At 41.8% G+C, this 288,358-nt stretch overlaps 3 protein-coding genes and 1 long non-coding RNA gene across 10 annotated transcripts; 1 reads left to right on the top strand and 3 right to left on the bottom strand.

Annotated features, from left to right (window-relative positions):
• The first annotated feature begins 20,660 nt into the window (after nucleotides 1-20,660).
• On the top strand, nucleotides 20,661-59,869 carry STMN2 (stathmin 2). Its single transcript, XM_071554302.1, has 5 exons — nucleotides 20,661-20,943; nucleotides 44,904-44,999; nucleotides 45,602-45,774; nucleotides 55,538-55,729; nucleotides 58,525-59,869. The coding sequence occupies exons 1-5, from the start codon at nucleotides 20,925-20,927 to the stop codon at nucleotides 58,582-58,584; spliced, it is 540 nt and encodes a 179-aa protein (XP_071410403.1). The 5' UTR covers nucleotides 20,661-20,924; the 3' UTR covers nucleotides 58,585-59,869.
• A 23,947-nt stretch (nucleotides 59,870-83,816) lies between these two features.
• Nucleotides 83,817-87,394, bottom strand: HEY1 (hes related family bHLH transcription factor with YRPW motif 1). The gene is made up of 5 exons (XM_071553076.1): nucleotides 87,025-87,394; nucleotides 86,819-86,894; nucleotides 86,660-86,743; nucleotides 86,463-86,544; nucleotides 83,817-85,642 (listed from the first exon to the last, which is right to left on the bottom strand). The coding sequence occupies exons 1-5, from the start codon at nucleotides 87,246-87,248 to the stop codon at nucleotides 85,059-85,061; spliced, it is 1,050 nt and encodes a 349-aa protein (XP_071409177.1). The 5' UTR covers nucleotides 87,249-87,394; the 3' UTR covers nucleotides 83,817-85,058.
• Nucleotides 87,395-104,960: 17,566 nt separating this feature from the next.
• On the bottom strand, nucleotides 104,961-116,328 carry LOC139671458 (uncharacterized). The gene is made up of 3 exons (XR_011697726.1): nucleotides 113,466-116,328; nucleotides 112,021-112,206; nucleotides 104,961-109,649 (listed from the first exon to the last, which is right to left on the bottom strand). It is a non-coding gene; the product is annotated as an uncharacterized lncRNA (long non-coding RNA).
• A 23,953-nt stretch (nucleotides 116,329-140,281) lies between these two features.
• Nucleotides 140,282-265,834, bottom strand: TPD52 (tumor protein D52). Of its 7 annotated transcripts, none has more exons than XM_071554301.1 (7): nucleotides 241,510-241,818; nucleotides 235,810-235,925; nucleotides 234,052-234,200; nucleotides 233,031-233,132; nucleotides 226,136-226,184; nucleotides 203,558-203,739; nucleotides 140,282-140,575 (listed from the first exon to the last, which is right to left on the bottom strand). In XM_071554301.1, the coding sequence occupies exons 1-7, from the start codon at nucleotides 241,652-241,654 to the stop codon at nucleotides 140,422-140,424; spliced, it is 897 nt and encodes a 298-aa protein (XP_071410402.1). In that variant the 5' UTR covers nucleotides 241,655-241,818; the 3' UTR covers nucleotides 140,282-140,421. The 7 variants fall into 7 exon arrangements, with proteins under 7 accessions (XP_071410402.1, XP_071410399.1, XP_071410401.1 ...); XM_071554297.1 differs by lacking the exons at nucleotides 140,282-140,575; nucleotides 203,558-203,739; nucleotides 241,510-241,818 and adding exons at nucleotides 223,627-225,086; nucleotides 227,534-227,575; nucleotides 265,696-265,834; XM_071554299.1 differs by lacking the exons at nucleotides 140,282-140,575; nucleotides 203,558-203,739; nucleotides 241,510-241,818 and adding exons at nucleotides 223,627-225,086; nucleotides 227,534-227,575; nucleotides 247,263-247,311.
• Between the last annotated feature and the right edge of the window lie 22,524 nt (nucleotides 265,835-288,358).

The raw sequence follows: 288,358 nt of genomic DNA, 5'->3' as shown, positions 1-288,358 counted from the left end.
TTGCAGAAATCACTGTAAGCAGTTCACAACATTGGTATGACAATGCTCTATCCCAAAAGCAAAACACTGCTGTGCAAAGTGTAATCTTTCATATAATCCAGCAAAAGCACATGGAAAATCATTTGCTAACTGCAGCTGGTCAGAACTGTCATATATGGCTTTTTGTCTTTCAGGGAGTCAGCAAACTGTCTTTAAAAAATTCTCCTGAGAAAACAGTGGAGCTGCTAAGCATGACAATTAATTATTTCCAATTCAATAAGATGAGGGAAACAAACACAGGAGAGCTGTGGAAGCTGAGCCTAGCATCCATCTTGGGATGTTCAGCAGCTAGCTTTTTGGGATGCCGCTGCCAAAATCCTTTTAACGCAAAACTCTTCAGAGATCAGCTCTGCAAGCCTTGGCCTTGGAAGTTGCTACCTCCATTTCCTACTGGGGATCAAATGAAGTCCTGAGAGTTGGCAATTGTGCTCATCAAATGCAGTGAAAGAACTGGGGGGCAGCCAGGCATCCCCTCCTCCCCGACCCCTGTTACTGCTTGCTCACAGACTCCTGTTGGGCCATGTCTGTTTCCAGCTCTTCAGCAGAGCACAGAAAGGCAGCTTTCCTGCTGCTGAGCAAATAACACATGCTCCCTGCTCAGGCCTTGGCTCTTTGCATCAATATCCACAGCCGGCAGGACTGAGCCCAGGCTTGTTCATGGTGTGCAATACTTTGGCTTGAAAGTTGGCACCCTAATGTGCAGAGGATTTATGGCACATGGGTGTGCGTAACAGAATCAGAATGCTATTCCAAGAAACTGGACCCAACATCATCCTGCAAAGCTAGTGGTAATTTTCCTAAGTAATGCATTAGAAACAGACCTCAGGAACTATACTGAAATGTAGTTTTCCATGGACCTCCACAGGGCAGCAGTTTTACAATGTGACAGTTATTCAAATATCACTTCATTGTAAAAGTTTCAGATTGAAGCACTGTCATGGGTTTTGACATTTGATAAATTCATGATACATTTTACTACATGTTCCTGTAGTAACATTCAAAATCTCATAAATGCAACAAAATACAATAAAACTTTTGACTTAAGTTATTAATTAGGTGATTAAACTGTCACACAAGATTTGTGTGTCCTTTGTAAATTAGTAGCTCAATCCTCACAATTTATAAGTAGAGCAAATAATGAAACAAAAGGCTTGGTTCACTATAAAAACCACTAAGCTTTCATGCAAGGCCAAAGCAGCCATGGAAAATTGATTTTCCACAGCTTACTCAGTCTTGAATAGGCACTGCTTTGTAAAAGATATTTATTGATTGAAGCCAAAACTCATTATAGCTTAGACCATTAGGAACAATGTGTGTTTGCTCCATTATTCTTAATGTCATCAGCACCACATTTTAATCTCATGTATTAAAGTGGGAAGAGCTTAAAGATATATTTGCATTTTATTACCAGGATAAAAGAAGGGGACTGTGCTAGATCTTTCGTAAAATGTGGATTGTGGGAGAAGGGAAATTATTATGCATTACTTGTCACAGGATAAACTGTGGGCAAAGAGCTGGTTCAAGGTAAAGTGGAGCAGCACCTTTTGTACAGTGTACCATTATGGAACTCCTTGTTATTGAACCTAAGGACAGTCAACATTTAAATGGCACTAAACAAACTTTGGGAACAGGACATTACACACAGCATTCCAGGTGCTGCCTAAGGAACCTCTTGACCAGTGATTGCTGGAAGCTGGGCAGCCCCGAGCAACATGGTCTTTCCTCAGAATCTGGCTTCATTGCAGGAAGCAGGTTGGACTACAGACCTCTTGAGATACCTTCCAGCCCAAATTATGGTACATCCTTCCATACATGTGCTTGTCTTACACTGTTACCATCCTGGCTGGTAACAGAAAAAAAGTTAGAGGGCTACAGGACACCTGATTTGAGCTGGTGTGGAAGATTTTACACTGAGTTAATAAAAAAAAATTGTGTCACCTGACCCAAGATATATTAAAATCAACAGTTTTCAGTAGCTTCTCTAGTCATTGAACTGGTCCGGTTAATACTTCCAGGATTACCACAAAGAATTCCATCTAGCACATACTCCATAGACCTGAATAGTAATAATCTGAGTGCTGGACAACCTGCATTTTATAATTGGTGCAACTTCTGGTCCATGCAAAAAACTACCAGCTGCTCACCCAGTTTTAGGCAGAGACCTGATCTCATGAAGTCACATGCTTAAATACAAAGTTGCTGCTTGTGATCACCTTTCTGATCTGCTTTTCACAGGCCATTACCTCTGTACTGAGCTACGTAACTTTTTATTTGACTTAAATACATCTTCCAGCAGGATATCTCATCTTAATTTGAAAATGAAAGATGGGAAATCCATCTCTTCCCTTCAATGATTAATCACTCGTTCTGTTAAAAATGGGCACAGAATTTCTAATTTTAATTTGGCTGGTGACAGCTTCCAGCCATTGCTTCTGTAATACTTGGAATTTTCTTATTGTGAATATGCTCACACATTTTAATGAGGTTACCTCTGAGCCTTGTTTTTAATTCACTAACATGTCAATTTACTTATTTCTCATGAGAAGAGGTTATTTCTTACAGCTCATGAATCATTTTAGTAGTTATTTCCCTTGCTTTTTCAAATCTTTGAACCATTTTAATAATATGAATATAGACTGGATACAATATTCCACTTCTGTGCAGAGAAGTAAGACACCTCCCCACTCAGCAATCTGTTTATTAATGGGCATCTTAACATTGACTGGAGCATACAAAACTGGATTCCTTTGGATGAAATAAAATCATATTAGAGGACTGACAGTACCTATATGAGAGAATAATTTGATATACAAAGGTTTGGTTGAACAGCCAGATTCCTGAGTCAATAAAACAAATTTCTTAGAGAAACATGCTGGCTGTCAAGCTGTGGCCTTTCAAGTCAGATTTCCACCTGGCCTCAATTTCCATAAGTATAAAATTGGAACAAAACCTTGTTAACCCTGGCACATGAGGAAAAAAAAATGCTTGCTGTAATACTGTCACACCAATTCTGCTCTTCACCACAACCAAAATTTTCAAATAATTATGCCACATTAATGGAGTTGTTCAGCCTGGAGAACAGAAGGCTTCAGGGAGACCTTATAGCAGCCTCCCAGTATCCAAAGGGGGTTACAAGAGAGCTGGAGAGGGATGTTTTAGAAGGGCATGATAGGACAAGGGGGAATGGCTTTAAGCTGAAGGATGGTAGGTTCAAATTAGAGATTAGGAAGAAATTCTTTACTGTGAGGGTAGTGAGATACTGGAACAGGTTTCTCAGAGAAGTTGTGAATGCCCCATCCCTGGAAGTGTTCAAGGCCAGGTTGGGCAAGGCTTTGAACAACCTGGTCTAATGAAAGCTGACCCTGCCCACAGCAGAGGAGTTGGAACTAGATGAACTTTAAGGTGTCTCCCAACCCAAACCATTCCACAATTCTATGAAAAACTATTTTTCTGCAGCAGTTCTGTCTTCTGCAGAGGCTATTCAAAGCAACTTCTCAGCCTGTAAAACCACCATATAAATAGGAAAAGCTTTTATCCTAGTGCTACAGTGGTGAGAGAGATGACTACTGAGGTTAAAAAAGAGTCTGGGCTGTACTGTATTAGTTCAAACCTACCAAATTTTGCAAACTTTTAGCTGACGATTCTCATTTTAGAATCACTGCTGCCACAACTGATGTTTAATAATGCCAATTTAAATGCATTACTGAATGGAAAATCTGAGCCCTCCAAAATGTGCCTCATTTACTTTCAAAATTATTCTTTTTTATCAATAGAGATACATGGTTTCTCAGAAATTATGGTTGCTGCATTCCTTTTGCTGTTCAGGATTCTTATCATCCTTTCAGGCAATTGAATATCTTCCATTTTTAAAATCTATTACCAGCAGAAGGACTTCAAGTAAGACCCAATGACTGGAATCAGAACTGGTTTTGGCAATACAGGAATATTTCATTGCTCCATATTAATACCTAGGAATTCCATTTTCTTAATAAATTGCATCTACTTAGACTTAGAAATAAGAATTTGAGCAATATCATGCAAAAGCTCACAAAGGATATAAATCATTATATTCATACAACAGATTTCTAGATACACTTTAATTTGAGCCAATTTGATCTTTTGATTTTTGGAAAAGCCCTAAATAAATACGACCACATTAAATGTCTAAAGGCTGATTAACCAGAGAAACTGAAGAAAGCAATAGCAAGCACAGCATTTTTATTAAAAAAAAAGCACTTTCTAGGCAAACCCTACTTTAAATCAGATGTAAAGCTGCATTCTCAAGTAATCTAAATGGGAGTATTAAACTGATACTAGAAGATATGAAAATACTAAAAAAAAATTGTGATTTCATAAATAATTATTTGCAGAATGACTTGGGGAAAGTAAAAGACCTTTTCAGACATAAACATTTATGGACTGATGACACCCTATTGACTGAAGTATTTACTGTACCTTCAATAGGTCTACTTAATGAAGCTGTTCACAGAATTAAACTTAATACTTAGCATGATGATGGTATGCCCTAGTTCTTTGCAAACATTTCCATATTCAAATATTTTCATGGTCATGGATTGGCCTACTGTGCTGGTTTAAAGGTAAACGTGGGAGAAATGAACCCAGCTCAGGAGAGATTATAAATCAGAGTTACAATTTAATAAAAATATTACAATGAATACAATGCCACAAAGAGAAATTGCTTTTAACCCACAAAACCCAGTAGTATAACCTAGCACCCTGGGGCACAAACACAAAGGGGTTTGTTAGTCCCTGTGCTGAGCCCCACTTGGTTGCCCTGAGTCCAGATCAAAAGGAGGTAAAAAACCCTGTTGGTGCAGATGACGATTGCAGTCTGGTGAAGAGTGGTGATTGCAGTCTGGTTGAGAGTGGTGGTCTCCTCCTGTCGAGGTTCTGATTGTCCTCTGTATCCGACCACTGGTTCCCCAAGTCCCAAAATCCCCAAGATTATATCCCCTCAGGTCCAGGTGGGACTGCCCAGTACCTCCCCCAGGGTGGGGAATTACACAATAAGTAATCTCACTCTGTGAGTCATGGGGTATTTGGAATCATTGATGGCCCATTAACAGACATGACACCCCAGGCTGGGTGTGGAGGTGCTAACAACTTCCTGGAAGAGAGTTATCGCAGCTCATCTCACAGGTGTCTTTCACACCCAGCTCACACCCTGAGGGGTTGAGTGTGCCCTGGGCAGCTGCTGCAAATGGTCCATTGTTAACAGTTCATGGGAAATGAATAGAGGGTGTAGAATACATAGGTTTGGTCACACCCACACAGTGATAAACTGGTCCCACCTGCTGAACTAGGACACCTCCTGAGGACCCTATGGCTTATCCTAGTGAAGTCAGAGAGCACTTTCATTAACTTCAATTATTTTATGCTTACCTACCTATGAACATAAAGCTATTTGGAGACATGCAAATCTCAGGATCCAATCCTTGAGGAAGCAACACTGCTAAAAGTCAGATGTAAAAGAATACGTGGCTTGTTTTTTCCATTAGTTAATTTTAAAACATTACTATAGAAATGAATACATAGAAAAATAAATTTGTTATTTTTGCAAATAAAATATATTTGGTTTTTAATATATTCCAACAAAAACTTATACATCCAGAAACTGTCCTTCTAACATAACAGAACAACAATCTGGAAAGCAGAGTCTGAAAGGGATCTGCAAGTCCCAGTGGAGAAATGGAATGAACTCTCAAAAGCAGCCACATTACGACAAGAAAAGCTACTAGAGTTTTGAATATGTTAAAAAAAATCAACAAAAGCAGAAAGGAAGTTTTAGCTTGTTGCTGGGGTCATTTTAGAATATGTTCCTACTGTCCCTTTAAAAAAAAAAATGTTAAAAAAAGTACAGCAAAGGAATGAGACGAGGTAAAAAGCTAAGGTTTAAGATAATGCCTTAAAGCAAAAAACTTCAGAGACCATATGATTTTGGTTTTTTCAGGAAAAGAACTGGAAACTAAAACAAAAAAATACACAAATCAAATCAGAAGGTGAACTCATAAGGCAGAGAAATTAAAACTAAAAACAAAACATTTTTTAGGAAGATTAGATTTTTCATCTTGTAATGGTTTGACCCATGGCTTCCTCAGTAACCATTGTATCTAAGGAAGTTACAAGTATTCCACATGTGTTTTCCATGTAGCAGGGGAGGAGTGGGGTTTTTTTGTTTGGTTGTTCCTGCCTTGGTCAGGGAGCTGGTGGGAAGGGCTGGAGTCTGATCCCTCCGGCTGTTGGTGGTTCTCCTGTCCTTGGTGAGATTGTTTCATGCTTGTTCCCCTTCCTTGAAGTTTTTAATTTTGTTTGTCTGTTTCATTTGTGGTTTTTTTGGTTTGGTTTTTTTCTTCCCAATTTTCTGGTTGATCAGTCCCCTTTCTCTTTTCCCTTTCCCCTGGGGGTGGGATCCTACGTACTGTGTATACAGTGTGGTTGTGAATGTTAGAAAATATAATTTCTTCTTTTTATTCAGTTCAGTTTCTTTTGAGTTTGTTTCTTTTCAGTTTTTTCAGGGAGAGTTCGGGGAGGAGGAAGGGGGGCCAGTCCAGAGTTGGTAACAGCTAGGCCAAACCTGTGACACATCTCTTCATGAACTGTATTTGTTCAAAACAGGAAAGAAAGAGAATTTGTGATCTACTATTGTGTTCTGTTCGTTTGCAAAGGTAGGAAAGTCAGTGGAGCAAGGACTTCAGCTAAAGAGGTCAAAGATTTCTGGATCAGTGAGTACTATTCTCAGAATTTCACTGCTAACCAGGCATCTAACAAGCATTTTTGAAGATCTATATTTTGAAAGGATAGAACTTAATCATTTCCTAACTATTCAATCTGTAAATCCAAAAGCCTATAGTCATCATCTTGAAAGTCATTTTGCTATATCCATACTACCCTCTCCATATTGCATGATGTCATTTCAGATATACACTGCAATATTTTAACGAAACAGCCCAAAATAGAGATGAGTTTATAGTCTTAGGATTTTTTTTATTTTATTTTGTGAGCTCAGTCAGCATCAAAATGTTACTTATACTTTAAAGATGTGATTGAATACCAAGGATAGGAAAAGGTTTTGGGATAACATCTGATTTTGTACTGCAAACCATCACATACACATGGTATTCTAAATTTTGAAATTTTGGGTAATGAAATATTTAAAATTCTAAAATACACTTTATTCTAAAAGCTACCAGCCTTTGGAAGCTGACAACCTAGAGCAATCCAGAGAATACAGTTGTGGATAGCAATAGAATATATATTCATCTGCCAGTGTAGATTTCTATTTGAATCTTCCCTTGAAAGTGACTGCTTCAATCTTAGAAGCTCATTTGGGCCCCAGGAACTTCCCTCAATCACCTTTCTTTCTCACCCTTCAGATATAAAAAGCTTTCATGAGTTGAGTGACACTGTAGTCTATAGATTACCAAAACTATGACCCATTCAGAACTTCTCTATCTAGCAGTTTCTCTGGAGCAGTAAGGTTAACAAAGACAAGTGCCAGTGTTATGGGTTCACCTAGGTGGGCCTAGATTTGGGCTCTGAAGTCTGGACTAGGCCGAAGCTGTCAGCTGACTTGAGCTGGGCTGAGCTAACAGCTGACCTCTTCTAGCCAGTAACTTAGTATTCCATACCACATTATGACATCATCTCCAGGGAAGCAGGAACCAGTGTGGGAGTGGTTAAGGCAGTCGCTTCTCAGCCCTCCTCTGGGGAGGACGCACGATGCTGTCCCAGGGGGGATGGAGAGGACCAGGCCCACCACTGGCTCACAGGGTACCTCAGGAAAGTAAAATGTGTTGTTCTGGGTCTCTCCTTTCTGCTTGGGTTTGTCTCCCTGGGGAATAAGCTTCTTCTTAAGTAATGTGTAGTTAGGACAGTAGAATTTGTGTGTTTGTTAAGAAGTTGACGTGGGGAACTTGTTGTTGTAGACTTGTGTGAGTGAATATTTATACTCTCTTCTAATTGTCTCTTTCTTTCTGTGAAAAATATATGTAGATTTAGTATAAATGCAGTTTGAAGTGTTTTTTTTCTTTCCCCTCTCTTTTCCTCCCTTTCCCTGGTGTTAGGAGGGAGGCTTTTCTCTCTGTGCTTGGGGGGGTTGGCAGTTGCTTATCTCAAACCAAGACAGTTAATGGTGCGTTGGCCGGGAAACTCGGGAGCGACGGAGGACCTTGGCGGGTGTCCCAGGATCTTGGCAGGCTTCCCGGGAGGATTGTTGTAGAAACATAGATTGATAAGTGCCTTGTTTAAGTACATCCAGAACAGAAAATGTAAACAACTCTCCCTTGCTGTTGAATGCTCGTTTTCACTGTTTCACTGTCTTTGTGAGTTCAAACAGCTCGACTGGTGCCTGCTGTGAATGCAGCCACTGCAGAAAAGAGAGGCCCATGAAAGCTGTTCGTGTGTGGCAAGACACGGCTGTTTGAGTTGAATCCCTGAGGACTCATCATGTGAATGCTGATGTGCCCAGGAGCTGATGAGGAGCATCTCACCTGGACTGGCATGGGGAGGAGTTGTTCCTGGCTCGATGGGCCCATGGTGCCTCAGGCCACCTGCAGGTGGATAAAGTCGAGGGGTGGATTTAACTGTGAACACTATTCTTAAGGTTATCCACAGCTGTGAAGCGTGCTTGCCATTGTGAGACCCCAGTGAACGAGGAAAAGAGGAGCTGCGGAACCCCCTGCAGAGAACCCTACAGATGCGGCGCCCGGAACCAGCGCCCGCAGTGCTGAGCGACCCGCAGGAGCCGGAGCTGTCGCTGGCGGGGCTGCTGCCAGGGCTGTGAGCGAGCCGGGGGAGGCTGCGAGCCATGAGAGGCTGTGAGCTGTGAGAGGCCACGAGCCGTGAGAGGCTGTGAGCCCTGAGAGGCTGTGAGCCCTGAGAGGCTGCGAGCCATGAGAGGCCGCGAGCCATGAGAGGCCGCGAGCCATGAGAGGCCGCGAGCCGTGAGAGGCTGCAAGCCAAGCCAGGGCTGCAAGCGAGCCAGGGCTGGCGAGCCGCTGGGGCTGCTCCTGCCTCTGCTGCTTGCTTGTGCTGCTGTCGGGGCTGCTTCCGAGGCTGCCAAAGCTGTTAGGACTGCTGCTAAGGGGGATGGCTCACATGGTGAACTGTAGTACTTCTGTGTGACCAAGGAGAAAGACATGAAGAGAAGCCTGCATATGCTGTTGATGTGTGGTGGGACACTGCCATTTGAGTTGAATCTTTGAAAACCTATCGTGTGAGTGTTGATGTGCCCAAGAGCCGAGCCAATGAAGAACATCACACCCTGGACTGGCTGGGGGAGGGTTGTTCCTGGCTCAGTGGGCCTATGATGCCTCAGACCACCTGTAGGTGGATGAGGCCAAGGGGTGGATCTGACTGTGAATACTATTTTAACCCCAGTGGGAAACTAGAGACTCCTGAAGAGAGGATGGTAACCTACTGAAAGACATGAACCATCAGATAAGATGACCTGAGTTGACCTGTTTTTTTTCCATCTGAAATATCTACCCCATCCTAATGGACTCTTAGCCACATTATGGAGGGGTGGAAAACAACCCTGGAAAAGCAAAGAGTGTTTAAGCATGAGAACCTAAGATATGAGTGACATAATATGGTATGGAATAAGGGGTGGATAATGTTATGGGTTCACCTAGGTGGGCCTAGATTTGGGCTCTGAAGTCTGGACTAGGCCGAAGCTGTCAGCTGACTTGAGCTGGGCTGAGCTAACAGCTGACCTCTTCTAGCCAGTAACTTAGTATTCCATACCACATTATGACATCATCTCCAGGGAAGCAGGAACCAGTGTGGGAGTGGTTAAGGCAGTCGCTTCTCAGCCCTCCTCTGGGGAGGACGCACGATGCTGTCCCAGGGGGGATGGAGAGGACCAGGCCCACCACTGGCTCACAGGGTACCTCAGGAAAGTAAAATGTGTTGTTCTGGGTCTCTCCTTTCTGCTTGGGTTTGTCTCCCTGGGGAATAAGCTTCTTCTTAAGTAATGTGTAGTTAGGACAGTAGAATTTGTGTGTTTGTTAAGAAGTTGACGTGGGGAACTTGTTGTTGTAGACTTGTGTGAGTGAATATTTGTACTCTCTTCTAATTGTCTCTTTCTTTCTGTGAAAAATATATGTAGATTTAGTATAAATGCAGTTTGAAGTGTTTTTTTTCTTTCCCCTCTCTTTTCCTCCCTTTCCCTGGTGTTAGGAGGGAGGCTTTTCTCTCTGTGCTTGGGGGGGTTGGCAGTTGCTTATCTCAAACCAAGACAGCCAGATACTGCACCTGAAATGGGGCAACCCTGGATGTACGTAGAGACTGAGGAATGAGATGCTGGAAAGCAGTGCCATGGAAAGGGACCTGAGGGTCTTGGTCAAAGGCAAGTTGAATATGAGTCAGCAGTGCCCTGGCAGCCAGGAGAGCCAACTGTGTCCTGGGGACCACCAGGCAAAGCATTGCCAGCCAGTTCAAGGAGGTGTTGCCCTGCTCTGCTCCACACTGGGGCAGCCCCACCTTAGATATTATTTATAGTTATGGGCACTGCAATGTAAAAAATATATTAAGCTGTTAAAGAGTGTCCAAAGGAGACAGTGAAGATGGTGAAGGGCCTTGGGGGGAAGCTGTATGAGGAGCAGCTGAGGGCACTTAGTCTGTTCAGCCTGGAGAAGAGGAAACTGAGGCGAGATCTCATTGCAGTCACAACTTCCTTGTGAGGGGAAGAGCAGACACCACTCTTTTCTGTGGTGACTAGTGACAGGACCTGAGGGAATGGCCTGAAGTTGTGTCAGGGGAGCTTTAGGTTGGATATTAGTAAAAGGTTCTTCACTCAGAGGGTAGTTGGGCACTGGAACAGGCTCCCCAGAGAAGAAGTTACAGCACCAAGCCTGCCACAGTTCAAGAAGACTTTGTACAATGCTCCCAGACACATGGTGCCAACTCTTGTGACTGTCCTATGCAGGACCAGGAGATAGATTCAGTGATTCTTGTGTGTCCCTTCCAACTCAGGATATTCTGTGATTCTGTCATATAGCAAGTCCACTCCAAACCCCTGCACTTCAAAGAATTCTTGAACAATTTGAATCTAGGTTTAAAAACCAGCATGAAAATGCACTCTTAGCCAGTCTCATTCATCTGCTGAACCTGAAGTTTCCATCTAATGTGATTTTCCATGTTTGCTTATTACAATGGATATGTACCATGGAGCCAGTGACAAAGGTGGGCATATTTTTAATTTTCTGTCTAACCACAGAACTCTTACATTACTTGAGTCTAATAGCATTTGACTGAATAGGAAATCAGAAGTCAGACAGGAATTTTTCAGCCCTAGAAAAGATAAAAGTGAGTTACTACTTTAATTGACTGTTGAATTATCTCTTATGAATAATAGCTTACAGTCTTTTCAAGCTCTGTAGTTTAATAAGACTCCCTTTTACTTCTTTGTCTGAAGACTTACTGAAAAAGATTCATTCCTTCTCTGAACATAGTGATTACATTCAAACTTCAGAAACAGCTATGCAAAGCAAAAAGCATAATTAGTATAAGCTGCTGGAAGCACAGGTTTTTTACCATGTTCTTCATGGGCTACAAGACAAAAACTGAGGGAGCACTTTGTGACAGGGGATTGCACCAGGCAGGATTTGTAGAGCTGCATATAAAGACAAACAGGACAGAATAGGTATATGCCAGACAGCAGAACTATCACCTGTGCCACAGAGATGGAACTCAGGGGGTATATTGGCTTTTGTAAGTTCAGAGCTGAACTAACAGATATAGGGAGAAATTTCATGTCATTCAAAAGCTAAATTCCTATTGATCCCTAAAAAACCTAAAAGCAGACACTACCAAAAAGTCATCTTTGTATAAAAAAAACCCAAAACAAAAGGTCAATAAAAAGGAAACCATTCTATAGGTTTTTTTATTATTTTTGTCGGGAGTTACCAAGCCCATGTCTCTCTACCTGCATGAACTCTTACTATTAACAGCATTTTCCTTGCCAACAGTAGCATTAAAGATGTTTATTTAATGTCAACCAGTTACTAGTTGTTAATGGATTGCCACTTTTTTCCATGGCTCAAATTAAATATCTACCCAAACACTATTCCTTCTTACTGTACCTAACCATACTGTTCAGAGGCATTGACTATATGGGCATAATTCAGAGCAAATTCCCACAAGAGCCAAGAACCTCCAAAAACTCCACCACCTTCTACCCTCAGCAGGATTATATAATCCCTGTTTTGGAAATCTATCCTATACAAGGGTGATAATAACATCCTGTATCCATGTTACGGTCTTTAAATATTATTTTTGCATAGGACCACTGCTATATTCACCAAATAGCTAATCAATACTTTGCTTTCACCTCATAACTCACTGTGTGGCCTGTGCTTTGTTTACTACCCATTATTCAATTGCGTTATGATGGCAGAAATATTAATCTCCTCCAGAGCTTCTCAGTGCTGCTCATCACTTCAACAACTGAGTGCTGTACAAAAGCAAATTAATTTAGCTTCACAAAAACCCACAGTGGCAAAGAAAAGGTAGTATTGGTGTTTAAAACACAGGACAAGAAGGCACAGCAAAATTAAAAGCAAAAGTATTCATTGATTTTGGATCCCATGTCTGGGGCATTAGAGATGTAATTTTGAAGTATTTAATACTATTTCAAACACAGACATTGCAGCATCAGCTGCAGGTGTGACTGCTGGGCAAATTCAATTTAGGACTCTAAAAGGGGTCATTAAAAATTAGATAACTAGATTCTATTAGACTATTAGAGGTTCCACACACAGAGATCACAAAACTAGTTTAAGTGTCTATATTAGCACTGGATAGGAAAAGTATCTTTTGTGCAACAGTGCATTATTTTAGTCACATAACATTTCTTTCCCCTCCCTTCCTTCTTTCATTAATGACTTCCCAGCTCAAGCAATAAATGAAGCAGGAGCCACACAGGCATCACTTGTCTCTCCTGCACAGCTTCATTACATCCCTAGAGAAGGTCCATCCTGCACAGAGCCAGAAATCCTGCATCAAAACAATATGTGATCACCCATGTATCATAAGGGGACTGAATTAAGGTTGCCAAGCAACCACTTCCCCACGTTATGCCACAAATCCCTGTCCTTCATCTCTTCAGCAAACACATGCCAGGCCCTGTCTCACAACCCTGATCTTTCCCTTGTCTGCTTCTGTGACCCTAATTATCCGCATTCCCAAAGGCTTCTTCATTGCAGTTTCTTTGTCCAGCCAGTGCCTATTTTCCCTTGTTAATCCAGTTGTTACCCTGTCTTTGTGTTCTTCATAATTAGCATTTAGTTCATCCCATTTTCTTATTTGCCCGACCTGCTCTCAGTCCCAAAAGATGAGACAGACACTGCTCAAAAAGATAATGGACATGCAATACTAAAAATATCAGATGAAGATGATGTAGTCTGGCAAAGCTTTGAGCAAAAACAGTTCTTAAATAAAATTTCCCGTAAAATTTTTAATGTCCTAAGAGTAAGATTAGAAATAAAAAAGTTTTCCTATGCTTCATTCTCAAAGTGGGTTTCTGCTACTGTTTCCTTCTAAGTGTGAATTTCATCCTACTAATATTCTGTCTGTTTTATCCATCCTCGGCATATTTTCATTTTATCATCATCTGTTGTCTTTACTGTGATAAATCACTGAGTAAGTCAAAATAAATTTCAGTTGCAAAAAGAATGGATGATGAGCCTGATATCAAGAATTCGATTTTTATTTGAGAGCCAACAACAACATAGTGCTTATTGTACCAAAACATATCTACGGATATGCCTGACTACATAAAGAAAAATTGTCTAGAATACACTTTGAGCATCAAACGGTCTGTTTGTCTTCTCCAAGGCTTTTTGAGACAAAAAACATGATGAAACAGCTGATAATCGGCCAACAGTAACAAGAAATTTAGTCAATTTAAAGAAAGGGGGAAACTGCAAAAGAAAGTTAAAATAGCTGTGTATTTTCTCACTGCAAACAGTAAGGGAGACAGAGCAAAGTGAATTAGGCACTGGGCAGCATGGAGGTCTTGCTGACTAGGCAACTTGCTGTTCATAAAATTACAGTCAGGAAAGCAAATCAGAAACTGTCAGGATATACCTTATTTGAATAATGCACTTGAAGGACACCTTCCAACTAGGCCTCCTGATCTTGGAATGACTTGTGATTTAGGGCTGCTGAATATTGGCACTGGCACTTTTGTTTTTCTAAGAAAATTTTACTGTGAACCTTTGAGGTGTAACAGATGATGTTCCCCATCAGTATAATCTAACTCCTTCTGCATCATATGCTTCTCACTTTAAAAGGAGAATTAGATCTGGTATTCTTCCCTCTGTTATTTGTTAATTTAAAAGTAAAGGTCTTATAATTTTAGGACTGAACGTGCACTTAGTATGACACATAATTTTAGGACTGAAAGTGCACTTAGTATAACACATCTAGGTAAACATAACAGGTCTTAGTAGGGTAAGTACCTAAAATAAACAAAAGAAGATGCCTCTTTACACAGCAAGAAGCCATTCCGTGGAACCAAGTGCCACAGGACATTGTGGGTACTGCAGAAGAAAAATTATCTGTCAAGAGTTACTGAGTATCAAAATTGTATCAGGCTCAGGCATTTACTGAGAGCCGTCAGAGGGCTGGAATGATCCCTGGGGGAGTGCAGCACATACTTCTCTTCCTCTCAGCCTTCCCCCAGAGTTCACATACTAGCAGTGCTGATAAAGAGAGGCTGGACTACTAGAGGGTAACTAAATGTGTAGAGACCACAGGAAGGCCTCAAACTGCATATACTTGGAGAATAACGGGGACCCGCTCTCTGCTGCTGTTCCTAGGCCTGTGCTTTGGCTGCTCTTCCTACATAGCTTTCTATTTCAGATACCCTTAACAAAAATAAAAACTAAGACTGTACCTGTGAACAGTGAACTGAAAGGGAAAGAAATGGGGTGGGGGGCAGGGAAGGCAAGGGAATATGGAAGTGGAAACAATCACACAGGTGAGAATGAAAGGATTAGAAACGTAAGGATTCACAGGGGGACATCAAGCTGAGCATCTCTAACAGCACTTCTGTGAGCACACTGAAAGCATTCAAGAATGTGGAGACGGTGCCTAGTGGCAGCCTACCCAAAGATGTGTCAGGATGAGAAAACTAAAACAGTTCCATAGGCACTGGGATTCCCCTCCAAACTGTCCCATCGAAGAGCTGATGATAACAGGTTCACCCAAGGTACAAACATCACTGAGTAGAAAATCCTGTCATCTAGTGGGGCTGTGGAAGAAGATATACAATTTACAGGCTACTGAGTAGATGGCCCCTTAGTCTGATTCCATGCAACAGTTCTCTTGGTCTCATACACATGCTGTCCTCACTCAGAATGACACAATTGGTTTCTACCTTAATTTGCCCAGTCTTTCCCTACCAGGCCTATAGTGGTTTGTGTATTTCCAGCACAGCACAGAGTAAATGCAACCAAGTGTGCTGGTTTGAAGGTGAACCAGCAGGGGAAATGAACTCACCACGAGAGAGATTATAAGTCAGAGCTAAAATTTAATAATAATAATACAATAACAACACTGACACACAAGGGAAATTGCTTTCAACTCACAATACCCCAGCAGTATAACCCAGTGTCCTGGGGCACAAACCCAAGGGGGTTTGTTTGCCCTTGTGCTGAGACCCCTGTGGTTTCCCCAAGTCCAGAGCAAAAGGAAAAGAAAAACCTGTTGGTGCAGGCGAGGGCTGTGGTCTGGGCGAGAGCGGTGATCTCCTCCTGTCGAAGTCCTGCTGCTGCTCTGGATCTGACGAGAAGTTCCCAAGGTCTTCTTACCCACCACTTATGTACCCTCAGGGAGCACTCAGTCCCTCCCCCTGGGCGGGGACTCACACAATGGGTGATTAACTCTGGGAGCCAGGGGGTGTTGAGCTGTTGATGGCCCATTAGCAGCTCCACCCCCATCAGACTGGGTGTGAAGTGATAGTGGCTCCCTGGGCAGCTGCTGCTAATGGCCCATTGACCTTGGGGAATGAATAGAGGGGGTAGAATACACAGCTTTGATCACCCCCACACAGGGTTAGCTGGTCCCTCCTGCTGAACTAGGACACCAAGTCACTCCCATGATGTGGCCACACACAGCTTTAGCTCACATCTCATGAACAAAGGTGTTGAGTAAGATATTACGTACAATCCCCATGCTAGCATTAAGCCATTGTCTACAGATTTCTAGGAAAACAAAACTAAAAAAAAAAAAATCCACAAATGTCATAGTGGCATTATTCAGCCTCCCCATGGTGATCCTGAAAGCTGCTGAAAGGAATATCATGTGCAGTCATGCAAGTATAAAAGCCTGCATGAAACCAGGTAAGTGCTAAAGCTGTGCTATTCCAACATGTGCATGGAATGAGCAGCAACCGAAATCACTAATGGTGGCACTGATTTCAGCTGGCTTATCAAGCCACTAGCAAGCTTAAACAAGATGCTTTTTAGACAGGCTATGCCAGCAAAAAAGGATAATTTCAGAAGCAGAGAAATGTTAATGGAAATGCTTTGTAACTCAAATGTTCCATATGGAAATATAAGATACAATTCAAGAAGAAAATGGTAAGCATGCTCGATACAAAACAGTTATACATACATATCTGTGCTCTTTCTTTCTGCCTATGCATTCAGTACATAGCTTTTTGTCTGCTTAATATGTTTATGCAGTTCCATAGAACCGTTCAGAAAAAGTTACCAAAAAAAAAAGCCAAAACATTACAAAGATTATGAAAATCACACATACATATACTCATAGTCTCTAAATTTCACATTAAAATATGCAGGGCTTAGCTGCTTACTGAAATACAGACTATGCTAATATCTTCTGATCTATACTACACCTGCTGTGAAGAGTAAGGTTAGACAAAAGATCTTTTCACCCATGTTAGGAAGATAATCTGGGAAATATTTCTGCAAGAAAATCTTTATTGTACCCATGTTTTCAAGGACACAGAGGACTGTGTCATGGTTCTCTTTTATGAGAATAGACTGAAAATAAAATATCAAATTGTGTTCACCAAGGGAGTATCATCCATCCTGTTATGTATGTAGAAAAAATCTGGTGGAAAAAAGGAAACGTGAGTATATAATTAAAAATTGTATCATTATATAAATGCATAGTAAGAGTAATTAAGGTTGCATGGGCACCATTGTTCTTTGATTTTGAGAACTTCATAGTACAGTCTGAACAATATCTTTTACCACAGGTTTTGGTGAGGGCTTGGAAACAATAGAGATGTAAACAAAATAATCATGAACTAATTACTACTTAATTTTCTGAAGTTCCACTGACACTAGGAGAAATCATTCAAGAAGGCCTAAAGTAAAAATTTAAAAAAAAAAAAAACAACAAAAAAACCCCAAAAACCAAAAACCTTCTCTAAATAAGATCCATTACATTTTCTAAATCACAAAGGTTAAGTGTAAATAAGACTCTCAAAAGTCAGTAAGGAAAAAGCTGACTTTCTCGAGTCATTTAAGAAAACTAAACAGGGCTGCACAGCCTCCCAGCCTGTGCAGCATAGACGCAGCAGAGAGAGTAGAGATTCATGACCGACTCCCATCTCTATGATGCACAGTATTTCAGTGCCAATGCAGTTCATTTACTTAGCAGCAACTGTCTTCAAAATGCTGCACAACCTTTTTTTCTCTTTCCAGTACCACCTCCCTTTCTCCCTTGTCTGCAAAGAGGTAAAAAGTAAAACCCTCTCTAACAAATGGAGAAAAGAAAAAAGAGGAAAAATGAACAAAATATTTTCAACTATCTGACCAAGGCCATAGAAGTGTCCAACAAAAGTGGGATGAAAGCCACAGTTATGCAGCCACAGATCTGGAGGTAGGCTGGGCTACAAATGCATTTTAGTGTCAATCGAGAAAAAGACCAGACTATGAAAGAAAACAAGTCCTAGCATTGCTAAGACATTCTGCAGTTTAATTCATGCTCCCGTAAAATTTATGTGAAACACAACATCAAAAGGTGGCAGTCAGTGGAACAGAAATGATGTATGGAGTGTCTGGTAACTGCTCCTGTAAACAACAAGATTTGACATGACAGTGATTGCCAACCAATTTCTTGCACCTCTTTCTCGGCATTCCGCACCCCAGGAGCCCGGTACCCGCTTCCTAGGGGAGAGCGGAGCTGTGTCCCCCTCCCTTTCCCCGCACCGTCCCAGGATGACAGCCCGCGCCGGCTCCTTTGGAAGGAGATGCGGGGAGTCCCCGCCTGGGGCACCTGGGGAGTCGGACAGAGGCGCCGCTCCCGGCGGCGAAGGGAGCAGGGAAGCGCCGCTATCAATGCGTCTGCTGCGGGGAAGCGGGAAGCGAGGTCCTTCCCGCAGGGGCGGCTCTGCCGGCCGCCCCATGTCGCTGCTTTAGCTCGGAGAACAGCAAAATCAGAATTAAATAGAAGAGGCAGACGTCGGGGCGTGTTCGCTTCCTTACTGGGCGTGCCGAGCGGGGGATGGGGACCCGAACAGAGGCGCACTCTGTCAGCGCAGCCCCAGCGTCACCTCCCTCCCTGGGCAGCTGATCCCGCAGAGCCAAGGCGAACGCCGGTGCCTCCCTGTGCGGGGAAGGCAGCAGAGCGACGGGGAGGGGCAGAGCCGGGCGGGGCAGGCACCGCGACCCTCACCCGCGGGGGCGCGGGAGAGCCACATCTTCCCCTGCCTGCCCCCTCCTCATTCCGGCCCTGCTGCCCTGCCTGTCTCCCGGCCCCCGTCCGAACCCCTGCCTCCTTGCCTGGCCGTCCCACATCCCGCCACGGTAGGGATGCAGCTGACCCGGGGAGCACCGTCGCCTCCAGCACCACGGAGAGCGCTCCGCCACTCTCCGCCCGCCCCTGGCCGTGGAGCGAGGGTCCGGGTGTGTCTCTCGACTGCGGGGAGGCCGGCTTTGCATGAGCAGCACTGCATGGTTGCTCACCATTACCTTCTGGGAATAAGCTCCTCTCGCTACAGACATACAGACACAATCCAGTCCCCTGCTCACCCAACCCCCCCACGCAGCCACACAGCCGAAAGCTCAGGAGTGAAACCTCCCAAAGGAGCCGCCGGATCCTCGTGCCGCCTTTCTTCCTTCCGCGCGAGCAAGGCGGATCGGTCCTGCATCCCGGCACACCTGCCTCATCCCCTCCGCCTGCGAGACAGAGCCGCCTGGGCAGGGAGCCATCACGGCGTCTGCTGGCCGCACCTCACTCGCTGGTGTCTGTGGACGGGGATGTTTCCCCCCCCCCTCCCCCAACTCAATCTCAGATTTCATTATTTTCGTTTAAAAAACCCACACAAAACAAAAGCAAATAGTTTCCACGATTCAGAAAGTCTCACTAGTGTACCAAAAGAGAAAGCTAGCCTCACGTTCATGCTCTGGGTGCTGCTTCACTCAAAGATGCTGTTTACTGACCTTGAAAAGCAAAGGAAGCTTGAAAAGCATCATTCTAGGTTACCTATTCCAGGAAAGCACACACAGAGTGAGAGCATCACATTTAGAGCCGTCACAGTGAGTGACCTTTGCAGCTGCAAACAGCACCACAAAAGAAAGAACAGTGCCAATGCCTTGCCTACTCTGGGACAATCCAGCTCCATCCTCCCTGGAGACCTGTGCCTGCTCTCCTCGGTTTTCCCACCCACCTATACAACACATCATGAAACAAATCCACAAGTATTGTCCTCCAAATTCGAAGCTGAAAATTTGCCCTGTGCCCTGTCTGTCTGCAAGCAGTCTGGAAGTCTGTTACCACTCCAAGTTTTTAACAGTAATGCTGTTTTTCCCTGGGAGAAGTAAGTGAGCTTCAGTGGAACAGCATAAAGGTGAAAAGGTGAAGATGGAGCATCCTCCTCTTTGTGCCACTGTCTTGGATACTGTCTTCTCTAGGCCAGCAACTACTTTCAGGCCCAGAAGGTGTACTGACAGGTTCCATCATTGCCAGGTTTCTAGCACGCATTTCAATTAACCACCCACATTTGTTTAGTGGCTGTTAGCACGTCACTGGCTTTTCTCCTGCTGGGGATAGAGAATCCTTAAAATTAATGTAGGGAATCCTTAGAACATGTCCATCCCCTTTCATGTAGGTCCTATGCTTCACACTTTATCAAGGGCATCAAGCACTTCCCAGTGGCTCTTGTTACAGTGCATTAGGGAAGTGGTTATTACCTTCTTTCCACATTTATATTGGTTTGGGCTTTCCAAAGCCCTTTGAAAGTGTATGCAGGTCCAACAGCCACTCCAAAGGTTTAGCAGAGTTCAACATGTCCAAGGTTAGGCCTGGGGACACTAAAACAGGCACCAAAATGCAGAAACATTCAGTATAAAGCAATTCTATAGGATATCTGTGTACCCTTGTAGAAGGCAAAAATAACCTGAGCAGCTGGTTTTGAAAATCCCTAACAGTGGTCTCTTTTCTTGTTGGAAATATTTATAAATGAATTTGTGCATGTTTTACAGGTAGCAACAGCAGAGCCTTCAACACCAATAGGCTTTTTTCATGTAAGACATAAAACATTTGACATGGAATGTACTATTAACACCAGACTGAGGGGGGAGAGACAGCCAAGGACTGATTTCCATTTCAAACTGCATTCTGGCACTTTGTACTCCAGCACCATTGGTGGATCAATATTTAATGCCTGGAGATTCTGGCTCTGCAGGAGTCATGTCAGGGGACCTCTCGAGCCAATCTGCTTGGGAAGAGAAGTGATAATTATTCATGGGCTCCTGCCTCTTGCTCCTTCTCTTGCACAGCCCCACTCTGCTGACTCAGTGCCTTATTCAGTCTTCTCTCCCTCTCTCCACTGCTGTAGCTGGACCCCTTTGCCTTCACTGCCTCTGAGAGCTGCACATCCCACCATGGCTAAAACAGCAATGGGTAAGAAACCTCCTCTCTTTTCCTTCGGCCAGTGTCACGGCTGCTGTCTCCTAGGTCTGCTACATAGACTGGGTCCTCTTCTCGCTGTCCTGAAAGTTTAGAAGGGGGAAGAAATCAAGACAACGCTGGAGATATTTTTAATTTCTTGGATCGGGGGAAAAAAGAGAGGATGGGTGGGACCAGGGGCTGTTTTAGCGTCCTACTGGAAATCAGATTAATTATATACGGATGGGTGAGGTCGGCACATGAGCACAGCGTAATTTTGAAAATGGTTTCATTAATTTAAAGATGAATATATATATATATATATATATATATATTTTGTCTGTTTGTTTAATGAAAAGGGAAACGAAAATGAACGGTAAAGTTATTCCCGTTATCAGTGTGCCTCCCCCTGTCCCCGCCGGCCGGAGTCAGCGATCCCCTCTGCCTCTGAAACCGCGTGGGGAGAAGAAAACAGGGACGGGGAAGAGGCAGTGCCGACCGAAGCGGGCACGGCGGCTGCGGGCGGCGGCCGGGGGTACCGGGTATGGCCGGGCCGGGGGGGACCCGCGGTATGGGGCGGGGGGGCTGCAGCGGGGCGGGCCCTGCCAGGCGCGCACTGCGGCCGGCCGCGCCCAGCCCAGCCCGGCGGGAGGGGCGACGAGAAGGAACTGCCGCTCGGCGTTGTCCCGGCGCTGCCCGCACCTGCAGTCTGCCGGGGGGGCCGGGGGGGGGGGGGCAGCTGAAGTAGGTCACTGCATCAGGGAGAGCTGGTGTGCGCTAGCAGTGCCCGCCCTGCTCTCTCTCCCGGGGGGTAGCTGCCGGGGCTGTTGTTACCACCCTGCGTTCTCCAGCTGCCGGCAGAGCATCCTCCCCCTCCCCGGCAGGAGCCGCGCCCTGCCGCCGCGGCGCGCCGCCCCCCAGCCCACCCCGCCGGGGAGCGGCCGGGCGGGGCGCGGTGCGGTACCGGCGCCCTCCCGGCAGCAGCCCCCGCCCGGCGGGTCCCGGGTCTCAGCAGCTGGTTGCCATCGGGTCCCTGTTCGTCTTGCTGGTCCCGGCAGGAGCGAAGGGAGGTAGCCCGGCACTGGCCCCTTTGTTCGAGAGAGACTGCTGGGGAGGGTGGGCGGAAAAATCGCAGTGAGGGTGTGGAGAGAAAAAGAGGGAGAACGGTTTTGGGGTCGGGCTACTGAAAGCGTCCAGACCCTAACGTTCCTTGGGTTTGGGGTTTTTGTTGTTTTGTTTTGTTGGGTTTTTTTGGAGGGGAATGAGGCTGGATCTGCCATTGACGCGTTCAAATTCAAGTTTTCACAGTCATTCACAACTAATGTCGTGCACACAAAAATTCCACATAATAAGGATTAAGAGCTCCTAACATTATTGCCCTTCCGCAACAAGCAAATCCCATTTAAATTTCAGTTCTCTGCAGAGTCTTGTTATCACTCTTCATCACATCGCACAAAGTTACAACAAACCCTCCTGGCACCGGCTGTAACCGATGCATGACACCAGTGCCTTTATTTGATTGCTGATGTTCCACTCCCGAGGAGTAATCGGTGTAGATTGAAAGCATTTTAACCTGGCTGTGGCACTCCTGGGAACAAGGCGTGAGACAGCCCTAGATGCAAATAGCGGGGGGAAGCGAGGGCTGTGGGAGCCTGGCCAGCCCTGCAGTGCCGAGCACGCGGTCCCCTCCCCACTGCAGCAATCCGGTAATCAGTATTGATAATTTGTAGTCGGTCGGGGACTTATCACTGCAGAAGGCCCTGTCAGGAATTCTGTCACAAGGGAAGAAAGAGCTCCTCAGCCTGTGGTTAGTGATCTGACAGCATACAAATACAAAGATTTCTGCAGCAAGAGGGAGGCCAGGAATCATTAAGTTTGCCCAGAGACGAAAGGACTATATGATGCCAGTTTGTCTATTAATACCTGGTTAACAAGCCATATATACCAACAATAAAAAGCTGTGTAACTACCTCGCTCAAGTTTCTAAAAATACTAATTATAATAGCATTCGATTAAAAAAAAATGAAAGTTACATTATTAAAAGCATCTTCCCCCTTTAAACTCTCAAAGCTTAAAGGATTCTCACCATTTCCTTAAACCTTATTCTTCGTTGTTATATTTCTTAGTAGAGAAAATTTGGATCTAGATGGCCTATTAGAATAAGCCACTTTATTTCAAGAGTTACTACAAAGAAACAAATTTTATTTTCATGTGAAAAAATAGATGAATTCTCAGTAATACACATTTCCAGTTAGTGCTAAATGAGCTACATTTGTTCTGTACTCAAACTTTACCCAGTAGACCACTGAGTGAACTAGAGTGCCTGATTTTTTTCCCTCTTGAGCACCATATTTTGCAAAGTGGCAATAAAGGCTGGATCCTGCTGCCACTGGAGCCAGCAAAACATTTCTAATCAGCTTAAGCCAGCCCACTATTATGTTTCTGGCTCTGGTCCAGCAAGGCACTTAGGCAGGTGTCTGAGTTTGAGCATGCAAAGTAGTCCTGCTGGCTCTGGACAGTGCTCTGTATGTAACCCAGGTTAGGCAGATAGTAAATACCTGTGTTTAAAAGGCAAAATTAATCCTCATTTTCGCTTAGATTCTGTAAAATAAAAGGGTTTCAAGGAAAGCTCCTTTGACTTACATAGGAATTTCAACAGCTGCAAGAACTTCTGGCAGATCAATACTCCCTGAATGCCCATGAAGATCTTCATTCTGTTTAGTTTACATAGTATGTGAATGATGCACACCAGGCACACACACATTGTTTTTATATTTTTTTAAGTGTGTCTTATTTTAAAATTCCATGTGACATGACTGTACAGAAATTCTGAGGGCTTTTAATATTCATCCTCTCCTTGATGCCATCTTCCATACAAAATCTGTATTGGCTGGAGGGACTGCTTCATACCTTATGCTCCCAAACCTATAGGATGTGTGTTACATAAATCAGCAGCCTTTGAGATGGGATTGCTACAGACCAATAAGGCCATGTACCTGGTTTGATAAACTTACTTAGGGATATGTACATAGATGACAGCATGTGGGTAAAGCAGTGTGTGATGCCACTGGAACTAAAATAGATGTTTGAAACTATTTCATTGTATCCTTGTGATGTTTTATTTAAGGAATATTTATGAAAATATCTTCAGATAATCATAATTCAGAAAGTCTCAATCCAAATTATGGTTCTTGTTTATTTAATAGGAAGTTTTTTAACATACATGGGATATGTGTTAATAGTGTGTTAAAGAAGTGTTTAAATTCCAACTCCTTTTGAGACAGTCAGGAATGCTGTGAGGTGATAAATGGGTGGAATTATGAGGATATGGGAATTCAGGCAGCCCCATGCTGCCTCTTTTGCATATCTCAGTAAGACTGGTTAAACTGTTGTAAAAGTGCTTCAGAGTTGTTCTACTTTGTCATTTTCATTTTAGTCACAAGCTCAGACATAGATACTTAGCTTGATGGGTGCAAGGCCATTGCTAAATTTGTCTGTTAACTGAGTACCACCTTATTGTTTTATCTGTTATGTAAACATACATACAAAGTCATAAATAAGTGTATGGTTGTTGAATTTAGCTCATTCAGTTATTTTAATAACTAGACTTTTTTACTGTAAAGGAGTAAGCATTCTGTCTTTGGTCTGCCAGTACACTTGAACAATTACTTGATCTTCAACACTTGCACATGAGTAGTCATCTGGACATCAACGGCAATGACAGCTTTACAGTTAAACAACATATGGCTAAGTGCCAGGCTGAATTTGGACTGAACATGCTCCTTTCCATATTATGCAGATTTTAGCTGGAGGTTTTAATCTTCCATTTTTATAAATAAATGGACACAAATCAGCTCTGAATCATTTTCAGTTGTCAAAAAGTTACAGTTCTGCATAGACAAATAGGAATTCACGTTAAGATGAGAGTGAATGTAGGCAAGAATAAGGAAATAGTTTATCATTTCATAATGTTAGCAGAAATGTGATTTGACTGAGACACCATTATTCTAATTTTTTTAAATATCTAGCAGAAGAAACATTGCAGTTAATTTATTTTTCTGAGAACTTTTATTAATAGCTAATATAAAGTTTATGGCAAGTACACTTTACCAGGGAACTAGAGGTTAAGACCTGTTCACATTCTTTTCCTGGTGTTTAAAGAGTTGATTACTCTTCCAGATATTGAGAATTGAGGCAGTAATAATTTTTAAAACAGTGCATGTGGCTAAGAATTTATATTGCCTCATAGCTGTTCTTTACTTACCCTGCAAGGTGTACAGGCATGGAACATTATGTATTCCATTTTCTTATGGAACAGATCCCATAACATGCTGAGGAAATAAAAATAAATTTCAGCAGCTTGAACACTTCTTAAATGTTCTCTCACCTCCACCTCCGTCACCTCTTTGTCCCAATATAAGCTCTAGTTAGACTAGACTTCCCTGTTTAATAATGTATTCCTGTAATTCATTCACATTGATTTTCTCAATTTGAATTTTCTTTAAGTTATTATTTAAGCCTGGAAATTTATTTATTATTATTTGTTTGGTATTTACACTACAATAGTATGTTTTTCTAGATCATATTTTACACACCTGTTTTTTAGTATAAATATTGTGTAATCTAACCTCATGGTTAGATTTCTCTCAGGTGACATTTATATTAATTTCTTCAGAAAAGATTTCTCCATTTTCAACATAATAGCATTAATTTAAAAAGAGCTCATTATAGAAGAGATGGGACACTCACATCCAGAAATATATCTAGATAGTGTTTTAGCCTTCAAAGACTATAGAATATTAACTAACTAATTCTCCTAATTGCCTGCAGTGCGAAGTAGGTGTTATTATGTAATCTGAAACACAGAGAGGAGAGGGTTCCCATGACAGGTCTATCTGGGTAAAACTTGGCTTCTGCAGCATTTTCATGTAGGTCTAATTTAAATACCTTATAGTTCACAATCAAAAGAAATCAAGAGTTGTTCAGCACTTCTGAAAAAACATCAAGCCCTAGGAGTCTTAAAGCAGGCATCCTAAAACATTATCACACCTTACAATTGATGTGAGTGGAAAATTAACTCAGTCAAAGCTTTGCTAAAGCTGATGCAGCAAGAGAACCACCACTGGAACATAAGGGTCTGGGGGTGGCATTGAGCCCTATGATGAGTGGGCAACAGCACCACTGGAACTGAAGTACCCCAACAAGCCTTCTCACAGTGTGCCCCACCACAGGCTCTGTGTGTGTGTGCATGTATGTATGTATGTATGTATATGTATACACACATATATATATAGTACATTTGCTTTTCAATTTAGGTTGTCAGTCTTCAAAACCCTTTATCCTGACACTCTCAGTAGTTCTGTGCAATGCTTTATGAACAAAAACTGTTGCCATCACCAAGTGGCTTGCAGAGAACGTGTCTTCTTCAGCAGTGTCCATGAAATGGATGATAGATGAACCAGCTTTGCAAATGAATCTTGCCTGACTGCAGCCAATGAAGTGCAGCCAATGGAGTACAGCCACTGGCCTCAGCATTATTTGGGGCACAACCTGTGGGAACACAGAAATTGGCAGCTGATTTGGAGGGATGTCTGTTATTCACAATTCCTTCCAGGCCCCATGCAACCCTCATGCTATGAATTCTATGAATATGGTCTGGGGTGGTGTTGGTTTTCATTCAGTTTAAAAATGCTGTTGATCCCACTTGGAAGTGTGAGTCCCTGCCTTGAACATCAGCCAGCAATTCTACCTGGGATACATACCTCAGTCCTGCAAGGTGCTGAGCACCCATGACTGCAGTGCAGGCAGAACCTATTCTCTGGTTGCTCAGCACTTTTCAAAACTAGAAAAAACTGCTTTGGAGATCTCAGTCTACATGAACCTGCACCGTCAGGCAAAAAAATAATGGACTGATGCAGAAGTGCTGGCTTCTGGGAACTAAATACTTAAGACATTGTGTGTCTGAGAAAAAAAAAAGCATACAAAACTTCTCCAAAGGGATTTTATTTTCTCTTCCACTTACTATGTTTTTCTCTTTCCTATCTGCTAATACATAATTTAACCAATGAAGTGAATTTCAGCTATTTCTGCCAGGATGTGCAGTTAAACTGATGCACAGCATCTGTACAAAACATTAGGCTTCTCTGGATACATACAGAAACGTTATTCTTTTGAAGGTATAGCTGTCAAATCCCAGAAGTTCATAAATAAATTATGATTTATGTACTCATTTTAATACACAAAGCCTCTCATGGTTGTGGCAGGTATTGTGTGGGGAAGGTGTGATCCTTCACACACCAATCACAAAACAAGAATTGGTGGGGTTTTTTTTCACCAGTTTTGCCCCAGGCAGGTGGTTTAGTTTGAAGAGGTGACTGAGGATAGGGTTAAAAAGCTCTAAGGCACTTGTGGTGGAATACAGGTATGACTGTACCTCCATAGTGCGTGAGGAGAGGTCAGCACTTCTGGCTATGGTCAATGTCTCCCCAAAGTGAATGTACTCATAATTCAGACACCCAGAGGGAAATGCAGGGAGGAATGGTGAGACTTCAGCTGTTGTTTGGGCACTTCACAGAGAAGACCTGTGTCTGTCTCTTCCTTTGTGGTAGGAGAAAAAAAGAGATGGCAATGGGCACACTCCCACCCCTGAGCCAAAGGCTGGTGGTTGGTCTTCAGGTGTGGTGCTGGGATGTGATGGCCCTTGTCCATGCATGTCCTCCCTCCCCATATAATACCAGAGCCACTGAGCTGTGTCCTCTTTCCACCCTCCTGCGGGAAGAGCATCATGCTAGAGAGAGGACAAGAGAGCACACAGGAGGGAGGATGACCTCCACCTTGTAACTGGGGATCCCAGGATTACCAGTAGATTTTGCATGATGTGGCAAAATAGAAACAGTTGTGGGAGCAGAATATAGAACTTGAATTTCTTTGTGTGGCAGTCAGGACCTTTTGGCCTGAATCGCCTCATTCTGAAAGAGATTGAACTCAAATCTGGCATTTCCCAGTCAAAGGTACTCACTGTAGACAGTTGTCCCAAAGGACAGGCATAAGACGGCCAGCAACATTTTCCCTCAGCTGCATTTTCAAAGAAAACTGTGACTGTTCCTATGTTTATGAAGAACCCTATCCTATCTATGTGTGTCAGATGCTCTCAGGAAACAGGCTAAACAGGTTTCTTCATAGGACTGGGTCTGAGATGGAAGAACATCTACTCCCAGTGTTAGAGGATTTCAAGTCTGAGCCTTGCTTTTATGAAATCCTAACACTCTTCAGTGCACAGCAATTTGAAGAGCACAAACTATGCTTTTTTTCTGGATTTTCATGACCTTTCCTCATCTGTACAGGAATTTCCACAATCCACCTTTTGGATTTAGAAACCTGAGTTTTTCTTAAACATCATTTTGTGCACCCAGCTGCTTTAATGGATTTGTAGGTCAATCATTTTATGAACTAACTTTCTTCTCATTAAGATGTGGAGAATCTTAGGTACTTACCTCATAGTTGGGATGTGAGGTTATGTTCCATACTGTATGGAAATGTATAACTGTGCTCTGATAGAAGTTGCAAAAATCCTTACTGATCAGATTAGGAAATAGAGCAACTTATCTTCTAAAGCTGTATTAGCATTCTGTGCTATTCAGAGAGTTTTTTATAATCCTTAAGGAATTTCTTGTGTAATGAATAAATATGTCTGTATTTTATACAACTGATTGACATACAGGTCTACAACTTGGTAATTTGTCTTATGTTAAGGTATGCTCTACCTGGAGATAGTTAAAGTATCCTTTAATGCTTTCATTTTTTACATTTAAACATATTCACTAGTCAATAAGTGATTATGCAGCTGTAACTTTTGATCTTGATGTTATTTTTGATCCTTTCAAAGTTATTGAGAACAACAATTGTCCTTTTAGGCTAAGATTTCTGAGTTACCCCTGTTCAAATTGATCCTCTGGTTTCTACTAGGATGACTCTTGATATGATTTCATTGGCAGAGCTCCCTGAAGTGACTAACATTATTACAGTTACTATTTTTTTCTTTTCAAAACACTGTAGATACCACAGCCAGTCAAAGATGCACAAATTTTTTTTAACCAACATTGGTATATAAAAATGTAGCAAAAAATACATTTTGTTTGGTTTTTTCCTAGTGTTTTTGTACTACAAATCCTCCAGTTACCAAATGGAGCTGTAAGAAATGTTGCATGCTCCTAGAAAATTTTTAACTTAAAATAAATGCATGAATCAATCTCTATAATTTTGTCACAGACCTTTTTTGAGAGTGAATTTCACTTCTGTAATCCATTTTATTAGCCTATTAGCTATTTTGATATATTTGTTTCTTACATTATTCATGTGAAAAGAAAGAGCAACTGATGTCACTCAAGTCATATTGATGTCACTTGAGTGTACATCCATTTTCTCCAGGTACTGGTGTTTATTTAATTTACCATGTAGATGCAATTTTTAAAAGTATTTCTAAGCTAATATGTCTTCTATGTGCTCAGATGTTTTTCGATGCTGTCAAGACTGCAGTCAGGGAGCTTTCAATATTATATGTTGTAGATAGGAATGAAGTCCTTACTCCTGATTTAAAAACCTAGGTGTTTAATATTTGCCAACAGAACACTTGTTCTCAAGGCAAATAACTTCTTGCTGGGAAATTATGTTTTACCTCTAGACATCATCATTTTTAAAGGAAAATATCAATAGTGACTTCTTAAGTAAAGTAATAGTAAGGTGTTTATTTTAAGCTGTATTGAGGATTCGAGTTACTCCTTTTTGAAGTCCCTTCACTTTTTTTTTTCTTTTTTGCAGTGAAACATCAAGAAGGGAAATATCTTAGAGAATCATATGGGACTTGGTTAACAGTGTAAAGAATTTCACTTTCTTGTGGTGAAAGGTCTGAAAAACAGAATTAAACATGAGAGAGGTACTTTAAAGTCCTCTTCAAAATTGTAATTACCAGTTTGTATAGCTTGCCAGTGCTATTCTAGAGATCTCAGCTCTGCTGGGATCCCGGTTTCTGCACAAAGATGTGAACAGCACTGTCAAGGGTAAAAGACTGCATTAATAAGAATAAATACTTACAGCAAAATCAAGATATTTAGATAAGCAAACATAAGTAATTTACAATATAAAGGTTGCAAAATTATATTTAGTACATTTCCATGTAGTCATGTGGATAGAATGTCCTAGATTAAAACAAAACTAAGAAAATATATTCTGGAAACAGAATATTATATCAGATGGACCCCGATCTGTCCCTGAACTGCTACTCTAATATTTTAGTCTTTTAATATCATTTATGTGTAGAGGAAAGTCTGGGCTAGCAGTCAGGAAGATTTCTATTTCGGATGACTCTCAACTTTCTTGTGAACAATCTGCTACCCTAATCAGTTTCCCATCTGCTCCATCCCCACCACCTACTGATTTCCAGTTCCAGTCCATTTCCCTGATACCCTTTCCCTGATTTTCTTAACCCAGTATCATTATCCAGTCAGTCAAGTGTCATCCTCATTCTTAGTCCAAGAATGCATCCCATCCCCTGACTGACTGACTTTACCTGCTTAGTTTTATTTCTTTTTATTTTCTTAATCAGTCTGCTCGCAGCAATTTCTTCCAACATTCAGATTCAGCTCTCATCCCTTCACACAGCCCCTTCCTTCTTGCAGTCCTTCACACTTCTATGATGCCAGAAGGGAAGGAATTAAGACCACAGGATAGTTGTTTCCTCCTGTTTTTCCAATTTTCAGTGCTCCTCTGTTCCACAGCATTACTCTCAGCCCATGTGAAATCAGTCCTAACCAGCACAAAGTGCCTTGAGAGAAACTGGCTGTAAAATTTGGATTTGTATCTCTCAGCCATGGCTGAAGCCTGAAATTTGATATTTCAATGACTTATTCCACAGCCAGGCCTGGACAGATTTTTCAAATGAAGAATGATTTCCTGGCACAAAGCACTAGAACCTTTCAAACAAATAAAATAAGCACTTTTTTAGTTTACCACTTGCATGTATTTTTCCCTAGTCATCTTCATTTTTAGCTAAAAGCTTTTCCAAAATTCAGCAAGAGGCAGCCTTCCAGCCAAGAAAACTGTAGGCAAAATTGTAATTTAACAAAGTGAAGTTCAGTGGAAGGAGGCCTCCCATATTTTCTAATGCAGTGGGGGGAAAAAAGCAGCACAACATGAGAAATAGCAATGGCAGACTATGGTGTACAAGTCACATGTTTAAGTGGCTAAGATATGCAATGGCCAGAACACCAGTCTTGCTAGAATTAGATCCTAACCCTGTGGAAATCAGCAGATACCGTTGACCTATGTTGATGTATATCTGATGGACCTATTTTTTCCCCCTTCAAATCTCCCAAACCATCAGCTTAGAAAAGAAACTTCTTTATTATTTTGAAAAGTCAAGTAAAAACCAGCTACACTAATAAAGGAGGATTTGATTATGCAGGAAAAGAGATTTTTTTTTACAGGAAAAAGAACTTGATTATACAACAAAAGAGACAAAACAGGCTGTTACAAGTTGACATTTGGCTACATCCTGCTCCTGCTAATTTTAGAACATATTAAAAATTTGATGGACAAGCCAATCCTGGAAGTTTGATAAATCTGTTAGAAAGGGCAGGCTGAGCAATAGAGAAGTTCTGATTTGCTATTAATGACAGACTGTTGATGCTGGTGCACAGAGCCCTGAAAATCTCACTTTGCAAGTGAAGATCTTTTTTTTATTCTGAATGAGCCAAGTGCCCTCACACCAGCAATCAATGGAGCATCTCAGCAGGAATCAACTCTTCATGTGGTTAATTTAGTAGCAGAGCAGTGTATCTGTATTCATCAATATCTTCTTTTAAATGTAAGCCAGTATTGCAGAAAAATAGATAGATGGACAAATACATACATATATATATATATATATATATATATATATATATATATATATATATATGACAGAGCAAATGTATTCTAGGAATCTTCACTAATATTTCAAAATAGGGAAAAAAATCACTAAATTGAAAAATGGTATAAAAGAGGGAAAAAGAAGAGAAAGGTCAAAAAGAGACGCGTCATGAAAGACTTAATTGGGACCAGTCACACTACTGAAAAGTCCATATAAATTGTTATAGTGTAGACATTCATGCATTCATTTTATATCTTCAAAAATCAATTTACTTCCATTATAGAAATCAGAGCAAACCTTCTTAAAACACAGGTCAATTTCTGTGACTAGTGGTTCCTGTTCTAGTTTTATTGTAGCATCAATTGTAACAAAAGTATCCCAGAAGCAAATTCTCTCTCAGCCAATTTAATCAATTCTGAATAATGTACTAATTCCTTTGCACCATCAGGATGATTTCTAAGAAGGGGATGCCATTTTTTATCTTTTTTTTGTCATCAATTTTATACATCTTCTGGTTAGCATACTCAATAATATTTATAATCTATGTCCAACAATGATAAATTTTAGCAATATGCTGTGGAGTGGTATCATTATTTTCATAATGGAGGCAATCAAATATTTGCATATATGCATAAAGACATGGCAGGATAGAGTAGTAAAAGTATAGATCTGGTAATTAGTAATAATAGCTGCATAGATCATTTAGGTAAAGATCATGAAAAAAAAAGTCTGAAATCCACAGAGTAACAGATGTGTGTCATCTAGAAAAGTTTAATTCTGTCATTTCATTGTTCTTTCTTTCAAATAGTTGTAAGCAGCTAGTATGTTGTCCTTTAAGCCACACCTTTGCCCAGTTAAACAAGCAGGGCCCCCTCCACAACCCTTGACAGGCCACTTGCCTCGGGTCTCTCAGTTTCCTGGGAGTCCTCCACTAGACCTTCACCTGTTCCTCCATGTCTCCTTCAAAGTGAGGGACCCAAAACTGGATGTAGTACCTCAGGTGCAGTTCCACAGCACCAAATATCTCCAAGCAGTGATGAACCCAGCCTCTTCTCCTGCTCATTCACACACGCCTCTGCGTCCTTCCTCTGTTTTCTAAATCTGGACCCTTTAAAAGAAAGGTGGAAGAAATATCAAGAAAAAAACAAACCCTCTTCCTTGGGAGACTTTTGGAGCCAACCTACATGTCCTGAATTTATTTCCATACATTTATTTTTTAAAAAGTCCCTGTCCCATATCCATTCCTATTTTAGTAGTTAGACTTCATCCATCAGTATTGACAATTATGGATTTTGGTAGTCACACATTGAAGCATCATCCAAAACCTCACTTAGGCATTTGTACTTTCTTTTGGGCTGTGTAGAAGACTAACAGAAAATCATCTTACGTCTTTCAATGCTGTAAATAGATTTTCACACTAGCCCTAGTTTCTGATTTGGTGACCTGCCAAAAGATTCTTTTCCTAGTCATTCTGCTACCCACTTGTTAGGAGAAAACGCCAAATGAGAAGATGAGTTTTACAGAATCTGCTTTGTATCAACATGGTTGATGAGGGAGTTGCTGTCATTTTTGATTACTCTCTGCAGTGCTTTCAAAGTCCTTCAAAACCTAAACATATTATTTTTGAAACAAAGGATTTCTCCAGGGATAAACACGCCTTTGATAGGATTCCTACATAGAGAGACTTTCTTAAATTAGGGACTACATTTCTCTAAACCCAGAAATTCAGTCCTTTGTAATACCTTGTAGTAAAAATAAATACAGCCCCTTGCTGCCACATGTACCACACTGAGTAGACTTAAATTTGTATAAAAACATTGACACTTCTATAGTCTTTGTTGGGGAAAAAAGGGAATTGAGTCATACAATATAAAGCATCAGAGCAATACAGTTTCCATTATCACACCTCCTTGGTTTTAAAGCAAAATCTTCCACAAATACAAGTTATATTGACAGGCAAACTCTAAAATCAAACAGTTTGATACAGAAACTCAAAAGTCATTTACTAGGAGCTTGTTTTATTCTGGTATTCAAATTTAAAATACTATTGTTAATTAAGACAGTTATAATGTGTGTGCCATTGAGTTACTGCAAGCATCCTTTGTAAGTAATCTGCTTACATATGTCATTTGCAGTTGTGTGCAGAAAGCAAACTAAGACCTTTATTCAACCTGATGAGACATCCTTATTTTAGAATGTCTTACAGAATTAAAATTCCATTCAAAACCCCAAACTAAATTGAATTTTTCAGACTGTCTCTTTTTTTGTCCTTTGCATTTTGACATTTAGTCAGTAGTCATGGCAGCCAGTAAGAGTGATTGTGAAGCAGAAAAATGTATTTACACATATTTGCCTTTGAGTTAAGTACATTAAGTACATGTGCATTGCTCAAATTCAACCAATAAAGTTACACAAATAAAGCTTTGCATATATATATATATGTATATATATGTGTGTATATATATATATATATATAAATATATATACATGTAAACACATATATATAAGCTAACAAATTATTCTGTTTGATATTCAAACACTATACAATGGAGTCTCTAGTCTAAATGAAATTGTTAGTTTGAAGGGTACTGTCCAAAGCCCTCACAGCAGCGTATTTTCTCTAAAATGGATTTGCCTGATATTTCTGGTGTGAAAATAATTTCAGTAGGTTCTGCACTCAGTGAAATGACTCAGCAAGCAGGGAATGCATGTAATTACTGAAATGTGAAGATCAACTGTCCAACCCCATCACAAATTATAATTGCATTTATATTATATAATATAAACACAAATTTCTACTTAGCTATTGCCCAGGTACTTCCTTTTTCCTAAAGAAAAAAAAATTACAAATGCATCTTGCAATTTATTTTGCTTCTTGTTTTCTGAGCCTCAAGTTACCACTAATTAATATTTTAACTCCATCAGTTTATAGTACAGTTTTCAAAATACTGGAAAATATCAAAGGTATCTGTACTTTGGAATGGCATAGGATGTGTATTAGTGAAGGTTATGGTTACAAGCCCTATATAAGTCATAAAAAAGTCTCATTTTATATCAGACTTGTAGTTCTGTGAAAACTACATTGAGCATATCTGAGCCCAGAAAAATAGCAAGAACTGGCATTTCTCTTATCAAAAACTGGTGTTGTAGCAATCCATCTCTGTTCCCTCAGCTGAGGTACTCAAAACATCATTCCTTGAATGATGAAAATAGAAAATGTTGGATTTTTTTACCCATTCTTTCTTAGTTGCTTAACTTGCCTGAACCACACTGAGCCTTTTCTTTCTGTGTCAATGGCTTGCTTCTGGAACATGCAAGTAGTTCTGTTAAAGTTTGCTTTCTGGAGAAGCTCAGTATGAACAATTTGACTATAATGTCCAGAGATGAAGGGAGGGATTTCATAACTTAATTGAAATATCACTACAAGTCCAGACAGGATCTACTGTGTCCAGATGAAAAGAGACAGTAGCAGAGCTCTTATTTCTGTTATGAAGACTGGCAAAATGCAAGATTATGTCATTACTCTCTAGGCATGACAAAACACAGATGCCACAGAATGAAAATGACAGCCAGTGTCCATGGTGATGCATGGTCGGGTGATGTAAGACCACAAAGAGTTTGTCCAGCCTACATAAAGGGACAAGGGTGATGCCAGATTAAGTCAATGGAAGCCTCTGGAGAGTTCTTTGGGAAAAATTGAATAAAAGCAACCATTCCAAAAACACGTGGCTGAGCATGAGATTCAGATAAATAAAAGTAATGCTGGCAGCCAGGTCTCTCACACCCTGTTCTAGTAACCCAGTCTTACTGTGCTAGAACAGAACCCGTAGCATGATTTATACTTTGGGAAGGTGCTGTTTGATCATTGTAGGCTACATGACTAAAGTATTGCTATTCTATTTCATTATATTTAATTTGCATCCACACTCAAGGGGCTGTTTCAGCAGCCAGCACTCATATTGCCTTCAGCACTCACAAAAGGACTGCCTATGCCAACAGAGGTGTCACTTATACAGAAATCAGGACTCTTTTCCCCAAGAAGTTTCCTACAGAACAGATCTATGACCTGAGGTAGAGGTCTTTTTCACCTCTGGGTCATTTTTTTTTCCAGCATCCCTTGCCTTACTTTCTCACTTAGACCATGAGCTCTTTGGCATTGGGTGTTTGCATCTGACATGTTTGTACAGAAAGTAGTGCAGATCTCAGCTGGGCATCTGCATGCTCCCACAATGCAATGACAAGATGAACTTAAAAGCATACTGAGAGACAGCAGCTGTCTCTGATAGCCTAGCCCTGGGTGTTCTGCTGGATGCTCTGCTTGATGGTCTAGGGTAGATTAATGTGGTCACCACAAGGACTTGAAATTCCACTTCCCACCAGGGCTCAGTTCAGCAGCAAGCTGTAGACACACTGCTGTTGTGGTGGCTGATGCTTTCATGCCAGGGTTGTTGAGGAAAAGGGGACTGCTTGAAGGCTTTGCAACTTCCAATCTGTAACTCAGTTCTTGCTACCTCACACTTAGACACTGAAGAAGTTCCAACTCCTTTGCAAGTCCTTCCCTGATGCTTCAGCTGCCAGCATGGCCCCAGAACCAAGCCAAGCATCACAGTTTTGCACCCAGGAAAAAGCATAACTTGGAGAGCTCTTAAGCACTACATGGCCACTTCTGAGAGTAGGGTCAGCAATCTGGTGTTGTCCTATTGCAGGGAAGTCCTAAAGCAGACTCAACTAAGCTGCTGTTATGGCAGGTTAGTCCAGCTGGTACCCCTCATAAGTGCTGAGAAAATGCTGAAAACACTGCTTTTTAGCCTGCATGGAGATTGAGCTCCTGGTTCAGTGCTGCTTACCAGTAGGGATATTCAAAGCCATGTGTAGTAGTTTTCCATGTTAGTGGAAACTTTGGAGGGAAATATCTGGCTTTTGAAGCTATTTTATATGTAACTTGTCTCAGAAGTAAAAGAATTTAATGGCTTTGTGTGCTAATGAAAGGGTGTATCACAACCCTTCAGGCATGATGTGAAGGAAATACATTATATACAGTGAGCACTACATCATGGGAAGCAAATTCACCCATTCAAAAACTCCAGAGCTCAAGATTTTATTTCTTAAATTGTTCATACATGATTCTAAGTGATAACGCAGGGAAAAGGGATTTCTCTTGAGAAGAGGAAAACTAGTGATAGGATCAAACCCAGAATGATACATACAGAATTTTTACTACTACTCTCACAGGAGTACTAAACTAAAAATAAAACAGATTTTTCTGTAAGACATGCCAGAGCCAAGCTTGCTACAATGCCAGTCAAAAGAAACTGTCTTCCCCGTGGGCAGGTATGCAACAAAACCAACAGTTCTCAAGCAGGTAAGATGAGCCAACTAGGGAAGATTATTTCTTCCTGGTGTAGCTGCTACAGTCTGTTCCCTTTTTCCATCCAGTTCACATTCAGGAAAATCTCTTTGGTTCACATCATGCCATAGCCGAATTTCCACTGTATTTTTTGCTTCCACAGAATACAGGAGACAGCAGATTTCAGAACGGTTACTGGGGCTGCCTTAAGGGTTTTCAAACTATTGAAGTTCACATGACTTTCACATTTACATTATAATCAGGAACTACCTTTGTCTGTGGTGGCCTCTAATGAAGGTAGGCGTAAGCTCAGCACCATAAATATCAGCATCCTGCCAAACCATCTGAAGAACAGGGTTGGAACTTCTCATTGCACAAAAATTAAACTGTTATGTTCAATTAACCAGCAGGAAATACAGCTGTCTTAAGTGTGCTGTAGCCTTTAAGTTCATTCCTCACTCTTCATCCCATTGTCTTCAAAGTCTGTTTTAGTAACCCTAACCCTAACCCTTTCCTACACAAAAAGCTCTATGGGAAGAAAATTAGGGGAAGGCAGATGGGTTGTGGTGGTACAGAGGGAAATATAGGGGGAAGCCTTGATAAAACTGTAAAGGCAAAGAGGGTCTTCTCCCTTTGGGGGGAAAAAAATCTGTGGAATATTGTTTTCTCCTTGGCTGAAGTTAAGTTCAAATGATTTTCAGTAGGGCCACATTGTTATGTATTAGCAGTGGATCCTTTGCCTTTCCCTCAGTCCCAGAGGGCTTTAGGAACTGAACTGCCAGTGGCTTCCTCAAGCCAATGTGATGCAAAGGGAAGGCTCAGAAGAGAGCACAGCATCTGACTGACACTGCTACAGAGCTGTTTCTGCAGAGCTGAGGAAGAAGTTAGCCCATGGCTTTCTTGTCTGTTCTTCCCATGTTTCCAACAGCATGCAGTGTGGTGAGGCTGTTGGGGCCCCGAGACTCTGGACAGGCACATGTTGCATTCCTTCCCCACTAGAAGAAATGTATGTGTTTTTATGTCAGTAAACAGAAAGCACAGTGTGACTATGGCAAAGTGTCTGCATCACTATTTGTTTTGAGTAACCATGACAAGGGTTTTATGTTTTTCCAAATTCTAAAAACCCCTTCCATCAAAATCTTATTTTGGCAATGCTCAACAAAGTAGTCCCATTAACTTATGTCACAGACTACTGTAATAGTTAAGGTTCAGTAAAAGGGTTTTTCATTGTTTCAGCAATGAAGATTACATACATTGAAATAATACAAAATAGTAACTTTACATCTGAGCATTCTGACATCAGAAAGTGAACAAAGACATTTGAGTCTAACTACACACATTAAGTAAAAATCACAGACATGGCATTTGAAGTAGTCCATTTTTATCCAAAAAGCCATAGTCATGGTTAGTGATAAGAGTTGTAAATTTAGGAGTAATTTTCAGTCAGACTTGTGCCAACCTCCAATCAGCATGTTTGCATGTGTTTCTATCTACACACCATAGATGCAAGTAAATCATTGATTGGCAGTCTCTGCATAAGCAAACAGCTTCTTGCATAGTCCATGGGATGGGTTTTCCAGCCAAATCCCATGCTGTCACCTGAATTATGCTGTGGAAGTGGTATGCAAAGCCTTGCACTCGATGACAGGGTTCACTGGTATAATTTGACATAGTCGGAATAGGAAGCTGAAGGGCCAGATCTGTAGCTCGCATTGGTTTTTTGTGTGTTTTGAAGAACTGATGCTACAGTGATCCCTGATTTCATGGCCACACTGTGCTTCTATGAATGACATTAATGCTTAATTCCATCCCAAACCATTTTAAAGCCTTTTGTCAAAGGGCTGTTGGAGGGAATAAAATTGATGATACTTCTGCCAAAACCTAGAAACATTCATGAGGGTTAGAGAAATTAATGCCTAAAACTACTTTTTGAAACTTCAGTTGCCACAAAAGCAGATTCCTTTCTCATTTTCTGGGCATATGGAAGAAAATACTGGAGTCACTGTTGACAGAGAACTCAGTGATTCACAATTTCTTTTCCTTGCTTTCTGTTTCTTGTTACTTTTTCATAGTAGTTGCTTATTCTATGCCTAGATATAGAAATATCAAAAAATCAAGGACGGGGACATGACCAAAACTCTGTTCTCATCTCTTAAAATATATTGACAGTGCAATTTTAAAGACTTGGCCACCAAAGAATGGCCCCAGGTGAGTGAGGATTCTGTGACACCTTTCCCAACAGTGAAACAGGTGAGTACTGTAGGGCATTAAAGAAACCATAAACTGTTAGTAAAGCAACCTCATTTTTGCTTGGGAAACTGCAAAAGTGCACATATACATCAGGTTGTCAGATGGACTCACACCAAATACTCTTTTGAGCAGTGTTTTTCATTCAAAGAGACAGTAACAAAATAAGCTCCATCTATGTGAACCACCAAAATGAGATGTCACTCTTGGCTAAGCACAAAGGCTGGATGAGGTGTATTTACTGCAGGTACTTTTGCTTTCATTCCCTCCATTACTGGTTACTCCATCTTTAGGCTTTCTGACAGTGGAGTTTTGTCAGCCTTTAGACAACCTAATTCATTTATCTTAGAGATCTGAGTGGGACCATCATTCTCTGGGAGTCCTTATCTCTCCATTGACTAAAAACTAAGCTTTCATGATTGCTGCAAAATAGCTGTATTAAATGAGGGCCAACATTAATTATAGTGAATCCCAGACTCATAAATTCCAGACATGCCAAAAAATAAATTATATGTAGATTCCCTATTACTCATGCCCCAGTTTGAGTTTTACTTCTCCCAGTCCTATGTGCTTGTCCCAGTACTAGTTCTCCACTTTACCAATATTCGTCATGCAACTTTCTTCAAATACCTCACCCACTATGAGGAAACAATACAGTTGTGATTATATAACATCATATAATGAAAATTATGGAGCACATTACTAAAATTGGTTATTAAAAAAATAAAAATTACCAGCCAACAGAGTGTGACTGTTGGTGTTCACAAAATGATATGACTTAAAGCATTGTCTTGACAAACCAAAAACTCTATCACCTCGAAGGGAGCATTAACAAAATGAAATTTGTAACAAACTGCATTGCCAATAACATCTATCAGAACCAGAGATAAAAGACAAGTGTCATTGGCCTTCTCTATCTGCATTTCATGCTTAATGCTTCAGTCTCTTTCAAAGAAGAAAATTAAGCAGGATTTCAGTTCAGTCTTAGAAGGATGACTATCCCACAGGTTTCTGGCAAGGGAACACAGGCCTGAGCTGTGTTAGGGGTTGCACATTTTGACTATGGACAGTGTGCCAGTTTCTTTTTCCTTCCAGGTGTGCAGAACTTCAAGAATTAGTTGGCTAGTGGTACTTAAAATGTCAATATACAGTAACATTATATATTAATATATGTAATGTATCCATATTAATATAATTATATAATGCATTTATTATATGGGGACTGTATTCAATAAGCTAAAGGCATCAACAGATTTGCCTTCATCAGGTGTTAATTATAAGTAACATTTACACTTTTCTCTCTGCCTTCACATGTTAAAAATAGTTTTGCTTATGAATAATGGTCTGTGCTGTGATACAGCAATCTGTCTGAGCTGTGCTTTGCCAAGGAACAAAATGTGACCCAAATTGCCCATGGCCCATCAGTCAGGACAGATTTTCATTTTGCAATGTAAACTGTAAAAAATTCCTTATAGCTACTGGATGACAGATGAGAACAGACAGGATGGGTTTAGCAGTGTTTTCCTTAACCTTCCTGTTTATCCCAGCAGTAAATAAGTGGTTGCTGATTTCTAATGGCAGCCATAGGGCTCTGCCTTAGTAGCTTCACTCATCAGGCAAGTGAGCTGCAGGACTGGCAACGGGCTGCTTTTCTGTCATTAGCAGAGGAATATGGAGTATATCTGAATAAACATGTTATTTGAGACTGGTAGAGCATTTACAAAGAGGATCATCAAAACCCACCGGTTGACCATGCTTTGGTTCACATCTCAGAGTGATCTTGGAGCACAGACTGGTTCACTTGATAGGTAATATACCTAGAAGTTGTGTATTACCAGTATGTCTACTATACCCCAGGCCTTAATGGCTGTTCGCATGATAGAACCAGACTAGTCTAAAGAAAAGATCCCCAAAATTATGCAGCATAGGCATGAAAGCCTCAGAATTGTTTCCCTCTAGAGATTCAGTCCTGCTGTAATTCCCTCCTTGATCATGCAGATGCAGCACTGGTGCCCTTGAAGGCCCCTGAAAATCTTACCTGGACCAGCATGTAAAGAGCCCACAATGGAAGAGCATGGATATTCACCCAACACAGATTCTTAATATAGGTGTTAAAAGTAATGCTTGAAGTTTGAGAAAAGAGTGAGGTTGTATTAAAATAATGATTTTAAGGTACATTTGATACTTGTTCTGAAAAAAAAATCCCGCAGTCTTGAATTTCAAAGCAACCTGAGTTTTCTCTGAATGTTGTCAAAGCTTTTAGGGGTATTTGATAGTGTTTCTAAGGCTTTCTCTGCAACTCTGAATATGAGGAATTTATTTTTAAAAAGTAGATGAGGTTCTGAAATAATCACACAGTTTCAGAATTTAAGACCTATAAATAATAGTATACTCACAGCAAAACTGCAAGGATTGCCAATACTGAATTCCCTTCTGGTTTTAGCAGTGTTTTTCTCTTGCCCAACTTTACAGTTTTTAATGCATATAAACATTTAGATCTTACTGCATATAACTAAAAAGATTCTGTTACCATCTTTTGTCAACATTGTTCTTTCCTAGCAATTTCACTGTCAAAGCTATTGTAGTGTTACGTTACCATCATTTACTTCATTTAGCTTGCACAGTTAATAGAATGATATGTACCCTACATGACTGCACAAGGGCGTATATAATTAGCAAGCCAGTTGAAACACATTTGGAAAATAAACTTTGTTGCAATCACTGCATGTCTTCAAGGGTTTTTAAAAGCTTCACTATAAGGCAGGTAATTTTTGTGCCTATTTCAATTTACACAAGAGGTCCTGCACAGATTGCACAAATGCTGTGCTGTCAGCTGTCTGGTCTATGTGAGCTGCTCTCTTACTAGGAAAACCTTTCTTTTTGAGAGAACAGGCTTCCATGACCAAAAACTAACCCCTTGGGATTTGGGAAAGTACAGTTACCTTCCAGTCTAACCTATGTGACCAGCCACTTTAATCAGACCACTAACTGGACTAACATTACTGTTTTCAGGGGTTTTAATGTATTTTAAGGAAGTCTTTGAGGTAAGGGCAGCTGAGCAAAGCAGGGCTGCTGCTACTCAATGCTGCCAAATAAGCCTGGTCAAGGGGGACATGTCACAATGTGCTGATCTTGGGCACAGGAGGAAGTGTGTAGCTCTTCATTTCCTTTGATGCCCTCAACCCTTAAGTCTACAACAGGAAAACCAGTATTTGCCAACATGGCAGATTGTTTGATTCCCAGGGTTGCAGCTGCCTCTAGAATTCCTGTGAGTATTCAAAAGAAGACTAAATCAATACCATGAAAAAAGAACATTTAATTCTTGTAAAGTATGGAAAGTCATCCTAATTCTGTCAGTGGCCAGAATGAAATAGGACAATGCTTTTGCCACTGGGCTTTCAGTGAAAGGAAGCACTGAAGGGAAGACTGCTGAGCATATTCTTGTCTTTCTCCAGCTGTGTTCTGCAGAGGGAAAGCTGGGAGAACAACTTTTTCTAATCTTTTTTAAATACTATTAGAAAACAAAACATATTCAATGTCAAGCAAAGATAAAAAATAACAAAGACCCCAAAAGGCAAGTTTCCTAGGATGCTGATTTTTATGCCTCTTTCGACAAAGATATTTCAAGGTATACATTTTAGCAGTGACTTGGAAGACCTTGTGCAAGGACATTTAGCTTTCAGCTTGTGTTGTCAATGACTGTGTCTTTAACACTCAACCCAGTGTCCATTTTCTCTCTGTTTAGTAACTTGAGAGGTCTGCTGCGCACTCACTTCACAACCTTGTTGCTGAAAAGGATGCAACTTCAGTGACGTGGGCAGCTGGCTGGTCAAGCTCTCTTCAAAGAGTAGTCTGGACAACCACACCTGTGTACTTGTTGGATGGAGGCCTAAGTGAACAATTCATTTCATTTGACAATTAACAGTCATCAGCTGGACATTATTTTCCTCTTCAGAGGATTTTTGAGTTATTCCTCACAAGTTCGTACTTAGATTTCAAACCAAAGTCTTGTCAAGTCCAAGCTTCCTTGGCCATTGAAGTTCACAGAAAGCAAAATTTTCAGCACATTCTTGACCTGAGATGCTGGATTTTACCAATGGTTTCTGAAAAGCCGAATTGTGCTTTAGGTGGGTTATTCAGGGTACGTGATTATGCAATGCTTAATTAGATTAACTAATCATTACATCACCTAGAAATCCATTCCTGTACTATGGCTATTTCAAACACCACCATATTAAGCAGCACCCAAAGGCCACCAAAATCACTTCAAAGTCAGGGCCCTTTCCGAGTAGGAAAGACACATTCAAAAACCACAAGAACATTCATGAGAAAGTCATTCATGAGATTGACAATTTCATATGTATCCACAGTCTGAAGATCAAAGGACTGTCTGATTTTAATTTAGCAACATCAGGGGTTAATTTGGTCTAATCTGTTACATACAATACTTTCAGTCACATATTTTTAGTCATGTTTTCACATGCTGGCAGCAAATTAGTATCTGTTTATGTAGATATGATATTGGTAGTAGCAGGGATTTGTGTGTGCCAAGATGAATTTTTATCACTCCCCCTTAACATATATGCATTATGCAGGGTGGGCACTGACTAGCATATTGTCCCAGGACCCAGGAGAGCTGGGCTCTGTCATTGACTTGCCAAGTGACCAAGTACAAGACTGTTTTCCTACTTACAAGTGATCAGAAAGGATGAGCACAGAACACTGCGTAATGATTAGGTATTGGTATCACTATTTCTAGGTCAGTGCCTCCTCAGTTCATGAGTGGGGCCTACCAGTATTACAAAATCAGTAAAGATAACACTATAAAGGCAAATTACAAGCGTATTTATTGCATCAGCTGATATATACTAGACCTGAGAGTGAAAACAACATGTTTTGACCAGTAAATTGCAAAGGAAAAGCTTTGTTTCAAATAGTTACTCACATTAAGGGCATTGTGCAAAGGATTTGATAAATGTATCCTCATTTATGGTTTTATTTTTAATTATCTGGATGACATTTTCATTTGTAACAGATAATGTCTTCAGCATCTGCCTATGGCAGTACATGGGCAGCATTTCAGAGCTGTTCTCAATTGCATTTGGATACGTCAGAGAATTTGTAAGAGCTTCATGTCTCTCTCCACCTGCCAGGAGATAGTGGAGTCGTGGCACTCTTCCAATGCTAAATACATTTCCTGGTAGCCAGATTCAGTTTCTATAAACCAGAGAGGACTGTCTGCATTATGCCCAAGGCTGAGGTCATGTAGATCAGATGCTCTCTGCAGTGAGCATCAAATGTGTGATTTGATAAAGCCTCAGTGTAAAGAAGAAATAGTTGAAAGTAAATATTCTAGAGAAACCTGACAGGTGGTGATAGAGCAAATTTGCTTGTCCCCCAACTGTCATCTCAGCTAGAAATTCACTGAGGAGGATCTGGGTAAGTCAAGCATGCTAACAAGATTTCTCATTTCAGCTTACAAGGAAAAGATGAAGGAGCTGTCCATGCTGTCTCTGATCTGCTCCTGCTTTTACCCAGAACCTCGCAACATGAATATCTATAAATATGATGGTGAGTGACGTTTTCTGGAAATCATCCTGCAGGTCAGATAATGTGCTAGTGCTGGGAAATTACTCAATTCACCTCCCAGTCCATATCATTAGTCGGTGAATGTTTTGATGATTTAACAATTTATTTACTAGTTTGGGCTATTAGTTTTTACTGATTATAGATGATGCTGGATATTGTTCTTAATAGCAGCCAACTAAACTTTTAAAGCTAGCCCTCTCATACTGAGCTGTACATTCCCTGCTCCCCAGCTGAGAATTACAGCTCTTCATAGCTGACATAATTCCCAAAGAAATGAAGAAAAGATGAAAGCATGCTTAAAAAATTAATCAGCTTGAGCACTGCTTGCAGGGGGCATGAAATGACACAGAACCCCAGTAAGCTTCCAAAATTGCTGTAAATTTTTCTTTTTAAGACATTAAGGTATAATTAAACTATTACATATAAAATGGAATGTACTCCTGAGAACAGTTTTCAGCCCCTAATCTGCCATTGCATTTAAAATGTCCAAGGCAAAGATGCTAAATCTTTTGTCTGTGCTTCTGATCTCTCCTCCATACTGCTGGCCTATTGAAGGACTTACCATTTCCCACTTTATTGTGCAGACATGGAAGTGAAACAAATCAACAAACGTGCCTCAGGCCAGGCCTTTGAACTGATCCTAAAGCCACCATCTCCAGTCTCAGAAGCACCACGAACTTTAGCTTCTCCAAAGAAGAAAGAACTCTCTCTTGAGGAGATCCAGAAAAAGCTGGAGGCTGCAGAGGAGAGGAGAAAGGTACCTTTCCTTAAAATAAATGCTAATAATTAGATGTGACAGTGTACAGGATAACATCCAAGATTTGTATGTTTTCCATTGCCATCACTGACTCACAGTGGCCTGCGTGGACAAAAATTATTCACATGTTTAGGGAAACGAATGAGTACATTTTCTTTCACTAACTTGCAAACAAGCCTCACTGGCTTTGATGCTGGGGAAGTATGCATCACATATTACAGATAGTTTCGGACAGGAGTGCAGGTGGGCTCAAGTGTACGTGCTTACTGTGTCAATGTAAGTGGTTCATTCAGGACATCATGAGTAGCACAAAACCAGTGCAATTCTTCTGGTGTCAGAGTTTAAGAGATGGATGTGCAATTCAAGCAACTGCTGTCTCAGCTACCAGATCTTGACTCCTTGTAATGTAGTGCCCATGGGAATTTCTCACAGGGCCTGCCTGTGGCAGCTAAAATGTCTTATTTATGCAGTATTAAGGAACATCAGTCCTGAATAAAGCATGTTCTGGATCATTCACACACATTTGAATGAAAGCACTAGTATAGCACAGCTACTACAAGGCATTTCTAGCAGTCTCAGTAGTGCTGGAAGTTGGCCTTGTATGGTTTTCCACAGACTAAGACTTCCCAGCTTTATGACCTTATCAATAATGGTTAAGTCCTTTTCCATAATTGGTGAGTTTTTCACATAACATTTGGAAGAATTCCTGCACCTTCTTCATAAAGCTGGCACAAATGCAGCAGGAAGTCCCCATTAGCTGTTCATTTGGCTTTCATCATGACTGATGTGTTGAAAACATCTTCATTTGCACTAAATCAGAGCTAGATCAAGTTGTTGGGTTTTTTTTCCAAAAAGAAGAAGCCAAATACTAGATCAGCTAAGTCAGAGTATGACAGGCAAAGCCAATGAGACACTCATCATAGCCAGCCTGAATTGCCAGTCCAGAAATTATCAGTGTCCTGTATAGGTCCAGCATTTGTGCTGTGTTACACCATTTCAGGAAAGTCCTGACTGACTGCAATGACCACAGAAAATTCAAGAATGGTAATATATTGTCCTGGGTAATTCGTTTCCTTTTGTTATCGCTATCACTGAAAAGGAGAACGACAGAAGCCTCAGGAGCCTTAGAATAAGGACTTTCTGTGTCCTTCAGCCAGGAGAACAATGTTCTTTTGTGGCAAATCAGCTTGCACCAGTTAAATAGGAGTTAGGAACCCCTTCCATCTGCCCATAGAGTCCCTGGGGGAAGGTATCTGAAAATGAAACAAGTTTATATGTCTATAAGGCTTTCAATTATCTTTTTAAAAATATTTTTAAATGTGATTTGTTACTAAAACCGAATTTTACAGAACTTTTCCAGATATGGACAAAATGTATGGAGACATCCAAGGACAGCAGCTGTGCCACAGATAGCTCATGGAACAGATCTAAGAAGAGCAGTTCCATTCTCCTTTCACTCCTGTCAGATCAGATCAGGGTTGCTGCCAAGAAACCCAGTGGAACAATTACACTGGTGTAGGGTTTGATGTGTGTCCACTGAAGTCAGTAGACCTGGATTACTGACAGATTCTCAAAACGTGGCCCTCAGTTTTGAATTGCAGTGAAATCTGACTATTCTCACTATTCTCACATATTTGAACAATTCATTTAGATGAGCACTGCAGTGTTGCCTCTTTTGCCATTTCTGCTGGCTTGCTAACAAAGACTCTGTGATTCTAATGCACACTCATCAACATTATTGCTTCTCTCAAAGAAATATTTCTGCCAGAGTCTTCATTTCAATAAAAGGACATGATTTTATATTAATGGATATGCATTTGCACTAGCACCTGCTGAAAAGTATGAGCTCACACACACACAAGTGATTATATACCCCCAAAACTCAGTGTGTGATGTTCCTCTGTGCCAACTACAAATACTGAAGAAATGGACACAGAATGAAATGGCAGCAGTGAAAAAGCCTGATATTATGCATATACTTGGTGATAAATATAAATTGAATGTTCCAGAGATTTCATTCCATTGATTTCATTACTGTTCATTTCTTCCTAAAGAAAAACTCATTATGCAAGAGACTGGTAATCAGTGATAGCAATACAGACACCTGCCAGTTCTTCCCCTTAGTACTACATTAATTCTGAATGAACATATAACTGAGTTTTTCTAATAGACAAGATCCTTCACATTAGCATTGCAGCAGAAATTGCTTGGAAAGGAACAAAGAACAGAGCAAAAAGCTTCTTTACATCTCTCTTTAAATCCCTGGTGCTCTCACATCTCAACTATTGGCTTCACTTTTAGCCTGAAAAAGAGTATAGTGCAGGGAAGGACAAAAAAGCAATTAGAGGAACAGAAGATCTTTCATAAGAAGATAAATTAAAATGTCCACTTTGCAGCTTGGAAAGAGACAACAGATAAAAGATCAGATGGAAGTCTACGAAGTGATGAATGGTAATAAGTAGATGAATAAGAATAATTATATTCTTTTTCACGTGATCCAAAGAGGAAGAAACACTCAAGGAAATCATGAGACAGTGATTTCAAAAGGAATCACCTTTTCATGTATTGTTTATTCAAGGTATATTTGCTATCATAGATTGTTTAAAGAATATTAAAGCATTATTTAGTTCAAAAGGATGATAACAAAATTGATAGTTCACTACATTGCAGGAAATTATTATTTGAACACAACCTCTGAGTCATAAAATGTGTAACTTGCTGCTTGCTGAAAGCTAGAAATATATATAGGTCAAGGAAGGAACCAGGCAGATTGCCCTAACTTCACTAAGAGTTTGAAGCAACTTCTACTCTCTGCTGCTAGACAAACCAGGCAGACAGCCAGCACAGCAGTTCTTCTCTTATCATACTTTTCAATCTATGTACAACAGCTGTCAGGCATGACCGTTTTAGATCCTGTCCTTCCAGCACAGTTCTAATTAAAATCAAGTATAACTAATGGATGAGAATTGCCTTTTTGGGAAAAAAAACTCTAATGAATTTCACACTGTTTAGGAATTAGGTTCTGCTTTGTTAATTAGGCAGTGTTCATTAATGAATTTTCAAACTCATGAGAACATCTGCAGCAGTACATGCACCTCAGCAGTCTCCTACTTATGCTGTTTCCTCTTTATCATTCTTGTTTATTTCCTTGCAAGCTTTTACAGGACTCTTCTTTCTTTTTCTCCCCCTTTTTCTCTACCTCACTTCACAGTCATGACCTCATACTCTCAGACCAAAGTGAGAGTTTCACCTGAGGCAATTTGCTTTTTGTATCACACAGTGAGACTCATTTGGGCTAGTTACAGATTTGTCCTTTCCTTTTATAGAATCAGCTCTACAGCATGCCATTATTATCCCACTGTTTTTTTCAGCATAGGTGTGCTATATTTTTCCACCTGGTGGATAAGCAGAAAGATCTTTTCATCCTTCTCACTTAAGATATTAGAGCACTGTGACATTATATGCAGCAGTTTTGCTTACAGAATTTTTAACATTTATCAATTTTTACCCATTGGCCATTGTTCGGCTGTTGTTATCCTTGAGGTATAGACTTCAAGAGGCATATGTCAAACTATATATCTTTATTGCCCATGTCCAACTTACTGCATTAAAATGAAACACTAAAAGGATGTGCATTTCTACTAGACTTTGGATTATAGGAGAGAAATTGTATGTAATTAAATTCTTTTAATGGCTTTGTATTGGGATGAAATTGAATCAAGCTCATCCCTAAAGCTTAATGCTACAAAGAATGCAGGAGAACAGTAATTTTTATTGTTTTTTTCAACTTTCATGCTGTTGGATATAGACTTGCAGCTACATGAGTCTTTACTACCATCACTATAAAATGCCACAAGATAAGATCCTCACAGCAGGAGCCAGCCCAGGGCATCATGACCATGCTCTGTGTTGAGCTTCAGCACCCAGCCCACTGCCCCTTTGGCCCAGGCCCACAGCCAGAAATCTCTTGATATTCTTGATCTATCTCTCCTTTGGCATGGAAAAAGCCATCCATGCTTTAGCACACTGTAAAGCAGGCTGATGGGAAAAAGGATTTGCCAAGGGTGCCAAGAGCTGGGGGACAAATGTTCCCTTCTGGACATTGCATGGGACCTACAAAACTGCTGCTTCAGGTGAGAGGTGAGGCAGAGAAAGGATCCACACCTTCCCTGGCAAAAGTGGAGCTTTCTTCTGCCATCTCAATCCTCTTTAGTTTCCATCAAATTCGTAGGCAAGCAGGCTGGCAGGGAGGATAGCTACTGCCTGATACAGTTGTCCCCTGTCTTGCCTACCTACTGATCTCACTTTTTGTTACTGCTGTGCAAGTACAGAGAGGAAATACAGCAAGAAGTGTTTTTTTCCTGGAGAGGTCCCAGTAATCAACACTGAAACCAGCTGTTTCTGCTGCATTTTGATTTACAGCATACTGTTTCCATATACAGTGCTTCACTCTTAGAGTTTACAAAAGATAGCCAAAACTGCAAGCCAGTTTCCAGTTCCTTGTCCAGAAAGCATATGGAAAGTATGTGCCCATAGGAAGATGTTTGCTACCAGCTAGGAGATTTTGTGTTAGGCACCAGGGTTTGTCTCAGAGCACATGGAGTCATGAGCACACCGCCCAGTGCCAGCAAAGCTTCTCACTGCAGTCTGCCATGGGATCTGTCGCTAATGAAGAATCATAAGACAATTTGACATTGATGATCTTCATTAACTTTAAAATGCCAGGCCTCAACCTGCAGCAGATCACAAAATGCCTCATGAGCAGTTAGGGAAGCATCAGGCAGATGCTCCAACATTCCTAGTTCTCCCCACTGGGTCACAACTTTGAAAGCAGCAACTGTGTGCCAGCTGAGGAAGAGAAAGTGGGTTTTCTTGAATTTTCACTTCACCTCCGTAACATCTTTGATCCAAGGGCCCTTTGGCAGACTGGATGAAAAAAAATATCGTCATCTAAATATAAACAAAATTTTGTATCATCTAGTTCCACTAGAAGCAGAACTTCACCTATGGTTACAGCTCAGATATCTCTGACTCTCCTGCCATATGGGTATTTCTGAGTGAAGTCTGATTTCAACCCATTCCCATGCTTTATCATGGAAAAATCCCAGCCACAGTTCCTTCCTGTGGAAACATCAGTACTTCAAGGTGCCATGCCTAGACTTCACCCTGGCACTTAGATTGCAGCAGCAGCCTTTACTCCTGTCTTCACATTCTGCTCCATTAATAGCATTTCTTAAATACACAACACATTGAAGAACGCCAGGGTTATTGCAACTTCTTCTGAATAACTGAATTGTAAAAAAAACCAGCCCAGTGAAAGAATATTCTATGAAAGGGAACTCTCATGACCAGTAATATGCCTGATACATCCTAGTATAGATGCTGGTGACTAAGATGAGTGCATTCGAGCTGAAATTCCTGGCTTAAAAACCATTGTCTGAGCCCATTTCTTGCTTAAAAGTAATAAGGGGTTACTTTTATCTCTCTAAAAATGACTTCAATATTTGGATATATCTGTCAAACAAAGATAAATGTGACAAAATAAAGCACCTGTTACTCAGATAAGGAGAAATTTCTTCCTGTAATAATTAAAAACTGTATTTATCTCCAAAGCTGGCGTCCATAAAAAATTTTGCTCATGAAGAGTTTAATTGTCTGCATATGTCTCTGGCCAGCTAGGTAAGGGATGTGGATTTCCTTTTGAACCATTCATCTCTGAAAACTGAGGATGCACATGATCCTTTAAAAATATGACATGAACATCATAGAAGTCTGCCTGCATTAGCTGTCTTTTAGAACAGAAATATGTTTCTAGGAGCAAAGGTATCTGTACCAGGAATGTTTTTCAGTATTGTTATTCTGCAACATTTCAGCATTAACAAATAAACATTTTTATTCCTCCACATTACTTTGCAGCCTTTCAGTACCTAAAGGAGGCTTATAAAAAAGAGGAAGTGACTTTTTACAAGGGCACATACTGATAGGACAAGAAGGAATGGTTCTAAACTAAAAGAGGGGAGATTTAGATCAGATGTTGGAGAAAATACTGTGTGGGTGGTGAGGCACTGATACAGATTGCTCAGAGAAGCTGTGGGTGTCCTATCCCTGAAAGTGTCCAAGATTGGGCTGGATGAGACTTTGAGCAACGTTGTTTAGTGAAAGATGTTTCTGCCCATGGCAGAGGGTTAGGAACCAGGTGATCTTTAAGGTCTCTTCCAATCCAAGACATTCTATAATCTTTATAATCTAACTTCAGATGCTGCAGCTGGAGTTGCATTTATTATGCCTTGTTATATTTAAGTCTTCTGAATATCCCCTTGAGTATTACCTTTTTCTTTCTTCACTGTTTCATACTTTTTTCTCCTTATTAGTCTTCTTAATCTTTTACCCCATTTCCAGTCCTTTCTACTCATTTTCTCACAACGGCTGTACAAGATGCTCTTACTGTAACCCATTTACAAGTATCTTAGAACACAGACTATCAGGGATTTGAAAATACCCTTTCCAGCACTTCAAACTACTCAATGTTGAAAATAAACTTGAAATAAAAACTTCCTATGTATGTTGGAATCCTGAATAACTGTGGAACTGTGTGAGTCCAAAACACAGCAGTTAAAAGCCAAGACAAACAACAAAGGGAGTCTATTAATCCCAGCTCCCTTGGGTATCCATGGTCATTCATTTACCCATTTCTGGATGTGTAGTAGACTTTGAACAGACAGGGTGGCCAAGTTCTTTTGCCAAATGCATTGGAAACAGAAAATCATTAACAATCCAGTACAAACACATACCAGCTGCCTTCCAGAATTGTTGTAAGGGGATTTCAGAATGGTCTGAACAGCAGGGAAACAGACTGGCAGCTGGGTACAATGCCATTGAAAGAGGGACACCAGTCTAAATGAGACTCTACCCCATGGGTGTTTTGTGGCAAGGAGGAGGGTCCCTTTATTTTGAACAAGTCATTGGCACTGGTGATTTTCCTTACTCAAAATACCTCACAATATGCTGTTTAAGGTGTATTGTAAAGAAAAATCACATTAAAGGTTTGCAGTTAGTTCCTGATGCCTGGTTCAACTGTCATGCAGTCTCTTACTGGTGTCAATGCAATTTGCATCCAGTAAATACTGAATTAGAGTACAAGGATATTCTTCATTATCATGCATTAGTGGATAAATTACTTTTGAATGTATTGTCTACCAGCATAGCCTCCATAAATGTGTGTACTTTGATATGAAACTCTAATTTATCACTATTCTCCTGGATTTAGGATAACACATAGTTCCAGAAAGCAAAGGCTCTGAATGGAAGAAACCAAATCCTGAATAATGGACAAGTGCCTCAAAGTATCAAAGGCATTTCACTACCTCCTGTTGAAAGCCAATGCTCTTTTTAAAAATGCTGCTTATATGCATAGACTAAATCTTACTTTTTATTGGAGAAAGGATATATCCTTCTAAATGTCTGTTTTCCAAATCTGAAAAAGTCTGATTTTATAACACATTATATATATATGTATTTAGACACTATGAAATGTTAGCCTCTCAAATTAACAAGTCACTTATTAAACATTTCATGGGAAAGAACATTACGGTTAGGCTTATTATATCTTTTCTATTCAAACTCCCAACAGGAGGGGAATTAGATTCTTAGATTATCCATTACTTTTAGATCACTTGAGCAAAGGATTCAAAAGATTCATATCAGCAAACAAAATTTAATGAAAATAACTTTTCCAAATGTAGATGATAGGTTGCCATTGAGAAGTAAATTAAACAGAAAATACAGAATAACTTCACAAGCACTGGTCTCACTGAGCTATTCAAGTTGGTCCAAAATGGTAAAGCAAGATGCAGATGTTTAATTATTTCAGTTTTACATTGCATCACATCTTTCAAAATAACTTTTTTACATTTTGAAATAGCCTACAGTTAAGAACTGTTAAATTCTTAGTATCTTGAATCAAATATTTTGCTTCAAAATAACCTATTTTTATTATATGATTATTAATTTTTTATATTTTTGTTAAACTTGTGAGGCTTTTGAGTTTTTCAATTACTCTACAAAATTCCTTCTTGGCCCAGCTCTTTTTGCCTTTGGCTCATCCTTTTCCCGTACTCCACCAAAGAAACTCCCTCTGCTTTTGCTGTGTCTTTCGGGGGGGGGGCGGGGGGGTTGGGGGGGGTGGGAGGGGTGTGTTTCCATTTGCAACTTCTTTTATCTGTCACAAGAGCCAAAGAAATGGAAAATGTTTGCTCTCTTACTCTCTGTTCAGCATATGCTATAATATGGGAAAGAGCCTTTGTTGGGAACCAGCCATTTCAGGAGACCTTTCCCATCAGCAAGTGCTCCAGACATCAGAAATCAGCTTGTAACTGCAGCCAGGCCCAAGGTGAAAGCAGATACATTAAGTGGCCAGGATGGATGGGAGTGACTCTCTCCTATAATCCCAAGCAAGCCAATACAGGCTTTCAAAGCCAGATATGTTTTATTCCAACATCTTGCTTCAAGATGTTTTGCCTGTCTTTTGCAGCCTTTTCTAGAATCTCCTTAATTTGGCTCATCAGTGCGTTTGGCTTTATGTGCATCTTACCTTCATTAAAATATTGTGTTCTCTTCCTAGTTGGAACTTGCTTGTATAAAAGAACTGCAGCCTTTTTCACTCCATTTAAAGCTACATGACAGAATTTAAAAGGATTCATTACAGCTAATTGTAATTAATGGTTAAAGCCCTTATTTTAGGCTTTAAACTAACTCCTTTTTATGGATAACAATGGCAACAGTGACTTGTGATATGCACTGTAATACATGCTTAGCCTCCTGTAGTCTGATTTAATTCTCTTTTCTCTGTGCTTCTAATGCTCCCTCTAATTTATTTTAGTGTACAGTGCTGTTTATCATTTCCAAATAACTGTCTTTTCAACTACACTTGCCTGGAGAATGGGCCTTATGCTGCCAGTTTTTTGGCTTCTGCCCTAGGATTAGTGGTTTCATGCTAGTAGTTTGATTTAAAATAAATAACAAAGCTTATGCTTCTGAGAGGTGAGTTTACCAAGAAGAAGAACACAATATTGAGCATAGGCTGCATCTGTTTAATTCCTACTCACAGTTTTCATCTTCCTTGAAAAATTTATACTTGTAACTAAAATATTTTTAGGTTATTTTCTGTAGAACAAAATCCTTTTTTCCTTCCTAAGAAGTGAGATTAAGGCAAACATAAATATAATGGGGAGGAAAAACTTTTTTTTAATTGATGCTGCCTGTTTTCCACAACAGTAAACTTCAAAGCCTCTTATTAACTACTCAAGTACATTAAAGAATAGTCCAACTAGGATGAAAATTGCACCTCTCCTGCATTGGCAATCTCCCTTTTAACACTGTATGTGCCTTCAACCCTCAATCCACCAACTGTACACAAGAAATGCTCATAGCTAAAAGACTGCAGCTGTCAGAGGGTGAGCAACCACTGTAGTACTCCAGATGACCCAGGGCAGTAATGGGTCATCATGACATGACAACATTTCTTGTTAACAGAAATGCTTTGGACACATCTCTGCTGCTGCCTCAGGCCTGTACCCCACATTTAGCCTCTAAGCCCCTGTTACTGAAGCTAAGTTGGTTTAATCACAGAATTGACCTTTCCAAATAGTGCATGTTAAAAAAAAACAACAGACTTTATACAGTTTCCAAACTAAGTGAACTGTTGTCCTATGGGGTTTACTACACATGAGTATTTTATTTAAGCCACATGTCTCTCTGTTTCTAGTCCCAGGAGGCCCAGGTGCTGAAACATCTGGCAGAGAAGAGAGAACACGAGCGAGAAGTGCTTCAAAAAGCTTTGGAGGAGAACAATAACTTCAGCAAAATGGCTGAGGAAAAGCTGATACTGAAAATGGAACAGATCAAAGAAAACCGTGAAGCTAATTTAGCTGCTCTTATTGAACGTCTCCAAGAGAAGGTAACCACACCATCACTTTTCACTTTAGAGAGGTAAATTCAATCAACATTTTGCAGAGGTGTTGTGCATAGTCCTATCTCCATTGCTACACTTGAGCGATTTTTAACTCAGAGCCCCTGATGCTTATCTAAACCACCACTCACTTTTGAAAAAGACCTAAGTTCTATAATCACACAATCACAGGATGGTTGGGGTTGGAAGGGTCCTCTGGAGCTCACCTTATCCAACTCCCCAACTCGAGTGCGGCCCCTAGAGTTGGTTGCCCAGGACCTTTCTCAAGGTGGCTTTTCAAATCTCCAAGGATGAAGACTCCAACTCTTCTGGGCAATCCTTGCCAGTGTTTGGTCAGCCTCACAATGAAAAAGTGTTCCCTGATGTTCAGGGAAGCCTCCTGTGTTTCAGTTTTTGCCCTGATCCTGACATTGGGCACCACTGAGAAGTGCCTGTCTCTGTGTACCCTCCATTCAGGTATTTATAGACATTTGTTAGATGCCCCTGAGCTGTCTCCAAGCTTAACAGTCCCAGATCTCTCAGCCTTTCCTCACAGGAGAGACTGAGAGATGCTCCTTAATCTTCATGGCTCTTTGATGGACTGTCTCCAAAGAAAGTTTGATTTTCTAGCTTTTAAGAAGGGTTGTGAACAAAGGAAAGGTCATTTGTGTCTAGCTTTCATTTTCTAAGCCATTGATCAAATCATACAGTTGCCCTGTCTCTAGTTTGTGATTTCTTAGAGGAGGAAGAGGAAAAAATATGGGGAAAAATTCTTCCACATACAAAAAAAAGAGGTCTGTCCTTCAGTAAGTCTTACAAGAAAGAGAATAAATTTTCTTGTAGAGATTTTTGTTACAGTCAGAGGAAACAGGGAATTCACAAACCCCACATGCAATCAAGTGTGCCATTCTCAAAAGCCCCGTTTCATAAAAGAGGGAAACATGCAAATGAAGATTTAGAAATGTTAGGAAAAATCAATTAGTTCTGCATGAGTGATCACTCGCTCTCAATACTGAACTTTCTAATATGTTATTAAATTGGCTAACAGAAAGAAAATACCTCTCACAAATATTCAAGATCTTTATAAGCACTTCTACGTCTTTCATGGAGACAAAAGTCTGTAGAGTAGGAAAGAAACAACAGAAACCAAAGGATATTGTTAAAAGTAACTATGCAAACAGGAAAATTCTTGAGTTTAAGAACTACACCCAGATTACTTGATATTTTTGCATTAGATTAGTTTGCAGGCACTTATCCCAGAACTTACAAAAGCAAAGGGAATGGCCAGTTAGTCATCCTCAAGGTCCAAAAGGAAATGGGAAGGACAGCTGAAACATCTCCATGTCCTAGGTTAATGTTAACATTCCACCCCGTTTCCACAGAAGTATGACGGTATATATGCATGAAACCCAAGGAAGGCTTCTGAGCAAAGATGACAGTAACTCAGTTTGGAACATTTGTACTGACTAGTAATTAAAAATTGCATTACTATACATTTTTGCCAACACAAAAGTGAACCTTGAATATACAGGAAAAGAAGTGAGGTATTTGCACCCAAGTCTTCCAAACTTACACAGAACTGTGGATGTCCCAAGGTATTGGTGTCTAGAAGTTCCTGTAATTAGAGATAACGTTAGTGTGGTGCCCTTAATAGGAACACCAAAGTACAAGTCCCTTATAAAAGGTAGCATTCAGAATTGTGGTTGTTTCAAGAACTGATTTACAGGTTCAGTGGATTCAATAAGCTGTTTTGGCCTATGATCCACAGTCCAACTCCGACAGTAAAAAGATAACTGTTGAGTTCTATAATTTTTTTACCAGAAAAGACCATCTAATGCATGGAAATACCTAGGCAGTGTCTTAAATTTAAGTGAACTGAGGATGGACATTTGCTTCTGCTGTCACTTTGTTCTTGCCATCTGGTTTTCTGGGAGTTTTTTAAGGAATCATACACAAGAGGTAGAAGTCTGATAGTCTGACAGTTGAAAGGAGAAAGCTGTAAACCAAAAACTCTAAAACTCAGAATCTGCCAAAAATACCAGTTTTATAAACACCCCAAGTATAACATTACTAAATAGATTTCACAGCTGTTGTTTCTGACCACAGACCCATTTCCACAGAAGTATCACTGTCTCAAATGAAGTTAAACTAACTATGACTACTCTTGCAAAAGGGAAGACAGTATCACTGAAAGTGGACAGAAGCATTGATTTTTCGTATTCATGTCCCTTCATCATCAGGGTCAAAGAAAGAATGAAGAAGACAGGTAGCTTCAGCATTCAGACTAAGAGGATATTTGAGACATTCAAATTGACTCATCTTGATGGAATGAAATTCCTGGACCTTTACTTCTGGTTCCTAAATGCTACAGATAACACAGTAACTAACACTTCTTCTACATACAACATGCAGGCAATTATTTTCCCACTCATCCTTCCCTATATTTAGTTTAATATCCAGGAATTCAAAGGGCAGGTGTGAGCTCATGGCACATTTTATGTTGCAAGCAGCACCTCTCTATGAGGCCCTTTGAAATGAAACTCTCTGAGATGCTGGGGATTATAAAGCTGTATCAGATAAAAGACTGAGTTCCAGAGCAGGAGTACAAAGTAAGCACCAAACATGCCTCAAGCTGGTCTGGTAGATGACACCTTTTTCAGTTGCATCCTTTAAAAGTGGTTGTGCTGTGAAACAAGTTTTGTGCAAGCATCAAAGGCATAACCTAAACAGGTTGTCAGCATGAGCCTCGCTGGGCAGGCACAATGAGAAAAAGGGTTGATTTTTCCCTTCTTGATGTTTTCTAGGAGAGACATGCCGCAGAGGTCCGTAGAAACAAGGAGCTCCAGGTGGAACTGTCTGGCTGAAAACAGCAATGGTGGATGTGACCCATCCCCACCATTAGTAAACTCCCCCTGCCTATATTATTATGGATCATGCGATATCAGTATGGGAAATGTATGACATGGTTTAAAAAAAATCAAGAACTCAATAAAAAACTTTAAAAAAGAAACAAAAAATAAAAACAAAAATGATGCGGTCTCTTTGCAGAATGATTTGCTTGATGTTTAAAAAACTTGGATCTTATTTTGTAAATATTTACATTTTTGTTAAAAAATACAATTATTGCATTATGCAAGTTATTTCATAATCTTACATGTCCTGTAACAGGCTTCTGATGTTGTCTATTTCCACTCAATTGAATTTGCTGGGTCTGTTCATTTGAAGCACCTCACGTCTAATTCCGTTCCCTGCGACTTTTCATTCCAACCCAACATGAGGTCAGTAGTAGTTCTATGGTGCTAGAGACCAGTCATTGCCTAATAACCTAGACCGCTTTGCCATCAATAAGCTTTATTGAAACAGTGACTAGATCACAGGTATTGTGACTTTACATTCAGCTGTCCAAGACAAAAGGCTCTTAAAATGATTTTTCAAATGCAACTTACACTGCAGGACTCTGTAGTGTGCTGTATAATCACCACATAGGGTATTTGTTGCTTCTGCTTTTTAAGGTAAGAGACAGCAAAACCAGCTGTGCAACAGAATGAAAGCAAGCAAGTGGGATCAGTTTCAGACAAGTTTGAGGCACATTGTAACCATCAAGCTATGGCAAATTCTGGATGATGCCAAACAGCCATACAAATGCTAATTGTAAAGTGAGCTTAATTCACCACTTGAAAATTTATTGATGGAGCAACTAATAGATAGCATCAAGTGGCTTTATCTGTAGGTGCCATGATCTATGATACTTATCTGATGCTACCACCTAACATGCATAATAGTACATGAGGCTACTGAATATTTCACCTGGAACCCATGAGCCAGTTGTTACCTTTTTTTTTATTTTGACACTGCTGACTTCCATTCATCATGACCTTTACCCTTCAGTGTTAGCCAACCCTACCTAGTGACAGACATCTAGGACTAAGAGGGCTGAAGCAGGAGGAATGACTAGACAGGGTGCTTGTGCCAAGTACAGTATCACCAAACCTAACACATCATCCCCAAAATAGCTGCAGTTTTGAAGTTGTCCCTACCCCCTGGGAGGTTGCTGCCTGCATATTCTACTCTTCATTAGTGCTATTTTCCTGTATGTCATTGTGAGCAAGCTGTGATTAATAAAGAATTGGGGTTCTGTGAACTGAAAAACGGCTTGTCTCTTCTCTTGCTCTACTTATCTGACATGTGCCCATGTAAGGGTCAATGTAGTCATAAAAGCATGGAAATGAGACTTAAATAAGAGCTATTAATAAACCAAGCCTATTTCTCTGCTAATATAGGACTAACTCCTGCTATGTGTTTTCCAGTGCTTCGGCTGGTTATTTTTAAAGATTACCATATAAATTATGTGACCTGTAGCACTGAGTTTATTAAAAAGAACTACGTACACACATATGCACATGAACTCTTAATCCTGACTCAATATTGGGGGGGGGGGGGGGGGAAGGAATTTGGGGAAAGGTGAGTAACATAGCTCCGGGTACATACATCAATGGCTGCAGCAAGAGTCTGAGTGCTAACACACTGGTTTTCAGGGTTAAAAGGATTAATTTATAGGATTTATTGAAAAACAAAATCACCAAGGTAGCTGCTGAGCTGCGGAGCTGAAATGTAAAGTTAAATCAGATCCCATTTTGAACGGGACAGGTGATTGAGAATTACCTCTAAAATTAGTTTTCTGATTTAAAGTTATGAAATTGACACTATTTACTTGCTCTTTCAGACCTAAAGCTCCAGATCTGCAACAGTCAGGTTTCTGACCCATGCAGACTATTTTATGTCAGAGCCAAGTGATGTCCCACAGCCAAAAACCAGCAGAAGTTGATCCAGAAGAAGGGCTGTGAGCTCAGCTCTATATGCAAGTGAGGTCCATAACAAAATGAAAGGAGTACTCCAACTTGTTATGGCAGCTGTATTTTCTTGCCTAAATTAATTACTTTTCTGGTGAAATTAGCAGAAAGAGACCTGGCAGAGAAGCCACATAGCAGACTTTAAATCTGGAAGACATGAGCTTCGATGTTGCCAAGTCTTCAAAGTTGTGTATTGTTTTAAGCCCCATTAAAAAAATTATATTATTGTGTCCAGGATCTTAGTTTGAGGGCTTCTGGATTCTGGTTTCATTTTCCAATGGCAAGTCACTCGGAGTTTTCCTTGTGTTAACAAGTTCTTGTAATGCTTCAGGCTCGTTTCCTGTGTGTCCCACTGGCTCTGGTTGCTGGGAAAACAGACCAAGGACAAACCTCTGGTGCTAAGGCCAAGCAGGGCAGCTTGGCTCATATCTGTGAGGCTCCATTCTCTTTCCCCCAGGCAAGAGCATCCACATCTAAAGTGCCAGTTTGGATGGCCCCCAGGACATGTTCATCCCAGCACAGACTTGGGCATCGCCTGGGAAATGCTTCACAACAGGTACCAAGGCTGCACCAGGAAAAGGAGGGAAGAACCAGACAGGGCAAGTGCTGCTGACCCATGCCAGAGCCCACGCTCTGTTCCTACACACTTGGCTCTTTTCACAGTTGTGGGTCTACAGCTCATTTTATTAAAGTATAGCTATGTTTTGGAAGCCTATTTGCAAATACACTGTGCATTTAATCTGTAGTAACAAAAAGAAATATTTGGAGACCTGCAGCATGGCCATTTCATTCCTGTTTCCTTACATTATTTCCTTGTCTTTTGCTTTAGTACTGTTTTTCTAGATCCTGCCTACTTGTGCTACCAAAAGTGTATTGTTGCCATGGGTCTTTTCATGTGGAATTACAGAGTAAGGATCTCCTTGAAGAGTAATAAAATATTCAAAATCTCAATTTTTAAAGTATTACCATTCTGATAAGGCAGTTAATCTTAATTCAACACCAAGCAGAGTGCTCAGTGCTTTTAAATAAAAAAATTGGGTCCCTTCTTTGATTAACCATAGAATCCCAACTCCATGCTATGAGCTGTGAGCAGACCAGGCTGCCTGAAACCTCCCACAGGACATGAGGGAGCCTGGAACGCTGGCATTGCATCCCACAGATGTTCCCTCCTCTCACTGGGATATATGATTACTCAGAAGCAGGGTAGAGCTGTGCAGCACATCTACAGAGGCACTTCTGGCCTGTGTCCTCTGTAGGTCTCAGGACTGCCCCTTCAGTGGTGGGAAGGGCTTGGTTTCCACTTGGTTAACTCCTCAGTTATGTCAAGGCTGCCATGAGGAGAATGACCGAGTAATCAACAAGAACAATTCAAACCTCTCACACTTCATGTGGTCCTACCAAAGCCACAAAATCTATGCTCAAACCATGTCATATAATCATTTAGACTGAAAAGATTTTTGAGATCATAGAGCCCAGCCGTTAATCTGGCACTGTCAAGTTCACCAGTAAAACATGTCCCTAAGCGCCATATCTGCGTGTCTTTTAAATACTACCAGCAGAGGTGACTCAAGTGCTTCCCTAGGGAGCCTGTTCCAACGCTTGACAACCATGTTGGGGAAGAATTTTTTCCTAATATCCAATCTAAACCTCCCATGGTGCAACTTGAGGCCATTTCTTCTTGTCCTGTCACTTGTTCCTTGAGAGAAGAGACTGATCCCAGCTTTGCTACAATCTCACGAATATTTCCAAAGTCAGGAGGTTGGATGTAGGTTTTAAAACCATGACCAATCCAGAATTTGAAAAGAATGCCCTTTTTTCCCTTTGTTATCACACTTCTTGTCATGTGGAAGGGTTTTTTGAATGACTGGAAGAAAATCCTATCCCTTCTATAACCAAATAGCAATGTCTATCTGTTCCTTCACTCTGGAGCCCCCAAACATGTCACTAATGTACTGGAACATCCAACACATGCACAGAGTCAGCTGCCTGCCTGCAATCCAGAGCCCTGTCAGAGGGATGGACACTGTGATCAACATAGGAAAGAGTTTTACTCCCAGCACCTTAAACTATGTAGAAAAGAGACATATTTCCCTCGTGTCTCCCAGAAAGAGAGAGAGATGGTTTTAAAGCTACATTTAGGGCAGCATGAATACCGTTCTCATCCACCAGTTGACAGATCCCGTCATGTCTAATCAAACTCTCCCATGAGGCTTTGATGGAGAGAAGCGAGGACTGCACAGAAAGAGGCACGCCCTACTTCCATCTTGCAGCACATGCCCCGTTCTGAGCATATTCCAGCCGTAGGAGGAGCCGTTCACTCAGCAGAAGGGATATTGTCAGGGTGGTACTGGGAAAATTTAGCTAACCTTTCCCGTGCCTCACGGCTGGTTCCGCAGTGATGCTGGTGCAACACTGCCCTACAGTGGTCAGCCTTAACAAGGGGGACCATCTCTAAATACGCCACGGGTTGCAAGGATTTCCACTGAAGGATATCCATTACGCCTGCTCTACAGTTTACACTGGGTCTTTATATAAGGTACGTGGTGACTTTGAAATCCAAAGCCTGAGTCCAGGCATTTTCAGTTTTAACTCCACTGTAATAGAAGTGGCATGACCACAGGTAACCGTAACATCAAAAAGGATTGATATTTTCTGTGGAACAAGGCAGCCAGAATTGGCAATTATTGCAACACCAAAATCAGAAACGCTCCTGACTATGATATCTGCATTATTGAAACTTCAAGCATATCTAGAAACCAACAGATAGAGCACAGTGGCCAGCTCGGAAGAAAGACTGAGGGCATGATAAAAGCAATGTCAGAAGCACAGGGAAGAGCAAGAAAAGGTACATCCAAAATCATCAGCAGATCAGGGACTAAATGAACCATGAAAAAACTCTCACATTTAAAAAGTAGTTCTCATCTCCCAGCAGAAGAGAGAGGATGGTCACCCTTGAGTCTGGAAGGTCTACCTTGAAAAGCACTGAATTCTTTGTCCATCTCCTCCCCAATACTTGGAACTAGAGCACAAGACAGAGAAGTCTAAAATCCAGACTACAGGATATTTGAAAATACCACCCAGAGCTCTGTGGGCAACAGAAAAGAGAGTATTCTATGGACTCCCCATGGCTCTCCAGTGTACAGTAAAATGCCTGTGCTTCAGCCATTCATAACTTCAATGCTATACCAATGCTCTGATACCATCTGAGTTTTAAGTTTTCCTCTGGGAAAATTAATGGATGTACTTTTTCCCATTCAAAGACCATAGGAATGTATATAATTGATAATTGACTTTGGAAAACATTCACCTGCTTCAAGATGACATGATGCTCCCTTTCGTTTGGGTGGCAGTAAACAGCTGCTGAAAATGTCTTCCTGCTGTAACAGGTTGGCTTTGGTCAAATGGGTTCCAGAAAAGGAAGCTCCTGGGCAGCTCATGAAGATGGAGACATGAAAGGCATTGTCCGAGATACAGCCCAGAGAAGTGTGTTATAAAGAAACAGACAATCCACAAATTTAATTTCTTTTAGCTATTGTAGTTGCAAAAGATTTTTAAACAAATTTTGAAAAATAAGTTCACCATATCAAAATATATTTTAAAAACATTAGTTCTTAAAATACACAATTTTCCAAGAAGTCTTTTAGATAATATTTTCCACGGATTCACAAAAGTTAAAAAACAATCCACATGTACAACTGCTCTTGACCAGAAGATGGCAAACTCTGAATATTTAATAGACAGTTACATATGCCTTATTTTGAAGAGCTTGTCAAGCTCTGCAGTGTCCTGAAAACCTGTTTCATGGAGACTTATGTTCCATATTTACTCAAAAATCTGCATGAAAGATAATACTTTTAATTGGGCAAAATTCTTTACATTTCCTTAAGAATACAGCACTGGGCAGGCATTTAAAATAAGCTAAAGGATAAGGGAGATATATGAATAAAAGGTTAATATTACCTGTTCCAACAGTCTGGAGTTTAGGAGGTGATTCCTATTCCTAGTGAATCTAAAACAGCTCTCTTGAGTGCTGGATGGAAGCAGAAAAACCTCACTGCTTTTCAAATGGATTTCAAGCAGCAAATGCAACCTGACTCAAAAGCTGAGACATCCCCTCCTGCACTCTGTTTTACACTTAGAAGTTTGCAAATGAAAAAAATGGTGGAGTGCAGTGGCATATGAACAGCTCTCCATGAATGAAGAACTGGTTACCCAGATTGCATATTATTCTTGCATAAGTATTAGCTTGGAAACAGCACCCAGTAAATGCACATCTTCTGCCTTCAGAGATAAGTTTGGAGGCAGCATCACTGCTTGCTCACAAAACACAGCCGGTGCCTGGATAACAGTTTCTGTTAAATCTTGGAAGCCCCCATGAAGGGCCAGCTCAGTTTTCCTTATGCCACACTCCTAGGACACCCTACCAATGCTGGAGGGAGCTGGAAGGAAGCAATGCCTGATTCGCCCCATCTGGTGCATCACCTTGGATGCCTGTCCATGCAGCCACTGCCTGCAACAAAGCTGCAGGGAAAGATTACTTTGGGGAAATACAGAGAAGGAGGCTGACAGCTGCCACTGGGAGAAAGCAGAAAACTGGCAGCAGCAGACGGTCTGGGGGAGGACAAGAGTTTAGTGGATGCTGCTTCTGCTCTGAGTTTCCCCCATCCCTGGGACCTTAGGAGAGGTCCTGTGGGAAGGTGATCTATATATGGGTATCATGGTTTAACCCAGCAGGCAGCTAAAAAACACACAGCTACTCACTCACTCCCCACTACCATTGGGATTGGGGAGACAACTGGTGAGGGGAAGTAAAATTCATGGGTTGAGATAAAGACAGTTTTAGAACAGATTTGTTTAATGTTTAAAAACTTGGGTCTTATTTTGTAAATGTTTACATTATGCAAGTTATTTCATAATCTTACATATTCTGCAGCAGACTTATGATGTTGTCTATTTCCACTCAGTTGAATTTGCTGGGTCTGTTCATTTCAAGCACCTCATGTCTAATTGCATTCCCTGCAACTTTATCCTGTGGACAGCTGTTGGCTCCATATTTGAGCTGATTGTAGAAATTATGCTACTTCTGTATTTTTCGGTGCATTTTTGCACTCATGCTTTATGCAATAATTAAGTGCTTGGACTAGTTTTAAAAGTTAGGTTTTTTCTCTAAAGGAGTCATGATGACTTTTTGAAGGCAAGCAGGCACCTCTGATTTTTTCTGGAGTGTACCTCCATAGCTTTATACAGCTCATCATCAAACCAAGCTGGAATTTACAACACTGAAATTACGGAGATTCTTCCTCACTATTTCCCATTATTTTTATGATTATACAAGATGTACAGTCTCTCCAGATCAAAGCTGAAGACACGGATTTTTTTTTCAAAGCTACATAGTTGTGGTAGACTAGGAGACAGTTAAAAATAAAAAAGACACTTAATATAATTTTTCCCTACCTAATAATTTTTCCTTGGACATCTTCTTCTAGAGCTCTGGAACATGCAGAGTTTACAGTATTGCCAGGCTCACTTTTGGCCACTGCAAGCTGCTGATATTCCAGGCAGGGCTGGAGACTCCACATTCCTACCAGACAGCCTGCACATAGCTGCCCTGTTTGGAGACTGGGATTGTTTACTGAAACATGGGGTGTTTACACCATTTCTACTTCATACCCTCACATGTTTAAGGCTCACATGTGCAGCAAGCAGTCCTGGCTACACAAAGTTCTTCACATTGACTGAGGCACCTTGCAGGACTTGTGCAAGGATGTGTTCAAACAGCCCTGGCCTGGGTTTAGAGCTAGATGAGCTCAGCCAGCTTGAAAACAGGGGCTCCCCAGCCAAACTATGAGTCCCAGGACACTTCATTGCCAGCGCTTGGCTGCCATAGCATGGCTACATCAGCTCCACCTCACTACTAGCATAGGTCACCCAGAGATGCTACTGCTTACTGCTGTATGTATGGAGCTTAAATGTATGTCCCAGCTTAAATGGGAAACTGGAATCTTTACCGTGTTTTAATACTGGAAAAAAATCCTCCCTTTTTATTTGAACAGATAAAGTATAGGGAATGTTTTTTCATCTTCCCATGTTTCTTCTTTCTGAAACAAATCAGATTTTTCATAGTTTAGAGGAGGAAGGGGAACCTTGCTTTAACCTCTCCTGTAATGCAGGGGTATCACTATGCAGTCAATTATGATTTTACCTGTAGCCTTTCATGGATTCTGCATGCATAGAGAAAGGAAAGAGTTTTCTAAATCAAAGATAATTGCTTCCCAGGGAAATGAAACACACAGGTATAGCCTGTATCTCTCCTTTATTTTTCCATCACATTTCAGACTATTTTCTAATAGATTTAAAGGCAGAACAAAAGACAAGAAAACAGCTAAGTATTCCAGGTTCCTAAGGAGATCTGTCTGCATTTTGTACCTTTGAAGTCCTGTGCCCAGCATAAGATGATGTGCAAGTCTGGGGTGTAAGCAAAAATGAATGATTAAAACAGAAACACACTGGTTTTGCAAGCATCATATTTATTTCCACTGAAAGTGGTATTAAGCTTTCTCTCCCTGTAGTGAAAATCAAACAGAAATACTCCCATAATGAATCCTGTCATGGCTACACCTGTAAATTTAATTTTTCCTGGTTTGTGCTACATGGGAAAACATGATTAATCTCCTTATTCAAACTGGTGATTTCTTCGTTATTCTGGTATTAACAATGATTTATTTTCCTCCTACTAGCCTTGTAGTAGAAGCTATACTTGCCTGAAAGCACAGAAAAGCTTTTGCACAGTGTGTATTATCTCCCTAAGAAAAAGGCTTCATACATGACTTTGCATCTTTGAATCACTATGAAGACAGTGTTATTCTTCAAATCACCACTATGTTCGCAGTGGTCTTGAAAGTAAACAGAAATGAAATATGAAATTATCCATATTACACTTGGCCAGACAAGAACTGGCTGAATACACAGCAACTAGTTAGACCAGTTACATTTTTATTCAGCAGCTGGTCTTAAAGAAAGACTATAAATTTCAGATATCAAAATGCCTAGAGTACAACTCCACAATTTTCTCAGAATTAGGTAAGACTCATAAGCATTACCAGCTGAGAAAAAGCCTAAATATGGACATAAGTAAAGCAAGAGGCTTTAGGAAGGCAAAATCAAGTAGGTATGTGGGTGAAACTATGCATGTTCATGGTATTCATGGCATTGCATGAGGTAGCTCCTACACATCAACGGAGGTAACCATGTCAGTAACTGCAGATATTTTACTAAATTTAAGTATGAGGAACAAATCCACTATGACCTTACAAATATGGCACTTTCAATAGCAAAGGTATCAATCAGGTATCTTCACAGGTATTGGGTACGATACACCACTACAGTAATATAATCTATGAAGATTCAACAGCTCCATATGGAATCATAAAATTATTTTCACATAATTATCAAAAGTCAGCAGCCAGAGAGGTATATGGTTCTGATGAAAATATGAATATGAAAATATGAGTCAGCAGTGCCTGGCAGCCAGGAGGGCCAACCGTGTCCTGACATCAGGCACAGCATCACCAGCTGGTCAAGGCAGGGCATTGTCCCACTCTCCTCTCCACTGGTGCAGCCTCGCCTTGAATATTGTGTGCAGTTTTGGGCACTGCAATGTAAGAAACACATTAAACTATTAAAAAGCTTCCAAAGGAGAGCAACAAAGATGGTGAAGGGCCTTGAGGGCAAGCCGTATGAGGAGCAGCTGAGGGCATTCAGTCTGTTCAGCCTGGAGAACAGGAAACTGAGGGGAGACCTCATTGCAGTCTACAACTTTCTTGTAACGGGCAACAGGAGTGGCAAGCACTGATCTCCTCTGTGGTGACTGCTGACACGATCTGAGGGAATGGCCTAAAGTTGTGTCAGGAGAGGTTTAGGTTGGATACTAGAAAAAGGTTCTTCACCCAGAGAATGGCTGGGCACTTTAACAGGCTCCCCAGGGAAGTAGTTACATCACCAAGCCTGCCAGAGTTCAGGAAGCATTTGGTCAATGCTCTCACATGCATGGTGTGACTCTTGGGGATGGTCCTGTGCAGGACCAGGAGTTGGACTCAATGATCCTTGTAGGTCCCTTTCAAGTTGGCATATTCTGTGATTGTGTGAAAATGTCCTGCATTCAGGCAGCTGCAAATACTTAGCCACCAGTAACAGATTTTAAGCTACCTTTGGAAAGTTGCTGGAAGCACAGATAGTGTTCCTATAAATGTTATTAAATTCAAGGCAACTCAAAGCAGAAATTAAAGTTTCTCTAATTATGTCTTCTCACCCTTCAGATGATTCCCATGCTACCTACCTTAGTTAAGTTGACCTCTCTCATGTCCTGAGTTCCCCAGACAACAAGGGCCCTGGGTGCCCTTACAAGCTACTCATCCTCTGAATAAGCCTGTGTATGGCACTGGGCTTCATTTGTTACAGCAGTCATAAGAGAATAGGAGTCCATTACGTTATCAAGTGCTATTGAACACTTTAGGAAGAACACACCTCCCTTACTACAAACTGCTCAATATTTTCTGGAAAAAAAAAGGTCTCAGAAGCCATGGTAGAGAAAAGTATGTAAAGGAGAAGGCAGACAGTTTCTAAAATATGTTTCTGCTTACCTCAGGTTACACATTTCATCCATTGTGACATAAAATAACACAAGTCCCAGTAAAAGTGTTTCATGGCAAATGCAGGTCATTCTTTAATATTTGGAAGAGGCGATAAAGTAACATAGATAACAACATAACACATCATTTTGGGTGTTTGGACCTCATCAATTCATGTGCACTTCTTGAAACAGTGCAGTGTGTGCCCTATAGAAACCTGTTTGAGTCACACACAAGGAATCGCACAGAATCCAGTACTTGTCAAACTGAAGAAGTGTTCTACTTTGTGAAGAATTAACTTTACTTTGCAAAACCAGATGTGGGTCTGCCAAATTACTTAAGGATAAGTTTCTTTCCCTTTCTTTCCCATTAATGACAAGCTGATATACTTGATTTACTTAAACCAGGACCACTTTCATGAATTCTTAAAAGGTAATGGATTACCGAGAAGGTTTAGACTGGGCACTGGGAATCATTTCTTTACCAAGAGGGTGGTCAAACACTGAAACAAACTTCCTAGAGACATGGTAAATGCTCCAAGTCTGCATTTGGATAATGCCCTAAACACATTTTAACTTCTAGTCAGCCCTGAGTGATCAGAATGAGATGATCATTGTAGGTCCCTTTCAACTGATATTGTCTATTCTATTTTTTGCCCTGCTATGCTGAAACAACTATGGCATTCTGAACATATATGGAATTCTTTAACTGGGCATCACTAGTAAGTGCTGCAAATTTTTTATATTACATTACTATTTAATTGATTTTGATCATTCATATTTTCATCCCTGAGAAAATTTCTGCCATTGAAACATTATCTCAGTTTTAACTATTCTAAAGAAAAATGGTTGGTGATATAATAGCCATAATAAATACATCCTCAAAGTAAAATCTTTTCAGTTATAGATTTAAACCTTTGCATTTTGATCACACTTTAAAAACCACAAAGTTTAAAATTAACTGTAAATAGAAAAAGACCAAATAACTCTTAAAAGATGTGTTTGTTCATTTGCATGGCTAATAAAGGATCTGACATGAATATTCACGAATACCAATAGAAATTTGTTCTCACAGTGTCAGTAAGTGTTAAATCAGGCACCAAATGGGTCATTCAAAATCTCATAGCTGAAAAGATGGGTCACTGCAAAAAGCAAACTTTTAGAGTCACTTGAGTAAATAAGAAAAGGCACGCACCATGATGCTTCAGACAATATCCTCTTTTTATCCAGGTACCATGGCATAATTTTCCCTAAAATGGGAAGTACATTGCTGTTGATCTGGAACTGTGTCATTCTTTCATTCGTCATGTGTATCCAAACAGTCCCTGTAACTGACTACAAACAGAAACAAAACAAAAAAAAAAAAAAAGAAAAAGAAAAAAAGGCAGTATCAGCAAATGAAGTACCATCCTTGGCTGTCTACAAAGAAAAAAAAAAGTCCTCTGGTTAAGTACCTGTGACTTCATGTGTGATTCAGTTCAGGAGCTGCATCTGTCCATTCTCTGACATGGATCAACTTCCTAGGTGAGCTACCTTCTTCCTACCTTCCTGCTTAGCAGGACAAGCTCTCATAAGTTTATCAGTTCTTGTTGTGCTATTAATGAAGCCACCATAACAGTAGGTTTGGTACCAGGCACACAAATAGCAGACTCTACATCTCTATATGGTACCTAAGTAGTGACATCTATTAACAGAGGTCCTTGTCTGCTAGATGCAGGCAACAATAATCTCATGTTGACAGCAAAAAAAAAAAAAAAAAAAAACACATGGAGGAGTTTGCCTGCTTTGCCATAACTCCCAGCCACAAACCAAGCTATCCCCAAAGCTGCAAGGCAGGCTGCAACCCTATACATCCTATGCAATTCTCTCCTCATTTTAAGTGCTAAACCTAAAGTGGAGGACAAGTTGTATAGATTACTTCTATCTATTTTAACTCACCCCAAAGAGGAGTTTCTTCATCAGCCTCTTTGGAGACAGTTGTAAATAACAGAACGCTTATGTTCACTTGATTTAATGATATATGTTTTTTGGCATACATACTCCCAGTGGTCCATCACCCAGGACATTTAAGGGAACCAGAAGAAACTGGTGGGAGAGCTCAATAGGGATCCCACGTCCTTTAGGATTATTTAGGATTCTGGCTGGATACTCCAACTGAGCAAAGAACCATGTAGGAATCAGAGGAGGGAAGACTCTGGTTCATCCCAGCATTAAAAGACGACTGACCTTTAAACAAATCCACTTATATATGTTATGTTCCAGAGTAGACCCAAAGTAAGGACAAATAACAAATGATGCCTGGTGATGACAGCTAAAACCAGAGTCCTAAAACATCTATCTGCTGAGCAGAGCCAAGGAAAGCATCAGCTCATGCCTCTGATCACAGGCCACCAAAAAGAGCTGCAGCATTCCTTGGCACATTCAGGAGATCCCATGGCTATTTTTGACAACTACCAGGTGGTGGCCAGCCAATACATTCTGCAGATGGGCAGATGATAACATCTTGTTGCCAAAAAGCTTTAAGAGATTTACTCTCTTAAAGATATCCACAGTATTTCTAAGCTCGCTCTCAGGCAGCAGCATCTCAGCACAGGGTGAGCTGAGAAAAAATGATTGGGCATGTTAGCTCACTTCTCAAAAGATAAAGCAGAACTTAAGGTGCTCTGGCAACCAGCTCTGGGGATACCTCAAAGTTGCCTGTGTGCTCAGAGAAAGGATTGTGTCAAAGCCATGAAGATGCCTTTGTTACAAGTTTAGTCTGTTTCTTGGCACAGACATGCTGTTTTGCTGTGCATCTTAGGCAACCAGTGCAATTATAAAGCTGTTCAAATTTGAGGGGTGCTTTATGGAGAGCTGAAGCTCCTTTGAGTAACACTTTTCTGTCAGTTAAAGAATAAATTATGTGGATTTTATGCCAACTGTCCCTTTTTAGTATTTTCAAACACAATGTCACATAGTAGGATGCCAGAGAAGTAGTGGGAAACCAAAAGAAACGGCAAGTCAGGGTCTTGCAAGTCTCCAATGGAAATGGGTTTCATGTCACTTGACGTATGTCAAACATGAGTCACTGCTGCCACTTCTCCCTGACCAGAGGAGAGAAATGCATACTCTGTGGTCAAGGCAGAGCAGGACAGGATGACAGATATTACACAGTTTGACTCCGGTACAAATGAGCTGTTAGGGCTTAATAAAGGTACCTTTCTATAATGCACATTACATTTACATAGCACCCAATGAAGGACTGGAAACTGAGCCTTCCAGCCAGTGTGAGTTTACCAACATTTCAGTGACAGAAAGCAATACTCTTGGAAAGCTCTCCTGAACCACTGCCCACATTTGGTAGCTGTGGTGACTAATACAAAGCTGTTGTTTTTAAACCAGCATTGGAACAAGAAAACTGTAGTTCTGCTTCATTTTCCTCCCTGATTTTAGGCCAAATGCCAGCAATGATTGACTGTTTGATGCAAAGAAAAGTTTAGGTTGGAGTATTATTATTTAGACATGAAAAATTGATACACCTGTGAAAATATGTACACATAAGACATGTCTTTTCATAATGAGATTATGGTCTTACATAAAGAGGGCTGCTTAAACTAAAAGTAAAGTGGGCTGATCCTCAGACATTGTAATATTGTGATCAAAGCTCCAGCAGCTCATGAATGCCAGGAATCTGGCCTATTGTCTGCCTTTCAACCCCACTCCACTGTCTGTGAGGTTTGCCTTCAGTGTACCCAAGGTTAGTGTATTTCAGTAACTCAGTCAACAGAGGGAAGCAGATGGCAAACATTCTCTTCCAGAAACCTGGGCTTATTTTCTGACAATTCAGCAACATGAGAGGCATCACTGATGTAAACCCTCTGGCCAGCATCGCTGTGCTTTGCCATCAGGTTTCCTCTCTCCTCAAGGCATCACTGCCTCTTAAGTCACAGTGACCTGGTTCTGCCAGTGGTATACATGGTTTGAATATCTCACTTCTTCAACAATTTGTCCAGAAAAAAAAATCATCTGTTAGGAAAATAATTGTTAACACTGATCTTTTGCTGCTCATTGGATCACCATAGGGGTGTGCATGTTGTTAAGGTCACAGTGTGTTCTCCCTTTCATGTGATGCACAGGCCAGGTTCTCTCTCAGATCATAGGAGGAAGTTCAGGGCCCAGGAGGGAGGATCTGATGCCTGCAACTGCTGTTACTTTTTAGGTGTGCTTGTCTATGAGCCTACAAGACTGACTTCAGTGTGCTTAATGCATTTCACTATTTTCTCATTTTTAAATAACAGTTAATTCAAACTTATTAATAGTGACCATTTCACCAGAGCAGAAACATTACCTCTCATCTGGAACAGGCATTTGCAGTAGTGTAATGCTGTTGCTCTTAAGAGATGCCCGCACAGCTCCAGAGTAGAAAGATATTTTCTGACACTAGATTATTTACTGTAAAGGATCTCTCAATGTCAAGTGTCACTGAATTCATTATTTTGCTGTTTTGATTATGTCACACTTGGTCCCAAAGGTCCCAGGAAGAAACAGCAATCTCCAACTGCAACAGTGATCGCATCCCCCTGAAGACAGCAGGGTGAAACTTTTAATTATTACCCATGATGCCATGTTTCTGCACAGGATTTTGGTTTGTTTTGTTTTTTTAGGAAATCCTCTTTCCCTTGTGCCATAAATGTTAGAACTGAGCCCTAACACAGTTGCTGACCTCAGGGGGAGAAGAAAAAGCCAGGGTAGTCAGACCCCTGTGCCCCAACCTGCAGAAAGCCACAGAGATGTCAGGACACAATACATACTATAAAGTTCTTTGCTGGAACAAAAGCACCCTCATTGCACTCTCATTCTCTTTTAAAACAACAGAGTTGTAAAAGTTATTTCTATAGACATCTATTTTCTCTCTCTCATAAAATTGTATGAAAGTGTTTCCCAAGCAGATCCATGGCTATTGTTCAGCCAACACCCCCAGCCCAAACACGCTCCTTCGCTTCCATGGGCCACACCACTGAATACAACAATCACTCTGCTGCCTCACAGCCTTCCTCCTCTGTCTTGTGAAAACCATAGTATAAAAAAAAATTGTTCCAGAGACACTTACCTCTGTTTTCTGTACAGTCCCTAAGAAGAGACACAAGACATATTTTAGTATGTCCTCCAGAAAAGTTTTCCTGCCCACTCTAAAGCAATTTAGTCTTTCTGTCCTTACAAAGGATTGCTAAACAAGTCTCCTGTCCAAATTGCCTTGGGTTTTTTCCTGACACCATCCTGTGAAGACCACTTGCCCAAGGTTATAAGGCCTCCTCATTCATTTCTTGCATATGTCCTTGCCATCACTCCAAGGTACAGGTTGGCCATTTGAAGCAACTGAGCCAAGCATTAGGCACCAGTGTTTTGCTGAAGCATCTAGTTGTTTATTAGTACTACGCACTGTCTTTGTTCCTGTTATCGGGCAGTAGAACTAGAGAGGTATCAGAAGGGAAACAAGCAACTAGTTGGGGGAAAAGTCATCTATGGTACTGCCTGTGCTCGGGGAAGACTGTAGGAGCACAGCTGTGTCTGCAGAAATTCAGGAACTGGGCCACCTGATGCAAAAGGAATGATGTTTTATTACCAGCTTCTCATCCAGGTAATTGCATCCATTACGTGAGCAGAGGCAACTTCAGTCAGAATAAAGGTTTGGCCCAGCTGATGGTGATCCTACCTCTTGTGTCCAAGTAACTGATACATCAAAAAGAGTTGGTAATCACTCTGACATTTCTGGCAAATGGAAAAGATTGAGGGGCCATCCCCTCCTTTCACACACAGGCCTTTCCTCAACTCTAATTCTTTCCACAGTCCCAACCAGTTTCCTTTCATACCTTTAACTTCTCCCAAAGCTGCACTCTAACTGCTGATGTTCACCTCCTAGATATTTTTGTCACTGCAGATTTTGTCCTGCGATCTCAGCTTGCACCTCCCCATGTCTCTACCATGATCCAGTGCCACAATGGCAACCTGTGGCATCTCAGCAGAGCCTTCAGCTGTGCATCCCCCACGATCACACAGAGCTTCTCAAGTGGATATTTTTCTCTCTTTAAACCCTCTCTTCTCTAGATCTGGTCCACAGGAATATAGCCTATATGTATTACCAATTATCCTTCCCCCTTGAAGGAGTCTGAATAGCAAATCCAAGACCCACTGATGAACACTACACATGATGATTTGAGACATCATAAGTGAAGTCATAACTTCAAATAATTTAAGACTTCATACATTATACACAAGAAATATGATGTTGAGTTTTGAAGTCAAACTCACAAAAACACATCTAAGGAAAATATTCATTTTGCCTACAATACCTGTTTCATACCAACCACTGGTTGGATTTCCTTTCATCAGGGAGTGGTGAAGGGTTCTAGTTGTTGCTGAAACAGTTGAAGACTGTGTTAAGAGACTTCCGAGTGGAAAATATAGTCTTAGAATTAAGGGTAATGTGGGAAATGGATTTTTTCTTGCTTTTTGCTTCCATTTTCTTAAGTGATGTAAGAGACTAGAAAACGGCTTCCTAAATGTTCGCAGTGCTTCTCATTGCCTGAAACCCTGACATGGGAAGTAGCTCAGGCTGATGTAAAGTATTCACCCTCTGTGGCTTCCAGAAAATCAAGAGCAGCTGTGCTTTGAATTCAGAACTGTTGCAAAAGTCCTGAAACAAAAAAAAAAAAAAAAAAAAAAGACAACCCAGCTCGAAACACCTCATCTGAGCAGCTCAGCAATTTGATTTTCAGCTTTCTGAGTCCCAACTCTTTACCCAAAGCATAGTGCTACACCACCACAGTACACTGCAAATATCACTTAACTTCAGAGGAGCAAATGTAGTAGTGCTGAGAATGAAAACCCCTGGGGATAGGAAGCTTATTAATGAAAACCTCCTCTTCAGGGTCAGGCTTCAACATAAAAGAGGTCTCAACTTTTCCCCAGTGCCCTACCCACTGCCCTGAAATACCCTTCATTCTGCAGCTTCTGTGATCTTGGAACAAAGTCAGGCTAGGTGCTGGGCAGAAGTCTGGTGTACAAATTTATCTTCATCATCTCTTCCTGTCCCACAGGATTAAAAGCAGTGTTGCAACAGCACAAATGAGTGAGGAGCAGACGCTGTCGCCAAAAATTAAATCCGAGGTGGCACTAGCCCCTGGCAAAGTCTTCTCTAGCCTTTTTCAGTCAGTCAGACATAGTCGTTAAGGGAATGCTTTTTTGGGATGTGTCAAATACAATCTCATAAAAATCTCCTTTCTGATGGGAGTTTTAGGTTATAAAAGTTAATGCAATGCAGATAGCTGAGTCGGACAGGCTTTTTCCCAGTAGACTCTGGTATAAAAAGTGTTGCATTAAATAAAGTTTGAATCACAGCTTTCTCAGCAACTGTTTGGTACACACCAGGTTTCTATCTCATGAAAGGCAATGAAAATAGTATGGAGGGAAGGCTGCACTTCCTAGGAGAAGACCTGGCAATAAGAAGGGATTGTGAACTTTTCTTCGTTTCCATTAGAAGGTATGCAACCAAAATGAAGGCTAAAGAAAAATTTCATTATTGCTCCCTCTTTGTTTAAAAAATGCATAAAGTCAGACTGTCTGGCAAGCACATTATGAGGATATTAATGCAGTTAAAAAAAAAAAAAAAAGATTTTTCTACCCGGAAACCTGATGCGTCACTCCTTCAGCTTTGTCCCTGGGGGCATACCATGGGAATTCCCAGTCTTGGGTCCCTGTGGCTCTCAGCCAGCCCTGCCATTGAAGCTGTACTTTCAGGCTGGGATGTTGCTGTGCTGCAGGAGTGGCAAACAAGCCTTCAGTCTGTTCACTGGCAGGGTGAGATTGGGTGTGAGAGCGCTGTGTAAAGAGTCCCACAAACCTCTGTCAGCACCATGAAGAAGCAGGGAGCCTTCTTACCTCACAGAGGGGAGAGAAAAATTAGACAAAATTTTCCTGAAACAATAACATCACAAAGACTTCTAGACCTCCATTATGTATTTTGCTTTAGCTTCTTTCATTGACTATATGACTCATTCAGGGCTCTCAGAGCTTCATGGCTAGTTGGGTCAGAGGGGTTTTCAACCCCATCCTTTGAAACAGGCACAGATTTAACAGGGGAGGGAATGACAACCATATAGCTTTACAAATACAATCACACCTCTCAGTGTTCTTGTTGGTTTGGTGCCCCAAATCTCAGGACACAGTTGTGACCATATGGTAGTTCAGTCCCTGGCTTCATGTGGGAGCAGCATCTCCCCTTGCTCAGCCCACACTGGTTTATGTGGGAAAGGTCTGTGCAACTGGAACTGAAGTATGGAAGGCCACATCTTGGAAACCTGTTGGAAGTGTTTGTCTTCAAAACAGCTCCTCTTTCTGCTTGCACAGCATTTACAGCACATCATTGACTAATGCACCCTATCCCTGCCCACGCCAACCTAATGGATATTTGCTTTTAGTCCACAGGTGTGTGCACCATTGGCATCTCTACCTATGCCAATTCTTAACAGGGTAAAGTTTAATCATTCTTATTCCTGGTGCTATTTTTTTTTGGGGGGGGGGAAGAGTCAGTCTGTCATTGCGTGCTCCAGAAAACATGAAAGTCTCTAAGGAGCCTTCGCTTCCTGTTACCAATGCCTTAAACTTTGCCCCACCTTTGGGAAACACAGTCAACTAGTGGAAGAATGTCATCCACTCTAACAATTGATTTTCTTATGTACAATAACGTCAGACCTTTTAAATAAAAGGCTGACCTGTCTCCTTCTAAAATAATTCATCTGGTTTATGGAGTGTTGTTCTGATTATATACAATTCCCACAAGAAGGGAAGTACCTTTAAAATAAAGGACTATTCAGTACTAGTACAGGATTTCCTCTTGTTGTTGATAATTTCCTCTTAACAGAAGAAGCAATGAATCCCAGAGAAATTCAAAGGGGCAATCTACAGACAGTTAGGCATCTACATTATACAGGGAACATTGTTCAATCACATTGATGTTTTCCTGATGAAGTAAAAAACAGATATACCTGCTGTAGAGCAGGTAAAAGAGTTCCTACAGCACACACCTCAGTTGCCTTTGGATGCCTAGTGATTTTTAATCACTATCCAATCCCACAGAGTTTCACATAATCATCACTGAATAGCAACAGATGACAATTTTTCTCATTTTATTTTTTGCTATTTAAATCCAGCCTCTGAAATGTCCTCTACTCTTAAAAAAGTCAGGCTTGGTAACAATAAGAAGCAGCATTACCAAGTCATTATCAGTACCATCTACAGCAGATACATAATATGAAACAACAGCTCTGTGTTCTCTCTACCAGATTTCCCTTATCTCAGAAGGAGGCTCCATACTCACTTTCACTAAAAGAGCTAATTTTGTGCTACTGCTCAGAACGTGCACCTGCCCTACTCATACAATGGTGAAGGACCACATACCTATGTAGATGGGTAAGCCATGTCCAAAAACACCCTATCAAAATCCAGGAGCTAAGTGGCTGCACTAGCAGCTATGTGGCAACTGCTGATGAAGGCTCAGGAATTTGTTGAAGAGGCTACCAGTCATTAGGTACACTTATCAATCATCCTGATGTCTCAAATTCTCTGTCAAGTTGGGTCAGCCCCCTCTCATGCTTTAATTCCTTGACTTCCTTAACTGACTTGACCAGACTGTACAAATGCAATCAGTAAAACATGCTGTGATGCATTTTCAGAGCCAGTAAGTCCAGCTACACCTGATTTCTCCCTAGCCAGTGATATGACCCAGCAAATTCAATGAAGACATTCACACATTTGTTTCAGCCCTTTACTGTTTCTATGTTGCTCATCTGCTTCTGGCTTACTGAGTAAAATTAGGAATACCCCTCTCTGAATCCTCTACATACTGGCATGCGGCTTATTTTTTCATCTGATGTCAGGCATTTCTGTACCTTTGCCACAGGCAATGCAAACAATGCAGTTCTTCATTCATCTGTTCACAGCCTCAGTTTTCCTCTGATCTTGCAAATCAGCCTTCCTTCCTTCTCCTGCTATTCTCTCACGAAGCTGTTTCACCAACTCTTCTACTCCCAACATTCTTTTTCTGTGAATGCAGTGCAAAACAGAGAAATGCATGTACCTGTTTAACCTGTTACTAATGCCTGTGCCTCGACTTTACAGTTTTCCTTGGAAAAATACAAGCCACCTGAAAAGCTCCAAGCCTTTTCAACGCAGAGAAAAAAGAGTGGTCTGCAGAGGCCTCCCAGTGTTGAGGCTGCCCCAACGAGCAGTAGTGCAGATGTGCAGATACGCTTCGGCTACTCTCCTGTTCCTTTCATGAAGTGAGCAGCCTGGTAAAAGACTCTGAAAAGTCCAAGCAATGTAATGTGGTTAAGGGCCTTATAAGCATGGGAAAATGCCCCCAGTGCTCAGCTGTCTTGAGCACTTAGATAAATGCCTCTTGCATTATACAGCTGTATCACATGATTTATTGAAGAAAAAAAAAAAGAAAAAAACAGGTGGAAGAGAACCTCTGTCTACAAACTTTGCTGGGAAGGCTTGGGCAGGCTGCACACAGGGTGGGTCAGAGAAAGGCAGTTTGGTCTACTCCTTCAAGCTGCATGAATAATCAATAGAATTTTCTAGAGAAAAGATTATGTGGGACTAGCTGGGATAGGAGAGAACAACATACAATACCTGAGCACTTCTTTAATAAAAATTTTCACCAAACAAACACTTCAGACTACTAAAGACACCTTCAAGTATTTGTATCTTAGTAGGTATAGGCATTTCATCATTTATTACAACAGTCAAGCTACTATATTGCAATCATGAGCCAATGCTCACATAGAATCATAGAATCATAGAATGAATTGGGTTGGAAAAGACCTCCAAGATCATCGAGTCCAACCCTTGGTCCAACTCTAGTCCATTTACTAGATCATGGCACTCAGCACCACGTCCAATCTGCATTTAAAAATCTCTAGGGATGGTGAATCCACCACCTCTCTGGGCAGCCCATTCCAATGCCTGATTACTCTCTCTGGAAAGAATTTTTTTCTGATATCCAACTTAAAATTTCCCCTGGCAGAGCTTAAGCCCGTGCCCCCTTGTGCTATTGCTGAGTGCCTGGGAGAAGAGACCAACCCCCACCTGGCTAGAACTTCCCTTCAGGTAGTTCTAGACAGTGATGAGGTCACCTCTGAGCCTCCTCTTCTCCAGGCTAAACAACCCCAGCTCCCTCAGCCTCTCCCCATAGGACTTGTGCTCCAGTCCCTTCACTAGCCTCGTTGCTCTTCTCTGGACTCGCTCCAGCACCTCAATATCCTTTCTGAACTGAGGGGCCCAGAACTGAACACAGTACTCAAGGTGTGGCCTCACCAATGCAGAGTACAGGGGAAGGGTCACTTCCCTGGTCCTGCTGACCATGCTATTTTTGATACAGGACAGGATCCCATTGGCCTTCTTGGCCACCTGGGCACATTGTTGGCTCATGTTGAGCTTCCTGTCAATTAGTACCCCAAGGTCCCTTTCCACCTGGCTGCTTTCCAGCCACTCTGTGCCCAGCCTGTAGCGCTGCATGGGGTTGTTGTGGCCCAAGTGCAGGAGCTGGCACATGGCCTTATTGAACTTCATCCCATTGGAATCAGCCCACCTCTCAAGTCTATCCAGATCCCTCTGCAGAGCCCTCCTGCCTTCCAATGGGTCGACATTCCCTCCCAAGTTGGTGTCATCAGCAAATTTGCTGATGATGGACTCAATCCTCTCAATCCCCTCAATCCCTCCTTCTTCTGGCTCCAGAAGAAAGGGACTGTTCTAATTTTTATTTATAAGCTGGGCAAGTGGAGAGTGAGGCATTCAGTTACAGATCAAGCACACACAGACCCTATGAGGCCAGGTATGCTGGTTAATACATGGACATATTGGTGTCTTAACTTACTGAGTCACAAGTACCACAATCCATCTCTGCAACCTTTCATGTAAGGCCTCAGGAAAGGGCTTTGTAAATAATTTTTGTTGCCTTCCAGCACAAAGCCATGACCTCTACATTACTCACTAGAGACTTCCAGTTTCATGTAGAGTGCATTAAAATTTAAACTGGGAGTTTCTGGCAAGAAACATTAGTGAATATACACACAATATAAAACAGGAAAAAGGATTTCAGTTTCTCTGCGCTCACTTGGGCTTATTTCTTGCCTGAAAAAAAACCCAAACTGGCTGTCTTCCCACCACTATGCAATAGTTTAGGAAGGCTCATGTCACCTGGGGACTCTCATGCTGATGTGTGAGTGAAGACAGCAATAGCCAGGATTCATGGGGTTTTCAGAATGATCCTAATAAACTCTGTCATGCTACTAGTGTTAAGACAGGAGCACTGAACAGAAAGTGTCTAAAGAACTACAGACGGCTTTTTTCCAAAAGCTAAAAAATGTCACTTTCATTAGCTATTTGTCTATGCCAAAGCACAGAACAGATTTCCAGAGGTTTGCATCTGATTTTGTGCAGTATTTACCAGCTTTTTAAATTTATTCTGCATTTAAATAGAGATTTCTTGATAAAGAAAGATAATATTAGCTTATATGAAACAGCACATCATCTTACTTCCCACACAAAGCTTTAGCCTGAGGATTTCCAGATGAGCACATTTCATCCAAAGCAATTGAAGGTGGTTGGGGGCGTCATGGGATCAAGTCACATATGCATTTCCTTTCTTCTCCAGCATCCCTCTGGTTACACTTTTGCTTCCGAGTTGCTCTTTTGCAATAGGGTAAACAAGTAAATGTTTTGGGCTCAGGAGACATCTGTTGCCTATAGAACCAAGTTTATTTTGCCTTTCTCAGTTTGTCTTTAGAAACTCAGCATCCTCAAGGAAAGAAAAATAGCAGAACATCTTAACTGTAGATTTTTAGGAACAACAGCATTTATCATCAATATAGAAAATTTCCAACTACCACTGTCTCTTGAGGAAAAGAGACTAAATACTGCCCTACCTGTTTCACAGCTGGCAAGACAGATATGAATTGATTTCCAAGCCAGATGTAAAAAATTAACAGCACAAATAATAATACAGCCCTGGAGTTACAACCCTAATGTTTCAGCTTCTGGGCCATGCTTTTCCCTTTTGAATTAATAGTTTTTGTGATTTCCTAGAATTCGTTCATCTCTGATAACAATCAGATTTTGAGTTCCTAAAAATTAATACTGAATTACAGCAAAAGTTGAATAAAATTTGTACTTTTCATTAATACCTTTGTCATTGGTAATGGAAAGAGAAGGAGTGGATATAGAAACAAACACCAGCAGCTAAACTTCTATTGCACTCTGCTTCTGAAGTCCATTCAAGGGTAGGACAGTGGGACAAAAATAATTATAGGGGTCTTTCTACACAAAAGAGACAGCTATTTAGAGGGAGGCAAAGTCATTTGAATGTCAATGAAATAACCATTAAAAGGCTGAGAAGCATTGCCATTTATTAAAAGATCTAAAGAATAGTTGCATGCACTATAGCAATCTTCTAGGTAGGAGTTGTTAATTTGCTATAAAAACCTGTTAGGGACAGGGCAGAGCGTAATTAAACAGGAGACAATACACACAGTGAAAGGGAACTGGATTTGGAATTTTACAGCCTCTTTATTTCAGGTTTCTACATGAAATACTATGCTGTATAATCTCTCCTTAATAACACCTATGTATTTCTAGCTCCCACAGTGTTTTGCATTTCACTTCTAGCAGTGGTCTCCTACAGCCTCGGGAGGAAGGTAAAACAAGGTTATGCACTTGAATGCTCTCCCGCTCTTTCCAGCCTCACAGCAATCCTTCCGAGAAAGCCTCTCATCAATGCCACTCCTTAATTGGCCCGAGAGCCCCTCTTTAAACAAAGCTCTCGTCTCCCACAGGGCTAAGCTCTTTTTGCTATTCTGGCAGAGCTAAATCCAGACAAGGATGTGCCATTTACCAACTCAAGTATACTATAAATTCAAATGCACAGGAAAGAAGTGAAGTACTTCCAGAAGCTGGTGATGTTCTGCAGGTAGAGAATTGCAGATAGGATGAACTGTATCTGGAGAAAACTTATCTACCTGTAATCCTGGCAGGTTGTTACTTAAAGTGTTAGACACTAGTGGTACTGCTCAGTAACAAATGCAGGATCAGTTGGAGACTTTGGGTAGATTCTGGACTAATAGACTGACTATGAGCTAATCCAGACTGTAAGGTACAAAACTTTGCTACAGAGCTATAGGACAGGTAAGAATTTCATGAGTTAGACAGAAAACAACTCTGCATTTGTATAGATGATAACTTTTTAATATTAATACAAATCACTAAGAATATTCAAGTGCAGTGCAGTTTTAACTTCTTCTTTAGCAGAAACCCTGGTATCTTCACTGTCTGCCCATACACTGCCAAGCACATAAAAGGGATGTGCAAAACAAATCCTACATTTTCCTTCTCTCAATTGTTACTCCAAGGCACTGTGGTTCTTCATGTACTCAGCTAGTGTAGCTATGTATGCCATAATATCTGAGAAAAAAGTAAATACAAATGCCCATGGCAGGACTAAGTAGCAATTGTTTGACATCTCCTGTGTTACCTAGAGGCATAGAATTCTCCACTGATATATACCAGACAAGCATGTCATTTAAAATACTTTGTTCTTTCTCCTTTATTTAGCCACAACACAGATACAAGAGCAGGCAAACCCCATCCAATGGAACTCCCTCAATAAACCTATTCAGATTAAGATTCTCACAAAATCAAACAAAATATACATGTACATGCACACACTCTCACACACACAAGAACACAGCAGAGCCCTTACAAAATGAGGAGTGGCACTGAACTGCACCTAAAAGTAAAACGCAATAGAAAAATCATCTGGTTAGGATGCATCTGTTAAACAAGGTTGTGCACTGAACAGGTTCCACTGTACCATTCCATTGGCTATTTAAATACCAGCATCATTCATTTCAGGTGAAAATTTGAAGCTCACAGAGGAAGAGTCTGATCTCAGATACCCAAGCATTCAGGCTAATAGAACAATTACTCCACTGTAACTCAGAGCAGAATCTGGCCTTATGAAATGAATATGCATATGACCAGCTCTGGCTGGAAGACTACTGCAGCTGACAACTTTATTTCCCTTAACTTCCCCAGCAACTAAACCCACCACCAAGACCCTGTGCAATTTGGCTTTTGCACTCCCCTTACTCAGACTGCTCCTTTCGGTGGAAGAAATAATGTAGTGGTTGTGAGATGCAAGTAAATGTCCACTAGGGACTAAAATAAGATTGCCAAATATACCAAACCACTGCAGAAGAAATAATAACTGGGCTCTTAGATAAAGCTGGTCAAGCAGATCCATCTGATTTGTCAACGCTTTGCTCAGAAATATAAGACTGAAATACAGTTTACAAAAAGAGTAATTCTTTATAGAACATCTCGATGTCAAAATACTAACAAAAACACAGCTTATTAATGCTGAGAAGAATGGTCTTGGAAAAATTAATAACAAAACTAGGCCATCACTAACATTAATAGGTGATATCTCTTCATAAAAAGCCAGTCTGATGTACTCAGGAAAAATGAAACATTTGAAGCAAACTGTTTACAAAAGTGATTTAAATGTTCAACAGAGATCTAACACAAGTGTTAACAAACCACTACTGTAATTTTATTTTTGGAAAACTTCAGCAACTATTAAAAAAAACCTGTTAATACAAAAATGTAGAAAACAAAAAGAAAAATCCAATGAGACAGTTTTTAGACAGACTTTGTTAAGGTGAAGCGGTACCTTTGTGCTCGTTACTAAGAACTTCAATTTTAAGCGTGGCATAACCCAGCTCAGCTAGGTTTGTAGGCTTTCCCACCCTTACTAAAGAGTTAGTTCTTAGAAGGCACCGATTTCAGTTCCCCAGGGTCTGTATGGTTTGCTAAGGGTTGCTGCCTGAGTTGGCGTAGACGGGCTCAGCACGTTGGGGGACAGCAGATGAAAGGAACCAAACGAAAAGGGGAACGCAGACAGAGATGCCATGGAGGAGAGAAGTGGAGGAGATAGTTTGGTAGTAGATGTCACCACAGGGAGCACTGGTCCAACGCTGCCATTTGGGGGCACTCTGAGTGAGGAAGTTTCAGCATGTGGGGCAGCAATTCTGGTCTGGTGATGTGGTTCTGTAGAAGATGCTGCATTACTGGTATTACCATGCCCATTTTGAGACAGCAGCAACGGGTGAGGTATGTGAGGGTGATGTCCAAAGGCGCTGCCCCAAGGAATGTGTCCAATGGCAGTGTGTGCGCTACTTGCTGCTTCCCGTTGAGACGCGTAGTTATTGAGATGAGAAACAAGTCGAACTCGCAAAGGATCAGAGGCATCCAGACCCTCTATGATACTCAGGTATCGAGCAACTTCAGCAAGGCATTCTCGAAACCCTAGACTCCGATAGTCCATAGCCAAAGCATGAGCATCAAAATAACCTAAGAAAAAAAAGAACAAAGAATGGAGTCTTAAGATGCTGTTTGCTAGTTAATTGCCTACAAGTAGCCTTCCCACTCCACCCTCCCCTATAAGCATATTTCACTTGGATGTGGTTAGTATTCCCAGCTATAGACTAGCTGCCAAGCTCCTTTTTTTTTCTTTTTTTGTCTAACAAGCTTTTCTTTTATATCTGTGCTGTGATGCTGCAAGTCCCAAGACCAGTCACAAACTGCCATTTTTAAACTGGAATTGCTCACTGCCACTGGAGAAAAGTATTTTTGTTCTTTCCATGTCTCCCCTGTGTAAGCAAAACCACAGCACAATAAAATTCATTAGAAACACAAGTCCTAACTTATCAGAGGGGATTTAAACAGGCAAAATACTTTTTTCTTAAAAGCGCCTTTCACCATTTTCATTAATTCTTTTCACCAGTTATTTCATCCTGTATTTTTTCCTAGTTCTGTTCTGAACTTTCAGAAACTTAGAGAAACAAACATTAGACAACAACAATAACTATGTTTTCCAAGCTGCCAAAAGCTGATTCACTTCACAGTGCTAACACATTGCTAGAAAGACCCACAGTCACTCTCCTCTACAACAACCCGGAGCTAACAATGCAAAACCCTTCAGTACTAGCGATGCTGCAAATCTTGTCAAGTAGGAGAAAGCCCCAAATTCCTGATGAAACATATGAGAGCTGCCGTCCACTTTCTCCAAGCACTCCTCAGCACACTGCACACCCAGTGCTCGGGAACGCGCTCCTCTCACAGCAGCCTCTCTGCAGAGTTGCTGTCCCCGCTGTCAGGCACGAAACTTTACCTTTCCCTCCTGCTGTATGCAGCATTTTCAGGTGATCGACAGTCATCTGCAGAATCTCTGCTTTTTCCAGCTTGGCTGATCCCTAGGAGGGAAGGGGAAGCACTAAATATTTTAGGCTGAATAAGAGACGTTACCGAGGCGGTGACACTCCCCGCCGGGAGCGAAGGGAGGCAGCGCGGAGGGTCGCTGGGCGCTACCTGCTTCTCAAAGGCGCTGGGCACCAGCCTCCTCAGTTCGGACAGGCTGTTGTTGATGCGATCGCGGCGGCGCTTCTCGATGATCTAGGGCAGAGAGCGGGGGGTCAGAGGCGGCCGGGCCGGGCTGCGGGGAGCCGCGGCCGGCCGGCGGGCACTCACCCCTCGGCGCCTTTTCCTGGCCAGGATCTGCGAGGTGGTGGAGGGAGACATGGAGCCCGCGGCCGAGCTCAGGTTCCTGCGGGGAGCAGCGGGATACCGGTCACCGTGGGGGGCTCGTGAGGGGTCGGGGGGCTCGGGGCTCCACGGGGCCTACGGGGGGAGGTGGCGCCGCGCAGCCCCACGGTGCCCACCCTGCCTGAGCTCACCCATTCTCGTCTGCACTCTCCTTCTCCACCTCGACGGCCTCGTCCAGCTCCTCACTGTCCGACGAGCTGTACTCGGCGTGCGCCCGCTTCATGGCCCCGACGGCGGGGACGGGGACGGAGGCGGCGGGGCGAGGGCGGCCGTCGGGAAGGCGGCGGGCGGCGGGGCGCGGGAGGAGCGCTCCCAGCGCGCGTCCGGCGCCTCGCCCGGCGCCCGTCTCCCCCATGGAGTTCTCACGCGTCGCGAGCAAGCAGGCGGCAGGGGGCAGGGAGGGAAGCGGGCAGGGATGCGGGAGGCAGGGATGCGGAAGACAGGGATGTGGGAGGCAGGGATGCGGGAGGCAGCGGCACCGACACAGCCGGGCACGGCGCGCCCGCCCGCCCGCCGCCCGGCACCGCCACGCGCGGCCCCTGCCGCCGCCCATTGGCCGCCGGCGCCCCGGCCCCAGCCAATCGCCGCCAGCCGCTGGCCCGGCCCCCCTCCCTCCGCGGCGGGGGAGGTGCGGCCGTGGGAACGCGGGGCCCTAGAGTGGGTGAGAGAGTGGATGGATGGATGGATGGATGGATGGATGGATGGATGGATGGATGGATGGATGGATGGATGGATGGATGGATGGATGGATGGATGGATGGATGGATGGATGGATGGATGGATGGATGGATGGATGGATGGATGGTTTCAGGCAGTCAGGGATGGCAGCAGGGCACACACCTGGCTGGGGAGCTGGGCGGTGCAGGTGCTGTGCAGGTGGGCAGGGCCAGGCAGCGCCTTCAAGCTTACCACCAGCCTTTCCACTGGGGTCTCCAGCAGCCCAAGCCCAGCGGGGTGCTTGCACCTTGAATAGGCTGATGCCGCTTCCAAGGACATCTGTAAGGCAACAAGACCCTGAGCAAGCTGCTTTAGAAGGAGCACAGAATCAATTAGGTTGGAAAAGACTGCTTGTCAACCAACTCATCAACTAGACCATGGCACTAAGTGCTACATCCTGTGTTTTCTTAAGCACTTCCAGGGACAGTAACTCCACCATCTCCTTGGGCAATCCATTCCAATGTTTTTGGTATTCCAACACCTTTTCTGTGAAGAAATTCCTCCTAATGTCCAGCCCTGAACCTGCCCTGGCATAGCTTGAGACTATGTCCTCTTGTCATCTTACATGTTGCCTGACAGGAGAGATTGAACCCCACCCGGCTACAACCTTCTTTCAGGTAGTTACAGAGAGTGATAAGGTCACTCTTGAACCTCCTCTTCTGCAGGCTGAAACAAGAAGGGGATACCTTGGAGAGAGCAGCTTGCCCTCATTTGGAAAAAATAGTGAAAAGGGGGTTAAAGTCCAGATGTTGAGGAGGCCTAAACTTGGGAGTTTTCAGTTTGTTGGCAGTGCAAGGGAAACCAAGGCATCCCTCTTGTCTGTGCCCTTCTAAGCTGCAAATCTGCCACTCACATCCTCTCCTTGTTTATCCCCCAGTCCCCCACCCTCATGTATTGTGGCAGTGGGCAGAAGCAGGAACAGTTTTTAAGAAGCTGAAAGCACATGGCTTTTGCTGGAGAGAAGGGAGGAATGACAGGTAAAGTCAGTGCTAGATTCAGGATATGCAGAATTCTGGCTGGCACGCTCTCTGTGAGTACATGCTGGTTTGCATTAAACAGGGCTCTAAGCCTGAATGCCATATTCCCCCAAAAAGTCCTCATTCTGCCAGCTTTCTCAGGTTGAGGCACTGGCAAAATGGGACAGGTGAAATGAGGGTGTGCTCTTTGAGGTGGTTTCATAATAATTACATTTTCATTTACATGAAGCCTTTCAACTAAGGCTCCTTTTCTAAGTTTATTCTTCCGCATTTCACAATCAGAGGGGTTGGAGGATAACCAAGATGTGCACAGTGTAAGAGCAAAGAGGTGAAGAGCCCAGGTTAGTAAAAGTTACAGGCACAGAGTTGCTCCAGATTTCCATGGATATTTTCTCAAAGTATCTCTGGTGGGAGAGAAATGGAAGCAGGGACCAAGATAAAGGTAGGAAAAGAGCTGAGTTAAGAAGATGGAAACAGTCCTGCAGTCACCTGTAAGGTGCTAACAGAAGGTGATAAAAATATTCCATTGCCACATTACATTTTCCATAAAGCTATCCTTTCTGCAGTGCTTTAACTAAGCTTGTGTCAGCATTTCTATTACATTCACCTTTCCAGCCTCTATATTTTTGTTGTGAAACATGTGTGCCTGCACCATTTTCTTTCACAGGACCAAAAGCCAGGTCAATGAAACATGCGGTGACATTTACACCTTTTTGGTCTACAGATTACATATCTGAGTTCTCCCATCCAGGTGTGTATATGTCTTCTTCCTGCTATGGATCAAAAAAAGCATGGGAAAAGAAGCTCCTTGGCATTAAGCATCGATGGTTTGTGAGTAGAAGTCTGGCCATGCAGGTTCTCAGCAGATGGATCCTGGAGGTGACCCCACCTTTAGCTCCATGAACCACTTGGGCCAGGCAGCCTTCAAAGAAGCCTTCTGAGCTTGTGTAGACACTGACTTCTCCAAATGATGTACTGAAATGGGCAGGTAGAGTGTAGCTGAGCCTCTACAGTGTGAGCAATTGCAGTTGGCTATCAGCAGCTGTGGGAAGATAGGAAATGTTTGCCTGTGTATGGTTTCAATCTTCCCATCTAGCACTAGAAGGAACAGAGCAAAACCAGCTTTAAATTACTCTTGTGCTTTTCTGGTGCTAGGCATGGATTCACAGCATTAGTCTAATTGTTCACTGTGGCCCAAAGGGAAGTTTTATTAGTCTGAAATTAGCAACACGTTGAGACAGCACTGTCATGCACCTCTCTAACCAGAAGGGCAGACAGGAGAGCAGCCCATTGCTCACCAAAGTCCAAGGAAATTAAAACAACAAGTGCACAAGAAGGTGACAGTTTAAAAAGAGTAGAATTTCAGATTTGAGTGATACTTTTGCAGCAATGAGGCAATGAACCTTAGGAGATGACAGCCTTATCTCCTGTCCCCTACACTGTCACCATGTCTCTCTTCTCCCTGCTTCACATTGCATTGCAAGCACCCTCTTGCCTTCTACATCTCCATCTCTTGCAACATCCATTGCCCATGCCTCAGTCACCCCACCATCCAAACATTTCATCTCATACCCCTTCCTGTCATACACACCAGCATGCTTGCCTCACCCCCTTCCCCCAGCTTCCCTATTGATTCCAGGTCTGGAAAAACTCAGCATTTTCAGATTCAGGCTCTGCAGCCACATCTGGCCATCCCAGTACTGAAAGCAAAAATGGCAGGACAGGGTAAAGCCATCATGGTGAAGCAGAGATTTAAGTTTGAAACATGCAGGAACTCTTGGTCGCGACTGTCATTTAGAAGGGAGTGGTCCCACCCCCCATTTTCTTTGTTGGATGCCCCCTACAGTGATTTCGGTGCTACTCAAAGTCCTGCTGAAAGGGAGTTGTTTATTGCTGCTGCAGGCTTCACTCCAGCAGAGCCCTGCCACTGCTGACCCTTGCTCCAGTGTGTGTGTGCTAAATTAACTCCCATCTCCTTCCTTTAGGTCTTCTCTCCCAAGGGAGCAAAGGCTTTGAAGAGTAATCCCGTCAACCTGTCACCCCAAGTCCCGGAAACTCACTGTTGCTATGGTTACTGTGCCCAATTCAACTGGTGGCTCTGGCACTCACATTGCAGCCAGGCAAAAGCATCAGCGCTCCCCCCGACCCCTCCTTCCTGCATATACCCAGATGCAGCATCAGCTCTGCAAGCAAGAAGTTTCTGCTCCAAATCTTGTAGTTTTCTTTACTGACTTTGGGCTGAATGTGTTGATTGTTGGTGCTGTTGGCATAGGTCAAAACTAGTTATCACAGATCAAACCAAGTGCTGGAGAAGTGAATGGGAGTGACATAAGAGGTTTCTAGACTCCCCGCATGATCTGTTAGCAGTACTGTGACTGTAAAAGTGTTTCCTCAGGAGCTGAACATTGACATCCATGTCTGCCCATCCCACAGGTCCAGACACCCAGCTCAGAAGTTGAGTTTGGATGCTCTCTAAGCACACTGGCCCCAAGTTTTGCCATGCAGATGCTGTGTGTCTTTGTGCTGGAGCCATCGCTGCAGCAGAACACAAACATCACACATTTACATGCATCTGTAGTGATATCCAGGTTATCAGGACATTTCTCTCTCCAAGATGGCTAAGGGCAGGGATAATTTTTACATTGAAGTCTTTACTGCAAGCAGACTGCCCCAGCTGCAATGCTTCTGCTGCAGTATAGGTTTCAGGTCTCATCTTTTGGAAGTAATATATAGCTATGAATAATCAAGACTAGTACTGCAGCATAGTAACAGCAGCAATGCAGGCAGATTTCTGTTCTGGATGGCTCCAAATAATGCAGGTAGTACTTGCATTTACCTGATTAGGCTTCAGTTCATCTCCAAAACCAGACTTGGGTCATAATTGTGTAAAAGGCTAATCTGTAAACACACATTCAATCTGCTGACAGGCAAAGCTACTTCATATTCTGTCAGCCTGCTAATTCAGGGGGGAACAGACAGATTGGCTATTTTAACACCTGGTTTCCTTTCCAATTAATTCTACCTCTTTTTCTCTTTTTATGCAAGCCTTCCTCTGAGCTAAGGCTCTTACAGACAGCAGCTTCTTCTACAGATATCCCTTCATCCATTCTCAAAGCACAGGTTGTCCTGTGCACTGACAGATACTGAAAGACCTCACAGGAGGAATGACACCAGATCATGTTAATTCATGGCTGTCTCATAATAGATGCAAAAGGCTGACTTGACATGGCCTAGTGTAGAAAATTTTGGTTTGATTTGCAGCCACTTTTGATCTTAATCACTGGAAAGTGACATGATGTCCATATGTATAACACTGCACATCATGTGTCAAACAACACAAAAAGTCAGTAACATATTATTGGCACGACAGACTCTGTCAGCATTGCCAAATCTAGAGGAGACAATGGCCACAGAAGTGTGCCAACTACTGACACTGTCCCACCAAGACAACAATTTCACCATACTTGGGAAGTTTATTTATATCGGTAATCATTCCTCAGTACCACAGAACAGTTTTCACCAGATATCAGAGAGTAAATCCATGTTTTTCTTTTTGCTGACCTTTTCTAACCAAGTTGTCTGTAGTTTGCCAAAATAGCTTTCTTCTGTTCCTAACAGTGCTTTCCTCATTACTGGACTGAGGAATAATCATACAGACACTTGCTCTGGTTTCCTGCTGTCAAAATCCACACAGTCCATCAAGGAATAGCCTGATTAGCTGTTTTTCCTGTGCAATTTTAAAACTTCAGTGTTCTAAAAGCAATGTTCAAACCATGCTTTGTGTTACACAGTAATGTATGAAAGTGTCTGCCCCAGAGTTTACAGTCTGAGAGCTACTTTGAGTTTTCTTTGCCAGTAAGATGCAGCTTGACAAAAAATATGTGTGTACTGTTCATTCTTGATAGGAAACAGAGATAGATAGAGAACAACTCCCAGACCTTTTCTTCCACCTTGCAAACTATTATTTAAAAGTATGCTCTTTCAAGGGGAAAACGTGGCTTTTTGGCAAAAAGAAACAGTATTGTTTTTTCTAATAAATTTCGTTTAACTGAATGTCATTGTGAAAAAATGAAAATGAAACTTGAGCATGCCCTGTAGCTGTTGGTAAGCACAGTTTGGAATAAAGCAAATAGTCCATTGCTTTTAAAGGTCCTGGCTACTAAAAGCTTTGATGACCATTGCACAGAGGAGTTAAATGAAAATGGTGGATATTATATGTCTGACGTGGTGAGCAATGACTCCTGAAAAAGCATCTCTATTTCCTCTCAGGTGAAAAATTGTATTCACCTCACACCTTTCTGCTGTAGGACTTACTAGACACCTGCTGTCCCACAGCAATCAGACACCTCAGCAAAAGCTAGACCTGGGAAATCAGCCACTACAGCAGACACTCCCCAATCAGAGAGTGATGAACTGTGAGGGGATGTTTAGCATGTGTGACAAGAGTGAGAAAGTGACAGGGATTTTTAATTGCCACAAGGCTTTGGCTGGAGTTTCATCATGGAGATTTTGGCAATGTAGCTTGATTTGGCTGCTTTAGATAATGACTAAGGTTGACTGATCTGAATAGGAAACCTTATTCTAAACTGTCAGAGTTATTAGACATTGGAGGATATCAAAATCAAATCCTACCATCAGTTATCTTTGCCATTACGTTATGGAATACCCGGATAAAAATAAACCACAGAAAAGAAGTAATGCTCTGATGTTGCAAGAACAGAGTTAGATACTGCATCTACTTTTTGTTAGGGAAACTTTTATTTTCTAAATATTCTACATGCATATCAGCATTTGACTTGAGCATTTTTGACTCCAAGCTGAGGGTCACAAAGCAGCTAATTTTGAGATTCAAGTTGATTTTGAAGTGCCATGAAAATACAGTAACAAAGTAGCAATGACCTGCACTGACACTGAAGGTATTTTCAGTCCTGCTCACAGTACTTGAAAACTGCAACATTTCTGTCGGTTTCAGAAAGTCAAGACTTGTGGACACTGCAAAGCTAACCAGGATAGCAGTGAAAAACCAGGTACCCTGTATAGATCCAATGTTCTCTGAGTAACCTTCATTTCATCTGCTTTTAAAGAAGAAAAACTATTCCAGAAGAAATAGTTTTCTTCCAAAATAGCACCCATCCAAAAGATTTATTCCAAATAATCTCAGTTATATGAGAAGCTACCAAAGCACATGCCAGGTCAGCTATAGCAATAACTTCCCATTAATACCCAGGCCTCTCTTTTGATTCATACTGCTCTAGCTGTGACAAAAATGCCTTGTGTTTACTTGTCACAAAATCAAACCGTTGGGACATGCCTCTCAATAAATAACTGTCTAAGCACTGAGATGCCAGGATGATGAGCTCTGTATGAACACCTTCACAGTCACTATTAATGACAGTGCTCTAAAGCAAGTGCAAACAGTCGCACGCTCTTAATGCTTAAACCACAGCAAATGTGTTTAATCCCACACAATAGCTCCGTTATACTACGTCTTAAAGCTGTGGTCGGCCAGGGAAGTGGTGACCACTTCTCACATATATAACATATAACAAACATATTCAGTTTGGCAGGAAGACAAGAAGCTGGAAGTGTCACAGTGGAGCCTAAACCCCTGACAGCATGAGACATGTGCTTGTAAGCTGTCTCAAGGAGGATATTTGATTGCCCTCTTTCTTCTTCTGCCTCTCTCCCAACAAAAGTGGAGTGACCTCCCCCATGACCTGGCAAGTGCTGAAATTCCCCAAACACATTTTTCTGTTGTGCCCCAACGCTGAACAAAAGGAAACGAAGCAGCTTCGATATACTGGAAGTATGGAATTAAAATAATAGCTGGCTCTTCCTAGCCCTGCAAACGCAGATCTTTGCCTCCTCTCCAGCATGGTTTGCACTGCCTCCCACTCTTATCTGCTATATTGTCAGCATCTCTTTTGGATTTATACACTTATTTATTTATTTATGTCTCTATTTATTTATTTGGAGAAGGACAGAGTGGGGATCGGGAGGGGGAAGAGGGGGGGGTCTATGTAATTGCAGTTTACACTGCGTTCCCACGCTACTATTGTTTGTGGCTTTGTTTCCTATTCCCATCACGTGTGCTAATTAGTTGGAGCCGCTGGCTAGCTGGGAGGCGTGTGTCTGGAGTAAAAGCAGAAAGATCACTTCCTGGAGGGATCTAGGCAATCTGAACAATTCTTTGCTTTACTTTCAGCCTTCTCCCTCTCCCTGGCTTTACCACTCAGAGAAGAGAGAAGCGCTGATTGTCAAACTGGAGAGGCACAGATTTTCTCTTCTGAAAAGGAGCAACTACTAGAGTCAAAGAAAATCGGGCTAGAAAGAACATCTTATCTGTGTTTAACTTTTTTTTTCTTCTGAAATCCTCAATGTCTTTCTGTTGTGGCTAAGGTAAAAGCAGCACTTAAAAAAATCCTCAGGTTATTTTAGCCTGCCCTTAGGAAGTGAGTCAGTTTTTTATGGCAGGGCTAAAGCTAGCTCATGCCATGGCTTGCAAAACAAAATGAAACCCAGAGAGAGAGAGAAAATTGCCTGAGTCATGACATTTGCTTATTAGTGCAGGCGTCAGACAGCAAGGCTAAGTCACATGGCAAGACCAAGTACCTGTGAATGGATCAGGTTTTAAACTCAACATTGGATTTGGTTTCATTTGTTGTTTTGTTTTTCTTTTTAGATCTCCAGTTAAATTCTTCTGCCCATTTGCTTTTCAAATGCAGAGCACACTAGACCCTCCTCAGATTGTGTAGGCAGCATGCAGCCCACACAGGCACCGGGCCGGAGCTGTGGGAGCTGCCAGGGTCTCAATGACCCTTCGTGTGATGTCAGTAGCCTTGGCTGAAACCCATCCTTCTCATCCAGTCAGTAAGCCCTGGAGCCGTGCTCCTCTGTCATTAATAGTCCTTGTCCTGCTAGTCTGGAGTGACCCTCCATGCTCTCCAGTTTTAGACGCTGAGGAAAATAGTGGGGATCTGAGAGCATGTGAGCAAGGGCCAGTGCCACGAGCAAGGGCCAGTGCCACAGCTGCAGTAGCAGGGGAGGGGGCTCAGGCAGTCAGTGACCCCCTGCAGGGTGAATTGGAGCTGTGGCTCTTCTCATTTCAACCACGGGCTTGAGTGCCTAAATCCGGTCCTATGGTGGTCAGGCTCAGAAAAGCGTGTTCAGGAGGAGGCAGGTCCTAACCTCGTACATGGAAGGAGGGCTGCCAAGTGCTCACCCAGAAACAGAAGAGGGTCTAAGTCTGTGTTTGCTTCTCTTTCACCAGGCACAAGCTTGTGAAAGCAGAAGTTAGCTGCTAATAACCACAGTCAGGCTTAGTGCAAGTATGTCCTGTGCTTTCTTGTACAACTCCAGTATTTGTCTAAGGAGAATCCCTAAGGAATAGCTATCAATCTGTCCTGCTATTGTGGAATTGCAGCTAGGTAAAAATCTAAATTTCCATCCTCTGGGAAATTCCAATATTTCTACACCTTTTTTTTTTTTTTACTTGGGGTTACAGAAAATTGAAGTGTTGAATTCTGTTTAGGTTGGGGTTTTACTGTCCTTTCTGTGAGCAAAACAAGTCCTGCATTTCAGAAACAGTGAAATGCTTCCCTGTGAGTCAGCTCAGCTTTAAAGGGCATCTTTTTGAGTGTCACATTAATACTTGGAAGTCATTTATGTCATCCCCCAACCCTGTTTTTTCTTACAGAGTGGGCTCCTTTTCTGGGTTACCTGTCTGATGATACCTTCTTCAGTTCAGGGTACAGGAGAATATTTTGAATTGTTGGAAATACAGACTGGTTGGCTGGTCCAGAGCAAAGCTGGGTAATGTTCCTGCCATTAAAAGAAGTGCTTTACAGAGTCACTGTGCAAGACTTCAGAGCTAGGGTTCTCATACCATGATGCACATCCTACTTTCTGCTCATAAACGCTTTTGCCATTTAGAAACTCTTCACATCCATGCAGTAACTCCAATTGCTTTGGAAGGTAAATTGGGAAAATATTTGCAGTTTAGCTCTTAATGAGACAAGGAGCTAGAATTTCAGAAGAGCTGATCAAGCAACTGGTGACCTAGCCCTCTGCCAATGAGCAGGCACTTCAGTGCTTCAGTGGATCGGAAGGCACAGTCTGCCTTGGAGTCAGGTTCACCCTCTGTGAATGCAGAGAAGCTTAACGAGGGGAAGACCTGCAGAGTCCACCCTCATCACAGCCTGCTTTACTCAGGAAACAGTTGGCCAGCAAGGAAGGCACCATACAGAAACATGGAGGGTATTCGCATATGCATCATTAACTTCATTATTTCCATCAAATAACCCCTGACTTGGCCCCTGGTTTATATATTTGCAAATAGTCCTGAGCAGTGTCAGATCTTCCTTTTCCTGGTGGAAACCATCCCTCTTCTTGTGAATGGCTACAGTATTACTGAGGAGAAAACTAGGATTTAATGTAGCACTAACAGTTGATAGAGTCTGCAGCTTTTTGCACCTGTTTTGTACCACTTACTGTAAATATTATAATTTGTTAGTATTTCCCTCTTTTAAAATACAACTCATGAACTGTTCCAGCCACTGACCTCCCAGAGAGATTGTTAATCAGGCAGATTTGCACTGCAGGGAGTGGTGAGTGCTGTGTTCAGATATCTTTTAAGGATATGTGAGGACCACCAACATCTTTGCATGAGTAACCTGAACCAAAGAAAAAATAACCCAGTAAAGCAACGCTGTACACTATAACAATTACAAAACTTCATCAGAACTTAATCTAATCATTATTTTTTAGTTCTTTCAACTCATTATTTATATCTAGAGATTGAAAAGCTCCAACAAGGATAAAAAACCCCAACCCATGAGTGAGTCATTTAAAAGCTCTGTTCTTTTTCCTGTTTTCTCACTGAATATGGAATGCAGCTCATGACTTCTGTCCTGATATGCAAAACCTATTTGAGACTGGTTTAGAGGCCTGAGGGAGCTTCACTCAGACTTCATGGCCACAGTTGCCTACAGCAGCCACTGCAATGGAACAACAGAACTCCAGCTAAAAGAGAGGCTTCTGGGTGCATTGGTGGTAGTAATTGCAAAATGGCCTGTGAATATGCCCACCCCTTTTGGAACTACAAATTAAGTGAACAACCTCCTTTCAACTTTATGGGTGTGTTCTGGTGCAGTATACTTGGTTACACGCAAAAATTTAAAAAATGGTGCTCTTCCATGGTCGACAAAATTAATCAAACCTTGTTTTCTATGAAGTGATTCTCTATATCCTGATATTGGCCTAAAATCTGTACCTGCCAGTTTGCTCCATGATGCCTCTACCTGCACTCACTGGCTGGCACATGGGGCTATGCTGCATCAGGCATGAAGGCTTGGGCATGCTGACTACCCAGATCGACTCCTCTAGCATGGCTAATAGATGATGACAATTCTAGGTCTCTTTTCTTCATCAGGTTTGCCTGAAACCTGTAGGATCTTCATTAGTTTGAATCTGACATTTGTCAAAGGTGGTGGGTCTTAGCCAACAGGCTTCAGCGTTACTGAGTGGGGAGTGCCTGAACAGCAAAGCAGATAAATGCGATGATTGCCAAAGCTTGGATGACAAAGGGAATCCATTTTAAAAGAGTCTATTTCAAGTACTACAAGGTTTCCTCATGGATTAGGAGAAAGAAATTATTTTGGTCCTTAGAGGTAGTAGCAGCAATGATACTGCTGTAGATCTGATGGTCTAAATAAATGAGATGCAGCTTTTTTTTGGAGACTCAATATCTTTAGATGTAAGGTTTGTGTACCCAGTGTATCCACTTTCTCAATTATATTATCTGGTCTAGTAAAAGATACTTATTTTCTTTATTTCAAACTTTGCTTCTCTTGAGGATTTGGAAGACCCTTAGACACCAGAGTAATGCCTCAGAGTAAGTACACAGATAGTTAATCAGTCACTCATAGATTGTTTCTGAGACAGAAGAGCTTTCATTCCCTCTCTTGCAGTGTTCTCAGGTTTGTGATGGCTGAAAATGGGGGAATGGTTTGAGTACTGTATTTACAACTACAGGAATGTAGAGTCCACTTTTAACTTGAAATTATTTGCATAAAGCCTTCAGGTTATATAAAGGAAACTGATTACTTTATACCAGCTGGATTACAGCAAGCCAATATTGACTTCAGGTTTTGGTTGTCAGCAAGATCTATTTTACTCCAGGTAAATATTGACTGTGGCACCACCAAGGCCAGTCCTTACTGTGGAGGAATATCAATCTTGTGGCTCAAAACTGGAAGTGATATCTTCATTGTTATACTTTTTCATAAATAGTAGGGAAGGGGAGCTTTGGCTACTAGTAAACGTATTTCTATACATATATATATACACACACACATAATTTAAGAGAGTAGTTCTGATGCAGTGGGAAAAAAAGAAAATATGGAAATATGGAAAGACAGTTATTACTTTCATCCAGTAAAAGACAGAAGGTGCTGGAAGGAACCTCATAGTTCAAATATTGTAAGTCCCAGGGACACCCTCCCTGCAGACACAGGTTGTTGACCTTCTGAAAAGTAAACAGCAAGAAATGTAATCGGTAGCTGCCATCAGGAATAGTATAACATATGGAACAAGAATTTCTATTCCAGCCTCCTTTGAACTGTCAGTTGATTTTGCATTAATACTCTGCAAGCCCTACAAAATACAACACCCCTGCTCTGTCATGGGGTAAGTTTAGAAAGCCATTGGAATTGTGCTTCTTGGAGTCTTTGTCACTTGTGTCTCTGTAAAGAAACACAGTATCTGAACTTAAACCAAGAGGAAAACAGGGAGTCTGTTTGGGTTTGAGGCCACTAACAAGGAAAATGCTCTATGTTGCTTTTCACTCTGTTGGTGAGACTGTGGAGGACGGCATTAAATCCATAACTGTTATGTTATCCATGAAATCCCTTGGTACATGCACACACACAATTTTTCTTGAGGCAACATACAATACTTTTCCAGTTTAAGTGCAACAAGAATATAAAAATTGCCACTATCCTGGTAATGTCAGAGATAGTCCTATTAATTATGGAGACAGACAAACAGTCCTCAGGATTTTATGGAGCTGGAAGAAGCTCCCCAGCACAGAGCCTAGATGTAACAGTGTGCAGGAAGTACTAGCCACCTGTGAAGAACCAGGACAAGTGTGCCAAGGACTATGGCTTGTTTCCCAAAGGCTGCATTCATGCCACCATGTCACTGCTGGTAGCAGGACAAGTTTTATTCAAGCCACCTAAAATACACCTTCTTAGGTAAGAAGGCCATGGACTGATTCCTAGCCAAGTACAGTTTGCACCTGCTGGAGCTGAGACCTTCCTGACCTAGAGCTCATTCTCTTGCAGATGAAGTAGGTGTTGGTGGAGCCAGAACTGGGTTTCTGATTTGGAAATGCAGCTTTGACACCTCTTACAAGTGGTGCTGAAGACTACCTGTCAAGAGGATATACCAGCAAAGGAAAGCTGCATGGCGCTGGACTGCTTCTCACCTTCCAGCTGCATCAGGAGCCATGAGCTGCAGAGGGGTCACTTGCCAAGCCCACAAACGTGACAGGAGTCAGGTCTCTGCAGTAGGCTATTTGCTATCTCTAGAAACTTCTCAGCCAGTGGCCTACAGCTGGATTTGCCATCATCTTTGCTTGACAGCAATAATATTTGCCTTTTAAAACTCTACGGACTTAACAGCTGTTGTGGCAATAGCTGCAAAGATCTAAGCTGAGCTTGCTAGAAACACCAGCCTCCTTGTTTCATTTGCATGTTGTATTTGTATGTTGTAGCCCTCCAAAATGTAGACAGCAAGGCTGAGAAAACTCATACTGTCTTCCCTGTCCATTCCATCTGCTTAGCTGTGGTTGTGACAGTGCCAAGCATCCAACATTGGTGGGTTCCCATCTAGAAGCTTTGTTGGCACTTGTCCTATGCCTGAGCAATGACAGTTCTTCAGGCAGCTTTTAGGGGACTCAAATAGTATAGAGGAGTTGTCCAAGTTATCCAATAGCAGTGGTAGCTTAGGTCACTTGCAATAAGTGACTCTATATATTTGAGATAATAAATATCAGCCTGTTCTGAAATTACTTGAAGAGATTCAGTTACCGTATGTTAACAAGATTACATTGGGGCAACATGACTGTCTTTGACCAGGCTGACATTGCTGTTTTATTATTTTTAGTTATTCTTGTGTTTTTATGGTTTGGTTTAGAAGATGGAAGAAATTTTGGCCATGGAATTTTACATTTTTGAAGTAATAGATGTGACTTTTGTTCCTCAATTCACATGAAAATAATTCAGTCCTGACTCATGCAAATGCCAAAAGAAACAATGGATTTGGAATAAGATACTTCTCCTGCATGACTGCTTCAGAATATTGTAGGAGGGAACTCTAGAAAGTAATGAACAGCAGTCATTTCATATGGCATCTACAAGGCACAGGGTTGTTTACTTGCCACACAGAGGCATCTGGTTCTCAAGATGAAAAACGGTCACATACTGAAAGTTCATCTGAGAGCAGCTCATCTTGTGAAAAGCATTTGCTGTCGTAGTGGCAAGAGGCTGAGTTTCAGCTCAGTTGCTTCCATGTATGTTCATCTGGATTGGCTGTAACTTATGCATCTCACCTTTTTTTTCCCATGTGGCCTTTTTCCTTTTGCACAAAGTGCAGCTTCCAAGGGCTGGACACATCCAACCCCTTCCTGCAAGTAAGGTCTTCAGCCTCAGTCTTAAGGAAAACTTGGGTTCTCCTAGTGGGCTCTTGCAAGGGCTAACCAGGCTATAATTGGGCCTCCTGGGAGGGTTTAACATGAAGAGAAGATGAGGTTTATGGCTTTGTCACAGGACAAGGAGCTGAGGGAGGAAATGAAGGGTAATTCATGAGGAGCTCTCCCTCGTTTTAACCTTCCATCCCAAGAAAGGTATAATGATGCATTTTGGAAGAGATATTTGTTTCTATTCCTGCCATTCAAAAGTGTTTCATTCCCTATGTTTGTGTAGTTTCTTTGACTTCTTTGGCTTTGGTGAAATCCCTTCTCTTGCTCAGATTCACAACATTTTCTACAACTGGCCATATGAGAGGTCTGGAACGTCGTCCACCTCTTTGGGAAATAATTACTGTTAGTGTGGTCTAATAAATGGTCCCAGAGGGTTCAACATAAAATATCCAGGGTCTACAGGAAAGAAAACTATGTGGAAACTCATGCAGCCCCACTAATCTGCAAGGAACAAAACAAACCTGTACCCTGGGGTAAGAACCAGTAGCGACTTGCTTAATTGCTACCATGTCAGCATGTGAAACGACTACCTCCACACAAGCTAATGCAAACCTGACACAGTCAGATTTCTGATTAAGACCAGCTAAATATCACTTCAAACGAGCAGATAATCCCTGTGACGGATCTGCTGTGCAATCCAGGGCTATGTTTGTTATCTGAGCCTGGTGAGGTGACTGCTGCTGGGGGGACATGGACACCTCAGGGCGGTCACCTTTAATGTATGGTGGGTATAAATAGGGTGCCCAGTACCTCTGAATCCATACCCCTCACTCACCCACCTCACTTATCCTTCCCACAGAGGGGAAACTCAGCTGGAGGGTGATGAGAGCAGAAGGCAAAGTCCCTTTGATTAGATCACAAACAATCCTCTGCATTTCAGTCCTGTTTCCTTCCTTCCCCTAAGTGCCTTCAATGAGGGCACTTGCTCTCCCAAGTCCAGTAGTCTCCATCATGACCACAAGATGAGGGACTGTAAATGCAAGGGAGGAGGCCACATGCTGATCTGCTGCCCCAGATTTGGGCTCAGAAAGTTGTAACTCAAAATCCTGCTTTGTCCCAGGTGCACAAGTCCCAGCAGGGCCAGCCAGCCCATCCAGAGGCAGTCGTGCCATGGCTGACCTGATGCAATGCCTGTCTCCTCTTCATCAGGAGACAACATTCCCATGGTGGCTTTTCCCCAGATCTCTGCCCCAGGCCATGTGATGGCCATGTGATGGCCTCACACTCCTTGGCTTGAATTGTGAGAGCAGCCCATGAGCTGCTCCAAGAGCAAAGTCCTGACCCCGAGCCCTGGCTCCAATCCTGGAGCATTGCTCCCGGTGTGCGTCCAGACATACTTACGCTGTCCAGCCCTGCAGCGCCTGCCCAGGAACACAGGAAGCCTGTGGTAAAGCCAGGAATAAAACTGTTGTCAGAAAGACCTCCTGGCAGTCCTGTGCCTGCCTTAATCACTGGATTGCACTTCCTCTGCTTCACCCGTTACACAAGACTACTTCTTTTGGTATTTTCAGTGGGACACACTCCAGTTTCCAGTGGGTTTTGGACATGGTAAATAACAAGGCTGCTGTTTGTTTCTTTTAGTTGTACGTGAATGCTTTCAGATACAAATTCCTGTAGTCTTTTTTTGAAAAGAATAAAAATACAAAAGTGTGGAAAGTTTTCTTATAATTCTTTCAATGCTTCTGTAAAATCTTTCCTCTTTCAATTAAATACACAGAAAAATTTATGTCACAATGACAGAGTAGCTCCCATCTTACACACTGCAGTCACTGAAGGAGAGCTCCCAAGCTCCCATGGGCACTTGGCGGTGCATCAGGCAGTTGTGGTTCCATGACAGCGAGGTCCTCATTCATAACCAGTGGAGATGCTATGAAGACATTGGAAAGGAGCAGCAATGTGTTTTCCGTGCATTTCTAGTTTATGTGCATTCTGCATATACACTATCCTTTAAAGAGGACTATTATTGTTTTATCTGAAAATACTGAGACACTAATTATTAGCTTTCATACAAGGAAACTGTTTTTTGAAAGAAGTACCAGGCAGGTTGTTAGGAGGAAAGTGGCAATGAAAGAAGAAAGAGCAGCTGAGTCCTGATCAGAGAAGCTTTAAGTAGGTGAGGGCAACAATATCCATTTTTTTCAAGTCTATCAGGGTCCTGTATCTACACCCAAAACCGCAAGCCTGGTTGGGGCAGCATGTACAGATAGGAAAAGAGGGGGATTTATCTTCTGCAGCCAGACAACATCCTGAAAAACTTGTAGACAACTTATATTGATGACCACAGACCATTGTGCTGTTGCCAGCAGTAGAGGAGCTGGCCCACACTTGCAGCTACTCTGTAGATGGTCTCTGAAGGTCATGGTGGGCTAAGCAGCTCATGGAGCGTGCATTTGTAGATGTCATATAATCATAGAATCACGGAACCATAGAATGCTCTGGGTTGGAAGGGATCTTAAAGATGCCTAGTTTCAACCCCACTGTTGTGAGAAGGGAAACTTCCATTAGACCAGGTTGCTCAGAGTTCCATCCAGCTTGGCTTTGATCACTTCCAGGAATGGGACATTCACAGCTTCTCTGGATAACCTGTTCCAGTGCTTTACCATTCTTGGTAAGCTCTTCAATGGTAACCTCCTCCCCACCTTTGAGACCCACCTTCCTCCATCAGCAGCCCACCAGCTCTGACAGGCACACCATCCCATTCCTGCAGCATCTCTGTTTGCCCATCCAAGAAACAGCATCCTGCTCTGAAACCTCATAATGCACACTGGCTAATCTCACTCATCCAGCAAGCTGGTGCTGATAACAGAGTAGACATCAAAGGGCAGAATCCCCTGATTTGCACTGCCTGGCCATAAATTAACTGAAGTCTACCCCCAGCACCCAATCCCTATGACCACTGAGGTGCTATATTTACCAGGGCACTCTGTGTGCTAAGTTAATGTGGAAATTGGGTTAGTCATACTTTCCTGGAAGTGTGATCTTGCCCTGCTTGGCTGAAAACTGTGAGCTTCCCCAGCACCACAAGCACTTTCAAAACTGAATGCTTTTCCAGTGGAAAGCCTTCCTGCTCCATTGTGAAGCAGGATTGAAATGATTTGCATTGGGAACCAGCAGGAATTCAGGTTGAAAAAAAAAAAGAAAGGGTGTGCTGAGGTGGCTGTATCAATGTGTTTCACACGGAGGTTTGCTTTCAGCTCAGAAAGGGATCAGTGGTTATGTGAGATAGGAGAGTCCTGCTGAGAAGTCACAGTTGTGGATTGTTCCCTGGATGAACTGTTGCATGTCTCATGAAAACTGGAGCAGCCCCAACACAAAACATAATTGCTGATCCTTAACATGTGAGAATGAAAAGAGAAATTATATTGCAAGCAGGCAGTAAACAAGGAGAAAAGTTACCTTTTCCAGGTAAATGAAGAGCTAGGATCTCACCAAGACACAATAAACTCAACTTACCTGCAGGACAACATAATCCTATTTCTTGATATTCCAATTTGGTGGGTCTTCTCTGAAGTTAAAAGGATATGTCTTGGAAGACTCCTGACACTAAGCAGACCCCAAATTGAATTCTCAAAATGTTGGCAAGTTCATTATCTAGGAAAGATTTGCAACAATGTATTTAGTAGCAATTTTATTTAAATTATGTTTTGGAGTAAATTAATTAAAACATCAAAACTTAATTGTATTTCAATTACTTTGACACAGTGTACTTGTTTCAAACTTTCAGTAAATTGAAGCACTTCTCTCTCCAAAATCATAACCAGAAAAGAGTGCTGCCTTGAGGAATTGTTTGTAGCTACACAAAGCCTCCACAGAAAGCTCCTGATGACCAGAGTTTCTGGATTTACACTGATTCAGTCCTGATAGCGCTTGAATTTCAGTTATTTGTGTTGTAAGCCTTGACCATCCTCTCCAGGACTGCAAATGGACCCCTGCCTTGACATGCAGCATCAGCACCTTCTCACCCAAAGACCAAAACCTGCCAAGATGTCTGAGGCTCAAATGCATCTGTAGCGCTGATTTCCTACCTCAGTCAATAGTTACCTCTCATAAAGGCCATGAAAAAGGCTTGTAAAGCCATGAAAAGTTTTCAGACTATTAAACTTGCACAGTGTAAAAGTCTCCTAGTCTTTCTTTGTTGTTTTGTAGAAGAAAAGGTCTTCTGTAATGCTCTGCTGCCAACTAGCAGATTTTTCTTAAGAATTCGTTTCTCTTTTCAGAACAACAAACTGCTTAGCAACATCTTCAAGGAGGTGGAAACAATTCCTCTCTGCTGTGCAGCTCCTTTACAAGGAGGCCCACCACTGCAGGGTTACCCCTGAGTGACAGCAGCAGGGACCGGCATCAGTGAGTGATACAAACGAGCTGTGACAAACCCCAAATCAGGCAACAAGCTGGATAAGCAACTCCTCTCCATGTAATCAAGGCTTTTGAGTAATGTAGCACTGAACAAGGTTTTCTAATCCTGTGAGGTCAACCTGAAGGAGTAGTATCTTCCCTCCTGGGAGTCCCAGGCTGATCTGGGAGACTGCAACAAATCCGCTATGTGCAAGAAGAAACATCTTCACCCACTTAGTGCTAGCGGAGGAGGCCTGGCTGTTGGCCAAAGAGCGGGGCACCTGGACTCTATCGGTCTCCCACAGGCTGTGTCAGCTTCACCAGAAAGTTGATTTCCTCCAGCAGGGTTAGGCCTGGAAGAAATTGGTCAGTGAAAGCACAGTTGTGCCTATGGCAGCTCCTGGAGATTAAAGGCAGAGAACTATGGGATGCTGCCCCATGTATCTTTCCAGGTCTCACTTTATAACTGTAATAGCGTATGAATATCAAAATGACATGAATCTGGGGTCTGCTGTCTTGCAACAACTTCTGGAATAAACCTTACACTCTTTATAAAAGTGAACAAACTAAACAACCAAGAAATTAAGTGTATCCCCTTCCACAAGGGCTGTAGCAGACAGCACTGTAAGGGTCTCCACAAAGCTGGGAAGAAACTCTGTGGGTATGAGGCTTGCAGGTAGTCAGGGCTCAAACCTCCCCTTCCACACACATCTTTTACAGAAGGAGACATAAAGAGCTGTCCGTCTTCATGTGAAGAAGACCTTGGCTGGTCTGTGAGCAAGGGGACTGAGAAAATGACGCACTGGAGAGGACACTTTCCCTGCAGAGTCAGCCAGGCTCTGTCTTGAGATTTAATTTCCTGTGAACCAAAGCAGTGTCAGAGCCTGTCAGGTGGTAGGGTTGTCTGTGAACCAGAAGCAGCAAACTCCTGCTGTAAATCTCTGGGCTTACTCTACTTGAACTATGTCTATACTCTTAAATAAACAGGCCAGGGCTCATGAGGCCAAGTGCCACAACACAGCTTATATACACAGCTGAACTTACTTTCCTCTCAAAAGAGAGTGGCCTTATCCCTTCTGCATATTGGAGACTGGACTAAAACCATGCTGGAGAGCAACCAGCCAACCTGGATAAGCATAGAAGAGTGGCCAAGCCCACTACCAGTCAGCCTGAAATCTTAATGCCAAAGCACATCCTGCTGTAAACCAGATTCCCAAGGCTCATCTGGCTGCAGCTGATACAGATGAAGCAGCTGCCACTCAAAGTGTTCATCATCCCTCCATCCCACCCACCTCAGCAGTTCTGCCACAATATCCGTGGGAATTATTTACCCAGGCCAGGCCAGCCAAATGTGGCTGTTTGAATGGTTTTGGTAGAAAGTTCTTCAAGGACCTGGGTCCATCAGAGAGATGGAGACTAAGGACTGATTTTCTGATCCATTCTGATGCCTAAAGGAGGTGAAATGACATGAAGGCAGGGAAGTCTCCCTCTTGATGATGTACAGGCAGGTAATAGTGGTCTTCTGTGCACCCTTCACACGACCACAAGCCAATCACTGCTCGCTTCAGTTTGCAGCTCAGTGTGACAAAAACGTGCCAGTGCCAGAGGTCTGCCTTTACTGGCAGCATTCTATCAGTGAAGAGATTTGGCTTCCAATCTAGCCTATAAATCCCTGGGAAAAGCAGGGGTTTTGCACTGCAGGGCCACTTGTTGCAAATCATAGTATACCTGTACATCTTTTCAAGTTCAGGACCTGCAACTTCATGAGCTCAGCCACAGCCTCTCCTTCCTGCCAGCCACTCCATTTTTCAGCCAAGAGGCACAGATCAGCCTTGCAGTAAAAGTCTCTGGCACTTCAAGAGCAGCAAAGCATAGGTCTGATCCTGCCCATAGCTGGAGGCAAGCTGCCCTCTGGATTTGTGGAGTCTGCAGAGCCCTGGCTCCTGGGTCAGGCATTGTCTCGCTCTTTGGCTTGATTTTTATTGTGAGAATTAGCCTGAAGGTTGAGAAATTACAAACAGCCTGCAGTAGAGTTTGGGCAGTAGATCTGGGCAGAAAGAGGATTATGCAAAGCCAGAGACACTGGAAAATCAAATAAAAAGTACTGTCCTGAAAAGTGGGTTGCATAATAAAAGTATCAAAAAAAAAAATCTGGCCTGTGGATAGGAGCCTTTATGGTCAATTTCTGCCCCCTGCTCACCCCGCCCTCGGGGAGATGTGCAAACACAGGGGATTAAAGGGAAGGCAAGAAGGTTCGTTCTTCCCAGCAGAGCAAAAGTCGCTGCAGTGGGCTCCTCTTGTGGTGGGCTTGCAGGGGGACAGTGGAGGAGTGGCTGGCGAGGAGCTTTGGCACAGAGCGGGGTCTGTGGCTGCCGAGGTGCGATGGCCCCACAGAAGGCCGTGCATTGTGCGCGGCACGGCGAGTCGGCGCTTTGGTGCCAGCCAAGAAAACAAATGCCTTCCCCCTGTCTCCTGGAAATGCTTCCACCGCTCCTGCTGAGCGCTTTCATTTCAAAGCCCGCTGACTTTTTGCCCTTTCTAATAGAGCTTAAAATGTTTCTGTTTTCCAGCCTCCCCCCGCCCCAGTCCTCGGCTCAGAGGCACCAATGCCGCAGGTTCGTGAGATGCCAGGGGAGTGTATGACAAATCAAAAGGATTAGGGGGCGGTGGTCTTAAGATTCTTCCCCACAGCGGCAATGAAATGCTATAAACCCACAAATCTCAAAAGGTATCGGTTAAACCCGGCAAAATCCTCTCTGGAGCCTGGCCGCTCCAGCTGCGGGGCTGTCATCCCGCCTTTCCCACCCCGGCCTCTTCCCGTTTTCCTGGAGTTTTTGGCTCCCACTTCGCCGCCGGGCGCGGGGAGCGGCAGTGCCCGCAGCTGCCCGCCCTCCCGCCGCCGGCCGTGTGTGTGTTTAGGAGGTGCCGTTTCCCACAGCTCTGATCTAATGCAGCTGTAATTCAATCTCCGTGTGACCGGCACTCCGCCGGCGATCTCCCACCCGCCGGCAGGCTCCTCTCTCCCAGGCTGTGTGTGTGTGTTACACATTTACACTGTCAATCTGACGGGCTCCCCTCAAACAACCCCTCTGTATAGATTTACAATGTCAATCAGACGGGCTGCGGGGGCTGTCGGCGGCAGCCGCTCCCCCCCGCCGCCTCCGCTGCCCCCGCAGCACAGTCACCCTATACCTGCCACTCAGCCCCGGCAAAAGGACTTTTGTTTAATGGCATTTGTGTGCGGCCACAAAGAGCAAAGGCAGCTGAAGCAGATAAGGCTGAGAACCTGAAGCAGATGTAAAAGAGATCAGATCGAGTTTTCTGCAGATCCTCAGCTCCTGTAGAGATTTATGACCCCTTTTAACCCCATTTTAAATAGGTTAAACCAGGCTTGTTTTTTACGGACGAAATGAAACCAGCACTTGTATAGAAATTTACCCAGAGGAATGGATCAGCCCCCCAATTTTGCTCCATTCTTTATCACTAAGCCAGCCCCTTTGGCCACTGCATCGCTCATCGTTTGAAAACTTTTCTGTGATCTCATTATAACTCACATCCTCCGAAAGATCACAAAGCTTCCAGTTGACCTTTAGCCCCTGAAGAGTCCTAATTTTGGGTTGGCAACTTACAGCTCAACAAGCGAGGCAAGGCAGGCGGACAATAGCAGCAGCCCAGAACGGGGAGCACGGCACAACAATAAGCTGTCCTTGGAAATGCTGGGCTGTGATTGTCATCCCAGACACAATCATGGGAGAATCGGTTAGGATCATTTTCTTTTGGCAGACAGCTTTGAACTCTGCTCTTCTCTTCCTGCTTCTCCGTTAATTGTAAGTTTCTGCTTCTTCCCAATGACAGATGAATCCAACAGCGGTGAGAAAAACCAAAGGGACAAATTCTGCTCAGTTGGTGCTGCTGAGCCTCCACAGTCTTACACCAGCTTTCTTACTCCAGATTTACACCAGAGGACCTGAATTGAGAGAAGAATATAGCTTAGTAGGTTGGCCAGTATTTTGTACAAAGGACACAAACCACTTTTCCTTGCAGAAGGTTTGCCAAAGCATAGTTATATTCAAAAGGGATGCAGCTGAGCTTTACTGCTCACACTGCTGCAGAAAAGCCCTCCTCTTCCTTCTCCTTTTCTTTCAGGCACCAACAGCACCAATTTCTAGAAGATCCTGGGAGTAATTTCTTGAGGGCTACACCAAAAGTGGATGCCCCAGTAAGATCCATCCTGTGTGTCATATTCTTGGCTGGGACACAGGCTGAGCTGGGGCAGGGCAGGGCTGGGCCTTGGGCTGCATTTTGGGAATCACCAGCCAGCATTTCTGGAGTGAACCTTTGGGTGATGCCCTCCAGCTTCCAATGGAAGTGATGGCAGCTCTACAATGCCCTTACAACTCCAATACCATTACCTTTACCTGTGAGGTAGCTTCATGATTTTTTTTAAACAAGTGTCAGAGTTTCACTTGTATCAGGAGGGTTTTTTTTCAAAAGTGCTCTTCCCACTGTTCTCTTAAAATGGAGACTCAAAACAAAGCACCCCTAGAAACAGTACCACAAGAACCATGTCAATTATTTTCATTTCATGAGTATTACTGACTCATCACAATTTTCTCATGTGCTAAGCTTTTGAAGGCAGCTATAAGATGTGAAACATATTTCATTTCTGTCATACAAGGCTTCTTCTGAATCCCTGCATTTTCTCTGGTTGGGGATTGAGGTAAAAGAGGGAAGTTCTCTAACAGAGAAACAAAGAGTGTCCCATTGTGGCTGTGCCTCCACACTCCCACACATGCACCTGTGCCCCCAAGCCTCTAACAACGGCATAGAGCTAAATAAAGCTTTGCTGTGCTCAAAGGAAAATACAAAATATGACCATCCAGGCTGAGAGGGAGAGAGAGAAAACTTCTAACTAGAAGTCATGTTTTGAATCTGTATTCTTCAGGCATAAGCTACAGGAAAGAGTTCCAGACAAGAAGAAAGAACACATAGATAAAAAACAGACATGTCATAAAATAGAAATGAAGGCCTCTAAATTTTCTAGCTCTTAGGTGGTATTTACTGCTAAACTCCTACACAGCTACTGTCTCCCACCTCTGCAAATGATCCCAGATGTCAGCTTTTTCCCCAACAATTTGCACACACATGAGAAAAATTCAACTTGCACCAGGAGGGCAGAAAATCAAGTGTTTGCCACAGCTGCCAGTGTTGTGGGTTCATGTCCATCAGCAAAGACTCAGGGCTGAGGAAAGCATGCTCCACACATGGGCAGCTGCTCCCAGAGAGGAAGCATACCCACCTCAAAGTTCCACGTCTGGCAGCTGCTCTGGGGCTGGAACTCAGCCCAAGTCCTGGCCTCCCCTGTCCTGGTGTTGCTGGAGAAGTTCCTCTGGCTTTGGGCAGACAACATCCCAGGTCCCAGAGAAAGAGCACACAAGAAGATCTTCTTGCTTCTTTAGTGGGAGGCCAGGTTGAGTTCAGGTAGAGTTTAACTTCCTACCCTTGCAATCTCTGCCTCAGCCTGCAAATTAACTCCATCACCCTAAATCCACTAGCTGAGCAGAGAGAGTTGGTTTTATTTAAAGGTGACATAAAAAGCTTATAAAAAGGTTAAAAGTCCCATATAATTAGCTTATTTTATTTTATTTTCAGTCCCGTGGTATTAATTAAAAAAAAGCATTTCCCAGCTTGAGAATTTCATTCCTTCTGCCTGATATGGGGACTCAAATGAATCTCTCTTGAGAAGGGTCTCCAGAGTCCTTAATCACCATTTAGGGGCCCTGCTCTTTGAAGGGCCATAGAGGAACAAAGTGGTTTGGGGATTAGCGAATGGCTTTTATTTCTTCCCTAATGATGAGCAAAGTGCAACGAATGCCTAGGGCAGATGATAAATTGAGGCAGAAAATGTTGCACGAGTGCCCTTTGCTAAGCTAGAGGATCAGTGTCAACAATATAAAAAATGCCTCTGTTTGCTCGTAAGAAATAATGTTTGAATCGTTAAACAGTCGAGACGGTATTGGCCATATGTAGCTGCCTTGTACCTGCAGCCCCTTTGCAAACAACCCCTTTGAAGTGACTTCAAAGGGTCTGTGCACATAAGGAGAGGCTGCAGTATCAGTCACTCCATTGGGTACTCATGGGATTGTGGAGCAGAGCACAACAGCGTGCAGCCGATGCTGCCCAGCAGCCTCATTCAGGGCTGGGACTGAAAAGGAAAGCCATCCAAAGTCCCTGAGAAAGAAGAGAATACAGCATGCTTCTTTTGACACTGTCCCATAAGCTACTTTGAGTTGGGATTTCCATCAGCCATGGGAAAAAGAAACCCAAAAAATACTTACTTCTAGGAAAAAAAATATTAAATAGTCATGAAGCTCTGTAGCATGCTTCTGAAAGCATCTGTGGTGAGGGTGAGGAATCTAGGATGGAGCCAACGTCCCCAGAAGTCACTGGAGACACTCCCTGGTTTTGGAGACTGCCAAGCCGGGCTTGAGTCAAAGTTAGCAGGCAGCACGAGTGAGAAAGCTCTGCTGGCAAAAGGGATATGGATCAGGAGCTGACTTAACAAAAACCAACCAAATCTGCAAAAGAGACTGTAATATTTTCCCTTTTGTAAGGCTGAGATATAGCTCTATCTCAGAGTGCAGACAGGAATTAACTGACCCAATGATATGTATGGCAGGATTTGTGGAAGCGCCTTTTCTGCTTTCCTTCTTTTTACAGACAATTTTCCCCTCTTTGCACAAACACCATTTCAGTCATAGAATTCAGGATGTCTGTGCTGTCCAGATAGACAAAGAGGGCACCACAATGCTACAATTCCTTGGATTTTTTAATTTGGAGGAATGATACAAGTTCCTTGAGTAGAACTGGAGCACAGATCACCTTCTTTGGAAACTAGTGAGATACTGACAGGAGGGTAATTTAATGTGATCATTTTACCTCTCTGTTAACTAATGAGGAAGCCTACAAAGATCAGATGTTCTAAAGTGCCATGTTTCTACATCTGGGGTTACATATTTCAGTGATACATGAGGTCCTTCTCCAACTTATTCTGGCCATCTATAAGCTTCAAAAGTACTTTCTGAGGAAAGACAGAATATAGATACATACTTCATAATTTCATTCTGCAAGATAGTAAGTAACACCAGAGATATGTAAATATTCCTCCTTTTTTAAAGTCTAAAATGAGTTTTTACATTTAGAAGATTTCATAAGGAACTTGGGGAGGATGAGGAATTAAGCAAGAACCTCAGGATTTCTAAGATAATTAGTATTTTTAAATGATGAAACAGCATGAATAAGAGTGCCAACTGTTTAACTCCATGTAGACAAATAGATTACCTGCTACTACAGAAAAGCAACATGGTTAGTACCTTAGATATTGGTAAGGAATGAAAGTAGCAATGATAGGGCAAGTACTCCCCAATTAGCAATTGGCAGAGAATGAAAATATGTTGTCATGGAGAATGAAGACTAGCAACCTGCTTTACTGCACATTACATGAACATATAGAATAAATGCTGAACAATTGTCTTCATTAAAATTTCTGTACTGTGAAGGTGACAGAAATGCATAAAGCGGGGAAATTACTGATGAATTTTAAGTATAAGGAGATGAAGAGTTTATGCTTGCTTCTCTTATATGAAATGAAACAAATGTGGGAGCAATAGCTCATTGTTAAGATTGGAATCGGAAGCAAATAGTTCAACTAAGCCAAGGAAGTGGAGTGATTAGGAAAACATTGTGGTCAAGCAAGTAATGTAAGGATGGATGCCATACAGACCTCCAAAGATGCTGAGGAGAGAAATTCAGGGCAGGGTTTTCACAAATGCCAAGAATGTAACAGGGCCAGCCTTTATATCTGTGGAAAGGAAAAGTGAAAACATGTATCAGTGATTCAAAAGGGCTTCTAGAGAAAAAACACAAATGGGTTCAAAAAAGGGTTTAGGCAAATGGCCATGACCAGAGGCAGCGGAGTGAGGAAGCAAGAAGGAAAGCTTCATGGTGAAAAGCAGCTCCACATCTCATGAAGCCCTTAGCTCATAGGCAGGCTAGGCATGGAGACTTGATTCCCAGGGACCAATGCTATCATAGTCACCTCACAGGCCAAAAAAAGGTGAATGTTACCCTTAATCAGGAACAAACCGAAGGACATCTGTCTCTGCCTCAGACATAAGACTGATGATAAACTGGAGACGGCTTTGGTTTGGCTTTGGATCCTTCTGCAAGGTAAGAGTTAATCCTGGAAGCATGTTTGTGATCTTGGAAACAGCAAACACATTGTGAACAGACAGAAAAGCTAAACACGCAAAGCGATCCATAAAGAAAGAAAAATCAATTGTAGTAAGTGGAGACGGGGTGAGGGCAATAGGTTCAGGGTGGCTAAGTAAAGATGCAAGCGATTAGGATGAGCAATAAGCAGGAGGCCATCCAACTATAAACAATATGGGAAAAGAGGACTCTGGGAAAGCTGTACAAATAAGCAGCAGTGACTTAAAAAGATATTTAGAGGAGAAAAAATAAATCTTGAACAGAGTTCTTCAGAGAGTGCTCAACAGCAGCACCGTCATGTGGCATCAGTGTTCAGAGAAGGACACACTGCCTTCCTGCACACCACCCTTTGCAAACACTGTCCAACACATAAGGCCATGCACTGGGATCCCTGTAGTGCAGATTAAGGTTTGGATCTCATCTGTGCAGGTGCTGGAGGTTGTGTGAGCTCTAAAGGAATACTCTGTATTTTATTAATATTTTGAAAAGTGTTTTATACTGAGTAGAAGAACAGGTTAATAGACCACAAACTAGGATATGAAGCTTTAATCTGTCAGCTACCAGTGTTTCATAGACAATTTTTCAGCCCTCCCAGTCACACTATTTTATATATTTACACCAGAAAACATGAAGAGAAAATCCTGATAATTTCAATCTTCTTACAGCCTGAACTGGTGCAGAGAAAGAAAAAAACCTACAAAGTAAAAAGGAGAAAGATGCTTTTCTATTGTTTCCTTTTGGGAGAAAATCAGATACCACATAGTCATAAAGCCTTGAAGTGAGAGCAATGAAAAGTCCCCTTTCCCAAAGATCTTACAATGTGGAAAGGATAAAAAAATGGGGTTTATGTGTGGAGGGGATAAAAGGTCTTTTCATATTCAGAAATGCTTTATTTTTGCATGAGTCATAGCGGGTTTGAGTAAGCCCTTTAAAATGCCTCACATTTTGGCTCTGAACATGGAAAGCCTCTGTCAGAAGTAATTTTTTAAAGCCACTTGAAGAGTCTACATGAGCTAGATTAACTCTGAGCTGCTTCCACCACTGCAGACTCCATCGTAGTTACTGATTGTGGCAGTGCTGGTGACCAACACCATCATGGGACCTTCAATATGTGCCCCTAAGCCTGCTTGGATCACACCAAAGTGATGTGCTCTTCTATGGAGGTGGAGATTAATTGGTTCTAGCAACCAGCTTTGGGGTGTTTGAGTGGGTTTTTTTCCTTTATATTGTGTTTTTGTCTAGAAAACCTTCATAGATGGGTGAAGATGGCTCTTGTCAGGGAACTCTTTTCTGCCAGCACTTAGACAGGATCTCTTCAGGATGCTCACACTTAATTCACAGAATCACAGAATATGCTGAGTTGGAAGGGACCCACAAGGATCATCAAGTCCAGCTCCTGGCCCTGCATAGGACCATCCCCAAGAGTCACACCATGTGCCCAAGAGTATTTTCCAAACATTTCTTGAACTTCGTCAGGCTTGGTGCCATGGCCACTTCCCTCTGGAGCCTGTTCCTGTGCTCAGCCACCCCCTTGGTGAAGAACCTTTTTCTAATATTCAACCTAAACCTCCCCGACACAACTTCAGACCATTCCCTTGGGCCCTGTCACTGGTCACCACAGAGAAGAGATTAGTGCCTGCCCCTCCTCTTCCTCTCACAAGGAAGTTGTAACTGCAATGAGGTCTCCCCTCAGTCTCCCTTTCTCCAGGCTGAATAGACCAAGTGCCCTCAGCTGATCCTCATACATCTTCCCCTCAAAGGCCTTTCACCATCTTCATTGCCCTCCTTTGGACACTCTCTAAGAGCTTAATATCCTTCTTATATTGTGATGCACACAATATTCAAGGTGAGGCTGCCCCAGTGAAGAGCAGAGCAGAATAATCAGGCTGGCAATGCTTTGCCTGATGCCCCCTAGGACAGGGTTGGCCCTCCTGGCCATATCATATTCAACTTGCCCTCAACCAGGACCCCAAGGTCCCTTTCTATGGCACTGCTTTCCAGCATCTCATTCCCCAGTCTGTATGACATCCAGGGTTGTCCCATCCCAGCTGCAGAATCCGGCTCTTCCCCTTGTTGAACTTCACATGGCTGGTGATTGCCCAATCCTCTAATTAGTTAAGGTCTCTCTGCAGGGCCTCCCTGCCTTCCGGGGAGTCAACAGCTCCTCCCAGTTTTGTGTCATCTGTAAACTTGCTTAGTATCCCTTCCAGTCCTGTGTCCAAGTCATTTATGAAGACCTTGAAGAGCACAGGGCCTAAGAAGGAGCTCTGTGGAACCCCAGCAGTGACAGGTGAGCGCTCTGATGTCACCCCATTCGCTATTACCCTCTGTGCTCGACCCATGAGCCAATTGCACACCCACCACATGACGCGTTTATCCAGCCGCATGCTGGACATTTTTTCCAGAAGGATCCTGTGAGAGACAGTATCCAAAGTTTTACTGAAATCCAAAAAGATTACATTAACTGGCTTCCCTTGACCTGCTAGATGGGTTATCTTGTCATAGAAAGAAATCAGTTTGGATAAGCAGGTCTTTCCTTTCCTGAAACTGTGCTGGCTCTGACCAATAACTGTGTTATCTTTCAGGTGTTTTTCAACATCTCCCAGGACAATCTTCTCCACAACTTTAGCAGGCACTGAAGTGATACAGACAGGCCGGTAGTTTCCAGGGTCCTCCTTCTTGCTCTTCTTGAAAACTGGGACAACATTTGCCGGCTTCCAGTCAGCTGGGACCTCTCTGCATTTCCAAGACCGCCTGAAAGTCATTGAGAGAGGTTTTGCGATGACATCAGCCAGCAATTTGAGAATTCTTGGATGAATCCCATGAGGCCCCATAGATTGGTAGAAATCCAGCTGGAGCAGCAGATCCTGCACAACTTCAGAGTTCATACCGTTCCACACTTTCAGAGCTTTTTTCCATCCTTTTACCTAAGCCTGAAAGCTTTCAATTGTGTTCTCAGTGTTTCAGGATTGGAATCAGCTCAGGTCCTGGGTGGAGATATCCTCTGGGCCACGGTATCATTGTGCTGTTCCCCACTAGAGGCCATGTTTGCCAGGACACCCTGCAGGTCTGCCCAGAGCTGAGCCAATGCTGCTGTCAGGGGTGTACATGGCCAAATCCACAATGAGGGGTTTGGGGGAGTCAAGGAAAACAAAAGTGATCGGAGGCTTCATAGCCCTCCTGGATGAGTTTTCACCAGACAAAATTATCTCCCCTTCTGTCTCCCTAGGAGAGGCAGGGGAAGAATGTGGGAAGAGCCTCCAGGAGTGTGGCTACCTGCTACCGCTCATGTTACAGGGTTTCTGGATCACATGTTTACCTTTTATCAGTATGAGCCATGCTGGAGACCTGGAAAAGGCCCCATAGAAAACCTGCTCTGAGAGGCTTTCTCTCTGCAATTCCAGTTGATCTGAACTGTTCCAGGGAGACGGAGGGATATACAAGCAGAAACTTTGAAGTACAGCACTACAGATGATGAAAATAATTCCCTTACCCAGTTGAAGGGCTTTTAACCTTCTCTTTGGCTTGTTTGGCCTCTTCCAGGGTTGAATAAGAGTCATTAAAGCTTCTGACAGTTTGCTGTAAGCCAGGCCTAATGCTGAAGTAAGGGTATCCCTGAGGAATTTATTGAACTATATATTGAAATAAATTACACAGTCAATACAATAGCCCTGCTTTGCCTGTTTGGTATGAGAATTAGCTTTGTCCCATCTTTTTGCATTCCAGTGCACTTTGAATATGTTCTAATGAGAGATTTCCACCACAGAAATGACCATGAGAGGCTGTCCTGTTGCTCAGACAACTTTTCTCTCATTGCAGCCACTGGGCTATGGCTGGACTGATGCCTGACATCTTAGTGCCATGCATACCACATATTCAGATCCATTAATGAGCCTCTCTTCTATACTTGTCACATGAGGAAGGTGAATCTGTTATAAAGTGAGTCACGAAGCAGTCAAGACCAAGCAGAAAGAGCCACAGAGAGTCCCTTAACAAGCAGTGGCCACAGGATGTAGCCAACAGAAGACAGACTTCAGCAATTATAATGAAAAATCAGAGACAAGACACCAGTCAGATCTGGATTTGTCTCTTTATCTCACTACAGTGCTCTGCAGACATGACAGCACCTAATTTAGCTAAGCCCATTGTTACCTGCCATTTGGCACTGGCAAGGAGCTGCAGGTACCCTGCAGGACTCTGCAGCCAAGAGGGAAACCTTTGAGGGTGTATTTTTGCTCCATTCAATCAAACTAGTTTTCTGACAGGCCAACATGCACGTGACACACTTAAAACACCTTTAGCCTGCATGCCCTAAGAGGACAGCTCTTGAGTTTATAAAGATGTGGCACTACCCAAACCTGCTGGTATTCAATTTCCAGCACCCTCTGTAGTAGGCAGCACAGTCACCAATCACATCTGTCAGGCTAACCCCAAAACAAGCACCAGGGCTGCTCATGTTGTGGGGCACTCCGCCAGAAAAAGTCTGACCTAAGGAAGCAAATTGCTGTTCAAAACTGTGGCTCCTGTGGTCATGATTGATAAGGAGCACTGCCCAATCTATCTCTTCTGGAAAACAAATTGCTCAGCCTCCAGACCAGTCAGCAGGGGCAGATAAAGCTCTAAATTATTTCAGAAAACAAAAACATCTAATAGAATTTGGAGAACAGACTTGCCAAAAATGTGAGAAGAGGAAAGCAGTAGTGAGGCCAGGACACCATCAGGGTTTAGGAATAATCCAGCATGCCTTGGGCATCTGATGGATCCTCAGCAGCATGTGGCCAGACACATTTATTTCAAGGAAACATATCTAAAGCAGGAACATCACTGTGCCTTTTATTTAACTCAAATGACCAGATCCAGATTTCCTTCCACAAAGGTTCAAGGGTATCTGTCATCCTTCACAAAGAAAACAACAGTAGATACTATAAGACCTTTCTTCTGAAAGCAATGTGTACTTCCCCTAAACACCTTTATGTCTGCCCCAGCCCGCATGTGGGTACAGCTGTGAGAGAGCAAGGGAAGGAAACAGAGAGATAGGAGAGACCATGGAAGGCAGGGCAGGACCAAGAGGAATCTTCACCTTAAACATCCTTTTCATCCTTAAACACCTCCTTTGAATTAGGGAAGAAATGATCAGCCAAAGCTAGAGTTTAAGGTAAAAAGCAGTAGGTGGATTTCAGTTTCTGTTAGACTATTGTAGTCCATGGTGGCATTGGTGTTGGTGGCAGTGGCCATGGTAGTGGCCATAGCGACCGTACTGCAGCCTGAGCCTGAATGCAGTGAGATCCTGCTAGAGCAGAGCTGGCACAAATGCCAAAGTTGAAGCCAAGAACAGTAACAGGAAATGGTGAAACAAACAGCAAAGACTCTTGGGTAATCGGTCTCCTGTTGTGATTGAGGAGTAGAAATAGGAGTAGTTTTGATGTATGTAGAGGGGAAAAGAGATAGGCAGGCAGAGGATAACAGCATCAGCAACATCAAGGAGTGGGAAGGAGAAAAGGGTTCTGCATGAGCCAGGTGACTCCTGAATTTTTCTGTACTTTCTCCTAACTCTTGGCACAGCCAAGAGAAATCCTACTCCAGGCCCTGCAAGTTGACATACCAGTCAAGCTCTTTTCCATCCATCTGTTGATGTGCACAATTAAAAGTTTCAGAAAGACATAGTTAAACTTGATGTAAATCGCAGAGTCATATTTCTACCAACCTCCCACAAAGCCTTTTAAACCTAACCTAAACTTATCATTGCCAGCTCTCCTGAGATGTTTCTTGATAATGTCGTGTGATAATGGGTGTTTTTCCTAAAGTTCCAAGTCCCAAATGGAAATCATAATGTAAGAATCTCAGCTTTCATTAAAAAGTAGATTTCTCTCCCTCAGGGCCATGAAAGAAAGCTCAAAGTTGGGAATCAAGCAGATCGTACTGGCATAGAAAACAGAAGACAGAAGAAGCCCAGGATAGCTACCATGTCCAGAGCTCAACATAGCCTCTATCCCAGGACAGCTGGGGCAGTCACTACAGTGACTCTGTTCTCAGGTAAACTGCCATATGCTGCTAGGCACTGCAAAATAAAGGTTTACAAGCTTCTGTTTAATAGTTGCTGGGTGATTGGACACTTTCATTATGTTTTATTTTGGAGCGCACAGAGGTAGAAAGAGATTCACCAATACATGTGCATACAAAGGCATGCAGGCACATACATCAAGTATCAGGCTTGCTGGCGTAGACACAGTCACACCGACATAAACCTCAGACAAATTCATCAGCCTCATGAGCATCCAGCTATGAAGATTGTTCAGTTTTAATACAAAAATAATGCAAAGATTCTTAGTTTTCTGATCACACTATTGAGAATAAATGTTACATAGCAAAAAACGACAAGTACTCACATTTCGCCTCTTGATTTCTCTAACTAAACTCCTCCAAGTGAAAAAAAGGACAGGAAAAGAAACAATTTAATCCTCATCCTAATATAGAAACACATTCAAAAGAAGCACGAAGAACAGAATCTGAAGCTTTTTGGCATTTCTATCAGTCTTATATATACAGATTTCACTTACATGTATGCTTGAACTGTTATCTTTTAATTTTAATAACATAAACATCTGATTTTTCATAGAGAAGGAGCTGGTTGATCCCAGCAAATAATGCTTTTATGATTCCTTTCCACCAGTGAAGTACAGTGGTTTTCAGAGCAAGTAGATCACTGGCTTTGCTGCCCAGATGCAGTGAAATGCAGAGGTAGGTACTGTACTCCTGCCCTGCTCCTATCTTCTTCAGGACCGAAATGAACTGCTATAGAAAAGGAGCAGGAAAAGAAATTTTGAATTTATCAAAAAGGCAAAATGTTTTGTGACCTTTGAAACAGCACTGCAGGAATCCAGCCGTGTTATGAACCAGACACAGCAGCCTTGCATCAAGGGGCTCAGTCCAAAGGTTTGCTTAGAGAGGAAATTGCTGGTGTAAAGGTTTTTAAAGCTCAGCTCACACGTGCGCACACCCTGCTCAGCAAAATATATTCTGAACATTTTCTCTTAACACTTCTCACTTTCTAACTAAGATAATTGAATGACTCAGTGAACATGGCTGGCATTAAAATCTTGGGGGAGGGAAAAGAAGAGGTAGCAAGCTCTAAATCCTCTGCCAAATACCCTTTTCATAATTTATAGTCTGTCACCAGTTTATCACTGAGAACTGTCCCTCTTTTTCTCATTCTCCAGGCTCCTTTCCCAGTGGACAGTCCATGCCAGCTGTCTCGGCAGCAGGAACGTCCTTTTTTTCCCAAGCTTCAACCTGTGGGAAAATCTTCATTGGCCAGTAATTGATTCCACCCTGCCAGCTCCATTACTTTAGTCTACAGTCAAACTGCCAGCAAGCTGGAGACAGGCAGCCCCAGCCCTCCCCTGCTCCTGCTATTGAACCCGCTCCTGCCCGGCCGGCCGTTGCTACCGGGACTCTGAGCTGATGTGTTGGCCCGCCCTGCAATTAGCACTAATCTGAAAATTGGCCTTTGCTAGCAAAGCCAAGCACCTGACAGCTAATTGTTGATGTCAGATTGATGTGCATTTAATATGGAAAGGTTATTTATCAAAGGGTACTTTTTTTTTCTGTTGGTCTTGGTTTGTCCCTGGATTGCCACAGGCACTTACAGCCCACAAAGCAATAAAGACCTTATACTTCATTTAACTTAAGGGGCCTTCTAAATACTCTTTTCAAACTCTCGCTGTAGCACTCATCTATTTATATTGTTTATAAAGAAATCACTGCTAACCAAGCAGTTATTGTTTTTATTCTCTTTTTCTGGAATCAAAATATTGGGGGAGAAGAAAGGTTGATAACAGAATAGCAATGGCCAGCCAGCCCTGGGATTAAAAATGAAGTTTTGACTCATCCACCGAGTCTTGCCAGCCTTTCTTTACACCAGGCTACTTCAGTGTTTACAGTATTACCTATGATTTCCCTGGCTGCGTGTATCATAGGAAACATGCAGGGAAAAATAGAGGTCCTGTTAATTTTAACATAGGTTTTGCCACTCAAGGCAACAGAGCAAGGACTTCCATGGTGGTTTTGTGGTGACAGAAGGGCGTGGCCCTTCAAGATCTCATACTGGGTTCAAGTGGCAGAAGGTGAAACCTCATGCACATGGAAACCCCCTCATACTGCAGTGAAGTTGGCTGACATCTATCTATTGTAAAATGGATTCTATTGATGATGAAGGCTGTGGCTCAATGTTTTCCAAGAGTGCAGGGCAATAGCCAGACTGAAAACAGGCTGCAATACAAGCATAACTATTGGGAGCTTCCCAATGCCACACAGGTTGCCATCTAGCACCTCCATAAATAGCTTAATAAAGCAAATGTACCAGACATTTAGGCAGAGTCATATTTGTTCAGACTGGACACACACATTTTAGGTTGTGCTAAAGTCCTGATAAAAAAACAATAAGGTTTTGCAATTGCTTAGAGGAAATGAATATAACCTGTGGAGCCTTGGAGGTCAGCAAAGATACTAGTGGTGCACATAAAACTCTGGCATAGAACCTATAGTAAGAAAAAAAGCAGATGGTTTTAAATGAAACAAGAGAGAGGACAGTTCCCAGCATGAAAAGCTATGAGAAGTGGTGAATCAGATGGGACACAAACACAACAACTGTTTAATACAAATCATATTGTGACAGGGAAATGAATTGTACCAGTGTGAGCTGTGTGAAGCAATTGCTCGTATTCATTCCACAGGTGGAGGAAAATGTTCATATATGTTGAGTGTATCTCCTTTTTGAATGAAGGTGTCAAGTATGTCACAGAGTCTTCTGACCTCTAAATGATGGCTTTTAAAATATAAAAGTATGTAATTTGTATTCTTCCACTAACTTCATGTCACAAAAATTTAAGTGAAAAATACCCTCACATGGCAGATTTAGAGAAGGACTTTCACCGCAAAAGAAACCTTTCATTAGTCATTGCCTGGATAGCAACATCTATGCCTTACTTTCCATATTAATTTTTTTCCTCTGCAGTTAGGTGCTTAATAAATTTACAGGTGAATGAAAGACAAAGAACAGTGAATAGAGCAACAGCAGCTGACAAAGTGGAGCCACTCAGACTACTGGATCTGGGTTTTGGGGCAGGCAGGACCTGATCTCATCACCCAGCATCCAGCAGAGATGATGGCAAAGTCTTGCACATCCTGGTGGTCCCCACACAGATGCATAATACACAAAATTTTCATCATCAGAAAGGCTGTTCCTTTGCCAGACCTATTGTGCTCCACTGAGACCAGAAATCACACCACTTGCTCCAATGAGCCCTGGGCATGATGATTCTTTCAGGCAGAAAGTCCAGGCCACTGTGGATTTAGGAAGAGCAGCTGCTGCCCAGGGCTGAGTGTCCCAGTGGCAGAGCTGTGCACAGGGCAACGGGCCACTGGCAAAGGCTGGTTGTATACTGCGCACATCCACCATGGCATATGCTCCCACTGGATGAGCACCAACTCCAGACATGGAACGCCTCCCTTGGTGCCCTTGCAGCCAGCATGTAAACTAAGCAAATTCTTCATTTTAAATCCATGCTTCAACCCTCTGGGTTGGTTCTCAGTTGGGATTTAAAGACGTGTTGGAAAGTTCTGGCAGCATTGCTTTCAACTTGGCCAATGAGGAGATGTTGAAAGCTATGCGACTGCATCCACAGTGGATTTCTGAAATGTGTTAATTAAGACATTCTGTTAGCAACCCTTTCCTTCCTACACAAGACAAAACCCACCGGGTACTAAATGTGTCTGAAACGACTCATATGTTTTAATGCTTTCCTGAATATGGATCAATTTTAACACTTTTTACAACGCTTGTATCCTAGCCAAGACAAAGCCAATGATTCCAGTCTGACTCAAATGCATGTTTAACACCCTCTGCAGAATAGGTCCTAAAAGAGGAGAAAGTTTTTCAGTAACAAAAGCTGCACAAATTCCCTCAGGCAATTTATTTTACTTCTTCAGTTTCCTTACTGATAGAAATTATTTTTTAAGTCTAATGCAATGCTCTCTTACAGCAATTTAAACAATCACTTCTCTTTTTGTCTTCCATGGACACAGAGGACACTGTTCCCCAGAGCTGATGTGTACATACTCGAAGTCCTTCCTATTTTCATTAGTCCAAACAATGATTTGTCAAGGTTTCCTCAGAAATGTAGCCTGGGACCCTCCACACTGTTCTCCACTGCATTCTCAACAACTGACCTATTTGTGATACTGAAACTGGAACTGTCACCCCAGTGGAGGCCACACATGCGAACAGAGTGGAAGGATGAGGTTGCAGGTCCTACCAAGCCATTCTCCTATTACATGTCCTAGTAGGACACTTGCCTTCTCCACCACAGTATGACAATGCTGAGTTGTCACCCTCTGCAATGCCATTTTTGCAGAACTGTTGCCTCTCACAAGTCAGGAGAGCCACTGGGCCCAGGTTCTTCCACCACCCTTCGGTAGCACTGAGAGTTTGGGCAGGATTCATTCAAATCTTTCTATTCCCAAGAGGCAGGCTCTTCTCACCAATCCTTCCTCAATCCAGATATCTCTCTACACATCACTTCCTATCACAGGGCCTTCTTCTCACCTGAAATAATGGAATTCCCACCCAGAAGTCCCTCTGACTCCACAGCACTCTCCCTCCTAGCAGATTAGGATGGAGCTGACAGAGAAATGATGCACATGTAGTGTGACAGACCCACTAAGATGTCCTGGCTGTGGATAAACATCCCTGACTTCATGCAGGGGCTCTTTGGTGGGAAGAGCCAGTTTTGTGAGGGCATCAATCCCTCCTTTGATGCCAGGGCAGAAGCACTATCTTGAAAATCCTTTTGCAGAGCTCGGAGACAACTTAAGAACTGATGTGCACATGCCAAGGACAAATGGCAGCACCTGATTCCATTCCCCTCACCTTTGAATACAAGGAAGTTAAGTGCCCTGCTCCTTGCACACTCACTGCTTGGCTGGCAAATGCAGGCACCTCTGGGGTAACTGCAAGTGAGCTTCTCTCTAATTCCTTCAGGACAAGCCCCAAAGGATGATTGTGGTGATAGACTGTCCTAGTAGCATTCTTGTCTGCAATTTACATCACATAAACATTATTTAGACACCCATAAGTACCCATCCTGGTATGGAGTAGAAGAGCTGGTAGTTAAGCAGGAGTTTCAGGGGGGGAAATGTAAGAAATTTTAATTACATAAAGTTTTCACTTACTTAAGTATTAATATCACTAGATAAAACACATCCCTGCAATCTGGAACAAGGGTTTACTTCATAAGCTATAAAAGCTTCTTACTATCATATTGGAACACATGTGGGTCTTGATCAGGTTGTATCTTGAGTTACTTAAAAAGAAGGAAAATAATGCAATTTTAGCAATAGCTAAAATGAGGAAAAGATCTCAGCCTGTCCAACCTAAACAATGACCTGATGCAGGACTCAAGTCTACCAGGTAATGCTCAAGGGAACATTTTAAATAAGGAAAAAAGAGTGGAAGTGGGAAAAAAAAATCATCATTGTATTCTTATGTTGTAATGTTCCTTCACTAGCATTAACAGCTTATCTCATCATCTAAGCACTTCTCGATAACAGACTGGATTTTATGTTGAGTACAGGCTGTACCAAGTCACTAAAACCTTTCTATTGTTAAAGATTATGTAAAATGGTCAATCAAAGTGTCACTTCTTCCTGCCCGTCCCCCAGGCTGCTGTGTTGCAATAGTTCCTTATAAAAACCAAGTGTGATGGGGTAGCAAAACACCAAGAGGTAGAAAATGGCCCATTGCAGAGCCTGCAGGTGCATGGGACAATCCACCACCACAGAGGGTTGTACCACAACATCACCTAAGCAAAGAGAGAAAAATATCCAAATAAAACTTGTTCAGTGAATTTGTCCATGAAAAAAGCCATTTGTGTTTAGAAGCTTGTGCACCTGCAGGGTCGCTGCCTTAGCCAGTACAAGTCCAGCACAGCAGATGTGAAAGATGAAGCCAGAATAGGCTCAGGAGAAGTCCACTTTTCTAGCCTTTCAAATGAGATTTCTAGATACCCATGCTATATCCATGGCTCAGAAATAAGCTGTGTCTGATCAAAACAATGAAAAAACAGGGATTTGGTAACCAAATTTAAAAAGCTGCTTGTTTTGTTGGTGGTGATGGGATGGTTTTTTCCACCAAGAAGGTTTTCGTACCTCTTTTAGTGCTGTTTTGAAGATGCTTTCTGAGAAGGCCTAAACTGGTAAAATGTGACAGGTTGGAGCTCAGTGACCAGTGTTCGTGTGTGATGGAAACAGCTCCTCTAAGCTTGAGCAATTCCACAGGCACGATGAGCAGCAGGGCTTTGGGGAAAAACTCCTCCTCCACAAGAGTGCAAAGTGATCACCTCAGCCATGGAAATTTCCACAGACCTCAGAACAACTTTGACTGAGGGAAGAATGCTCAGAAGACGTGTGTGTGCCAGGCCTCAGAGAAGTGGGAATTCTAGGTAAAGAGGACTTCAAAGTCAGTATGTTGGAACTCTTCTTTTTTTTTTTCCTTTACTTCCAGGAAGATGTCCATTCCCCTTCATTAGCCAGCTCAAGCAAAGTGTTGGGCCAGTCATGGATTAAATACTAGGATTAAACACAGACAGGCATTGATACATGCCTTGGAGGACCCAGTGCTCCTGAAGTCCATCCAGAAGAATGGTGGGGTTAGATGAATGTCATGGATGAAGCTCCATTTTAGCCAATGAAACCAGATGACACAGCACAGACACCTCACCCAAGAGGAGATCCACGATTTGGGGTTGATGAGGCAGATAAGAACAGCTGTACTGGGTCAGACCAGCACTGCCCAGCTTTCAGTGGGCATTTGCCTCAGCCAATGGCAGCTTCTGTGCATTTAGCAACCTTGACAGCTTTCCCCTCCTTCGATTTGTGGTATCTCCCTTTCAATCTGTGCATGCTTTCAGCCTCTCCAGCATCCCATAGTACAGAGCTGCATAAGGTTTTTCTTCTGTTTCCTCTGAACTTGCCTCTTGTTGGCTTTGTTGGATGCCCCTATTCCTTGCACTGGAAGAATAATCAATCCCTAGCATAAAATAATGCTAAAGACCTCTATCACACCTGCCCTCAGTCATCTCTGTTTCTCAGCATGAGAAGGACACAAAGCAGTTGCACCTCACCCTTCATGCTCATATTCCTGGGAAAACTGAGTGGGCAGGAGAACCACATTCATTTGTGCAGGCTTGAAGTAAGCCTTTCTTAAGTATTTGCTTAACATACAAATGCCTTTCACATTTCAAGATAGACAAATCAAGTCTATGTTCTAATTAAGGAAGGGATCAGATTATGTCCTCCCTCCAGCAGAGATTTTCCAAAATTTTTGCCTGGTTTCAGCTGTGTATTCTAAGCACATGGATTGACAGGGAGGGGAGATGGGTAACAGAGAGCTTGTGCTATTTGTGATTTGTGCTACAAAGAACATTAAGAAAAGGAACTAGAAAAATAATTCCCACTTCTCAAATGTTCCAGAGCTGATCAAGACTAAATACAGTTTGTAACAACAAGAGCAGCAAACCACTAGCATTTTCATTTTCATTTGCTACACAGGGGTCCGACATGACAGCTTTACAGGAAATCTCTGTATCATTGCACCAGGATACATGTCCTCTTGTATACAGTATGCACATGCACACAGACATAGCTCCATCATGTGCTGGCAAGTAATGGGAGAAGTTTAGCAAACATACCTGAAATAGTTCACATACTTAGAGATGCCAAAGAGGCTCATTACACCACTTCCAAAGGGGCTTCTTCCCCAGCTCTCTGCATCCCCTAGCCATTCAAGAGACAGTTGTTCATGTGGGCTTGCTCTCTCACGCAGTCATCAATTACAAGGTGACGACTTGAAGAATTATCATTTGTCATTGCAAGCCAAAACAAGCAGCCCTGCTTCTTCTTGCCCAGTTCTGATGGGGAGCTTCCCCAAGTCTGGGCTTGCTCCAGGGCTGTGTGTGCTCTTGTCCCGCTGTCTAGTCCTCTTGCCTCCCTCCCTTCTTTCCTTCTAGACTGGTCTCCCAGGCTTTTGTGGGGAGCAAAGCTTCCTCTTTTCTGCCTCTCCGCTTGCCCCAGCTGTTGGCCACTCACTCTCCCAGGTGCTCACGGCACTGTGAGGAGCAGCTATAAACACCCAAATACAACATGACCACTGTGTGTTGGCAGCCTAATCCTGCTACTGCCCCCAGTGCAAAAGCACCCAAAACTGAAAGCTAGTGCACTCACAAAGAGTTGGTCAATCAACAAAGGAGACTGAAGACTGCTTTGCAGAAGAATCAGAAAGGTCTAGGGAGTAGAGAAAGTACCCAAGCAATGCAGAGAGGGTGCCTGAGCAATGCTAGGGGGTGTCCCAGTTAAGAATGGGGAAGATACACGGTGTCTGAGCAATGCTAGGGGGTGTCCCAGTTAAGAATGGGGAAGATACACTGGAAATGGCAAAGGAAATGGAAAAGAGAAACTAGGCTGCCCATGAAGAAGCTTCATAGTGAAGATACCAAAGAGACAAGATGGGGAGTGGATGCTCCTTTGCTTTAGATGTTTAAAATGGGGCTGAAGGTCATGCCAGATGCTGCATTGCAGGGTGTTGGGGAGGCTCTGGGAGATGGTTCCCTCAGGTAATGTGGAGCTGGTGTCCTGGTCCCCTGCAGTGGGATTTGTGCCAGGTAACTTATGCTCCACACAGAGTGCCTTGCCTGCCACCGGGGCAGCCATCACAAACCTCTCCAGAGACAATCAGACTCTGAAGTCACTGCGTTTCCCTGGGACAGAGTCTTCCCTGTGCAGCCTGAGGACTACAGCATATGGGAAAAATTTGGCCTTGCAGTTCAGTTAAATAAAAAAAAAAGAAATTTAAAATGTCAGGTCCTCTCAAGGGTGAGGATGTGGAGGGGAACAGTCTCCCCAGTAGCTGCCTAATCGCTCACAGGGATAAGGCCCCACTCCTGTCAGCACAAACTAGCAATTACGATTAATGGGCTGTGGCAATCAGATCCCAACACGAACGGAGACAGCAGGTCCCACTATTTGCATGCAGTAAATTATTCAGGCTGTCAGCTGTTCGGATGTGGGCCGGTAATGTTGCGGTTAAACGCTGGCCACATGGCTAATTTGAGGTGTTACCATCAGCCCCTGCCTGGGAGAACAGGCTCTGTGCTGGGCCAGGCAGGACAGCTGTGCCACCGGCACAGCCCCTCAAGCCCCACGCTGCTCCTGCCAGACCCCGGCTGTCACAGCACACGCATGGCTAATGGTGTGTTCTTCTGAGAGTAAAAGGCACCAGGAAAAGCTCAACAGTGTCTCATTTAGCTCAAGTTTCAAGGGGCTGTGAACCTGGGAATATAGGGAGAGTTGGATGCCAGCAAGCCAGCTTCAGTGACCAAACCTACCTGAGCCTCCAGGAATCAAATGCACAGCTGGATTCAAAATTGCAGGATTCCTATTCTGAAAATACAGCATCATATAATAAATTCAGGACTTTCCAGTTAAACCTGATTTTTACAGAGCCAAAGGTACGTGCTCCAGAAGGACCTCAATTCAGCTGAGCACCCAGTAAGTACCCAGCATGAGCACCCACAGACCATGCCAGATGAACCAGATGTGCACTCCCAACATCCCCTTCTGCCTACCTGTCTGTGAGAGGTGTGTTTTAATGTACTCACCATCATGCAGAAAGTAATTCATTCAGAATAACTCTTCAGGGTGGAAAGACTGAACACTTCTGAGCTCAAGCACTTTTCTAGAGCACAGCATGAAAAATAGCAAGCATGGGAAGGAAAAGTTATTTGGAAAGTAATATGAAAAAAATCATCCCAGGAATCAATGCAGTTCTTCATTCCTCTTTTCCGTGAAGAGAAGGGATGCCAAGGGACCTGCCAACAAACAATACAAACTCAGAAAGAGCAGGTAGTTTCTTCACTAGCACCTCAGTGTGGACAACTGTAGCAAAGTCCTGTCATTTGCATTCAAATCAGACCTGCTTTACACGGGAGTCTGCCCTTTTTCACTGGTGGGCAGTCTGAGAGGGACTGTGTTTCAGGTTGGGAGCTTGAAACAGTTTAGAGTTGTCCCATATGGCTCTGTACCTCAGAAGCTCCTGTACCCTTGCTAAGCACCATCCCACCAGCAAACATGATGGGCTGCAGTACTGGCAGCTCTCTCGGGAGTACTTGGCTTTCTCAAACATGCAGGTCTTTTAGTAGAAAGGAAACATTTGATTAACAAATATAAATAGTAACAGGCATTATTCTAAGGAAAAGAAAAAAAATACAAAACACCACAAATCAATTCTCAGACTTTTAGAGTTTGAAATTAAAAAATTAAGAGAAATAAAAGTGGAATGGCAAATGGTAATACTCTGTGTAAGCGCAGTAGCATGAATTCATAGGACAGGCATGATAATGGACGGCAAAACTGAAGTTTAAGAACACAAGGTCACTTTGCTAAGTAAGTACCTGCCTCTGAAGATACAGACAGATCAAGGTACCTGTGTTGGCCCAACCTCTTCAGCACTGAGTTCACATCTATTTGAAAATGTCTGGGCACATCCCATTAAATCTGACTGTATTTAGGACAAGTAATCAAGAAAGTGTGATTGTCAGAATGTCAAGCTGTTTCAGATCTACAAAGACTTAAAATCCATTCAAGTGCTCAAATGTATGCACTAAGTAGTCCTATGGTGACCAAAAGGCCATGTTAGCAGCATGAAAATTTAGGCAGCAGTATGAGTTTTCACACATCAGAGCCATATTTTTATCCTCATTGAAGCCCAAAGTACTTATGCATCTATACACTAGCAGTAAAACAACAGAGTGATCCTTTATGACAATATGACTATAATCTAACTTGACAAATGCAGTTGTCAGCATCCCTTAAAGTAAATTATAACTGCGCCCCCTTGGCTAAATCCTGAGCCCTTTCAAATAACAAAACAAAGAGCTCTCTCCCAAGGGTTGTGTTCTCTGCATTGTATTTTCTGACATGCTTTCCCACCATCAACCTTTCATCCTGTTGAACTAATTTCCATTGTAAGCAGCGGAAGGCAGGGAGGATAACTCCCGTTAACTTTGCGCTGGTGAAGTGCCTGCCTAGAGGAAAGGCAGCAGAGGGGGCACATCCCTGGCAAACAGACCACCAAGTCCCATGTCGTGTAGCTCAAACAGGGCAACGTTTATGTACAACCATGCTTTTCTGTAAAGAGCAGGTAAGTTGGGACTAAGCACTGGGAAAAGGTCCTCCCCAGCTGCCCATCTTCAGAGCTCACAAAGTGCTACTGTGGTTTGCATCAAGATGCCTGTTTGCAGCTCTTCCAGCCTGCTGCCCTCACTGCTACCAGCAAACAAGGCATCCAAAGTAAGATCAGAGACATTGCAGTTGACCCTTTTATAGGAGAGACTCACCTGAGCTCTGGATCTTACTATGATGTTGAAGGGAGACACAGTGAGATCCTTACCAGAGACACTGCTGCAGAGGCACCAGTAGCATACTTGTCTTTCTGCATGAAGGAAAGATATAAGCCTTTTACAGCCTATTTTCTCCACCCAGTACCCATGCACATTTGCACTCCTTACTATACACTATATACCTCTCCAGCCTGCACAAACAACTGTCCTCCTGTTTGGCCCAGGCTCATGCACCTCAGACACAATCATGCTCCAGGAAGATCTCCTACCCTTTCAAAACGTCTTAATAAATGTGGAACAGTAAGAGCACTTCTACCTCATGAAGACCAGACCCCTTGCTCTGTGTATCCCATATGGGCCTGGCTTTGCCCTCCAACAGGAATGAAATGGTAGGGCTGCTCTCAGGGACCTGTGGGTGCTTTATCCCTGAGACCTCCCATGCAATGCTATACTCCTACGGGGAACGTGGATAGAGCCCAAGATGAGCAGAATTTTTGTTTGCTTTGATTTCACTTTGCATTTTTTTATCCTAATGTTTTGGTTTTCACCCACAGAAATTCATTAGGTGAACTCTGCTTTCTGCATCAGCATTGATCTCAGACCCAGCCTGTGTGTGATTACAGTTTTAGGGGAAGACAAAACTGGGGTCCTGCTCACATGCCTGGCTTGCTTCACCAAGTGAAGGGCTGAATCTGCCAAACCCTGATCCTGGGGTTGCATCCAGCCCCTAGGCTGCCCTGGTCATCTCACTCATGGGCATTCTTTCACCCAGTGTTCAGCAGTGCTCCTCTCCTGAAGACAGAAAGGAAATTGCCTCAGCTCAAGCCAGATGCCTGCCTTCCCTCCTTCCCTCCCTCCTTTTTCTCACTCCTGTCCCTATAAGCACACTTTCCATAACAGACAACAATAATGATGAACTGGCCTTAAATTGTACAAACAGCAGGATCAAAGTTGTTTGGAAATTCACCCAGGAATGAGTTTCTTGGGTGGGAAGTAGCAGAGCAGCTGTGAAAGAGCAGCAGTCTCACCAAATGGCTTAGCAGGACCCAAGGAGAGTATGTCCCTGGCCTTAGCATACTGTGTCTATCTTAAGATACCCAATGTTGACCTTGAATATCATCTTAGGTAGGGGCCTCTCTTGTTCCTATGCTTCCTGTGTGCAGCTTTCAGCAACAGGATGAAAAACCAGAGGACTAACAGGTTTATCAAGTCATGCTTTAGTCCCTGCTGTACATGTCAGCCTCTCCTATTGCTGCCAAGAGACACGCTGAGAGGTTTTGTCAGCCTATCCAGCTTCCAACACGGCCACTGCTTGTGCGTGTGGCAGGAGCAACAAAAGAGCTCTGCTGTGCTGCCTCCATGCACCCCTGCCCAGCTGGCAGCGGAGCACTGCTCCCATCCACAGGGGACAAGAATTCAGCTGAAATCCTTCTTCTTTATCCTAACAGCTGAAGATAAACAAGACAGCCTGGTGTGCATGATCACCCCTGCCTTTATCCCATCAGAGGTCTCAGACAGACAGTATCCAGACTCTGAGAGGAGATCTTCACTATGTCATCTAAACACATTTCAAGGTGGAGATCTCAAAGGCAGAAACCACAGCCAACTGGATGTGACTGTTTGCAAGGCTGAGCAAGCCCTGACCAAAGTCAGGAAGGATTCAACCAACCAGCCTGATCCCACGCACTGTCTCAGGTATCCTTAGGTGACTTGGGAAATGCAGTGTCCCCAGACAGAAGACCCTGCAGGGAAAACGTTTACAGCTGCATGCTGCAGCTTCTGCTCACTTCTGCTTTCAGAGCCTCAGCAGATAGAAAATAGCAGGTGTGTTATGCTCCTAAATACGATTATAACATGCTGTAAATTGAAGTATGATCAGCTCTTTGCATACAGTCAAACAAGGAATGATGCATGGAAAACAACAGGGGCCCACATTCATCTCCAAATGATCATTCACAGGATGCACCACAATACAATTTCACACACAGAAATTAGAGAATGTCTCTGAAATGAAAGATCTGCTCTTCCTGGGTGTCATTTTTTTCTGTCTCACTAAAGATTTCCAATGTACTGAAACCATTTATAATACTAACTGCGCACGGGGAGGTGGGGGGTGGGGGGGCCCTCTGGGAAATTATTGGCATGAACTTTTAGGTCTTTAAATGAAGGCCAGCCTAATTTTCCAATTAGGCAGCTTGATAGGCAAGATGACATGTGCAGAGGAGAAGGGCAGGCTCTAAACGGCATTTTTATGAACATTTCTCATGCCTGCAGCAGCCTTTCTATACCCAACAGCTGAGGAGTGCACTTTCCCATGCCGTCAGGGGTGAGGAGGTTACGACTCCGCATTGTGCCGCTTGTTTCTCACACAGGCACCCGGCGCGCCGCACTTCGCTCCAAAGGGCGTAGCGCCCGGAGAGGGGCCCGCGCCACCAGCGCGCGCCGCCCGCGCCGCCTAACCCACGCCGGGGCGGGCGCGCGGCAGCGCTAATTGCGAGGGGGGACTTTTGTCGGAGCCGCTCGGTCGGTAAATGAAACTCCTGCTCCGCGGGGATCCCGCGTGTGCAAAGATGCCGCAGCCCGAGGGTCAAAGGGCATGGCAGGAAGATTTTGAGCTGACGCTGCTCTTTCACGGCTCGACGTGTCCGGCAGCTCCTGCCTCTGCTCCCGCTCCCTGCTGCTCACCCGGCAGAGGGGAACCACCAGCACCAGTGTCCTGCCTACACTTACTGTAGACCTTGTCACCCCAAATGGCATGGTGAATGTAGCAGTGGTCTTCTAAGGGCAAAGAGGAATCCAAATCAGCGCGTGAGTCCCTCAGTCACAGCAAAAGTCTGCCCCTCAAGAGGCAATGAAATCACACGCCAACACCTGCGTAGCACTTAGGTGATCCTGAGCAAACCATGCCAGGCCCATTTAAATGTCCTTCTTCGAGTCAAGCAATTTAACAGCTAGACCCACGCTAGCTGGCCACAAGCCAAGGTAGTAAGGGCTTTGGTGGATGGGGAAGGCAGAAGGACTACCAGGAGAGGACATTGTAAACATAGTAGTCCATGGATCACCACCACCACCCTGAAAACCATCCTGGAAGAACAGCTGTGCCAGCTGCCAGATGCTTACAGCAGCCACACTGACAACACTGCCCTTTAACTCAGTGTGGCTCACACCACACTCTGGGCCGGGATGGATGCCCTTACCACACTGTACAGAAGCCCAGGCCTAAGGAAATCTTTCACTGAACTTATTCTCAGTTTGCCCATACGTACAGTAGGAATAAAGCAGGAGGAACAATACCTTTGCTGGAAGTGGGAGAGGGCAGTAGCCACATGCAGCAGCCACTGTCTCCCTTAGACTGCAGGGAAGACCACACCAAACACAGCAAACCAGCCTCAAGGGTACCTCCTCAAGCCACAGGAGGTATTGATTTCCACCTCTGCCACTTTTGGAGAACTCCGATATCCTGCAGGGTTATCATTTGTGAGGCAGGTCAGGACATACCTTGAACTCTCTTCTCTGATGTGTCTGTTTTGGTAATGGGACATCAGATTGTGGCCTTCAGCTTCAGTTAGTCCTGGGTTTTATTTATATTCAATTGAGTCATTTCAACGAGAACTGAACAACTCCTCTCTCTGGGAAGAGAAGACACAAACCAGGTTTGAGGAAGAGAAGATGTGCTAAGATTCAACCAGCCAAGCTGCTCTTGTGTGACAGTAAGACCTGGTATTTCAGGAATTCTTTGATTTCTCATAAAGGGCAGAAGAAAAAAGACCCTTCCTACTACTTTAAATGTCAACATTTTATAACAATTTAAAAATAAGTCACCACTTTCAGAAGCTAACCCAAAACTGCAGAGTGACTACAGTATCTGTTTAGATGATTAACCCAGCTGGGAGATGGACTTGACACCCAGCCTGCTGCAGACAGGCTACCTCGTTAACAAATGGCTGATTTCTTCATTAGAGCCACCATGCAGTGAGTGCATCAGGCTCCTTTACTCTGACTGAATGAGGCACAAACTTGAAGGCAACAAGAACGCTTTAAGGTATTTAAGATCTTACCAACATTAGTCTAATGCAGTCATACCAGGGGTAATATTTATTTTGAGTTATGGCCAGATGACAGGGTAATAGCCTAATCTGGTTAGTCTAGACCCTCCATATGCTATAAACACTTCTCCAGAATATATAATTTACTAAAGAGCACATGTAGAGTGCATGCCTGTATCTAGCAGAAATGGTCTCTAGCCAAAACAGAAGATTGGAAAAGCTTTCCCAACATATGAGAATAATGCTGGGGAGGTGGGGGGGAAACAAACAAAAAAACCCTTGAACAATAATTTGCCTGATTTATAAATGTGACAGTATTAAGAAATGAGGAGGAACCCGAACTTTCCAGAATGCCCTGAAGTAAAACGTTAAGTATTCTTTTCTTTAGAAACTAGCTCAGTGCCAAAGCTTTGGTTGCAAGATGCTAATTTGCTCCCAATATACAGACCTGATTTCTTCAGTGTTTCCCTTTTTCCCCATCTGACCACCTAAAGGCCTGGAATATGAAAGGGCAGACAGCTCCATGGGGATTTACCACGTCTTGTTGTAGCACATCAGTCATCAAAAGAACATTGAACTATTCTTATTTTTCTTCCAGTTCCACATCATGATAAATCTATTTTGCTTTCCAAGTATGTATAAAATGTTTAATGTACTGTTCATAGAATAAAAGGTAGGACTTTAGCAAAACTTATTAAAGCTTTCAAAACAGGACATGAATAAACACAAAAGGTGACGTATTGCTTCAGCTGAAACCCAGACCACCTTTGATTTCAGTTTTTATCAAAGCTAGCTTTGCTTATAAGCACATCTGTAAACCCAGAGAGTACTATGGAGATTCAGGTATATTTGAGTGGAATAAGAAGCAGATGTGGGACAGGATGAAGTTCACAGGCATTGCAATTACAGGCCTAGAAACCGTTAAGTGTCCTTCTAGCAGAATGTGTGTAAATATTTCTTGCTTGTGTAGAAGGGAAGATTTGAGCCTGCCCACAGCACTTGCTACAGAATCACCCATACACAGACATCAAGTGCAGACTGGGAGGCTGGGATGGCAACCAGGCTCCTCCTCCTTCTGCTGAGGATGCACCTTGCACACTTTTCTGAGCACTCAGCATTACACTTCCAAGTGTAAATTTTACACCATACCAAGCCTGAATTACAACTACCTGCAGTGAATCTGTCATGCTCATCCAAATTTAAGTGAGAAATTTGTCAACTAAGAGATGTGGGCAGCATGAATAATTGAGTTATCTGCTAATCAAGTTGTTACCTGAAGAATTTAAGAGCAAAAAAACCTTTCAACATTTTCAAAACTCAAGACTGATATAAGGAGAAAAAAAAATTGGAAAAACAGATGAAGAAACAAAGAGATCTGCTAACACTAAACATCTTCTTAGCTGTATAGTCAAAAAAATTAATTGCATGAGAATAAATCCCTACAATTTTAGTAATGATTTTTGCTGATCTGGTCTGTGCTTCAGAGTAAGACAAAAATCACAAAATTTAGAAGAAAACACAGCATGGCATATAGAGAAATTCCTGATTTCGGCAGTCAGATGAACATGGTTGCAAAATTATACATTTATACTTACAGCTACAGTCTCACTATGGATCAGTAGCATTCCTTTGGTTAATATTAGTAATACATGTAGTGTACTTAGTGATAAGAGTATTCCAGGCAGTGGTCTGGGCAAGACACAGTGCCACGGGAGCTGTTGGGCTGGCTTTACCTTTTTTTCATGTTAGCAGAAACTACTATCCTCATACCTCAAACAACAAAACAAAAAACCAGATTGATAGCACTGCCCAAACCAAGACACATGCAAGGTCATTCAGGGATCTGAACCATGTGGACAAGGAGACTTCACTGTGCATTGCTCTTGTACATACACTTGCGCATGTTCAGCACAGAAATGCAAAAGAGGAGTAAAAGGGCATGTGGCCGTGAAGAAAGGGAGAACTACTGGGGATAGGGGGCAACCAACAGAAAAGTTAACAAACAGAAAAATAACTTCATTTGTTATTTTTCTGTATGGACAGCTCTAGAAATACCTGTATGCATTATCAATTTCTACTCTGGTAAAGACTGGAGTAAAATACACTAATGGTCTTATAGAACAGACCATGCAAATGGTGCCATTGTGGCTATTCAGTAATGGATATCAGTGGTTCCTTATGTTGTGTTAAGGACATGCAGTCTACACATGTTCTTGGTATATGCAGGTATTACAGATATGAAATGCAATCCCAACTACCCACCACAAAGGTATTTCAGAATTCCCTGCTCTGCCATTGTAATTCTGCATTTGGGAGTTGTACAGAATGGAGGCCATGAGTGATGGGCATAGGCTACCCCTAACAGTGACTCCTACATGGTGCAACTCTGGGATGAGTTTGGATGTCCACTAAATAACTGAAGGTCACTGAAGATGAGCTGGGACAACAACTAGTTTGCCATAGGCCACAAAGGCTAGCAGCAGCCTAAAGCCATTGACAGTTCAACCCTGCAATTTGTAAAACTGACTCAGTCTATGCAAACCTCTAGGTTTCAAATAAAACACTAAGCTGTATTTGAAATAGTGACCACTACAGACTCCAAAAGCTACTTCTCTAAAAGTTACCCACAGGAAGGTTTGATAAAATAACTACTTGAAACCTTATTATGAATTAACTCTTATCCTGCCCCAAAATGTTAACGCCATGTATTTCCACACAAATCAGTCTTATTCAAGGTTGATCAAGCACATAGGATGAGTTACATTCAACAGAAAGAATTTCTCTTTAATATTTTAAATCCCTTCTGGCTTCTTAAAAAGGCGTTCTTTTCCTACTCTAGTGCTAGGATAACTCTTTACCTAGAGGCTAACACTCACTGAAATTCATGTTCAAAATCCCCTAATAAAGATCACTGAGATGAATTAAAGCAACAAAAATAAGCTCACATGGCTAATTTCCTCTCTCTTGCTTGGCTCTTTACTGATTTCAGAAACAAAACTTCAGTTTGCAAAACTATAAAAAGATCTGCTAAAACATGCCCATTCCTTCAGGACAGCTATACATTTTCCATATGATTCCTCCTAGTATTTAGGCAAATAAATACCTTATATTAAAAATACTCTCCTTGACAAATCATGCATGAGATCTATTTGTAAACTATCCATAGCAGGTGATGTCAGGCATTGAAACAAGCTGCCCAGGGAAATGGTGGAATCACTACCTCTGGAAGTGTTCAGAAAACTTGGACATGTGGCACTTACGGACATGGGTTAGTGGTGAAGATGGCAGTGTTGGGTTAACAGTTGGACTCAGTGATCTTTAGAGGTCTTTTCCAACCTTAATGACTCTATGATTCTGTCTGCACTATACCTCTTCTTTCAGAGTTTCAAAAGGGCAAAGGTAAGAAATTAGTTTTGTTTATTTGGTCAAAGTTTTTCTTTTAGCCAGAGGAGTAAGAAAGAATCGAACCTCTGTATCATAGGGGCTGTGTTTCCAGGTAAAAAAGCACTTCAGCTTTCCTTTCACTTTTTCTATTTTTTCAAACAAATACAGAAAAGACAAAAACCTTTAAAACAGAAATGACAATGTTTTTGGAAAAGACATATAAACAGATTAAAGCTTTTGTATCCTGTTCTAAACTAATTTCATTGGACCCTATGAAGACCTGCAGAGTTTGGGTGGCAACAGGCTAGCTGTGATCTAACAGATCTGCTCACAGTTTCTGCCCTCTGATGCCATCTTATCCAAGTACCTCTCAGATGAAGGCAAGAAAAGGGATGTGGGAGCTGTGGCAGCCTGGAGCTGGCTCCCTGGTACCCTGCTTCCCTCAGGTGACTCAGATATCTGTATCCTCAGTCATGCGGGGCAGAAGGAGCTACACTATCCTTCAATGGCTCCATTACTGCTCACTCAGCCTGCTCCAATAGAAAGATGAGGTGCCTGTGGATTTCAGTAATATATGCTTAAGCCAGTGTGCATTTTTTGCTGAATTTTATGCAATTTGCTGAATAAAGTCTATATAACAAGGAACACATTGTGACTGGACAGTCACAGCAGACAAACAAGGCATACCACCTTAACAAATCTCATTTCATTACAACATTTGGGAAAAATATTTTAAGATTAAACAGATTTTCTTTTGCAATTCAGTGGTATGAATAGCAAATTTCACATGCCCTCAGCACACCTGCTAGGTACTACACAGACTATGCAGAATTCAGACTTGGATATAACAGAAATCAAAAGTTCTCTGATAACAAATGCTGCAAAAAGATACTGGAAACACAATAGCAGGATTCTTTGGTTTTGCATTCAAACACCCATTATAGTTATCTTTAATATACTTACAGAAACCTAAGACCTACACTTGGCCTACTACATTGAAACAGTTTCTTTTAATTTCTATTTACAACTACAGAAAAATTACTAACATACTTTGGAAAAGAGAGCTCTGATTAAAGCAAGGAATTGTTTCTAGTTCCTCAGGCTGATGGAGATAAAAGCATGATGTATTATAATGGATACAAACCCCAACATCTGTAGCAAACAATCTGCACTGCAACTTGGAAATCAGAAATCCCTTATGCTGTTATGTATAAAACACTGCACTGGAATGAGCACCACAGTAAGAAGTTTTGGACTTCTTCCATGGAAATACAATGTCTTCAGATCAACATTCCTTTGGGACAGTATGATGAATTCTGGAATTCTTTACACAAGAATTACAAGAATATGCAAATATTCAATTTAATGTTACCTACAGAAGCTCAGTTTTATTTTTAAATCTAAAAGCAAAGAACTAGAAAGACAAGTCAATAAAAATGGAACAAGAATCAGGTGTGATGTATTTATTGTCTTTTTTTGATCTCATTTACTTAACTAAGTGGACAGAAAATTTTCATTTATTTCATGAGGAAACATTTCATTTGGGTCATTTGCTATAGACCACAAAGTTTATTTCTTTGCAGGAAATTTAATCCTTTTGCTTTGTTTGCTTGCTTTCTGCAAGCCCTAAAAGCACTGCATCAGCTTCCAGCAAGGTTGTATCAGTTGTTGCCCCCAAGAACCTGGACGTGAGTTCAAGATCCAGCAGTTTCAGGCGTACCCGGGTCCCTCTCTGATATTTTCTGTGAAGAAAAGGGGAAAGGGGAAAGATAGTAAGTTGTTTTAAGTCACAGTGCCTGCAGACCCAAAGTAGCAGCCTCATAGAAAACAACGTGCTGCAACAGAAGTCTAACATTGTTGTAATGCACCAGTGGGGACACACATTGTGTACCACTACAGAGCCAGTCTCTGCTGATACAATTCTGCCCATGGGAGAGCAGACACCACCAGCTCCCATTGTGGGAATGCAGGCTTGACAAAAAAGCAGTTCATTATATGGAAAACAGTTTGTGTCGTTCATAAAAATATTTTACTGTATTATCTGCTGTCGTGCAAACAATTATCTGCAGGATAACATATCATCAAAGGGGAGGACAAGTCATCATTAGATCACTGGTGACATTGCTATTACCAAAAAGTATAATGTCAGCTAACTATAGTTTATATTTCCAACCCTGGGCCTCAGGCAAGGGAACTTTTCTGTCTTATCCCCTCACCCAAAGAATGGGCATCATCTGCAAGTTTTTACTACATATAATTAAAAAAAAACCTCACAACTATTGTAATGAAACATTCTGCCTACAGGTTTGGTCATTTATTGTTTTATGCTTTTTTTTCCCCGTCTTTTTCCTTGCAAGTCAAAAGATATGAGCATTCAACATGTTTTTAAAACAGCCCCTGTGTTAAGATGGCCATGCCAAATTAGTGAAGATTTTTAAAACACTAGCATCTTTTATAATGTACCTGCAGAGCTACTGATCAAAGTCCAGCAAAAAAACTGAGAATTATTCTTCTTCTGAAAGCTCAAGTCATACTTTTTTATATTCCCTAGTCAACGCATAAAGAGCTGAAGATGCATCAAGCTTGACCACCTTGAGCAAAAACAAGTCAAAGTTTGAAACATTCTCCAGTTACTGACTGGAGAAAAGGGAACAGGGGAGTCTGGTTGCACTCATTTCCACCTTGCTCATTCTCACCTCCTGCTTGGGCAGACAATCTTCCCTGTCTGCAACTGTTTGCTAGCATGGAGGAAAATGGAATCAAGTTTCAACTTTCTTCAGCTCATCAAACCAAGATTCATTTGGAAAACGAAACACCTTGAGAGAAGATGCTGGACTCACATTCATGGTGGGGGTTTTTTCTGTTTTTTTTTCATTTTCTGTCAACGTTATCTTACATTCATTTCCCATGTCTCCTGGTTAATCCTGAGTAATATACTTGGTTATGGTCCAAACAACAAAGGAAGATCATTTGATACCTCCACTCTGAGGAGGTATCTGGGGTACATAGGTTACTTTGGTCTGCAAGGGTTCTGCCAACACTCCCAATGAATCCTGTGATGACCTGCATGAGTCCAGTGGAAATAACACACATTTTCTTAAAAAATAAAAGTGAAGGCCAAAATGCAAGTAACCACTGTTGCAGTGAAGAGTTCAGCACAGCTACAAAGACAGAGCACAGCTTATGTTTGGTTGTCACCTGAATGGCTGTGAAAGATCAATTCTGTCCCTTTCTCTGTGAAATATTTGCATCTCAAAACAGAACAGTTTCACAACTGGTGAGAACTACTCCTGCAACATTTCAGTGGAGTAAGACAAGAGCTAAACAAAATCAAAAGACAATGTGTAAGACCTTAAAATTGGATGGTATCTTGCAGGATTTGTTAGGCTTATTGAGAAGAGAGTTCCCTAAAGAAGTCAGGATGTTTGGGGGATAAGGAGGAAAAGGATGAGTAAAAGATCCTCACTGAAGAACCTTAAATGAAGATACCAGCAGACTAGAGATTTTAGCCATGTGGGTATAGGGAAAAAAAAATCTCAAAAGAAGTCTCTATAATGAACCAGACCTTCACCTTACTGACAGCTGCCGGCTAGATGGGTCGCCTTTGCATCCAAACATGAAGTTATACTGATCCCTAATAGTATTTTTGGCATAAATTATCATAATTTTCTGCCTTTATCAATAAGGGGGCAGTGGGAATAAGTTTCAAGAGAAGACAAAATAAGGAGAGAGGGAATCTGAGAGAAATGGTCTGTGGAAATGGAGAAGAGGGAGCAGAGACCTTGCAGTGAGAAAAAAGGCCTGGGAAGATAGGAAAGAAGGGATACATGGTAAAATGTGAAAAAAAGCACTGAAAAAACTGCAGGCAAATTGTGCAGAAATTTAGGAAACTATAGAGAGTAGAGTCATAGAAGAGGAAAAAAGTCTGTGAAGTAAGGACTGCATAAAACTATTACTGCCTGACTAACTAACTCAGATCTTTGAACTACAACATTCTGTGTTGCTTTAAAAAAGATTAACATGCTTTTAACCTAAAAAACCTTAAAACTAACACTAGTGATTCTGTAACAAATTTTAAAGATGAGCCATATCTACCTTTTACCTCTTTCCTTCCTTATACAGGAAAAGCAGCTCACCAATAACGTAAAGCAGAACAGGAAAACTGGTTTCAGTGTCAATCTTCTTCTACAGAAGATTGAACTGAATGAGGTTTAAACTGAATTAGAAGTTCTCTCTCTATCTGACAGCAGAGAGTGGGATAGACACTGAGGTCCATCTTTGTAACTCAAATACAAAGTATTACTTTCATCATGCATCAGTTCATATGGGGCTGGTTGCTAGACTACAGTGGTGTTTTGCAAGCGAATACATAAAACAAATTTTTTTCTAATCAAACCTTTAGAAGTGCTAGTTAAAAGCAGGAAACTCCATGAGGAAAATCTATACTTCTCATGATTAATGCATCTAATTTTATAACTAATAAATAAACTTAAGCATGACTCTCCCCATTTTAGCATTGCTCACTGTACAGTTTAAAGATAACTTTGCTCAAATTTCCAAACATGGGTTTATTATATATTTGCAATGTGAAATTCAAGCAATAGTATTTTCATGAAAAGAATCACAATCTTCAATGGTGCTTCTGTAACTCAAAACATATTCCAGATACTTTAATTGTACTTAATTAATAAAGAAGGTTTTCCAGTCACAGCACTTCTGCTTACAAAGAGATCCCAAAGAACATTTCCTCTTTGAGGAGTTGACACAATTGTCAATTTGTATGAATATAAACATTCAGGTTTGTGACAGATGTTCCCTACAGCTAAAACACTTTAGACTATGTGGATGATGTAGAAAAAGTAGAAACATGAACACACCATGCAGTTGTGGTCTATCCACCACATTTAGAGCAAGAGGAAATAATGGGTCGCTCTATGCATAATAATCATATTCTATCCATGAAGGTATTTATCCTTAAAACAGATAAAACTATACTATGGCTAAAGTAGAAGCTTGAAGCAGGACCCAGAAACAAAGCAGGCATTTTATTATTTTCCAGAATGGTGGCCTAGGAGACACAGGACACCAGTGTAAAAGGAAAGAAACCATCTACCTTCTCCATTTTGCAAAAGAATTTGCTTTATTTTTGACTAACAAGGCTGGTATTCAAGATCATCCTATCCAATCACCATCAGCAGGAACCATTAATCTTCACCCACACCCAAGCACTGTGTTTCTCAAGGATTCACATGTTTTCCTACCACTTCCTATTGTCAGGTAAGAGTATTAAATTCACAGAGACTTAGACAAAGGTGTTTAGTTGCATACATAAGTGGCAGGAAGAGTTTTATAGAACTTAAAAAAATATTTTGCAAAGAAGAATCAAAGTTTCAATCACATACATTGAATTTATTTACAATAGCTATGAATTTTACCCCTTTGGAAACACCAACTTTGAATGGAAGGACTCTGCCTAACATCCAGCTTCAGAGGTCAGAGCCCACCGGCTGCTGCTGCTGCTGAGCCATGAACCCTTTTCAGGCAAGTGCCAGTGAAGCACCCACTGAGGCACCCCTGGAAACCTTTGTTTGAACTTCGACCAAGGCTCAGTGGGCTCCAAAAAGCTTTCTCTAGTTTGAATGTGTGCATGCAAGCTTCTTTCCAACTCTTTTGGACTGGACAAAGCACTAGATACAAGGTATACCTTTCCTCAAACACCCACTTTCAGCAGATGACATTAAAATGGAGGCAACCCAAATAATTGCTTTAGTGCTCTTTGTAATTTTTGACCTGTCACGAAAAAGAATTAGTAAAGAAGCAAGATGAAAACCCTTCTTAATATTTTAACCATAAGTCTGTGCAACTGCACATCACCAATGTAGCACAGTATGGAGGAGAACAGAGTAAGCACACAGTACAGCCTTGCTAATGCTGCTAAAGAAATTTTAAAAGCAAATACAAAAATTACAGTTTATGTCCTCTTATTACGTTGAAAATAGGACCTTTTATCATTGCATGCAAATATCAAACTAATGAGTCTTAACTTACACAAAGCAGGCTTTGCTGAACACATGAGCAGCACAGCATGCACTTCCAAACTGAAGTAATTTGGAAGCTTCCTTGTGACTCAGTACGTCCCTTTTATTGCACTTTGGTCCTTATGCTAATCCTTTCACTTTTGCATTGAAGCTTTAAATCTTAATGGTAAATTAAAGGGTTCAGTGAAAAAACCCCAAAGTCTTCAGTCAAGATTTTACACTTGTCATTCTAAAAAAGTAAGTAATTTTACTATGTTCTCTTAAAATATATGAAGAAACAAAAATATTTTTACATAATAAAATTGGAGGGGAAGGATATGGAATTTTGTATTTCAGATCTTGGTAACTTTCAAGAATACTGGGGGGGAAATGTACTTAAGTCATTCCAGTTACAGAGAAAGGTTTACAGAGTTAACATGGAAAGTGATGAGCACGTAAAAACAGAGAGATTATAACTAAAAGTGGGAATCCCAATTATACCATTTTCTACCAAGAAAATGGGATTTTGTAGTTTTACAGGTGTGCAATTTCACATGCAAAGGAAGCATCCTTATTACTACATGGTGTTAAGAACTTTATTCAAACTCTAAATTACAGGTGTAGACATTAAAACATCCATTATTTTAAAATGCTTGTGATCACAAATTAGCAGCAGTCCTTTTTCTATTAAAACTACTCAAGTTACTAGTTTAAAATTGAAAGCAACAAAGCTTCTATTCTTGGAAACCATGCTACAAAAATAACAACACAATTACAGAAGTTGTTGAGTCTCACCAGGTCTTGGCTTGTACTTCCCACTCACTTCAAAAATGCATTCACAGATACCCTCTATTCTGTACTATAAAAATACATGACTGATATTTTAAGAGAAGTGGAATATTTTGTCTCTTATTCCCTCTACTTTGTTACTGGTTTTGAGTCTTCATTGCCTCCTTTTGGAATGATAACGTGTGCAATACAATGATGAATGAACTAGCTATAGCTATGGCTGGCTACAACTACTGTCACCCACTGTCAATTATTCTGTCCCATCTGTCCCACCCTCATAAGCATGCATTTATGAAGGCAGTAGGAAGGCAACTATTAATTTTTTTTTATTCCTATGCTGAGGGTGTCTTTCAGAGAATTTAATTTTAATTTTTTACATCTGTTTGCATCATTATTTTTTAATATCTCCCAAGACATTGTAAGTGATGGCTTTCAAAAACTGCAGTGGGAGGAACACCTGGATTATCTCCCACACAAAACTGATTAATATAAACCACTGCAAAGACAGGGTTAGAGTTGAGCAAATGCCATGAGAAGTCTTGGTATCTTTCATTTTTTCACTGTGAGAATTTCAAAGTGTATTTTTCAGATCTATTATTCAAGAGGCTTTGTTTCAGTGTCTTAACACAGTATAGAACAGTTTAAAAAAATCTTAGCTGTTTCATTTTCTTTCTTTTTTTTTTTAATTATGTGAAAGACATGACATTATCAACCGCAGAAAAAATACAACAGCAGCAAAGGTAGTGAAACAAACTGACCCACACTTTTTCTCCAGATTTTTTGTTCACCATTCTTACCACCATTCAAATCCACTCAAAATCACCCTGTGGCTCCTCATTAGTAGTACTGAAACCATGATGCATCCCAAGAAGCAAGCCCACCTCTAAATGACCCCAGCCAGTAGCGAAGCACTGCTGGGGTGGAATGGAGCTCTATGAAGAACAATTCAACTTGTTTCTCAAAAATGTGTTGAAGCATTCACAGATGCTGCCTGAGCCCACATTGGTCTCACCTTTAACAGCAAAGGGAGGCCCTATAGCTGTCTTAAGGAGCTACCCTGGCACAGATCTCTAAGATTTTTGTACAGGTCACCCTCTGATGTCCTACAGGGAAGGAGCTCCGCAAAAGCAACCACTTTCCAGAAACCCCTCATGGATTGCCAGTATACACAAAGTTCTTATTCAGCGGAAATATGGATGAAATTAGCAGATTGTTGTCAAGCTGAAGGCAGCGTAGGTCCACACAAATACCTGCATCTTGCTGAACTGGCTTTTCCAGTGAGGTGCACATTGCACATCTAGTGATGGGGGAATGACAATCCTGCAACCAGCAGCTCCAGACAGCACTCATAACACACACACACCCTCAGCATAAGGTCTTAGGCAATGCTGGGGCAAAAAGGCCAAATCCTTTTATGTTAGAGTGAGATGGCAGAAAGTGGTAACAGAAAGTTGGTGTGGATTCTGCACACAGCAGAACATTGGATGGTAAGAAAGACACTGGAAAAAGTGTTTTAGTGTAGTCTGCATTTCTTTAAAGGCTAGTAAAGAGGGGACAAAGAACACACATAAAATCAAATAACCATGTAGAGATCTGGATCTGTTATTAAAAAGACTAAGCTGTCTATAGAGAAAGAAAATACTTAGCAATTGAAAGGTGCTTAAATCTACTTGGGAAAAGCATGTAAGGTCAGGAAAACAAAGACCAACAAATGCAGATGAAAATGAAAATTTGTAAATAATACTGATGAACCACTATGAAAAAACTCCAAGCACCAAGACCTTTCAGCCATAGACAGCTTCAGCTGAAGAGATGTCAAAACAGATGTGCTAGTTCAGCTCAGGATAACCTGCTGAAATGTCATGTCTCATGATACACTGAAGTCCTGAGAGATGACCTGAAGGTCTCTTTTGGCTTAAATTTTATTCATCCATTATTTATTACCACAACATCCAGCCAATCAAATCAGGAAGGGATGCTCAAAATAGGATTTTTAAAACATCTCTGTTCTCTGCAATCAAACACGTCACAAAAAGTGCTCCAAGGTTGCTGGCTAGATACATTCTATTAGAAAATGCAATCTCACTTCTTGTGACTCATTAATCCATTGCCACTTCAGCTGTATCTGTTTCCTACTCAATTTGTTTTCCTCCTTCCTTGAACTAAGCAAGCAAACATGCTCTCATTTCTTCTGAGCATTCACCAGTTGTGACACCTGCTTAATAACTTTTCAGAATACTTTTGCTTCTTGCACTAAATCTATACTTTTACAAGAAAAAAGGCTAGACTGCCAGATAGAAGCACAGATCCAGGTACTCTGCTAGAGTAAAGCCTCTTCCAAGCTTCTTGGAAGCATTTAGCAGAATGCTGTAACACTGTGTGAAACCATCAGCTTAAACAACAGTCATTGTTATTTTGTGTTTTGGATCAACAGTGCATAAGCAGATCCTTTGGCAAACATCCTTAAAACCAACAGGTGCTTCATGCACTTGAGGAAGTCCAAAGCCAACCCCCACTTTGCACTGACCACAATCGAAAGTAGAAATTTGAAATGAATACCACAAAGAGTTTGGGGATATTAGCTAGATGCTGATGTGAAAAACAACTTGAAGCACTTGAATATTCCCCTGGCTAACTGGAGCTTACCTATGGACACTACGGGGAAAATAACTACTGAACAGACTGGTCTGAGCAGCAGAGCTGGGGGTCACCCATTGTTACAGGGTAAAATATCATCTCCATTTATGTTTATGGAGCTGTCCAAACCCATAACTTCTTGGTCAAGCCCTGTCAGCTTCATTCTGCAGGACCCAAGTGCAGGGACATTGTCACCCCATCCTATATGTCCACTGATGGCTATTGAAACAACTGGCAGCTGACGCAAAGTGGCACAGGTGTAGGTGAATGAGACATGTAAGTTTTCATTCATACAGCTAAGAGAAGGTAAATGCAAAGTCTGACAAGAATTGTTTTATAATTGTCACGGAAAAGCATCAAACAAACCATTGTGAAGTCACGTCAAGCTCTGCTATCACAATGATATCAATAATCAATGGCTTTTGGGTCTATGACAGAAAACCATACAGTCAAAGGTGCCAAATATTTAAATCTAATTCTGTTTCAGTATGGACACTTAAAGCCTCAGTAGAATGTCTTAGTTGTAAAAAGCTTCTAAAAAATAACACATCTACCTCAATTTTAACAAAACCCAAAATACCCAATATTTAATTCCTAGAACAGACAAAAATATCTTGCTGTAATTTTTGCTACAGTCTCTGCAATAATCAATTTGCATTCATTAAAACTTTTGGGACAGGATCATTTCCTTTTTAGAGAAGGAATACATAGAATAATCTATATTTTAAAATGAACTCCATATCACATCCAAGATGAATGCTGTAACCTTTTCTTCATGGCATAGTGAGGTAAGCTTTGACAAATGAAACTTGCAAGAGGTGGCTCCTGTCATCCAAGAACTTGTATCAGATATAGTTATGTCATCATACAATAATTTATGCCAGTTGCTTTCTCAGTCTATAATGTAAAGCATATCCTTTAAGAGGAAAATAAAAGAAATATGTGTCTTTAGTTCAAACTGTTATATTTTTTCCACTGTTTCTAACCACACAATGAACTCATTTGATTAAAATATTGCTTTGTAACTTATAAAATGCTAAAAAAATGAAGACTATATACTTAAAAATGTATTAAAAATTAGCCAATTATTTCACACAACACAAAAAAACCCCCACAGCCCTTCAGGATTATGGGCACCAGAAGCCAGGCAAACTGCTTAAAAGATAAAGGTGGCCAAGAGGAAAATAAAGAAAAAAGCAAATGCACATGAAGTATGCTCCAGCTCACACTCTTCTGTCCTTCTTTCCACAATTAATCACTATTGCAGTTACTATCCCTTCCCTTTCCCATGCTGTGACCTTGTCTCAGTCAGATACTTTTCATGCATATAGTCCTAAACCTTCAGCCCTCCACATTTCAAATGCCCTTTGCACAACACTGTTGTAGCTTTTTTCTTAATAGATGAGGTCTCAGCCTTACTCTCCTTCTATGCTTACTCTATCTTCCCTAATCATAACTCCGTTGATCTCTGTGTCTCCCTGGGATCTCTGAGCAGGCATTTCCAGTTTTCTGGTCCAAAACCACAAAAAAAACCTATTAGACATTTTTCTTGTTCTCTCTTACTTACTGCCTTCTCATTCATTCTAGTCATAGCCCATTCATCCATCCAATCTCATTCTCCTTTCAGTTTCTTACCCCATCGTAGTTTTCTCTTTCACTAGTACCAACTAAGTTCAATTGTCTTCTTTTTCTTGCCGTGCTTCCCAGTTTTCTCACTCAGCTGATTCCAGTATCCTTGCACCAGCCATTCTGGCAGGTCTCTTATAAGGAATTATAAATAGTAGGTTTTGATTAGAACGCTTTAATAATCCAGACATGCTTCTTAGCAAAATTCAAATCAGACTGCCCCTTACTGTCTGGGTAATGACATTAGCTATGGGAACAATGATAATGAATTTAAAAGCCTACCCATCTTTGGTGCTCAACTCTCAAGGCTGGTACAGCTTGGAGAAGCTGTCACACAGGAAAAACTTCAGCAAACCAGGATAATTCATGTACTGTCGTCAGGTTTTTGCAAACACATCTTCTAACCCTGCTCTGATGCTCCCATCCAGACTGATGGTAAGTACTGTCCCTGTCCTTTCTTTGTCTTTTAACTTCATCATAGCTATAAATTGGATTTATTCTTCTCTTGGGAGAGCTGGATGCAGAAGATGTGTGGGAAGGATAGAACGGCTATTCCAGTGGCAGTGAGCCATGATAACCATGCTAATGGAAGGACTGGCATATACAGGCAGACAGAAAATGGAGTTGTTGAACAGATGAAGCAGATACTTGAATTCTCAGTTGCACTGGAATCCAACAGCAGAGATGGGAAAGGTGCTAAAGATGGGGGAAGGTGGGGCACTAATGGTTTGGGGGCTCAGGGAGACCCCAACCATAGGAGTAGGCAGCGGGGTCTGAAGGACATACAGGTTGAGGAATACAACTTTGCAGAATGTGGGTGAGGTCTGTGGAGAATATTTTGTTGGTGAGAGTTGGTGATCTTGAATGAAAAGGAGGAAGAACTGCATGGGACTCGGACAAGAGGAGTTGGAGGTACCATATGGTTCCCCTTCCCAAAGGGCTTCTGAAGAGCACAAGACTCTTCCCTTAACTCCCTATTTCCATGTCTTTCCCCAACTCTCCTTTTGGCTGTTGGTGCCTACAAAAGCACTGCCCGTCACATCTGCCCTCTGGCTTGCTCAGTCACTCTCACTGTTTAACTGTAGCAAAAGTCAAGTCAAATTTACGTAACAGTTGGTCTGTAAGATCCAGCATTGCTCAGACAACTGCAAGGCACTCAGCTAAACATGTTAGCTAAAAATGTCTGACAGTACCAACACTACGGTCTGAAAAAGCTTAAAGAGGATAAAACGGGATCTGGCAGGGGAAAAGTCCCCCTTTAACAACAGATTATAAATCTAACTATTTCCAGTGCATACAATTCATCTTGAAGCATCAGTGAGTGTGCCATACCACAGAACCTTACCCAATATTTTAAGGTATGCCAAATAATACTTCTTGAAGTTTCAATTTCTTGTTAGTGCCCATTTATCTGAATGCCTCAAGAATAATATCAGCTACTTGCATTATGAATGAACAATATGGACAAATACTGAACAGACTTTTTGAAGAAAAGAGTTCATGGTGCTCCTGTAACAGGGACATTTTCAGATTTGGTCAGGAACAATTCTTTGTAAGCTAACACTTGCACTATTCATTCCAATGGCTTTTTGCATTTAATAAAAGTCTATTCAGAGACAACACAAAAATCTTACAGGCGAGAGGCGCCTTAAAAATGCAACTGGTTTGACACTGTCAGTTTGATTTTCAAGAACTGGCAAGGAAGAGTGTGAAGCATGAGGAAGCCTCATTTCTCTGCAGAATCCCATGCACCTGCCTTTGAGAAAACCAAATATTCGATGGTTTCACTTTCTCCTAAAAAACTCTAATATTAATAAATCTTAACCAGAGTCAGAAAAGGAACAGTTTTCAGATGCATTTCAGGTGTGTTTCATGAAACATATGAAACAGATGAGGAAAACATATAAAGAATATCCATGAAAACATGGTGGGTTTAGGCAAGGAGGAACCAGTGAGACAGGTCACTTAGCAAGTCTGGTAACCTGTTGCACACAGTGCTGTCAGGAGCAAGCTCAGATTGCTAAAGGCAAGTTTAAGAAATACTAAATGTAGGGGAAAACCATCTAAAAGAGCACGAAACAAGGTATTAACAGATACTACTAAGATATTAGAAATTACAAAGTCAACCTAATGCTGTAATGCTTGAAGTTAAGGAAATACGGACTATCACTGAATAGAACTATCAAAAGGAACTTAGAAGGAATTAAGAAAATTTAGTTTTGGAGGCAATAAAGAAGAAACAAACAGTTGGTCTTGAAAGAGACAGGAAGGAGAAATGGCAGTTGCAGGTTGGAAGTAGACAAGGAGGGGCCTCCAGGGAAAGCTGAGAAAGAGACCGTGCTGCTAGATACTGCAGCAGAATGTCCTGGGTCCCTAAAACCAAAGGCAGCAGGAGGGTAGAAAGCATTTCCAAAGGGAATTCTGTTTAGGGGACATGCTCACAATTTTAAAAGGGTGAATGAAAGAAGAGGGAACAGATTACTATCTATGCGATTCAGTGAAATCAGAAAGACAAAAAAGAAACAGGTCTCAGGGAAGAAAAACACTTATTTAAGAATAGTAAAAAATAGGTGTATTCATGATAGCAGATCTGCATCCAGTATGTGGAGTACACCTGGAAATGAACTAGCAGCAACTGTCCTGACATTGTACAAGGAGAAGAGGCACCTTCCTGACCTATTTGTTTGGCTTATGCCTTCTATAACCACTTTATTCTCTTGTGGTCAATACAGAATAGAGAATTAAACACAACACATAAATACGGACAGAAAAAAATGTATCAAATAAGGCTGTGGTACTTTTTTTTCCTAGATGTGGAATGATGAAAGCTCTACAGAAAATTAAATCATTACATCTTTCTCCACAGTGAAGAAACTAGAGATAGATAAAAATACCTGGGGAAAGAAAGAATAGAGTTTCTGTCATCACAGGAAAAAACTGAGAAATAAAATATTTAATGGTTATTATACAGTCAGTTAAGTTTCCCATCTACAGTCTCACTTCCGAATTCTCCCCAGAAGCAGCTTCTTCAAGGAATTTTTCATCTATAAACTCTTTCTTGAGCCATTTTGAAATGTAGCCATATCCCACTTTCTCTAGCTTAAACCGTGCAGTCTTTCAACTGATCTATATAGGCAGACCTTTCATATAAGAACATATTACAGGGGTATCAAACTGCCAGCCATAAGAGCTAAAATCATGATAAAATCCCTGCGTATTTCAAGAATAGAGATAAAAAATAATGTGATATGAACAAAAGAAACTTAATCTAGACCATCAGCTTCCAAATCTTTCTCTTGCTTGGTACCATCAACAACAGAAAAGCCGGATTTAGAGCTTTAGATTGGCAACATCTTCAACTGTGCCCAAAGAAGAACCATGTTCTCTGGCAGGCTGTAGCGAAAGAAACTATTTGAATGGGTTACAGTCTTTCCTGTGTAAAAGTTCAGTCAAACACTTCATGCTACTGGTTTCTAATATTAAATAGAAGTTAATTTTAAAATTTTAAGCTGTTTTCATAGATATTTTATAAAGAAAAGCCAGAACAGATGTCCTAAAAGTAATTTAGAAGGCACGTATCACACCAAATCTTTGTAACACTAATAAATGAAGAACTGAAAGTACAACAGCTCCATCTTCACAGCCAGACCACTTTCATTAGTGCACCACATGCAGCTGTAAGGCTTGTCCTCAATGCAGCAGAACTGCTGCAGATGTCTGGGACAAGTCCCATGACCATCCAAACTATGCCAATCATACCTTGTGTGACTGCTTGCCAAGGAAAGGGTGTTATTAGCCAGGCTTGGCTCAAACAATTCACTGCCCACAAAGCTACTTTAATGTACTGTCTCTACTGGGGAAAAAACACAGTAATCCAACAATACATTACGATACTTTCCCATCACTGCAGCAATTCCCACCACAGGCAACACTTTGTCTCCAACAAAGAAGCCTCACATTCTGAGCCTGCAAAAAAACCTATCCATACTGTAGGGATGCCAAGAGGAACATCTGTGTGCTCAGAAGGACAGAAAACTGGCTTTTTGTGTGTGTGTGTGCGTGTGTGTGTGCGTGTGTGTGCCTGGGTGAAAGAGACGGGGGTGGGGAGCTCACAGACAATAGCTTGTGTGACTGCCTGGTAAGGAAATGTTCTTTCATTCCCTTCCTCCTTCCTTTAATTTATTTTTTAATCTGAACAAGGGAGTCAAACAGCCACAGCAGCTATCAACTACTTCCCCAAGCCCCATGAAAAGGGTTAAATTTCTCCCACATCACTAGTTTTAGCCTGGATTTATTTTTATTAAAAGCAATTTCTTTAGGCATTAAAAACATACATCTACTTTTCATTAAATTGTATGAGGATTCTGGGTCTACTTGTCCACTTATCACAAATTATTATAACTAATAATGAAGTTCATCAAATGCTGAACTACAGACAGTAACATGTCTCCTACAAGATGGATACATTCATGGGCTTTGATTTTGAACCAAGTAAAGTTTAAAAATGAGGAAAACATAATCAGATAAAAAAGTACAAATATTGCTGCCTTTCTGAATTGTTGGGTCAGTCACTTGGAGAGCAGCATCAAAAATGTGAACCACGAACTTGCACTACCATAAAATTAATGCTGTAAAGCAATGAAAACCAGTCTAATAAAGGCAAATTGTTACAGAAAGCCCCTCTACAGAGGGCTTACCAATAAGCATTTATATTTTGTTTTTATAGGACCTACTTAATCTGCTATTCAAATAATCCAGTAATTCTTTAGTGATGGATTGGTGGCACTGTCCTGGCCCAGTCATGCTTAAATACGGTCAAGTTCCTGGCTATATGTAAAAGTCAGAAGAAACTGTACTGTTTTGCTCCTGGAGCTATGTCTACTAATGCCACAGTCTCCTTTCTTCCTGCCCATTCTCCAGCTGCTCCATCCCACCACGTGTGGTGCCATCTAATCACCTGACAGAGACCTTTAACTCGAACTTCCTCATTCCTCATCTTTAATGCCAGCACCTCCAAAACTGGGAACAAGTGGCCACAGAATCAATTAGCAGCAACCTATCTGTTTTCCCAAATATTTCTAACTCTTTCACCAATGGTCTGAAATTACATTCCCTTCATTCTGGGGAAAACGGAGCCAGGAGATACAAATCTGGAATAAAACTAAGCCTTTCAATCCTCCTCTCAAAATCCTTCCTTGCTGGGAATACGCTTCAGCCAAACACGCAGGTTTTAACATAGCTGTTGCACTTGAGACAAAGAATATTACATTTTCTGCTCACAGTATGGAGTGTTATCTTAGTCTGCCTCCTCCAGAGAGGAAATTGAGTTACAGGAGCTCCTACAGCTCCTGCCCACAAGGAAAGGGAATAAAACAGCTCTGTCATCTGGGAGAGATGTCCACAGCATTTTACTCTGGATTTGGAAATATCAGTCCAGCACTTACACTTTAGAAGACTCAGTTCAGAGAGGAATGAGCTCAGGTGTGCAGGGTTCAGGTCTGGAAGGGCTCCCTGGGTGTGGAAGCAGTCCAAGCACCTCTGCTGGGCAGATCTTCACTACCAAACCATGCAGATCTAAACTGCTTCTTTATGAATGTACCACATTCCCATTTTACTCTTCCTATTTTCCTCCAAACCTTAGGCACTTAATTGGAATTCCCCATGTAACTTCCTTCACTACCTGCTGCCCTTCTCCTTATCACCATTTGAATTTTCTCTAGCCTGTGTCACAAGATACATTCAGAGAGAACATTTCTCCTAGGCAATACTCACATCAACTCCTAGAACACCTTGGCCTTTATCCAGCATTCCTGACCTGAAGGAGAGAAGCTATTAAGACACTCTCTCCTTTTCTCTCTGTTGCCTACCACTGCTGTATGTTCTACACCCAAGCCTTGACAATATGCAAAAAACATTCAAACTCTGTATCACGATGTCCTTAATTCATCACTGCCGTTCCTTTGTAGTGCCTCCAAGTCCTGATCTTCAAGTCCTGCTGCTATATTGCTCACTGTTACATTGCTCACTACTTAAGAAAATAAAAGCCCCCATCTCCTTTGTGTGCAGTAATTCTGCAAGGGTCTTCACTTGTTCAATCAGAATTTACTTCACTGTAGTTCTGAAAATTTTTCCCCAAATTATGTGCAAAATCACAGGAACAGACATCAAGTCCCCTTCCAGTTTTTCTTTTATGTGTAAAAGATTCTACTAAACATTAATGTTTATATTTTTAAAAATCACTGAAAAGATATTTCAAGATTCCAAAGATTTCAAAAACTTGCAAGATGCACTATGCCTTTTTATAGACACAGGAAACCATTCTACAGCAAACTGTAATCAGGTGTCTGGTATGTTCACCTTTAGTTTCTGACAAGTAAGAATGAGTTTTGTATTTTAATAGGTTTGGAAGCTGTTCTGGAATAGTAAACTAAATACATTCTGCCAGTGAATTACTGCAGGCTTAGAGTGGTGGCACACATGAATGAAACAGACTGGTTTTGGAAATATTTGCAAAGAAGCCTAGCACATCAATACATCACCCTTCTATACAATTCTCCAATCACACACCTTTTTGTTTTCCACTTTTAACCTTTTACTCTGTTTTTCTTTTCCCAAACTGCCTTGAAAAATCTCATGGCTTAATTTACCAAGCCCTATCTCCTAAGAACTGTGCTGTAGAGCTGTGGTGGAGACTGTGCAGGCACTGCCCTTTTTGCAGTAAATTATCTCAACAGAGCTGAACAAGAAAGTTGCACCCATTTGCCATTTTAATTTTGTTCGGCCCTGTATGTAAAGGGATGTCGGAGTCTGTGAAGCTGGGACTGCCTGGTTATACTCACCCAGCACAAACCCGACCTGCCGAAAAGGCAGCCTGGGCCTTCTCCCTTCAACCCCACCTTACCACTCCCGATGCTCTCCTCATGACAGGGCAAGCTCTGGCTGCCAACCTGATGGGGAAGTGGACCCATCTGAAGACTAATAAATTTTAAAAAAACCCAAACCATGCAGTTTTCTTATGTATCAGCTCCCTGACCCAGCTCTAAACAGAGCTGCACAAGGAAGATGGCCAGTGCAAGAGGCTGAGGATAACACCACCACAGACTGCCTGCTTCTGCTCACAGCAGAAGACGAGGCAATAAAACACATTTGGGACCCCTCCATTCCTCTATCCACTGCTAACTGAGATCAAAGAGAACTAGTAAGATGAAGAATAGGACAACAGACAACAAGCTTTGCCAACATTGGAGGGATGTCATTAAAGCAAAGGAAAGGCAATGGACTACTCACAGTTTATAAGCCTGGAATAAAATGGGCACCCAAAACATTAGAAACTAGTCCTGCAGTAAAGGTAGTCTTCAGTTTAAATGGCAACTTTATACTAAAGATTCAGTAAAATTAATAATACAAAGAACAGTTTTGTCTTAATCAATCTTCAAATAACCTTTGGCACTGAAAATGAACCTGGTCATCACTTCCATCTGTCTCAGAAGCTGGAGATTGTGGTTATATTTGTTAGCAAAAGCAAGAGAGATCTCAAGACTGTTTTCATACTTTTCACTTGTTAGTCTTTCTGTTTATCATCCAAGAATTCCAGCACCTGCTATTGCTTACCTACTGGTGGAGCACAGTAAGACCCAATTAATCATGGTAACAAAATCCTACTCTCGTTTGTGAGTAAAACTAATTGTAGTACACTATTTCTTTTCCATCACCTTAGAAGGTGCCTTGCAGCTTTCCCACAGTATCAAGTTCCCCATACATGCGCGCACACAGAGCAGCTAGGTGATGACTCATTCCAGCTTAACCTACCTTTTCAAACAAACTCCTCCAAACAATGTATTATCTGCATTTTAAATGGGGGGTGAAATTCTACCACTCTCACTATAAAAGGGACAGGGAGGTTTATTGTACTCCACAACAGATTTAAGGAAAGTATTGACAGTCAAAGCAATCTGTAATACTCCTGGGGCGGAAACAATCATTCTGAAAGTTCTCCCACATAGGGAAAAGGAAAAACTACACATAAACGATTTTGCTTATTAATGTGTCAATTCCATTAAAATGTTATCAACTCTGAAAGGATTTCCTTGTGCATTTTAAAATACTATGTCTGCAGTAAATCACTTTTGAAGCCTATGGTGTTAGTTATAATATTAATGACTACACAAGGCAAACCAGGCATTTTCATACAGGTCAAATTCAGTTTCTCTTATACCCAGGGACAAGCTCAGATTCCATGGGTGATAAAACACCCACAGAGCCCAGAGTATGGCTGAGCACCAAGAGGCAGGTACGGGTTTATGTTGCTACGGGACTGAACATCAGTACCTGCTCACCTGCAGAAATGTAACCTGTAGCCAGGACACACCATGTCAGTCCTTCCACAGAGAGAGTCACCTCCAGCACTGTTAATCCCCACCACACTGCAATGCTTATGGACCCAAACCTTAAACTGAATGCCAGCAAGGCTGACAGTACTTCAGATTCTTGTTTATCTAACAAGTTCTTACAGCAAGTTGCACTTTCACCCTTTCAGGCCCTGTCTTGGCCACATCTCACACCGTCCCATGTCTGCATTAGCTCTGACTACAAAGTGAACTATCAGAAACTTAGAAGAAAGTGTGATGGTTAAAGTGAAGTTATTCAACCCCTGTGCTGATGGGTGCACAACAACTAACACACAAGAAAAATATGACAGTCAAGAAGTCACTATTTATTCTGCATGGTGGGGATGGTCCCGTTGTGTAAAGGAGAGCACTCTGGACTGTGAATCCCAAGGACCTGAGTTCGAGTCTCAGTGGGACCATCCCCTGGCAGTTGAATGCCTCCCTGCCATCCCATCCCATCAGATCTCGGATGCTCAGCAGGGTCAGCCACGGCTAGTACTGGGTGCTGTGACAGTCCCGAGGACTTCCCTGTCACTGTCCAAGCTCGCTCGGCCGTGGCAGATGGACCTCAGGACCTAAACGGTGGGGCCAGTTCTGCGCACGCTGTGCCTCACCTAAAACATCCACTGTGCAGGTTGCACACCCATGTGGGGAGAGCCCTGCCCAAATCTGCGTTCATGAAGTCTGGCCATACACACATACATACATTCCGCATGGTAAATAAAAAGTCTTAAATGGAAATGCTTAAATATTTGATTTAACCTTCCTTTTACAATACCTGATAAATTGTTTAGTCTCTCATCAATGGGCAGAACAGTTTCGATCAAATCAAATCAACCCAGTAATATGGCATGACAAAACAGGAATAATTAATTAAACCTTAAAATACCACTTTTTGCATAGGAATAATTTTAATATATTAAATGTACTTAACACCCAATAAAACAGCAAGTAAATGCAAAATTGATGTCTTTGCTTCATCAACTGCAGCGAAAATCAGAAAGCAGATGCAGAAATTTTACAATTCAGCTAGCACTGCAATTACTGTCAGTCAGGATTTGGAAATCCCTGTCAGGAGATTTAGATATGTCTGTGCATGGGATTTCTCTGCCCCAAGACCAATTTTTGTGGCCAAGAGATGCAGCAGCATCATTTCTGAATGGCAGTAGGGGACCAGCCACTGCAGAGCTGAGGTAATGGCAGGACAGCAACTGCTGCAAACTCACTGCTGCAACAGCGACAACAAAGTGGCTCTGGAAAGTCCAAAGGTTCCCTTTTGCTACGTGACCCGTTCATTCCTCACACTCCTGTTCTGTAATGGTATAGAGAACAGATTTAGCTCCAAATAATTATTTCAGTGATTTTCTTCCAGCTTTATCAGGCACAATTCCAAAGTTTCAGCCTTACTTAAGAAACCAAATTAGTTTTGCTGGACGGACTGAAGAACAGATGGAGGAAGTGTATACTGAATGTCCCTGGAATACTATCATCGTAGTCTGCATGTCAAATACATGCTCATCCATCTTTGTGATGTAAAAAGAACAGTTCATAACACTTCTGTCATTTGACATTGCAGTACAAGCACCACTCTGACTACAGTGTACATTTTATGTTCATACATAACAATTGTGGAGGTAACAATGAACTAAAAATTTCTGGTATTTTGTAGATTTTTGTATAAAGTATCAAATAAAAACCCAACAAAAAATTGAGGACTAACTAAATTAAAGAATTTAATATTCAAACATCTGGGGTTTATCCTTGGTTCATGCTGGGGATGTTCCAAAATATAAGTTTCACAGCAAACTGCTTTGCACAGTAATTGTGTTGGTTGTGCAGTAACATACAGATTAGCAGTTTGAGATCAAACACGAGGATCTAAACTGCATTCTCAAAAACACTGCAAATATTTAGATTTTTCAGAGTAGCAGTGTATTAGTCAGCGTGCTAGTCTTAAAAATGCCATCCTCCAACATATGGAAGTGTACTGTAACTCAAGAGTGTATCATTGTAAGTGATAGGAAAAAAATAACTAAGCTAGTACCTCTTCAGCACTTTCAACACTAATTTCTTGATTTTTATATCTAAAGAGGTTCTATGAAATGACTAATTGATACATCTGATGATAACAAGATACCTTCTTAAAGAGTTTCCCTTTCAGGCATCAACTGGTTTGTGCATGTGTGCACATGCAAGTATTCAAGGAATGACAGATTTTAATTAAACCATAGGATGTATGTGTAGGCTGGTACCAGATACTGCTCTGTGACCGTGATATTGGCTGCTCACGCGTTTTTCATTTTTCTCCCTAACATTTTCTAGCTCGAACAGAAAATAATCTAGGTACAAAGCTGTAAGTAGTATTCATTCTTCAACAAGAAACACTTTTCTTCATGGTACAAATGAGAAAAAATAGGAAATTGGAGGGCCAGAAGTGGAGAAGCCACAACAACGGTTTATTTGTTGCTAAATAGTGGAAGCCCTTGGTGAGCCAGACCATACATATTTACTCAAGTTACAAAGCCTGATAATAAATCAATTTACAGAGAAGGTCTTATGATTGACCACCTCAGCTTCTTCCAGCAATTATCAAGCACATGGAAACAAATGAGAGCTGACTGAAATTAGCTGACAAAATCAAACTGAGGTGGCAAAATCAATCCTGGGTAATAGTTGTATTAGTAATTCAGCCAAATGCTTCTCTGTCTCACTCCTAATTATTTCATGGTCATTTACAAAAGAAGTTGAGCAGATTACTTTGAGATTGTATTGATGAGGATTTCTCCTTCATTAGGGTCACTTAAAGGGCAACATTGAATCTTGGAAAACAGACAGTATTTTACATGTAGCACACATAAATATTTATTTCAGGAATTTTGAAGTGCTTACTGCAACTACTGTTTTGAAATACTGGATTTTCTACTGTACTTGCCTTGAAGTGTCTCAAAAGCAAGTCTTCTTTAATGACCAGCTACTTTCTAAATACTTGACCAAAATCAGTGAAATTAAAGATGAGAGGAGACATCAAGTCTTACCTTTTGCACTAAAGGATGCTAGCCCTGACAAAAACTTGTCTAACTTGTTTTTAAGAAACTTCTATGAAGAAAAGTTTCCTAAAACAGGCCCTAGATAAACTGTCTGACAGTTTCACCACCCTAACAGCTGAACTTGTTTACCAAATATATAAGCTAATTGTCTAAGTTAATTGTCTAAACCCAGCCAACTTTTCATTGTTCTTCCTCCAGCAAAGATCAAAAGATACAATGAATCACTTTCTATACTAGAAATAGGATTTGAATACATGCACTAATTATGTTCATATTGAAATGATTAAAAAAGAAATTATGAAATAAAATTCCTTTAATACTTTGTTAGTTCTGGTATTTATGACATGAAGGAAAGCTGTAAGAAAGTTAAGGTGGCAAAAAAGCTTTCAAAATCTAAGATGAAAATGAAGTTTCTCCAACATTCACAATTCAGTCCCTTAGGTAAACATTACAGTTTTATTCAGCATCACTGATTTTACTGATATAGGGAGCATAGCACAGAACAGAAAGAGGAGCCTAACTTTTCTAAATCCCAGTCAGTTTTCTCTGCCTCCTCTGAGAATCATAGAATCGATTGGGTTGGAAGAGACCTCTGAGATCATCAAGTCCAACCCTTGGTCCAACTCCAGTCCATTTACCAGATCATGGCACTCAGTGCCACATCCAATCTCAGTTTAAAAACCTCCAGGGATGGTGAATCCACCACCTCTCTGGGCAGCCCATTCCAATGCCTGATTACTCTCTCAATAAAGAATTTTTTTCTGATATCCAACTTAAATTTCCCCTGGCAGAGCTTAAGCCCGTGCCCCCTTGTCCTATTGCTGAGTGCCTGGGAGAAGAGACCAACGCCCACCTGGCTAGAACTTCCCTTCAGGTAGTTATAGACAGTGATGAGGTCATCATCAGCATTAGTACTAGTTGTTACTCTTAGCACCTGCAGAAATCACCTAACCAAGCTATTATCCAACACAAAAAATGACACTTGATTCTCTAATCATACAACCGACATAGTGATCAAGGGACTGTGAAACACAAATCACTCTTTTTCTATCCAGGAGAAATAAAACAAGATGAAGTCTAGAAATCACCATTTCTCCCTGGCTACTATCCACCTCCCTCACTGAGCTGTAGGACACTCAGTTGCTTGTAGTTTGGGAGAAGAACCAGCAGACACTGAAAATAACTGAGCTGTCCGTAGATGACCATTGCTCGGAGAAGGTGATGCACTCAAAAGATCCTCACCAGTAGTGCTTATGAAATCTGTGCGCGTGTGTGTGTGTGAACACCTACTACCTTAGCTCAGTCTCTACTGATTATCCAGCAAGTAGCATGAGGCACCTCTGCAATGAAGGTCACCCCTGTCAAATTTCAAGGTTTTGCCCAGAAGAAGGGCAGGATAACACTTCATAAAAAAACACAATGTACTTCCAGAAATGCTTGACATATTTCTGTAGCACAGGAAGTAAAATAAACATCCAACACACTTAAGGAAAAATAATGATGGATAATTTAATTCCAATTATTCAAAATCTGGCAGTATTCAGCATGACAAGTAACAGGAGATATAAATCACAGTGGTGCATGAGGCAAGCTCACTTAGGTAGCACCACAATCACTTTTGCCTACACAGTACAAACACATGTATACATTTAACAATTGCTTGCTAATAACAAACTGCCTTAAAGATTTGCTTTGCTATGGGAACAACCACTCCACATAAAAAGAACCTCATTTGTATATCAAAGGAGAAATTACACTCCATAATAATGTTTCTTTGAATTGGCACCTTAAAAAAGTATTGGACAAACATAGCTTTTGGTCTGAAGACTTTTGAAGGGAGAATTGATTTTCACTATAGCCAAATAACCAAAACAAAACAAAACCACTTGCACTGTACATACTGCAAATATCATAGGAAAGAACTGAAACTAATTTTAAGCATGTGGTGTGAGGTGGTGGGTGTGAAAAACAGGAAGACTACTACTTACACGTACTCCAAAACCTCTTAGCAACATCAAAGGAAAAGCATGCCACATTCTCCAAAGAGGTGTTTGTTTACACTCCAAGTGCAGCTCATGGTGCGCAGGACTCCCAATTCCATGGAGCAACGCACTTCTGTCAATGCCAAGATCCTCTCACACTTTCCTATTTACTCCTCAAACACGTCCTTTATTTCCCTAGCCCCATATGAAAGCTTGCTAGAGCCTGGAGAGGTGCACAGTACTGTGCCATTGATGCCTGCTTTGCCCACTCAACAGAATATTAAATATCCTCTTGCTTGCTTTCTCTGTGTTGCTTTCCTCTTTCAAGAAACACTTTGGTGCTCTCTGCAGAATTCTGCTACTTCATTCAACACTGCCCACAAAGTCTGAAGTACCTTAGTGGTGGGCTTTAAGTCATTTACCGATGATGGCAGGGCTTTATGGCACACACAGCACTTTCAGGCTTTTCACTAATCCCCATTCTTCTTTTCTTCTAAGCCTTATGTTACTTGAGAATTTGACAGGAGGAAGTTTCATATAGACAAGGCCTTCTAAAACCAAGCTGCCACTGGCTGTTGATGCCCAGATGAAATACAGCAGAGCAGAGCTTTCATCTGTCAAAGGCTGCACAAACCATAATGCAAGCTCTCAGGCTTTTTCTTTAAATAAGGGCAGAAGTAAGAGCTCAAGGTTCAAGCTCATTTGAGTCTTCAAACCCCACAGAAGTACCCTGAACAAAAAGCAAAGTCCTACAAGCAAGGATGGACATGTGCTACTTCCCATGTTATCTCTTGGTGTATGAAAATCACAAAAAAAAGTTAAGACTTCTGTGAAAACATTCTAATATTAATTCTACAATTAAAATAGATAGTGCAAGAAGTTTGTAAATGCAATGCAAAATTTTAACTCAACTGAATAAATTTAAGCAATAATAACTTTTCTGCTCAAAAAAAAATCAAGTCACATGGTGACTTTGTCACCAGTCTAGACCCATAAAATGGAGAAGAAAAAAATGGTAACTTCAATGTACTCAATTGCTTCCATTAATTGTTTACCACTTCCTAATGAAATCACAGTTTCACAGCCCTAAGCAATATAGCTTAGAGATGAAAAGGCAGGCCATACCCTCCTTGTTTTGAATTCTCTCCACTCTTATGAGCTGTTCCTAGTAGGCAACACCCTTTCTCCAGCTGTAAGGACAGCCTAGCAGCTGCTTTAATAACCAATGCCAACTCCGCATATTAATACATGAAAGCACCTGCCTGCCTGCCTGCCTGCCTGTGCAGCTGAAGGAAAAGTGCTGGAGGCACAGGCCAGTATCTAATACTGCCTCTGATTGCAAAGGCAGCTGCTCAGTTCATACAGCTGCAGGAAGAGCACTAGGTATCAAAGTAAGAGGAGAAATAGAAGATGAAATGGTTCAAGCTGTGTAATCGTAACTCCCACAATTTATAAGATACTTGCATTCTTAATCTCTGATCCTTAGCTGCCCACTTGTGAACTGGGGTAAATATGGGATAAGTATGTTTCTCTGCTCATTGGATCCTGAAAAATTAAATTCATTTCTGACTGTGAACCGCATTAATAAAGTGATATCCTACCGATGCCAAGAAGAAATAGGGAATTCTATCTTCTTTGTGAACTATTCAAAGCATGGCAGAGCTGTCCATTACATAAATACCATTCCTTCTATGCATTAACCAATATTAGGGACTTAGAAAAATTTAAGATGAAAATGAACCACTCAGTTCCCAAGTGCTGGCCAGATTTTGAAAGCAGCTATAAGGATCTTTTTAGTGGCTTGTCAAGCATGTTTGTGCATGAGAAAGAAGTGCACAACACATACAAATTAAATATGCCCTGCCTGCCTGCTCTGACTCAGTGGGCACATGTAGCAGTCTGTATTCTCTGCATAAAATAAATACTGTATGCAGCTTACACTGCTTCATGAAAAAGCAATCTCCATCAATATTCTGCAGGTGACGACAAACACTGAACAAGCTGTATTCTCAGACTGGTACAGATATTGTATGTGATTTTAGCCTAAGGGGTTTTCTGATCCCCTTCCTTGTTGAAAGGGCAACTACAGTGCCAGCAGAACTGGCCAGACCCTTTGAGTTGGAAACAGGGAAGAAAGGGCACAGAACTGGAAAATAGGTGGAGGTGTCTCAGAAGGACAGGATCTACGCTGAAGTTGACCTCAATATATGAGGCACAAGGGTGGGAGCAAACACAGGACAAGAATCAGAAATGGAGGGAAATCTGAGGGCACAAGAAGGGATAAGGAGCTTAGTACAGCACAGGTTCTTCCTTTTGTGCCATCTCTTAACTTCAAGCCTCATTTCCAGAGTGAAACCAAGGGGATGCTCCTGGGTTAGAAAGCTCTGATTCAGCAACAGAGAACGTCCAGTAATTCTGTTAGAACAAGCACAGGGCTGGCACAACTGGTAGGTTTCTGTGTGGTCAGGTACTTCTGACCAGGTCCACAGTGTAAGCCATGGGTACCAACACCATGTCTATCCCTGGTCACCAGAACATCTCAGACTTCATTTAGCTTAAGGTGAGATGATCCACCTTCCTGTCATTTTTGCTTCATTTCTCAAAAAATGTCCAGGAAACCACTTGGAAATTGCCATCGTCAGCTAGTCATATACAATTACTGGCTGGGTAATGGTTTAAATGCAACTTAGCAGTTACTAGGGCTGTTTGCAGAATACCGTAACAGCCAATACTTGTACACTGACTTATTAGACCGTGTCTTTCCAAGGTTCCCCTAAAAGATACCTGATACACAGTGGAAATTGTCTACCTTCAAATCATCACAAATAAATCACATCTCCTTGGTTATACCACACAGTACTATTAAGAAAATGAATAATTTGATCAAGAGGCTTTTTAGATGAAGAAGTCCTATGCTTTTCTTCACATTATTAAAGATGACAAACAGAAAAAAAATATAAAGGAAATGAAACCTCATAGTATTACTAACTACCTCTCCTCAATTTTTCTAGGGCTTTGGTGAAGTTTAAAGATCATATACTGAAAATGACACACTAAAAAAATGAAAAAAGCTTCTTTATACTTTGTGTCCCAGCCTTGATCACCTGTAAAACACTATTCCTCAGTTTTACTGGAAAGTCACTATGAATGAGTGAGCATCGTAGGCTGCTGCTACAGCAACCCATGGCTGCATGATGATCCACCATCTACCTCAAGTCCTCTTGTTCATCTGCTTAAAGGAATCTCCACAGGTCAAGTCCCACGAGGGGATTGATTTCTCCCCAGTGCTGACAGCACAGTGTAATACCTCAGTCCTTGCTGAAAGATGTCACATTTCATAGGAAACATTCATATTCACTTGCCTACATCCCAATGAAGAACATTGTTACTGCAGAAAACCTGGTACTAACATAAACATTAACATCTGTACACAGGATGTTAGTGAGAAGATGACCATGTTTGTGAGTAATAATTGTCCAAATACAGTGCAATTCACTCCACTGAAAAGCTCTCCCCACCAAAGTCTCATGAGGAATAGAGATCAGGGAGAACTATAACATGGTATAACCAGCACATGGCATAACCAAAGAAGCTCAGATGTGCTTTTGTGGTTTCAATATCCTCCATCCATATTTTGTCTTTCCCATAAATTCAAGATATAATTATATATATTGAAAAAAACGTACATTTAAATTATTGGTACCTTTATGCATGCCTGCAATACCAAATAAATTTTGGTATCAACATTGGTATCAAATTGAGTGAGGTTATGAGGACAGCTCTTCGTTGTGCTGCTGGCTATGATTTTATGTTTCAGAACTGAAGCACACAGTAAACAAACCACTCACACTTCATACTATAAGTCTAATTGTATATAAACTGAGGTTGATAATTAGTGCTTCCTACCCAATTCCCTGCCATTTGCACAACACATCTAATGAAAGGGAAGGCATCAGTATGTGACATGTCACGTTTTCATCAATACCCTACATACAAAGGTAAAATTAATTCACTACCAATAATGTTATATTCCACTGCTCTATTAGTAAAGAACTCCTTTGCCCCCCCTCTCTTGCAAATGAAAGATTCTTCTAATTTCTCCCCCAAATGGGAATGACGTTTCCCTCTTTCTGGGATAAATCTGTTGCATTGAATGCTAAAGTACACTGAAATAAAAGCTGAGGAAATCAAGCAAAACCTTTCAAAGTATCTCCAAAGCTAAATATTAAAAGCTGAAAAGGAATGGCAAAACTGCACAAGCTAAAAGATAATATTAACAGCAGCAGCAGGTTGAGAGAGGTGATTCTGCCCCTCCACTCCACTTTGCTGAGACCTCACCTGGAATGCTGCATCCAGTTCTGAGGTCCCCAGCACAGTCAGACCAGGTCCAGGGAAGGACCAGAGGGCTGGAACACTTCTCCTACAAAGAAAGGCTCTGAAAGTTCAGGCTGTTCAGCCTGGAGTAGAGAAGGCTCTGAGAGAGACCTCATTTCAGCTTTCAACATACAAGCAGGGCTTACTGGGAAGATGAGGACAGACTTTTACCAAAGCCTGTAGTGACAAGAAAAGGGCCAAAGGTTTTAAACCAAAATAGAGTAGGTTTAGGTTGAACATAAGGAAGAAATTTTTTAAGATAAGGGTGGTGAAACACTGGAACAGGTTGTCCAGAAAAGTTGTGGATCAAAAGGCAGGTTGGATGGGGCTTTGAGCAACCTGGTCTAGTGGAAGGTGTCCCGGCACATGGCAGAGGAGTTGGAACCAGAATATCTTTAATGTCTCTTCCAATCCAAACCATTCTTTGATTCTATGATTCTCCTAACTGAAGACCAGATTCCTAATATGACAGTCAACACACACCAGTTCTACGAAAAAGACAATTTCTCTCAATCACCCAAAACACTGGTGAAGGATATGGAGATTTTTAGCATATGTTAAGAGTTTTCTCTAGTTCAACCAGGTTTAGAGAAATAAGGGCTCGAATATCATGCCGTTAGGTACTTTGCTGCTCTCCTAAAGACTCTCCATTTAACTACCATCAGACAGGTAGCAGAGTACCGTTTCTACAGTAAGAGGGGCACAAAAGGAAAAGTGGCTGATGTAGAACTGGAGGATGTACAGGATAGGGAAGAAATAATAACAAAACTCTTCCACCACCTATCTCTGAGACGACAGATGTCAGCAGAATACGCAGCCCTGGGTAGCAAAATCTCACATAAATACTCCCAGATGCACTGCAGAGATGGGCAAATTCCCAACAGCCAAGTACACAAGCAATAAGCACTCTGTGGAGAAGATAACAGTCTTAAGCTGCTACTCCTCTATTGACAGCATAATTACTATGCTGCTATTCATACAAGCTGTTTTCATTGCAGTCTACAAGTGGCAACTCCAGTCTGTACACAGGTTGGGAGGACAATTTCTCAAAAGGCGTTCAATACTCTTATTTAGCTTTTACTTTTCTGAAATGAAACATTTAATAGGAACCTTTCCCTATGAACAAGCCTTAAATATAAAAAGCCCACTAAACAATTGCAATAGATAGTGGACAATAACTACTGTGTTTATAGCAAAATCTGTATTTTTTTTTAAAGACATTCAATTCTCCATACATTTGTATCCAAAACGTAAGAAACCACCTGTGTACAGGACCATATGCAGGATTTCTATCTTAGCATTCAGAAATACTTGTTGCATTTTTAGAAACATTGGGCAATGTTTAACTCTTCCTGGCTGAGGAAGACAATGATATAATTACATACTACTACGTAATATGTTACACGTATTAAAGTATTAACCCTCCCAGCTTATTCTTAGAAATCTTAAGTAAGGAAAAAAGCATTTAAACACTAAGGAAGAAGGCAGTGTTGAGTTCTTTTCACTGTAAAGCAGAGGAGAATCCTGCTGACACCCTCCATTACATCACAGTTCTGCAAATTGGCACAGGCAGAGGTAGGTGCTTCACTAGCTGCAAGCTGCTCTGCAGTCTGACTGCCAGAAAACAGATGCTGAGAAGCCATAGCAACATTTATGCCATTTATCAGAAGAGTCTTGTGCAATTATAAAATTTCAGCCAGGAATAATGATGTTTTCTGGTTAAAACACAGAAATTATAAATTCAGTTACTTCCTACTTCTGCCAAAAAAAGCCTGTGTTCATGAGCATCTTACAATTTCCATGTTGTAACTTTTTTTTCATTAACTGAGAATAATAGTTTATTATAGCAGGGAATGTTGAAAAACATGTTTCCTTAATATTTACAACATTCTTCTTAAGCATTCCAAAGTCAGTGACAGAAATTAGTAATTTGATATGACAATTTGTACAGAGACACATCTTACTGACAGTTATTCATACAAACTAGGATATGCTGTTTCCTCTACAGTGTCATCAACCCTTCAGATGAGCCTAAGATCATAAATTAGAGCAGGTATTTTATTCTGGGGATGCACAAAACAGGCAAGGTGACATAATTCCTACTCTAAAAAGTCTACAAACTTATTTTTAATGAAAAATTGAGCTTAAAACAGCAGGAGGGAAGGACAAGTAAAGACGAAAACCAGACCAGGATGTTACTCAGGACATATTTCAAAAAGTACAGATCATGTTAACTCAGAAAAATTTTAAACTAAATAAATGTGGACTGAGGTTCAGAGGCATTACCCATGCCATGAAGAAGTTAGAATTAAAATAGTAGCAAAAAAAATTCTAAGACCAGACAATAAAAGAAAGGAACAAAAAAGTAAAAGACAAGGGTAGAAAAAACTCCTCAGTTTGTTCTGCAGTCAGGGTACCTGGGCATATGTCTTTGGGTTCCTATGAATGTGTATCCATGTGTTTCTGTACTGCAGTCTCTGCTGGTCTAATTCAACCTAAACATTCAACAATTCACCCCACAGGCCAGTGAGCTCTCCCTACCCCACTCTCCTTAGCTTTCTTCCTGGTGGAAAAATACCCTTGGACAGGAGTACTACTCTCAGGGGGTTTGGCCAAGTGGAAGCAGTGACTGTAGGTTGTATCTTGTACCTGGCTGTGAAACTTAGTGGGTGCTGCCACGTTTCATTTCCTGGATCCCTCTCTCAGTGCAAGCCAAGCAGCTAAACGTTTAAGCAAGTGAAAAGGCTTTTAACCTTCAAATGCAGTTTGCTTTCTTAAAGAAAGCTTACAAAGGAGGGAATGCTGATCCAGTTCATGCAGTTTTAAAAGCTATTTGGAAAATAGTTGGATTTTCAGGAAACATTTCAGGGCGCGATGGAGTCACGATTTACAGTGAGACACTGCCAGTCCCAGGGGAAAGCAGGAGGGATCCAATGCTTTTATCTACAACAAACTTGCTCAATTTGGCTTGTGCTCAGTGTGCTGGCGAGGCAGGCTGGCTCTCCTCGCACAACGGCACTTGTGTCTTCCCAAGGCTCCTCAAGTTCCCACCAAGCTCTTACTCCACGGGAGAGAACAGCAGTGTACTTGTTTGCTTCAACATACTTTTTCATTAGAGAAGAAATGTTGGTTTCAGGGGACATTTCAAAAAATAATTATGTACAACAAAAGAATCCCTTCAGTCTGGGATTACTACCTATGAAAACTTTAAATTTTACTTCCACATGCCAAAACACAGACCATGCAGAATATGGTAATACCAGATACAACACTTAGATTACAAATCAAAATCCAAAATCAAAACTATGTCTGTGAAAAAAGCACCGCTTCCCCTTTCATCCTGAATAAGTTGAAATCTAATAAATAAAGTACTAAAACACACAAATGCAAAATCAGAATCAAAATGTTAGAGACTATATAAAAAATTGTTCATAGTATTTTGGATGCCATCCTTCACCAGCCCCCCTACTATATCTTCTTCAATTCCAACATATGTTTGTGTCTCTGCTTGAGATAATTTTTCATAGCAGGCAAACTAATTAAACATTCTTTAAAAGCCACAGGGCTGAAGTCACTGTGCAGTGACTAAACACTGCAGCTGTCAGGAGAGGCAAAGTGGGTTCCCATCCTAATCCTGCGCTGACCTCGGAGCCGAGCCTGAGAACCTGTCAGAAAGGTGCTCTCACAGCACAAGACAGCAAACAGCAGCTGCTTATGCTCAGCAGGCTGCAGCCAGTCCTTTTTTTCTCCTTTTTTTTAATTTTTTTTCTCCCTTTTAGTTTTTTACTGTCACTCTGGATACACACTCCACAGCACTCATGTATGCACATCCTCACTCCTGGTGAGAAAGAGCTGCTTGTGAGCTCAGTTTTTGACATGCTCAAGCCCAGATTGAGATGAAACCCAATGTCCTCTAGTCAAACTGCAGGCAGAAAACCTGCACCCACTTTGTGCGTGGGGCAAGAAGCACGAAAGATATATTTAAAGGTATTTCCAAATCCAATTAAATGCAGGTATTTGAAAATGTTAATTCTTTTATGCAATTAACAATACCATTAGGTTTTTTCCCTTGAAAGTAGAGAAAATTAATTTGAAAAATATATCAATAATACAAGCAAAAGGAAAACAAGAGCTTCTTTAATAATACTAAATTAGTTGCTAAAGGATAAACATGTGGCAGAGTATCTAACATATCTTTAATTTGAAGGTGTGATTTTTTTTAAAATGCAAGGTAGAAGGCAGAGAGAAAACAAATGTTTTCAAATATTTTAACTGAGATGCAGTGCAGATATATTATTAACTCACAGTGAAAAACCTGAAAAACAACAGACCCAAAAGAGATGAAAAACCTGAATAATGCCTTTGAATTAGACATTCATTCAGACAAACAAACCTCAGTGATTCAACCTGGTATGGTCTGTCCACAAAGGCTTAAATTACTAAGCTGACTTGAGGACAGCTGTGTTCTCCCTGAAGATTAGGGAGGTGGCTTGTCAGTGGTGACAATATTCTTGTCACCATGCATTTATTCCAGTTTGCTCTTCATGGCACCTTAGAGCAATCTAAGTTTCTAAGATAAACAAGAACGCAAAAGTGATGACTGTTTATGAAAAGCTAATTCTGAAAGCAAGAGACCAAAAAAGGATGCTTTTTTTTCAGGAGTTACTAAACTACACTTTAAATAATTACTCACCATCTCAGCATTACTCAGCACAGCCTCATCAATTTTGCTCCCATTGCAGGGTCTAGTTCTTGTCACAGGTATCCAAAATCTTCCTTTGGTACCATAAGCCCATCTTTCCACCTAACTAAACAACTCAACAAGTTTCCTCCAGTTCAATCACAGAATCATAAATGGCTTGGGTTGGAAGTAACCTGAAAGGTCATCTAGTTCTAACCTTTCTGCCATGGGCAGGGACACCTCCCACCAGAGCAGGTTGCTCAAAGCCCCATCCAGCCTGGCCTTGAACACATCCAGGGATAGGGCACCACAACCTCTCTGGAAAAGTTGTTCCAGTGCCTCACCACGCTCATAGGAAAGAATTTCTTCCAATATCCAATGAAATCTACTATCCTTGAGCTTAAAGCCATTCCCCCTGGTCCTATCAATCCTCTTGTAAAAAGTCCCTCTACAGCCTTCTTTTAGCCCCCTTTAAGTATTGGAAGGTTCTATAAGGTCTCTTTGGGGCATTCTCTTCTCCAGGCTGAACAACCTCAACTCTCTCAGTTTGTCTTCACAGGAGAAGTGCTGGAGTCCTTTGATCATATTTATGGCCTTCCTCTGGACCTGCTCCAACAGGTCCAGAAAACCTTGAATGCATAAGGAAACAATGAACAAGTCTAAAGGTTTTTCAATCCAACTTTTGCAAATTTGACCCATGTATTTCCTAGTTTTGTACCAGTGGGGCATTTTGTGATTGGAAGACTAAATATTGGTTTCAGTGAAGAAAAACTTAATTACAGATAGCAAAGTTCCAATTGCACTGAAGTCTCACCAAAACCTTAAAACTTGTAATATCTAAGACCAAGATACTGAAAAAAATGCCATGTCATGATTGATACTGGTCTGAGCTCAGAAACAAATACATCTTATCTTACACTAGCCAAGCAGGGTTACTGACTTCTTCTGAACTCATTTTCAGACACTCTGCTTTCTTACTGTTTTTCAAAGGTATATGACAAATGTAACTTAGATGACAGAACAGTTAGACCACCTCTAAGTGCTGGGAATGGAGGAGAATGCTTGAATTTCACCAACTCCTGTAAAAAGCATTGTCTTGCTAATTTCTGGGACTTCGACAGGCCACCCAAAGACTCAGTTTCCCAACTGTCAGGAGAATAGGAGAGAGGTGAGTAACAGGCACTTGGCAACAGGACCATCACTCCTCCAGGCATCAAACCACCCTTCAGAAAACAACAGTTAAAAGTTCCTTGGCAAAACAGGTTACCAGGAACTCACCAAATCTCTCCTTTGGTCAGCACACTGATTTATGAAACACACCGTTGTATTAGAAGATATTCATCCCTCGGACTTAAGAGGTACTTCAAGATATAGGGCTTTATTACACGTATGAGAGATCTTCTAGTGGCCAGAATTCAGCTATTTAAAGGTATTCTTGACACTGAAGCACATGGAGTTATTTATTCTCAAATCAAAACTTAAGTCTTCAAGACACAGGCTCTGCAAAGAGTGCCTGACTACATGGGAACCACCCCATGGCACACCTCTGTGTTTCAATGCAAGCTGCATTCCTTCAGCTGGGGCTCCTTCTAGGAAGCAAACTTAACAAATGAGATATAAATTAAACTCTGTAAAAAACAAAATTCCATATGAAATTTTACCCCTGGGAAAAAGAAAGAGAAACAAGTGGAGTGCATGTGACAGGTGTTAGCCATGCCTCTTGTGGCATTACTGGAATGTGCACGCATACGCGGCAAAGGATGCAGGAGAGGGGACCAAATAAAGTCAAACTCCATCAACCCTAACCTAAAGAAGGGTGTGGGCAAAACGTTGCTTTTAAACTTTGAAGAGCAGTTGGTATCATTATTCCATCATACTTAACTAATACTCAAAGTGCCCAAAACCTTAAGGGAATAGGTTTATGAACTATGAGCAGCTGAGCTGGGATGCACTGACTATACAACATAAGGCGCACAATTATAAACAGCCTGCAAAATACCTAATAAAACTCTGTGTGAGAAGTTTTAGGCTTCATAACATGAGTGTGCACAGATGAGCTCTTTTAAATAAAAAGTTTTTCTTGCCCCAAGTGAGAATCTTGAGTCAGTACACAGTTTGTTTCCAACCAGAGATTTTTAACAGCCTCATTATTAGCTGAATTAAAGAATGCTTTTCTCATGAATCAAAATTTTTACTGCAAAAATGTATCTTTTTATTTTCTTAGTTGTTACCTGGTTTATTAAAAAGAATATTGCAGAAAAATTTTATCAGTACACATCATAAAGTTCACTATATAATTAAAACGTTCTACAATTATTAAAGTCGGCTATAAAGCAACCTTCTGCAAAATGCCTAAAAGTTGTACTTTCAAATCAAGAAAAGAGGAGTACCAGAATAGGAGATAATGCTGTTAGGGAAATAACTGATTGATAAAATGGGATATTTGCCATATTGCAAACAGCACCAGGTATTTGCCTTCTGAGACAGGCTGTACCACTCCTCACAGAACTACAATCATGTGCCAGTGTCCACCAGACAGGTGCAAACTTCACACACAGGTAAAACAAAAGCATCCTTATGAGCAGCACTTCTGCGACCATATCCTTCTATCAGCTGCAGGATGCAAGAAGCTAAAATAAACTACTCATGAAGAAGCAGCCACGCTGCTACATTGCATGTTACTCGCATTAACTGTCAATTTGTCCAGTCAGAAAGTTTTGAGTACACTTAATATTTTAAGGGGGAAGATAACTGGCTTGGGGGGATACAAGCAGTATCTGGGGCGCATCTTTGCAGAATTAAACCTTCTCAAACTTCATTTTCTATTCATGGTATTGAACGGTTAATTACATTTTAACTGTCTTCCTCATCAAACAATAGGAACTCCTTATTTCATATTCACATAGAAACAGGGCACTGTTCTTACCCTCCATCTGCTGGCTCTGCAGCAGCACCTGACCATGACTTCCAGAATACTCTCACTGCAGATAAGCCAGCAAGGAAGAGCAAGGAACAAGACACAAAGGCTTTATCCTACACCCCTTAATATTAATATTTGATGAAGTTGTGTCTGTAATGGAATGAAAGCAGACATAACAGAACCAGAAATAATCCTGGAACTAATCAGACAGAAAATATAAGGTGATGACCTGGGCTTTATGACTTCAAAGAATTCATTGCTTTATTCGTACTCATTTCTTCTGAGTAAATTTACTCCAGACTGTATATCTGTTAAGAATGTTAATTAATTTACTAAATCATAACTCTTATTCTCCTTGATTTATATTGCTGATAACATTACTGACCTCACAGCTTATGATGTGCCATATTCCAGAGTCCTTCTACTTGATCCAAGTGTTAACAATTACCTTCAAAATAATCCCACCCAGGGAGCCCACCACAAGAGCTGGTATCCAATCTCTTACTGACAGTTTCTAATAACCAGTACACGAAGTTCTTCTAAAAGCTAGTAACAAATTAAACACTCTTGCACGCCTGTGAGAGACAGACATACTCCAGCACACAGGCTACTGCAGAGCAAAGCTTTAGAAGATGGATTGATGGACATGCTGGGCTTAAGTTGCAGTCAGTGGATAAACAATGCGATTTCACTTATCCAACAACCTCTGAAGTATTGTATGATCAAATATCCAGCAGAGACAACAGGACAACTCCAAAGAAACTGCTTCTCTGGCTTCCCTATCCCCATATCACACAACACTGCTCAAACTGCAAGCAAGAATGAATGGCCCAGGTGCAAGAAAAAGGTTACTTTTAAAACACACTGGCAATGTCTGCCAGCATTTATGTTCTTTTAAGTTTTCACATATCTCATTTTCCATTCACTGGATTTGCCTCAAATTTCATTTTCCTCTTTCCCTAGCCCAGGGCACTGGTTACCCTTTAATACCAGCACAGTCTGTCCAGATGGTGTCCAAGATCCACTCCAGCTTCTACATGGGAGGGAGAGGCAGTCGTTAGATTCCTTCCTGCCTGTCTTTTCAGAAGAAAAACTAAGAGACTGTGTAACTGGGATTACGTGGTTTGGTGCAAGGCTGAAACAACAGATCTGCATGACTTCAAAACAGTTTAGTTGAAATTGCAGAGGTTTTTAGAGGGTCTCCTCCAAGGAGATCATAAAAAACCCCACTGCACACAGAACACCACAACAACCTGTCATGGAACAAGATAACCATCACATCAACAAATAGGAAAAACATAAATAAAACCAGGAAAAAAGTGGTTCATTTTCTTAATAAAGGGAAATCATCAGTCAAGTGCCACCTGAATGTAATACTTCAATCTGTACACAAACTGCCTCTACTTAAAATCTGTAAGAAGGTTATATTATTTACATTAATAAAAATAATGCTAGTCACAAAGAGCTATATCAGCACCTCACAGAGTAGCGGCAGTGGGATATAAACTGATAAATGAAGTTCACCACAGGTAAGTGAAGCAGTGCACATTGAGGGAAAAATATCCAGATTTCATGTGCACACTCAAGTACTTCCTATTGCTCAGGAAGAAGATTGTGGGCTTACAAGACATGATTTTAAAGAAAACATCTGTCTCAGACTCTGCTGCACTCAAAAAACAAATCGAGCATTTGCCTTTACCTAAGAAAAAGAAAACTAAACCAAAAATATTTTATGCTGCTGCACAAAATAATGGCCTTAAAAACTGTCTTCTTATACTCTCTGCTGCAAAAAGAATATAGTTAAATTTCCAAGTGTGTAGAGAACAGTGGGAAAAACATCTGGGACTGTTCAGCCTCAAAAAGAAAGGACTGAACGGTATGACCAGTCCGCCCTGACCCTGACCCCTGGTAAACCTCAAGTTTGTGTGACAAACAGGAATGCACTGAGTCTTGAGTCACAGAAAGCACCAAGTGAGTAAAATGGCTCATTGTTGCTTCTAATGCAGGAATAAGTGGGCATTAAATAAAAGTGGAATGGTAAGCTAAGAAAAAAATAACTTCATTTATCACACAGGCTGTGATTCTCTGTCACAAGTTATTGCAGGTGCTGAAACAGTTGACAAAAGTTCAAGGAGTATTTACTGGGGCAAGGGAGACCAGTGAAGGGCTATTAATCACAAGGACACTATCTCTTGCTCTGGAAGCCCCTCCAGCCACAGCAGATGGAAGCTGAACAAAAGCACCAGTCTGTTATTGCCGTGTCCATAAACCTACCCCAGGCACTGGCTACTGCTGGAGACTGGATACTGCAAGAGATACTGCTCTCTTACCCAAAACAGCTATTTTCAAATTCTTGTTTCTGCCACAAGAAGCCACAGGCACCTCAAATGAGAGGCACTTAGGGTAGGCAATCAGCTCCTAGGCAAGCTGGAGAGAGGCAGATGTGACAGCTCAGTTGGGAAGTCCTTCATTTCCTCTCAATCCTGTGTTCTGCATCCATTCAAAACACCTCAAAAACCTTAATTATTTTCAAATAAACTCAGACACAAGTGACATAGCTGTGATTAAAGGGAAGCAAAGTCTTTAGAAGTTACCCTTTTACTTCAACCAACACATTCAAAGACCAGGAATCTCATCACTTACCTGGAAAAAAAACAGTCATTGTAAAATGAAAACGCAGATGCCCTGGAAACTTTCCATTGTTCAAACAAAAATGAAAAGGTTCTAAAAATCACTCGTATAAAAATAGTGATGTAAAAATTAAGTCTGAATCTAAATTGAAGGTAATTCAGCAAAAAGTTGTTCTTTCTTCTCACCAGGAATGCAACTTTGCTTTAAGTGGTTTAATTCTTTTTAAACTATTTAAATTTTTTATACTTGTACAGCCTTTTTCATTGGAAGTAATAAAAACCTAAAGAAGTGACTGAAAAATGCATGCTGAACAGACTTATTCTTTTCATGTATTCATACCTATTAAAATGCATGCAACTGACTCAGCATTTGTTTTAACATTATTTAATCAAAACCAAGAGATCCCACATTGAAAATGTACATTTTCTGTGGCTGTATAGGTGTAGATAAGAGTTTTTCCACAGTTAACCCTTTTCTCTGAGAGAAACCCTCGACAACATACTTTATTCACCAAAAACGCGTTCCTGACATTCATCTGACAAGGCAGAAGGTCACACACAGTATCAGTGCTCCAATAAACTAAAACCATCCTCACAGAGCAGCCTGAAAGGCCATAAGTGTCTTTTGAGCAGTGACTGTCTGTCCAATGGCAGGATATCACAGATACACCATGACAGTGGTGGCTATGGGGCTCTTCCCAACAAAATGAAGGCAGGCCAAAGCCACCTTCCCAACTCAACCCATTTTACAACACTTGAGATTTGTTCCTAGGAAATCCTCTTGACAAAAGGACAGACTCACTGGTTTCTCAGACAACCAGAGATGGAGAGGAAGGATGGAGAAGTGAGCTGTATGGATCACCAACATGGGAAGGGTGGAAAAAGTCATCATGGATCAAAATAAAAACATTGATCAAAACTGCCCCTTTATATTTACCTAGAAAAGTTAATCCTTATTACTTTTTTGGGGTGGGACAAGTGGACACAGATGGTTTTCTTTCTTCACACATAGCTCCATAACTACAGTAACATCAAGGTTTTACTCTGCAGAATCACTGCTTACCATTTGATCCCCACCTCTGCGTATGTCCCATACTTTGTAACTGTACCTTCTGATTGCCAATATTTTTTTAGGCCCCTTCTCCAACTTGTCAACTTAATTTTGAAACCTAAAGTGGTATTACAGTTTAAAGGAACCTGAAACTGGATTAGCAGCCTCTCTCAGCTGGGCATCACCTACACATTTAATGAGCAAACTCAGTATTCCATCACCCTGACCGATCATGAAAATACTGGTAGCTACCATTAAACCAAGGCAGTGTCCTGTGGAAGCAAACTCAATGAATCTTTTCATTCAGACCATGAACTATCTATTGACTACAATGCCCGATGGTTTTTAAATGAGTTTTGCATGTATTGTATAGCTCCTGCCCTCCTAATTTGCTATCAGAAGGCCACTGTGGTGGCACAAAAACACTTGATGTCAAGCTTTTGACATGCACTGTTTCCCTTCTGGCTGCAAAACATGTTGACACTCAACATTGAAAATAGAGTGAAAATGTGTACTATATACTTAATTCTCAAATAATTTAACTATGGAATTTTTCACTGTAAATATTCATTATATGTTCCAATACATATTTTCTCATGATAAATCTTTACCACACAGTTCTCTCATAAAACAACTGGTCTCAGACAACTGGGTCAAACAGTTATTTTTACAAGTGTCTAAATACAAATTTACATAGACCTGCTACATTCCTTAGAATAAACAAACACACATGCAAACAGTTTACAGAAATATAATTTAAATATGGACTTTTCTATTTCTATCTAAAACAATTGCACAAACATTGGGAAAAGCAGACCAGATCATTGACTATCCAAATATTTCTCCTAGAAAACATATGCAGAAAATGTAAACACACAACTTGTGCAGTAAAATTAACTTGGAAGTAGCTGCATGTACCAAGACCAATCTGGTCAGAGGAAAACACATCCATGGCCAAGGACACTGTCAGAAGGAAATAACTCAGGTCTTCACTAGGCAAGGAAGCGACACTTCAATTATCCATGGCATACAACTCAGTGCCCACACAAGATGTGTTGGCTGTCTCAGAGACATAATACAGACTGATAAATCCAAGAAGCTCAATTCTTTAAACTCCAATTAGGTGCACATACTAGGAAATCTTCCATAGGACCCAGAATTCTTTAATGTCTGTGCTTACTATGAATTAAGGGAGATCACCTTTTTCAAGCAGGTGACCCTTCTTCATGCAGTAAGACCTGAACAGGTGATGTTCCCCACAAAGAAAGTCCTCATGTGAAGCAGCCAGGGTTGTTACTGAATGCTATGGGAACAGCTCCTTTTTTTTTTTGCTTTGCAGGGTGGACAATCACTGCTAGAAGATTCTGATGGGTTCCTCTGAAGTCCTGCCTAATCCCAGGCAAAAAGTCAAACTTGTGAGCAGAAACCACAGAACAGGAGACGGTCCTTTACAGGACCATTACCATCTTACTCCAAGTGGGTTTTTACCAGAACAAGCTGCAGATTGTAATTCACAGCTGTTTTTTTAGATTTATCTCTATATAACAAAACCTTTCTAATACAGGTCCATAATGGTACCCACGAGCCAGACACACACATAGCCAGCACAAGCCTTGCCACTCTGCTGTCACTCAGTAGGCAAGGGTAGAGTTAGAAAGTACAAAAAAGCTCCAGTGAGATGTTAAAGTAACAGATTATTGTTATGCATACAACTGGTATGGATTAAGTGATCATTTGGTGACTAACTAATTAGCAGGACTTGCACTCTGCTGTGACCTGCAAGCCTCCTCTGATGTGATGTACTATGTAACACAGAGTCCCAGTGAAATCAATAGCGGCTACCAAGAGATTTAAAGATATAGCCAAATGTGGTTTTGATTCAATCTTGTTATTTATTATTAAATATTAATACCAGTACAGGCTATTTTTGGTATTGTGGTTTTGTGTAGTTAGACTGCAATGCATTATTGATGTTGTTGTACCTAAAAGGAGATCACTTTCAGACCTTCTCAGACTGAATTTAGGTGTTTCATTTCCACTGAAATTCCATGACAGACAGAAGAGCTCAACTACCGTTGGTGCCTCTGGAAATGCCCTCAAACTTACAACACATTTTTCTTTTCTTCAAATACAGGTATGGGACATTTCAACATTAGCAAAGACCCCAGGATGCAGTCTTACAAAGTCTGGGTTTTAAGTTGTAGAAATTGTACAGACACCAGCTGGAGAAGTACCTCTCTGAATATGTGCCTCTACAGACACAATGTTGTCAGCACAATTTTATCCCAAGTCTGTATCTCTGTATATCTCTGTATTGTAAGACACAGCAACCTAGTCCTGAAATTATAAGTAGTTTCATTATTTCATTGTTTTACATTTAATCTGTATCATCCATCCTATGACAATACAGGATTAATTGGGCAACTTGATATTTTATTTTTCCCACCAGGACTGCAAATAGGCCATAACCTTGGGAAAGAAGTATCCATTAATAATTCTTAAAAGCTAACTATCCTCATTCTTCAAAAACATGCAGTAATTCCCGATTTGAAAAGCATTACTAGAGGTCATAAATGTTTTAAAATCTTCTCAGCCTGAAACTTCAAATTCTCCCATCTTCCTATTTTAAGGCATTGTCCTCATTTTCTGCAGTGTGTAAAACTAGATTTGCTCTGCAGTTTTAACTCACCCAAACGCCAACTGCAGGCCACTCTGTGCAGCAAGTCACTGAAAAGCTACTTTTACTGACAGGTATCTCCCCCCTTGTGACATCCCCACATCCTTTCTTTTAAAGTCTACAATGGTGAAGCTGGATGGGAAAATGCTTGGCTGCTTTGTTTCAGGTCTGAGCAGCATCTTGCATTCCCCCAACAGGTAGGCACAGGCAGAGAATGCTGCTGAATGCGGGAGACCTCGCCAGAGGATCAAACCGCTAGTTACTGCTGCTGTCTCAGGCACTGTGTATTTTCTACTGACCATGGCTATTTGCCAAGCTCTAATTAAGATACTTCAGTGTGTCAGGGAGTTAACCCTCTGCTGCACATACCTTCTCCAGAAGCACTAAGGTATAAGCATATTCTTTCTAAAAGTACTAGAGCCGCTTTCCCGACACTTGTCCTGAATGATTTTCAAGTCCTTCATGTTTTTACCTCGCCAATTCTATAAATGAAGATGAAATAAAGAGGTAGTTGGCATTATAAATTTTAGAAGCATTTCTAAAAGTGAATAAGCATTCCTTCTGCATGAATTTGGTGTGTATTGCCATGTCTATTTTCTTTCAAAGAAAATATCTCAATTTGTCAAAGAGCAGAAATTCCTTTAAAAAAATAAAGGAAGAAGAGGCTGTTGAAAATCCTTTACAAACAGTTCTTTGTTTTATTCTTGAAGGCTGTAGAGCAAAAATTTTATAAGGGAAAAAAGGAATTCTGAAGAATCCAGAGCTCCATTTTTATTTCACAGGACATAAATGCAACATTTGCTGACCTATCAATACTATCTATTGGTCTCATGCAAAGAACGACCACCACTGAACTGAATGAGGGGAAGCTGTGACAATAGTCAGAGCGGGTAAAAGGAAGTCCATGTTGAGGCTGTTTGCATCGATTGTAAGCTGTATTTTCTTGTTCAAAAACCCTGTTTAGCCACTGCATCCTGTCTGTGCACGGAAATCTTCCCTAATGAAAAGCAATACAGGTCACAATGGGACTGAGAGACAAACTAAGTTAATTTCATTCTAGTAATCGGGGAGGAAAATAACTTAAATATGAGAAATGTCTTCATGCAATAAAACCAATAAGAAAAAGCAAACTTTTAAAGAGTTAAAAAACCAGAAAATGTAGCTGACCAGCCAGTTGCCCTTATATTGCAGAGTAAAACAAGCCATTTGTAATGGAGCCCTTGATTACTTCAGGGCAACAAAAATATGGATTTTACAGAGTCTCAACGAAGAAATTTGTAAGCCAGTTCTACTCTTTTGCTCTCACTGTGCATTATCCCTGGTGGTCTGAAAACCAGAGCTGTCTTCCAAAGCCATTACTGATCTGATCTTGGTTGAAGGGAAATTGTCCTTTTTTGAAAGTAAATTCTTTAGACAATATGTTAACAACTAAAATATCCGATTGTCCCTCTAGCTGTGTTTCTGTAAAGCAACACTTGAGTTCTTCATTTTGACACATCCAGAAACCTCTATGTTACACGAACATGCTCTTAATGTTGTCTCAGTATTAGATGATACTGCACATTTTTAAACTGAAATAAATGAGCTGCTTCATGGGCTTAAGAATTTATATTTTCAATTTAGTAAGAATAATTTCAAATGTTTTGTGCTATTCCAGTTCTCTGATGAAATAAATGCACTTTTTACAAACACTAAGAAAATTATTGTAAGGAAAAATGTTAACCTTCAGCTGGAAAGATAGTTCACAGAACCACAATGTCTTTTCCATAGGCTGTACAGAGACAAATCTCAAAGGAACAGTGGTGACAGGTAAGCCTTCATCTACAGGTATTGCCCATTCCTATGCTTCACTGCCATATTTTCTTTATCACTGCAATCCACAAACTCTATGTATTGGAAAAGGGCTGTTCCATTTGGTGCTACTGGAACATCATTTCCAGGACTCAAAGGATATATCCTCAAATATATTTTTAGAAAGGTTATTTAAGTTTCCACAGAATGCTTTTGAACTTGCAAGGGCAATGTGTGCCAAGGATGTTGTTGTTTTTACACATAGGTTATGATATCCTGGGGCCCTTTGTTGAAACAAGCCAAACAATTTCTCTTAGAAACCTGTTTTCTTTTTGACTCACACTTCATTCTCCTTCTAAGAAAGGCGCATGAATTAAGCCCATTTACATTATTGCTACATATGCATCATATATAATCTGCACATATTTGCACCGTATTTAGGGCTGACTTTACCAGTAAGTCTATCAGCTTCAGAAAGAATACTATTGATTTCCATTTCAAATGCATAGATACCAATGGATGGATAGTACTGTTGCATTGTGAATAGTCTCACAAAATCTAACACATATCAAACTAAAATAGAAAAAGAAATGTTTCATCTAATAACCTAATTCTTCACAAAAACAAGTCTATTTAAAAAAATCAAGCAGAAACCTTTGCAAAAGGTATAATAAATTACTGTAAGTTTTTCAGGCAATGCAATATGCTACTGTGAACGATAAGTGCTGGGTCCTGCACTTTGGCCACAACAACCCCATGCAGCGCTACAGGCTGGGGACAGAGTGGCTGGAGAGCAGCCAGGCAGAAAGGGACCTGGGGCTTCAACTGATAGGAAGCCATACATGAGCTAGCAGTGTGCCCAGGTGGCCAAGAAGGTCAATGGCATCCTGGCCTGTATCAGGAATAATGTGACCAGCAGGACCAGGAAAGCGATCCTTCCCCTGTACTCAGCAATGCTGAGGCCACATCTCGAGTCCTGTGTCCAGTTCAGGGCCCCTCAGTTCAGGAAGGACATTGAGAGATGACAGAGCAGGTCCAGACAAGGGCAATGGAGCTGGTGAAGGGACTGGAGCACAAGTCCCAGAAGGTGAGGCTGAGGGAGCTGGGGTTGTTCAGCCTGGAGAAGAGGAGGCTCAGAGGAGACCTTATTGCTCTCTACAACTACCTGAAAGGATGTTGTAGCCAAGTGAGGGTTGGTCTCTTCTCTCAGGCAACCTGTAGTAGGACAAGAGGGCACGGACTTAAGCTGTGCCAGCGGCAGTTTAGGGTGGATATTAGGAAGAAATTCTTTACAGAGAGAGTAACCAGGAACTGGAATAGGCTGCCCATCATCCCTAGAGGTTTTTAAGGCAAGACTGGATGAGGCATTTAGTGCCATAGTCTAGTAAGCACGATGGTTGGATCAAAGGTTGGACTTGAAGATCCTGGAGGTCTTTTCCAACCTGATTGATTCTATGATTCTATGATAAAGAAAAAGCTGTTAGGCATTGATCAGAGACATCCTGGATTCCATTTAATAGTAAACATTTCAAGTACTACCATCTTCAGAAAAAAGAAAAAGAAAACCCCTCATGACTAATTTCAACTGGAATTATTTACGGTTATTTGCCTTTCACTTCTGCAAGCTACTACTGCTTCAAGGAAATTATTCAGACCACCCATGTCATTAATAATTTTTCATTCTGGGAGAACCTCATGAGCCCACACTGAAGTTACTCTCTGCCACGTGCAGGCCAGGATACTAGGTACACAGATTGCACTTTTTTACCCTTGCTTCTTGCATAGGAAAGTCAGTCTGGTCCCTAAAGGCTTGTAAGGAGTAGAAAAAGGTAGAAATCAAGTAAAAAAAAGAACAAGCCACAGAAAAAAAGCTGATTACATAACAGATGCTTGTACAAGGCAGTTTTAGAGATCCACAATACAAGAAGGTTCCCTTGAGTCTGAGCAGACTATCTTTTCTCCCTCCTGCACCATGAATGAAGAATCAGCTCTGCTTTGTAACAGTGGACGTGCCTTTGAAGAAGAATATTTCACTCTTTTGGCAACTGCAGTTCTCCCATAAATATGGAACATTATATATATATAATATATATACTTGCCATAACATGTAGCACCTACTCTTCCTGTTGCATGACACTGCACATTGCAACAGCACTTCAGAGTAATTGACTCCTAAGGAGCAGCACTGGGATGCAAATGGAAGGAGAAGCAGCTAACCATTAATTCCTGCATGAGATCCCTCACATCGGGGATTTATCAGCTGGCTGCATTCCCTCCTGCCCTGAAGCCACGGCTGCCCAGTACTGAGTGTGCTCACAGCTTTGATGTGCTGCTATAAAAGTCACCCAGGGCCCTGTAACCCTCTCTCCTAATTTCTTTGGTGGTTGGTGTCTATCCCACCACTGAAAGTTGCACAGGACAGAAAAGCAGACTGTTTTAATAATTTTGTATGTTATGTAGAGATCCCCTCCCTCCCAGCAGAAGGGAGGAGAGCTGAGGGGGATGAGAAAGAGGATGTGTCAGACTAATTCACATGCAAATACTATGACTCAGTTCCAAAGTACATTAAAAGAAAAAGCAGTTCCCTAAATAATTTATGTCCAGGAATGTTTTATTACCCTTGTACACTTACCACTAAGTTTTGAAATGCTGGAATATTGATTATGAAGGTTTGTTATCTGGAAACCCTGGCAACTCTTCCTCTGTGGACCAGAACCATTGTAAGCAGCTCGGTTTAGAAAAAAAAAATTAGTTAATGTGGTGGCTGTTTGAAGAATTGTTCTGCACGACAGAAGTATTTCGCAGCTTCTCCTGATCTAAAACTGCTAAATAATAACTGGATGTAGAGCTCAGCCAAGCCTGCAACTATGGGAAAGATCTGATGCATAAGGTAGAAAAAATACCCAAGCAACTGCACTCGGACTTACTTCTGCCTACGTGGATAAAGTATCCACCTTGTTGACCTGTCAGTCTCGCTAATCCACCCTCTATTTTCAGTTAATATCATTAGAGTTCAGCGCTTGAGAGCCTGGAAGGAGAGGCGAGCACCCCATCCCCTTTTTCCACGGGGCGGTAACCAGATGTCAATGGCCGCAGCTGTGACTACATAATTACCTGTTTGCATGAACGCGGACCGCAGTTTAGATTTAATAGGTCAGACGACAATGCAGCGAAACGCATTTAGCCTACGATTACCCCTTTTCAAACATTCTCTCGCTCGCAACTTCGACCCTGGGAACATTGCGGGCACAGACTCGGGTCAATAAGAAACATTGGCCTGCACAATGGGGCTGGCCTCAAACAGCGCTGTTGACAGACACCGGCACAAAGGCGGTGAATAGAGTCCCCCTCAGTTCTCACACAGAGCGAAGAATGAGTCAGTGTACTGCCGCTTTAGTGCTCTGTTTGTACAGTGTATACAGCTTTTGTCCCCCGCCACTGTTCGACGCTCAATGGGGGCTAAAGAGCCGAGGAAGTGAAGGCGGAAGAATGGCTCCGGCTCACCCTGGCAGCCAACGGTGGATGCCCCGCGCTGGATGCGCTGGAGATGCTGCTCGGCAGCGCACATCGTGCTGCTGACCTCGGGCGAAGTGCGATGTCGCTGCTGCAGTCACAGCTTGGTAGTTTTAAGGACCATATTTTATTTCCTTCAAAAACTGTAATATCTCCTCCCGCCCTTCCCTCCCACTATGACACAATTCACGGCTGCCACTTCAACCAAGAAATAAAACTGAGCATGGGAATTATAGTAGCTCTATGTCCCTTCAAAAAGTACATCAAAGACAATAACAACATAGTTGTAATTTTAAATCCCCGCTTCAAAGGCTTAAGGAACTGAGAAGAGTAACAAAAGACAACCAAAGCTGTACATCTGTATTTCACACACAAATTTGGATTGTGCAAATAAAGTGTCAGGGAAAACTTATCACATACATGATATTGCACATGCATCTCTATATTAGTTATCATTAGTAGAGAAAAAAAAAATCCCACTTCATATAGATTGTTGCTACTCTTCAAATAATGATTTTTGTCAACTTTTCCTTTAAGCAAACGGCACTTCCGTTACTTAAATAGCCATCCTTATAAGCACAGTTAAGAAACCAAAGTAGTCCTCTAGCACAACCTCAGAGGTGTTATATTCACCTCCTTTATATCCCAGAATCATTGGATGGCCTGGGCTGGAAGGGACCTTAAAAATCATCAAGTTCCCATTCCCCTGCCATGGGCAAGGACACCTTTCACTAGATCGTATGCAAAGTATGCAGACTTTATTTTCTAAGGAGTGAAATCTTTGCTTACAAAGAGTATTTGGATTTTTGAATGACTGGCATGAAGCTAATAAAAGAGATAACAATTGTGCTTTAACTCGTGCAGAGTATACTACAGAGAAAGTTTATACATTATAAATCAGAGGGAAAGAACTGCTTAATATGTTGCAAGACTGTGAACTAGTAAAAAAAAAAGCAAAAAAGAAGGAAGAAGAAGAAAATTACATTTTAGAATAAACAAATTCATGGATTTCCATGAATGGAACACAAAGATCATTGTTCCTTTTATCACCAATAGCAAAGGAAGTACCAAGCATGCTAATACTGATCTAATACTAATCTTTCCATTTTAATTTTTAAGCTCAAAATACTGGAATGTTACCACACTAACTACAGAAGAAGGCTCCAGATTGCTAAAAATCCAATGTGTCTAATGCCAGAAAAAAAATTAAATGCAAAAATTTAAAGTTTCTATATGCGTGAGCTAGTCAGAAAGATTTTGAGTCTAGAAGTCGTGACTTTCACTCTTGGCAAAGGAATTGAAAGTGAGTAACCTGAAAGATATGTGAAGACCATTACCTTATTCTCATATACTTCATTTTAAAACAGCACAAAAATTTCTGTTGTTTATAAATATATACAGCCTTACTTACATAAGGCAGGCCTACCCACTCTGCACACTACTTGTAAGACATATGACTGCACTCAAATATGCTGGCACTGACTTGGTAAAGTAGGCAAACATTTGTACAGATGCCAAAGTACGCCTGCAAGCTTACCAAGGATCTGATCAATAATGTTCCTGAATGAAGTTTTTACTTCACTTCAAAGGAGGAAAATGCTCACCTTTCAATTACAATTAGGCTTCTTACGTACCCTGACTCACAAATACTCATGGATCTAAAGGCTGAAAGAATTAACATCTGCCACAATTTTTTATTATGAATGGGAGAAAGACCTTCCAAGTTTGGACTATGATGGGAAGAAGAAAATGGAAACGAACCCTGCTCTACTAATTCTAAATGGGGAGGGATGAGAAACAGACCAAGAACTTATGGGTCAGGATTAAAGGGAGGGTAAGGACAGATGACATTATAGTGAGGGTCGACTAGAGGTCACCTGACCAGAAGGACCAACCAGATGAAACCCTCTACAGACAGACAGGAACAGTCTCACATTCACAATCCCTGGTCCTCATGGATACCACCTCAATAGCTGCTGGAGGGACAGAACAGCAGGGTATAAACAATCCAGGAGATTCCCGGAATGCATTGGTGATAACTTTCTTCTCCAAGTGACAGAGAAACAAACCAATGAGGAGAAGTGCTGTGCTGGACCTTGTTCTCACCAACAAGGAGAGGTAATGTGAAGCTTAAGGGCAGCCTGAGCTGTAGTGACCATGAAATAGTGGAGTTCAAGATCCTTAGGGCAGCAAGAAGGGCACACAGCAAGCTCACTATCCTGGACTCCTCAGGGATCTGCTTGGAGAGGACCATGGGATAAGGCCCTGGGGGCAAGAGGGGCCCAAGAAAGCTGGTTACTTCTCAAGAATCACCAGTAAAGAGGATGCATCTAAACCAAAAGAAATTCAGACAAAAACACCATGAATCCTGGGTACATGACCAAGGAACTCCTGGACTCCCTGCATACAGGGAGTGGAAGCAAGGACAGGTGGCTTGGGAGGAACACAGAAAAACTGTCCAAAGAGCCAGAGATCAGGTTAGGAAAGCTGAAGTCTTGACAGAATTAAATCTGGTCAGAAAATGTCACAGACAACAAGAAAAGCTTCTACAGGTGTGATAAGACTAGGGAAAATATGGGCCTTTTTCAGATGGGAACAGGAGACTTGGTTACCTGGGTTATGGAGTAGGCTGAGTATTCAATTTACTTTGCCTCAGTCTTCACCAGTAACTTCTCCAGCCACAACACTGAAGTCAAAGAAGGCAAAGCCAGTGACTGGGAGAATGAAGAACCACCCGCTCTAAGAGAAGACCAGGTTCAAGACCATTTTACGAACATGAAGGTGCACAAGTCCATGGCACTTCACGAGATAAATTCATGGGTCCTGAGAGAGAACTGGTGGATTAAGAGGCTACACCACTATCCATCACATTTGAGAAGTTGTGGCATAGCAGTGAAGTCCCCACTGATTGGATGGGAAACATAACACCCATTTTTTAAAAAGAAAAAACAGAAGACTCAGGGAACTACAGTCCAATCAGTCTCACCTAAGTGCCCTGCAAGATCACAGAGCAACTCCTTCTGGAAACTATGCTAAGGCATGTGGAAAATGAGTGATAGTCAAGATGACTTCACTCAGTGCACATTGTGCCTGACAAATCTGGTGACCTTCTACAAGGTTACAGTGTTAGTGGATAAGGGCAAAACAAATTATATCATCTACCTGGAATTGTGCAAACATTTCACACTGTCCCGCACAACATCCTTGTCTATAAACTGGAGAGGCATGGATTTGACAAATGTACCACTCAGTGGATAAAGAATTGTCTGGATGGTCACACTCAGAGAGTTCCAGTCAACAGCTTAATGTCCAAGTGGAGAAAAGTGGTGTTCCTAAGGGGTCAGTATGGTGACCAGCACTGTTTAACATCTTTGTTGGTGACATGGACAGTAGACTGAGTGCACGCACAGCAAGTCTGCCAACAAGACCAAGCCCTGTGGTGCAGTCAAAGCACCAGAGGGAGGGGATACCATCCAGAGGGACCTTCACAGGCTGGAGAGATGTGCCCATGTGAATCTCACAAAGGCCAACAAGGACAAGTACAAAGTCCTGCACATGGGTCAGGCAATTCCAAGCACAAGAACAGGCTGGGAGATAATGGATTGAGAGCAGTCCTGAGGAGAAGTACTTGGGGGTACTGGTGGACAAGAAGTTCAACATGACCCAGCAATGTGCTTGCAGTCCAGAAAGCCAACTGTGTTCTGGAAAGCATCAAAAGAAGTGTGACCAGCAGGTCGAGGGAGGTGATACTTCCCCTCTATTCTGAGACCTCACAAGACCCTCAACATGGAGCAGTGAACCCACCTCTTGGGCTGCCAACATAAGAAGAACACAGACCTATTGAGTCCAGAGAAGGTCATGGAAATAATCAGGACAGAGGTACTGGACCAGGTTGCCCAGAGAAGCTATGGATGCCCCATCCCTGGACATGTTCAAGGCCCATCTGGATGGAGCTCTGAGCAACCTGGTCCTGCGGAAGGTGTCCCTGCCCATGGTGGGGGCGGGGGTTGAAACTAAAGGATCTTTAATGTTCCTTCCAACCCAAACCATTCTATGACAAATCATTTCAAACCTCCTTTTTTATTTTTTAAACTTAAATCACTGCTTAGCAAGTAAAACTTAGCCTAACCTACTCCACACGTTATTCCTTTCCACTCACTATAATTTGATTTTAGCTAAGTCTACACCAGGCCAAAGCTTAGCATACTCTTAATACATCTTGCAGAAGCAGGTAAATATTTCACAAACCCTCACATTAGAGCAATGTGTGATTCAAGTCACTTAAAGTCCCAGAAAGGGATATTTTATTTGCTGCCATGCATCACTGCTGTTCTGCATCCCCCTCCCAGGCTGGCAGCAGCAGCAGCTCTGCCTCCTGCCAAGCAGAGGATCACAGCTTGTTTACTGAGCTCTGTCTGGAGGAAGCAGAGCGCGTTTCAGTCTCGTCTCCAGCAGCCCTGTCAAGCCAGCTGCCAAGAACAGTCTTGAAAGGCTGCGGGGGGAGCAAAATCTAACTCTTAGGTAGTAATAGACCAGGGACCCAAAGACGAGTGAGGTGGTGCAGGCACTGCTCAATCTGAAAGACTAAAATGCTTTTAGGTATCTTCAAATGCATGAAGCCATAGCAAAAGAAGTAACTGAACTTGCCAGGTGAAAGGACAGATTAGCAATCAAACTTACAATTACCACTGAGATTAGGATCTCTATGTTAATACTAGAAGTTAATGAGTACAAATTGCAAATAAATTAAACTTGTATGCTACTTACATTTTCTTATGATGTATGGACAAGACCTGAAAAGTCTGATTGAGATTTCGTGTTGTAGAAGATTACAATTTTTTTAAATTTTAATATTTAAACTAACACCCTATTACTTCCTGAAGATATCAGACAGGTTAAATGTGTGTTGTACATTTCCATAAAGAAATGCTCCATATAGTTTTATAGGAACCATGAAACTTGTTCAATAAGATCTCACTGTCTTTTCAAGAGCCCGCCAGCTACTATGAAAATAAAGAACATGAGTTTTCACAGAGGACATGTACGCAATCCCTCATTCCTTCTAATAAGATCATTAATCAAAGAAAACGTGCTTAAGCCCTTTCCCTCTACCCTACTAACGAAAAGTCACCAAACACTAAGAAGTGATCAGCATTTTTCATTGTACCCAATAGTTATTTCTCTGCCTTTAGAATCGTATCGCAGTTTCTCGGTTAAGTGGGTACCTGCTCACACAGTGTGACCACATTATGTGCACTTTGCCATGTGATCAGAGCCTGCCAAGTCTCAAAGCAGATTATTTAAAATACGGCTTCAGTTTTTTTCAGAACAATCCCTTCAGGATTTGGAGAATGGGGAGGGGGGGGTGTTATTTCTCACTCAGGTTGGGTTGGCTGGATTTTAAGTTCTTTAGACAAAAAATAAATTGTTGTAAAATGCTAATACAGAAAAATAGAAAATTTGCCTCCTTTGACAGCTATTATAGAAGGAAAAAGAACTTTGGTTTTGTATGAAAATTACTCCATGATTGGCTATCATCATATTCATATTTCAGAGTCCATAAATCATGGCTATGCCTAGCAAGTTCACAAAGCAACAGACATCTGCATGCCTGCTTGGCTGTGATCATGTCTAAAATGCTGACAGAGCCATGGCAGCAGTGACCACACACAGACTCCAAAATCTATTAAGGCAAGTTTTAACAGCTACTGAATACTCTTAGAATAAAACTTCCCCCCCAACCTTTTTTTCTCTTAAAATGTACGAGTCTTTACATACACTGCAGTTCTTTCAGTACAACAGCAGTATCTGCCTAAAATTTTAAATTTAATCTTGAAAATTGAAGAAAAATCACCAAGCAAATACAATAGCAAGGGCTGTGTTACCAGATGCTCCTTACTCAGTAAGGGCAATTACATACAACCTAAGGGTTGCTTTAACTCTATTCTACTTCTTCCTGCAAAACATTTGATACACAGACATTATTCATTTGCCATTCCCATCCCAACTCCACACAAGCGCATATGAAGACAGGCAAGGCCTGTCAGTTTTGTTAGCATACTAGTGCGCTGAAAAGGAAAATAAAATAGTCTTAAATAATAGGTATGTAATGAAATGTTACTTATCTTTGCCTCTAAAGACCATGTGTTTTTTAATTGATTTGCTGAGCTGCCTAATAACACCAAAGCAGCTGAATCCCCTACACAGTTTGGCAACACTCAGCCTTAAAAGGGTTACCTTGCTTTGTAGGAATTTACCTGCTTTTGTGCCCTGGTTGAGTAACAGCATCTAAACGGGCTGACAAGTTACAGAAAGCATCAGAGGCAGAAAAGCATCTGTCAGGGCTTTGGCGTGTAGGAGTAACAGAATTAATTTTATCAGTCTTTTGGGCCTATTCCAAGTGGCAATCAACACCCACTCCTCCCTCTGACGAGCCATCCCTCTGTATCAAACAGTGACTTCAAATAAAAATGCATGACTCAATACATCAACAGCCACAAACAGCTTTTAACTATCTCTGAGGCTGGAGACGTCACAACCTCCCTGGGCAACCTGTGCCAGTGTTCAGTCATACTCACAGTGTAAAATTGTTTCCCGATATTCAGAGGGAACCTCCTGTATGTTGGTGTGTGCTCACTGCCCCTTGTGTGTCACTGGGCACTACTGATAAGAACCTGGCTCTGTACCCTTTGCTACCTCCCTTCAAGTATTTGTATACCTTGATGAGATCCCTTTTCCAGGATGAACAGCTTCAGCTCTCTCAGCCTTTCCTCACTGGAGAGATGCTCCATCTTAGGGCCCTTTACTAGACTTTCTCTTCAAATGGGGAGGCTAAAACTGGACACAGCACTCCATGTCCAGCCTCACCAGGGCTGAGTGGAAGAGAAGGATCACATCCCATCACCTGCTTGTCCAGGGCACTATTCAGCTTCTTTGCCACAAAAGCGCATTGCTGTTTCATGTCCAACAGTACCCCCTGGGCTTTTCCTGCTAAGCTGCTTTGCAGAGAGGTGGCCCCAGCACAAACTGGTGCCTGGGGCTCTACCTTCTCAGGGGAAAGACTTGGCTCTTCCCTTTGTTGAACTTCAGGAGGTTCCCATCAGACCATTTCTCCAGCCTGTCAAGGTCACTCTGAATAGCAGCATAACCACACTGTGTAACAACAACTCCTCTGAGTTTTGTACTCCAGGGTAACTTGCTGAAGGTACTCTCTGTTCCATCACTGAGGTCATTAATGAAGATGTTAAACAGGACTGGACCTGGTATTGACCCCTGGGGTACACAGTTAGCTACTGGCCTGCAGCTTCAGTAATCTTCCTATTATATAGCAGACTGAGAAGAACTATCAGTGAAATAGTTCTGTACAACATCTCTAGTTTTGCTAATACTAACAATTTTATCATCTTTCTGATATCTTACAGCCTTCCTTCTTGTATTTATATAGTTACACAGGAAGATCAATTGCCTTAAAAAAAAAAGTCAGTTTAATTAAAAATTCCTATTCTGCCAAGTTAAAAAAAAGGCAATATGAACCCAAAGACTAAATAACCCAAAAAGACATAAACCAAAAAATAAAATCAACTTTAAAATCATGATTTGTGGGAGGCCTGACTCATGCTTTCTGAAGAGCTCAAGGTTGATATATATTACCTACAGTATTTCCCTAGCTCGGTCAATTCCTTTCTCAGACTCACTTTATTGAAACTATTCCAGAGGGATGAATAATTACCACTCCATGGTTATACGATAGCATTAATTTTCCTGAGTAAGATCTGTTATATGAAGACTTACAATTCATATTTGGTACAAAACATCATTAATTCAGTTTCTCAACCTAGAAACTAAATAGCTTCTGTCTTTGGGCAAGTCTGCACCTCTCAGAGGATTGCCATGAAGAGTCCATGAACTAGTTTAGACTAAGCTGGCTCCCAAACTGAAATCAAAGGCCACACCAGCTCAGCACTGCAGCTCAACTCGTTATGCTAAGAAGAGGGTTTAGCGCACAGTTACACCCAACCCAATAAAAGCAATTACAGTGCTTTACTAACTTGGGCTGCTTTTCATCTAACCCTTACCTCTGATACAGGTTACAGGTCAAACTGACCAGACTTTAAGCCAGAAATATCTGCAACTCACCCTATGGTTTAGTAAAGTACAGTTCCCTGTATACCTGAAAAACACCACATGCCTGTATTATTGGCTCGATCCTACCTCATCCACTGGCACCCAGTGTCACTGATCTGCAAAACGTGTTGGGGACCACTGAAGTTTTCACTAAAATTCATAATCTTCTGTATCTGGAATGGCTGAGATTTCTTGGGCCTAGCTATTGAGTAAATTAATTACACTTTACTAGGAGTATTTAAGTGAGAGAGCTCCTCCCTGTGTGCTAACAGCAAGGCTTTCTCAAAGGTGTGGGGGAAATTTCCAAATATGCTGCACACAGAGATTCAAGTCATTTATTCTCATCAACTCAGAACTTTATTAATTTTTCTGCCAAGTCATGACTTCCTAATTCTGGGTTCTGCAGTTCTTGACAGCTAGGACCTGGATTAGGGGAAAAGAGAGAGTTAATCTACCTCATCTCCTATGGACAACATTCGAACATTACAATTCAGTAACAAGTTTCCAAGCATTTTTTTTCCTATCGTGTATGTCTGCACGTCCACATATGAGAAAAAGTGTGGCTTAAAGAGTATTTACAGACCTTGACATTGCCAAAAAAGCTCCAGGCCACCTATGGACTGCTCTGTTCTCCCAAGATGTTTTACACAGCATATTCCATGTCCCATTTATCATGATGCCCTGGGAAGACAGATCTGGCACAATGTTTTTATCCATAAATGCTACTAGTTTTGTGAGGCTTTTTCCTCCAAAGGTCATCAGATCTCGCAACTCCCTGCTACCTTAAACTAATGACAGAAGCAAAAACTAAGGTGAAAAATTGATTAGCAGGCTCATGTGCCCCGTATGGCCATGATCCTAGGTCTATGCTGTATAGTCTGTACCAAATGCTGCATAGGGTGCCTGATTAATATGGATTAGTTGTACTTTTGATAACAAACACCTGTCCCATGGTATCATTACTTTAACTAAACTCTAAAGTACCTAACTGGGATGAAAAACTTACAGTGTAGTCCAAAAAAATGTTTACAGACTCTGGGCTCCAGGAACTCTGGAAGCACAGTCTTGTGTATTACAGAACTACAAAAAGCAAACACCTCCATTTGTGGTTGAAAATAACCACTGACGAATGATATACAGTGGGTGGCAAAAACAGTCACAATTGTAAAGTAACCAAGTAAATAATAAGCTGTGTCCATAGGGAATAAAAATGCTATAATTTCCAAAATGCTATAAATAATTTAGAGGTTATTTGCTCTACACAGACCAAGTACACAGACCAAGTTTGCAATCACATGGCTATTCTTCATGTCTGTTTTAAAAAAAGCAGGCTGAAATTGTTCGACAGCAGACAGAGTGGCACCGTGTGCATTGTTTGGGCTCAGAGCAATGGTGAATTGCACTATATGGAAGCTTTGTAGAAAAGGGAGCTCCTGCCACCTCCTTGAATTTAGCCCTCTTGAATATAAACAACAAGGCTTCTTTTTTAAGTTGCAATGTTTGTATGTGGGGACAGGACAACATCATCTGTCCTGCTCACCACTTCTGCCTGGAATTTGGGCAAAGTTGGAGACCAAAAGCCGACCAGAATGCCAAAACCCAAGTTTGCTGATGACTAGTGCAAACCACCCTGGTCCTCAGAGAATTTCAACATGACATTCTTGTAATTTTAATCAGAGAAAGAGATTGGTTTTCACAGTGTGGAGACCAGCTGTCTGGTTATGTTTTCCATAAAAGATGCAAACTGGCAGAGATTCAGCAAAGTGTGTGTGCACACTCCATTTTGTACTTCAGCAAATTTGAGCAGGTCATAATTATTCAACAATTCAAAAACTATAATAAAGTCTTAGTTCACCTTTCAAAATGCAGGGGAATTTTGCCCTTCAATAAGCAGGTGCTTACCTGACAGGTAAGACAATTTGGAAGCTAAGGAGGGTGAGGAAGGAGCCAAGAAGTACGATGACTGCTTTGATTTCAGACAGTAACTTAGTATTACAGATGTCAGCAATATGGCACTGATCAATGTAAACCATTTGACATTACAGGTACAAGGAAATCACTCTCATATAAACTTACAAATTCTCTCAAGTTACTTACTTACATCACTACTTTTTTTTTTCACAGGCAAGAAACACTTTCCAAACCAACAAACAAAAAACCCAATCAAACAACAACAAAAATCAGAGCTGATGACAAAAGAATAGAGAAAATTTTGTGTGAAAGGCCAGGTAAGCATTCATGTTTATTAAATAAGGTTATATTAATAGGTATTTTAGTAAGTTTTGTAATTCTGCTTGCATTATGCATAAATGAGCAGAAGGGAAGCAGGAAACCACTGATCCAATGCCAATGAGCTACCAGCTACCAGCTCATGCCAGAGCTGCCAGCAACAAGTAGAACACACAGATAGAATGAAAAAATCTACTAGAACAGTCACTGTGTTCATGGGAATGAACTTACCGAAAGTGGGAGTTAAAAAAACATTCCTTGGTGGCCCTTGAGCCTTTCCCTAAGCAAGACTACACCACAAAAATCAAAAGTAATTTTGGACACCAATTCAGTATTGTGTGCAGCTTATCAGCAAATTCAAAATGCATTAATAGTTTTTTTAAAAAATCATAATGCTTCTATATGTTTCAGTCTCTTTCTTATGACCTATTTTTGTGCATCCGCACAAGTTTGAAAATTGTACTGGGAAAAGCATTGTATCACTTGTACTGCTGGTTAGTAATTACCTTCTTTCCCCTTGAGAATCACACATACAGATAAATGCTGTTTTGCTGGCAAGAAGGAAATAGACCAATGTAAAAACAAACATGTACCACTAAAACCAGTGTTACTGAAGCAAAATATGTTTCCTTTATATATCACATTACCACTTTTTTTTTTTAGCAGTAGTAGTTCAATCAACATCCAAAGCTTGTAGGATGTGCCAGGCTGCCAGGCCAGCACCTCTGCAGTCAGCAGCAGTACAGGACAGGGAAGAAATATATACTCTAAGGAAACCATCATTAAGCCTCTCCACTGCCACTGGATACTGCTACTCAGAGATTTCGCTCCCAGCTACTCACAGACACCAGGTTAAACATGAATTTGATGCCTGTGATTCCTCTGGCAAAGAAAGAGCAAAGGGCCTTGGCGATGGGACCTGGATGCTGGCTCTCTACATCAGCCCAGCTCTCTGACAGTTGTCTGGTTTTTATTTAATTTGGAAGAAAAGAGTTAAAAAAGGTTATTCAAAGGTCTTCAATATCATCTCTCTAAACCCTTCCATAGTAATCTTGCACCATTACATTGACAGTCAGGGAAACAAGGGTTCAGCCAGTGAAGATCAAATTTACCACACACTGACACCTTCCCCTGTGATGTATCTGTTCCGCACACTCAGACCGAGTTGTTCTGTGTGAGATAGCTCTGTCTGGTTGAGATGCACTCACTGGTCAAGAAGCATGTCCACTGGCATCAAAATGAAGTAGTTAACTCTAAACTCACCCTCCAGCTTAACACACAGTGACTCTGCTTACTACACAAATCTGAAACTAAACCAAACAGTGCCTTACTGAAATCCTTCCCCCTGCAGAGCACCTCTATCCATGGACCTCTATTTCTTTTCTTAGAAATTGATTTTTTTTAATCTTAGAAGTTCTTTTAAATAGTTTTCCCTATCACTATCAATTTAAATTTAAGATTGTCTTAATAAAATGAACATGGTAGAAATCAGCCAGCCTTATTCATAAAACGTAGTCTAAAAAGATACATCATTTTAAATTGGATTCCCTTCTGCTCTTATCTACAATATTATAAAAATAGAACAAAAAGAAGAATTTAAAATGTTTCCCACATAAAATTCACCCTGGCAGTCATTCAAAGAGAGTAAATATTTTGATACAATTTGCAGAAACAGCATTAGGTAGTATTTTATGATGCTCATTAAGCTGTCATGTTCTAAATCACAACCGGCATCAAATAATTTCTTCCCTTCTCCACTATTTAAGTTTGGCAATACACACTGTATAAAAGGTCTCAAGTAAAATTGCCACAGGATATACTGGAAATCCCTGCACCAGCTGCATAGTCAAGTATAAAGGAAATGTCTTTCTGATCCTACAGCCTGATAATACTGGAGTTGCTGGAGGGTTACAGAAGTCTTTGAAAATAAAGCTTCATTACACTGGCCTGGAGAGATGCAGTTTAATCCTCTTTGGAAGCTGGTCCTGCAATCCTACATTTTAGAAAATTGCTGAAAGCCATTGTGCTTTTGATGGGAATTGGTCATTAATAGTACAGGTGCAGACCATGCAAGAGGTAGTGTCAGCACAACCCCTTCCCATATTTGCTTCTTAGGAATTCCATCTGATAATGGCAGAAACAGGTCATAACAGCATCCTTTTGCCATGGATTAAGTGGCTGCTAATGTGGAGATGTAAGATAGATACTTTCTTCTTCAGGACTTCATTTCCTCTGCATGCTAAAAGAAAGAAAAAAAGATACCACCGTCTTCACATAGCTGAAAAGGAACTTTACTTTCCTATAGACCCTTTCTCATTTATATAAAATTTGGATACTTAACAGAATTGCTATGGTCTTGCTATAAAATGCAAATTTAATACAGCATTTAAGTCAAACTGTACCAAGAAACATGCTTTTATTAATTATAGTATATATTTAATAAATACAGCATACATTACATGAGATCTTGAAATTGTAATTGCAATAAATACTCTTGACACATTAAATGAATCCCAAATAACAAAATGCTGTTGCTATTTATAATCAAATACACCCTTGCCCGATCCCAGTGAAATTTTACCAACAGTGTATTTTGTCTCTAACTAAGCAGATGCATTCTTCCAATTGTAGTATCATCAATGCTGATAACAAAATACAATTTTTGCAGTTCTATGAAACAGCTTTGCCAAAGAAGGAAAACTATCAATGACCACCAAACACAAATGGCTAGCAGGTTCTTCGAATGCTTATTCAATTTAAATTTTGCATCATACTGTTATAGGGTTTATTTTACTTAAACTTTGTGGTGTTTTGGTTGGTTGGCTGTTGTTTCAAAGGTTGAAATTTCTTTTAGTAGAACTGATGGAAAAAATGCATTTATGTAGCTACTTCAAATTTTCCAAGTGAGGGACACCTTTCTTCATAGCTGTGTTTTTACCCAAGACAGTCTTTAGGGTGGAATCCTTTCCTACGGCCACACAGTGGTAGCACCAGAGAGTCCTTTACATGGACATTCCAAAAAATTACAACTGTTAGGAACCGGACTGAGAAGTTTAAGATAATAAGTTTTACAGACAAGAATCTCTTGCAGGATTTTTTTTCTTTTCAAGTAATCTGTAGCACTTTCAAAGAGCACAGGATATCGCATAAGAAAATTTTATTATAATATGAAAATAGTTGACTTCTGGTGAGAAGAAAGCCAAAGGGCCAAGGAAATGTTGAAAGCACATGTTCTCACAAGATACCTCCTTACATAAGTGGCAAGAGAGACTTCTTTCCTTTAAAGATGCTAAATTAATATTTTGGAGTTGTTGCCAAAAACCTGAAAAGATGGTACAGTAAAACCAAAGATCAGTATCAGAATACAGGTACTAGAATAGCCATGTTCAAGACTGACTTGATAAAAATAGTATAATGAATTTCTGTGTCTGAAGATTCAATTTGTTTTTTCTGTCCTGAACTGATGGCCCTCAAGAAATCATCTGTTATCTGTATATTAAAATGCCCACTCTTCTCCTTGGCATTAGCAAAAAATATTTTGCAAGCAAAACAGTAAACAGTTCTCCTGATTACACGCATGTGCAGTATGGTGATACAGTCACTTTTGTCAGCAAGTGAATTAACAGAAATAACAGTAACAAAAACCTTATTGCAGTCACCAATGTAAGCTGGTACAGATCTAAATACACTGCAAATTCAATCCAGTTAGTTTCAAGCTTTGGTAGGAGATAATCTCACACTAGTTGGACCCTTATGGTGGTGATCAAAAGCAGTCAGTGTGCACTGGCAGACTTAAGGTCTTCATACTTACAAAGAGGTCAGCGGATGAAAAAAACATATTTGTTCTGATAAGGCAAACTATAAATCAAGGAGCTGCTGCTTTACTGTGTGAGCACATCAGCTGATCAAGCAAAGGCAGGTCTTGCTACTACTTTTTAAAGTGCAGAGAGATCCAAACCCAGCAGCACCTGAATGCTACTGATGACATACAGAGCCAGCTAAGACAGCAGCTCTCCGTGTCTATTTTTGACTCCACAAGCAATTTGCCAATTTTGCTTTACAAATCCCAGTTAGAAAATAACTGGTACAACCAGGTTATATAACACAGCAAATTATGACAAGCTAAAAACTAAACAGAAGAACAAAAGACTGCTCATAACTGCAATTTTTTGTAAATTCAGATAAAATTTAGAAATTCCAAATCCAGAACCAAAATTAACTGGAAAAAGTTGGCAACATTTATTTAAATTATTTTTTTCTTATATAACTATTTAGAGGATTAGGGCCATATAGTATTAAAACACAATTAGTCAGAGACAAATTCAGGTTTCTGGTCAGAATCAAGGAGAAAGAAGATTTGAATCAGTCACCTACATCTGAAATGAATTAAATATGATTAACTATCGAGTACTTCCAGCACCACTATATTCTCCAATGTTGTCTGTATCATTTTGTGAACAAACTTAATTTCATTAAAAATGCCCAGGCTGTTAAACTCCAACTCCACTCCCACTCACAAGCAGTGAGAACAAAGTATAAGAAAGCTTTTTATGGATACACTTGTTTTTATAATTATAACAAGGTGCCAAAAATATAACTGGCCTAAATCTTCTCAGCCCCAGGTTTATGCTCCCAGCATTCAATGGACTCTGAAGGTTCTGCTCCAACAATAGTTTCCTTGGGCCTCATCTTCCCCCGTACCTCTAATGAGAGGTTACCAATGAGAGTTTAAACACTGAGGAAAGTGAGAAAGGCAAGTGGCAGAAAAGAGATCTGGGTTTCAAAACAGTACACTTTGGGTTATTCAGGGTAGAGAAGAAGCTCTCCAGAAGTGAAAAAGTGCCTAGAAGAGGTCACTGATCTATAAGGACAAACTCCTCAATGCTCTTGATGTACAGAAGTTAGGCAGGCCTGGCAGAAGGCTGTTGCAGCTGAACTGGGAGCTTCAGTCTGAACTCCACCACAAAACCAAAATGAATGGTCATAGATTGAGATTAATATAGGAACACTCCTCAGGCTGCAAGAATGGCCTTGGGATAGGCAAAGCTCATCTCAGTTTAGCATCAACAAGAGATGCAAAGAGCAATAAGGGTTTTATCACTACAGTACCAGCAAAGGATTAAGATGATCTTCACCTGCTGCAAAATGTGACAGGCACAAAGGACTCAGTTCATACTGGAATATCAATCACATTTGCTTTGAAAGTCATAGACCTGTCAAAGACAGGAAGTTGGATATAAAAATGTTCTGAAAGTACTATCACAGAGTTGTACACAAACGTGATTATTTCTGTTAAATTTCCTTTTGTTAAATCAACTATTTCAGAACTGATTATCAAAGGAATCCTATTTAATGTTTTAGAAACAGTGATGTAGCAGATCAACAAAGATGCTCCTCCTCTCTCAGGGTAAAAAGAGGGAAAAGAGATGGACTAAAATATTCTGATGCTATGAGTTCAAAAATATGGTATTTTGCCTACGTATTAAAAACTAAGTGTTAAAGAAACCTGGAGACTAAATAGACAAGATATCTTTGAATAATACATAATCATACGGTGCTAAAGACAGTTTAGAAAGTTTATCAATACTATTTCCACTTGAATTCATTGCTTCCTTATCTTTTAGCTCTCTAACTATTGTATTCCCAAGCAAAACTGTTCTAGTTCCAGCACAGTTGTTCTGTTTCAGGACACAGTGAAACTTTATGCCAAAATCTATATAAAAATCACCTGCTACAATATGGAATATTTGATCACATTAGCACTGATAATCTGCTATGAACTGTATTATCAGAAATAATGTGTAAACTCCCCAGTACATCACCCTGTGTATATATATTTAGCATAAATAGCTCCTGCCTAAGGAGCAATTTACATGGGATTAAAGTTCCACATTCACAAAACTCCCAAGTATTTCAATAAGCAGTGCTTGTTTTAACAATTCTGATGACAACCATTTCTCTTCAGTGACAAAACTCCCAGTAACTTCCTTTGCTCATTATAAGCTGGGATAAGGTAGATATCAATACAGCAAATGTGCAAAGGAAGGTGCATTCCAGACAATGATGCCTGAGCTACGCAGATCTGTTTGTGACCATACTTGCTTTCTGCAGAATATGTTACCTTCCACAGTTTACACCACAACATTCATACAAACTACCTAAGCTCAGTCAGAAGATGGTCAAGTACCTTTGGCCAAGCATTTCAGGATGTCATTCATGTTACTCACCTACCATAACTTTATTACTTACTTTCCATCAACTTCTGGTCTTTTGCACACACAGTGAAACTTGCCACCAAAATCTATGTAAAGATCATCTTCTACAAGGTGGAATATTTGACCAATGGCAATTTTATCTTTGGCAGGCCCCATCTGAATTAAAGGAGAGCGTCTCAACATGGATGCAAAGGATTCTGATTTCTGTGAAGTAACCTAGAGATGAATAATAAAAAAGAAAAAGCATTTCACAAAACACGCCATCTGAAGGAGGAATTAAATTAAACTTGTAACATACAAAAAGGCTTTATTCACTGAAGAACAAGTGAAGATTTTACGTGCTTGGCACATTTTTAGCAAGACTTCTAAGGAGGCATCTCGTACATTTCTCCAACTCCAAACATTTTACACGTTAAAAGTAAAGCTTTCATTAATTCAGTCATAGAAAACATTACATTTTGCATCTTCTGAAAACTTCTGACAGTTCTACTATTGGTTAGGCAAGTTAATTTAAAAATGCATTCCAAATGTAGGAGATACTCCTGAAAAGAACATCTGTCACCTCTTTGTTATCTCCTCAGTGAAAACCAACCAGAGTGAGCACCTTGCAGGTATTCGTGCAACTATATTTAATACTGAATAATACTTGTTTTAAAGAACAAAACCATTCTGACAAAGCACCAAAAGTAGAAAACGTGCCCAGGACTGATCTAATACTTGAAAAAAAAAATAAAAACTTGAACCATCCCTTCTTTCATCTCCACAAAATCAAAGTAGCTAAATAAAGAAAATGCCAGTTTCTTCTCATAGAGCTTTGGGGAAATGGGAGAAAATCAATCTTTCTGCTCTTCTTCCTGGCGAGAGACATCTCTGCTGTGTGACCTGACAAAGCTGACTGTCACAGGCTTCCCACCACATGCTGGGTGAAATATCCAACTATATCAAAGTAAGACTCAATCTCACACATGTTTTCCCTAATATGCTAAATTTGACCACTTTTTAAGATTACTGTGTTTGAAATGCAATTCGTAAGAAAAGCCGTCTTGCAAGTAACAAATGAAAAGGGAGAAGCATTTTGGAAGCAATACATACCTGAAGGTGAATCTAAGGGAATCACATTATAGATGGCTAAATAGATTTAAAAATTGAGAACCTATTAATGTTTTGCCACATTTAGCAGTAATTAACTGATAATAATTACTTTGTGCAAGATTTCAAACTATTTTGGAACCAGCAGAAGAACTAAACTGAACAAAATAATCAAGCAATTGAAGGTTTACAGATCTGCTGGCTTCAACAACGCACTTTTCCATTGACTGCTTCAAGTGGATGCTGAAAATCCATCTGTATTTTATATGAACAGAGAATAATGCCATCATTTTCCTTGTACATTTGGAAACCTTTTGGTTTTTGGGAAGTCAAAACACAAGACAGTTTTGAATTCCAGCTCTGCTGCAAGGCACAAACAGCACGCATTTTTCTGATGGGATACAGCCTCGGGAATTATAAGCCGGAGATGTGACACCTGGTAAATCTGCTGCTTCAGAAACAGGAGCTGTTAAATGTGGCATCCTAAGGACAAGGGCTGAACACGCAACACGTGCACACACAGGGTACAAAATGAAAGCATCTGGCAATGGTAAACCACAAACAGAGCAGTAGGACTTTGTACAGGAAAACTACTATCAGATAAGGTTCCCAACATAGGACTATTTGAATTTCACAATGCAGTCTGAATTCAAATATATGAAAATTAATTATAGAAGATGCATTTTTAAGTGCTCCAACAAAAAAATGCAACATAGAGGAAACAGTAAGAGGAAGTGTTGAAATGTGATTTACCACATTAATTAAGAGGGCAGCAGAAAACTTTAAACCAATGTATAAATTGTAAGCTAGAAGTAAACATTTCAAAATTAACATCTGTCTGGGCAGGAGATTATAAACCAATTGTCATATTGAAATACCAAAACCCGTTTCAAGGGAAACTAAGGTACAACAAAGTGCAAATTCAGTGGTCTTTGACTGAAGGGCAAAGCTTAGAACATGACAGCAACATATAAACTCAGGATGACAAGGAATACTATCATTCCATCCCAGAATATTTTCAGGTTTCCTTCACTGCAAGGCAAACTAATAAGCAAATTGGTCTAAAAACAAATCACACAAAAAACACAATCCACAAAAACCAACCAAACAAAAACACCCACAGGCAGATGTTATCATTTGTAGAGTAATGAACACCAAGTTGGGAGTGTCGACCTGCTGGAAGGCAGGAGGGCTCTGCAGAGGGATCTGGATAGACTTGAGAGATGGGCTGATTCCAATGGGATGAAGTTCAATAAGGCCAAGTGCCGGGTCCTGCACTTTGGCCACAACAACCCCATGCAGCCCTACAGGCTGGGCACAGAGTGGCTGGAGAGCAGCCAGGCAGAAAGGGACCTGGGGGTTTGGATTGTCAGGAGGCTGAACATGAGCCAGCAGTGTGCCCAGGTGGCCAAGAAGGCCAATGGGATTCTGGCCTGTATCAAGAATAGCGGGGCCAGCAGGACCAGGGAAGTGATCCTTCCCCTGTACTCTGCATTGGTGAGGTCACACCTTGAGTACTGTGTTCAGTTCTGGGCCCCTCAGTTCAGAAAGGATATTGAGGTGCTGGAGCGAGTCCAGAGAAGAGCAACAAGGCTGGTGAAGGGACTGGAGCACAAGCCCTATGGGGAGAGGCTGAGGGAGCTGGGGTTGTTCAGCCTGGAGAAGAGGAGGCTCAGGGGAGATCTTATCACTCTCTACAACTAAGTTCTAGCCAGGTGGGGGTTGGTCTCTTCTCTCAGGCAACCTGCAGTAGGACAAGAGGGCATGGGCTTAAGCTCTGCCAGGGGAGGTTTAGGTTGGATATCAGGAAGAAGTTCTTTACAGAGAGAGTGGTCAGGCATTGGAATGGCCTGCCCAGGGAGGTGGTGGATTCTCTGACCCTGGAGGTTTTAAGGTGAGACTGGACGTGGTACTGAGTGCCATGATCTGGTAATCAAAGTGGGGTTGGAATAAAGGTTGGAGTTGATGACCTCGGAGGTCTCTTCCAACCCAATTGATTCTATGATTCTATGAACACGTACTCCACAGCTAAGTTCAGATCTTGCATAAAGAACAACTTCGTTTTGATATTTCAACAGGAGATGAGGAGGTCCACCTATGGTTTGAACTAATTTAAAGAATGCTGCTGGAATCAGACACTACACTAGATGATCATCAACAAATGAACTGCCGTTTCTTACATGTAGTTCATCTAGAAAAAGCCTGAGTTAGTACAGAGGATCAAAAGAACTGAGTTTGGTTTGAAGGAAATTTTCCTAAGTTAGCTAAAAAAGATGGCATTAGTAATGGCCATTGAACAACACTGAGATTTCTTTGCTAAGCAATTAATACAATTCACTGCTAATTCCTTCATCTCTTGGCAATTACACCCATGAAATGGCATTCACCTCATTCATGTTGCCTTCATATGATGGCACACTCAGTAGGCTCTCTACACTAAAAAAATCTCACAAGCAGCAGGCTTTGATCTCCCTATCATGAATATGAGTACATCAATATCCTATGGGTTTCCTGTTTTCATCACCTAAAAAGGGTCCATTTTGGTTAATAACAGCCCTTTCCTTATTTCCCTGACAGGAAAAAATACAGATATTAAATTCTCCCATGTGCAGAATTGCCTGTGAAATAATCTCTGTACACAACACAGAAGTACCATCTTTACACACTGACAGATGTGCTTATTCCTTATTAGAACACAGATTTAACTAAAATACAGATGTTAATGTACAAAGAAATCCTTTGCCATTCTCCACTGGGGACAGTCTTCCAAGAAGCCACCAGGAATCAGTTTGAATTCTATTACAGGTCTACAAGTTTGCAGTGTTCTCTATTCTGAGTCCTGGAAAGGAACTTCTCAAGAGCACAAACAGCTCATTTACATATACAAGAACCCTCAAGAGACGCCATTAGTTACTGCCATCAAGGACTCTTTTGTGGAGAGTCTAGAAACAGAGTGAGATAAAATGCAGTTATTTTCTCCAGTTTTCTGCATAACCTAAAGCAGATCTCATTAAACAGTAATTTATCTCAAGCATTTAAAGAGATTTAAAGGCATTTTGAGTGCTTCCCTCTATGATTTCTAAATCTCCTTAACTGGATTCTCCACAGTAACATTATGGAAAAACAGGAAGACTGGATAATAAAAGGGCAACGTCCCTTACTAAGCACTCTCCTTCTCTGATTCTCAAGGAGTGTTGACCAGGCAGTTCTCATAGATAATACATCAATAACATGTCAAGTTGTAAAAACTGGAGAATATTTAAAAATTCAGGAGCACAAATGGCATGTTCTTTTCAAGTACCTGAAGTATAAAGGCTTTTGTCCTCTCCTCCTTCTTAAATGCCTAACCTGTTTGATTTTCGTTCTAATTTCTGGATTTCAAAGTTTTTCACAAATATTTAGATACCATTCACTTTCTGCATACACAGTTCAAAAAAAACCAACAGCTCTTTCAATAACAGCACTCCAAGACGATATATATTAACTGGAGAGTGGGAAAAGTCATAGATTTAAATCCCAGTAAGATACAAAAAAAAAGTAACACCAATGGAGGAATGTAAAATACAATTTCTGGAGCAAAGCCTCTGACTGTACAAGCAGGGAGGTCCTATCCCACCCACTGAGCAAAGTATCTGAAAATCCAGGCTACATGCCTTGTGTTTGCTTGCAAAGGCATGTTGGAATGTGAGATACATGGATGAGACAGAGAGAAGAGTTGGGAGATTGGTAATTTGATTGCTACAGTTAAGGGGTGAGTAACATATTAACATCAAGCAGCATGCAAAGAACACAACCCTCTCTAACTATTAAATTTTGTTTTCCTCAGCACTGTCACCCGTAGCTAGAAAGACTTTTCTCTCCCAAGTTAGACAAAACAGCAAACTGGTAAAAACTTTGCAGTAACCAGTTAGTACGATGCCACAATAGCTAAAGGCCCCAACAACTTAAGATACTCAAAACAGGACTGGAAAAGGCGCTGAGCAACCTGAACCAAACCTGAAGTTTTAGTAGGAAAGAAAAGTTTAGCAAAAAACATATTTTAAAAGTATAAGAGCTGATGTTAATTTTTATTACTTATTTACTCTAAAAATCTGGTCAACCTCTAGTAAGTGCCTGATCCACATTTCTTGAAAACCAACCTAATTGTGCATATTCAGGCTCACTCCACTATACAGCTATTGTCTTCCAAGACATTCCCACTAAACCTGCAGAGCCTTCTACATCTCCTTCAGTCACAGACTTTTTGTGTCCTCTTCCAAAGTTGTTCTGCCGGAGGGTAAAACACCCCATGCTGCTCACCTTGGATCTCTACCACTTGCACCTCTATCCAAGGGACAAGATGACACATAATCATTCTTTTCCTTCCTTCAAATATTGTCCTACAGTTTACACACATCCTGAGATGCAGAAAACACCATCAGTAATTGCCTAATTAACAGCACTAGCTACAGTATTAGATGGCCTACTCCTTCAAAGAAGGCTTGTGCCTACCATTACCTTCACTACCTGAAGGGAAGTTATAGCCAGGTGGGGGCTGGTCTCTTCTCCCAGGCACTCAGCAATAGGACAAGGGGGCACGGGCTCAAGCTCTGCCAGGGGAAATTTAGGTTGGATATCAGGAAAAAATTCTTTGCAGAGAGAGTAATCAGGCATTGGAATGGGCTGCCCAGAGAGGGGGTGGATTCACCATCCCTGGAGGTTTTTAAACTGAGATTGGATGTGGCACCGAGTACCATGATCTGGTAAATGGACTGGAGCTGGACCAAGGTTGGACTTGATAATCTTGGAGGTCTTTTCCAACCCAAGTGACTCTATGATTCTATGATTCTTTTTTCAAATAACACAAGCTACACAGCTCTGCAGGCCAGGGGTTCAGCTACTTCCTTATTATCAACAGATATGCAAACAATAAAGAGAGACACAATTTGATAAATACTTTTACTTACAATATACAGTATATGCTTGCTTATATTTTGAAGTACTAGGAGGAACAGATTGCCCAGAGCAGCTGTGGATGCCCCATCCCTGGAAGTGTTCCATGCCAGGCTAGATGGGGCTCTGAGCAACCTGGTTTAGCAGAAGGTGTCCCTGCCCATGGCTGAGGGGGTGGGTCTAGATTATCTTTAAGGTGCCTTCCAACACAGCCCATTCTATAATTCTGTGAAATCAGAAGTCTAAGGTGAGGAACATCCCTGAAACATGACTGAGGAACATCGCTTGGACTTCAATACAAACAGCAATGCAAAGACAGGAACCATCTCTTCTCCATCTCCATTCTACTATTTGACAAACATTTGTAAAAAGTACCAAATTACCTGTTACCCTCTTACTTGCCAACACCATTCATCACATGCAGTATTAAGGAGTACAATCTGCAAATTGCTAGCTAATATATGCCATTTACATATGGACTACACAAACTACAGATGTCAGAGGGAAGCTCCAGTGACTCAAAGATGTAGAAGGCTATTTTAGAATTTTTTGTGAAGGCTGATGTTTAATTCTGCAATACGTACCAAAGCAAATTTTAAAGTGCTGTAAATGATTTAAAAACTCCAAATGTTTATGGATAAAACAGACAGGTGAAACTATGAACATAGCAGAAAATGGGAAGATTGCATTAGGCAGAGCTGTATAAGAATAAACCAGGCCATGGGAGTAATAAACATAACTAAATACAACAGCCACAAAATTCACCTACTAGGGCTCATAAGTAACAGCAAAACATCATCCAACTTACACCACAGTTATAACCAAAGACAGCATGAACACAGAATTTGTTCTTTTTAAGTCCACTGTCTTGCATTTATTCCCCCCCCAGAACACAGCTCTTTTTTCTCCCGGATTAGTGGACTGGGTTTTGTCCCATTAAAAAAAAACATATATCAAACAACTGAAGTTTATGCTGCTACCTCACAGATTCGCTTTGCAACCCAAAGTGGACAACCACAGATACAAGGAAGATCTCTTCAGTTTCCTTTACACAAAAGACTTTTCTATTTTATTTCATACAAACCGATTAAGGTGAAGAACTGATTTAAACTTCTTGCTAACAAAGGGTTTTAAAGATTAAATGCTGAACAAAGCTGAAAGAAAAGCAAGAATGGTGATATTGAATAAAACTACTGAAGGGAAATAGTCCACACAGAAAGCATGAAACAAGGATTTATGATTCAAAGCAGTAACTTAGGGGCAAATATACGATTAATGACTGAAAAGTCAAAAAGAAGAACTCTGAAAGCAATCAAGGAGAAAACTGGAAGCTTACCTGCAAGTAAGCAAGAAGATATTTATCAAAAGCTTCATATGAATCACTCCCTATTGGAAGATTGTTACAAGGCCAAATTTCCACAAGGAAAGCACTTGCACACCAGCTTACACTCTGATGACCTGAATTCCATAAGTATTCTAATCCAATACTAATTAATATCCACAGACCAGTAAAAGAAGTATCAGTATAACTAAAAGTTCCAGCAGACACCATATTCCTCCATTTCTGCCCACTCTGAGTAGTGATTTGAATTCCACCCGCAATGGCAGCAAATTCCAAATTATATAGTTTGGGAATAAACCTAAAGAACATCTGTACCCATCTTCTTAGAGGTACGTTTTGAAGCAATTAGAAGAGAGAAGAAGAAAACAACCACTTTTTAATATAAAATGGTACTACAAAACTGGTATTCAAGAATCACAGAGTGAGTACTAAAAGTTTTTCCTTCCAAACTTAAATATTTGGAAGGGAAAAAGCCTCAGGTTTTATGACTGGAAGAAAACAAGGGACTGCTGCATACAGTGTGCTAGAGGTCCCAGTGTCCCAGCATACCTGGGAGCACACACTGAGCTCAAGTCTCTGGAGAAGAGCACCCTCTCCCCTGTAGAAAATCTGAGAGATCATCACGATCTACTCCTGTGCTGGTTTAAATGTATACCAGCAGGAGAAACAAACTCAACACAAAAGAAATTGTAAGTCAGAGCTACAATTTAATGACAGTATTACAATAAACGCAATGCCACAAAGAGAAATTGGTCTCAACCCACAAAATCCAGAAGTATAACCCAGCACCCTGGGGCACAAACACAAAGGGGTTTGTTAGCCCCTGTACTGAGACCCACGTGGTTCTCCCAAGTCCAAAGCAAAAGGAAGTAAAAAAACTTGTTGGTGCAGCTGACATGAGGGTTGTAGCCTGGTGAAGGTTGGTGGTCTCCTCCTGTCGAGGTTCTGCTCCTCCTCCAGATCCGACAAGCGGTTCCCTGAGGTCTTCAAACCCCCAAGATTATCTCCCCTCAGGTCCAGGTGGGAGCACTCAGTACCTCCCCCAGGGCAGGGAGTCACACAATGGATGATTAACTCTGTGAGTCATGGAGTATTTTGGAATCATTGATGGCCCATCAGCAGACATGTTCCCTCAGGCTGGGTGTGGAGGTGCTAACAACTCCCTGGAGGGGAGTTATCACAGCTCTTATCTCACAGGCTTCTTTCACACCCAGCTCCCACCCTGAGGGGTCTGGTGTGCCCTGGGCAACTGCTGCAAATGGGCCATTGGTAACAGTTCTTGGGAAATGAATAGAGGGTGTAGAATACACAGCTTTTGGTCACCCACACACAGTGATAAACTGCTGAACTAGGACAACTCCATAAACCTTCTCTGCAGCTTGGACAAAACAACCTGACAACATTTCAAACCTTAGTTTAAACTGGCTAACTTAAAGCTGCTCTTGCCAATCTATTTGAAATCAGCTAAGCTATAAATCCTGGAATATGAAGAATATCCTACTTTATTAATTTAATGCCAAGTACAGTACAATACTACTAAAAAAGCCTCTGGGAAATCCTACTTAGACAGTTACATGAAATGGATATCCAAGCTGCCCTCATAAGGCAGAAAACACCAAAAATAACACTAGAATAGAAACTCTGATGTTGCTTTCTGACACTCATGTATTATGAACGACGCTTTTTTCACAGAACAGTTTGTGTTGGAAGGGACCTTAAAGATCACGTAGTCCCAACCCCCACTGCCATGGGCAGGGACACCTTCTACCAGACCAGCTTCCTCAAAGCCCCATCCAGCCTGGCCTCAAGACACTTCCAGGGATGGGGCATCCACAGCTTCCTGTTCCACTGCCTCACCACCTTCATCATCCTTCCTTTTATCCAACTCAGACCTACCCTCTTGCAATTTAAAACCATTGCCCCTTGTCCCATCACTTCAGGCTCCAGCAATAAAGATTGAGAGAGACTTTTTACAAGCCCTCTAAATGTTGACAGAACACAATAAGGTCTTCCTGGAACCTTCTCTTCTCCAGGCTGAAGAACCCCACTTCTCTCAGCCTGCCTTCACAGGAGAGGTACTGCAGCCCTCTGATCGTGTTTGTATATATACTGTCCTCATAATAACAAACAACATAATACTGTGAACTAAGCATATTTTTAAAAGAGATGCAAATAACAATTAACCAAATACATACAGAACTTAACCAGTAAAATACTATGGTGAAAACAGTCTTTGCCTCTCATAATTAAACTTTTCAAGCAGGATCATGTAGATCTTAAAGGAGAAAACAGATCACACGAATCGGATTTGTACACTGTGTATAATATTCAGGTTTTCCTGAACTGTATTTTTAATACCAAAACATCTTTGTTGTCTGGAAATCTCTTTAGGTTGTTGTTAAGGCTACTTGTGGCTTTTCTCAATTTGAAGATGAGTATTTCTCAAACTTCTCATCAAGATGCAACACATAAACTGTTCTTCAAACTCCTGAAAGGGCATAATTATTCAGAATACTTTGTAAACATACTTATCAATGCCTTATTACAAGCTGCTAAATCAAATGGAGCAATGTATGTATGTATAGCCAGACTTTGTGAACGCAGATCTGGGAAGGGCTCTCACCACGTGGGTGTGCCCTTCCAGCCTGCACAGTGGGTTTTTTAGGTGAGGCACAGCGTGTGCAGAACTGGCCCCACCGTTTAAGTCCTGAGGTCCATCTGCCATGGCCGAGCGAGCTTGGACAGTGACAGTGAAGTCCTCGGGACTGTCACAGCACCCGGTACTAACTGGGGCTGACCCTGCTGAGCATCCGAGATCTGACGGGATGGGATGGCAGGGAGGCATTGAACTGCCAGGGGATGGTCCCCACTGAGCCTCGAACTCAGGACCTTGGGATTCAGAGTCCAGAGTGCTCTCCTTTACACCATGGGCCTGCCACACAAATGGAGCAATATTGTTCATAGAACAAGTCAGTTTTTTCAACTAACAAACTAATCTTATATGTTCTACAACAAACACTGCACTATCATAGTAAATCCAAAATAAGGTGAATTTTTGAGCCAAGTATACGTATCCCTGACCCTTATTAGAAGAGTCAAAGGTACATTCTATTTTGTTTGAGTTTGGGGTTTTTGGTATTACATACAGTGTCACGCGCGACTAAAATTTAAAACCATACTTTTATTTCCTCTGATTTTATGTAAGTGTGCTTATGTTTAGGAGGAACAGCATAAAACAGTACAGCACATCTGAGGGGACGGCCAGCACAGCTGTATCAAGTAAATTAATCATCTGCTGCTGCCAGACCCTTTTTTGAAACTTCATCAATGAACTGCCCATTTAAAACACCAGAAAGCAGCAGAGTCATGTTGCCAACACACTGTAATGCTCCCCAAACCACAGAGGCTTACCAACAAATCTTACAATGTTTAATCTGCTGCACCGGTTGACTAAATACCAACTTCTTTGTGTCTGTTGTAAAAGGAAGGTTTTCCTGTTATCTTCACATTTTCATAGAGTCATAGAATCGATTGGGTTGGAAAAGACCTCCGAGATCATCAACTCCAACCCTTGGTCCAACTCCAGTCCATTTACCAGATCATGGCACTCAGTGCCACGTCCAATCTCAGTTTGAAAACTTCCACCCCTCTCTGGGCAGCCCATTCCAATGCCTGATTACTCTCTCTGTAAAGAATTTTTTTCTGATCTCCAACTTAAATTTCCCCTGGCAGAGCTTAAGCCCGTGCTTAATACTGGATAGACAGGGCAGAAACTCATAAACAAGACTTTCATAAAAGATTTCAAATGCAGCTTTGAAAATAAGCTGTTGACTAGCCAGGTGGAACATTTACTATATAACACTGAGCTAAGACTTTATTTAACAACATAAAATAGCACATAATTTGGTCACAATAAATCTGCTTATTTTTCTTTAAATTAAATAACTTCTATATACCATTTAAAATATGAAGTATTTATCTATATATTTTTATCAAGGATTATCTTATGGCAAAAAAATAGAACATCAGCCTCTAAACCAGGGAAAGTGGGCGAACCTACTGCACGCATTATGTCAAACAGAAAATCAAATCAAATGAGCACACAGAGTCCTAAAAACAGATGATGTTTTGAGCCCGGAATCTGCCTGTGCAGCATGACTGCTAAGACAGAACTCTGCACCGCTTCTCTGAACATTTACATGTGTATCCTTGCATTTTAGGTTGCCATGCTGGAATTGGACACTGGTAATCCCACACAACAGCTTGGTATTTTCTCCATTTATCACTTTTTCCAGGTTCCTGGAGGACAGGATGCCATTTCAATAGTCCTAATATGAGAATAACTGTGATCTCCCACAGCAACATTGGATGTCAAATAACAATAACCACTCACAGATCTCCAGCAATGCCAAGGCAATCACTCCCCAACACAGAGCTATCTGAAGGAGGAAGCACCAGAAGACAACACCTCCAGAGCCGTGATCTTCCTCATGTCAGCCAAGGACACACCTGTGCAGAGTGCCCAGGGCCTTTCCATGTGAATTTGTGTTCCTGAGTGCACTGCTGTGATAAGTAGCGGTGACAACTTTACTGTACTATAATTGTCCTCCAAGGAGACAGCATGCATCGTTCCTCTGCTGTCCAACAACATTAAAAGCCCTGTCTGCTCCATCTCACAGTGTTGCTCCACCACCATGTCATGCTCGCATTCCTGTCATATGCAAAGCAGGTCTTTGACAGACCCAGCTGTGCTTACAGCTGAGAGAAACCCAACTCAGAAAAGAGAAGTTTTGGAGCCTCAGCCAGAGCGTTCACAAGGCAGAACTCCTCCTTCACAGAGGTCAAGAGAAGGGCAAACAGGTTCATTGCTACTTTAATGCAAACCAGTATTCGGAGCAGATCCAGCTGAGATGATGCTGAGAAGGCTGAGACACAGTCCCTATTTAGCACAAACCCAAAGGTACCAGGATATGTTCACAGCATAGCAGGAGCAGACATAACCCAAGTCTCTCAAATGTGGCATTGCAATCTGGCAAAGAAAGCCAAGAGAAACTTCTAGGGAAAGACAACCCATTCCAACTCCTGCAAATCCCACAACTGGCAAGTCCTGCTCAGTTGGTCAGCAGTTTTCAGCGCTTGAATGGCAGCCAGATGGTAATCCACCTAAAAAGAGTAAGCCCAGTGGCTTGGCACATTGGGTTTTATAGAATGCTGCTACATTTGCAATCAAACAAAAAATGTTTTTAAGTTCTTTATTAGCAATAGCAAAGCACCCACACAAAGATTACAGGTGTCCTCAGAAATCTTACTCTGTGAAAATTACAAGTGATAATTGCTCTAACTATAAATCAGTATTTTTACTTTCAAAGAACAGCTACTTCAGGGTAAGTATCTTCTAAATGTTAACTTAGGTGGGAGAAGAAATTAAGAGAAATCTTTCCCATCAATAGTTACATTAAAATAATTCTGATTTTTTTTCTCAATTCTTGATTTCAAAACATCAAGTGTTACACATTATTTTGAACTGAGGTTGTACAGGTACTGCACTGTCTGTAAGGATACCCACGTGGCTTTCAGAAATATAATAACATTCCTTTAAAATTCTCACTTGCATGTTTTAGTTCTTGATCTCTGCTCTGAAACATAAACAGGTAAGGCAATTCTTTATATGACATATTAAAAAATTCTTTCTTTCTTTATGAATATTAACATTTTATTTTTTAAATAGTGATGAGATACTTAAACACACAGACACCCTCCTCATATTTGTGAATCCCTTCAGCAATGGATTTCTGGCTAAGAAAAATTTAAAATATGTATGTATCTGGAAGATTAATTTCTAATCTTTCCTTTAGAAATTAGTTATTATGAGGTAGATACCAACACAGCCCCTTCCATCTGAATTTTAGACAAAATCAGTTACATTTCTTCTTAATAAATGTTTTGTCTTCAAACACGGTATTCAAGAAACTAAAAGGGAAATTTCTCAAACGTGCTGCTTCTCCTGCGGCATCTGAAAACAAGCGGTGCCCTCTGCTGTGCCGGGAGCGCAGGTTCACTTAAACCTCGGCACAGCATCCCTGCTCGGCTGAGACCAGCTCTGCTGCGCCACAAGGACAACTTTCTGTCCGTGTCACCTCGCCCTGACACGCACCTGATGGTTTGAACCGTCACTTTCACGTAAAAAGGTCCCAACAGAGCAGCTTTATCCCACTGTTCACAAATACTGCAGACTGACAGCAAAGCTACACAGTGGGTAACTCAATTCTACCTAAAAAGACACCTGACAAACTTCACCACTCATATTTTAAACATTTTTAGACTATTTAATGCACAAAAAAATGTGCATTTATCTTATCTAGTTACTTCATTCTTACATTTTCTTCCAACTTTGGCAACTGAGAGAAGAATGCAGCTCAAAAACCATTTCTCTACCTGTACCAACAAAAATCATTGCATCCTTTCTAAAAGGCACGGTTTCCTACTTTGCTAGGCAGGCAGCTTTAATCCGTGAATAAAGGTAACACCTAAAGCCTTTCTTGGCCTTCTAAAAGATTTTTTTAAGTATTTCTATGGAAAAGAACCTTAAATTTGTCTTTTGTTGTTGTTGAGTTTACAATGCAAAACTTACATATCATAGAAATGCAGAAGGAAAAAGCAGTAAGAAGTGAGCTGTCTGCTGTAGACAAAGTTAAACATGTGGGTTTATAATATTTTGTTTAGCAAGTTGCCACCTTTGTAACACTTTTAATCAACATTCACGTGCATGCTCTGTAGGTTTCACTATTTGCAAACCAGTAATAACAGAACTGTAAACTGAAGGTGAAAACTAAAACAAACCCCTTACAAATTACCAACACAGCAAGACACTACCAGGCAACTCTGCAGCAAGGTCAGCAGCCCACAGTGCTGCTGTGTCCAAAAAATTTAAAGAGCTACTTAGGAAAAATATCATAATGCTTTTTGAATCATCTGAAGACAAACACATGTCAACATGTCCTTTTATCAAGGTCACTTATATCTGCCTAAAATAAGCCACTGTTTCCAAAATGAAATAAAAATAGCTGACAGAGGAAACCTAAACAGCAACATTATCGAGGTTCTCCCCAAAAGAAAGAGAAACATTAAGGACCCAAACAACATCTCTGGCTCTTACAGGATGAAGCACAGCAATGGCCAGGCAGTGCTCTGGGCCTGTCCATTGGCCAGCTGAGGTGAGGCCGTGGCTCAGGTAAGGGATGAGGAACACCACACTCCTACTCCTTTGAAAGGGCAGATCCTGCTGGTGCAGAGCACCCCAGAAAGGGGCTGCAGCCAGAGCCACCTCACCCTTTTCTGAGGGGAGCCCCAGCAGCATCAGGGCTCCTCCCAGCTATGGGAAAGCTTATTTACCAAATAACACACTTCATAGCAAACAAAAATCAGTTGAAAGTGGTGAAAATGCGATTTAAAGAAAAGTACACAAAATGAACAGATTATATTGCACATCAGAACCCTTTCATTTTCCTCATTTCAATACATTACTTTCCACTGCTAACTCATCCTCACCAAAACTCACTCCCTCTTCTGCACACTCTCCAAAGAGCAAACAGTGAATAATCATCAATCACACTCAGGCTCACGGAGCACTAACTGGGCTAAGAACAGCATGGAAGTAGAGTCATGATAATCTTGCTCTCATTGTTATCCTTTGAACATCACTGGGATGTTGCAAAGCAAGTTACCTTTCTTCCTTGATGACAATTTATTTATAGATATAAAAAAGAAAAATGTTTCCACCTTCTTACTTCAACAGAAAATTAAAAAGAGGAAAAAATCAACTCTCTAACTCCCCAAGGTAGCATTCAGTATTTCCTACAGCTGGATCAAGTGATCCCATTCACTTAAACTCTTTCACGGACATCCCCCCAGACATCACCTGAGCCAGCATCCTGGGTTACAGACCTCTGATCTTTGCACAGCCGGTCTTGACAGCGTGCAGTTTCAGTGGAAACAGAATATTACAGATTATGCAGTAACCTGGGATATCAGGTCTTGGATACAGTGACAGGCGTTTCCCGTTCTACACTCCCAATACCACACCAGTCCTGCAATAATAATTCACACCATTAATCTCCACATCCTACCGGGTACACTCCCAGTAACTCCAGACAATGGCGTGGGCAAAGAGAACTAAAAAAAGTTACAAAAGGATGACTGTCAAGGATAAAGAGTAGCATGAAATCACTTCCACCTGAGGAATAATCAGAGGTAGGGTTTTTCAGCCTGGAAGGGGTTTTTGGTGATACATCAGTACACACACACAGACAGAGCTGCTCCTTGTTTCCCTACATGCCTGCTAACAGGCACAGTCACAACATGTGGGGAAAATCAGCATGACATGAACTCAGTGCACTGCTACAGAGAGTGATGGTTATTCACAAATCTTTAAATTCATTTTACCACTCACTCTTTCCCAATTTCCATTCACTCACATTCTTATACATCCAGACTCACAACAAGCATCTGGAGAAAGACCACTTGGGTACAGCACTTGAGGATGAAGGTTGTCAGCTATTGAAGCCTCACCACACTTCCAAGATTGATCCTGTTTGGCAATGGTGAACGAGGTTTTGGACAAATCTTTTACAGCCTTCAGGACTCAACAGTTGTTGTACAGGGTGGTCCTCTGCTCCAGAATTTCACTTAGTGCAGCCTCAATGAAGAGCAGACTCCTGCTCACTGCCTGTATCTCCATGACAGGACTCCATGTAGGACTAACAGGAAAACAAATGGCAGGTAAGATATCTGACACAACTTGTTGCCCTCCTCCTGTAGTTCAGAACCAGGGTCTGCTCCTTACAAATTATTCATGCTTCTGCTTATCAGAGTGCAAGATTTGCCAAGATCACCCTCAATTTTACTCCTAAGAACAGCTTCCCAGAGAACTGTGGTTTTTCAGATTAATATACAGCATCTTTTCAATCCCTGTCCCGCTGTTTCTTTTGCTGCCTTCACACACATACAATTCTACATATGAGCCTTTATATTTCCACTACAAGTCTCTGGAGCACTGGCCGAACAGGTCTTTGATCTGACCTGCTAAAATCATTAAAGATTTTCCACATCCTCCCTGCCAGCCTGTAACAGCCAGAATACAGCTTTGCCCATAGAGCTGTTACCTTGCATTCTACACAACCAAAACTACTTGCATGCTTTCTACATTAGCCTTTTGTAGGATTATGTTAAAAAGAAATATGAGCTGTCCAGGTTTCTGCAGGTTATTTACTATTCAGGGTGAAGAGGAGAGAAGAGAGAATCTCAGAATCATTCGGGTTGGAAAGGACCACTGGAGAGCATCTGGTCCAACCCCCTGCCAAGGCAGGGTCACCTGGAGCAGGTTATACAGGAATGTGTCCAGGTGGGTTTTGAATGTCTCCAGAGAGGGAGACTCCGCGACCTCCGTGGGCAGCCTGTTTCAGTGCTCTGCCACCCTCAATGTAAAGTTCTTTCTCATGCTGAGGTGAAACTAACTTCTTGTGGTTTAGTTTACAGACACTGCTTCTCGTCCTGTCCTTGAGCACCACTGCACAGGGTCTGGCACCATCTGCCTGGCAGCTGCCTTTGAGGTGTTTATATGTACTGATGAGATCCTCTCTCAGTAGTTCTTTTTCCAGACTAAACCGGCCCAGCTCCCACAGTCTCTCATCATAAGAGAGATACTCCAGGTCCCTCATCATCTTTTTGGTTTTCCACTGGACCCTCTCCAGCAGCTTGTCTTTCTTCAACTGTGGAGACCAAACGAGAACACAACACTTCACACGTGGCCTCACTAGGGCTGAGTAGAGGACGCTGCCTCAGCCCGACCCGCGCCGCGCCCTCACCTGCTGCGGGCCCGAGCCCGCGGCGCCGCTGCCCGGGCGCTGCTCCGTGCGGGGCGGGGCGCTCCCGGCGGCGCCCGGCGCGACCGCACTGCCCCAGCGGGCCGAGGGCAGCCCGGCCCGGCCCAGCCCCGGCGCGGCCGCGCTGCCCCAGCGGGCCGAGGACAGTCCGGCCCGGCCCGGCCCCGCCGCCACGCGCGCCCAGCTCCGCGCCGCCATCACTGCCGGGGGCGGTGGCGCCGCACGCAGCGCAAGCGCAGCGCGACGGGCTGAGGCGGGCGGCGCCATCTTGGGTGAGGGAGCAACGGCGGGACACAGCCGGGAGCTGCGCCAGGGGCAGCCGCGGCTGGAGACCGGGAGGAGTTTCTTCACGGAAACGGTGGCTAGACATTGGCATGGGCTGTCCGGGGAGGTGGTGGAGTCACCGTCCCTGGAGGCGTTTAAGGAAAGACGACGTGGCACTTCACAGAATACGCTGAGCTGGAAGGGACCTATACGGATTATCAAGTCTCACTCCGGGCCCTGCATCTGGGTGATGAGGGAGCCGCCAGGAAAGCTCACCAGGCCACTCTCTATCACGTATCAACAGTCCTGGCTCACCAGGCAGGTCCCAGACGATTGGAAGTTGACCAGTGTGATGCCCATCCACAAGAAGGGCCAGAAGGATGACCCGGGAAACTACAGACCTGTCAGCCTGACCTCAGTGCCTGGCAAGGTTATGGAGCAGTTCATCCTGAGTGCGATCAGATACCTACAGGATAGACAAGGGATCAGACCCAGCCAGCACGGGGTTGGGAGGGGCAGGTCCTGTTTGACCTACCTGATCGCCCTTTATGACCCGGTGACCTGCTGTGGATGTGCCTACCTGGACTTCAGCAAAGCCTTTGACACTGTCTCCCATAACACACTCTTGGAAAACCTGGCAGCCCACAGCTTGGACAGACGCACTCTGTGCTGGGTTAGGAGCGGGCTGGCTGGCCGGGCCCAGAGAGTGCTGGTGAATGGGGCTGCATCCAGCTGGCAGCCAGTCACTAGTGGTGTCCCCCAGGGGTCAGTGTTGGGCCCAGTTTTGTTTAACATCTTTATTAATGATCTGGAAGAGGGGACCGAGTCCACCATTAGCAATTTGCAGATGAAACCAAGTTGGAGGGAGTATCAGTCTAAAGGGTAGGAGGGTTCTGTAGATGGACCTGGACAGGCCGGACAGATGGGCTAATTCCAATGGTATGATGTTTAATAAGGGCAAGTGCTGGGTCTTGCACTTTGGCCACAACAACCCCATGCGGCACTACAGGCTGGGGACAAAGTTACTGGAGAGCAGCCAGGCAGAAAGGGACCTGGAGGCTGAACATGAGCCAGCAATGTGTCCAGGTGGCCAAGAAGGCCAGTGGCATCCTGGCCTATAGCAGGAATAGTGTGGCCAGCAGGTCCAGGGAAGTGATTCTTCCCCTGTACCTTCCCCTTGTACCTTAAGTGCTGTGCCCAGTTCTGGGCGCCTCAGTTTAGGAGAGATATTGAGGTGCTGAAGCAGGTCCAAAGAAGGGCAACAAGGCTGGTGAAGGGACTGGAGTACAAGCCCTATAAGGAGCAGCTGAGGGAGCTGGGGTTGTTCAGCCTGGAGAAGAGGCACAGGGGAGATCTTACTGCTCTCTACAACTACCTAAAAGGGGGTTGTAGCCAGGCAGGGGTTGGTCTCTTCTCCCAGGAAACCTCTAGTAGGACAAGAGTGCACAGTCTTAAGCTGTGCCAGGGCTGGCTTAGGTTAGACATTATGAGGAAATTCTTTACAGAGAGCATGATCAGACATTGGAATGGCCTGCCCAGGGAGGTGGTGGATTCACCATCCCTGGAGGTATTTAAGAAGAGACTAGATGTGGCACTTAGTGCCATGGTCTGGGTGACAAGGTGGTGTTGGGTCATAGGTTGGCCAGAGGTCTTTTCCAACGTAGATGATTCTGTGAACCTTCTCCAAACATCCAAGCTAAACCTCCCCTAAATGGCCGCTTCAGGCCATTCCCTTGGGTGCCCCAATTGGTGCCATGGTCTAGCTGACACACTGGTGATTGGTCACAAGGTCTTTTGCCACCTAACTGATCCTGTGATTAACATGCCACCCCTGAAGACAAGGCTTCAGCGGCCACAGCCCTTTCAAGGCTGTCTATGCTTAGGGGAGGGAGGGTGTGGGCAGAGGAAGACACAGCAGAAGCTCATGTGAGGCTGCAGCTGCAAAGCTTGAGTGTAATACTGTATTACAGTAAAATGATGCTGCCATTTGGCCGTGAAAAAAAAAAACAAAACAAACCTTCCTTCAGAACACAGTAAGCTTAAGTCTGGCTAGATGACCCTTCTCTTCCTCAGATAAATAAATAAAAACTCCATACAAGGATCATGTTCCAGGACCTGCCCTACACGGTACTGACCTCACAGAGGAAGAGCAGCACAATTTGTACCATTCAATTCTCTGTTCCTTTGCTCAGGTGGAGCTGTCAAAGGCTGAAGGTACATCACAATTCATTTTCTGAACTTCACAGTGTAATCAGGGCAGTTTAATTTTATGCAGTGTCAGAGCACTGGAACAGGCTGCTCAGGCAGGACACGGATTCTTCCTCTCTGGAGACATTCAAAACCTCCCTGGACACATTTCTGGGTAACTTGCTCCAGGTGACCCTGACAATTCTGAGATTCTGTAATTTTATGTAAGCCACTAGAAGGCAACCTAGGCTTAGTCTTCTCTAGAAATACCAAGCTCAGCCATGCAGATTTGCCCCAGTACAGTAGTATATATCAGCACTGCCTTGAAAGGACTTCCAGGACTCTTTCAATTAGATAGAAAATTTCCTTACTTATTTACATTATCCTTCATATTCATAGGACAGTACATTCCTCACATACAGGTTTTTATTAAGCTTCTCACATGTGATTAAACATATATTCTACATCTGACATGCTAGCAAGGTTGTCAGGAGCCAACTTTTTTTCATCCAGACATCTGTGGCAGTTGAAGTTTCATGGATTTCACACAAATGTTGCAAAACTTGTTTCCGGTTCTAAGCACAATGGTAAAAAGTTCTAACCATACTGATACTATGTGCCAGAAACATACAAAACACAAGAAATCTGAGGAGTACAGCAGATGAAACAACATGAGGGAGGACAGATCTTGTGAGAGAGCTATGCTGAGTGATGACACTGCACCTCTCAGATTTCTGGGGTCACAAACAGGGACAGGGGTGCTGCTAGAGGTACAGGCCTTTAACACATAAAAAGTAAGACAGTGTAGATGTTTTCAAGGGTCAGCCTACAAGGAAAACAATGTTAGAACTTAGGAGCAATTCTTTTAATGCCTCAAAAAGAACCACTTCCATGCTCAGGCTTATTCTTTCAGTCCAAGCTTTGTTAGTGTGAATGAGACACCACCACGTGTGAATGAAGAAGAATCTATTAATGACTGATCAAATGTTCAGAAGACTGTTATCATACCACACTGACATCCTGTGCAAAAAACAAGACTGAAAATGTTACTGGGACTGAATCAAATCAGCTTCTTGCTTCCATTTGCATTGGTCAGAAGTTTTCTACCTGGACAATGCACAGACAAATGGGTAAGTTCCCAATGTTTTGTATTACCCATCCACATCTGTTGTATGAAGGGCACGCTCACAAGACAGTACCTTCCTACCCATGTGTGATCCTGCTATAACTTCTGTAAAGCCTGCTAAAACAGAAGTACTTTCTTTATCTAGGATTGATCCTTTCTCCTAGTCCAGTGTCCCTTGCAGGCAACACTCAATGGAAAAAATCACAAGTGAGTGAAGTAAAACACTTCAGTTTGGCAGCAACAGTAGATTCATAATGATTAAGTTGAACAGTAGTTACAGATTGAAAAGAATTTATGTATCCACAGTATCTATACAGTATAATTAACTTCTCAAAAGAGTTTTTTTTCATTGCTATATTTTAAAGGTTGCCTTCAAATTACAGGTAAATCCTTTAAACTCTTGAAAGGCATAAAAATTCCCCTTCCCACACAAAACCCCAAACAATGTATTTTAGTTTCAAAAATATTTAGAACCCACAAACAAGCTTGGTATCAGTTAATCTGGTAAAACAGCTACGTGCTACATAAAAGCACATCTGGTGGAAAGAGCGCAGAGAATGTTACAAGTGTGCTTGGTTTTTGCTTGCAGCATCTGGCAGTGGGTAGCAGGACAGAGGCAGCAATCTCAGTGGGTTTCCTCCTCTGTCTGTTCTGCGATAGTTTCTGTGGCACTGGCATTGGCAGCAGAGTTGAGAACTTCTCCGAAGTCTCCCCCAGCAGGTTTGCTTCCTCCAACTTTAGACTAGATAGAGAGAGGCCCAACATAAAATAGGAGTTACTTGGCACACCAGAATACTTAACTGTACAAAACCTGTTACCTCTGCATAAGTTTAGTAATTCTCTTCAGCAGAGCAGCTTTTCCAGGACTGAGCGACCTCCACAATACTCTAAAGACAAGTCTTTACATACCCAGCAGGAAATGCTCACTAGCAAATTAACACAGCAGTCTCCCTTTGAGATACACAAAGCAGCCCTTATACACAAGGGCTGATTTCAGAGTCCAAAGGTTCACATGTCCTCAAGTTACAAATGGTACAGATATGCAGCCTTTTAAGCCATTTAGGTTTTGAGAGATTCAGAGTTAAAACTTGCTTCTATATTGCTCAAGAAAGAACTTTGAGCAATTTTGAGTTTCAACAGTAATTCCTTAGATCTTTAGTGGAGCAGAGCAACTATTTTACTTTCTCCAGGTAATGTGTTTGCCTTTTCACTTCCCTCCACAGCACACACAGTGTACAACTGCAGGGGTAGTAATGCCAGTTGCAAGGAAATGCCCAGTTCCCCATGCTATCACTTGCATGCTTCTCATCCAGCTGACTGTGCCCATGAGAACATGCAAATCTGGTTCCAGTTATATGTATTAAAGTGACTTTTTACCTAGAGAAGCAACTAATGGTTGTTTCTGGACCTTGAGGCTTTTGTAAGTTTTAAATTAAGGTACAGATGCCTTTTGTCTTTTATGCCAGAAATGAGAGAAGCTTCCCAAGCTACTCTTCTGCATAGGATACTAGTCCCTAGAAAGGCATCACATAAATGCCTAAACCATTCTGGATACCTTATACCACATATGTTATACTAGCTGTTTGTGCAGGTTATCTGGCTGTTAGTTTTCCTAGTTGAAGTGTCCTCCTGTAGGAGGTTCAGGAAGTCCATTTTTTAATTGGCAAATCATTAGGCAGGGAAATGATTTCCACTTAAAAAAGACTTAAAAATATGTCTATTTAAGAACTTCAGTCTTTTTTTTCCACATCCACAGCTCCACAATCACCAAGGTGTTTTAGTAATGCTTACCTTTAAGTTCTCAACTTTTTCCTCAAAGGACTTGAAAGTAGAAGAATTTCTAGGAAAACAAAATAAAGGAACCACTGAATTTATACCATATCTGATTTGTCTATAGATATCAGAAAACAGAGAATTGCTTTCTCCCAATGGCAACATAAGATTTGTTTGTCTGGGGCTCTTTCCTTGTTTTAAGGGTAGCCTACAAGTAGTTTAGATCTGGATCTCTCCAAGTACTACAAAATTAATATTCCAACATACTCAAGTTGCAGGCTCACTTTTAACTTTGGCAGAGAACACTGTCAGGCCCAGCTACAGGATCCTTCATATCAACATGGAAGGGAGAACTAGCAAGTATTTTAGGATTAGATTATTATTGCTAGTGATTTCAAACAGGTTTCTGGCTTAAAGGATTTCTGCAGAAAAGTTTAGTCATCACTTCTGGTTAGCCTAGTAGATTTTTCCAGTTTTTATAAGAAAACTAGTTCAGTTTAATTGGCTATGTGTTCAATGAATGAAACATAGTTCACAGTGGCATTTTCTGCCAAAATGTTAAATTTAAGGGAGACTCCCCCTTGCCTTCAAGTGCCAGAGGCAGCTGTTATGACAAATGGCAAGTTCTGCATAGGAAGAGCAGGGCAGCTTGGGATTTCCAATACCAAGGGCTGGTGCATTATCCATTAGGGTCAGAAGAGTGGCTAAATACTCCAACTAGCTGTCACTGCCATGTGCAAATTTGTGCAGAAGCTTGTACACTTTTTTCTGCTTTTATGCACAATGGAAAATGCTTGCCTTCAGTGGACCAGGGATATGGATTCATAACAGATTCAAAAATTTATTATATATATATTAAAGACAAGAGTGCTTTTCAAAAGAAGTCTGAAGCTTCCCTTCTCCCTTTGCTTGGTATTTGTGTAGGTCACCCACACTTAGCAGCACTCTCTCACTTGGGAAAGCACAAAGTGACACATATATCAAACCAGCCTCTCAGGAGATAGAGGGACACAGTGCTAAGCAAGAGGAGACAAAAGGCAAGCACCCCAAGTCACCAAGTGACTATTTGTGAAACCACAGTATTCTTGAACACTGAAAATGAGTTAAAATACATATGCCAAGCTACTGCCTTTTAAACTTGGAATCACTTAGTAGCATTATGTTTCTAAGGGGCAGCGCAAAGCTGTTATATTTTCCAAACAGCAGGGAAGTGCGTTTGGTCACATTCCATATGTTTGATAGCCACCACCATTAAGCAGAAATAAAACAAACTTTATCCTATATGTTAGCACAGGAAATCCATTACAAAGCTGGGTGGGTTTTTTTAGTTTTCTTTTAATCCCGTGTTAGTTGACTTAAATTCAATTTGACCCATGAAAATAAATAACCCCAACAGCTGGATTATGCATACATTACCTCATAATAGGCATACTAATTGAATGTTGTATGGAGCGTATACTAAGTGCCAGCATTAAGAAAAGAGAAAGCAAGAAGTTAGTTTAAGTATTACATTGAAAAGACATTGGCTTAGAGAGCTGACTACTGGATACCATCCTTGGTAAATCACCAGTCTTACACAGTCCTATACAGTAACTGCTTGGGTTTGCTTTTTCAGGCTGCTTAGCCATGCACACATCAGAGCAAAAGCTGCAACAACCTTTTTCCCTTCTAGAAAGATTCAAGTGCCATGCTTGTTAGTACTTATTCTGCTTAGGTGCAACAGTCTGTCTGCTCATTAAGTTTCTCAAGCAAGGAGAGTCATGCTGCATTTACAGTCTTAATGATATAAAGTAGAAAGTGAACACTCAAGAAGAGTTTTATCAACCAACTCACTTTCCTACCAAAAAGAATTATCCCTACATTCAGGAGGCTTCCATTTCAATTCAGTGTAAGATTTCCACACTCATCAATACAAATTATCTACTCATCAATACACATTATCTAGCAAGAGCAGTCACATCAATCTGTATGCAAGGTCACGTTTATGCTGGGGGCAGGGAGAAATCCTAGTTCTGTGTTCTGAAATTCATGGAGGATTTCTGTAACCTGCCAGTGTTGCTTTACAGTTACTGTTTGTTTAGTAAGAACATCACCTACTCATAGAAGGTGACCAGATATAGATTAAGGAGTTCCCAAATAACCTCAGGACCACCTGGAATCCTATTCCTATTTCTTAGCATCTAGAAAATTCCTGTTTACTGTTGATACAAAAAAGTCTTACATGTCAAATGTTTCCTACCAAATACCACAATAGTAGCTCGGACTTATTAAAACTGATTGATCACAAGTTTTCATAATTATATTTGGCATGTCAGATTTTGCCTGGGCTTTATGATGTCTTTTAAGAGAATACTTTCCAGGCAATTGGTGGGGGAGGAGGGGAGGGAAGGGAAATAACTCTCTCATATGATGTGCCTCTGAACTTTCAGCACAATGGAAGATACATTCACAGAAGCAAAAAAAATTTACGTTCATTGCTGAACGAGCTTTATGGGATTCTTTCTGGGGGCTCATCAGTAGAATACGGTGATACAGGAAAACTACACATGTGAAAAGTTACCTTAAGACTGGGATCCCTTAAGGCAGATGCACAACCATAGACTGATTTGTAGGTACAGTGTACCGGGAATCATATGGCCAAATGTTTTCCTGACACGTATGAGTAATGCATGGCCATGTTTCATCCATTTCGCCAACACCACTTATGCTGTGTTTCATTTTTATTACACAAAGACTGACTTCCACAAGCTTTTCCAGAACACAAAGAAGCTGGTTGTCTTCTGGTCTATAACACATTCCTCAATGTGATGTGGATTACTACAAGTTCTGGCCTTGCTACATGACAGGTTTTATTACAGAGGTACACTGACACTAACTAGTTCCAATCATGTTCAGCCACTTCTTCTCAACCTAAAAGAAGTGCCTTCATGCAAGAAGCTTAAGGCTAAAGAGGGTGAAATATGTATCTTTACAAACAATAGACCTGCTCACACTGAAAAAGAACAACCTATAGTGTACTGCAGAGCTTTTAAAAGGTGTCTACAAAAGCTTAATCACAAGAGATCATTTATCCTTTAACAGATGTCTATGGAAGTTTAGCTTAATCTCAGAGATTATAATTTATTACAGGAACTACATATATTCATGAAGGATTTACTTGCTGTTGTACAATACACTTACATATACACTCAGTATCCATTTTGTAAAGTGATACCATGAAATAGTTTAATCACAGTGATCTGGTTTGCAACAGAACTGGATTAGATAAATGCAGTTGATCTTTTTTTTAACATTACCTGTTCTTCAAGTAGTGCAAAGATGCACAATTAAGCCTTGAAAGGCTTTATAAAGAAGAGAACCTGTATTTTCCCCCACCCCAAATGACAGAATACCACATCAAAGCACTCACTCAACTAGACCAAGTTGGGCAGTTTGAAAAAGAGAAGCCCTTTTTACAATGCCCGCAAGCAAACCCCTAGCTTAAAAAAATATTAATAAAAAAAGGCACAGTTGAGTTCTTCTCCAGCCTTCCATGTATTTTGCATTGCATTAAAAGCTTTTTTATCATTTACATGACTATTTTATAAAGCTACTACATTGCCTGACATTTTGAAAAGGCACAAGAACTTATGTCAGAGTCCCTGCCTAGAAAGCACAGGCTGAAGAGTGAACATGCACTTCCTATTTGCTTTTGTTAATAGTTTCCAGCTGATATGCTGATAAATTAGGATATTTAGGAATCCATGATCATATATCAGACTTGCAAAGCAAGCAAAAAAAGTTATTCTGCAATCAGAACAAGGCAAAGAGGGACTTCTGCTCTATAACATGGATACAGTGCAGGAGGAACCAAGTGCAAAGTCACGATTGCTCAGACGTTTGCAGAGCACATCTCGATACTACTGTTATTTTGCACAAAATACTGATGTTGCCTACAAAAAGAAGGTTAGTTCATCACAACTTCAAGACATTCTTATAAAGGAAAATAAAGGTTATTAAGAGAAACCTAAGAAGCAACAAAGTTCATGTCAGCATAACAAAAAGCAGAGGAAACAAGCAAAAAAGGGAAGCAATCACGCACTGACAGTGCATTACCAGTCCTCCCTTCCTCTCCCTTTCAGTACTTTCCAAGTTCATAACCATCTGCCTCACTGCTTTTTCTAGGTCCCTACAAAATCACTTTGCAGTACAAGAATGAAGACCTGCATGTGATGTTTGCTGCATGAGACATGTAGAAATAGTCCAACACAGAAGAAATCACACTATTATATCTGAGAATTCCTCAACTAAAACAATACGAGGAAAGTAAAGTCACAATGAAGCTGCCACTTAAGAGTGTAAGAATAAAAATCACTTGCGTATGCAGTGTTAGTTCAAGTAATTATCAGGCCCATCAATTCTAAGAATTTAGACAGCTAAAACTTTCTAAAGTTCAGACTTGTGCAGTCTTAAAAGCAGGTATCACTTGAGCAGTTACATAATTCTGGGACCTGAATTCACGGGCTGAAACCCAGATGAATTTGGTTCCCATGAAAAAGAAAAAAACTCAAAGGTTTTTAATCTCTTGTTTAAACGCAACTAAGATCTTGAACAGTACTAATCCTTCACAATTTTGTATATTTTCTAAACCCCACTACTCCTGAATTTATTACAATACCTTGAATTTCCACTGCTGTCATTCTCCCCGAGAAGCACACCAGCAGAGTGGACTCCTCTGGCACTGTTATGTTCCCTCACAGTGGCCCAGTTTCTGATAAGGACTACTCAACACCCACATAGCTACTAACTAGAGTAATTAGGACACTCTTCTTTTCAGGTATTAAATTCCTGAAGACAGAAGACAGCTCTGAGTCTGTGCTTGTCCTTGTCCAATACAATAGTCTAATAGTAACTGGAGAACACCATAGCCTTAAGGAAGGTGAACAAACCCTGCTAAGTGAACAGCTGAGCTCTGCAGCCCAAGGTACAGAGACAGCTTCCAGGCTCCTGTTGCCTCACTGATGATAAAGGGGACAGACCAGGTGCTCTTCTTACACCTGAGATCACTTCAGAGTCCGGGTTCTGATGGCATCCTGTGCCACTGCCCATCTCCTCCCCAGGGGCTATAGGTCCTAGTTACTATTCTAGGAGCCAGATCCCTGCATCTTTATAGAGATCCTACTGCTGTCTTTAGCTACTTAGTAGGAGAGTACAGAAAAGATGAAGCCAGACTCAGGCGTGCATAGACAGGACAAGAGGTAATGAACAGAAGTTGCTACACAGGAATTTTAACTACTGAAAACACTGAATATTTGCTTACACTAGGCAGATAAAAGGCAATGCAGACAAGGTAACTAAAACAATGACACTGCTAAAATAATTAATTCAAGGACTGTTTCACTGGACAAACTAAGAACAGAGAATGTATAAACTATTTTACATTTAGACTCCAATAATTTCATTACAGTCACAGTGCTGAACAACCACTGTAATAGACACAAAAAGGGGGAAATGCCTACTTTGTCACATCACAAACAAGGTACAGACAAAGGATGATCCTGCATGCCATTGACCTCAACATCATATTCTGTCTCTTGACAAAAATAACCTCACAAAATCATTTTAACGGGTTCCTTTCTTACAAGATAAAGAAACTAACTGATTATTACGTGTACTCAAGAGTTCATGTTCCTGGGATAGTTACCAGGTGAACATGAACATACATCTTCTGTGATGCTAAAAGAGCTTCAGTTTGACATTAACTAACACTGGAGAAAAGAAGAAATTACCTTTTACAGACAAAACTTTTAATTAAAGATATTAATGGATACAGTCTGACTACATGCTTAGTTTTAGAAACAATTCTTGTGCCCACCTTACCTAAAGGAATGTGAAAATGCCTGTAGTCTGCACAATGCCAGAGTAAGCATTAAAGAGAGAAAGGAAGTTCTGATAAATCTGATGAAAAATATGCAACTGTTTAGCTGCACCCCAAAGTGTTTTCTCACTAGACTTCAAAAAGCAAGAGGTTAATGGCAGCACTTCAAAACAGATGGCTGATTTTATTACACTGCTTCCAGTGCAGCAATATTTTGATAGAATGTGTGAATTTTTATTTGCCCAGTAATTGAAAAACAAGTTTAACCCATTATTCACAACAAATTACATGCAAAGATGAATAATTGTCTAGCTCCAGTAGTAAAAACTGCATAATCAAAGATTGTCTTCTAAGCATGTGATTGTAGTGCACCCAGCAGGAGTTTTGCATACAACTCGCAACAGTGCTAAAAATGACCACCAGACTTACCTGATGTGCAGAAAGGGCTGTGTCATTTGACACAAAGTCAAAATAGGTTGTATGCCAACAATAGTTAAGAATTAAAGAGTGCCAACAGTCTCTTAAAAGTGTAATAAAATCAAGCCACTTCTATGAAGCAGAAAAGCTTACAAAGAAATAAAACACAACTGGAAGGAATACACACACAAGACAAAAAACCCCAAACCAAACACAAAAAAAAAGCCCCACCCAAACAACAAAACGCAAACCACCAAACCACAAACTGTTAAAGATATTAGTTGTTTAAATATAGTATTCCACAAGCTGAGAAAGCCAGAGAAGAGAAATGACAGTGCTATCTATGTGCACCACAGAGAGGCAGGCAGGGACACTGCCACCTGCAATCACACCGGCAAAGTGAGAGTAGCAGTGGAGGCTGTAGCATACATTGTTTCTCTCACATATATTCTTCTGCATCAATGAGGATGTACAAGCAGATTTTGCAGCAAGTCTCTCAGCTTTCCTAAAAGAGATGCTGAGGGCTCTTGATAGATTAACTTCCAGAAGTACTAGGTATGTTAACAGCATAAATTTATTTCTGTGATTACCTGCTTAAATAAAAAATGCAACTACTTGAGAAAATCTCAAGAAACCTACCTGACATCTTCAAACTTCTTGGTTATGACTGAACCAACAGAAGAAAAAGCAGCAGAAGCCTTCTGACCAGCCTGAGACAGTGTTTCTGACGTTCTCTTATACCTGTGTTCAATCAAAATTTAGTTCTTAGTTATTTTAATAGAATACATAAGGAGCCTTTTAATGTATGTACGTGTGTATCAAATGCAGAGGTATACTAATGGATAACCTACTTAAGAGGTTGCAGTCCCTTCTGGCTACAGCATCTCTGCTACCTCTGACTTCAGACCAGGTTCACCAATATGCACCTACCACCCTACCATCAGAAGTGATGTAATCTGCTGTTGTTGGACTTAACAAAAAAAACCAAAAAACAATCTCACTCATAAAAAAGCACCCCAACTAACAATAACAGAAAATATCTAAAAAAACAACAAAAAATACAAACACAACAAAAACCCTCAAGAAAACAACACTATGCGCACACACTGAAAATGGTCTATTTTTTGTGCCTAGTGTCTAAATTCTTGTACCAAACAGTTCTGTCAAGAAATTGCACCATAAAAACCTTGAGGTACATCCTGTTACATTATGTGTAGTCATTAATTCCAGAAGGCAGCTCACTCTACACTTTAAACTTTAAACTTTAAGTTGTGTTTGGCAAGAACAGTAACTGTGACAGTGTACTCTTCCTGCATGAGCTCAGTTTACAGCAATTTTTCAGGGTGGAAAAGCAGGGTATTCTGTTGGACTCAGTACACCTTGGCATCTCAATCATGGTATCTCTCATCTGTCAGACAAAAAAAGGCACACTAGAATAGCGCATAGTATGATCAATGATTTTTCTTCTGCATGAGATATGGCTAGCAGGGTCCTTCTTTAAAAAAAATCTATGTTGATTTATCAAGATAAGTTTTAGCGCAACTTAACTTTGTGTTATCTATGTTTGCCTCATTTCACAAGAACAAAGGATTTAGACATGGCACAAGAACTAAAGTTTTCACCTCAACAGCCTAGACAATCATCATGAACTGGTACATACGCTGTGGTTGATGTAACATCTTGCCAGCTTTTGGTAATGTTCTGCCTTAGTTCCTGTAGGGAGTTTATTCCCAGTTTTCTCTTGATTTCTGCTAGATGCTTCTCTTTGGCAGCCAGCACTTGTGAGAGCGTCTGGATTTCCTCTTCCACCTGTGACAGGAGAGTTGATGAGAGGTAAGCTAACAGAAAATATACCCAGCCATTTAACTAAGTATTTTTTAAAATATCTACTAGACATTAGTACTGGGAGGGCTAACAGGTTTTAAACATTGCCTCACAGTCATTTCTAAATACTAAAAGGGAAATCCAACATAGTCTGTAACAAAAACTAGTAAGAAAGTAATCTACCTACAGCTACCTGTTACTGCAATATGTACAAGGATGTTGGTAAATAAAAGACTGTATAGTTAGAAAACATTACCTATGGTATGTTAGTCTTGAAGATTAGTCAAACCTGGGACAATTGCCAAACCTGTATTCTACTTCCACGTCAGAAGAGATACCAATGTGTGAACAGTATCAGGAAGCTCAGAGTATGTCTGACCCATGCACAAGTTTTGTCTCCTTGCTTGAACAAAAAGGTTCTTTTGTGGCTTAAGCCTGTAACTGCAGACTGGATCCAGCCATGGGAGTTCCTTCCCCAGATCAGGGGTGGAAATGGTGGCAGATTGAGCAGCTAAAACTCACACAGCCACGCAACAACAAATACATCACAGCTGCTCTGCAACTTGAAAACTTGTATTCCTCCTTCTTTACTCAGATGGTCACTTACACCTCTCCCACAAGCACGATCAGATCACGACTAAGATGTCAAAAGAGTTTTACCATGTTATTCTGTGAGCTATATAGATGTGACAGAGGCACTAAGGCCTTATGTACAAAGGCAAGGTCATACCTCCAACCCTACTTCCTCATCCAGAGAGGATCACCCCACTTTAGTGTATGAGGCTGCCCACTCATTTAATCTCCGTTGAGGAAATACTACTACCTTCAATGTACCTTTGTTTTAGATATCTGTCTGAAGTCCAGCATGACATATCCTAGGAGGACCAGATTACTCTCACCATCTCTGGCATGAAATGATACTCAGGACTACCAAATACAAGACTGCATTAAATATGCTTATTTCACAGCTAACCTTCGTTTGCCAACCTTAGGTTTAAGTCACTGTCTTTTATAATGTCCTAAAGTCACACAGAGCTACTAACAAAAAATGACTGGCAGCCTAATGAAGCTGGACTTTGAAACTTTTGAAATGCATGTATCAAGCTCGAATACTTGACTGTCCTTCAGAGTGCTACTTTAACTTGCTCTTAAAAAATTCTGCTATGGACAATAGTAACATGGTTAGACATTAGCAAAACAGTGCTTATGCATCAAAGCATTCTTCACAAAAGAGACAGCTTTAATTACTCCACAACACTTGAGACAATACATGGGTTTTGGCTCCCAACCATGTTCCCTTTGACTGCTTATTTACCCACTTCTCACTTGAGGGAAACAAAGGGTTAGGTACTTAGGCATCTTGGTTTAAGATGTGTACACTAAGCACTTCCAGCTTAATTCCTTATCACTAGAACTGGTTGTTCCTTTCTCCCTGACACCTTCCGTTTCCCTCTGTACAATACAAACGAGTGCCATACAAGGCTTCAGACACTCACATGTAACTATGCAAAACATTAACTGTATGTTCAAAGACAGCATTATCCCAGATTTTCATCCTCAAAACAAGTTTAAGAGCTATTTGCAAAAGAATTACCTTGGCAAGCTCTTTTCTTAGCTCGTCCTGTTCTTCTTCTGAGAGTGTTTCTGCCATTCCTACTGTAGCAGCAGCATCCTCTCCAACCTCAGGTACAGAGTCACTTCTCAGCAGCCCTTAAGGTGAATAAAGCATTTAAAGTCAGATTACCACGTGTGCCAAACAGCAGCTAATGTCAGCATATAGCCTTTTGTACCTGTGAACAAAGAAAACTGGTAAGAGGACACCAAAGTCGGGCTCCTCAAGTGCTACAGCAGACAGGGAAACAAAGGCATTTTACATCTCATTCAATCAAGTTGTATTAAAGCTCAATATAATTGCAACCACTGCCATAATAGGAGACTGGTAACATGTTGACTGGTAACATGTTGACAACAACACATCCCCTACTTTGTGAAGAAACCAAGGTGCAGAACCCTACTTCCCAACCAATGTCTGCTACACAACCTCTGCCCAGGAGTCTGTGTGCACTCTGATCTCTCTCACTCATCTGGCACAGAAACTTTGGAAGCAGCAGAGGTGCTCAAGGCCAGTGCAGAGACTTCCTCCCTTACTGCTCTCTGGGTCAGATTTAAAAATATCCATTCTGAGCACATTTGGAGCAGCCACAGCAACAAGCAAGGTTCGCAAGAGTGAAGAAAAATAATGCACTGCAAGTACAAACCCTTCCTCTGTACCCTGCTCGACCTCTCCGTCCCTAGTAACTGGGACCACTGTTGGCAGAGAGCTGCAGATATCATGGAACTAGAAGTAAGCTGCTGATTTGCACCTGGGCATTAAGACAAATGAGAAGCCCAGAGACAGAGCTTGGAACAAAAGGCTGTCACTTCTGATGCCGGAGAGGTTTTTGATTTTCCAATTTTCATATTTTGTAGATTTTAGGAACACAGTAAATGTAACACTGTAGATTTCAGTGGGTTAATATTTAGCAGCTTATAGTATAAGGTCCTCCTATCTCTACCCCTGCTCCAGAACAGGCAGCTAAGACTTGCCAGCTATTTAGTCTCTTTCTCAAGGTACAAGATTGGAGGATATCAGAGGGAAACATAAACATAGAGCAGAGTGACCCGAAGCACTGGAGAGCGTCCAAAGGACCTTTGTGTACTGAGGAGGAGGAGGTGGATGAAGACAGAGGGTCCCGACGACCCCAGCCCCAATTCAACAGGGGGTGGGAACTGGGAGGGGACAGAGGTGGAACTGGACATGTGGACAGTAATGATTGGATAGATTATATTATAAAAGCTATAGAAATTAAAGCTTGCACATGCGCGCATCTATGTATTCCTGGATGAGCGGGGTTGCTCGTTAAAGTGACTGCCCTTTATCTTATCTCCCACAAAAACTTGGCTCCAAGTCTTTTTTACAGACTTTTACGGCAACACTTCAGACAAAGGAGTGTGCTGAGAAGGGACTGAAGAGGATGTGCATCTACTCACACTACTTCCCCTTACAAATCCAGAAACCAAAAGTCTGCAGAACTCCTGTATATATCACAAACATCCCCATGGTCTTCCTTAATTTTGCATTCACAGCTTCAGGGAAAGGAAGGAGGACAATATGATTTGTATTACTATGATGCATTCACTTGAAAGATTCATTTATTCTTAGTCGTTAAGTGTTTGCCGTAAGATCACTTTAGACACCTTTGAATGCAACAAACAAAATTTCCAACAAAATATTTCTCATTTTGAACCTTTGTAGTGGACACTTTAACATACAGCTTGCCAGAATTAAAGAATTCTGTTCTAACTGCAGAGACACCGGTTTGCAGGAAGACTGCATGCTGGAACAGCTGTGGATTCCCAGAAGTAATTTGCTGTTCAAGAGGTAAAGTAACTTTAATGATAATAAAAAAAGAAATTAAATAAAAATCTTAAAATACAAGAGAAAAAATAACAGGATTGTTTGTTAATAAGGAGAGAGGGTGACTGTGAGTGTATGTACATATATACATGTACACATGTATATAAATATATAATTCATCTAAGCTGAGGACATATTAAGTAATGTTTCCTATGTATTAAGTAATGTTTCCTATTAACCACTATAACAATTAACCATATAAAATTCCATCCTTATTTCAGCAGCTTCTGATGGCACTCCAAACCATCATTTGGTCTGGGAATCCAAAAACTCATTAATTTTCAATGAGATCACCTCTAGGATTTTGCTGTGAGGTTTGACATCACAATCAACTGACATGACAGGGGGGAAAAAAGATTCTGTGTGTCTGTAATTACTTATAGGTATTCTATGAAATATGCTCCTACTGGCTGTCAAGTCCAAGATAAGAAGCAGCCTTGTTTTTGGTCAAGTTATTGAACTCAGGTAAAGTTCAATTCCACAAATTCTTTCCAAAGCAATTAGGTTTTCTGCCTGTATTTGTGTCCAGAATACTCGCCCTCCAAAAGCACACTGCTGCATGGACAGAACACTTGTAAATGCTGGTACCACAGAATACACCAAGGAGAAAGCAAACAAAAACAAATTCTGCACTTATTCATGAGATCTATACCATGTTTTCTTATATGTGCCTTCTACACAAATATAATGCAGGTTCTGTGAGTTTCCAAGACACTATTTTCAGGCAGAAAGAACTTCAAGACTAATGCCCAAACCAAAGCACAGCACTACAGTACCTTAAAAAAAGTATTATGGCTCATATCTCACAATCAGGTAACTTTTTGTTTATACACCAACATATTTCCTTTCTTTAACTATTAAAAATGCCACACCTTTTTGTCAGCTTCCTATTTAAGCTATTAATTACACATGCCTATACCAAAGAAAAACTACCTATGTAAACTGCATTTTCCTCTGACACCCTACAACCTCCCACCCAGTATGTTCATCTGCAACTCCTGACCTTGTTCTCATCTGTGGGCCCTTCAGAGACCACAGAGCTTGCTGTTGCAAAAGCCATTTCTGAAAGTTTGCAAGTACCAGAGATCACGCTGACTTCAGGAGCATTAGCACATCCAGCTGAAAGCCCATTTAATCCGATTATGAAGAGTCATCTGGATTATATCACCAAAAATAGATCAAGTGAATCCACCAGTAGGAAAACATGCTGGCTTCTCCCCTGCAGTAATAGTTTCTGTGTTGGGAATGTACCTTCTCTTTGGAAAACTAGCATTTTAAGAAGGTTTGTCCTGCTTCTTGCCTACTACACTGAATTCAAGACATAATTCTAAAATGCAAGGGAATGATCTCTCCTCCCCTTACCATTTCTAGATCTTTTAGGAAGACAGGAAGTCACTGGGAGTCCTCATACCTGCACACCTGACCAAGCCTTCTCTCCTCTCTTTGCCTTCTGACCCTCTCCCACTTACTACTTTTTCTTGAGCTCCATATGAAGTATGCAAACCCCTTCCCATCAGTATTCATTCTGCCACCTCCCCTCTCATCCCCTGTCACTGTTCACCTCTCTGTTCACTTTGCTCCCATTCCTCAGTTCAATACTTGCAGGACACAGGGTTCATCCATGCTACGGGAATGCTGTGCTAAACCATCCCACCAAGGAGCAGCTGTCTACACAGGTAACAACCCACAGACCTCCACAGTGGTGTGGCTACAACCCAAATATAATCCATAAACGAGGGCTGAGAGCCAACGAGATCCTGGATTTGAGAAAGCTTCTAAGGAAAGCACACCTTAGATCTTTTTATGGGGTGTGGGGCAAAACCCCAAGCAATCAGCAGTCAGCCAACAAATGGAAATACTTCATTTCAAACTGTTATTATGAGAGCATTTCTCATTTGTGCTACCAACAGAACTGTTGCTATTGTTATTTTATATTGTTACGTGTAATTGTTATTATTATGGCTTTCAACTTGTTACCCTTTGTTATGTTAATTCTCTTACATCTTCATAGCTGCAAAGGACTTAAAGTTCAGTTATTTGGTATTCTGCTATAACCACGTTTAACTGAATATTTCACATCTCAAACTCCTGAACAGAGTAAAAGTTCAGTTTGGGGAGAAAAATTGGAAATATTTAAATAATACTGAGAAAACTTATCTAATTTAAAGGTCAGTTTTTAGGTCTATATTTCTAAGATTAAAATATTATTCCAGTAGTTTATTAGCTCTACTTAAATGAAGCAAATAAAGACATGAACAAGTTTATTGATTAGGACTCCACTGATCACATTTAGGGAAATGGCAGTTAAGACCGTATTATTCTGCCAGGGTAGGCAAAGCATTAGAGAAATTCAATTTTCACTCACTTTTTCTGATTTGAGAGGTTTGCTTTGGTCAGTTTCAATCAAAGTTCATGCTCTGTTTTGACTAGAAGTTTCTACCTCTTTCGGGCCTGAATTCAGAGATCAGCAACAACCAGGGGCAGTTTAAGGAAGCCCCCAGTGATTTTGGATGAGTAACCTTATGGTGGGGGCAGGGGAGCCTCCACAAAGCTCTCTCTTTAAATGACATATTCTGTGTCATGCACTCAGAGTGAGCACTTTGGCTGCTACTATACAGTTGGCAAAACTAAAGAAAAAACGTTGTTGTAGTTCAGGAGAACAAGCTGTTACATGATTTTAAGATCACTCCAATATTTGAGTAATGTGCAGTGCTACAGAGGATATTTATTTTTCAACATATAAGAAGAATCAAATTTAAGCACTTATCATTCATCTCGGTGAAAAAGCCAAAGTGAAACACATTTTCAGCTCAGATGAGAAAGTTCTTGGCCTTCTCCCAAACACTAATCATATATTCATTCAAAGTGAATGCAAAAAAAAAAGGCCAGCAAAGGCTGGTGGTTAAGGTGATGCATCACCACCTGATACAGAGGGCTGCTCTCCCACTCCTTTAGAAAAGGTGAGAGATGCACTAACTGTAAAAGTGAAAGCTGGCCACTGTTCCCAATAGCCCCAAGCTGCCCAGGTTCACCAAGGGGGTTGGTTTATTTCACACAGAAATTCCCCAAGGGATGCATGTTTCCTTAAGATTTTAAAGAACAAGTCCACCAAAAAAGCTTAACACCTTTGTAATTCTGCTTTGCCCCACCGGAAGTAGGTCTAAACTTTCTATATTTAGAATTACTTCAGAAGACTACATCTGGCAGTGAGAAATGGAAAGGAAAGACAATGAAACCAGATTAGGAAGTGTTGGGAGGCCCAGCTGCAGGTGTTCTGTAGAGGTAACCAGCTAGAAAATTGCAGGGTTAAGCGCTAGACAGATGCTGCTGCAGCACAGCACAGGGGAGCACAAGTGCAGTTAATATCTGCAGGTGTTAAGATTTATAGCATTTTAAATGCCAGGTGGAACAGAGTAAAAGAGGCCAACTTAATTTATCAGTGAGATTTTCAGTACTAAGGCAAAAGCAGATTTTAGACTATCCAGAACTCTGAAGCCCTGCTACAAATGCAATTCCTACCATCCACCCCCCCACCCACAAAGCCAATAATCACACTAGGCCAATTACTCCAATCTTGCAGAAGTTGCCTTTTGTTTCCTTTTTTTTTTTTGCTCACTTTGTCTTCCCTCAAAGTCCCTTTCTACTGAAGAAATAAATAAGGTAAAGCTTGTACATGCATAGCAAATGAGATATTACCTCCATGACACAATGAAGCTAGGAAACTATCAAGAGCAGGTCAACTTTTATAGATTTCTGATTTGAGAAGTTTATTTTTACAGATATTAATCACTAAGCTTTACTTGCAGAGATTTTGAAAAAGGAAGAGAAGGAAGTTACCAGACTTTGCCAGTGTAGGTGATCCAGGTGGAGACAGGTTTATGCTAGGCGACAAGTAAAGGTAGTTTCTATTCACCCCAGCATTGAAATCGAAGGGTGATTTGTAATCCTCACACAGATCCATGCCAGACAATTCAGAGTACATTCTCTTCTTCCACCAAAGCGTTCATCTTCGCTTCCTGGGATGACCCAGACAGCAGGATTCAGAAACTCCCCATTTCTTCACATGACACTCACTTTATCTCCTCATGAAATTCAGCTCTGTTACAGACGAGAGAGCTGTCCAGCAAGCGAATTCTTAGCCATCTTGTAGCTCCTGATGTTTACATGGCACAAAGTTAAGTTCCTGTAAATTTGTAACTGGGGCTGGACTTAAACAGACCGTTCCTTTGACAAACATTCACAGCACACCCACTCGTGGCTTCTGGAAGAGCCCTGGTCCTCTGCAGAACTGCTTCAAGAATTTTCAATCATTTAAATAAAAAAAGGTCAGCTGACTGCAGCTACACCAGGATAGCCTTAATCTTCTAGGACACAAAAGGATTACTAGCCGTAATCTATCCTATATACCATCTGTGTTGGACTTTTTTCCTCTGATTAATGGAAAATTTTGTGTGCATAACTATTTCTCCAGCTGCTTCCATCAGTGCAATAGCCAGTAGTGAGTCTCTGCTGCCCAGGTGTCATGCTGCAGTGCAAGGTCAGAATAGGAGAGAGCAGCACTCCTCTCTGAAGGCTGGGCTATAAACACTACCTAGGGTTTTTGATGAACATGCTAACGTGCATTATGATTTTTGCCCACGAGGCTAAACATATCTGGGTCTGAGGGTTTTTTGGAGTTTTCTTTGTTTGTGGTTGTTTGGGTTTTTTTAATAATTTATTGAAGTGCACTGCCCTATATCCTTGGTGCTTCAAGCAGCACAACTTAAAACAGTTATGCCAGGAACTGGTAACACTGAAATGCATTGCCTGATGAAATGTATTTATGTTTTGACATGTATACAATAAAGAAAGATCAACTTACGTAACCATCTATCTGACTTCATGCTGGGGGTTTAAGACTTAACCCTGGGAAGCAGAAATGCTTCTTACCTAAAAGAGGCACTCAGCACAGTTTTGCAGTGCTTCACCTTTTTTTTGTTTTTATTTTTCTTACAAGGTCAGGTTCTTTCACTGAAATCACAAGCTCACTAGCAATGTAGATCCCCTTTACAGCTAAGCAGTGATTTCCTCCCAACCCCATACCTTCACCTGGAATCTTCACTGCAGCCTGTACACAGAGGAGAATAATGAAATGGAAGTTAATCTTTTCCTTCACTGTAAGTGTGATGTATTCAGAGAGAGCTGATCAGAGACATTATTCCAGAGAAGTGAAAGAGCCCTGCAGCATACTGAAGTCAAGTCCGGGCAATGTATTCCCTGGACATACAGGAACAAAGCAATACCCTTTCTGAAGTTTTAACTTTCCATTTCCACTGCAGTCAGCAGGCACAGGAACAGACCTTCCAGCTAATTAAAGAACAGTTCCTTTAGGCTGCAGACCTACATTGGCTTCTGGTGCAGACTACCTGCAGGCTCATAACAATGAGAGTGCTGGAGCCTGAAACACAGGTCTCTGCTATTTTCCAAACCCAATGAAAAGAAAATATAAGGCCCTTCTATGTTTCTGACACGTGGCTGTGGCATCTGCCAGAAGCACTGCAAAGTTCTCCTGACAAAGGTCAAAGCTTTGGTCACAGATTCTGGTTAAAGCATCCAAAGGCAGCAGAGAACTGTAACAGGCTGCAATAATAATAATAATATACTCTATTAATCAAGCTAATAAAAATAGCTACCAATTCTGCTTGGAGCTTTCCCTCATACAACTCAGCAGTCAAGGACTGCCTTCTGTCCAAAAGGCTCAGGGAGTAGTTGCCTAACTGGGTTAGGCAAAATGACAAGTTATCAGATGTGGCACAAAGAGTGGGGTGTTTCTACCTTCACTCTCCCAACACAGAGAGAGAAGGTGAGGCTACCTCCTAGGACTTTTTCCCAATCCCAGAGAATCACTCAGTGTAACACCAGTCAATGCTAGCAGGTTATGGCAACAGCAAGTAGCTATTACAGGGGGGAAAAAACCCTTATGAAGATCTGTTGATCCCTGCTAACAATCAAGAATACCATTTCCTGGCCAAAGGCATTTACTGGAGCCAACATTTACATTCCTGTCTTTTCCAGGAAATCCCCTGCACTTACTTTTACTCCTTACCATTAAAAAAATCTGGTACTTTTCCTGCATCTTTATTGTGCAAAAGTTGGTTTCATAGAGACATCTGGATTGTCAGTCCCAGACCACTGACCTAGCCTGGCCTGGTCTGCTACTGCTACAGACATAAGCGTATATGGGCCAAACTCTCAAACACATCTTCAGTGCAGTCAAAGAGACATTCCCACCACTGGAATGTACATTTGTCAAACCTTTCTTCTAAGCCAAACTACAAATATGAGCTTCCATACGAGGCTGAATTCTGGTTTTGCCCTGACTTATATGGAGCCTGAACAAAAGCCCTGAAGTCACCCAAGAAATCTCTAGTTTTTAGAAACATCACTAAGATCATTGGCAAGAGAGGAACCATGCAAGCAACTTCTTACTTCGAATTACCGTCTTTGCTCAGACTAATCTTGCTTATAGTGGACATAGAGATGGGCTGCTGTAGCACCTCCCAAATTCATCAACTTAAAAACGTCAGAATCCTGCTCTTACGTGCACAAGTCAATGGGAATGTTGCTCCTCACTTGTTCTCCACTTGTTCTCAGCTACGAATCCTACCTGGTGATGAAGGAAGCTGTCTCACTGAACAAGCTTCTTCCTCATCACTTAGGGAAGTTTGATGGTCTTCACTCTGAAGTACAAGTCAGTCCAGCTGTAAGGAGAAAGAACTGCAATCCATCCTTCCAAAACTGCAGTAGGACAACTTCTAGGCTGTCATCTGTAACTCATCCACTTCAGGGAAGACAAGTACTCCTCTGCCAGGCATAACAGTTTATCTGCTTCTTCCCCAGTAGATCCTTAGCATACCCAGAGATTCAGGGCAGAACAAGGAGGTAGCACTCCCTCTATACTGGCTAAAGGCAGTCTGAAGACAGGTCCTGCCAGCTGTCAGCATGGTGCATTGGGAGGAGGAATAAATCTCTGAGAGACTTTCCAAATTAAAGTGATGGCCCAAGAAAACAAAGCAGGATGGGGGTGACAAACAGCAGCCACATGGAACAAGAAAGCAAGGTTTAGCTCTGCAGTGTGAAGCTTTCTGACCAGTTTAGCAGCTCTCAACAGTCTGAACATAGCCAGGCAATGACAGGATGGAGATTTCTCTACACTATGAAAATCGCTTCATTATGAGGCCTTTCTAAAGGGCCCTCCCATGACCAAAATATCCTGCTGGATATTCCTGGATCTTCCTCCTCACAGTAATTCAGAGCACATGCAGCTGACTGGAGGAACTGAGGCTGTACAGCTACACCCTGCTATGGGGACCCTGCCTACCCAGGGCAAGACACATTTCAGAGCTGAAACTGAAGTTTAGACTTCTGTTATATGGCTTAGAGTAGTTACTGTGCATGCTCAAGTATCTTTGTTCATTGCCCTGCACTGCACATTCAGTTTTACTGTGTACCTTGGTTGTTAATGCAGGTACCAGCTGCGAGCCAGTACCTGAAAAAATCCTGAAGCTTAAGGATGCACCTGCTCTAAAGGCAAGTAGCAGTGGGGTTTTACTTACTATGGAAGAGATTAAAACTCGAGAACCAGCATTCACATGCCCTTAATGCCTCGGGATAACTAAGAGGTTAGTACTTAAATCATCTATGCCATTTTAGAGGCCACTGTTTGAGAGACTGGCATGAAGGTAGATAACCTTCTGGCAAGGATGCTTGAACCAATTACTGACAAGTTCAACCGAATGTCAGGAAGGCTGGCAAACCTCAGCAAAGCATTACCATCACAATTCCTACCATTAATCATGCTGTAATCTCCCTGTTAGAGAGTGTGCTTAAAGCTTTCCCAGGTACTATTTCGCATAAACAGTCAGCACAGATTGTACACCTCAGGAATCATAACAGAGGGAACTCCTTCCATAGCTAGAAAAGATGTTAAATTTGAGCAAACACTTTACACCAGATATTTGCCTGCTTAGTCTCAGACATTTTCTTCCTTCAGATACCACCTGCTACACAGAGCTACAGCTTTCACCTTAGCCCGAGGCTCCAGCAACAATTTAAGCACAGCAATATAGTATTAAAGCACTTCTACTTTAATGGTAGCTAAGCAAGGATAAGATGTTTATGGTAGCCTTGCAGAGATGCTGGTTTCCCCACATTTAGGTCTAGGGGAACAATAGTTTGTTCATACATGCAAAAGTTGTATCCCTTTTTCCCTAGAGAAACCAAACCCTGCTCAAGTATGACTGAATACCATCGCTGGGGTTTGAAGAAACTGAGCTATGTTCTCAGTAGTGTTTCATACAAAGAGTTAAATTCAAAATGGAAAGGCTACCACTAGTTGTCTCAGGATTGGAGGAGTGCAAAGGCTACCCTAGGATATGATCCAAACAATACTTTAGACAAACCTACCCAAATAACCAAGCCACAAGGTCTGTACCTAATCTGAGTTATGCTGTTATGTAGGCACCTTCCCCATCTTGAACATCCTGTGTTTCTGTCCTGGTTATGCATGGATATGCCAAACTTGTGCCCCACAGCCCGTACTTTTGGCAAAGCTATCATGACTCCAGCACTTAATTCAGCAAACAAAAGAGAATGAGGCAAGATGAGGGGAAGAGTTTGCTGACAAACAGGGGGAAGAGGTGAAAGAGGTGCTTGCTCTTTGGAGAGCATGAGAAAAAGATTCAATGTCTTATTTCAAGATTGACTGTTAAGATTCAACTGCCTGCTCAGCCTATACTTGATTTTAATTTCACCTTCTGCAGTCTGATAATAGGCAAGACTGACTGGAAACCTTCCAGCAACTGTGGCTGGGGCAAATACTTCCAGTCAGGTCTTCCACCAGCCCCATCTTTCTTAGGTAGATCCCAATCAGGCAGCAACAGTCAGGCTTCTCTCCTCACTCTGAGCTTTCTTTATAAGGCATAAGCCATTTTAAGAACCACAAAGCTACTTAAGACCTTAAGCCAATCTAGGTTCTGTAGCATCAATTTGATCTTCTAAGTCTTACCAGTTTACAGACAAGTAAAGACTTTCAGCACCTGATGCAAGGCCTTAAAACTGCATTAAGAAAGATGCCATGAAGCAATAGGACAGAAGCCCAAACACCAAGCAATGCTGAAATTCGTATATTAATGCTCCCATTTCCACATTGTGCTCTCTCCCCTCCCTTTAACAGTAGACACCTCTTCAGCCCCCCCAAGATTGGTGCACGACACGAATGGAGCTGCACAGCTACAGCAGTTGCTGAACAGTGTGAGCACAGGCTTTTCCAGCCCTTGTTAGTAACGGTCAGGAGAACGCGACTTAAGGGGCCAGGCATTTGCTGTCTTCTATCAGAGTCCAATTCAACACCATGATATTAATCTCATTACTTCAGCCTCTCCCCACACGCTTTTTCTGGACAAACTCTCCCTGAGTCAACTACTTTGTCCAGTATGGTTCTTTGTACAGAAATATCTTCTCCAGCATGTTAAGCCTAAATGCTGCCTTCAGTTACTCTTAGTAAAACAAACAAAAACCCAAACAAAAAAACCATCACCAACAACCACCACCTCTTGTAATGATCAGAATTCTCCTTAGATGTATCTCCCTGCAAAACAAACATTTCTGAATATTAAAAGATAAGGATCATGAAGTTGCCAGTATTGCTCTTTTCTTAAACAAAACTCTTAGTCTACAGTATTTCAGACTGACACATCTTGGCAAAGACAGCAGTTCTCTCCTCCTCTCAATCCAATTATAAACTTAGACTAATTTCCTGAAATCTTGTGAGGGAGTAGATCCACACTTCAGCATATTTTGCCACAGACAAGCCAATGCCACAGTAAGACTCTTAACCCATTCATATCAGACAAAATTCTCTGTATTTGCACTCATTCTCCATTAACTTATGGATGTTCAAGCACTTTTAAGACTTTTGTTAGGCAGAAGTGCCTGATTTATGACAAAGATTTGTGTCTCAAACAGTGGTCAAGGCAATCACATTTGTCAGCTCCAGCAATAACAGGTCAAAAGTTACCCAGCCCATGGAAAGGTCCAGGCCAAAGGATACAGTAGCCAGCACACCAGAACCAGTGATCAGGTAGGGCACTGCATCAGCTTTGGAGAAGTCAGACCAAACTCTGCAAATATAGAGGAACATTTCCAAGTGAGATTAACAGAGTCAAAAAACACTGTCAGGTAGATTTTAGAGGATTTTATTTAGTTTTTTCACTTCAGCAACTTATCCAGTTATGCTGCCATTCTCTTGAGACTTGGATCCCTGGTAAGAGACTGAACCTGTCAAAAAAGCTGCAGAAATAGTGCTGAGCTGCAGTTAGATGACACTTGGAAAAGATTGGGAAGAAAAGGCTATGGTGCAGAAGGGGATTGTTTCAAACAAAGTTTTTGGTATGTAACCTTGCAATCTTATTAAAACTTTACTTGAATGAGTCAGATCGGAGCAACTCCCAGCCTCTCTCAAAAGACAAGTCTGCTCTTCTGCACTCTTAAAGAAAACCTCCCCCTTTAACATGGCATCCCAGAGCTTCCATTTCTGAAAAGCAGCTCCAGAAAAGTTCACCACCCCCACCGCACAGTATCAGGTCCCACCAGGAAAATGATACCAAGGTTTTAAGAACAAAGCACGTTTGATTACACATAAAGCTGAATCACACAGTGTGGTATCTAAAAGGATGATCACCAAGAAAAGCACCATCTGTAGTCTTAGCAGTAGCTTAATAATAACAGCAAACAACTCTTCAGCAAATAGGGTTGTGGCAGACAGTAGCTCCCACCCTGCAATTACAAAGTTTGTGCCTGGATTTAGTGTAGAACAAAAATTGCATCATTTACTATCAAGGGCAGAAGTACAGGTACAGAAGCAAATAAGCAACCCACAACTGGAAGCAAGCAATAGGGCCCAGGGCAAGTACTTCACAAAATATATCCTTAGAGATATTCAAAAGCCATCTGGACATGGTCCATGGACATGGATATTAAGAGACCACTGCTCTTTAATACCTTTATCAGCGATGTAGATAGTGTGATCGAGTGCAGCCTCAGCAAGTTTGCAGTGACATGAAACTGAGTGGTGTGGTTGACATAACAAAGGAAGGGATGCCATCCAAAGGGACCTGGACAAACTTGAGAAGTGGGCCCACAAGAACATCAAGAAGTTCAGCAAGTCCAAGTGCAAGGTGCTGCACCTGGGTCAGGGTAACCTCGCTTATGAGTACAGACCATGAGAAGAAGGACCTGAGGAGTGCTGGTGGACGAGAGGCTGGACATGAGCCACCAGTGTGTGCTCCTAGCCCAGAAAGCCAAACACATCCTGGGCTGCATCAAAAGGAGGGTGGCCAGCATGTCAAGAGAGGAGATTCTCCTCCTCTACTCTGTCCTCGCGAGATCCCCCTGGAGTACTGCACTCAGCTCTGGGATCCTCAGCAAAGAAAGATGTTGGCCTGTTAGAGCAGGTCCAGAGAAGGGCCCCAAAGATGATCAGAGGGCTGGAACACCTCTCCTATGAAGACAGGCTGAGAAAGATGAGGTTGTTCAGCCTGGAGCAGAGAAGGCTCTGGGGAGACCTCATTGCAGACCTCCAGCACCTAAAGAGGAAGATCAACTTTTTACACAGGTAGGTAGTAGTAGGACAAGAGGAAACAGTTTCAAACTAGAAGAGGAGAAATTTAGAGCAGACATTAGTAAGAATTTCTTTACTGTGAGGCACCGGAACAGCTTGCCCAGAAGTGCTGGATGCCCCATCCCTGAAGTGTTTGAGGTCAGGTTAGATGAGCCCTAAACAACATGATCTAGTGGGTGGCATCCCTGCCCATGGCTGAGGTGTTGGAACTAGTTGAGCTTTAAGGTCCCTTCCAATCCAAACTATTCTATGGTATGGTCCTGGGGAACCAGCTCCAGGTGGCCTTGCTTGAGCAGAGGGGTTGAACCACATGGTCTCCAGAGGTCACTACCTACCATAAATATCCTGTGATTAACACAATGGCCGTACAAAGTCATAGGCTGCTCATGCAGATGCTCCAAAGATCTTCCAAGGACCTCTCCTCTTCAGAAACACAAGGGGTCCTGGCACCCTGCCTCAAGGGAGGTTTGTGGCCAGCACTTCACTTTGTGAAGTAAGTTTGCAAATACCTACCTGCTGACAGAATTAAGTTCCATTTTCTCCCATGTTTCTAATCTGAGGTATGGACAAAGACTTCCCAGGAGACTTGCACTTCCACACATCTCCCCAGCCTATGGGAGTATTATGATGGCTGACAAGGAAAGCAAAAGCATTTGCTGCACTAAAGACTCTTTTGACTTCAGTTAGGAGTCTGCAAGAAAAAGGTTTCTAGATTCTGGGAGGAGAAAGAAGTCCATCATTTGCATAAGAAGGGCAAACTTACATTTTGCTCACAAAATGAATGAGCAAGCAACGTCCTGAGCCTGACATTGATTCCAGACACAGAAGAAGCTCTTGGCAAATATGAAAGCCATTCACTTCCCCCTGACCCCCTTTCCCCAGGAGGGAAGTGAATGTATGCTTCTGCAGCAGGAAGAGTTCACTCTTGTACACAAAGAAAAACTTTAAGTAGACAATTTAGCTATCAGTGTTACTATGTTAAAGCTGCCTGATAGCAGAAGCCTCTCCTCTTCTTACCCTTTATCAATTAAACAGAGCCCAAGGAAACCAGATCAAGTGAAGTCTTTGAATTCCCTTCTCAGACTCTTCAATTTATTCTGCATCCACTCCAGTGCAGTTTCCTTTCCTCCACCAACTTCCCCTAGCACTTGCTCTCAGGTTCCCCTAGCAAAACTCCTCAGTCCAGAAAAAAACTGACACAAAAGCTTCCAAACATGTCAGTTCATCTAGAGATGTCAGCTTACCCTTGAAAAGCACTGGGAGAGTCACTTCTGTGCTAAGGACACAGTAATTTTTAGCACAGTTGCATAGCTAGCTCCAAAATAGTCAGAGGACAGTAATCTCCAGGTGGGCTTCCACAAAGAATGAACATGTAACACCAACAGGAGTGACACTTCATAAATGCACTGCTAATTTTACCATCAGAAGACAAGTATGGAAAGCTCCATCTTGTCAAAACAGCCATCTCCAGTTGGCGTAATTCCCAATCTCCCTACCATAATGAAGGAAACAGCTACCTGCCTGCATTCTCATAGGATCCCAACCAATTTTCTAAATGCAGGCACTATTCAGATACTTCCACCCCTGACAGCCTCACTGCAGATTTGGTGAGACTTACTGGAAGCATAATTTTGACTTCTATTGTTACACATACACCCACTGGGAGTCACACTGCTCAGTGGCAGCCTTCACACAGAAACCTGTCAACTAACCTTTTGCCAGGTTCTTTGGACACTTAATCTTCTTTTTTTCCTGCCTAATCCCCTCATTGGGCTACCTTGCCCTTGTCTAGGCTCATGGCATCAGCTGGCTTGAAACATCTAAACAATTTATCAGAAGTCAAGGTACTTGGTACCACACTGGAGCCATTTCAAGTAAGCAATCACAGTGAAGACAACCTTGAGCTTCTAACTTACCCTTTTTGTCCTCAAACTCACCTTTAAGCTTACTGGAATTTGGACAAGAATTATGCCCTTCTGATAAATGTATATTAAAATCTGGAAATTTGTTTGAAAACTTACAGCTGAATGCATCCCTTATTGCACACACTCTTGCCAAACAGAAGTGGCCATGCTCAAGTTCCTAGGACACCAGTTACTTTTAAGTGGTGCCTCCCAAGAAGCACAAACTTTTCTAATTTCTCAAGTCTTACAGCTCCTTGCAGTCACATCACTTTCATGCAAACTGCAAATCTGTAAAAACATCCTTATTTTTTGCCAGAGCTTCCACACACAAGTTACTGGTTGCATGGCTTAACTGCACTCCTGCTCTGGCCTGGCACCTTATCAGCTAGCCAAGTCAAAGATGAGCTTTTCGCTCATCTGATGACATGATGACAGGCACCAGGTTGATACTGTTTTCCCATCTTGGGCCTTGACTAACTAAGTTTAAATTTAGACTGGTGCTGTCAAACAAGTGTAACTGCGTAACACCAATTTCCGGAACACAAGGAACTGCAAGAAGCAAGCTGTGTAGAAATCCTATTAACATTTTTGCTCTTGGCTTATCTGAGCATAGTGTGAAATGTCTGTGAAAGTGCACTTACACAACAAACATGCAGTCATATATATGCCTCAGAAATCTCTCAGGTCGTAAGAACACGCTCCTGATCCCTCTTCCTCCAGTAAAATCACACCTTTAGACTAGTAATAGTTTCTGCCACAAACCCTTCAAGAGAAACAGCCTGTACATGAGGTACCTAAAACAAGACAATAGACACTGAGCCAGTTACACAGCTTATCCAAGCAGATAAGCACATAATGAACACAAGCCCTTACTACTCATCTATATTTCTCACACTGCAGTTTTCATGAGCCCTTCTAAAGGTAAGAAAATAAGACCTAACAAAGGAGTACTAATGGCACATCACCAGATTGTTGGTACAAAGCATTTGTGCAGCAGTTCACTATTACTGGGTATCTCTCACTTGAAAACCCAGAATAAGTTGAGTTGTTTCCCCTGTAGCATCAAATGAGATACCTTACCTATTCCTTTACAGTCCAGCATTTCACCAGTCACCCATCCAACTGTATAGGGCTTGAAGTGTCCTATTCCAGATGCAGTTTGGCTGCTGCTTGCCCACACTGCCACACGGCATACCCAGCTGGGCACCACCCATTCCTGCACTGCTTCCAAACTGATCTGGAGCAATGGCTGTCACTAGTTAAGGGACCTTGGACTGCATTCTGCCAGGGCTGCATATTGAACAAACTCAGGACCAGGGCTTGAATATTTCTGCACTGCTCTTAATCCCATTAAAGAGATAAGGGAGAATCCTGCAACTTCTCATGCAACGACCAGCAGCAATTCACTAACAAACCAACTGCACTGACTAGCTTTCTTTTTTTGCTAATATAATGCAAATAATGCATCTACCTTTAGAGTATTATAACCACTGAAGTTGCCAGTATATTAATAAGTACACTGAGATTTTATCCAATTGATATGTCCTTGACTGACTTTTAATGCTGCTTGAGCTGATTAAATCCTGTTAAGAGACATTTGTCCCTACTCCAAGTCAGACTAGGACAGTAAATTAAATGAAACTGTTATCCTAGAGAGATACTGCTGTCACATAAATCAACAATCATAAAATACTAATTACTCCAACAGCTGAGGAAGGCACAGAAAAGGGTCAAGAATGGTTGTCCAGAGATGATTCCACACAAAGAAATAAAACTTACAAGGATTTCCAGGTGCTGGAAGACTTAAGCATACTCCCTTCCATCCGATCAGGCTTTGGACATGAGATGTCACTTTCTGCCTCTGTGTGACATTACAGGCACTCATATTTCCTTTTTTTACAACCTACACAGGTTCACATCATACTGAATCTCTCAAGATTTTGAACAGTATTCATATGTTTTTGCACAATCTAGTTGTGTCACAGTCATTCTACATAAAGGTAAGTTTTCCTAAATATGAGCATGCTTGGATAAGCTGATCTCCAGGCTCATTGTTTATATTTCACAGCAAAGTAGAGCAAGTTAAACTATTCATATTACTTAACTATATGAGAGTGGACAAAACTGGAAAGACCTGTCTAGATGAACATAAAGTGAGGCAGGCATTTTTCCTGATTCTGGTACAATTGACATGATGGAAACTATAGGGAGAGGGAAGAAGTGCAGTGTTTGAAGGACCAAAGTTCAAAGGCCATGTCTGGAAGAAAATTGAGCTCATCTCTAAGACTGGATGGGAAAAAAAAGAAGGGAAGGGGAGGGAGCTGTTTTTGTTGGGGCTTTATGGTTGTTGTTATGTGGGTTGAGTTTGGGGATTTTTGTTTGGGTTCATAGTTTGGGGGGGGGGGGTGTAGAGAAAGCAGGCCTCCACCAATTTTAGTGAGCAGCTGGTCCAGAACTGCACTGTTCTACAAGTTGCCTCCTCCCAGTATTTGACCTGGAACCAAACATCAGTGCAAACTCCAAGAATAAAGCTTTGCACTGCTAAGTGAAATCTAAGCTTAGCATCACTCCCTATTGCACAAGTTAATCCACCACACAGCCAGCCCATTTCACAACTGCAAATGTCAAACAAAAACCCACATATACTCATAGCCATTTTGAGCACAGGTCATGCTTTAGTCTGAGTTCATTATCCATTGTGTTTAACAGATTAGCCTGGTAAACTTTTCAAACTTTCTGCTCAAGCACTGCTCGAGCTGATACCCAGAAGGTTATTGTTACATCAGGTTTGGCAAATCATAGCTCAGTCACCAACACAAAAAAAACACTCAGAATATTTCAGAGCTTAAACAACCATTAATAATAGAATTCACAATCTTTCCTTCTGGTAAAAACTGGATCAGGATATTGAAGAGGGGAAAGTCCAAACACTGTCTTGCATACTGCTGTCAATCCCCAAGTGTGACCCTTACTATGGACCTGTAATATGACATTACTACTAAGCTTTCATATCCCTCAGAAATGCTGCTGGTGCTACCATGCATGAAGGGGAAACGAGACCTCTCCAGTAACATTACCTTGGAACAGCAGACTAGAGAAGTTTAGTTATTTTACTTGGCACTTGCTCTCTTCCCACTGTATCAGTTCTCTCTTCCAAAAATGTTAAGAGATCTTCTCAGCTCTTTTTGACAATATAGAGGTCTTCCTTTGACTTCTGTATCCCTCTTTCCATTCCATATTTTCACTTTCTCAACAGATGCTTCTTGGGTGGGAAAGTACTGTTCATTGGGGAATGGGATGGGAGTATGTTTCTGTGATTCACCAAGGTGAAGTTTGCTCTTGAATTGTAAATAAGAAGCAGAAACATATTAAAGACTTCACATATCAGTGTGTTAAAACAGAATTAAAAAGGACGGTACATCTGCCATTTTGCCATTTATCCCAAAACCACTCTCTCACCACTGCAGGAAGCACTCAACAGGGCACTCTGCTGATTCCACTGACACTCAAGTTGCCGTTCTTCTTATAAAAGCTCCAAAAATCTTCCATGCCAAAAAAACCTGAAAGTGACAGGCATGGAAGCCAATCGAAACCATTCCGCTTCAAAGGACCAGCTCCAACAGGTTTCACTTGCTAGTGTTTAGAAATATGCAGAAACTAATTCTCCCTGCTCACTGCTGCTCATCAACCATAGCACTCAGGTTCATCTGCAATTCACGCACAAAGGTAGCAAAGCAGGATGCCCCAAATAGCCTTTAAGGGTGGTGTAAGTTTCCCATTTAAAATTTTGGTCAGTATCTGTAATCTGCCATAGAATGGTTTGGGTTGGAAGGAAGCTCTAAAGGTCATCTAATTCCAGTTCCCCTGCAAGTAACATCTTCAACTAGATCAGGTTGCTCAGAGCCCCATCCAGTGTTTCCATTAGACCTTCCAATCGTCCAATGGACCATCTAAAACTTCCAATGTTTATTTCCAGGAATCAGGCATCCACCACCTCTCTGGGCAACCTGTTAATGTTTCAACCACCCTCATGGTAAAAAAATTCTTCTTTATACCTAGTCTGAATCTACTCTCCTTTACTTATACTATTGCAACAGGCTCTACTAAAAACTTGTTCCTCAATCCTTCTTCTAAGTTCCCTTTAGGTACCAAAGGCCACAGTAATGCTTCCAGGCTGAACAACCCCAACGCTCTCAGCCTTTCCTAGGATGGTGTTCCATCCTTCTAATCATCTTCATTGCCCTCCTCTGGACCCAATTCAACAGGTCCAAGTCCTTTCTGTGCTGAGGACCCCAGAGCTGGACATGCTACTCCACGCAGAATCTCATTAGAGCCAAAAAGAGGAGGAGAATCACCTACCTCAGCCTGCTGGCCACAGTTTTTTTGATGAAGCCCAGGATGATGTTGGCTTTCTGGGCTGCAAGTGCACACTGTTGGCTCATGTCCAGTTTTTCATCCACCAGCACCCCAAAATCCTCCTCTGCAGGGCTGCTCTCAATCCCTTCGCTCCCCAGCCTGCACTGATTTGGGGGTTTGCCCTGACACAGAATAACTAACAGGAACAAATTGTACATTTAACACTGTGAACACCTTTCAGCTCAGAAGTCGGTATTTTAAGCAATGTACCCAGAGGGGTGCATTGGGCAAAATGCTCACCTACCATCACAGCCATGCTCTCGGAGCACCAACCACGTTCCTCCAGGATTGCTGGACTGTTAAAAACAAGTCCTCAAAACCATGACTGAACAAGTACTCCCATATACAAAGAAGCAAAACCATGAAACTCCTCCTTCTTTACAGAAGTACTCTGTATTGTCCAGCCAAGACAACCAGGAGGCAGCTAGTGCAGCACTGCACACAGCGGCCAAGTCCTGCAATGCATACAGCAGCTCTCTAGCAGTTGTTTTGTGCCTGGTGAGCTGCTGGGTTTTATCTCCCTTGACAGGAAACATAATCTAACAAGTCTATATGGACCAGCAGCACTGGTTTCTGGAACTGAGTAATCAAAAATGCACTTGAAGTAGACTGATTTCTTTGGAAAAAAATCAACTCTTGGAGACAATGCAGTCCAAAACCCAATTCTGCTCCCAAGAATAAAGACAGATTCCTCCAGAAAACCAATAGCATAGTTGACTATTTAAAGATTAACATGAAGGGCAGGAAAGCAAGATCTGTTTGCATCTAAAAATTAAGACCTTATTCAAAAAGAGACATTTAGACACCAGAATTTACTTTTCCAAAGAAGTGTGCTACTACCTGCTTCGTGCCCACACTTGTTCTGATACGCTGAGCAAAGTGCTTACAAGATCAGTATACAAAACTCAAGTAGCAGTTCACAAAATACAGACAGGTCTCTCTGCTGTATCTCAGCATTTGATAGAAGCACAGTAAGCAATGCAAATGTATTTCAGGTAAGGCTAGCATTTAAGATTGATTGCTATAAACAGTTATTTAAAAGGTAGAAGAGACTGTTTATTCCTTCATCAGCCTTCAGATGAGGAGATTTAAATGGGTGTCTAGAACACATCTTTACTGTAGTTAAGGACTACTTCATTAGAGAAAATAACAGTAATGCTTCAGTCTTCCCCTCCTCCCAAAACATGGATCTTAGGTCATATGACAGTAGCAGCCAGCTAAAAGCTGCAGTGGAGTTTTCAGGAGTTAAGCTACACAAAAGACAACTTCTATGACAGGGGACACACACACATGCACACACACACCCCCATCCTTAACCTGGGTTTGGGATGTGTGTCCCCAGCCTAAGCTTGGGGCTGAGATCCCCATACATCCTGGAGAAGGAGCTGGCAGGGAGACAGGATGCAGGGATGCAAGCATGGTCTGAGAGCCAGGAGCAGAAAGATGAATCCACGATGTGCTCAGTCTTACTTAGTAAGAAGATCAGGGATGAACACCTGCTTGGCAAGCAGCAGCACAGCCCCAGCTTGACATTTCAGACAATAGCAAGCTGGGGTTGTGGCTTTCTTCAGCTGTACAGACAGTCCTCTTCAGGATCCTCTGCAGGAACTCGTTCTCCCTTGAGTGTCTCCAGCAGTGGTGATGGACCACATGGCAAAGCTCTGAATACAGCAGGTGGACTCATCCCTTGCTCAAGGGCCCATGCACCACCAACCTGGGATACCAGAGCAGCACAGCACCTGAAGAGTCTGGCCAGGCAGCAGACACAAAGGGTTGTCACAACCCAGAGCACAGGAAAGTAAAACAAATACTGCCAGGCAGGCACTGGAGCGGTCTTGAGAGAAAAGAAAGACAAGAAGTCATTACAGATCTATTCTTTCACTCATGAACAAACTCCCTGTAAAAAATAAATGTTTCAGCGCACAACACTGCAAGTGGCTTGACGAGGAGATGAAATACACAGTGTGAATGGTGCTTTTCAGAGCTCATGGCTCCAAGCTAAGCAGACTGCAGTAAAACAACTTGTTTTCCTTCTGCGAAGACAGCGACATCTGGCCACAGGAAAGTCAGTATTTCAGGCTCCATCCCCACCCCATGCCTAGACTGGTACTACTTCCAATGCTCCTCATCCCTGAATGCATGTCAGTTGCTCAGATAGCCCCTTCAGGGACTGCCTAGCACAGATGTGAGTGGTGCTATGGAAACAGCATGCAGCAGGCTGTGATCTGCTCACGCAGACTGAGGCCTGCCTGTGTTCAGGCACAAATCTGCCAACACTAATCAAAGTGCACCAAAGAGTCAGCAAGTTAAAAAGAGCAACTGATTTGGGGGCTTTGCTCTGCCTTCAGCCTGCTTCTCAAGACTCTTCAGCTATAGGCAAAACACTTTTGAACCATGCTGAAGGGATTTCTCTTCTACAGTGACTAGAAAGCAAAGGCACACTTCAGCCAGTGAGAGCTGTGCCCATTTCATATCCCTGACCCTTCTTTTGAGTTAGAACTGGTTCCTACTTACAGGACAGCTTCATTAAAGACACTTATAGGCAAGTCCTTGTACAGCCCCATTCCTGGGAGCCTGTGTGAGAAAAAGAAGTTGACATATCAGGACTTTGAGCTACTCTGCAGAAACTACCAGGTATAGAAGATGCAAGTTCAGTGAAATGGCCTTCTCCAAAGGCAGGCCCTCCAGCCAGCAGCTGCCCATTATTACCTAGGTATTCCCAGGGACTGGACTGCTGTAGAGCACTGCAATCAATGTCAGACACAGGTGCCTCAAGTGGAAGCATCAGGGGGTTCTTTTAAATTCTGCTACCCTGTTCAAGTTAATCAAGACTGTAATGTGACTATGTGATACACATTTAGGCTGAGAACAAAGAGCAATTAGTAAGATCCCTTCTTGCCCATCCTGGAACTCCTGCTAGTAGTTTAATTAAAGTACTTTAGAAAGAAGTAAACAAATCAAAACAGACAGGAGCAACGTTCCCAGTGCTCACAAAGGAAACATGCAGTTTGGCCAGGACATAAAACAGGTAAGAAGCATTACTTACAAAGCTTTGTTTTCAATCTTTCAGAGGTTTTTCTCATGAACTAAGATCGCTGCAAACCTTGGGACAAGAGAAGCACCTGACTGAGAATGCCACCTCCAGTCCACATTGCCTTCCGTGGCACATCTTTTCATCTCTATCCCGGGCTTAGGGGGCTCTGATGAAACTCCACTCCCCTCTAGCTGCTGGAGAAGGGAAAGCAAACCAGGAAAAATACCTGCTGTTCTGCATCTGCCAGCCTCACCCACTACCCCCAGCAAGCTGCAGGTGTTCACCAGCCTCTCCAAAGTTTGACATTGCCACTGCTAGTGACAGGCCATAAGCTTGGAATCGAGCAAGGCCTCAGGACTAGACATTTGTCAGGCTTGCTCTGTCTCAACCCTTCTTAATTTGTCTGCAGCTTTGTTTTACTTGGTATATCGCAGAAAGTAGAGACACGGGATGTGAGAGTACAGGTATGGAGGGCCACAGGGTTGACAGTGGAGATCCTACAGCTGTAAGAAAGTCATCAGTCGCCGATGGAGATCTGCAGTTGGACAAAACTATTTTAGATGTAAGAGAACAAAGAAATAATATCTAACATATATTAAAGGCATTTTATATAACAGATGTAACATGGAGCTTGCAAAGCAGTGAAAGAAACAACAAATGTGTTAAAAATAAGCATAACAGAAGGACCCCAGTGGATCCTACAGTGAGGAAGAAACCACCACCATCCTCTTCCTCCCAGCAAGGGATTCATCAGATGACAACTTGCTGCAATATCCCCACCAACACCACCAAACTGACACTACCAACCTCAGAAGCCAGGGAAAGGATGAGAATAACACCAAGAAAAGGTGTAGAAACCAAGTACATATGTCGCCTTTATTATTACCAAGACCTCACCTGCAAAAATAGTCTTTTTCTGTAGTAAGATCTGAACTAATTAGAATTCTTGAATTAGATTGTTAAAAATTCAATTGCACTGATAATACATTACTGGCTTTCTTTCTATATATACACACATACACACAGAGCATGCTTCCTCTCTGCCTAAAAAGTGTTTAAGCACAGTAGGCACTTATTGTGTTGCTGGGAGGCTACAGGAGAGGGGCAGTTCAGAAGCCTCACTCCAAACCACTTGTGGCACAGCACATTCCCATAGACCCGAGTTCAACAGAAAATGGAACATCCCAGGATTAGCCAAGGCACCATTTGCTGGGCCACTTCACTGCCAGTCAGCATCCAAGGCCTAATACTGCTCTGCTCTCACACTCTGGAACAGAGAAGTCAGTTTGCAAAACAGGAAAGTTGCCTCTTTCACTGACAGCATTCACACCACAATAGTAGCACTGGTCTCTCTAGATAGCATCAATCTACCCCTTTCTGCTCGGGAGCAAGTAACAGCACAATGAGCACTTTTCCACACTCTAGCATTTGCTGGCAGCCAGTGTACTCTGATGTGCTGCTCACCCCACCCCACAGGGGCTGCAGATTGATACAGACAATTTCCACCATTCGTAGCTGCGATAGCTGAAAATCCATAGTCATCTACACCTCTGCCAGAAATACATGTTTTCACAGCAGGGCAAGGATATTTCACCTCAGTTTCCCTAGCTCATGGTATCATCCTGCCAAAGTCAACACCCAGCCACACATTCTTTCAGCTCCCTTAACCACTGGCAGAGGAGAAGGAAGAGAAGCAAGAGGAAATGGCAGCAGTGACACTGAACCTGCAGAAGAGATCCAGATTAGAAAGGTCTGGGTAGCTGGGTAGCTAGCTTTCCTGTTACTGCAGCCCTTTTCAAAAGAAAAGGGTTGCAGTAGAAAGCCTGCCCTCCAATACCAGGTTTTTGAGTGAAGGCTCCCAATAACTCTGGCTAACACACACCCAAACATGAGGCATTTTGAAGACACCACCTTTAAGAGGAGAGAAAGCTGTCCCTCTCAAGTCTTAAACTGAAGCTGACACAGAGTGACAGAGGTGGCTGAACAAGAGCATTTCAATTTAGTGTTTAATCTTGCTTAATGCTTGCTTTTCCTTTCAGTCATCCTTTGTTTGACATTTTTGCGCTTACTCACTGCAAGATATTAAAAGAACAAGGGTAAACACCTCCCTTCCTCCAAAAGCATTGAGCAAATCTCAAATTAGAAGTGCCCATATTACAAACACTCCAGTGGAGTTGTCATCATCATCCTATATGGAAGCGAGTTTCTCTTAAAAACATGGAAAACCCCACACCTATCAGATGTCTGCTCCATAGAGCTCAACAATCACTGTTGTCTTTCCTATTAAATTAAGGGGGGAGGAATTTCAGTCATTTTCTTTTGGAAGTGGTCAAGACAACATTGGCTTTCACGAAGGCTCCCTGCACTTTATCTGCTGCCACAGAAACATGATTTTTTGAAGAGATACAGCAGATACCCTCCCTTACCTGCAGCAATGTCCAGCACCCTCAGGAATCAGGAATCCACAAACAGTTGACTGATTTTTACATGGCGAACTAATCCCTCAGCTTCCCATAAGACTTCTTCATATTGGCTGTTGGGACCCTAGACCATGAAAATTGCCAGGACCCTTTCTTATTGTGAAGGAAGAGGACAAAGTCTATCAGCACCCCAGACTTTACAACACTCGGGACAGCCAAAACAGTTTTTGGGGTGTCCTCACGCAGCAGGGTCAGTGCATAGCAGAAAGCACCAGAAGCCCTAACACCAACTTCCCTCATCAGCCAGCTCCTCTCAGGACTATACGAACATCTGGTTCACAAAGCAGAGGCTGTTAGTCAAAAGGCTGCTGTATTTAGCAGCTGCAGGAGACAAGGGGGGAAAAAAACCCCCAAGACAGACAGGAGCAAGAAAATTAATACGAATAACATTCACAAGGCAGAGTAGTGCAGTAAAAGGCTATTGACAGCCCCTGCAGATGGAAGGGGCTGTGCTCTGCAGCCTCCAGGCACAGCTGAGAGCAGCTCAATAGCACTGGTGCCCAGGCCAGGAGAGGTGTTAACATATGGCAGCCAATATCAGCCATGAAAACCAGCTGTTCCCACTTTACTCACAAAGCACCCAAATCAAGCAGAGCGAGGCACCTGCCCAGCCTGTGTCAGCACCTTCTGAAGTCAAAGCCAAGGTGCAGCACTTCACTTTAGGCTAGCAAAGTCAGCCTGAGCCTCCGAGGCCTCCCACTGCTTCAGTGGGCATTTGCAGTGGGGAAAAGCAAAAGTCGTGGAGTGCCTCAAAGTGTTGGAAACAGAAACAAACAGGACTTGCATCAGCTTCATGTCACTGTGATTTTAAAAGTCCTGAGCAGCTACAGCTTGGCCTCACTAGAGGATCAAAGGACACAGATCCTTAGCTAAGCTTTCCCTACACTAAAAGATCTGAGAGCAGACCTTACTCTAGCTGGGTGAAGGATTGTCTTGAGTGCATAGGACAGGGTGGGTTGTAGGGAACCAGGACAGAAGATCCATGCATACCACAAACAACAGATTCCTTCCACAGTTGGAGCACTGGGCTGGCCCCCTCCTCCATATCCCCCTGAAGTGGGTGCGAGTGTGAATGAAGAGTTCAAGTTACCCTTCAATGCTCAGGTGCTGGAGAAGACAGAACAGCTGGCACTGCTCCAGCCTCCAGCTGCCCACCCACCAACAGTTGTGCATCAGCTACTCCAGAGTCTCTCCAACACAGTACATTGATTCTCTGCATCCCAGTACCTCCATGCACTGACTGAGAGTGGAAGACAGCAATGCTATAAAAGAGCTCAGATCAAGTCAGGGCCCTCAGCCTGGGTCAGAACAAGATTTCCCCCACCAACACAAGTTTTTCAGGCAAGAGAAAAAAAAACTTGTTGCTGTTCAAGGAACCAACTCATGAAACTCTTCTGATATTTTTCCCTTTTCATCTTAAAGTGACTGCTTTAGATGCTCAGATCAGCAAAACCATTCTTCCTTTGCAGTTCCAGCAACAGCTGTCCACTTGTACTTAGAAATGTTTGATTTCACAATTGCATGCTAAGGGGAAAAATCTTATCTACTGCAAGTACCTAGCTATAACAAAACTAATAAAGCAGTAGGAAATGGTGCAGCTTTGTCCATTAGGACAGTGTGGGAAATCTTGTTCTACTGCCAGCAACAAGTTCTTTCTGCACAAAAAAGAACATTGAAGTCCTTTCTGTCAGTCTCAGAAGTACAAGTGAAGGCTCTAGGAAAAGAAAGGCTGACACAGTCTCTCAAGAAATCATGTGTAGTGTTTTGGGACTCCTTTTAAGTACCACAAAGCCTGAAGATTTTGAAAGACACCAGGTTACATAAGTGAGGAGCTGCGGAAGCATAAGAGGAACCCCTGAACACAACATCAGAGATGGAGCATTGCTAGATAATTGTGCTATGCTGCTTCAGCCTTATTTTTCCACTGGTGAACTGTACCAGCACCACCAGAAACAAGCCACAGAAAGACTCTTTCTGCAAGCAAAACCAGGTACAATTGCAGTTTAATTTTTTTCTGGCAGAGGAGGCATGGGGGGCAGCAGGGCAGAAAGTAAGGCAGAATCTTTTATGAAAACACAGCTACAGTTATTAGTCCATTCAGCAACTAAGTCCATGCAATGGATCAGATTTTTGTTCATGGCAAGTTAATGGAAAGCAACAGAACAAGGGACTCCTCATCTCAGGATAATATATTCATTTGGCTTAAGCTGACACTACTGCTTTGGTGTTTGTAATCACAGAGTAAGAGGCCCTGTGTGCTTGCAGTCCTCTTTCCAGAGCAGAGGGAGAGCACCAAGCACCATGTGCAGACATACAGCCAGTCCAAACATCCCTTTGCTGAAAACAAAAACACTCCAAGTGAAAAGTTGCTCCATGCTTTCCACACTGCTGTTGGTAGGCTAGCAACACCTGTTTAAGGACTGCTGCCAAACCTGACTGCTCCAGAGAGAGGGAAGACTTAAACACATTCTACACCTGGAGGGTTAGCCTTGTCTAGTTTGGCTGCAGCCTTAACTATAATACAGATTTTCTTCCCACATTCTAACTTTCACTAGCTGAGAAAGCTGTCATAACAAGAGACTGCAACCTCTGACTCGCACTTTTAAGCAAATTAATTTCTGGTTAGAGGAGGCCCCAGAGACAGGACCTGGCAGCCTGGACTTTAACCACGTATATGGCTTTAGTGAGTAATAATACTGTATCATCAAGCACATTTTCCAATGCAAGCACCCCAGTTTGACAGGAAAAATGGTCTTTGAAGGGTATTAAGTCATTAATTAACAGGCACAAGTCTGTTGGCTATTCTAGATTTTCCCACTGTACCTGAAGGTCTTCGCCTTACCATGAAGAGGAAACAGCATGATCACTCCAAAAAGAAGAGGAAGAAGGTGTTGCACCACATTTGCTCCATAACAGGCAGTTACATCACACTAGGTACACTATTCTGATATGCACCCTGAGGTGTGGTACCCTCTTTGTACGAAGCAGTATTTATAATAGAAATTAGTTCAATAGCAAAACAAGCCCCTAAAAAGTGTCACAGTGTCACCAAAGCTTTTCAAAAGATCATGGTCTTTTACTCTTCTATCCCATCAGGAGTTGTGCAAGATCCTGTAGCTGCAAAAAAGACATTTGTCTTTAATAGAATAGGCTCAAACATAAAGAAAGAACTTCGGGACAAATACCGAAATCAGTTTTAATGCTCCTGCAGTTGGAAATAAAATTCTGATGAAACTGACAGTTGTGCTATCTTCTGGCTGAATGATTGTTTGTTAGTCCTCAAGAACAGGCTTTGGGGGTTGTTTTCTTGCCTTTTGTTTTTTAATTTATATATGTTGAAGATAGAATACAGGACTTCAGAATGGTTGAAGGAACGACCCCGAGGATGTTCAACACCTCCCCAGATTATCTTCTGCTTAGGCAAAGATAACTTGCTCTTTTCTCTATGCCTCGACACACTTAACCAGCAGCAAACCAAGGCTGGTGCCTGATTCAGCCCACTTGGCAAAGCAGCGAGCTTGATTGCACAGTCAGGGGTTTAGTTCCCAGAACCTCATGTGCCTCCAACAACGCAGCCACCACAAGTGAATGTTTCCTGCCACCCCGGGCATGCTGAACAGGAAAACCCTGAATGCCATCAGCCCAAGGGCGCAGACAGTGAGCTGGGCGGAGCAGCCCTGCCAGCTCACTCGAGGTAGCTGGTGACCCCAGCCTGCCTTACTTCGTCTGCTGGAAAGCAGCTGGCGTGTAGTTCAGTGCCACACCATATAAAAGACTTCAACTGCTCCACGGATCAGTAGGATAAATATAACGCACCTCTGTGAAACCAGCTTTTACAGCAAGAGATCCTGTTTTGCCCACATTCAGGTTAGCTTTTATGAAGGCACCAACTACTCCCTCGAGCAAGTGGTCCCAAGGTTTTTTGTTTTAAATAAATCCTTAAATTTTAGGAAGAATGTTTCAGCCACGGCAACTGAACAACAGTCTTCCCGAAAAAACGCAACCCAGTGAAGCACCATCGACCTCTTCAACCCACGGAGGAGCCAGCGCTGCCACCTCTCCGGGGCCGAGGGGCACCTGCCCAGACAGAGCTGCCCGCTGCGGAGCAATCCGGGGACGGAGCGAATTACGTGGGAACAAACCCTGCGAACAGCTTTGGTCAATCCGAAGTTGCACACCCGCAAAATGGAAGCGTTCTGCTTTTACTTCGGGGTGAAAGCAGAAAGTTTATTCACCGCCCCAAGGCGGACGGGAAGGCCGGGATGCGGTGCCCGTGTATCTCGCTGTCCGGGGGTACCGGGGGACCACCCCGTGCTCCACGCCCGCCCCCGGTTCCGCATTTCCCAAGCCGACGGTCGGCGCAGCCTTGCCAAGGCCGGGGGAGCCCCTTCCGCACGGCCCCGGGCTGCGGCCGGCAGAGCTGGGCTGGTCCGGGCCGAGAAGCAAGGGGCTGCGAGAGCCACCGCTGTCCCCAGCGCCAGGCACCGCCACCCTCCCGAGGTGCAGCGGCGGCGCCCACCCCTGTCCTACCTGGGTCCCTCGGGGGCTCCATGGCTGCCCCGCGCCGTCTCGCGGCTAGGCTCGGCTCGGCTCGGCTCCGCTCGGCTCGACGCCGCCACCTCCCCCGCCGGCGCCGGCTGGCAGCGGAGGCACCGCCCGTGCCCGCGGGGCGGGACCGCCGCCCGTCACTCAGCGCCGCGACACGGCCCGCCCAGGTGAGCGCGGCACGGCACGGCCCGCCCAGGTGAGCAGCCCCTTTGCCTTCCGCTCGCTCAGCTCACGGACTGCATTCCTGGCTCCAGAGCCACGCTTGGTTCTGCAGTGCCCTGCCCCTCCGTGCTGGACGCTGGTGCTGCCATTTGCCCAGGCTGACACTGCCTGGCACCGACAGCGTGCAGAGAAGCAAGAGCAACCTGCTGCCCACAGTTGCTGCGATGGGCAAGAGGAGGATATCACTGAAGAGGTTCAGTTCACGGAATCACAGAATCAGTTAGGCTGGAAAAGACCTCTGAGATCGAGTCCAAGCTATGACCAAACACCACCATGTGAACTAGACTACGACACTAAGTGCCATATCCAGTCTTTCCTTGAACTCCAAAGACAGTGGCTGTGCCACCTCCCTGGGCAGCCCATTTCAGTATCTGATCGCCTTTTACAGGAATGAATTCCTCCTAAAGTCCAATCTAAACCTCTTCTGGCACAACTTAAGACTATATCCTCTTGTCCTATCACCAGTTGCCTGGGAGAAAAAACCAACCCCCACTTGTCTACAGCATCCTTCCAGGTAGTTGTATAGAGTGATAAGGTCACTTCTCAGCCTTCTCTTCTCCAGGTTAAACAACCCCAGCTCCCTCAGCCGCTCCTCATCAGATTTGTGTTCAAGACCCTTCACCAGTTTCCTTTCCCTTCTTTGAACACATTCCAGTACCTTTGTGCTGCTGTGGAATCTTCCTTCTGTTTGTTATGCTATCAAAATATATTTGCCCACACAAATTGCACCACATTACAGAAATGAAACTGTGATTTTATTTTCTCTTTGGAGATTCTCCTGCTAGATTCACTAACACACCAGCCAGGACAGTGTGTTGTGGCTGTGCTAAAGAGAATTCAACAGCTGAAAAGAAAACCAGCAACTGTCCTTGTGGCAATCTGAGCTTTTTCTATTAAAATATCATTAAGTGCAAAGAAGGTTTCATTACATACTTTGCTCATCAGGCTGCCTTACCAAGAACATGAAGCTATCAAATAGATCCTTTACTTCACTCTTTTCAAATGCTTAGCCTTGACATGTGTGGATTTGATTGTTCAAAAAGATCAATGTTTGTGCGGAACAAGCAGCAAGGCCTCCACAGCAGGGCTGTGTGAATAGCCAAATTGTCACCAGCATTCAGCATGCACGGTCACATGCTAAAGCAGAGCACAATGGAGAGTCAGAAGGTGCCAACTCAGGATGTCCTTGCTTTGGATAACAAACAGTAGCAGCAAATCCAGGTATTTTTCAATCTACAAGGCAGCTGAGGAATGTGAGCTTTTGCGAGGGTAAAGGAAAGCTTGATTGTATTCTAGGATCTGCATAGCTGCAGCAGGAAGTTGTTACACTGGTGCCATAAAATAGGATGTCAATCAGAATATTATCCCTGCATGTTTATACTTTTTTCATCTCATAGCACAAAAATTAATTTTTACAAATATATGATTCTCCACACAAACTCAACCCACATATCTCAGTTATGTTTTGTGACTATGTAAAAAATAAATTCAAACAGATATTTGAGGAGGTATATTTCCTTTAAGAAAAAAAAAAGAAATACTAATAGATTTTTTTCCCCACAGTACTCAACTTGAATTCTCAAGCTTTCCCAGTGAGCAGCTGATATGTGATATATTATCTGTAATCACAGTGAAAGAATATCAGTAGCATTAAAATTTGCCACCCTTTGCAGGTATTTTACACTAGCAGCAGCCCTGGCAGTGCTGAAATGCCTGCCAAGAACCAGCCTGCAGAGGAGTGAAGCTGTAAGCATCTCACTGCCTCCTTTAGGGACAGGGATACTTCACCAACACACCCAAAAAGCAAGAGCGAGTGATCAGGAAAGGACCATTACCCGGAAAGCTGATTCAGTATCCTCTGCTAGTGACATTCCCACCAGCCCATCAGAGTGCAGTGAACCGTTGCTGATTCACTCATCACCCACCCAACTGAGGAATGTCCTATCCAGTGCAGGTGTAGACTGAATGTACAAAATCTTGCTCCCATTCTACTGAATTCAGTGTCTAAGTTTAGAAATCTCCCCTTCCCCGTCCCTCTAGGATACTCTGCTGTTTAATTTCCCTAGCAGCTGTGGCCCACTCAAAGTGGGAATGGAGCTACTTTTGGGATTGAAGCTACTTGTGGTCCCCAGCTGTCCTGCTCAGAAAGATTTTAGATCCAAGAGAGGCACTCAAAACCCACCATCTCCAAATACAGTCATGCTTTGCCTTTTTACACATAGCCCTGGCGAGTGAGGAGATGGAATTGTTGTAATGAGCATTTGTTCCTCAAACCAAAGCCTATTAAAAGTTGTATGGATGTTGACTACAAGCTCCAATTATGATTACCGCATATAAACACATGAACTGAGAATAAAGGACTGGATCTCTCCTGAAGGTCTTGTTGTCTCTATGAAAAAAGGCAAAAGTGAAGGACAATGGGAACCAGGAGTGTACTGAGCTCAGTGTCCATAATTTCTTGTTTCCTCCAGTCGGTTACAACAATTAAACATGTACATGTATAGCAAACTGGTCTAGTGGAAGGTGTCTCTGCCTATGGCAAAGCACTGAAGCTAGATAATATTTAAGGTTCCTTCCAATCCAAGTCATTCTATGATTCTATAAAAGTCAAGCTTGAGGCTAACCACTGGAATAAAAATCTTGAAAATATTTTCTCCTAAGTGGGACTGGGCCTGTCCTGTGCAAGGGAAGTTTATTTTATGGGAATCCAAGTAGAGCAGCAAACACAGAAGCAGCCCACATTATGGCTGTATGTCACATTCATTGTCACACTCACAACACTGGAGCCTTCCCAGTGCTCTGCCATAAAGAAAAGTTTGGTCTCTCACTGTGCAGTCAGAACCCAGTTTTAAAATACATTCCCTCTAGATCAGCTGTTTATTGAAAATAACAGGCAAGTCAGTCAGAAGTTAATAAAAGCCAAGGTTTCAAAGAATTAATACTGCCAAGGTCACTGAACAATTTCCCAATACAGCAAGACAGCACCATCAGCTTGGCTTCTCTGAAAGCCTTGAAGGATTTTCTTATGCTAAACCTGTGTTCAGCTACCTCTTCTAGGCAGGAGATTAAGCTCTTACCTCCCATAAACCTCTCCCAGGCTCAAGGGGAAGCACTCTGCCATGGTTTAGGATGATGTTCAATCCCACTAATTAAAATAGTTCCACGGCATATAAAAAGGAGTTCACAGGACCAAAAAAGCATATCATTCCATTTTAGAGAGAAAAAAGCCTTGTTGCTCGTCCAGGTTCTGCTAAGGACATGAATAAATATTCAATGTGATGTAGCTAAACACAGAGGTTTTTTTCCCTCCTCACACAACATGCCTGATGGCAGGGATGTATTCACATCTCTCTCTGGCTCACCTCATACCCCCTTTCTCATAACCTCTAGAGCCCACTCTCCTGCAAAACACTCTCCTTTAGCAGAGAACATATATACATATTGAACCATCAGTATTACAGGTAAATAAAAACTGTAATGAACCTATATATACCATATCCCAGCTGGTATTATTAGAGGAAGAAAAACAGATAAGCAAGCACACTCCTTCCCTCTACATTTTTGCCTGATGCACCAAGAATAACCCTGAAAGCACTTAGTGGATCAAACCCCTGGTAGTCAAAGAGGGGCATAAATTGGATCAGAAATTCTGTGCAATATCGCCCACCTGAGGAAGCATTAGAAATCCCTAAAAGCAGACTTGCCTGTGCCCAATTAACTGTACCATCTAAAAGAGACACTGAACACATAAGGGCCTTTTTGAGACTGGGCATTAGCTGACTCACAAGTCAAAGACTTTACTGTTTTTACTCATATATTTCTTGCTAAAAGCCTTTTGTGGTAAATAAATCCCTATCACTTATTAGTGTCTACAGGTCAGGATCATACCTAGGTACCCACTGGGATAGATAAAGAGATGCCCAGCGGGATTCTAAAATCTCATAGACTCCCACCTCACCACAAGATAAGTGCAGTATGTTGCTGAAAATACCTCTGGATATCTTTCTACCTCTTTAAATGCCTGAGTGTCTCCAAGTCCAAGGCTACTTTTGCTACTAGTTCTGAACGGTTAAATGCTTTAGCAGAGTGTCCTAGTTCTGCAGCCAGGACCAGTTTATCACTGTATGGATGTGACCAAAGCTGTGTATTCTACACCCTCTATCATTTCTCATGCACTGTTAACAAGGGATCATTTGCAACAGCTGCCCAGGGCACGCCTGACACCTCAGGCTACAAGTTGAGTGTTAAAGACGCCTGTGAGATAAGAGCTGTGATCACTCCCTTCCTGGAAGTCGTTAGCACCTCCACACCCAGCCTGAGGGGTCATGCCTGCTAATGGGCCAGCAACAATTGCAAAAATACCCCATGACTTACAGAGTCAGATCACCCATTGTGGAACTCCCTGCCCTGGGGGAGGTACTGGGTATTCCCACTAGAACCTACGGTTTGGGGACTTTCGGTGCCACTTGTCAGATCAAGAGAAAAACCAGAACCTTGACAGGACTGTGACCACCACTCTTGACCAGACTGTGATCATCATCTGCACCAACAAGTTTTTCCCTTCCTTTTACTTTGGACCCAGAGGGACCACATGGGCTCAGCATAAGGACTAACAAACACCATTCTGTTCATGCCCCAGGGTGTTGGGTTATAATTCTGCTTTTTGTGGGTTAAAACCACTTTCTCTGTATCACTGCATTTATGGCAGTATTTTTATGAAATTGTAACTCTGACTTACAATCTCTTTGAGTTGGGTTCATTTTTCCTACCAGTTTACATTTAAACCAACACACAGAGGAACACCCTGCAGTTCTAGACATTTGAGTGTCAATACGTTTAGGTCAGGGCTGTTGCAGATGCTTCTAAAAGAACTTGGAGGTCTTTGGCTGAATAGTCCACCATAGAGAAGGCTCCATGAATATTGCACAGCCCTGCAAGTCTGTTTATCCCAGCTAACTGTGAGACTGTTATTTCTCTTGGGCCAAATCCTGGAATACTTACAGGAACTAGACAAAGGACTGGGTTTCACAACACCTGCCTACATAGGCTGGTTTCCTGTAACTAATTCAACTGGGTGCATGCAAAAGGCTCTTACCTGGGAGTTCATGCCTCCCATCTGTCACAGCTTTTGACACCCACTCTGTACAGTCACTGGCAAATGTGTTATAAATAGACCTTCAGGATGAGGTAAAAATAAACTAAAACAAAAAAAAAATCCAGCCTCGTGTTAAATCAGTTGCAGAGGCACTAGGGGGAGAGCTAGAGCACCTCATGGGTTTGGATTTTTTCCTGTGTCCTGGTTATTTCATCATCTCTCAATGAAGGACATTTATCTATGCGCTTATTTTAATCAAAATCCCAAAACTCATAACTATGCTTATTTTGCATGAGATACAAGAAATTGGGCATAGATGCACGCATAGATTCAGGAATGCTGTAAATGTATATGTTAGGAATACCTTGTATTTCTCTTCTCCCCCCCTCTCCCCTTCCCACCCCTGCTACTTTCACTCTGCTTTCACTTCTGAGCAGAAGAAATGTTTCTAACTTCTCATTAGCTACTTACTTTTGTGCCACTACTTCCTGTGCTAGTATTTGCTCAATTATGGCTCCAGGAATGATGTGATAAAATGTTCTCAAGACTTCGAGCTGTTTTCAGTTATGATATAAATATATTGATTAGGGAGCACAGTGCTTTCTTTTTCACAGGCGTCACTGTCTGCAGCAAGCACCTTTATTGCTGTAGCAGATATACTGTATAGAAAGCTTTAGCTAAATTAAATCTGTTTCAATTGATTGCTGCTAATTAGTCAGTCATAATTATTTTATTTCAGAAAATAGACTAAATGAAACATTTTCGTGTTCTAAAATTGATAGTGGGAATAAAATGAGGTCATGTCTTCAGTAACTCATTACTAAATTATTTTTAAGGCTTCAGTGGTGTACATTTACTGTGTGGTAATTAAGAATCAGAGGATCTAGGTTCAAATTGTAGTTAATTTTCAGTATGCTCTTGTGAGATGATTACATATTACCAGGTCCACTTTATTACTGGTAAATGAAAACACAAATATTATTTACAATTTGTTAGAAGCAGACAAAACAAGAAAACAAAGGCAGAACTGGGGCCAGAAGAAATATACAGGAGTCTGATTACAAGGCTAGAAGGGAGGAAAAAAAAGCAATGACCCAATTAAATGAAACTGCTGCAAATTGTTTATGTATTTTACATGCAGAAGACTAATGTGAAAGCCTGCTCACTTACATAACACCAGCCTTAGAACTCCAGCTTTTTGAGTTCCCTCGGTAGACATTTTTTTTCCTTCCCCATTTTACAAACAAAAAGTCAAGGTTTATAGTTCCTCGATAATGTAGCATTCTTGAAGAGAGTTATTCTGTGTTTCAAGCTTATCAGCATATAGCTGTTTTCATTGATAAGGCATTTCACTGAGCTAGACAATATAAAGTGAAAGTACGAGCAACAAACTAGACTATAAACATCAAGATTAATTTCATTCATCTCATTAATATTTTACTAGTAACAATGTCTACTCCCTGCTGCCATTACCCAACTAGTGGGCAGTTCCATCAAAATCTCACGTAGAAATGTTTCCAACATGAGATGCACAAATCAGATGCCTCATATTAGTTAGCCTTTCCTCCAGACTGTTATGTAGCAAACTACACTACATGTCTTAACCTAGTTTCTACCTGATCTTACAAAGCTCACTTTGAAAGTCCCTGCAAAGATCCTGTCTTGAAATTTACCCAAAGAGAGGCAGACCATACTTTCAATTTCAGCCACAACAAAACAGATAAAGCGGGTCTCCTCCCTTCTTTTTCCACCATATATCTATTTGTTTAAAAATAGAGTTTATCTGATTTCTCAATGAGCCTAAACCTCCACCAGAACTCAAAACTGGGGCAGCCACTTCCCTACTCATCTGGAGCAAGGATGCACAGGTGTGGTGCTGCAAAGTCAGACTCACCTGTCATCCCTCTCCCGAGGGGGGTTGGGTTTATTTTTTTCTTTCAAGGAGAAAACGCTGATACCTGTTTCATTTGCAAAAGCCCGTATGCTTTGTTCCTGAGTTATACATTGGTGCCTGTGCTAAATGCAAGCATGAGGCTGTTCTTATTTGCCCATGCATTCACTGAGGTCTGTGCATGGAAGCTGCAATAAAGTAGCACTTCTGGCTGATGGCAAACAATGCATGTGAAGTTACCTGTCTGATAACCTAAAGGAGAACTTATGCCTCTTAAAGGCATAAAGTCCTACAGCACTAGCTGGGCCACACATAGATATTTACAACTTCATTCCAAATTTGCATCTCTCAGCTCTTTCTTGCAGCTCAGGATGTGCTCAGTTGATGCTTCAAGAGCTCCAGTCTCAGTCCTCACTGCAGCAGCAGCAGCAGCAGCAGCAACTCTCCAGATCAATACATAAATGTGAACTGGGTGAATATCTGTGAAACTTCTGTGTCTGAAAAATTTCCCCTACTCTCCCAAAACCGTATTTTTGCATTGCACATTTCTCATTTCCATTACTTCACTAAATAAATAGTCTGAGTTTCTGGTATAAGACTAACAGATAAACTTGGTTTCAGTACAGATTTTCCTCCCTCCGTGGCAGCAGAGGCTGCCGAGTGTTCCTAGCATGCATTTAGCAAGGTGGTTTGCATTCTTTACTTTGGAGGAAAGTTGTTGCAGGCATGTTGATGTACAACACTGCAGGGCAGGACTCCACAATGCAAACCAGAACTTTGGTCACAGCCTTGTGCTTTTAAATGTCTCTCAAGTGGATACACTGGGCTCCTGGCTTGAAGCAGAGGCACACTACACTTAATGCCACTCACTTTGGATTGCAGTAAGAGGTCACTACGAAGGGCAAACATCTAATCCATTTTGTAAAGCCCTGGGAGCATGCAAAATGTTTCAGAAAGCAGCTGGTTGCCTGTTCATCCTTCGTCTGCTGAAAGGATTTGTATGTACTCCCTTCCTCTCAAATAGAAGAAGTCAATGCATGACATCCCCCTACACACAGAGAGATCTTGACCAAGGGTATAAAACTGTGTAAGTTCAGAAGCTGTAAGACAGCATGTCCCACAATTCACAGGTCTATGATAATTAATAATTTTATCAAGGTATTCACAGTAGCTTTACGAGCAGTATTTTGATTTGCTGTGAAGGGAAGAGGCATTTGAAGGGTTTAGATTCTCAGCCTCATGACAGACCTTGCTTACCTAGGTGAAGAACTAATATTTGTTGCTGTTTTCTCTGAACACTGAACTCTGTATTTTTATTTCTCATGTGATAATAGTGCATAATGATGTCTCCGGTGTGCCTTCCACTTTGTATTATCTACTACTGTCAACTCAAAACAGCCTAGGACAAAGCCCATAGTTTCTTTTGCAGCTCTTATATGGTTTATCCTCAGGGTTTATGAAGTAAATGAGTATGTGGTTCTGTGCCTCCAGCCAATTTCAGTGTTAACGGAAAATATCACAGATAGCACAGCTAATTCTTTCCTTCTGTGTACCAAGATACAGTCAAAGTCAACTCACTGCTGTGAAATTTTCAATGTTATCAAAACAGAAAAGGAGAGGGGAATAGAGCTACCCATATAGCATGCATCTTGGAGAAATTAAAGACATGCTGCACATTTTTTTTCTTTATTGAACAGAGCAGTCATAAAGAGGCTTATTTAATTGTGCAAAACCAGTTAACATTTGAAGATATATTCTGTTGCTGTGAGAAAGATTGATTTTGTGCAGTGTATTTCTTTCAAACTAGAGTCTCTAAGTGCCTTGCAGTATTAAATATGTCAGCCGAAGAACTAAATAATAAATAAGGGCAGGGGAAGACAGACCTTTTAGAAAAGCTTCCTCTGTCTCTAAGTGGTCATTTCTTTAATTTTTAAAGAGGGTGTAGACTCCTCCCTCCCTACCCCCTCAAGAAACCCTCTCCAATTGATGATAAATATTACACCTATTTACACAGTCCATCTCTCTGCACATAAGTGCACAGAATAAGAGGTGGTGTGTTGATGCCATGAGTGACCCTTCCCCCCAAAAACAGGACTCTGAGAACGTTAGTGTAGGGTAAGATAAAAAGTAAAGGTCCTTTAATAACACAGGGCCTACAGCCCACAGGAATACAGGATGACATGCATGTGCCCCAGTTCTTGTTTCCATGGCTTTTATAATAAGATCCCTCCAATCATTGCTTTACACATTTCTCAGTCCAGCCCCGGTCCCACCCCTGGTCCAACCCCCAGAATTGGGTCTGGGGTCGTCAAGACCCTCTGTCTTCATCAGCTCTTCTTCCTCGGGCACACAAAGGTCTCTTGGAGTTCATCCAGTTCTGGCTTTTGGGTCACTCTGACGTATGTTTATGTTTCATTCTGTAGGCCTTCTGATATCTTTCAGCTCTACTTTGGAAAGGAGTCTAAACAAGATTAATTAACTAAAGGAATTTGAGCTCCCTGTTCTGGGACAGGGGTAGTGATAGAAAGGCATTAAACTTAAACTGTTAGAAATATTAACTCTCTAAAAATCTACAACTACTGTGTTCCTAAAATCTACAAAATGTGAAAATCAGAACAAAAACTCCTTTGGCATCAGTGTGAATGTTTAGGAAGTCAGTTTACACATGGATGATTTCCTTGGCTTTTACTTGCCCTAACTGCATTACACTTCCAGTGACCTGTTTCCATAGCAATGGCCACCTCACTGCAATTATGCTGTCTCACTGTCATCAGACAATGTTCAGAAGGTGCACACATTTATCAAAGCAAGGAAAAATGCCAGTGACGTTTCCATAGGACGCTTGTGGTCCTCCCTCAGAGCACCTCCATCCTCAGAGTACATCTGGGCACTGAAATTCAGCAGCCTGGTCTGCTGACAGTGAATTCCCTTCTTGCTTCATCATGCATTGCTTGGAGACTTCCAGCCTCCAAACCCTATGGTGGTTTAGATTGGATATTCAGAAAAATTTCTTCACTGAAAGGGTTATGAAGCACTGCAACACGCTGTCCAGGGAAGTGGTTGATTCATTATCCATGAAGGTATTGAAAAAACATGTAGACATGGCATTAAGGGACAGGGTTTGGTGGTGAACTTAAAATGTTAGGTTAATGGTTGGACTCAACAACCCTGATGGTCTTTCCCAACCTAAATAATCCTGTGATTCTGTTCTATGATTCTGTGGGACTTTATTGCTGTCCATCACCCTGTTGCATCAAGGCAGGCAGAAGGACCTGCTGTGCTACATTGCTGCAGTGACTCTAGATCAGCTCTCCAGTAGCTGGCTCTGGGATTTTTCAGTTATGTAGCTGTAGAGCAAAGAATTGAATTGCAAGTTGTAAAGTCTACCCATGGAGTAGCACAAATATGGACTGCAGATGAGCCCTGGTCTTGCACAGCTACACACAGTCAGTACCTGAACTAGTCAGGGTGTACCTCTACAAGATGTGGCTTTTGTGGTGAGCCCAGTATGCAAAGAGGTATCTTTGCTTTACATGAGGTGCACACTGTAACAAGAGATGTCTAAATAATCCCCACATAGTCCATCACAACTGAGTTCAGGGCTAAGTTTTAAAACAGATCAATTTGAGAGCATTTATTCACATGAGAAATGGAGTGAAAATAGTAGTTCTAAATATCTGTTTAGTTTTTAAGATATCCATCTGGAAGGTAACACCTCTCTCACACAACTTGAGAATTCATCTGTCCTGCACCTTTACCCAGGAACACCCACAAACTGGGAGGGGTGGATTTGAGCTTCAGGGCCCCCATTCCCTTCCCATCACTGATGCGGTATCCTTACAGCAAAGGCAACAGTGGAAACAAGAGACCTTTTGGTTATATGACTCTACTTCACTAGAAACTCATGAGGATATTTACATGTGACATTGCATGACAGCTGATTAATGCTTTTAATAAAAACATAACTCAGTCAGTGTCTTCAGCCTGGTGACTCTTCTTTTCATAACATGCTTTATCAATGTCAGGAAGCTGTCAAAATCTATAAATAATGCTGAAGGAAAGTGCTAATATCATTTCCTCAAGTCTGTGATCTACAGAACAGGAAAATATTAACACAGAGATATTAAACACAAGGTATTTCTTGCTCTAAATGTGCTGAGTTCTTAACTCAGCTGAAATGTTTAGAAAATGAGGATAGATTTTTCAGCCAGCGTGAATCAGTACAGTTTATATTGACTTCAGCTTAAACAAGCTGACTTCTACATGTGGGGATGCAATATAAATATTGACAAATCTGCTATTACTCATTGGAAATAATGAACTGGCCAGAAACAGCTCAGCATGTGGCCACACAAGGCCAATTCAGTCTCACTTGGGTTTTGAATTGGAGGCAATATTAGAGAATGTGATTAAAATTGTTCTCTGGAAAGCCCTAAAGCAAGTCGGGGTGCTGTGAGGACCTCAGTGCTGGCCCATGGTAACATGGCCAGTGGAGCAGAGCCCTAACCAACAAGGGGGCAAGGATCCTGAGCGGTCAGGACAGGATCAGGTCCAGAACAGTAATTTGTATCAGACACAGCCAGGTGGTCACAAACCAAGTCCATAGCAGCAAGACACTTACAAGGCAAAGTCAGGAATCTGAGCCAGTGGAGCTGGATCAGGGCCAGAATCACAGCAGCAGGAGCCAGGGCACAGTCAGTATTGTCGCACAGCAGCAATGTAGCACAGCTGGGGCCAGGGGTAAAGCCACATTTAAAAAGCCACTCCCAGGCAGCAGGAGGAGTGGGCCCTTGTGGAGACAGGGACCTTGGTCATAGCCAGCTATGCTCCAGAAGGGTATTTGCCCAGGGTCCTGGCAAGGAGGTTCAGTTTTTCTGTCCTTGTTTAGAAATATCTCCACCTTCTCCTAATCTCCTTGGACAGATAGCAGTTAGAAGAGGACTGTATTTCATTACTAGGAATTAAAATTTTCACAGACCTTCAGGAGGCTTATTATTGAGAGACTTCACAATATAAGAAGAAAGCAAATGTACTTTAATTGTAAGAATACATCTGGGGGATTATAAAACAGGCTTAGATAGCAGAAGAGATTTGTAACATACTGCTTGCTTTTGCAGGGAGTATGAAAACCCAGGAGGTTATCAGTGTAGACAAAGTAATCCATTTAGAGGAACTGGTCCATCCTTGGTGAAAAATCTCACAAAATACATTATTGCTCCCACTGCTAAACATATGTGCAACTTTGGAGAGGCTGTGCTGTTAACATGGCTTTAATGCCAAGTAAGGACAGGTATCTTGGGTAGGCTTGAAGTGGATGGGCAGCCCAGCAGCTCCCTCACTCCTTTGAAGGCCCTGCACAGAGAAACCAAGGAACAGCTCTGCACAGCAGTGCTGAGTCTGAATCCAGCAGCACTGGATCAAAATGCCTATGAAGCAAACTTTCCTTCCTATTCTTCTATACAAATGGTGACACCTCTGAAAAGAGAAAAACCCTAATTAATGTGGTTGCTTTCATTTTATTAATTTTATGCTATGTACAGGCATAAATATATGTGGTAATAAGAAAGTAATGGAGAAGGCAGCAGGTACATTGACAGCCAGAGGGGAGACACACGGCTCATCATCATCATCATCATCATCATCATCATCATGGCTAGGCTTTGCAAATGAAGATTTGGGAAGGGCACTACCCCACTTGTTGCAAGCGTGCTGGTGGCTAAAAAGGCCTGTGTGGGATGGGTAAGTCTGGTCACAAAAGGCACAGCAAAAAGTCTCCTTAGGTGATATTGCCAAGGAATGGTTCTTTCTACATAGTCTTTTCTCCTCGAGACCGATTCTGCGTATGTTCTCAAAGGAAGCCGCAGCGTCGTGAATGATGTGTCTCCATGAATCCTGATTGGAGGCCAGAGTGGACCATTGATGGCAGTCAATATGGCCAAAGCTGAGGATGGAGGATCACTGCCCTCCTAAGGTTGTGCTCTATGGTGATCTCACCACTGGCTGCTGCAACACACAGCTCAATTTTAGTATTAAATAGACTGATTTTTCTGTGCTTACCATATTACTTAAATATCAGCAACTTGGAGGTGAGCAGTCACGTGTTGTAAATGAGATGGATCATAAGATAAGTTGGAAGAAAGGAAAAAGTAAGGAACATGCAGAATCATAAAGGGAAATCCTGACCCAGAGATTAATTCTGATGATTCATGAGACACCTCACTGATGGATTACCTTCCCAGTCTGTGCCTTGGGAAGAGGGAGCAACCTGACTGCTTGTGGAGGCCAGAGATTCCCTCCTGAACCACCAAGAATCTAATATCACTTATCTGCTTATGTGGATAGAAAGAAACATTTACAGGGACCTGATCCCACCAGAGAGCAGTTTTTCAGACATGATACCCTGGAAAGCTTCAGAGACTTCTTCAGGGGACAGCAGGTAGGCCCCTAAAGGTGTATGGAGCAGACTACCCAAGGCAATGTTTGAAGCAACCACTGTCAGAGAATTTGGACCCAAAATAATTGAATGTCCAGGGCTCTTCTTTTCTAGATGTAGAAGGGGACATATGGTTTGTGATGGAATAGGAGATTGGGAAAATTGGGGGCATTTTTCCTCCAACCTCATTCCATACATTGCTAAGATCTAACAGATGCCCCACACACAGCTCTTCCTCAGCAATAGCTCATAGAGCCTCAAGCCTGGACATTGCTGTTCAATCTGTGTAAGTCAAGGTCAGTATTTGGTACATGCTGGATTTTTACATGGTGTAGGAGATAACTGTGAAGTTTTAGCCATAAAGTAATACAGCTCAGGGATATTTCAGGAATATATGTTTGAAAAGTACATGAAATGATCAATGCAAGATTGTCCAACCATTTGGCTTTCAGACATTTACTGAGTATTTCTGTGTGCAGAGCTTAAAATCCTGACAATGTATATTTATTGTTCTAGCAGTTGGTAGATTGCTGTGGGAAATGAGCAGTTTGAGCTTTATTGAACTCTCACATATTCATTGCTTTAAGAAAGATTCAAGTATGGCAAAGAGGCTTGTCCCTGCTGCAGTCTCATGTACAGAATAGGTGAAGAAAAATGAGGCAAAAGTGTGTATGTGGAAGGAGTTTTTCACAATCAGGTAACCTCAAAAAAGACTGTGTTGGCACTGATTTTGCCAGAATGGAGGATCAAATGAGTTTAACAAAAAGCAAAAATTCACAATAATTGCCTTCCATCTTCTCCCAGAACAGAAGTTTTTCCAGCCCAGAGCAGCAAATAATGGTCCTGAAGAGAGAAGAAAAGGAGAGAGAAAAGCAAAGCTCTTGTAGATAAAGCTGTAGTAGATGCTGCTGGCCTGCAGTTGGACACCTCTGCAAAACCTTCAGAGGGAATCAGGCCAAGAGTTCACTTTGATTAACTCATGGGGAATTCCAAAGAAACCATTTTGAGATTAAATTCAGGGGAATTGGATAATCTGATGCTTTGAACTCAATCTGTTCTAGTCTGGGTATCCTGCTTGCCTTACTTTGGGTTACAAGAAGCTAAGGTTGCTTCTTTAAACTGTTGGAGAGAGAATTGACATGGGATGTAGGCAGATCATGGGGAAAAGACTCCAGAAACCAAATGTCAGGCCACTCAGCTCTTTATCGAAGAGAGCTAAAAGAAGGTGGCATCCTAGGCAAATAATTACTAAGCAGTAACAATATGCTCAAGCCATAGAAAGTGACTGCAGGGATCCCTTGCTTTACCTGACCTAAATACACATGTATTCCTTCTTTGAATATTTTATAGTGCTCTGGCTTGTAGCATGCATTCCACTTCCATGCCCTGGTTTGAATGTTGTTTCTTATGTTATTTAGAACAGTCTCAAGAAAGAAAAGATAAGAAAAATATTTTTAAAGGAAAGAAAAGTGAGCAAAATGGGCATTTCCATCCCTGGTATCTAGGGCAACAGATGGGGTGGTGAAAAATATGCCTGCAGGGCAAAGTTCTTTTCCAATCACTTTTGTGCCCACTGCAGACAGCTTTAATTTAAAGCACCGAGCATTATGTACTATGGTGCTACACTTTGTTAATTTATTATCCTTCATGTTAATCCAGTGTATAAATCATGACAGCAGGCAAGTCTGTAGCAAAAGGTGTAGACTGGTGTGACTTCATATGTCAGTTTAAAAATTCCTATCAGCCCACTAGCAGTCTTTCAGAGAAAAGGTAGAAAATACTGTATATAAAATGGAGAGAGGGAAATTTTAATAAATGAACTATATTCAGTATCTAGTCTCTAAGAATTTATTAGGAGGAGATAAAGAAAGTGATTCAGAATTTTTGGCTGGCCACTCAGTGATAACACTGAGTCAAAAAGGGAAAGCTTTTTTGTTGTTGATAACTCTATACTATGTTGGTAGGCACAGTGATGAAGCCTTCCCTTTCCCATGCAACACACAAATGGCCAGTAACCAGAATCTCCATCACGAGTTTCATTTCTTTCTGGTTTAAGTTTCTGAAATGTATCTGTTGGCTCACCCCTTTAGGAGCATTAATTATTTACATTAAGCAGCTAAAATAGGCAATGTGAATTCCCCTTGAGTAGTTCCCTTTTTGAGTACTGTCTATGAGCATTTATACTTTTCATGTCTTGAGCAGGAGTTTTACCTCTAATTTCAAGTCAGGTGTGTCTTCAAACATGGCAAACTGGCCCAGAGAGCCTGTGGAGATCTCAGAAGAGTGTGCAAACCTGTTCTCCTAGATGCCTACTTGCAGCTACTGGAATCATGGAATGATGAAATGATGTGTTACCAGATCTACCGATAAAATGATACTGTAAGAAAACATTGCTTTGATGGGGGAACAGCTCCTAGATGTTTCTTGCAATATGTGAGGAATCCAAAGGAAACATCAAGGACTGCAGAATCATCTTTGTGTACAACTGGTGTGCATCCACATGCAGCTGAATTTCTTTCAGCTTATATAGTGTTGGTTGTGCCCACCTATAGAAGGATGTATCATCCAACCATATGGTGTCACCTATGGGTGAAAAAATGATCACACATATTTAAATGGCTTTTCTCCTCATTTGAGGAAGATAAAAACCGGAGCTCCTTCAGCACTGTATGCACGAAGGAAGTATTTAACACAGGTACCAATCAATAAATGATTAATTGCTTTAGGCATACCTCATCTGTAGCAACTATGCTCATCTGTAGCTTCATATCAGTGAAAGCAGCATGTAGAAAGCGTGTGGGAGTCATACAGGAAGGCTGGGGGGGACTCTTGTAGTAGAGAGCATGGGAAGTGTTCAAGGATATTTGCATATGATTAAAATAATAATAATAATAAATGAACAAAAATTGAAAAGGTCCTCCTTACACAAAAGGCTAACCAACTGTTCTGGGGGAAGTGGGATAATGAGTAAAGTGTAGCACAAGTGGTCAAAGATATCTACAAAACATAGGTTATTTCTGGTCTTCAGGCACTACTGGTATAATACATATAAAACCATTTGATTGTCTTGCTAGAATTCCCATGCCTAATGGTTTGAAAAATCACTTGCTTCTTCATTACTAAAATCTCAGTCCATTACCATTACTTTAATCACCTGCTTGCATGTTGCCGGATGCAGACATTCCTTTATATCCAACAACTTTCTAACTATTTGTCTTCAGTTGGTGGGCAGGCAATAAATAGATCTACCCACAGGTCACTGACTGATTTAACTAGATTCTAGGTTAAAAAATAGAAGATTACATTGTCAGTAAGTCTTTATCCTGCATTCCCCTGAAGATGTTTGGAGCAAGAGTAACATCCAGTGGTCAAAATTTTAATTGCATTATATGAGGGTGCTGCATGCTGGCAGCATCTTAACAGCTGAGTTTTTCTTGCAACAAAAAAAGCAGGTGAGTGCAAGCCTTGAAAACTCAGGATCTTAAATTGCACAAAGTAAACTTACACAGAGTAATCAGTATTCCTGTAAGGTTGGTGTGTTTTTCCTGCTCATGCCACATGAGATGTACTGACCTTTTTTATAAATGCTAAGACTGAGGACTTTCTGGATGGATGAATGTCCCTCCACACAGATACCAAACACGGAGTCATGTTCTAAGAAAAGAGGGAGGAAGGTAAATGGGAGGAAGGTGCTGTGACCTTGGTCTGATGTCTGTGGAATGCAGTCCTGAGCACAGGACACTGCAGGGTAGAAGTGCTTGCAGTGCTTTAACTTGTCCCTGGCTCAGGGACCTGAGGCACAGCTGAAAACAGCAGAACTCTGTCCTAGAAATAGGAAGGCAACACTGCAGGGGGGCATAAGGTGGAATCTGTCTCTTACAGTCAGGGTGGTAGGGAAGGGTATGTCCTTAGAGGAGGCTGACACCTATCTGATTATTGGTGAAAGAATACAGTTTGAGCTGTGGGAGGTGGAATGTGCCTTCCTCCTTCCCAAATGCTCTTTATTGTCACCTGGCCTGAGCTGTGAGAAATAGGGTCAAAATAGTTCCACGCTGAGAGGACAAGCCTTGCTTGTGCTTTGTGTACTACAAGAAACAAGTGACCTCAGACAAAAACTCTGCATGTGCTCAAGGGCATGAAGAAAGGAGTTGAGTTTCTGCTCTCAGTCAGGAGAAGAAACTTCCTTACTCACACTGCAAGTTGCCTCCAGGTGTTCATGGGGGAAGTACTGGGTTTAATCTTTTCAGCAAGACAGATACCAACCAGAGAGCTGGGAGTACATTGTCCAGTGAGGAAAGCAAGACTGTGAAGACCAGGATATCAGAAATTTAGCAGGTGGTAACTAAATTTAAACATTTAGGGCTAATTTTTTGCTAGAACTGCAATAATAAAGGAAAAAATCTAAAAAAATTAAATAAATTTAGGATGTCTAACATTCATGTCCTTCTGCTGTGTCAGCCTCACAGATAAAGAATTTCAGGAGCAAACCTGGATGTAGCTTTGCAGCATTTAACTGTGCCTATAAATTCTGCCTTTTGTGAACAAGGTGCTCTGGTCTCCCCAGCACTCACAGACATTTTTTGCTTCACTCCTGTAGTCTTAGTGCACCATTTCTCTGTGACCTTGAGGCTGTAAAACTTGTCTGGGGCAGTTAATGATTCTCCATGCTCCCATGCAAACATTAGCCAAGGCAGAGGGGAACCAGCTGCAAAGTCAGTCTCACTTTCTGTTCCTTCCTCCTTTATTAACAGCAGAAATTTTGCAGCTGTCATGCAGAATCATGATTGCCCAAAGTGCTGGAAAGAGAAATTCTCCCTCACCATCTTTACTGTGGGGGACGTCACCCTGCAAAAATACTGTGAGAAAGTCAGATACTGAGACATACGCAGGGATAGTTTGTCCCAAGGGCAAGTATGTTATTTGGATTCCAGGCTGCCTCACATGCCTGTGTGAATGTACTTTCAAAATTATTTCCTTCAGGTTCATACTATTTGACATTAAATGGAGCAACTCCATGAACAAGTCTTTTACAAAGGAGCTTCTCACTCCTTCCCCAGGAATGCATTGGGGATTTTCCACCATGTATGTGCTCAGTGCAGTCATGCTCTGTTGTTATGCTGTGCTCTGTGTGCCACAGGATTGGTCCGCAAGACATGGCTTCACTCCAGGTTTTGGGACAAATTGAAGGGCTTTTCTTTCCCCACCCGACAGCTCAGGTAGGTTGTGACACTCAAACTGCCAGCAGACCACTATGGGTATTGCAGCTCTTCGTGTTGTGATGGCATTAAATGCCATTGCTTGTGTCTCCAGATCTCTCAGGTGTTTTCTCCAAGGGAGAAGGGAGAATGAAGGCCACAGAGCAGGTAGATGTACAGGATCATGTGAACCTCTGGCACATGGGCTAATCCTCACTGTGTGGGAGCCCAAAGTACTGTAACATCTTTTTCTGATGCATGTTTACAGAGCTGGCATTCCTGCTCTTATCCTGAGATAAGAGTAGCCCATCCTCCAGAAAGCAATGAAGCCTTCTACTGCCTCACAGAGCAAAACTTGTTTAACTCTCCTCTCTGAAGACAAGACTGAAAATGCCTGGGAAAATGAACTGTGCATAGCATGTATTAACTAGAAGTTTAAGGCAATAGCAGTACCTCTTTCAGATAATAATTGTGCAGTGTATCCTGCACAGCACATAGGAAAGCAAAGAAGAGAGCATTGCCATGGCTGGCACATGAAGGCTCAATGAGTTTCTAGAGGTTTTGATGTCCTTTCTTAAAACCTGACCACGTGGGATACATTATATGGAATGCATACATCCCATGGTGCACCACATTTGACTGAGGTGTGAACCAGCAGTTGTGCTTTTGGTGGCCAGTGAATATTGTAACATGGTTGGAATAATAACAAAGCCAAGGTACGTTCATAATCCATACAAAGGCTGTCCTGAAAATGCTTTTTGAATTCTCCATGAGAAACCCAAAGTGTTTGTAAAAATATTCCTATACAGAACTTCAATACCCCTAAAGCACACCTACTAAAAAAACAAAGAACAGCAAATGTGCAAACACTGATAGCATGTACACTGTGAAGACATTTAAATTAATTAATAAAATTGATTAACCCCGAGATGATGGAAGTTTGGAAGAGGGCTCAGAGCTGTATTGAGCATGTTTTCTCACAGCTCTGAGGTGTATCAAGCCAAGAAGTTGACTCGTGCCAGGTTGCTTACTTTCTGTGGTAACAATGTTAAAAATCACACCACATCCCATTCTGAAAAACCCTGTCCCAAGGACACTACACACATATGCAAGACCCTAGAGGCAGTGAGTCCTTTTCAGATATTCCTTTCAGGTTTGATGGTATGCTGATAGAGGAAAGCACCCCGGCATGAGGATCTGGTATCTAATGGGCTGCATACTGGCTGCCTGCTGCTTTGCATTTGATTGACTCTTGGCAGAGGCTGCACTGGTTCTGTGGCTACAGGACTAGACGTCTAATTAGCACCATAAGCAGGGGGCATCTAAGGCGTCATCTGGGTAAGAACGACTCATGAAGGCAGGCAATGGATTCTAGGTTTTTGAATTCTACAAGCTTCCTTGCCTGTTAGACACCACATTCTGAACACTGAAACAACCAGCACAGGAAGCACAGTGTGAACAGTCATCAGAACCAAGCACGGAACAGTGCCAGTGCTCATCACATCGCTGCCTCCTGCCGCTGTGCTCAGCCAAGGGCAGCGCCGGCATCTCTACCCACCTAGCAAAATGGCAGATCTGTCTAGCAATAACGAGAGCACCTCGCTAGACCCCTCTCCGAATCTGAAATCGATTTTATCTCCCTGTGGCCATGATTAGATTCCTTAGCCAGTCATCAGTCCTCTTTTGCAAGCAGTTCCAGAGTCAGAGGGGTGTGTGACTTTGCTTTGCAATGTGCTCCTCCTTTATACTTTGTTTGTTACCACAACAAGACCCACGGTAAATGTAATGCTACATAAGAAACGCTTTGCTATCTAAAGCTTCCTAGCACAATAATATTTTCACAGAAAGCAAAATAACTCGCTAAGATTTGTGAAGGTAATAAACTAACCAAGGCTTTCTATGCAGATTTCCTACAGTAATTCCCAGCACAGCCAAATAGCACAATTAACAGCTCTTTTGTCTGTAAACACATTTCAAGGCCACTTGAGTAGAAAGAAGCGTGGGTGTGCAGGCTGATTCGTTTAGTGTTTCCCAGCTGGTCCCATCCTCCTTTCTGTCCTTGAGCTTCTCAGCTATGTCTGAGATAAAGTCTGGTTTCACTCTGGGATCTCATGCCAAAGTCCTGCTGAGGGCCAGTTTTGTCTTACTACACTTCTGCAAGCCATTTTCCAGATTAGTCTTAGGCACCTGTAGATGTAACCAGAAAAACATAGGAGTGCAAAGTGATGCAGGAAACCACTTGTAGTCAAACAAAATATTGTGATTTACAGGTGCAAGGTAAGTGTTTTCACTTTCTCCAACGTAAAATTATTCTCAAAGCAAAGAGCAATAATATCTCTGGTCAGGTCTTCAGTTCCACTGATGTCAGACACTGTTTGTACATACCTTTGCCTCTGAAATGAAGAAGTCTTTGGCCCATACAAAGAGGGTTTAAACATAGGCTCCAGGCCTGTAGGTGGGGCATTAGAACCATTGCATAGTAGCACCAGGCCCTCCTAACATTTTCAAATTCCTGCATATCCTAAATACAGCTGCAAAGCACAGCCCCCACCTCTCCCCCCCTCTACTGGAGAGCCGCTGCAGTTTGTTGGGAAACACAATTAACACTAAAGAAAGACCTGAAGGAGAAACACTAGCTGCAAATATTAAATGTACTTTCCTGAAATAGATACTTTATCCAAAAATCTTGAAAGTCACATTTTATTTCTCCAAAGTTTAAATTTGTCACTGAAGTAGTCATGGGAATGCAGCATGAAAGTTCTGTTGCTGCTAAGTGATTCAAAACAATGTGTAGTTGTTAAAAATCTTTGAACCAGCCCAGGATTTATAATACTTGTAAAGCTGGTTTAACTAGACTGGCAGAAGGTCAAGGTCTCGCTTTTAGAACTCAAATTTGAGTGTTACCCTGCACAAAGATGTTCTTTTGAGAAAGCAGACTCTGTAGCTCAGACTAAGGCTGTTACTTTTCCTTTTACAAGAAGACACTTTGTGACTGTGTTCTGTTAAATGTACCTGAGAGGATTTCACACACTTGTATTTTCCAGGTCATCTCTTCCTCCGGGAAAAGAAATTAAGGGGGCAGGGGACTTACGGCAGAGACTAATAAAATCATGGTTGATGCAGAACATAAAAGCAGCTAACAACTTTCTTTTAGAGCACAAAAAATCACGAGGTATGAAAGAAAACAGTTAAAATAATGGAAAGTATTTCTTAGCTCCATACAGCATTAAGCTGCAAAGCTCCTTGTCACAGGACACCAGGAGTCTCTGAAGTTCTTGTAAGTTCAGAGAGTAACTGGGGAGAAAAAAAAAAAAAAGAAGAAGAAAAAGCCATCAAATAGTGTTTAGTATGAATCATCCCTTCTATCTAACGTGGTCCCAAGCTGCAAATGGCTGTAGACCAGAAAAGTGCTTTATATAGTATCTGTGGTTTATATTCTTCCTTTGGTACCTGCTGTTGTTCAATGTTTTGCCTTACATAAAGAAGGGATGGAGATGAGGATCAAACAATTAAACATTTAAAATTATAGAACTGCAGAGCTTGAACAGAACATCCTCAAGGATAGCTGTTGCTCCCTCTCAGTGAGCAACTGAGAACTACCCCCTGGTGTACTGGCCACTGCTGTCAGTTTGCCCTTCTAGCATGTCCAGCCCTAAAAACATTAAATGCCCTCTTTCCGTCTCATTTTGCTCCCCCCCCCCCCCAGGGAAATGCTGAATCATGGCAATGCATAGTAGATGTAAAACACTGGGAAATACTTTATTCCTTTCTCGTTTTTTATTTTTCTAAGTGACTAAAAAATTCCTAAT

Source organism: Pithys albifrons, chromosome 4, assembly GCF_047495875.1.
Source record: "Pithys albifrons albifrons isolate INPA30051 chromosome 4, PitAlb_v1, whole genome shotgun sequence".
Lineage (NCBI taxonomy): Eukaryota > Metazoa > Chordata > Aves > Passeriformes > Thamnophilidae > Pithys > Pithys albifrons.
This window is presented reverse-complemented; position numbering and strand designations above follow the sequence as displayed.

What these genes read in the sequence shown, in the direction of transcription:
- HEY1 (XM_071553076.1), bottom strand. Translation starts at nt 87,248, where the DNA reads ATGGGGGAGACGGGCGCCGGGCGAGGCGCCGGACGCGCGCTGGGAGCG. An exon ending in GAGAGTGCAGACGAGAATGG is followed by an intron (nt 86,895 to 87,024) that starts GTGAGCTCAGGC and finishes TGCTCCCCGCAG; the next exon opens with GAACCTGAGCTCGGCCGCGG. An exon ending in GCATACAGCAGGAGGGAAAG is followed by an intron (nt 85,643 to 86,462) that starts GTAAAGTTTCGT and finishes TTTTTTTCTTAG; the next exon opens with GTTATTTTGATGCTCATGCT.
- STMN2 (XM_071554302.1), top strand. An exon ending in GAATATCTATAAATATGATG is followed by an intron (nt 45,000 to 45,601) that starts GTGAGTGACGTT and finishes TTTATTGTGCAG; the next exon opens with ACATGGAAGTGAAACAAATC. An exon ending in CTGCAGAGGAGAGGAGAAAG is followed by an intron (nt 45,775 to 55,537) that starts GTACCTTTCCTT and finishes CTCTGTTTCTAG; the next exon opens with TCCCAGGAGGCCCAGGTGCT.
- TPD52 (XM_071554301.1), bottom strand. Translation starts at nt 241,654, where the DNA reads ATGTACTCTGAATTGTCTGGCATGGATCTGTGTGAGGATTACAAATCA. An exon ending in ACCTACACTGGCAAAGTCTG is followed by an intron (nt 235,926 to 241,509) that starts GTAACTTCCTTC and finishes ATTCACCTTAAG; the next exon opens with GGCTGCTGAGAAGTGACTCT. An exon ending in AAGAAGTTTGAAGATGTCAG is followed by an intron (nt 226,185 to 233,030) that starts GTAGGTTTCTTG and finishes TTGTTTTCCTAG; the next exon opens with AAATTCTTCTACTTTCAAGT.